The 288358-nt window shown below is 35.5% G+C and overlaps 1 protein-coding gene across 2 annotated transcripts; it reads left to right on the top strand.

The window, feature by feature from the left end:
- Window positions 1-103947: 103947 nt before the first annotated feature.
- Window positions 103948-240366, top strand: LOC149535135 (uncharacterized). 2 transcript variants are annotated; one of them, XM_089804066.1, is made up of 9 exons: window positions 103948-104550; window positions 129116-129159; window positions 129405-129459; window positions 129740-130750; window positions 143695-144050; window positions 157913-158124; window positions 201836-202092; window positions 202175-202353; window positions 239984-240366. In XM_089804066.1, exons 1-9 carry the CDS (start codon window positions 104400-104402, stop codon window positions 240032-240034), a joined length of 2316 nt encoding a protein of 771 aa, XP_089660192.1. In that variant the 5' UTR covers window positions 103948-104399; the 3' UTR covers window positions 240035-240366. The 2 variants fall into 2 exon arrangements, with proteins under 2 accessions (XP_089660192.1, XP_089660193.1); XM_089804067.1 differs by having other exon boundaries at window positions 104044-104550; window positions 129353-129459.
- Window positions 240367-288358: the final 47992 nt, after the last annotated feature.

Raw genomic sequence — 288358 nt, forward strand, 5'->3', positions numbered from 1 at the left:
ATCAAGGAAATTGATTTGAATTGATTTAATAAATATGGCAAACTATTGATTCAAAAAATTTGATAAATTGAATAATGGGGACCCATAGTATAGGTGACCATTTTAGGATGCATACATCTAGAACATGTTATAAACTATTAGTAAACAGATTTGTCCTCTCCAAAAACACCTTTACAATTGACTCTTGAATACCCAAAAGAAAGACAAACTCTGAAACTAACAATAGAGTCACTTGCAATTATCTTGTCAAGTGCTCTCTAAATTTTGAAATGAAGGTACAGCTCCCTCATTTTGATTTACAATAAATGATTTTCTGGTTATGCCTTTAACCTAGAAGGCAATCAAGGAATACTAACATCCATTCATCAACATGATTGAATATTTAAATAAGAAATAGATGGACAATTTTAACTTCCTCCCTCAGAACCTTTAAACTCCAAAATACGTTTCCAATATGCAACAAAGGAAAGATAAACTTTCACATGCAATTAATATCCACAAGAACATGAATCACTGTAGAGTAAACAATAGTATCTACTCCAGAAAGTTTAACATAACATATAAAATTGTAGAATTTTATATACTTTGCCACAACTTCAGAAAATATATTCAAAGTTTTAAAGCATAGAATACTTAGGCAAAAATAGTTCTGACTTAGTATTCTATGCAGAGATGAACTTTTCTAATACAAGATTGAAAAAAACTAAATTGTCTTCCCTTTCCTTCAGAAGTGCAGACTCCTTCAAAATGGGAGGAACCCATTTACAATAGAATTTCCTATTTTTAAAGAAATCCTACCCAAGCCGTTTCTCAACTACCCTAACTCCCTTTCTTTTAAAATCCATTTTTCAATCCCGTACAACTTTTCCATAAAACCCCCTATTACATTAATAATTAATTCTTTAAAGAATTAATCATTTTTAAAATCTCTTTCCAATTTACCCTACCAATACTAATTACAATAATAATAATTAATTCTTTTAAAAAAGAATTAATTATTTTAAATCATTCTTTTTCCAATATAACTCTTCTACTTTCACCCTCATATTATAATTAATTCGTTATAGAATTAATCATGTGAGAAATTAGAGTAATGGTTTAATAATTAATGACTTTGCATTTAACTTGAATATATTTAATTCATTAAAGAATTAAATAAATAATATAAATGCAAAATAATTTGTAAATTTTAAAGTTTTCTAATTTCTCATGTTGTTGAGTTAAGAGGGGAAATATTTAGGGTTCCAAAACCCTAGCTAACATAAACAAAACAATACACTTTCGAAAACCAAATTCTATACCTAGACAATTTTCTAATTACCAAATGCAAAGAATCTTTATTTCTAAAGTTTCCTATCAACATGTACATCATGTGTTGCCATAAATGACAAAAATTACATATCACTTTTGGCCAATTGTCAACAATCTCCCCAATTTGGCATTGATGGCAACAAAATAGAGAAAATTGGCTAAGTGACAAAAAACTTATCTATTAAAATAAACATTACATCTATTACAACTTGTTCAATTTTACATATATGCTCCCCCTTACAATATACTTTACACTTTTAAAATCTTCACATGTATCTCTCCCCCTTTGACATCAATGACAAAGGTCAAAATGTCAAGATATTGTCAAAAAATTATCAAAATTGTTGTCCTTATGCTAAAATAATCTTCATGCAATCATCAAAAATAGTCTTTAGATTGTTCATACCTTTTGTCCATGTCTCTTTTGTAGAATTAGCTAATGTGAGAATTGCACATAGAGCATATGATGCAATCTGAACTACATTAATATCTTAATACAAAAAATTTGTATATGTTTCCTTGGCCTTGACATATTCCTCTAGTTATTTCTCAACAAAAGATTAATTTAGAGTAATGGATTCTCTAAAATCAGATGTTCTCTTCAAGATTTGCTCTTTCTAAAGTTCCAATTTCCTAATGTCACTATGAATGTTGGCAACTTGACTCTCAAAATCATCAATTTTTCTAGATGGATGTTGGATCTGGATAGAAAAAGCCTCTAGCTCACTCATCTTAGTCTCTATCTAATTGTCCAAATATTTAGTCAATTTGTATGATAAGGTACAGTTGACATACAAAGCTTTCCCTTCCTACTTTCATTTCTAAAGTTCTTTTATGTATGTATCAAGATTAACTGAGTTGTTCTTGATATTTTGGCAGATGGTGGTAAACAAGTTAGCATCATGGGAAATTTGAGCCTTTGCCTCTACAACATTCAGTAAATTAGTAAAAACTTCATTGAAATACCTTACCATTGCTTGTGCTCTTTGTTCAAGATCTGACTTAGTATATTGAAATACCTTACCATTGCTTGTGCTCTTTGTTCAAGATCTAACTTAGTATATTGTACTGTCAATATACTGTGCAATCTCTCAATCACTTCCATTAATGATCTCTGCAAAATTTTCACCATTTTATTCTTCTACAAAATTTTAGATAAGGATGAAATCAGATCAGTTTGATCATCATCAGCAGTAGCCAAACTTTTAAGAGAGAGTAGAATAGATGAACTAGATGGTTTAGCCTCATCCTCCCTCTGTTTCTTTGTTGCTTCTTTATCTCCTTTCTCTTCCTCTTCTTTCTTTTCTTTTTCTTCTTTTTCTCTGTTCTCGTCTGATCTTTTCCTCTCTTCTTCCTCTATTTTATTTTTCTTCTCATCTTCTGCAATCCTTCTCATATCTTAATCTTCCTTTCTTTTTCTTTCTTCCTCAAGCAATTGCTACTTGGCTTCTTTTATCTTCTTTTCTTCTACTAGTAGGCTCTTTTCTTCCTCAATTTTCCTCAACTTATCCTCAATATCTTTTGTATTAGGTACATTTGGTTCAGAACCACCAAATGGATTTGTATCATCAATGTTGAGAGTAACATTACTTTGATCAATCTTCATGGTGTCACCACTTACTAATACTTTTGAGGTTCTACGAACTGGAGGAGATGCTACCTACGATTTTGATAACATCTTACTGATAGCTTTTGTTGTTTCCTTTCTCAATTTATCCTTCTTACCAACCATAAATAAGAATGGCCTCAACTTATTTCTCATGTATGGTGTGAGTTTACTCAATAATCTCTTAATTTCATCTTCATCATCAGTCTTGCAAATGGTCCTCAACATAGACTTCTAAAGTTCTAGGTCTTCTTCTCTTGTTGGAGTCTTCTTGTCTATGAGTCTCTCATAGACTTTCTAGTTCACTACTCCTTTGATATCCTTCATACTTAGATCATTTGCATTGATATGCCTCATAGTAGATATATCAATCTAATATTTCTCAAAATTATTAAATAAATCATAAAACTTGTTCATCTGAACAAAGTTTCCCTCATTTAGAATAACTATTTTAATCTTCTCAATTTTTGGCTTCCATGGTTGCAGAAATTTTCCTGCTACTTGCTTAGGTGGAGTCACCTTTTCAGCTTGGTTTCCTATTCCTCCTCTTCTTCATCACTTGACTCAATTGTGAACAATACTTTATGTCTCTTTCTTGGTCCAATAGCCAGTTGTTTGACTCTATTAGTCTTTGAGGATACTGCTTCCACTCATCTCTCTAATTTTCTTTTATTCTCACTAGGTTGAACATCAGATACTGCCACATATGGTATGCTCTACTCTGAAGTTGTCTTAGCAACTAATATTGACAAGGGTTTTATGTTTATTACACCTTGTTTCATTATCTACCTCATGGCCTTAGATTCATTCTTTGTCATTCTAGCCTCAAATAATTCCCTCTTCATTATTGATTAAACCTTCTTATGAGATGCCTTCTCCAAGATTGCTTGATGAGCATGCTATGTGATCTCATCATACATGCAAAATCTATACTTAGCTTTATCTTTCTCTGAATTCAACAACAAATTAATGTAGACAATTGCAACATCATCATTCAACTCATAGCTCAAAGGATCAAAAATGTCTCCTAAGGTTCTACTAGTTGAATGTAAGTGTGATCTATATCAACTAGAATACATATATCCTCCTTGAATTTATCCACAATTGCTCATGAAATCCTAAATCTTTATTTCATCTCATTTTGAAAAGTCCTCATAATTAGGTTTCCACTATCCAATACTTTATCTATAGGGTGTCTTTTGCATACGTCTGAAATCCTCTCCATAGTGCAGTTGTCACTATCATTATGTACATTACTAATTAGTAGGGAAATATCTTCAGTACATGGAAGAGTATGTGATTTATCAATGATTGGAATAAAAATACACCATTCTTTGTCCTCTTAATCTTTTCAAGGCTTTCCAACGGTTGCATCCTTAGTATTTCACTTAGATTTACTTGTTCTTTCTTAACACATCTTATAAAGTGCATATATAAATCCTACTAAAAGTTCATCTATCTTTGAAATTGCACAAATTGAATAAGCCATAATTCTACTAAGAAATCTCACATCATCCTTCTTGATGGAGCTGATTACCATAGCCTTCCCATTGTATACTGCCTTAGTGTAACTTTCCACTTTCTTCTTAACCATCTTCTCTCCTATGGGTACATTGCCTTGTTTGCTAAGACCAGTTACCTCATGTATAAGATTGGCAAAAATATCTACTACATTATCTTGCATCCACAGTTTTCCATCATGTATCCTACTCAATATAATTTTTTTCCACTCATCTATATCTAATTCATGGTAGAAATGATACTTAAACAATTCTAATTCCCTTAAGTATTCAAATCTAGGCTTTATTGTCATGTCATGGTTAAAGACTAGTTCCATATCCTTATTCATATATTCACTGCAAATTGACTCAAACTTGTAACTCAAATAATTTTCTACATCTTCAAGGTAAACTACATTGTTCAGAGTGATAGACAATGCAGAGTTAAGGTTTCCTTCATTAGGTCTTATAGAAACTATCTTAAACTTAGGTCTATCTTCATTCTCAACACTGTGTACTAATGACATATCCATGATCTCTATTAATTATAATCTTTTACCAAACAAATTTTGCACAAAAATGATAAAATACCTCTTTTCAAAAATAGGTTTTTCTTTGAAATCACTCTAACAAGTTTCTTCTGAATGCACTTCACTTTGAATATGTTTGCAATGAATCAAAATTCAATTAGGTACTCCTTTTATCCATCAACTTGAACTTGGATTAATTGTGTACTTTGAAAATATGAAAAAGCTATCAATTGCATTTTGTAATCAGATAACTTCTCAAACTCATGTATCTAATTTTCAAATGTCACCTAAGGTTTATTATAGCCTCCTCCCATCATGATAAGCATCCTCAAGACTTTTCATCACAAAATTCTCTACAAAACCTACTTTTTATCTCTTGTTATAGAATTACCCTTTACTGTAATACTATTAACTCTGATTTTTGTCATAACTTGTTTAGATGAGCTCCAAATCATAAGTGAGATTAAGTATCATCTAAACATAACTAGATATACATTTTCCCAACTTTGCTACCTCTAACTCGGCCTCTAACTAAAGTTCTCAAACTTTGATGTTGTAAACAAGCTTAATTGAACTTAGTTGAATCAAACTCAACAACTAACTTTGATCTTCCTATCTCATCATCATCTAAATTTTCTTTTGAGATATCTAGTCCTTTCACAAATACTTCATTGAGTTCTTCTCAAAGTTCGCTCATAATGTTTCTTTGTTCTTCACTGTCTTTACTAGTTCTGGAGTTCCTGTCATGGTTCCTTCTGTCATTCCTTCTATGTTTGAAGTTTCTTCTATTGTTCCTTCTATCTCCAAAGTTTTTGTCCATTCTACAATACTTTGTTGTATGTCCAGAGTTGTTGCATAACTAGCATACAGGTGCTCTACTTATGTGATTTTGTTGATCATTAGGTGCATGAAAATTCCAAGCAATGTGTCCTAAGTTGTTACACTTATAACACATGATCTTTCTTCTATCTTCATAAGATATTCTTTCTCTTGATGTTCTTTCATGAGGTATTGTTCTATCTCTAGGGTTAGTATATCTAGGCATTCTACTATTTCTTCTCTCATTATCATACTTTGGTTTCCTACAATCAATTACATTATGACCCATACCATGACAATTATGACAATAAAAGTCCTTAACATGATTAAATGACTTATTAGTACAATCTCTTTTTATATGACCTATTTTATTATATAAAAAACACTTATCTCTAAATTCATACCTAGTCTCCTTAGGAGTCTCCATTTTCTTTGGTTTGTCGAAGATTTCAACTTCTTTGTTTTTCTCAACTTCTTTAGGTTTCTCAAAAGATTGACTGGATTCAATCTTATCATCAAATTTTTCTTTTTCTTTTGGATCTGATAAAATATCAAGTTTCTTTAAAGACATGTTAATTAGACAAGACCATTTTTATCATAATAAGGTCTCTATATAGACATAGAATCATCAAGTTGTTGTTTGCATTGTGTCAATTCACCTTTCACAATGGTATTGTACTTATGGAGTTCTTCATGATCTTCTTTCAACATTTCAAATTCAGATGTTTTCTTTGCCAAACTTGCTCTTAGATCTGCATTTTTAGTCTTCAACTTAGCTTCAACTTTGCTAGGATCATTTCTCAAAGTCAACTTCAGATATGTAATCTTCAACTCATGCTTCATGATCTTTTACTTTATCTTCATCTTTGAATAGTTACCATCACTAGTTCTAGATTCAGTAGATTCAGGCTTGGATTTTAGATGTTCAATCTTTTCCTTTGGAGTCTTCATATATTTCCTTCACCTTATCTCTTTCTTCAATAAGAAGATCAATTTAGTCAACAGCTTCTTTGAGGTTCTTCATTAACTGTTCCATATCCATAAGGATCTTACTTAAGTTGTTAAGCCTCTTCAAAGAAATTGTGCTCTGATACCAATTGTTAGAAATAGGGATTACTGAGGTGGGGGTGAATCAGTAATCTACAAACTTTAGTCACCAACTAGATATTATTACTTACTTTAAACCATGCATAACTAAGCAATAAAGTAATGTTGAATAATACACAAAGATAACTCATGACACCATATTTTGTTAACTAGGGAAACCCTAGGCCTCCATAGAGACCGCCCTTGAGCTAGGGGAACAAGGCTCAAACCAAGTTTCATTCCAATCTTACAATCCATATGCCTCACATTAAAACACTTGAAAAATCCCATCCCAGGGGTATATCACAATGGTTCTCCAATGGAACCTTGAACATAGGGTAAAGGTGTGCTTTCAAATAGGAGACTTGCCATATTATACCATATATGAAACAAACAACATTCTTGCCCTTTTGGGGCTTTCACAAATCAGCAATTCCATGCCCTTGTAGGGCTTTCACCAATATCCTCCAAACATACTATCATCATCTATAGCTTCCTTGAAGCCCATACTCCATAACTTCATTTATACAACATTTTTCCCTTATCACCCCCAAGAAAGGTATGAATGAATATGGAAAACAATGGAGCCCATACTCCAAGGTTCTCAACTACATTTCAAGCCCAACCAATCCCTTCACTCTGGACTTCTCTTCCCTTCCCAAAGGGTGAGTGAAGCCCTCAAACCCATAACAACACTCATGCACAAAATCATGGAGAAATCAAAGGCAAGAGAATAATGGAAATCCAAACTTCATGCTCATCACAATATAGCACAAAAATGATACAAGATGATACCACACAGTTTCCTTTCAATGACATCCTCACTACCTACATTCTCATGAATGCAATACCAAGATTCATTTTCAAAATGAAAAAAATTAACTACATGGTAAGAAACACCAACCTTGAATTCCCTTGCAAAAACAGTAATGAAAGGTTGTAGAAGAGCTCCCACCTAGCTTCCAAACCCTAAAAGTCTCTAAAGTTAGAAAGGGGGTATACACCCACTAATTTCATCCCAAGTCCTCTAAAAGGGATCCCCAAAACCCTCAATATCTAAAATTGGCCATAGCATAAGCTTCTTTTACTTACACCATTGTCTCTTTCTAAAAATGTAGGCTTGAACAACTAAAAAGGTTGTGGGGGTGAGAAGTCATGTGACACTCCTAATTTCGAATTACTTTGAAGGTGACTTGTTTGGAGGTTTCCCAAGGTCATCTATGCCTACTAAAGGTTGATTTTAGACCCCAAACCCATACTACTATCATGTGGACACTTATTTTTCACCATAGTAACCCCCTAGGTCCACTTTTTGATCCTAAAAAGTTAATGGATAGTTGGAATTCCAACTTCAAATTGATAGGGACATCCTAACATCAACCAAAGTGAGGTCAAGTTGGGTACTATGTTGGGGTTGGTTTTAGGTTAGGTAACTCTACCCAAATGCCTAAATATCTAGTCATCCCCATGAGGACAACACAAGTGTCAAGTGACACAAAAACAACACATTAAATTTAAAGTCACTTATATCCAATAATACATGAATTCAACTATTCCACACGTCATTCACATTATGAAATAAAACACATTACAATGAGGTCTGAATCTTTTCCACTAATTCAACCTTGGCTATGTCATGTTCATATGGGCTTGATCCTTGGTTCTATTAAAATTACAGGTGGGAAGATTTACTTCTGAGAGGGGGGATGAATTAGAAGTAACAGTATTTAACCTCTAAAACTTCTAACTAATATCATTCACATGCATCTACCATATCTAACTAACATAAAAATAAAGAAATGCATGAAAATGGATAACAGAATATTTTGATCACCCAAAAACCCTCCAAAATGAGAAGGTAAAATTGGGGTGGGGATGACACCCAAAAATTATCACTATAGCAATATGTAACTATTTAAGGTTACAAAGTTTGACCACTTCCAATGGTCTACCTTTTGAAAGGCTTGTCCTATTAAAGGCTTTACAACCTGTTAAAAGTGACTTGGTTAAAGGATTTACAAACACTCACTTGGAATGTTACCTTGTTAAAGGATTTATGACCTTATTAAAGGCTTACAACATGGCTATTAGACCAACCTATCATCATAGGATTTTCATTCCTAATATAATGGCTAAAGAGTATTAAAATGTGTTGACCTAATAATTTGCAATCTTTAATTTCTAATTCTAGATCCTTGTTCTACACAATATAATCTAATACTTCCTGATCTAATATGTATCTGCTCAAAGTGTTGATACTCTATTCTAACCAACTGAATTCTACAATGCAACTCTTCCTTCTCTAAATCTTTACACCCTTCTGAACTTCGCTAGCATTCTCCCATATAACTCTCTCATGCATTCCATATACCTCTCTTACACTTGCATGAATTATGGGGTATTGACCTCCTTTGAAGGCTTCAAAGTCTTAGGGTTAGGTATGAATCTATGATCAATATTCATCCTTCTTTTCCCACTCAAAACTTTACACTTTTCCTATTGGTTGCATGCTTTCTCCATTTTTCTTATTAGCTGCATGCTGATTACATAGGGAATGTAAAAGATTCAATCTTATCTTTTAGATCCTTTGAGATTCATCTTAAGTCAGCTTCAAAAATAGTTTACATCTGAGTTTGTGAAGGCACAAACTCATATGTTGATTCTATGTTACTCGGCACTTACTGATTATTAATGCTCAGCACATATAGGAATTTTGTCTCACTCAACTCCCATAGTAACTTTGTTTCACTCGGCATCTATACTTTTCTCGACACATATAGTGACTTGGCATTACTTATCACTCAACACTTGAATCTTGTTCGGCACCTAAAGTTCACTTAGCACCTGTTGAATTTTTGACTCCGTACATACTATAGCTTGACATCTATATTATACTAGGAATCATCTTAGAAATTGGTTAAGTGTGTTGACACTCAATTATCAAAACCAATCTAAGACCAACAATCTCCCCCTTTGACATGAGTGGAAAAAACACTTAACTAAACATTATGAATTTGATCTCTTATGAGAATAATCATACATCTTATTTGGCATACAAAACTTCAAAAACTTGTTCAAGAATTTTGTAGAAGACTATATACCTCAAAAAGTTGTAACTCCCCCAAGCTATTGTGCCATTTCTGTATCCAAAATCTCTTATGCTGGATTTGTCTCTTGTTGTTTCCATTTTCTACCTTATCATTCCTTTGCTTATATTTCTGTCTACTCTATTTCTACTTTGTGTCTACTCTGCTCTATTTCTACTTCGTGTCTACTTTGTGTCTACTCTGTTTGTAATCCCCCTTTGTTTTTTCTCCCTCTTTCACACATCTCCTTGCAATTTTTGTATCATTTTGTCTATATCTTTTATTTCTTCCTCAAAATTCAAAATTTGAATATCATTTATTATCTCCCCCTTTGGGTATTCTTTCTTCTTTGGGTTTCATTTATTATCTCCCCCAAATTATTATATCTCCCCCATTCTTATTATCTCTTATCTTTATTATATCTCCCCCTTTTTGACACTTATGTCAAAGGGTCCTTAGAATGAATGGAATACTTAGCCAAAAAAAATTTATTTACCTCCATTACTATCTTCAGAGAAGCATCCCAATTGTTTAATGCAATTTCTAGTGCTTTGAGCTAGATGGTTGCCTCTACTGCAACATGTAATAGGCCTTCTAATGTAGAAAGATTAGGATCTTTCTTTAAAACATTCTCTACGTAGGCCATCTCTTCATGCAATACTTCCATGTGTGGGGTTATTCCAGGTTGTATCTATGTTAATTTGGCCTTAATATTAGCCTCTTCTACTATTAATACAGCTAAATCCTTTTGAGTGTGAAGCATTGTGGAAAAATGCTTCTCACTTTGAGTTGGATCCTTGGGTAGCTATGTATTTGATATCTTAAGGTTCCTCTCCAAGCTCAATATTCTCTAGCTAGTCTCTTGTTTAAAATATGAAGAGTCACATAGTTTGGAGTACAATGAGAATATGTTCTCAAGTACTATTTTCATCTTCTCAACTTTCTTAGCCAGTTCTACTTGGGATAGTGCTATTTCACCTGATATCTTCTTATTCACTTTTATTTGAAATCTCTTTTTAGACCATTCCAATAATTTGACATTATGTCAGATAGTTGCTCCATGATGGGATTTGTTTCATTAGGTACTGGAAGGCTGAATGCATTAAGAAAGATGTCTTTGATTTCTATTAATGTTTGCCTTTATCTATACTTGTTTCTGAGTATCTCTTTCTTTTTCTTCTTCTCTATTGCCTCTTGCACTTCATTAATCTATGCTATGTTCATTGTCTTGTAGTCATAGCTTGGTATGACTATTTCTTCATCAAGTGCAGGGTCTCCATAGTGAAGTACCCTTGCTACCTTGGTAGAGCTTGAGTCTAGTGCTGAAATTTGTAGTGGTACTGCATCAGTTCTTTGCTGTTTAGTAGGAGTCCCTATAGTAGGAAAATTTACTAGAGGTTGTATTTCCTCTTGTTCTCTCTCCTTAAGGGTCTTCTCCTCTTCCTTATCTTCTTCACTTCTACCTTGATCAATTATAGTAGTTAGAGGAGGTGCATCTTGGCTTTGTGTTGTAGGATCAGTGGTATCTTTCTGTCCTATCTTTTCCTTAGCTTGCTCCTCAGTAGTTACTATAACTATAGTGTCAACCTTAGCAATTGCATCTTGTGCATGTTGTTCTTGTGGTTGATCACTTGTAGTTGTAGGAGGCTATGAAGGTGCTTCTTGTGTATCCACCTTTTCCTTGGTTATTTCAGCTACAGCTTTCTACAATTCCTCTACACTCGCCAAAACTAGATTTGTGCACAACTGTGATTGCAAAGTTGTTTAGTGAAGGATATTTTTGAGATCCTTTGTAGTTAATGGGTTAATTTTTTGACTTGAAGTATCAAGAACATCCTTTACAATTATAATTTTTTCAAATGTAGGTACTATATGTGGAGGACTGGGTAGAGGCATTTGTGTGTCTTGGATACTCTATTCTTGTTGCTGCTCCTCAGTAGTTGTCTCATCACCTTTTTGTATCTTCTCCTCCATTGTGACCTCTTCTTTCTCTTTCTCTCCCTCTTCTTCCTTTTCATTTTCCTCTTCTTCTTCACCATCATTTCTTCCCTCAAAGAGATCTTCTTGTCCTTCCTTGACTATTGTCAACCCATAAATCAATTTCCACATTTGTGTGGACTTCTTTACAACATCCTCAATTTTATTATGTAGAATGTTGAAGGCTCTGTATTTGGGTGCAAATTTTCTCTCATGTTTCTTACTAGCCTTGCTTATTTCACCTTTAGTTAGGTCAGGCATTACATGAGCCAATGTTGACTCTCTTATTTCTTTCTCCATGTTTAGGCAATAATTCCATTTATTTTCAGCAATTGAACTTAGCTCCTTAGACATAGAATTATCAAGTTCAAGTGGAGTAGTCTTGAACTTGGCCATCATAGTGTAGATAGATTCTTCCACTATGTTCTACTCTTCCCTTGATAGCTTATTAAAATCAATGGTCTTTAATCTAGTTAAATCTGCATTACCCCTAATGTTATCACAAACATTTTCAAGATCAAACTTGGTGGTGTGACTTACCACTCTAAATTGCTCAATGTCAGATTTTGTTCTCTCTTCATCTGACTCTGGGGGTGCAACATATGTTCTCCTCTTCTTTTCTATTGACCCTCCTTGTTGTGTAGCTTTCTGCTTCTCTTGTTCCTTGGACACTTTTTTTGTTTCCCTTATGTCTACCCTTGTGGTAGGCTTGGTTGGGCTTGGCCTGGCTACTTTCTTCTTGGCTTTTGGCTGCGTTGTAGACTATTTTTGTGCCTTTCTCTTCTTGGGTTCAGCCTTAGTTGCTTCCTTCTTGACACCTTCTTCTTCCTCTACATCCTCACCCATGCCTTGGGTCAATGCTAATGGTTCTTGCCCTTGTTCATCATCATCATCTACTTCTTCATCTTCTTCTTCCTCTACCTCAGCTGCCCCTTCTCCAAATTTAGCTTTTAGCTTTTTCACCAACTTATCCTTTTTCTTTAATGTGGAGGCAATCTTTAATTCCATATCTACCTTTGATCTTACCACATCATACGTCCCAAAATATGGTGCACTTTTGTCCACTTCTTCTGCTAATAATGTTGTTATTGCTACAAATGCCTCATCAATGTTTATTTCATATCCAAGAGGTCTTAGCCATCTAACCCATGGTATGGCTACTTGAATATAAGTACAATCAATATCCACAAGAAAACATATATCATTTACATTGGTTTTTACTAGTGAAATAGGTATCCTCAATCTCTATTTCATGGATTTCTTGAAATCCTCAAAATAGTTGGTCATAAGTGTTTCAAAATTAGCTCCCATTTGTTCATTGTATTCATTTACTTGAGCTACTATGGACCTATTTTTTTTCTAGCTGAGTTTTCCAAAGGATGGAAATTCATTCTGTACATAGAAAAATATGCAAATGAAAATTGCACAAATTTGCATTGTGCACCCTTAGTTCTCCCTATTGCTCCTAAGTTCTCATTAATTTGTTGTAATTGCAAAACTTGCCAGATCATAAGTATGATCCTTCTTAACTAACATGTAACCAACATCTACTACAATACATGGCACACTGTTGAGTTTTCTAGACTAATACAACTTGTATGAAATAACCCTAACAGCAAATTCAACAAGAGTATCTTGAATGGTGTCTATAGTCATTCCTCTCTTGTTCCATTTTGCTCCTGTATTCTTCTCAATTTCTTCCTTAAAATCACTTCTGAGGGTTTTGGGCCGATCTAGGGTTGGATACTCTATTACCCTATTAATAATTATCTTTGATATTTTAGTTCGGTCATCCTCCAACCATAAGCTTCCATCATGAATTATGCTCAACACTATTCTAATCCATTCAGTTTTGAAGACAATAGGAAATTCTAGGGCATGAGTCAAACCCTTGCTCTCAATGATTTGGTACTCTTCCTTCAAAACTCCATTTTCACACAACCTATCATAAGCTTCTCTCATCTCCATGTCTCCTATAGCTCCAATCTTATAATTATAACATCTTCTAACACCTTGGACGATAACTATCTTAGGAGGAATAACAGATAGGGCTCTGGCTAGGTTGTTTTTGTATGCAACTTCTGGGATTGGTTAGAAATTAGGTTGTTTAACTTTGTTTGATAGTAATTAGACCTCAAATGGTTCTTTCTCTTGAGTTTTCCTAGAACTAGAGGCCATTTCTTTTATCTAGGGTTTAAACATGAAGAAATTTAAAACTATGTAGCTTGGCAGTAGTGTAAATACCTTGAAATCGGTGAAACCAAGTTGAATCTCTGTTGAAATATGCTCAAATGCTGGATTCTTTGCTTTGAAATCATTCTGCACTCTTCTTCACCTTTGCTCTTTGTTCACAATGAAGAAAAATGATTCAAAATGTGATCATATACCCTTATTCTATAGTATTTAATGCTAAGTGTGTTTACAACTATCCACTCGACTTCTTAAGCATTTCTACATTACTCAACTTCCATTATCTTTCAATCACTTGGCATCCACTGGAGTTTCATTTGCTTGGCTTCTACTATAATTTCCCCTTATTCGGCTTCCACTACCAACTTGGCTGCAACTAATCATTCGGCTTCTACTAATTTTGGCAATTAACTTAGCATGTACTAGATCTTTTATTCAACATCTAAAGGAAACTCAGCAATACTTATGAAATCTTGAAATTTTAATTTTGCATCTCTATTCATGTTGATCTATCTTCTTAAGTACTTTCTTTTCTCAAAACTGATGTTTGATAAATCTTTTTATATCAGTCCCACATACCTTCTTTTACTTAGTTGGATGAAGTGTGACCACTTGACCTTTTAGGTGAAGTGATCCCTTCATTGGATGTGTTGCTTCCATATTTCTTTTTCCATGTCTTATTCATTTCTCCTCTAATGTGTTCAACATATACCTTTCCTTTTCCTTTGTTGAACCCTAAGTTGCTTGCCTTTGACTTTGTTGGGCATTTTCTGATGATATGACTAGTCTTCAAAAAACTAAAGCATGTAGTTTGGCTAAGCCATCTACTATAGTTTCCACTGAAATGTGTTCTTATGCAATTTTTAGGGATGTGTCCATATTCCTAGTAGTAGTGACAGCTATACCTAGTGTTGTAGTCCCAATTATAGTGATGTCCATGATTCTTTCCCCTTGCTAGTTGATTAGGTGTCCACATAGGATTTGATCTACACTCAAAAGCTTTATTCCCATACTTCTTGCAATTGTAGCAGTGACCTTCAAATCTTGGTGTTCTAATAGTCCTAGTCCTACAGTCATGTACTTGATGTCCTTGCTTGTTGCACTTGTGACAGTGACCCATGTTTTTAGGTTTGCCATGCTGATGAGCATTCTTGCTCCTACACACATTAGTGGTATGTCCCTTTTTGCCACAAAAATGACAAGTAGGTTTAGTGTTCTTACCTTTGTTACTTTTTTCTTTTATAGTCTTGGATGATTCTCCTTTTTCAGTGCTAGTGTATCCTAATCCTGAAGTATCATTGCTGGCTCTTCGTAATTTCAGTAGCTATTCAAAGTACTTGATGGCCTCATTTGGTTTTTTGCAGCTCTCTACAATCTCCTTCTCTCTTTTTAGGTCATTTTGCAATTGTTCATTTTGCATCTTTAGTGTGGAGATCTCTATGTCCTTAACATTCAATTCATGATGTGCATTCATCATCTGACTTAGGGTGTCTAGCTGCATGTTGGAAATTCTTGCAAGATCAACTGAATTTTCTTCTAGTCTATTGGCAAGGTTTCTCTTGTCTTCTTCTAGCATAGCCTTATCTTCAATGGCTCTTTTCTTCTATTTAGTCACTTCACAGAGCATCATGGCTTGAGATTCTTGTTCAATCTTAAGAGTTTTGATCTCTTATGCTTGTGCTCTATTCTTCTCCATTAGATCTTCTATTGTTGCATCAAATTCTTTGGAATCTCTATTTGCAAAAACTTTTGAGGTGTCAATCTCCTTATATTGTCTATCACTCTCATCTATGGAAATCTCTCTTCTCTCTTTAAGGATTTTCTCAATTCTTTCCTGGCTTCTTCTAAAGTATATAGAGCTAGTTGTATATCAATCACATAGTTTTCTATGATCTTCCCTAGTTTGTAGACTTCCATTTCTAGATCTTTTCTCCAAGCTGTAAGGCTCCTCCTTGTGAGAACCTGGCTCTGATACCAATTGTTTTTTATTAAGTAAAACAAGTTTTATAGGGATCCTAAAACCCAAAAGTTTTTATAGCAGATCTAAAATATAGATATAAAATAAAGTCCAACTACCATGCAACTACTTATAAAAAGCCAAAAACTAACAACAGGCCCGCAGCTAGGAGACAAAATCCAACAACTCTATAAAGAGATGAATCAAAAAGAGAACACTAAAAATTAATTCTCCTTATCGAGAACCTGTAGGGTCTCTACAGCTTCATTGGCCTTTCGGTTGTCCATGCCCTCGTGGTCCTGGTTATGGACATCCACTTGATCCCTGGTCTCTCTCTAATCATCCCCAACCTACCCAATGTCCAAGTTGGCCTTCTCCATTATATCCCCACAAAATCCAGTGCTCATCAAAGAATCCCCCGGACTAAAAATATTCTCATTCAATGTATTCAAAGTGGAAATCGTCTGATTAGCCAAGTTCTGGTGGGTGGATTCCAACCTTTGGACTTTTTGTTCAACCTTGGTAATTTTTTCCTCCTGGTGGGCATTGTGTCCTTGGACGCTACTATGCCATTTGCTTCCTTCCTGGTTTCTCTTCTCTTCATTGTGCCCCTGGTTTCTATTGTTCTCTATTTTCCTTCCTAGCTTCTTTTCCACTTAAGGTCTTCAATTTCATGAAACAACCATTTGATAGACCAAAAATTGTCTATCATGTTCTTCTTAGCATTTCTTAGAAGGTTAAACCTAGTTTCCTATGCACTATCTAAGATAACAACCAGATCAATGAGTTCATCATAGTGGGCATTGCCATCAATGTTTTCCATCACTTGGATATTCAACAGCTCCATGACAATCCCAAATTCACAGTGTTCACGTTAAAGTTCCTCCACACCCTCCTCTTGTTCTTTGCTATCACGTCCCCTCTTTTTTCCACTAGAATTTATGCCATCTCCTCAGGTAGAGAAAGAGTAGGGCTAGGGCCAGGAGTCTTTGGAATTTGGACATTAGTATCTTCCTACAGTGAGGCCTCATCAGCTTTTCTTTTCCTGGGGTTACCTAGCATATCAACTAAAACCTCCTCATCCTTTTCACTTTCCCTCCCCTTTACCTTCTCCTTCACATTTTCCTCCCCCTTCTCCTCTTCCTCTGAATTTTTCTCCTCATCTTCATCATCATCCTCCTCCTCCTAAGGCTCAAACTTGGGGGGAATAGAGGGAAGGTTTCTAGGGATCTTTCTATATGGGATGCGGGTAGAAGGGGTGACATTCCTTTCTTCCTTAGGGATTTTACCTTTAGAGGAGGTATTATCCTAGTCATTAAATTTTATGGTATGCACTTCCTCAGAGTCTAAACTCCCAATTTCCTCATATGCACTCTGGGTACCACCGAGGGATTTTCCCCTTGTCTAAGTCTTCAGATACTCATAAACGAGGAGGATTAATCCTTCATGAAGCATGGGATTAGCAGCGAGTTTCCTCTTAAAACCCTCGATACCCTTGCTCATAGAGGTGAAAAGATAAAAAGGAAAAGAGATTTTGATACCATGCCTAAAATGATTAAGCAAAATGAAATGATGCATTTTGATCCTATCAAATCTAGGGTCTAGAGAAATATATTTAATGGACTCCATCTCATGATACATCTCTACCTTGACAAGTTTCTTCCTTTCATCTTCGTCCTTCACAAATTCTTTGACAGAATTGGCTAACATTTTCTTATCCCTAAAGAAGTTAATCCCTTTTAGAGGGATCTTTGTAACCTGGGCAATCAACTCCGCATTGACATGGTGGGTGACCCCATCTGTTTTAACTTTCCCATTTTTCCATGAATCCACCATTAACTTGGTGATTTCCACATCAAAACCATGGAGCTTCTCTAGAAATTTAGTAATATCGCCCTTTTCCAGCTTATGCCAAACCTTCCTTCTATTCTTCTAGTTCTCTGCCTCCCCTGACGGCTCCCTTCTACTTCTCTCACCTACCATGGTTTCCTATGGTTCAAAAAGCCTCCCACTACTCACAGAATTACAAACTTCGGCCTACTTCAAAATGCGAAACTCAAAAATGTTTTTGCAAATTTTAGTGGTTATGTTCATGACAGCCCATAAAGCATGCCAAACATAGACACTATAATTATTTGAAAAGAGTTTCGCATAATTTTTAGTAACTCCCAATCTGAAATACAATTTGGTGTATATAACCATTATTAAATTGGGATTATTTTGGTACTTCCCTAGATTTGGTCCTGTTAGATTAAATCAATCATAGCTGCTGGAAAGCCATCACTGACATGCCACATCATCACCAAATTTTTGGCTACCACTTCATTAGCAAACCAATCTGCCACTGAATTAGCCTCCCAGTACACATGGCTAATATGGATCTTTTTGAATTTACCTAGGTCAGACTTTAGCACCTCTATCACATTTGCTATAGTCTAGGAAGGCTTAGATTGGCCTTTAAGGCAATATATGATATTTAAAGAGTCCCCCTCTAGCCAAAGGTTCTCGATCCTAGAGGCCAGGGCCAGCTTAACAATGTGACTAGTCGCACTGGCTTTTGTGAAATGATTAGTTTGATGTCCAAGAGGGTAGGATAAAGCCATTACACCTCCTCCATAACTATTTCTGATGATGCCTCCACTTCTAGTAGGATCGAGGTTCCCTTTGGTTGCCCTGTCAAAATTGGCTTTGTGCCAATTTTCAAAGGGGAAAGCCACCTGGCCGCCTGTCTTTCCCTGTCCCTGTCCTTTTTCCTTACTCTACTATTCCCACCTTCTTCAATGTTTCCTTCCTTTGTGATAGTGAAGTTCTCCCTCACTAATCGATCAATTTTCTCAGCAATTAAAAACTTGGGAGATTCTCTATCTCTGAAGATTTGGTTATTGTATTCTTTCCAAATTCCCCAACAAAAGTGCAGAAGGGAGCATGAGCTAATTAACTATGTTATCAAGCCAAGGTTTGAGCTCTTCCATTGGCTGAAGAACTCTTGGATGTTAGCTGGGGGACACTAGCTGACCCCAAAATGCTTGGTTAGAGGGTTCCAAACCTTGGATGAATAGGGGCAGTGAATAAATAAGTGATTGACCGTCTCCAAATCATGCTTACATAGACTACAATTGTTGAGGATAATCTAACCTCTCTTAGCCAAATTGTCCAAAGTGAGAATTTTTTCTTGGAGGAGAAGCCAAAAAAAGATGTTAATTTTTGGTGTAAGACAAAGAGTCCAGGCCTTAGCCCAGATGGGTTTCTCCATTCTGTCCCATAAAGAGAAATATCTAGAGGCCATAGAGTATTGCCCATTCAGGTTATCTCCTCAAATGACATCATCCTTCTTGTTGTTAATAATTATAGCATTTAGACTAATTAACAAAGAATTAAGGTTTAGAGATATCATTGATAGGTCATGCCAACCTAGGCCAGATCTATAATCATTGACTTTCAGGCCATATCTTCTTATGCATAACTCTGCCCATCTTCCATAACTAGGATGATCAATAAGAGGTCCCAGCTCGTCCAGCTGTCCTACCAAAACAAAATATTGTCACCTTTGCCAAATTTCCATTTAGCCTTAGACTTAGCCAGGAATTTTGCCTTTAGGATCTCGTTCCATACGTAAGATCCTTGAGGAATCTCAATCTCATCGAGCAAGAAACCAAAAGATTGCCTACTCAGGTATTTCTCAATCATTATATCCCTCCATACTATAGTGCTCTGAAAAATGCGCTAGATCTGTTTGGCTAATAGGGCAATATTAAGATGTCTAATTTTTCTAATACCAAGACCCCCATAGCATTTGGGAAGGAAAACATGGTACCAAGCAACAAGATTATATCTCATGTGCTCTTCAACCCCTATCCCGAGAAAGTCCCTCTGAATCTTCTCCATTCTATTAGTGTGCTTGGTTAGAATCCCAAAAAGGCTTAAAGCATAAGTGGGAATATTTTGGAATATAGATTTCACCAAAGTGCATTTGTCTACCTGGCTAAGGATGGCACCTTTCCAGCTAGCTAATTTCTTGTTGAATCTATCTATGATGTTGTTCCAAAAAGAATTTGAGGGTTTGGACCCCAAAGACAAACCAAGGTAAGTAGTTGGAAGGGTCCCAATACCACTTCCCAAGATCTGAACAATTTTCCTATGTCTCTCCAGTGGTGTGTTGATGAAGTAGACCAAACTCTTATCCCATTTTATAGCCTGGCTAGAACCCCTAGTGTATGTGTTCAACAAACCCTTGAACACTTTGGCCTCCTAAACAGAAGCATCTCCCCCCAAAATAGTATCATCCATAAATTGCTAGTGAATGAAAGAAGAATGACCAAAAGAAGGCTTCAAACCTTGCAGACTTTGGTCCTATCTTTTTCTCAGAATAAGCCTTCCCAAACATTCAACCAAAATGATAAAGAGAACACTGTCTTAACCCTCTTGAAGGGAAAAAGAAATTTGAGGGGGAACCATTTACCAAAATAGACATAGAAGGGGAAGAGACAAGCTAAAGGATAAGTTTACAAACTTGAGCATCAAAACCAAAAACTTGTAGGATAGCCATCAAGAAATTCCAATCCACCCTGTCATAAGCTTTAGACATATCCAGCTTAAGCAAAAAGCCTTCCTTCTTGCCTGCCTCAAAAGAGTGAATCACCTCATGCAGCATGATTATGGAATTGAGAATCTACCTCCTTGGGACAAAACCAATTTTTTGTGGGGAAATAATCAAATGGAGAACACTAAGGAGCCTAGTGGTAAGGACTTTGGATATGATTTTGTAGAAAGAATTGCATAAACTGATAGGCCTAAACTTATCCATTGAATCAACCCCTGAGATTTTTGGTATGAGAACCAGAAAAGTGGCATTAAGTTCTTTCAAAAGATTTTTGGCCCCAAAGAATTCTCGCATAGCCTTCACAATGTCCTCTTTGACCACCTCCTAATACACCTGGAAAAAGAAAGATGGGAACCCATTCGGGCTAGGAACCTTGTCACCTAGAAGGGAAATGAGAGCTTGAAAGATTTCCTTTGGGGATGGGATAGCTTTCAACATAGACTTGTGGTGGGCTTGCAACAGAGGGGGGATACCAGATAAAATGTCCTCTTGGTCAAGCAGTGAGAGTAAAGGGTCCTTGGTGAGAAGAGAGGAGAAAAACTATACAGCTTCTTTTGCTATCACATCATCCTTAGATAGCACAGTCTAACCTTTCTTGATGCTAGAGATCCTATTGTTAGCAAGGTGTTTAAGGGTGGATAAATGGAAGAGCTTGGTGTTCTAATCCCCTTCTTTAAGACAATTAACTCTTGATCTTTGTTTCCAAAAATGTTCTTCCCTAGAAATGATGTTGTGGAGGTTAGAGAGAATAGATCTTTCCTCCAACAAATTTTGGTTGTTATATCCAACTTTTTGAATCTTTTGCTAGACTATGTGGAGCTGATCAGTCTTCTCATCCTTATCATGAAAAATGTGGCCAAAGTTTGACCTGTTCAAGACTTTAATATTTCTTTTCACATTCTTCAATTTTTGGGCTACTCTAAACATTGTAGTACCTTCCACCTCAATGTTCCACCATGAAGAAATCTTGGTTTCCAAATCTAGGTGGGAAATCCACATTTTCTTGAACTGAAAAGGAAATGTCCATTTGATTATTAAAGGGCAAACAAAGAGCGATATGGGGGAATGGTCTTATCCCACTCTGGGTAGAAGGGAGAGTCTGCAGGAATGAGATTTCAACCAAATAGGGGAAATAAGGGCTCTATCATGATGGACCTAGATGCATTCCCCTCCAACTCTCTGATTAGACCAAGTGAATCTATCCCCTAAGAGATCAACATCCATGTAAGCCAAATTATTAATGAAATTTGAGAGATCTAACTCAGTTTCCTGATCTGAAGCAAGAACTCCACATATGTCATCATTAGTGAGGGGGGAATTGAAGTCCCCCATGATAATCCCTTTCTTTATGTTATTAATTCTAATAACCTCTAAAATCTTAGCCCAAAAGGCCTTCCTCTCCCTTTTAGAGTTAGGGGCATATAGATTTAGAATAAACCAAGAGTCATCACTATGAATGTGGGATACTTACATAGAAGGGCATTACCAGCATTATAAATGGTAGAGATCTAATACACCTTGTTATAGAGCATCAACACCCCTCCTAAAACTCCCTCTGAGTCTGTGGCCTCACTGCTCATGTATTTATTGAAAGAGAGCTTGCCTACCACATCTTTTCTCATCTTGGTTTCTTGGATCAACAAAAAATTAGGTCTTTGATCTCTAATCATATTCCTAAATATCTCTTGTTTATGAGCCCCATTTAGGCCCCTTATATTCCAAGATATGATCTTCATTTTTTACTTCCAGAGAATTCCTTGATGGTTCTCTGGCTCCCATCTGTTAGGTTTTTCTTGGTTTCTTCTTGCAATAATTGATTAGATTTTTTCCTTCCAGATTCTTGGATGTAACCACAACATCAACCTTAACCTTACTTCTAGTTGTCACTGATGACAAATGGGGGTGGTCACGATTTTGATTCTTCTTTTTTTTCACTATATTCCCACCATCTATATTGTCTTGAGAATAGCTATCAATCCAATCTTCCCATTGAGAGATCTGATCTAGGGAGGATTTTTTAATAAGATCTAGGAGCTTTGTCCCCAACCCTTTGGATGTTGGCAAATTTGTAAGAGGAGTAGCCATACTTCTCTCCTGACTAGATCCATTACCAAAAAGTCCATCACATTGATTATGATTAGTGATTCTATCACATTGATAGTGATCCTCCGACCTCAAGGGAATAGCATCACCATTTTTTGGGGATCCTAAGTCAGAGACCCTTGTGATCTCTATCCGGGGGGTCTGCTACCTTTCCTCATTCAAATTGGGGGTTTCCTGCCTTTCTACATTCTGCTCTTTCTTAGCCAGCACATTGTCTCTTGCCACAGCTATGGCATCAATAGTTGGGTCTACAACAGCAGGTTCCTTTGGTACTATAGCACTATTCTGGACTCCATCTAGCCTTTTTGAGACAAGGTGATTAGGATCATTACCATTCTTCATATCCTCCTTGCTCTCCCTAGTCTTAGACTGCTTTGAAGGTTTTCAACTCCAAATCAGTTTCTTCTTCCCCTTGACCAAAGTGCTAGTGAGTTTGGATTTCTTCTTTGCTTTGGCAGAGGTATTAGGAGCCTTACTCTTCTTCTTGTCTTCAAGAGCCTTACTCTTCTACTTGTTAGCCATAGGGCATTGATTTGCCTTGTGTATGGCCTTGAGACAAAGGAAATAGGTAAAAGGCACTATTTCATAGATCAGTTTCTGAACATGCACTCCAAGTTTGGAGTGAAACACCATAGTTTCTGGCATGTCTATGCCTTCCCTAACCCCTATGCAGATGCAAGCATAGTTGAGATGTCTTTTAGAGGTTGTGATTAGATCAATATTTAAAAGTTCTTTAAAGTCCTGGCTAGCCCTACAAAAACATCATTCCAAAATTCTAAAGGCAGCTCAAGAAGCCTAACCCATATAGGGCCTTGAACAAAGAATGAGTCATTCAAATTCAACTGAGATTACCACTTCTAGAGAACTAATGTGGAATGACCAATAGCCCATTGTCCTTCACATAGAATGTTAGAAAGGTCTTCCATGCATGTGAATTCAAATGATAGAAATCCCTTCACCATAGTCGTGACTGAAACTTGACCTTTGAGAACCCATTTCTTCTTAATAAAAGTCCTGACATCATCTATGTTTTTTCTAGGCCCCAAAAATTTACCAATCAAGGTACAAGCCATGGATCGAATTCTATGATCTACAATTTTGTCTAGGATGGCAATGGGACAAGAACCTTTCTCAATCTCAGAAAGAGTCTTAATAGGCAGGAAAGAAGACTTACTTGAGGGGTTAACCTCAAAAAGAGATGACCATTTAGAGGATCCTAGCTAACCAACTTTGGGAACCAAAGGAATCTTGTCCATTCCCTTAAGGGGAGCATTTGGGTCCCCTTCAACATTCTCCAACTAACCCCCTATACCAGAAGATACCTCATCGTCTCCTGCCTACGACCCGTGTTCCAGTCCAGGGTTTCAATTCTGACATTCCTGAGGAATCCAGCCCTTTTTAGAATTCAAATTTTGAAACCCTCCCTTACCTCTACTTGTGCTCACCATTCTCTATTCCTTTTGAGAATTGTTAAAAGGACATGAAGACAACTGATGCTCTGATACCAATTGTTGAAATTATAGGTGGGAAGATTTGCTTCTAAGAGGGGGGGTGAATCAAAAGTAACAGTATTTAACCTCTAAAACTTTTAACTAAGATCATTTGCATGCATCTACCATATTTAATTAATATAAAAGTAAAGACATGCATGAAAATAGATAACACAAGATTTTGGTCACCTAGAAACCCTTCAAAATGAGAAGGTAAAACTGGGGTGGGGATGACAACCACAAATTATCACTACAGTAATATGTAATTGTTTAAGGTTACAAAGTTTGACCACTTCCAATGGTCTGCCCTATGAAAGACCTACCCTGTTAAAGGCTTTACAACCTATTAAAAGTGACTTGGTTAAAGAATTTACAAACACTCGCTTGGAATGTTACCCTGTTAAAGGATTTACCACCTTATTAAAGGCTTACAACATGGCTGTTAGACCAGCATATCATCATTGGATTTTCATTCCTAATATAATGGCTAGAGAGTATTAGAATGTGTTGACCTGATGACTTACAATCTTTAATTGTTGATTCTAGATCCTTGTTTTGCACAATATGATCTAATCCTTCTTGATCTTATATGTCTCTGCTCGAAGTGCTCATACTCTGTTCTAACCAACTAAATTCTGCAATGCAGCTCTTCCTTCTATAAATCTTTACACCCTTCTAAAATTCACTAGCATTCTCCCATATAACTCTCTCATGCATTCCATATACCTCTCTTACACTTGCACAAATTATGGGGTATCGACCTCCTTTTAAAGGCTTCAAAGTCTTAGGGTTAGGTATGAATCTATGATCAATATTCATCCTTCTTTTCTCGCTCAAAACTTTACACTTTTCCTATTGGTTGCATGCTTTCTCCATTTTTCTTATTGGTTGCATGCTAATTATATAGAGAATGCAAAAGATTTGATCTTATCTTTTAGATCTTTCGAGATTCATCTTAAGTTGGCCTCAAAAATGGTTTACATCTGAGTTTGGAAGGCACAAACTCATATTTTGATTCTATGTTACTCAGCACTTACTGATTGTTGATGCTTGGCACATATAGGAATGTTGTCTTGCTCAGCTCCTATATACTTTTCTAGGTACCTATAGTGACTCAGCATTACTTATCACTCAGCACTTGAATCTTGCTCAGCGCCTGTTGAATTTCTAACTCGGCACATAAATTGGTTAAGTGTGTTGACACTCAATTGTCAAAACCAATTTGAGACCAACAGGTTCCCTGTTAAATCCCATGGTTAAATTCCTACACACTAAACTCGAGTATTAGTAGTCCAAGAAAATCATATAAAAATACATGTGTATAAATGCATGAAAATTTTAATCTTTCAAAATCAACATATTCAAATTTCCACAATTACCTTTTTTTCCCTAATCATTTTCATATAAAAAGCATTCAAACATTAAAATATCAAAATCTGCATACCAAAATTAATCTCTAATCAATAGATCAACTAGCATTCTGAACCACATCATAATTCATTTCCTAGCATAATGATGAAATGATGAATCTATAATATTAAATTAGTGAATGTGAAGATTAGTTCCAAATACATATTTTAGGTCAAATTTATTAGAATGTAAACATCTTAACTAATATCCTTTGATTCAATTAAATATAGTTTGGTTGCTAACAATATCTCGTTATCATTATGAGATAATACGTTATAAAGTGTATCAATTATTTCAAGTAATAGGATGTTTTCATAGTCATGTCACATAGTTTCATAATCCAACATAGAATAAATTGATTATACTTTATTGGTCCATAAAATCTTTCCTTATAATTAGCAATATATCCACCTAATTGACTTATTATGTTACATCATATTGGGTTCTACTGTGTAGATCTTTATCCAATTTTGATAACAATTTTCATCTTAGGACTATTAATATTATTCACAAGAGTGGGTATTGATTCATCTTTTCATGATAACCATCTAATTCAATTACCTTAATAGGCCATAAAATGTCACAAACCCATTGACGTAGTTTCTAAGTTATGACATCTCGAGCCTTTATACTATAGGTCCAAGCTTATCAACCTAGTGTAATTTTGAATAGGGTACTTAGTATGGAAATAACTAAAATATATTCATCAATCTAACTAAAATCTTAGGTTCATTATAGATAAGGAAAATATCAACCATGACATACTTAAATCCCAAAACCTTCTTACCATCATTTTTTTTATAAGGTTTATGATAACAATATATAATTCACATTCTAATACACCAAAGACATAAACATGACATTTCCTCCCTCACGCTTCCTAGCTCTAGCCATATTTGTGTTATAAAGATTAATAATAGGGTACTAGGGAAGGGGCCTTACACATAATAGGTGTATCCCCAAATCAAATTTGTTAGGATAAACCACAGACAGAAATAAAAACTACATGCAAATATAACCAATAACAAAAAATAATAGAACACACAGAAATGAACACAAGGCACCAAGATTTAACGTGGTTCACCCAACCCCTAGGCTACATCCACCAAATAGCAAGTCCAATCTTATTACAATCCAGTGATTTCAACCTGATTCCAAACCGTAATCCCTTACAGCTCAATACCGCCGCAAGAACCAATTTCGTATCACAACATATGAAAAATACCCAACCCTAAGCCCTTTTTATACAAGTATTAAACCGCTTTAGAGTTATAACATGTCGGCCATATGTTGGCCATAATATGTCAGCTACCATGTCGGCTACTGCCCAAAAAAAAAAGAACCCCACTATTTATGAAGTATGTACAGTACTTTCCTGATCAATCACCACAATCTAACAATCTCCCACTTGGGGACTGATCAGGCTCCACACTAAACAACAATCTCCCACTTGGAGACTGATCCTGTAGCAATACCACTAACACATGGGGTTCCCACTGGATCAAACCATCTTGGACTCTACTGTTCTTTTATTCATGTTCAGTCTAAAAGACCAACTGAAGCTGAAGAGGAGTTCAGCTTCTCCCTTGTTACAACCTTTGTCAACATATCTGCTGGATTGTCATTGGTATGTATCTTCTCCAGCTTTAACTATCCATCCTCCAAAACTGACCGAATGAAATGGTACCGCAACTGTATGTGTTTGGTCTTAGAATGCAAAGCTGAATTCTTAGCAAGATGAATGGCACTCTGACTATCTGTGAACAAATAATTATCCTTCTGAGGATGTTCCAATTCTTCCAAGAAGAACTGAAGCCATATCATCTCCTTGGCTGCCTCTGTAGCAGCAACATACTCTGCCTCTATAGTGGATAAAGCATTAATCTTCTGTAACCTAGAAACCCAGCTCACAATTGCCCCACCAACAGTAAAGACATAACTTGTAGTACTCCGCCTGGTATCAATATCCCCTGCCAAATCTGAGTCAACATAGCCCTGTAAATCAGTAGTAGAGCCCCCAAAGTGTAAACACTTATTGGATGTTCCTCTCAAATATCTGAGAATCCACTTGACAGCATTCCAATGCTCAAATCCTAGATGACTCATATACCTGCTAACGACTCCCACTACATGTGCAATATCTGGCCTAGTGCATACCATAGCATACATCAAACTTCCTACAGCTGAAGCATAGGGTACCTTGGACATCTTATCCTCCTCTTCCTGTGTCTTGGGACACATCTCCTTAGTCAATTTCAAATGACCAGGTAAAGGTGTGCTGACAGCTTTAGCATTCTCCATAGAGAAATGTTGCAACACCTTCTCAACATAAGCAGCTTGAGATAGCGTCAATGTTCTGTTCTTCCTATCTCTACAAATCTTCATACCAAGGATTTGTTTTGCTGCCCCCAAATCCTTCATAGCAAATGCATGTGCTAATTGGTGTTTCAGCCCCTTAATATGATCCATGTTAGACCCAGCTACAAGCATATCATCAACATATAAACATAAAATAATGTAGCTATCATCATCCAACCTCTTAAAATAAACACAGTAATCTGAATGACACCTATTATATCCATGCTCATGCATAAAACTGTCAAATTTTAGATACCATTGCCAAGGTGCTTGCTTCAAGCCATATAAACTTTTCTTCAATTTGCACACTAAGTTCTCCTTACCTTTGACCTCAAAACCTTGTGGCTGAGCCATATATATTTCTTCATCCAAATCACCATGAAGAAAGGTTGTTTTAACATCCATCTGCTCTAAATGAAAATCTTCAGTAGCCACAAGACTTAAAACTATACGAATAGAAGTCATTTTAACAACAGGAGAAAAAATCTCATCAAAATCAATTCCTTTTTTCTGTGCAAATCCTTTTACAACTAACCTGGCCTTAAATATTTTCTTACCTCCTTCCTCTTCTTTCAACCTGTAAACCCATTTATTCTGTAAAGCCTTTTTACCTGCAGGCAACTTGCACAAATCCCATGTCTTATTTTTCAGCAAAGAGTCCATTTCATCTTTCATTGCAGACTCCCACTGAATCTTAGTATCCACCTGCACAGCTTCATCATAACTTTCAAGTTCACCAGCATCAGTAAGTAAAATAGAATACAAAGAGGGAGAAAACCTTTGTGGAGGTCTAATTTTCCTTGTTGATCGTCTAACATTCACTAGTGTGTGTGGTATTTGTTGTTGCGGTTGTTGCACATCATGAGGAATGGCTGGAACATCAGTTTTTGGAGTATCATCCAGCACTACATAATCATCTTCTTTCTTCTCATGTTGCTGCAATAGATCTTTGTACAACACTTTTTCATTGAATATGACATCCCAGCTTCTTATAATTTTATGATTTTCAAAATCCCAAAGCCTATAACCAAATTCATTAATGCCATATCCAACAAAGACACATTTCTTTGATTTAGCTTCTAGCTTGGTTCTATTTTCAGAGTCTATATGAGCAAAAGCTTCACAACCGAAGGTCTTGAGAAAAGAATAACTCGCCTTCTTACCAGTCCATGCTTCCTCTGGAAAACCATAGCCCAAAGGAGTAGAGGGACCTTTATTAATCAAATATACTGTAGTATTGACAGCCTTCGCCCACATGTGTAAGGGCAACCCAGCATGCAACCTCATGCTCCTTGCGTGCTCCATTATAGTCCTATTCATGCGTTCAGCCACCCCATTTTCCTGTGGAGTCCTTGGAACAGTTTTTTGTCTATGAATACCATTAGTGGAGCAATAATCTTCAAATTCATGACTGCAATACTCACCACCATTATCAGATCTGAGACATTTTAATTTCTTACCAGTCTCATTTTCAACCAAGCATTTCCATTTCTTAAAAGTTTGAAATACATCAGATTTCTGTCTAAGGAAATAAGCCCATACTTTTCTAGTTGCGTCATCAATAAATGTAACATAATAATGAGAGCCACCAAGGGAAGATACCTGGGCTAGTCCCCATACATCTGTATGCACAAGCTCTAATTTCTCCTTTTTGTTTTCCTTCCCTGTCTTTACAAAACTCACTCTCTTTTGTTTTCCATACACACAACTTTCATAGAAATCCATATTCACACATTTTAGACCTGGTAAAACTTTCCTCAAATGAAGTACTTTCATACTTTTCTCACTCATGTGCTTAAGTCTATTGTGCCACAGCGCTGTATCAGAATCTATAGCAGCTATTTGTTCTCCCTGCTCAACTGCAGTAATTGTTCCTGAATATTCATTTTTCTCTGAAACAATCAAAGTAGAAGGAACAATATGACCTGTACAAAGATATAAGGTGCCTACTTTCACACCTTTTGCTACTACAAGGGAACCTTTTGAAACCTTCCAATTTTTATCATTAAAAGTAACTACACAACCCTCATCATCGAGTTGCCCTGCTGAAATTAAATTTCTACTTAGTTTTGGAACATGTCTTACCTCATGTAGTAGCCAATGATTCCCATTCTGCAACTTAATCTTAATTTTTCCCTTTCCAACAATCTGATAGGGTTCATTATCCCCCAAATAAACAAGCCCAAAATCCCCTTGGACATAATCAATGAAATAACCTCTATGAGGTGTAGCATGAAATGAAGCAACAGAATCTAAAACCCATGAATCATCAACACTCTCTAAAGATAGAAGCAAAGCATCCTCTTCGGATTTGTTACTTACCACATTTGCCTCCTTGTCTCCATCTGATTTATCTCCTTCATTTCTCTTTCGATTCCAACAATCTTTCTTTTTGTGCCCTGGTTTCCCACAGTACCAGCAATCATTTGGTCCTCTCGATTGAGACCTCCTCCCCTTTGACTTTCCTCTTGATTTCCCATGATTTCCAGAGTTACTTCCTCTTTCAATCGTTCTGCCCCTGCTTTGTGCATTTAAAGCACTTCCTGATGTAGATCCACCTGAGGATTTTCTACAAGTTTGCTCACTTAAAATAACACCGATCACATCATCATATTTTAGGGTACTAGATCCAGGAACAGAATTACTCACCGCCATTACCAAGCCATTCCAGCTTTCAGGCAAAGAACACAAAATCAAGAGAGCCCTAATTTCTTCATCAAAATTGATACCCACAGAAGATAATTGACTAGTAATAGTATTAAACTCATTTAAATGATCTGCAACAGATCCACCTTCTACCATTTTCATATTAAATAAACGCTTCATGAGAAATAACTTGTTTGAAGCGGAGGGCTTTTCATACAGTGTCGCTAGGGTTTTCATCAAATCTTCTTTCATCTTTGCTTTTGTAATATTAAATGCCACCGATGGTGCCAAGCATAACCGAATGCTTCCGAGTGCCTTTCTATCCAAAAGATCCCATTCAGCCTCTGACATAGTTCCCTGATTCTTGGCTTTTCCTTCCAACAGCTTCCATAAATCCTTTTGATATAAATAGTCTTCCATTTACATCTTCCATAACTGGAAGTTTTGCCCATTAAACCTGTCAACCCTCAACTTACCCTCATCTGCCATTGCTCCCACTCAACTATGAGACTCCCACTTAACCGTGAGACTTTCCTACAGAGGATAACTGAAAGACAACCTTGCTCTGATACCACTTGTTAGGATAAACCACAGACAGAAATAAAAACTACATGCAAATATAACCAATAACAAAAAATAATAGAACACACAGAAATGAACACAAGGCACCAAGATTTAACGTGGTTCACCCAACCCCTGGGCTACATCCACCAAACAGCAAGTCCGATCTTATTACAATCCAATGATTACAACCTGATTCCAAATCGTAATCCCTTACAGCTCAATACCGCCGCAAGAACCAATTTCGTATCACAACATATGAAAAATACCCAACCCTAAGCCCTTTTTATACAAGTATTAAACTGCTTTAGGGTTATAACATGTCGACCATATGTCAGCCATAATATGTCAGCTACCATGTCGGCTACTGCCCAAGAAAAAAAATTTTGGTATGTACAGTACTTTCCTGATCAGTCACCACAATCTAACAATCTCCCACTTGGGGACTGATCAGGCTCCACACTAAACAACAAAATTTAATAAGGTGTCTTACCAATGCCTTGCCTTATATGCACCCCATTCATTGTGTATACTTCAGTGGTCACTACTTTTCTCCATAAGATATGTGATATGTTATTCTCAAACATCATTGCTCTAGCTGCTTCACTCACTAATCTATTTCTTGTTTCTACTACCACATTTTGTTGTGGTGCCTTAGGGGCTAAAATTTGTCTCTTAATTCCTCTATTCTCACAAAAGATGTAAAACTCATTTAAAATAAATTATCCTCCTCTATCTAATCTCAAACACTTAATCCTCAAACCAAATTCATTCTTAACTCAATTCCTAAATAACTTGAACTTCTCAAAAGCTTTAGACTTATATATAAGAAATGTTAACCACATCATCCTTGTAAAATCGCAAATAAGAAGCATAAATTACATTTCTCCATAAAATGATCTTGTTCTTTTAGGGCCACTCAAATCTATGTGCACATCTCTAACTTTGTTGTAGTAGTAAACATCTTGCTTGGAAATGAACTCTTCTTTTTCTTTTCCATCACACATTCATTAGAAACCATGTTAGAAGGTTTCACAATCTTAGGAAAGCCTCTAACTCCATGTGTATTACTCTTCTTAGTAATGTTATTAAAGTTAACAAGACAAAACATTTTTTCCATAACCAACTACAATAAATCTTTGCAACCAAATATGTCATCTCCGTAGGATTCAATTGAAAAACATTACCTTTTTTCCTTGTGTGTGTACCAATCAACTTACCATATTTATCCTTGAATATACAAATCTTCTTTATGAATTTCATCAACTATCTCTTATCCACAAGTTGTCCAACACTCAAAAGATTATGTTTCAAACCATCAACAAAGTAAATATCCTTAGTGTTAGCCTTCCCATAAAGTGTAATAGATATTTTTCCTTTAATCTGACAAGCTACATTATTTCAAGCTCTAACTACTACTCCATCACAATAGTTAAACTCAAAAAAATTATTCATGTCTCCAATCATATGATAAGAACAACCACCATCTATAATCCAATCAAAAAAAAAATTCAACATGTGATTGTAAACCTTTCTCTTTTATTAGCTCTTATTTATCATGACTTTCTTCTTTAATAGAAACAAATTCAAGTTCATCATCTTTATCATCACTATCTAAGAATTTTACCACCTTAAATTTGAATTCACCATCCTCATCGTCAAAGAAGCAATCTTGTGTAAACTTTGACTTATAAGGCCTCATAGGTTTTATCTTCTTTTCTCTTTGAGGACAACTAGATGAAAAAATACCAAGCTCTTTGCAAGTCCAAAAAGAAAGAAAAATTCTTACCTTTAGGTTTTCTCTTCATAACAATACAATTCCTTCATTGACCTTTGTGTCTTCCTCTTTTTTTACTGTCCACTCTCCAGCATAATTTCCATGTGTGTTTACACTCCTTGTATGTTTAGCTCTATCTTTCTATACACTAAAGGTTGATTATGTTCTTGTTACTCCTTGGTTCTATTTTAAATTTTGTTCAAATGTTTGCAACTTTCCAAGTAGTGTATCTATGCTAAAATTTGGTGTAACAAAAATGATTTCCTCAATGATCTCAACTTTTTGTGCATAATCATGGGTCAAATATTTTAATATCTTCCATACTACACCATCTTCAGTCACAATTCCTCCACAACTCTTGATTCCTGCAACAATTATAGCTATTCTACCAAAATATGTTCTAATAATAGATGTTGGAAATTTGTTCAATGCTCCCCTCTAGATTCATGACAAGAGCTTAACTACCTCCTATGTACTATAAGTTGAGTGGTTGTACTAGGCATTGATAGATTAGTCTTTTGGTGTAACGGCAACCCCACCCTAACAAGTGGTATCAAAGCTTGGTCATAGGTTTGAATCCTCAGACCCTCAGGCAATGCTAAAGGGGAGATTTCTAGAAATTTTATCAGCACTCCCCTCAGGATTCATGACAAGGGCTTAACCACCTCTTGTGTACTATAAGTTGAGTGGTTGTATCAAGAATTGACAGATTAGTATTTTAGTGCAATGGAAACCCCACTCTAACAATAGATTCATCTTCCATCATCTTAGCATTACCCAACATATTCTTTCAATTTTTTAATCTATATTTCTTTGTAAATATATCTCCTTCAAATAAATTTTGTATCTTAACCCAAATTTCATTAGCAAGGTATAAATTGTTTACCTCAACATATCCTACTACAGGAAGAGTTGATAACAATGCTTCTTTGGCATGTACATTGTACATAAATAGAACCTTGTCTTCTTGTGTGCAACTTTCTAAATCTTTCTCCTTAATTACATATTTTTTCTCCCTTATAACCAACTAGTAGTCTTCTCCCATGCATAACAAATAAGTCTTCATCCCATCCTTCTATTTTTCATAATTCACTTCATCAAATTTTGGACCCTCTTTCCTAAATGTAGCCATGGATATTAAAATATTCAAAATAATTGGGACTAACTTTTAATTTAATCAATCTTAATAGTCCAATACTATCTAGTTTAGAAAATGATTTATGGGTGATTATTTTGGGCTTGTTGAATGTTATGAATGGGGAGGTTTATATTTTAGGGGGGATTTCAATGCAATTTTAAATCCCCAAGAAAAATATGGTGGAAGAGGATGGTAAAATCAAAGCTAGCAGGATTTAAAAGCTTTGGGATGGATACAGGGTTCATTGATATACCGTTTAAGAAAGGCGAATTTACTTGGACAAATTAAAGAGTTGGGTATATGAATATAGCTAAGAAATTGGATCACTTTCTAGTGAAAAGGGATTGGGTTGGATTTCAATGGACATGTGAAGATAAGATTTTGCCAATTTATGACTTGGATCACTATCCAATTAGCCTAAGAATCAGAGAGGGATCCTCATCAGATAGGTGTCCCTTTAAGTTTGAGGCTATGTGCTTGTGAGCTGATGGATTCAAATATCACATTAAAATGGTGGATGTCTTCCCCATGTTTTGAAGGTAACAAGGCCTTTATCTTTTTCAAAAAAAAATTATTTCTAAAAAAGAATTTAAAGGTATGGAATAGGGAGAATTTTCATAATATTTTCAATTAGAATTTATAAATTGAAGAATCCTTGTGCTTGCTAAATGAAAATTTTATATTGCACAGGATAGGGGAATAAAACTTTGAACTAGAAAAATCTTTGAGTAACGATTATGTAGAGTTTTTGACTACAAAGGAACTTTTTTGGAAGAAAAAGTAAAGAGAGACTTGGTTACAGGTATGGGGACCAAAGTGCAATTTTTTCCATAATTAACTAAAGGTTGAGAGAGCTCACAAAAAAATATTTAATATTGTTGATGATGAGGGTAGGAATTAAGAAAGATGAAGGAAATAAACATGGAGGCAATAGCCTTTTTCAAAAGGCAAGTCAATGATCATTTCTAAGTGATCTTGATCTAGAAATGGTGTTCAGGAGAATTCTAAAGAGTATCTCTCCTGATCAAAATAAATAGTTGAAAACTATAGAGGAAATGGTTCATGTCTATAGTTTAATCACATTTTCATACTAACTTGTCCCATTTTCTCATTTCACTAATTCTAATCTTTTGGCCAACTTGATTATCATTTGATTATATTTTGATAGTATCCTTCATCACTCGTATCCCCTTTCAAATCAATTGCAGCTCACTTTGGAATCAATTCCCATTTTATCCAAACTTTTTGGAATTAACCCAAAACCATTTCAACATCATTGAAATCACATCCAATCAACCTATAATCATCCCAAATAAATCCAAAATCATCCAAATCAACCCCAATAAACCCTAAACATGTCAAGTATCCCAAATCAATAATCATCTATTACATGCTAAGTAGTGTCATGTCCCTTAGTGCCTTGGCAACCTATCAAATCTTATCAAACCCATCAAATTTGACCTTAGTACTATCATGTCCCTCAATTCTAGGTCAAATCTATCATTTTTATCATCTGATCATTGACATTGTTGAGTCCCTCAGTGTCATATTGTGGTATTATCAACCAATTTAATAGCATTAACAATGTTTATCGATGCTATTAGGATCAACCTTATTAATCAATTTCAATCCCGTGGAATTTACAATATCTATTCATGGTCACATGTCCCTAATCCATGTCATTTGTCCATGGCATGTTATCAATCTTAATCTATCATTAAATTTGATCATGGTTTTGATCTACCCATCATCACCCTAGTTGATCTACATAATCATCACATTTCATCAAAGGATACTATCATATTTATTTCATCAAATTGCCCAATCGTTTATTAACTTATCATATAGGATTAAATAACCAATAACCTAATCCTATGTCATTCCAATAATGTTCATCATGCATTATTGATTATTCTTCCTACTAACTAACATTACCAAATAATTAATATTTATTAATTAGTTGATTCATCTTCACAAACTATGGGAATTCTCAAATTTCCTGAGTCCTATTTTCCACTTTTAATTTCTATTTGTGTGGATATATGAATTTTTAATTCAAATATTCCACCTATTCTTCACACGTGGACATGACACATCATTTATATTCTCCCTACACTTGGCTAAAATATGTCATATTTAATATATTTTATTCCTTATGCATGTATATAATAAGTGTCCATCATCATAGATTCTTGGCTACAAGTGGCTTTGAGGTGTCATGTGCATGCCATAGATTCTCCTCCACTTTTAGCCATGTTGACTTTCATGCATCATAGAATCCTACATTTGGCATCTTGTATCATGTTTGTCATATATATTCTAAGGAATATCATACCAAGTTGCACATTTGAATTGACAAGTGTCTATTCTCTCATTCATGTCTCAGCTCTTGCAATTTGGCTATAAATTGAGCTATTTTGCTTTCATTTTTGATCCCTTAGGATCCTTAAGATCCATAAACTTAGAATCTTTTTTCTCACATCATGCCCAAACCACACTTCTAGTACTCTTAATAGTATCATCCCATCATAGTAATTTATTTCAATTGTATAAGCACTATAGGAAATTGGAGATACATCAATGGGAGAAGAAAGAAGGACATGGGAGCTACAATTGAAGAGGGAGCTTAGATTGTGTTCACTTTCTTTAATTCAATTAGTTTTCATGGTAGAATAGAAGTGTTTACTATATTTTGATTGAGTTTTGTGATTTCTCATAGTATGCTAGCTTTTAACCCATTTTCTAGTCCTCTAGACATCTAGCAGCAATATGACCAACCTCATTGCAATTGAAACACATGATAGGTAACTTACCTTTTAAATTGCCTTTACCTCTGTGAAATCTCCTTGCCAGTAGTGTTTCAAGTTGATCTCCATCTTCTTGATCTATATCACTGTCACTAGACACATATTTTGCCTTTTTCTTCTTCTTCTCATTAGGTTCCTCCAATGATAACTTAGCTTTGAAAGCATATTTGAAATTTTTAGTTTTATAATTATCAAAATTAGATAGCTCAAAAGAAGTGAGCCTACCTACTAGACCTTCAAGATTTAGATCATTCCCTAGCATACATCTCAGTTCTTGTATTGCAGAAACCCTAATAACATAGATGGGCATAAGTGTTCTCATAATTTTTCTTAGTATAGTATCATTATTTTTTATACTAGTAGCTCCTCTTATTTCATTAAGAACATCTTTTATCCTAGAGCAATATTGAGCAATATTCTCACCTTCTTGCATTCTCATATCATTGAATTTACCTCTAAGACTTTCAGTTTTGGCTCTTAGAACATTCTTGTCACCTCCATAATAGTGTGTAGATAATCCCACATTTTCTTTGCATTATCATAGTCCTTGATATCATCAAACTTGGCATAGCTTAGGGTAGAGGGAATCTCCAACATTGACTAGTTGTGTTCTTTCTTCTTTTTCAAATCTTCAACAGTTAGGGGTCCAGTAGGATCAACTTGCTCAACAGTAATGGTAGATTGTGTATGATCTCCAAGACCTCCTAGGTGTAGCTTCATCAGACTTTTCCATGTAGGAAAGTTATCTCTATTAATCTTGGGTACCTCTCTTTTTAACATCTTGATCTTTGTGCTTCTAGTACCTTCAAACTAGTCCTCTTGAGTAGACTTCTTTGATACTAATTGTTGGAATTATTTAGAATAATTGAGAGGGGGGTGAATTAGTTATCTAAGGTCCAGATGTACAATTTAAACCTTTCATAGCTTAATGAGCCCATATCCATAAAACATTTTTATCATGCATGCATCCATTAGATTATGAAATCTCTTAAACTTGTAGGTTGTTGTCAAATCAATTTGCAAAAATGTAAACATGAAACATAATATAGCACATTTGACACAATGATTTAATGTGGAAACCCATTTTGGGAAAAACCACCAAACATGCTACTCATTCTCACTATTCTGAAGTGATGCCCTGTGAAAGGTCAACCCTATTAAAGGTTACAATCCACACTGTTATGACCTAGTTAAAGGATTTCAATCACCATGTTAGGAGTGAGCCTTGTAAGAGGACTTTAGATCATTTACTTGGAATGTCACTTAGTTAAAGGATTTAAAAATGAATGTAAGGTCAACCTTAATCCAAAGGATTTACCCTAGACTGATACAATGATTACGAAAAAATAGTAAGGTTTGATATGATAATAACTTACAACTCCATTTGCAGATTACAAATCTTTATTTTAGTCCTCCATTCTGCTTGGATTAAACACACTTTAGCTCTAATAGCTTGTTCACCCTTCAAGCATACATAACCTTAAGCCTTCTTTCATTGCTTTTCAATGCAGTCTCTTCTCTTAGGTCACTAAATGAAGCAATACCCTAGACTCCTTGTCTTCCTTAGGTTCTTGCACATGACAACCCTTGCTTCTAACTAGCAATTTCTATAAATAGAAAATTAAGTTATTTTTTCATGCATCCTCCATCATCTATTTTAGGGTTAGGTTAGATTAGATAGAATTCAATGAATCTACCCCTCATTTCATTTCATTCCCTTCTAGAAACTTCTCCTTTAATCCTCTTTGAATTTACTTCAAAATGGTTCATCTTGAATTCTGTACCACCAACTCATCAAGCTTATCTTCCACACAATTCACACAATCCAAGAAATCAAACTTGTTAGCTAATATTCATTGAATTCTTGATCTTCCTCATAATGTTGACATTTAGCATTAATTGACTTCTAATTCTCAATACAAACTGCATTGCTCAGCATCCACTATCAAAACACTCAACACAAACCAAAGTTTATTGGTGCTCAACATCAACTAAACTTTACTTGGCTTATTCTATTTCTCTCATCTTACACTAAAATTGACTTTTCTCAACTCCAACTGATTTTCTGCTCAGCTTACACTAACTTTTCTTGGCACCTACTATGTAGAATGTTAAGCTTGGCAGACAAACTTTGTTTGACTTGTTCTTCTAAACTTAATCAGTGTAATCATACTTTGAAACCTCAAGTAGATTATCAATGTACTATAATATCACTATCTTAATTGAACCTTGTACTCCTTTTCCATATCATAACTCAACCTTTCCTCTAGGTGCTATTATTATCTCATTTGATCAAATCCCATCAACTTGTTCAACAATCAACTTGTCCAAATCATTTTTCAAACCCAACACTTTACTTGATCTCATGTTCCTATCTCGCATATACTAAATGTCATTATCAACCTTAACATACCTCTGTTTGCATTATCCACATTTACATACATCAACGTTTAACATCATTCCCAAGTTTAAATTCCAACTCTAATCTACATTTTGCATACCTTAGAATCATCTTCATGCCCCTTAGTCAAAATCCAAAACATCATTCACATTTGCATTTGTGCATCATTCCCTTAGGTCATTTACATCTTGGATATCATAACCCTAGGTCATTTTTCACTTTCTTAGGTTGCATAAAACATCTAAACCCTTAAAACTTCAAAAAAAAACATAACTTGCATACCCACTTCCAAACTATCAAGTTTTGGCTTGTTTTACCAATTGAACCCCTATTTTACCAACTGCACACCTCAATTTCATAGTTGGAAGTTTTAGAGTGCACTTGGTAATTGGGAAGTTCATCTTAAATTCAAGAACCCTAAACTGCATTCTCATAGCTTGCACTGCATCCCAAAACACTTAGATAAACCATACTTGCATATTTTTCACCCAAACACTTTTTTTTACCAACTACACCCTTCTGGATACCAAGTTCACACTCCTAGGGTGCACTTGGTACTGTTAGAGCACAATTGGTAGTTTAGGTGTGTACTTGGGATGTAGAGAATCCATTTAGGGTTTTCCCATTGCATCTTCATGCTTAGGTATCATGCCAGCACTCACAAGGACACAATCAGCTTAGAGGCTAGAAGATTTATATCAACCCTTGTTTTTCAAAGTACAAACACAAACCAAACTGCATCCAGGATAAAAGATGACCAAGAAACATTCACAAATATTTGACACAGACCAAACCGAAGCTTTACAACCCTTACTCATGGTCCCACTAAACATGTATCCTCCAAACAAAAACTCTCAAGACACGAGACAACCAACCAACAACACATCTACAATGAAGTTTCTTCTTAACACTTCCCCTACACAAAGAATGGTTCAATGGAGCCCCAATTTTTAACCCATATTTGTACCTATATCTGCTAGATGTGGAAGTGTACCTACAATACCAGAGAATGAAGAAACCCACTCATTCAAATTTAGAAAACCTAGCACAAGTACCTTCAACCCTTCAAAAATACAACAAGGTACTTTACACCTAAGTGATGATTCTAACATAGACTAGCATCATTGATGAAGAAATGGCTAGGGCTTTCCAAGAGAAGACTTTTTTAAAGAATTTTAAACTCTTGGCAACCCAAGAAATTGTCAATTTTAATCCAAATTTGGAAGGGCCTAAGTCTACATATCAAGACAGCCCAATACTTGAAAACATACAATCTATGATTAATTTAGACTTAGACAAGGGGAAACAACCTTTTGAATTTTCAAACACAAAGATAACACCTATGAGATCTCACCAAGAATCAACCATTGAGATTCTCTAAAGCACTTTTGAACACATTAATATCAACCTCTTGTTTGATGAACCTCCATCAATCAATGGAAACAAGACTCTTCCAAAAGACCCCAAAAGGACGTTAAGAATTGACCTCAACCAAATAATGCAAAAACAAGAAGTGCCTAAGGGGACTTAAACCATAGGGATGCTAAATGTACCTCCTTTGGAGGAAAAATCAACAAAGTACACACTTGTTCCTAACTCTACCAACTATTATGACATCAAATACAATGGAGACCCCTATGGGTGTACCATGTGAAATATCAATACTTATTACAAAAATCCCTATTGACACACAAAGGAAGAGTCTTATTGATATTTCACTCGTTCCCCAAAGAAATGTACCCCATTTCAATATTAATATGATGTCTCAAGGTGAAACATCAAACACCCAAAAGTATCAAAACAAAGAGCCTAATATGATGTTCACCTATAAAGGACATAATCAACTTCCAAGATAATACCAACACCAAGAGAGGCAAGGACCCAACATTGCTAATGCGCAGCCAAGTCAAAATCCACTTAACATGCATACAATATATCACCATCCACAACAAAAACAACAACCTCAAGTGGTATAAGAACCTAACGCACAACCTAGTCTAAGTCCACTTGACTTACACACAATGTACCAATGACAATTCCAACAACAACAAGCAACAATAGTTAGAATATCAAACATGCCTATAGAAAAAAAATTCCTATCAATAAAAACATGTACCACAACAAACTCAACAGATACCTCCATAACAATAGTCACATTCATGGCCTCACATTCAACCAAGAGGGGTATCTCAACAACAACCACAACAAGTGATGCAACAAAAACTCATGCTACAACAGTCACAATCAATGCCACAATAGCTACCACAACAAGGACCTTTCTATCTTTGAGGTGTCAACGTACCTCCACCTCCTAGTGACACATTACCTGAGTCTTCAAATACAAAAATGTTAGAACCGAGTAAACAATTCTCACCATAGAAAATCATCTACCTGTAGACATAAAAGACTCAAAGAAATGCTTAACACTCAACACCCTAATCAGGATTTACTACAATAGTTCAAACAATTAGACAAACAAGTTGAGGCATTGGGATTCTAAAAGAAACAAGTCATATACAAAAAGGGACTTACATCCTAATTCCTTTGACAAAAATATGTATATGCCTCCATTTCCAAAACATTTTAAGAAACCAAGATATGAAAATATTGAGGGAAATGCAACACAATTGACCACATTAGACAATTTTGTGCCTCTTGTACTAAACTTAGTGATGAGCCCACATATCTTATGAGGTTATTCCCTCATTCTCTTAGTAGGCCTGCACTTCAATGGTACTCCAAAGTACCGGGTAGTTATTGACAATTGGCTAATGAATATATGTTTTTTTTTTCATTTATGGCAACACATGATGTACATGCTTGTAGAAAACCTTGGAAATAAATATACTTAGCTTTTGGTACCTAGAAAATTGTCTAAGTATGAAATTGGCTTAAAATAGTGTACTGTTTTGTATGTAACTTGTTATTGACATCATATTATGACTAGAAAATTTAGATAGAGATAGTATACATGTTGATGATGATGTATATAACCTCAAACATCAGTACAAAAAATATGAAAAAGAGATATTCAGTTTTACCAATGAAATAGAAAAGCATCAACTCAGGAGGAGGATATGGAACTTCAGAAGTATATGTTACGGACATATGCAAAACAAATGATGAGGAAGAAGTCAAGAAATTATTGAGCAAGTTGACACCCTACTTGAGGAACAAGGTGACGCCATTTCTATTTAAGGTGGGTGAGAAGAATATAATAAGGAATGAAATAGATGTAGCTTTCAGTCAGATGATGGTAGAGTCAAAGGCAGCACCTTTACCAGCACCTAAAACTTCAAAAGTTTTAGTAAGTGGTGACACTATGTAGATTGACCAAACCAATGTTATTGTCAACATTGATGACACTAACCCTTTTGAACGTTTCAATCAGCCTGAATCTTAGGTCGAGGTCATTCAAGATTACTTGGAACAAATTGAAGAAGAGAAAAGGAAATTAGAGGTTGAAAAGAGAAAAATCAAAGAAGCCAAGCATAAATTTCTTGAAAAGTAAATGAAAAAGAGAGTAGAGGAAGAAAGGAAGAAAAGAGTAGAGGAGGAAGAAAAGAAAGAGAAGGAACAAAAAGAAAAGGAGGAAAAAGAGAAAGAAGAGAAAAGAGCTAAGGAGGTAGCAGAGAAGAGGCAAAAGGAAGATGAAACTAGTGCTAGCCTAACAAGTGACGATGATGATCAACTGAGTTGATCTCATCTCTAACAAAATTGATTGAGAAGAATAGGAAAGTAAAGAGCATACAAAGAACCTTAATGGAGGTAACTGATAGATTACATAGTACTCTGGCAGTCAAGAATCTAGAGGTAGATCTAGAACAGAGGGCACAAGCAATGTTAAAGTCTTTTAATGAGGAATTTACAAATTTTTTGAATGTTGCAAAGTCCAAGGCCCATATTTCTCATTATACTAATCTATTTAGCACCATTTGTCAGAATATCAAGAATGATTTGCTAAGTCTTGATACTTGTATCAAGGAACTTCAAAGATGTCAACAAGATGGAAAGGTAGTGTACATCAAGTGTACTTTATCTCATAAGTTGACCAATCATTTTTACAGCAAGATTGAAGGAAAGCTGAGTGAGCTAAAAGCTCTAACAAGCCAAATACATCAACCTTCCAACAAAGTTGATGACTTTGAAGGACAAGTGGCTGGTGTTCACAATGATATTAGGAAACTAGAAATTGAGAAAGAACAAATTTTGAAGAGATTATTAGAATTCATAGAGTCTATTTCTCTGAAGATATCATCTATTGAGAGACAGTTGGAGGAATGTGTCAAAGCCAAGGACACCTATTCAAATTTCTTATACTCCAATCTCAATGCATTTGAGATTACATCGTATGGCCTATGTGCAATTCTCACTTCTACTAAAATAACCAAGGACACTTGGGTAAAAGGTTTGAATAATCTCAAGGCAAGTTTTGACAATTTCATGAAGATGTTATCAGCTTAAGGGAGATGAACAGAGTTTTTGACAACAGATGAACAGTTTTCACAGATTTTTTTGACATTCCAACCTTTGTCATTGATTTCAATGGGGGAGAAGATGCATAAGAATTTTTTTAAGTAAGGTAAGGTTTGTAATCATATCAAAAGGGGGAGCATGTATAAGATGGATCAGTTGTAAAAGATGATTAATGTATTGATACTATAATATTTTGGACAAGTTTTTGATACTTACCCAATTTTCCCTATTTTGTTGTCATCAATGCCAAAGGGGGAGATTGTTGACAATTGGAAAATGAAGATATGTAATTTTTGTCATTTATGGTAACATGTGATGTACATTCTTGTAGAAAACCTTGGAAATAAAGATACTTAGCTTTGGTACCTAGAAAATTGTCTAAGTATGTAATTGGTTTACAATTGTGTATTGTTTTGTTTGTAAATTGTTAATGACATCATTTATGACTAGAAAAGTTAGATTGAAATAGTATACATGTTGATGATGATTTATATAAACTTAAACATCAGTACGGACAATACGAAAAAGAGATATCCATGTTATACTAGTGAAATAGAACATCAGAATTAAAGGTAAAGGAATTATTGTGTTTAAAAAATAGTTACTTGACTAATTAGGGTTGACATCCAAAATTTTTACTCTAACTTGGAAAAGTATATTGAGGTCTTAGTCAACCCAGTAGAAATTTGTGAAAAGGCACAATATTTTTATAAAGGATATCTTGCGAGAAGAAGTGTGCATTTTTTGTATTGTGATAAGTGATATGGAAACTTTTTGTGAAGCGATATTTACAAAGTGTTTGAGAACCTAATTTCATGATCCAAGATCAATCTAAGGTCAAAGATCAATCAAGAAAGAGGATACAGCATCTATTTACCTAAAAACTAATTACTTGTTTGGCAGTGAGCTCTTCTTGTAATTGGAAGTGCATGTTTGGGCAGTGAGCTCTTCTTGCATCTACTATACTACAACTCCTAATAGGGTTGGAATCTCCTAATAGGGATTCAAAGCCTCCTAACAAGGACTTTTTATACTGAATTTTCTCATTGACTCCTAAGAGAGTTTATCCTCTAATAAGGAACATATATATTAGTATATTATCTAGTGGGTATCATACCCACCAAGGTTTTCCCTTGGCCAAGGTTTCCCTAGTTAACAAAATATGGTGTTATGAGTTATCTTTATGGATGGTTATTATTTCTATTCAACATTACTTATTTTCTTTCTTATGCATGGTACAAAATAATTAATAATATCCAATTGGTGACAAAAGTTTGTAAAATATTGATTCACACCTCCCCCCTCCTCTTAGCATTCCCTATTTCTAACAATTGGTATTAGAGCACAATTGCTCAGAAGAGGCTTAATAGCTTGAGTAAGATCCCTATGGATATGGAACAGTTGATGAAGAACCTTGAAGAGGCACTTGAACAAATTAATCTCCATACTAAAGAAAGAGATAAGTTGAAAGATAGATATGAGACTCCAAAGCATACATTGGACAATTGAAGGATAAGATTGAACATCTCAAATCCAAGCATGAATCTATTGATTATGATTATTATTCAAAACTAAAGATAGAGTACAAGATCTTGAAGCATGAATTAAAGATCACCAATCTAAAGTTGACTTTGAAGAACGATCCTAGCAAAGTTGAATTTGATTTGAAGACTAAAAGTTCAGATCTTAGAGCCAATCTAGAAAAGATAACATATGAGCTTGAAGCATTAAAAGAAAATCATGAAGAACTTCAAAAGTATAACACTATTGTGAAAGGCAAACTAACTCAAAGAAAAGTACAGCTAGAAAAATTTTATTCTAGTAGAGAAAATCTTGATGATTCAATGTCAATATAGAGACCTACTTATGATAAGACTGGTCTTGGTTTTCTATTTAACATGTCTACAAAGCAACCTAAAATTAGATCTGATCTGAAAGAAAAAGATAAATCTAATGACAAGATTGAATCCAATCAATCTTTTGATAAACCTAAAGAAGACAAGGAAGCTAAGATATTGGATGAACCAAAGCAAGTTGAATCTCCTAAGGAAATCAGGTATGAATTTAGAGGTAAGTGTTTTTCATGTAATGAAATAGGTCATATGAAAAGAGATTTTACAAATAATTCATTTAATCATGTTACAAATTTTTATTGTCATAATTGTCATGGTATGGGTCATAAAGAAATTGATTGTAGGAAAACTAAATATGATAATGATAGAAGGAATAGTAGAATGTCTGGAAATACTAACCTTGTATATAGAAGAAGATATGATGAGAGAACATCAAGAGAAGGAAGACATTATGTAGAAAGAAGGAAAATTGTGTGTTATAAGTGTAACAACTTTGGACACATGACCTAAAATTGTCATGCACCTATTGATCAGTAGAATCCTAGAAGAAAAACCCCAATATGTCAGTTATCCAACAACTTTAGACATATAGCAAGTATTGTAGAATGGAAAGAAACTTTAGAGATAGAAGGAACAATGGAAGAAACTCCTAGAATAGAAGGAACAATGGAAGAAACTCCTAAAATAGAAGGAACAATGGAAGAAATGTCAGAAATGACAAAAGGAACTTAGGAACTAGCAAAGATAATGAAGATCAAAGAAATATAGTTAGTGAGCTTTGAGAAGACATTAATGAGGCATTTTTCAAGGGATTTAATATTTCTTAAGAAAAGTTAGATGATGCAAAGATATGAAAATTGAAGTCAGTAATCGAGTTTGATTCAACCAAGTTGAATTAAGCTTGTTCATAGCACTAGAATTTGAAACTTCATTTAGATATCAAACAGTAGGTAGTGAAGTTGAGAAAAGGTGTATCAAGATAATTTTAGACTATAGCTAAGTTCACTTACAATTTGGAGCTTATTGGAACTTGTTATGAAGGAATAAAGAGTTACTATTGTAATAGAGAAAGTTAATCCTATAGTAGAAGATGAAAAATATGTTTTTACATAGAATTTTGTGGAGCTAAATTACTTGGAGTATTTTCATGATGCAAGGAAGCTATGGTAAACCTTGGGTAGCATTTGAAGATCAAACAAATATTTTGAGCAGATATTTGATTTCAGAATGTAATTGACAGCTTTTTTTTGTTTGTAAAGTAAACAATTAATGCAAGTTCAAATTGAATAAATAAAATGGAGTACAAACTTGATTACCACTTCATTGCAATCACATCAGAAGCATAGAGCACTCAGAAGTGACTTGACAAGGCAATTTCAAACTAAACCCTATTTCAGAAAGAGTATTTTCTCATTTCTCTACAGAATTTCTTCAATAAAGTTTATATTTGATAAAATCATGGATATGTCAATTGTTCATAATGTTGAGAATGAGAAGAGACCAAAATTGAAGGTTGTTTCCATGAAACCCATAGAAGGAAATCCTAATTTAGCATTATCTATTACTCTGAACAACATAGTGTATTTGGAAGATGTAGGAAGTTATCTTAATAGCAAGTTTGGAACTATTGGGAGCAAGTATATGAACAAAGATATGGAAATTGTCTTTAACCATGATATGTTAGCAAAGCCCAAATTTGAATATTTGAAAGAACTAGACCTACTCAGATATCACTTCTATTATGAATTGGACGATGAAGAATGGGCTCAGATCATACTAAGTAGAATTCATGATGGAAATTTATGGATGGAAGACAAAGTAGTTGACATTTTAGCTAACCTTGTTCATGAGGTAACTAGTCTTGGCAAACAAGGCAATGTACCTATAGGTGAGAAACTAGTTAAGAATAAGGTTGAGAGCTAGACTAGGGTAGTTTATAATAGGAAGGTCATGGCGATCAACACCATTAAACAAGATGATGTAAGATTCATAAGCAGAATCATTGACTATTCTATTTGTGCAAGTTCCAAGATTGATGAATTATCAACAGGATTCATTTATGAAACTTATAAAATTTGTGTTGAGAAAGAACAAGTTAATTTAAGTGAAATTTTGAGATTACAACTCCTTGAAAACTTAGAGAAAATCAAGAGGACCAAGAATGATGTGTTTAGATTCTAGTCATTGATCAATCATATATTCTTTCATGTACTTAAGAGATTTCCATACTTATTAGTTACAGAGATTATGAGTAGTAAGAGATGTACCATGGAAAAGATTACAAATGTATGTAGAAGACATCTAGCAGAAAAAAGCTTGGACAGAGAAAATTTGATCAATGAAAAAATTTCATAATGGGATGAAACAAAGATTCAAAATTGCACCTAAAATTGTAGAAAGATTCAAAAATGATATATATGTATTATGGTTGATATAGATTTAACTCATATTCAAGCAGTAGAACCTCGGGAAACATTCCTTGATCCCTTGGGTTATGAGTTAAGTGATAATGTAGCAATCGAATATATTGATCCATTGTTGAACTCCATAAAGGACCAAGCTGAGTATAGATTTTGGATATAAGAAGAGACTACCCAATAAGCTTATCAAGCATCCTTAGAGAAACCATCTCACAAAAAGATTGAGACTATAATGAAGAAATCTCTAATTGAGGCCAACATGACAGAAAGTGAGTCACAAGTAGTTAGGCAAACAATGAAACAAGGAATAATGTATGTGCAACCATTATCAGTTGAGCAACCATCTGGTGTATCAATTGTAGAAACACCTTCAAAATAGAGCATTCAGTATGCCACACTGTCAACTGAACAATCATGTGAGTCAAAGAGAAAATTTGAAAGATTAGTAGAATCTATGAGTACCAAGCCTGAAAGAGTAAAACAACAGGCTATTGGACCATGAAAAAGATAGAATTCATTGTTGACAATTGTGGAATCCAGTGAAGAAAGACAACAACAACAACAACAACAACAAGTTAAATAGGGAGAGAAAGTTACTATTTCTAAATAGTCAATACGTAAAGCAAGGCAACCTTGGAAGCCAAAGATTGAGAAGATCAACTCAACCATTGCAAATGATGGGAACTTTATTTAGATGAACAAATTCTATGATTTGTATAATGATATTAAGAAAGATCGGATTGATATCTCTACTGTAAGATATATGATTTCTAACAATCTAAAACTTGAGGATATTTAAGGTACAGTAAAACAGAAAGTCTATGATAGACTTATAGAGAAGAAAGCACCAGCTTGGGAAGAGGATACGAAACCTTGAAAGTCTATATTAAGGACTATATGCAAAAAAGATGATGAGGAAGAAGTTTAGAAATTAGTAAGCAAGCTAGAACCCTACTTGAGGAACAAGGTGAGACTATTTCTATTTATGGTGGGTGAGAAGAATACAATAAGGAATGAAATAGTTGTAGCTATCAGTCAGATGATGATAGAATCAAAGGCAGCACCTTCATGAGCACCTAAAACTTTGGAACTGTTAGTAAGTAGTGACACTATGTAGATTGACCAAACCAATGTTACTATCAACACTAATAACACTAACCCTTTTGAAAGTTTTAATTAGCCTAAATCTCAGGCCATGGTCATTAAAGATCAGTTGAAACAAATTGAAGAAGAGAAAAGGCAATTAGAGGCTGAAAAGAGAAAGATCGAAGAAGCAAAGCAGAAATTTCTTGAAGAAGAAATGAAAAGAAAGCTAAAGGAAGAAAGGACGAAAAAAGTAGAGGAGGAAGAAAAGGAAGGAAAGAAAAGAAAAGAAAAGAAAAGGAGGAAAAAGAGAAAGAAGAGAAAAGAGTTGAGGTAGTAGAGAAGAAGCAAAAGGAAGATGAAACTAAACCATCTAGTTCATCTACTCCACTTTTTCTTGCTAGCCTAACAAGTGATGATGATGATCAAACTGACTTGATCTCATCTCTAACAAAATTGATTGAGAAGAACAGGAAAGTAAAGAGCTTACAACAAACCTTAATTGAGGTAACTAGCAGATTACATAGTACTCTAGCAGTCAAGCATACAGAGGTAGATCTTGAACAGAGGGCACAAGTAGTGTTAAAGTCTTTTGATGAGGAATTTACAAATTTGTTGAATGTTGTAGAGTCCAAGGCCTAGATTTCTCATGATACTAATCTATTTAGCACCATTTTTCAGAATATCAAGAATGATTTGCTAAGTCTTGATACTTGTATCAAGGAGTTTTGGAGATGTCAACAAGATGGAATGGTATTGTACATCAAGTGTACTTTATCTCATAAGTTGACCAAGGATTTGATAGCAAGATTGAAGGAAAGTTGAGTGAGCTAGAAGCTCTAACAAGCCAGATATAGCAACCTTCCAAAAAAGTTTATGACTTTGAAGAAAAAGTGGTTGGTGTTCACAGTGATATTAGGAAATTGGAACTTTAGAAAGAACAAATTTTAAAGAGATTATCAAAATTTGGAGAGTCTATTGCTCTGAAGATATCATCTATTAAGAGACAATTGGAGGAATGCGTCAAAGCCAAGGACACCTATTCAAATTTCTTATACTCTGATGTCAATGCAGTTGAGATTGCATCATATGCCCTATGTGAAATTCTCACTTCTACTAAAATAGCCAAGGAAACTTGGGTAAAATGTTTGAACAGTCTCAAGGCAAGTTTGGATGATTGCATGAAGATATTATCAACTTAAGGTAGATGAACAAATTTTTTGACAGCAAATGAACAGTTTTGACAATTTTTTTTAACATTCTAACCTTTGTCATTGATGTCAAAGGGGGAAGATGCATAAGAAAATTAAAAGTAAGGTAAGGTATGTAATCATATCAAAAGGGGGAGCATCTGTAAGATGGATCAGTTGTAAAAGATGATTAACGCATTGATACTGTAATTTTTTGGACAAGTTTTTGATACTTACCCAATTTTCCCTATTTTATTGGCATCAATACTAAAGGGGAGATTTTTGAGAATTGGCTAATGAAAATATGTAATTTTTATCATTTATGGCAACACATGATGTACGTGCTTGTAGAAAACCTCAGAAATAAAGATACTTAGCTTTTGGTTCCTACACAATTGTCTAAGTATGAAATTGGTTTACAACAATGTATTGTTTTTGTATGTAACTTGTTACTAACATCATATTATGACTAGTGAAGTTAGATGGAGATAGTATACATGTTCATGATGATTTATATAACCTCAAACATTAGTACAGATAGTAAGGAAAAGAGATACATTTTACCAGTGAAATAGAATAATGGAATTAAAGGTAAAGGAATTATTTTATTTACAAAATAATTACTTGACCAATTAGGGCCAACATCCTAGATGTATACTCTAAGCTGGAAAAGTATATTGAGATCTTATCCAACCTAGCAGCAATTTTTGAAAAGGCATGATATTTATACAAAGGATTGTTGACATTGCAGTCAAGTTTGTTATTAGTGACACACACTCATTCAGACAAATAGTATCTACCAAGCTTATTGTATAGTTAATAGTATTAACCAAGTATTTTAGACTCTACCGAGTCCTACAATTTCTATCAAGTTCAAGGAACATCATTCAGTTTGTGTCGAGTAGTTTCTACCAAGATGGTGATCATCAATGTAAAGTAAGCTTCTTAGTGTTTACTAAGTTTCTCTGTGCAAATTGAGTTGTGTAGTACTTACCAAGTTTGTAGTTAGAGTGATGTGAATCCGCTATTGACTTAGCCATGTAGTGTTAACCAAGTGATTCAGTGTATATCGAGCTCATAGTGATAGCATTGACTGAGCTATGTAGTGTGAATCAAGTGATTCAATTTATTTTTCGAGTTCCATAGTATTCACCAAGTCACCAGTACAAATTGAGTTCAGAATACTTAGAAGTCATTAGTATGGACTAAGCTTCTATATCTACTGAGTGCATGATGATGCTAAGCATTAACAGTGGATGTCAAATATTAGATACTCACTGAGTTAGTCTTTAGAACCTAAGTTCCTACAATTGGGCTGACTTTGTGTATTTTGTGTAAAATTGTATTGTAGCTGATTTTGTTGATTTCTAGATTGGATTGGTATATATGTAATAAATTTTATCACATCCAATATATGGAACACGTGTAAGGTAACAAGCAAAGAAGAGAAATAGTGCAAAATACAAAGTCTATAGCAGTATAAGGTGCAGCAAAGATTTATCTATCACAATAGTGCGATCATTACATTCAAGGGAATCTCATTCAACAAACCAAGTTATAGATTAGAGATCAACCACTATTTCATCCTAATAGGTGGATCATTTAAATCCTTTCACAAGGTTGACTTAACAATCTTTTGTAAATCTCTTTACTGAGTGCATACTTTATTGTATATTTGTAAATCCTTTTGCAAGGTGGACCTAGCAGTTCTTATTGCTCCTAATAGGGAAGATCATTAGAAGTGATCATTGTAAGCCTTAACAAGGCAACTTTATACTCCAGTACTAAAGCTTGTGGGTATCATCTCCACCCCAATTTTACTTTCTATTTGGAAGGTTTCTGGGTCACCATATTGTGCATCAAAGTGTTATGAATATTTTAATGGTTTCAATTTTTTACGCATGCAATTAGATCAAAATACACATGAAGGATTAATTGGTAATAAAGGATTAAGTTTTATTGGTTACTGATTCACCCCTCCCCTCTTAGCAACTTAGCCTATCATATATATTTCCAACAATTGGTATCAGAGTTTTGTGGTTCTCAAGAAAGAAGTTTAACAACTTGAGCAAAGATCAGAGGCTATGGAGGTATTTAAACTTGACAAGGCTATTCAAAATGAAAAGCTAGATTTGGAATTGGCTATTGGGCAACACAAGAGAGCAAAGAACCAACTTTCTCAATCCTTGAAAAGAAGAAAATATCTTGCAATACATTGAATAACAAACTATACATTGAAGAAATAATTGAGACATTCATTCAAAAAGTAATTCAAATGAAGCAAATGAGGCAATCAAAGAACTATTAGAAAAGAACAATACACTTCAAGAAGAAGTAAGAAAGTTGAGAAGAGAGGAAGAAATAGAGTCAGTAAGATTGCATGAAGTCATGGAAGAGAAAAATAAGATAAAAGAAGATATAGAAGGAAAGAATAATGAAATTTTAACACCTATCCCTTCAGCAGGAAAACTTCATTGATTAGCTGACCAATGTAAATGAAGAAATCATGAATCTAAGATTAGAGAATGAAACATTGTAGAATGATCTAAACATTGAAAGGAAAACCAATGAGAGGATGATGAAATTTGAAGCAGACATGGATCAAAAAAAAGAGCAAATCCAATACAGACAAAAAGGAAAAGCAAGAATTGGATATATAGAAGAAGGTGAATTATCCCAACAGGGAGCTCAAAAGAATCAAACACCTACTTGCAGTCATTGCGATAAGTTTGGTCATACTTCAAACAAATGTTGGAGCAATGGGAAAGCAAAATTTAATGGAAAATGCTACAATTATAATCAACAATATCATAGAGCTAATGAATGCAAAGAGAAACCTAAATTTGAAGGCAAATGTCACAAATGCAAGAAGCATGGGCATAAATCTTCTAAATGCAATACTAAGATATTAAACCTGGCAGAACAGATTGTAAAAGTTATATTTGGTTGGGACTATAACACTTGGTGCAGATGTCATTAATATGGAGAATTTGGACACATTGGAATGAATTGTGTAAAACATCACATGAGGACAAGAGACACTACCAGAAAAATTTTCATTTATACATAACTTGGTCATCTTGCCAAGAACTATATGATTACTGGAAGAATTGAAGATGAAAAGAAGGCAAAAGCTGATAACACTAAAAAGAAGATGAGATAGCAATGGATTCCAAAATCTTCTGAGAATGCTAGTCCAAGAAAAAAAGTGATTGTCACTCAAGAATTGGGTGACTCAAGCATTTCCATTTGAACTACCACAAGAAGAACTGGAACTAGGATTCTGAAGTAGACATCTTACATTAGTTTCAATTAGCAGGATGAAAAGATCCATATCAGCATTCAAGATGCAAAGGAATCACCAAGCGTTCAAGAAAATGGTAGTCATTACCTAGCAAGGTTGGGTTGCAAGACCCTATCGAGCAAGGTTGGGAGTTACTAATATTATTATGTGGACACCGAGTCATGGATGACTCTTCTAAGCATTAAATGCAAGCAAAGTGGAATACAGAATATCATTTGAGTAAGAAATTATACTAGGAATTTATGGCACTCAAAAGGTGAAATTTGATAAAAAGGCAAAATAAAATTCATTTGTCACTACAAATTTTCAAGAGCTATTTGTGCAGAACGATTTTAGTGCATATGAGCAATCTGTGCAAGTTACTATTGAAGATTTTGATTTCTTTTCAAACCCTACCAAGCAAATGGCATCCTCTAGTAGCAAGACTAAGAAAGGGTCAAAGATGTTAGTTCGAGGCATTAAATAAAAAGTGCCAAATTTCAAGCTTAGTCTAGTTGTTGCAAAAATCCTAGATCCAAGCAGAGCACAATCTTAGATTCTATCCAAGGTACTATTAATTAACAATATTCATTTTCATTTTTTATGTTCAATTCAAGCTATTGGAACTCTGGAAGTGAATGAGTCATTGGGAAAATTGTGTGTCAATGGGGTATTAGAACCAAAACATCAACACCTTGAAGCAAAGGGTTTGACTCACATTCCTCACATGCCACAAGACTTTCAAATTAAATGGATAAGATTTATCCTTAGCAATGTGCATAATGGATAGTTGTGGTTAGAAAAACCTATCATGATGTCGAAGAAAATGATTCATAGGATCATAGGTCTCCCAATGCTAACCAAGGTAAAAATGACTAAAACCTTAAGTTGAGTCGAGCTAGAAAAGAAAACCCTTATCAAGTGGGATGAAAGGGGAATGAAAATCAATTGTGTTACAAATATGTAATTGAAGTTTAGGATACATGTCATTGCACATAAGATATATAGCTCAAGAAAACTCAACAATGTATCATGTGAAGATGTGGATCTTGCATACAAAGTGGTCAAGAATAATATGTCAGTTAACCTTTCTGAGTTGATGTTGAATAAGTTTAACAAGAACATGGAGAGCATAAGAACTTCAAAGAACAACCCTTGTAAGTTAAGTTCACTCTTAACTTGTCTATTTTTCTTTGTGCAAAAGTTCTTCCCATCAAAAGGTACAGTTGTGTGGAGAAAGGATGTACCTATTCTTTACCAAATGAGTATATAGTAGAAATGGGAGAAAACTATGTTAGTATTATGGATAACTATTTTGATGCATTTAAGGACAAGATAAATAATAGATTTATAATCCCTAAGAAGCTTGTTAATACTAAAAAGATGATATTTGTTTCATGGTTGATAGTGATAAAGTGCATATACAAGCAGTAAGACCAAGAATTGTATGGGTCGAACCTTTAGGTTATGAGGTTAATATAGATGAAACTAAGGATATTATTGAAGCACTGTTAAATGAGTTGTTGATCCAAAAGCTATATATTTTGGCACATATGAGGAAGCATAAGCAAGAATTGAACTTGAGATAAAACTCCCTCAAGCGGTCAACAAAGGAAAGAAGAGAATAGCAAAGTTGAAACAATCTAGCACCACTCTTCTATTGACTGAAGGAAAAGGAGATGACATTGAGGAAGATGATGCAAAATATGAAGAGAAGTTAGAAGAAGAAGAGTCTCTAAAGAAGAAAGGTAAGGTTATTATAACTAAACCTACAAAGGCATCTACTACAGTGTTCACAAAGAGGGCATCCAGGAAGAAACTTGATAATGAAGGAGGAGATGTGATCTTCAAAATGCCTCCACCCTCCTTCCAGGAAAGATTGAAAGAAATAAAGTCAAGAGCAGGCATAACAAACTTCAAATCACTAAGGTATGAGACAAAAACTACAAAGGAGTAGAAGTAAGTAGAAGACATGATAATGTCTAAGATGGGAAAATGGAAATATTCTCTAGACCAACTTGCTCAGTAGATTTTGAGTGATTTAATAGAAAAAATCAAGCCAAGATGGGAACATGCTATGAAAACTACTAAAGATATTTATGAGCAAACCTTGAGGCAACTCATTCCGAGCTTGAATGACAAGGAGGTTAAATTTAGAAGAATGAAGAAAAACTTACCTTGAGATTAAACACTTGTCTAATATTGATAAATGACATTGAACATGTTGTAAGGAATGCCACCAACACATGGAAGAACATTTTCAATCTTCACAAATAGAGTGATTTTGTGGTTCATGTTAGTGATAAGGATGATGATGGTGAAGATGAAAAGTAGGAAGAAGAAAAAAATGATGGAGAAGAAACACATTATGAAAATATAGATGATGAGGAACAAGAAAAAGAAGCTAAAGAGGAGAATCTACCTAAGATTTAGAACATTGAGGAGATCGACCCAGAGAAGATTGCTACAGTGGTCATAGTCTCACTTCCTCATTCTCCAAGCAAAGCATTGAAGACATCAAGCTCAAAGAAAGCTACTCCAAAATTGATTGTGTCAAACATTGCAAGTACAAGAACTCAATCAATTTTCACACCTATTCAGCTCAGTACTTCATTGATAGAAGTGACAAGCAATTCATCTATCAAGCAATTAGCACTTCCTCCTCCATCAATTTTGGTCACACAAGGTATTTCTTCAATAAGCGTAGTATCTACTTTTTCTGCCAGTCCTACTATCTCTTCTATTGTTTCTATTCCTAGCACACAAATAATAAGTACAAGGGTAGTTGAGACCAAGCCTCAATTAACTACAAATTTTTTGAGTAAAGGTAAAGAGAAAGAAGAAGAAATTGATCTTGAGGAGGAGATAGTCATCCCAAATTGGGATATCTCCAATCTTCATCATGATTAGATGCATATATTTGGAGATCTACTTTAGAAGAAATCTCAATAGCAGAGGCTTCTAGAAGAAATAAATAAAGAATTTGAAGTGCTTGAAGATGCAAAGAACATTCTTGCAGAGGCACTCAGCACAGAGGTTGACACTTCTCAACCAATTTTGGCTCAACTAGCAAAAGAAGTCCAAAAATTCAAAGTAGATTTGAATGGACAAGATAAATTGTTGTAGAGAGCAAAGAAGAAATTTGAGAATAAAGTTTTGGAGCTTATTGCACAAAACATTGCATTTCATCAAGTAGATTTGTCTATTATTCTAGGCTCATTAGAGACCTCTTGCAACAATGTGACCTCTTTATTTGGTAAACTCTATGAAACTTCCAATTTCACCAAGGAAATTAAAGATAAACTTTCAAATATTGATGAAGATCTAAAGGAAAGTGCACAATAGTTGCAACTTGACTCGAGTTACAACTCTGCCCACTATACAAAGATCATATTTTTAACTGATATGTGGGTAGAATTACTAAGAGAAGAAGCAAGAATAAGAGCTACACTAGTAAAAATATAGGGCATGGTTCTCTCAAATATGGATCCATTACAAAAACATATTGTACATGCTAAAACCTTCATCCATGATAACAACTTCTTTATTACAGACCACATGATAGAACTATCAGTAGAAGTTCAGATTGCATTGCACACAAGCAAGGTGTTGCATGAGAATTGAGACAAGACAATGGCATTGATCCTAAAGTTACATTCTGAATTCTTCTCACATTTTGGTATTACTGTATAGATTACACCTTTGGAATTTATGTCAAAAAGGGAGAGGTGTAGATAGTATATTGTAAAAGGGGAAAAGATATAATATAAGATGTAGTATACAAAAAGGGGGAGAAAATGTATAACATATAAAGCATACTGTAAAGGGGAGAAGATGAAAAGATGTATATAATATTGAATATATATGTATGGGGGAGTAGCATCATATTCTATACATGTATAGATATTCAGAGAAACATCTCTTACAAAAGTAATTTTGAAGAATCTCAAAAATAGAGTATGTTACCGAGTTGAAGATACAAGATGATGAATAAAAAGTGTTTTGAACCTTTTTGATAATTCAATTTTGATTGATAAGTGTTTTTGTCACTAATTCCAAAGGGGGAGATTGTTGACATTGTAGTCAAATTTTTTATTAGTGACACACATTCATTCAAACAGATAGTATCTACCAAGCTTATTGAACAATTAAGTATTAACCAAGTATTTCACACTCTACCAAGTTCTTCAGTTGCTACCGAGTTTAAGGAAAAACATTAGGTTTGTGCCGAGTAGTTTCTACCAAGATGGTGATCATCAATGTAAATCAAGCTTCTTAGTGTTTATCAAGTTTCTCAGTGCAAACTAAGTTGTGCAGCGCTTACTGAGTTTATAGTTACAGTGATGTGAATCCACTATTGATTAAGCCACTCAATATTAACCAAGTGATTTAGTTTATACCAAGGTTGTAGTGATAGCATTGACCGAGCTATGCAGTGTGAATCAAGTGATTTAGTTTATATGTCAAGTTTCGTAGTATTCACCAAGTCACCAATGTAGACCGAGTTCAAACTACTTAGAAGTGATCAGTATGGACCAAGCTTCTATGTCTACCTAGTGCATGATGATGTTGAGCATTGACAGTGGATGTTGAATATCAGATCTCACTGAGTTAGTCTTTAGAACCTGAGTTCCTGCAGTTGGGCCGACTTTGTGTAGTTTGTGTAAACTTGGATTGTAGCCAACTTTGTTGATTTGTATATTAGATTGGTATATATGTAATATATTGTGTCACATCCAATATATAGAACACATGTAACGTAACAAGAAAAAAAGAGCAGTAGTGCAAAATACAAAGCCTACAATAGTATAAGGAGTAGCAAAGATTTATCTATCATAGTCAGGCGATCATTACACTCAAGGGAATCCGATTCAACAAAACAAGTTGTAGATTAGAGATTAGCCACTATTTCATCCTAACAGGTGGATCATTTAAATCCTTTCACAAGGTAGACTTAATAATCTTTTGTAAATATCTTTACCGAGTGCATACTTCATTGTATGTTTGTAAATCCTTTTGCAAGGTGGACCTAGCAGTCCTTATTGTTCCTAACAGGGCAGATCATCAGAAGTTATCATTGTAAACCTTAACAGGCCAACTTTATACTACAATACTAAAGCTTGTGGGTGTCATCCCCACCCCAGTTTTACTTTCTATTTGGAAGGTTTCTAGGTCACCATATTGTGTGTCAAAGTGTTATGAATGTTTTAATGGTTTCAGTTTTCCATGCATGCAATTAGATCAGAATACACATGAACGATTAATTGGTAATAAAGGATTAAGTTTTATTCATTATTGATTCACCCTCCCCTCTTAGTAACTTAGCCTATCATATATATTTCTAGCAAGGATATCTTGCGAGAAGAAGTGTGCATTTTCGTATTGTGATAAGTGATATGTGAACTTTTTGTGAAGTGATATTGGCAAAGTGTTTGAGAACCTGATTTCATGATCTAAGATTGATATGAGGTTAGGGATTAGTCAAGAAAGAGGATACAACATCTACTTAGCTGGAAAATAATTACTTATATGGGTAGTCATCTCTTCTTGTGATTAGAAGTGCATGTTTGGGCAGTGAGCTCTTCTTGCATCTACTGTACTACAACTCCTAACATGGTTGGAATCTCCTAATAGGGATTCAAAGTCTCCTAATAGGGACTCTTTATATTGAATTTTCTCATTGACTCCTAACAGAGTCCATCCTCTAACAAGGAACATATATATCAATATATAATCTAGTGGGTATCATCCCCACCAGGGTTTTCCCTTGGCCAAGGTTTCCCTAGTTAACAAAATATGGTGTTATGAGTTCTCTCTATGCATGGTTATTATTTTTGTTCAACATTACTTGTTTACTTTCTTATGCATGGTACAAAGTAATTAATAATATCTAGTTAGCGACAAAATTTTGTAGAATATTAATTCACCGCCCCCCCCCGCCCCCTTCTTGTATTCCCTATTTCTAACAGTAATAACAAATCTTGGTCAAATTAATAGATAAATTTATATCCCACTTTGCCTTCAACATAACAAATGAAGTGACAATATCTAATCTATGCTCAATGAAACAAAAGATGGGAGAACCATTCATAACATTCCTATTGCATTGGAGAAACCTTATCAGTCAATGCTCACTAAATATTCCCAAAGAATAGCAAGTTAATCTATGCATTGAAAACCTAGTCCTTGATTTAATGTACAAACTCAAGATCAAAAGTTCAAGCACCATTGCTAAGTTAGTGAAAAGGGGAGCTAGCATTGAAGATGCCCTCATCCATAAGGGCATCCTCAAAACAAATAAGGAAAACACCAATATAAACTCATCTAATGACAAGGCAATTTTTTCTCCAAGAACAAGAATGTAACCAATGATGGTATTGTGGATGCATGAACAATCAACGTGGCACAACCTCAAATGACTCTTAAAGGTGTAAACCCTACAAACTCACAAACTCCTAACCAAATGCCACCTCAACAATAGAAAACTACGGCCTTGACATAAGACAGGCCGTGAAGACACCCCAAAAATAAAGATAGAAAATTTACATCCCTAGGGATACCACTTGAGACTGCACTTTAACAATTACTGAGCAATAACTTCTTGCAATTTCCTTTAGTCAAAGATGAACCATCAATTAAACCCCCTTGGTGGGATGACAACAAATTTTGTGATTACCATCACACCAAAGGACACAAGACCACTTCATGTTTCCAACTTAAACATAAAATCTAAGACCTTATTGATGACAATGTGATTACTGTCGATTCGTTACTACTAGCATCCAATTTTGATCATACTATTTTTAAAGATCCTTTGGGTAATCATGACAAAGAAAAAGCCTCTAGTTCAATTTCAAGCTTACATGCCAATGTAAATTACACATGCACTAGATATGACTACACCATCAATTGTTTCAATGAGTCTTACTCCCACATACCCACATTCACTTTAAAAGATGAAGACCCTCATTGTGCTATCACCACATGTTGAACTCAGATTACCTTACCTAGAGCCCTAGCTAGACCTACGGCCCTAGTTAGACGTACAACCTCTGCTAGACCCATGTCTCCTAGTAGACCTGTTGATCGTACTTCTTCAGATTACAGCCTTGTAGACCATCTTGGCAAAACCCCTACATAAATATCCATCCTAGATTTTCTATGTCCATCACCCCAGCATCAAAAGATCCTTGACCATTCTCTAAAAGAGTTCATTGTACAAGATAACATTGATGTTGTCCAATTCCACACCATGGTTGAGAACCTATCCATATCACCTTTTCACCCTAAGATATTACTAAAGATAGACCCAACCACAATGACCCCCTTCATCTCGAAGTCTTTATCCATAACGCCAAGGTCAAACGTGTCTTGATAGATGGAGGAGTAGGACTAAACATTTGTACCCTTAAAGTTGTCAAGGATTTTGGTTACTCTAAAGAAGATGTGGATCCCTCTCGCACAATCACAATAAAGGCCTATGATGATGGCGAACACTTCTCCGAGGGTGTTATCATAGTACCCATAAGAGTTGGTCTAGCTATTGAGAATAAATTATTCCAAGTCCTAGATATGAAAATAAATTGCAACATGATACTAGGATGCCCTTGGATTCATGCTATGAAAGCAGCGTCTTCTACATATCATCAACGTCTAAAGCTTGCTTACAAAAATGTGGAGGTTACCATCCCTAGTGATCTAGATCCTTTCCAATTTTATGCTAATCTAAGAGATGCTACTGCATACCAAGTACCAACAAACAATGAAGCACAACCCATGGATTCCTCTAAATATGTGGACCCTGATATACTCATCAGTAAGGCTAATGAAAAGCTAAAGATTAAAGACAAAGGGTATGGAGAATACTTTATGTCTCAAGTATTCCACATTAGGGAGTCACCAATTTCTCCCCAATCTTATGGTAAATCATAACTATTGTAAGCACACCATTCTGAGATCAGTACACAAAATTCCACTTCTATCAATTTCATTAGTGGAGGTTCCCTACATGAAAAACATGTCTATGAAAATACATCCATCTGTGTTGAGAAATCAAAAGCACAATAAGACCCTGCTTTGATATATACTAGCAAGTATGGACTTGGGTTTACTATCATGCAAAAACAAGGCTATAATGGATGTAGTGGTCTTGGATCTCAAAAACAAGGAATGATTAAACCTATCACTACAAAAGGATGACCTCCTAGTTTGGGGCTTGAATTCGAACCATTACAAATAGGTCCTCCTAATACTAAGATACCCTCATGTAAGACTATGAATGTTCTGAATGTTGAAAAGGCATCTAAGGATATCCAACCTAAAACTGATAATATTGATAGTTCTTATGCACTTGACCATATCTTTGTTGACCCTAATAGCCTATCCATGGAGAATAAATATATCACTATAACTCCAACTATTGCTCAAACAAATCATACACCTTGGATTAATGCATTATGGAATCTAAGTCCTCCAACTTCTAAGAATGACCTCAATAATACTACTAAGTCTAATACCCATATATACCTTTGACCAGAGCCCATTGAACATTGATGATGACATCCCCTCAAGTTATCCTAAACTATTGGAATAGGACCAGTGTGGACCACCAATCTTTGATCAATTTGACAAAGATGATGCTCTTATAAATATCTTGGAACTTTATGAAGGCATTACAATTGATGGTCATAAAGAAGAAATTCCTCCTAAATTAAACATGTTGGCAAAACTAGAAACAAAGGAAAAAATAACAAGTATAGGTCTCTTGGTAAAAATTGAAAGGTTCCATTAGACCGTAAAAAATAATACACTAAGAAGCTCCAACGGATACAAAATGAACAACTTGATGCCATGAATATAAGTGTTCCAATGTTCAATATGCCATGAAGTCTTATTGAGATCTCTCAATCTTCCTTCGTATGGGAAGTCATTGGTCTCAATCCTCTAGTTAATCTAGCTACTTACACCCAAATCCTACTTCCTAACCTATCCAACACCCAAAATCAAACCTCTATCCAACAAGCCTTTGAATATGTCATCATCAATGACACCCTATACAAAGAATCCATTGATCCAATTATCCTGAAATGACTTGATTCACAAGAGGAGGATATTATCTTGCATATGGTACATGATGGTATAGCCTAAGGCTATTCTAATGGTTTGAGTTTAGCTACAAAATTGGAATGAATCCTACATAGCTATAGTCACTCATGGATCTAGAGGTTATTAACTAGTAGCATTGGCAACAGATTCATGTCTAGCATTCATTGACAACATTCATGATTCCATCTAAAAGACCTGAAAAAAATAGCAAACAAATGGAAAAAAAAGTCCTAAATTATTTTTTTTTAAAAGCAAAAAGTCTTGAAAAAAGAAACAAAAAATTAAAAATAAAGTCATGAAAAGATGGGTGCCTTGATGAAAACCTAGTAAACAGGCATCTTGGCATGAAAATTTGAGTCAAGAGAAAAAAATTGTCCAAAAGTGAAAACCTGGTAAATTGGCGCTTTAGGCAAGTACCATGGTGAAAACCTGGTGAACAACTGCTATTTGTAATCAATTGTTGCCCCTCCATCTATCAAGACTCCACTTGTTTTTCCCCCTTTTGTCATTCCCTGATCACATCCTTCCTATTGCAAGACATCCCTAGTCCTTGACCATGGCCCACAAACTAGTTAATATCCATTGTTATCTTACCCAAGCATCACCTATCTGTACATACTCTATCTTTGACCTTTGTACATAATTTGTGTCTTGTCTGGGGGCATATCACCTCACAGTGTGCAAGTTTGAAATTGAATTGGGGCCATGTTCCTAAGAAAATCTTATCCATTAGACTGAACACATATTAGATTGGAGCTACCACTGGTGAATCCTTTATGATGCTAAAAAAATCCTAAAAATTCAGATACTATCCTAAAAAAATTCATAATATGTCTTGAACAAATCCATAAAAATCATAAAACGTCATGAGAAAATCCATAAAAATCATAAAATGTCTTGAAAACATCACTAAAAAACATAAAATTTATTGAAGCAAAACCTTAAAAATCATAAATGTCCTGAACAAATCCATAAAAATAATAATATGTCCTGAAATAAACCCTCAAAATCATAAAATGTCCTAAAGAAATGAGTAACACAAAAACATCAAATATCCTTGTAGTGTTTCCCCCTAGTTTACATTCAGTTATTATTGTCAAACTTTTTTAGGCCAGTTTATGTTTATGCTTAATCATTAGTAGCATTATCTTCCAAATTATTGGATATTATTTTCATCCTCAATTGATTATATGATGAGACTACTTGGTACTAGTTACTTTATGTATGCATGATTATACCTTGATGATGATAATTTACAATGATATTAGTTATTTGATGATGTTAGTTAGATGGATTATTTATACATGTTTTCTAATGGATACTTACCCCATACTTCATGTGTATGGTGTGTGTGTGTGTGTGCATGTTTTCCTTATGTATGACATTTCTAATGTGGTAAAGGAAAGAAGTCGTAGTCACCTGCTAGTTGAGATCTACATAATGCACCACTTCTTACCATTGTCTATTTAGTTTAGAATATGCGTGTTTGTACATGCATGGATTTTATGTAGATTGCACGTGCCAAGTATCGACTTCTCTAAATTGCCAAGATGAGCATACCCTATCGCAATATCTCAATGGTAAGAGAGGGGAGATAAACTCTTGAGTTAAAATCCCAACCTTCAAACCAATTGTCCTAGAAAATTAGGACAAGTATCTATGATGATTACCCTTCCAAATTTGACATATGATGTTAATTCATGATTATAACCCTTGAGTTTGATCTTGTATGTGGTATTTCATGATGGGTTTCCATATTTTGTCTTGTAAGTCTATTGTATTTTTTTGTTAATTAAATCAAATCAAAAGATTAATTAATGATTTAATTTAATGGAAAATTATTAAGATAATTCTAATATTGAATTATATTTAATTAATTGGGAAATTAATTAAATAAAAAGAATTAAATTTAAAGAGAAAATTATAGTCTAATTTGAGAGTGTAATAATATTTATTTAATTTAATAATAAAAATTTTAGGAGATCATTTTTAAATAAATGCTAAATATTATTATTACTTAAGTTAATAAATATTTTATCAAAAAAATGCTTTGAAAATTAAATAAGAGAGAAAAAGAAATTAATTTATTAAAAATATTTTTAATTGCAAAAATTGTGCATGATTATCCAAAAAAAGTTAATAAAGAGTTAAAAGATTGTGATCAACGAGTTCCTTCGCCTGATCGCACAATTAGTGCCCCGATTTTAGAGAAGAACTCCATATCAAAGATTGAGAGTTCTTTTCGCAAGGACCAAAAAATTTGGAGAAGGGATTTTTTAGAGAGAAGATTTTGAGATAATAGAATTCTCTCACAATCTTTGGGTGATTGTGTATTAGCATCAAAACTAGGTAGAGCCTCATGTTTTATTCACTCAATGAATTATATTCCTTTGAATTTGTTGTCTTCATCATGATTGTTGAATTGTTTTTCCAAATTTTGTTTGTGATGAACATTTCAATCTTTCATTTGAATTTACTAGTATTCATATTGATTTCTTTTGTATATGTGAGGATTGAAAATTAGTAGAACTCTCATTCTGTTGATTTAAAAGTTGTTAATTAAATCAGGAAGGATTTTGAAAAGAAATGGAAATTCTAGATTGAAAAATTGACTGGTTTGACTAAGTTTCCCTGTCAGACTAAATTCGCAATGTTTATAAAAATATATATATTTATTTAAAAAAATATGATTGGGAGGGAGGGGGGGCGTTGTTTTGAAAATGATTTATTTATATATAAAATAAAATTTAGAAAGAATATTGGAGAGGAGGCGAGGCCACCAAACCCCCACCTCCCCTTTATTTTTCTCCCCACAACCCTTATTACTATCTGCATGCGCAGACTATACTGCTGCATGCAGCAACAGTGATTAACACTATTGCTTGTGGTAGCAGTCAATATACAGTCGTACGACAGCAGCCTTTGAAGGCTGGCGGCCTTAAACACATTATATTATACAAAAAAAAAAAAAATTCTCCATAAATTTTATTTTACTTTATTTTACTTATTATTTATGAATAGTTTTTATTATTAATTAGTATTAATATAGTTTATTTTAATAATTATTAATTAATTTCATTCAATTTAGTTTAATTAATTTTAATTAATAATAAATATTATCTGATAAAATTTTAAATTTATTTTATTATCAATCATTTTGATTTTTAATAAAATTTTAATTATTTTATTAGATAATCAATAATTATTATTATAATAATTTAACAAAATAATTATCTTTAAATTATTTTAGAATATCTAAGTGTAATCATATAAGGGCAATTGTGCTTATGTTCAAATACGGGAAATGGGTTAAGTTGTAAGGGTAAAATGTAAACCTCATATATTTGAAAACTTACATTGAATGAAAATTTAAACTTTGTTAACTCAAACTATGTGTTTTAAAAATCAAACCAAACTATGAAATTGCATTGTTAACTATATGTTGTCTTATGTTTTGGATTTGGGTTGACTAGAGTGTTGACCAGTCTTAGGACATCTACCAGAGGCTTGGGAGTTATATGTTTGTAATGTCATGATGATGATTTGACCTTGATCTTTTAAACTCAACCATGGTAATGTATTTGGTATGCTTTATGATGAGTTTGGATCTATTGTTTATTATTTCTTTCAGTGTTCTTGTTTGATAACAAGATGAATGGTATGACATACTTCACTTAACATTTGAGTTTTCGATCAGTTATTTTTGGATGCTTTACAGTTGCTTGTAAAGGACTAAGGTATTATTGTGAATTGTCTTTTGATGCTTTCCAATCACTTGTATAGGGCTAAGGTGAAACCATGATTCTTTCATTTGTACTTTTATGAGCTTTGGATAGGTTATCTATATGTATTGTCAGGAAGTGGCTTGCAATGGAGGCCAGAGCCCAAAGTGGCTGCCAGGGTAACCCATTGTAGGTTATTTAATAAGTGAAAACCATACACTAAATGAGAGTAAAATAAACCTAATAAGAGTCTTTGTATTTCCTTGCCCATGCCTCAAGTGCTAGTACAGACTAGGATGGGAGTAGAGAGGACGCTTGGTTACGACCATGCATCATTAGTATGCCTTGTCAATACGAAAGGATACTAGTGCCGCATAGAGTCACTAGGGGGTCGAGGTCAAGTTAGACTTCCAGGGTTACTCTATATTTATTCATGTGATGACACTTGCCCACTTGCATAGTAGATTCCCTACATGTCTTTGTTTGCCTCTGGGTCTAGATGTCAACTTATCTTGGAACCTTCGAGTTAGATTACTTTTAGGGTTTTCCTTGACATTGATATTACTTTTGATTTTTGGGATTGATATCCTATTTGAGACTTGAGACTATCTCCTCAGTGTGGTGGGAGTGAACCTTTTTGGGTTACCACAAGGTCGGGTGGTAGTGCTTTTCACTTTTACCATTGAGATCTATTTGTAGATGATGTGGCTAGAGTTCCTTACATTGCATTTTCTTTCATTCTATCTTTGTTTATTATGATGGATGGTTATATTTATATGGTGGATGATTTTACTTATTGTATTGTACTTTGTTTCATGGATCTGAAAGGGATGATGTAATCTATTTTATAAATGCATATTCTTTCAACCTTTCATACCTTGTGACATGTACAATGGATGATTGTGCATTCTAAATTTTATTGCCAAGTAGCATTCACAACAAATGTATATTATTTAAATGGATTGGACTTATAGTTATTATTTTATGGGGATGTGTTATTTATTGGATTTAGTATTATTGAAATTTAAATGTGATTCAACATCTTGGGATTCTTAAGGAATGTAATCTATTATGTTTGCTTATGTATGATTGTATGTTATTGTTTTTGCTACTTTATGATTGTTGTAAATGTTATTCTTTAAAAAAAAATGTTTGGGAAACTTAGTAAAACTTTAGGTTGGTTCTTTTAGATCCCTTCACAGGGCATTACATCTAGTATTAGAGCCCAAGTTCTACATTGGGAGCTCTGGGCATATTAGAATGCCACTAGTTGTTAACTAGTTGAACTAAAACGAGATTTAAGCTGTTAAACTGTTATATATATATAATCTTTTTCAAACTGAAAACTAGAACTTGTTCAATTGAAACAGAACTTAAACGATTAGTTGTATATTCTCAAACTTGAACACTTAAACTTCAAAATTGAAATATACTTAAACCTAAATTAGGAAAAACTAAAAATTGAACTTATATTGTTTTCAAAACATGTGTCTTTATGTATGCCTTATAGTAGTATGTTTTATGGTTATTATAGCATCTTGTTATCTTGGATATTATTGTTGAACTGTTCTTAGTAGAGTCATATCCTCTTATAGGGGGAAAGGGTCCAATAGGACCCGCATAGTGAGTTATTTAGTTTTACCTTTCTTTTAGGCTTTCAGAAGTAAGCCTAAGTATGGGGGGGTTGATGTAGCGTCTGCCACTAGTTTACATTCAATTATTATTGCCAAACTCTTTTATGCTAGTTTATGTTTATGCTTGATGATTAGTAGCATTATCTTCCATATTATTTGATATTGGTTTCATCTTCAATTGATTATATGATGAGACTACTTGGTACTAGTTACTTCATGTATGCATGATTATACCTTGATGATGATTGTTTACAACAATTTCAATTATTTGATGGTGTGTGTTAGATGGATTATGTATATGTGTTTTCTTATGGATACTTACCCCATACTGCATGTGTATGGTGTGCCTATATGTTTTCTTTATGTATGATGTTTCTGATGTGGTTAAGGAAGGGAGTCGTAGTCACCTACTAGTTGAGAATCTACACGATGCACCACTTCCTACCATTCCATGTTTAGTTTAGAATATATGTGTTTGTACATGCATGGATTTTATGCAGATTGTAGGTATCGGTATCAACTTCACTGAAGTGCCAAGATGAGCGTACACTATCCCAATATCTCAATGGTAAGAGAGGGGAGATAAATTATTGAGTCCAAATGCTAACCTTTAAACTAATTGTCCTAGAAAATTAGGACAAGTATCTATGATGATTACCCTCCCAAATTCGTCATATGACATAAGTTTGTGATTATAACCCTTGAGTTTGATCTTGTATGTGGTATTTTACGATGGGTTTCCATATTTCATCTTGTAAGTCTTTTATGATTTTTCTGTTAATTAAGTCAAATTAAAAGATTAATTAATGATTTAATTTAATGAAAATTTATTAAGATAATTCTAATATTTAATTATATTTAATTAATTAGGAAATTAATTAAATAAAAAGAATTAAATTTAAAGAGAAAATTATAGTCTAATTTGAGAGTGTAATAATATTTATTTAATTTAATAATAACATTTTTAGGAGATCATATTTAAATAAATGCTAAATATTATTATTACTTAAGTTAATAAATATTTTATATTAAAAAAATGCTTTGAAAATTAAATAAGAGAGAAAATGAAATTAATTTATTAAAGATATTTTTAATTGCAAAAAGTATGCATGATTATCTAAAAAAAGTTAATCAAGAATCAAAAGATTGTGATCAATGAGTTCCCTCGCGTGATCACACAATCAGTGCCCTAATTTTAGGGAAGAACTCTGTATCAAAGATTGAGAGTTCTTTTTGTAGGGACCGGGAATTTTGGAGAAGGGATTTTTCAGAGAGAAGGTTTTGAGAGAATAGAATTCTCTCACAATTTTTGGGTGATTGTGTATTAGCATCAGAACCAAGTAGAGCCTCGTGTTTTATTCACCCAATGAATTATGTTTCTTTGAATTTCCTATCTTCATCGTGATTGTTGAATTGTTTTTCCAAATTTCATTTGTGATGAACCTTTCAATCTTTCATTTGAATTTACTAGTATTCATATCAATTCATTCTATATATGTGAGGATTGAAAATTAGTAAACCCTCATTCTATAGATTTAAAAGTTGTTAATTAAATCAGGAAGGGTTTTCAAAAGAAATTAAAAATTTAGATTGAAAATTTGACTGGTTTGTCTGGGTTTTCCTATTAGACTGAATTCACAATGTTTATATATATATGGTGGGGTGGGGGGGGGTGGGGGGTTGTTTTGAAAATAATTTATTTGTATATAAAATAAAATTATATATATATATATATATATATATATATATTGGAGAGGAGGCGAGGCCACCAAATCCCCACCTCCCCTTTATTTTTCTCCTCATGGCCCTTTTTCCCTTATTACTGTATGTGTGTGCAGACTATATTGTTGCACGCAATAAGACTGATTAATAATGTTACTTGCAGCAGCAATCAGTTTATGGCCGCACGACAACAACCTTTGAAGGTCGATCATGCAGGCCTTAAATGCATTATATTATCCAATGTTTCGAAAAAAAAATTGTTTATAAATTTTATTTTATTTTTTTATTTATTAATAATTTTTATTATTAATTATTAATTTAATTAATATTAATATAGTTTTCTTTAATAACTATTAATTAATTTCATTCAATTTATTTTAATTAAGTTTAATTAATAATAAATATTATCTAATAAAGTTTTAAATTTTTTTTTTATTATTATTAATGATTTTATTTTTAATAAAATTATAATTATTTTATTAGATATTCAATAATTATTATTTTAATAATTTAATAAAATAATTATCTTTAAATTATTTTAGAATATCTAATTGTAATCAAATAAGGGCAATTGTGCTTATGTTCAAATACGAGAAATGGGTTAAGTTGTAATGGTAAAATATAAACCTCATATATTTGAAAACTTACATTGAACAAAAATTTAAACCTTACTGTTAACTCAAACTATGTGTTTTCAAAATCAAACCAAACTATGAAACTACATTGTTAACTATATGTTGTCTTTTGTTTTGGGTTTGTGTTGACTAGAGTGTTGACCAGTCTTAGGACGTCTACTAGAGACTCAGGAGTTCTGTTTTTGTGATGTCATGATGATGATTTGATCTTGATCTTTTAAACTCAACCGTGGTAATGTGTTTGGTATGCTTTATGATGAGTTTGGATCTATTGTTCATTATTGCTTTCAGTGTTCTTGTGTGATAACAAGATGAATGGTATGACATACTTCACTTAACATTTGAGTCTTTGATAAGTTATTTTTGGGTGCTTTCTAGTTGCTTGTAAAGGACTGAGGTATTATTGTAAATTGTCTTTTGATACTTTTCAGTCACTTTTATAGAGCTAAGGTGAAACTATGATTCTTTGATTTGTACTTTTATGAGCTTAGGGTAGGTTATCTATATGTAATGTTGGGAAGTGTCTTGCAATAGAAGCTGGAGCCCAAAGTGGCTACAAGGGTAAGCCATTGTAGGTTATTTAATAAGTGAAAAAACTACACTAAATGAGAGTAAAATGAACCTAATAAGAGCCTTTGTATTTCCTTTCCCACGCCTCGAGTGCCAGTACAAACTAGAATAGGAGTAGAGAGGATGTTTGGTTGTGACCATGCACCATTAATATGCCTTGTCAGTACAAAAGGATACTAGTGTCACATAGAGTCACTAGGGGTTCAAGGTCAAGTTAGACTGCCAAGGTAACTCTAGAGTTGATTTGTGTGATGACACCTTCCCACTTGCATAGTAGATTCCCTACATGTCTTTGTTTGCCTCTGGGTCTAGATGTTGATTTATCTTGGAACCTTTGAGTTAGATTACTTTTAGGGTTTTCCTTGACATAGATATTACTTTTGACTTTTGGGATTCATATCTTGTTTGGGACTTGAGACTATCTCCTCAGCACGGTGGGAGAGGACCTTTTTGGGTTACCACGAGGTCAACAGTAGTGCTTTTTACTTTTACCATTGACATCCTTCCGTAGATGTTATGGTTGGAGTTCCTTGTTCTGCATTTCCTTTCATTCTATCTTTGTGTATTATGATGGATGGTTATATTTATATGGTGGATGAATTTACTTATTGTACTGTACTTTGTTTTATGGATCCAAAAGGGATGATGTGATCTATTTTATAAATGTATATTCTTTCAGCCTTTCATACCCTATGATATGTACAGTAAATGATTGTGCATTCTGAATTTTATTCCCAAGTGGCATTAAGAGCAAATGTATATTATTTAAATGGATTAGACTTGTAGTTTTTCTTTTATGTGAATGTGTTATTTATTGGACCTAGTATTATGTAAATTTAAATGTGATTCAACATTAGGGGATCCTTAACAAATGTAATCTGTTATGTTTGCTTATGTATGATTGTATGTTATTGCTTTTGCTACTTTATGATTGTTGTACATGTTATTCTTTAATGAAAAAATATTTAAGAAACTTAGTAAAACTTTAAGTTAGTTCTTTTGGATCTCTTGGTGAGACGTTACAATCCTCCAAAACCCACCGCAAACTTGTAATAAATGTTGTAAATAGTCACTATGAATAATCACCCCTTTTGCTTAAACACCCGCACTTTCATAGATTAAAACTCAAAGCACTACACTTCAATGACAATCACACTATCTGAGAAATGTGAATCAACAACCATCTAACTTGTCACTATCAACCAAACCAACACACATATCAAACCTATCACATTGTCAATTTGTCCAACACTCTCTAAAGATCGAAAACACTATAAATAAAGTAAAAATTGACAAGAATAATTGTCTTCTCGTGCTACTTAGCTCATGATTTGTTGTTTCTTTATTTGTCTTTGATCACGTCCCTATGCCACTCGATGATATAAACTAATCTATGAGAGTGGTCAAGATGGTTCATGGTCATCTTTTTCTTTCTCTTTATTAAATGTACATTTGAGAGTATGGGACATGTATATATGCCTCAGGAAGGACAAGGTCATTTTTTTTCTACATTATGATTTTTGATGCAAAAAAAAATCATTTACACTCTGGCCCTTTATGCCATGATGTGTTGCATCCCATTTTGCCATATCAAAATAAAGCTCCTTTGACATATAGTGCACTTTATGAAAGAAAAAGTCCTCACCTCATACTAAATGGTCCTCATCTCATCCCCTCTATCTTCTAACATTCATCTAGTTCACCACCACCGTATTCATGTACTTGGATACACCAAAATCATCTTCATCCTCCATTCCTACATTCTTGCATAATCATATGCTACTTGTCAACCTTTTATGGATTTTTACTAAGTCTTGCCTAAGTTTTACCTAGGTTTTACCAATTTTGACAAAATTTGATCATATTTGATAGGTTTGAGCTATGTTTTGGCCTCTTTCTATGGTTTTGAACATGCATACCAAATTTTGGGTCATTTTGAGTTCATTTGCATTACTTTTGACCATTTGCCTAACTACTTGTTAACTTTCTACCAAGTTTGACCTAGGTTTGACCAAAGTTGGAAACATTTAACAATTTTTGACTGATTTTACCCATTTTTTGACCTATTTCTATGGTTTTGTGCATGCACACAAATTTTTGGGCCATTCTGAGTCTAGACAGACTAATTTTAGCCCCTAGAGCATCTTGGGGCATAGTTGGGCTTCTCAACTGCTCATAGGACATACTTGCTTAACCTAGTCCTCACCTCATACTAAATGGTCCTCATCTCATCTCCTCTATCTTCTAACATTCATCTAGTTCACCACCACCATATTCATGTACTCGGATACACCAAAATCATCTTCATCCTCCATTCCTACATTCTTGCATAATCATATGTTGCTTGTTAACCTTTTGTGGATTTTTACCTAGTCTTGCCTAAGTTTTACCTAGGTTTGACCAATTTTGACAAAATTTAATCATATTTGATAGGTTTGAGCTATTTTTTGACCTCTTTCTAGGGTTTTGAACATGCATACCAAATTTTGGGTCATTTTGAGTTCATTTGCATTATTTTTGACCCTCTGCCTAACTACATGTTAACTTTCTACCAAGTTTGACCTAGGTTTGACCAAAGTTGGAAAAATTTGACCATTTTTGACTGATTTTACCCATTTTTTGACCTATTTCTATGGTTTTGGGCATGCACAAATTTTTGGGCCATTCTGAGTCTAGACAGACTAATTTTAGCCCCTGGAGCATCCTGGGGCATAGTTGGGCTTCTCAAATACTCACAGGACATACGTGGTCAAGCTAGGGTGCACTTGGTAATCTTACTAAACACATGGCATCACCAAGTGCTCCCTATGTGCACTTGGGTGCATTTTGGGTGCACTTTGGGTAGTTGGATTCTTGAAACTGCTCCCAGGACCCAAATTGACCCCCGTTTTGCACTCCAAACCCCATAACTTTTGTGTTTGAGCTCCAAATTTTTATCTATCAGTTGCTATGGATTCATCTCTTTGTTGTAAAATTTTTTTATCTATCATTTGAATTATTTGGTCCATTTATTGAGGGGGCACCCATATATATCACCCCAACAGAGGCATGCTTTTATGACTTTTTCATTAGTATTCTTTGACACAACGCTCTAAATTACATTGTATCAAAGAGTGGAAAAATCTAGATGCTCAAAAATGGTTTGCATCTATGATTTAAACATATTTTCAAACTAACCTATCCCATTTTCTCATTTCACTAATTCTAATCTTTTGGCCAACTTGATTATCATTCAATTATATTTATATAGTATCCCTCATCACTCGCATCCCTTTTCAAATCAATTGTAGATCACTTTGGAATCGATTCCCATTTTATCCAAACTTTCCAAAATCAACCCAAAACCATTTCAACATCATTGGATCACATCCAATCAACCTAGAATTATCCCAAATTAACCCAAAATCATCCCAAATCAACCCAATCAACCTAAAACATGTCGAATATCCCAAATCAATCATCATTTATCAAAACTTGGGCATTTTTTTTGTCCCTCAATGCCTTGGAAACCTATCAAATCTTATCAAACCCATCAAATCTAACCTTAGTACTATCATGTCCCTCAACACTAGGTCAAATCTATCATTTTTATCATCTGATCATTGACATTGTTGAGTCCCTCCGTGTTAAATTGTGGCATTGTCCAAGCAATTTAATAACACTGATAATGTCTATCGATGTTATTAGAATCAACCTTATCAATCAGTTTCAATCTTGTGGCATTTACAATGTCCATTAAATGTTACATGTCCTTAATCCATGTCATCTATCCTTGACATATTATCAATCCTAATCAGTCATTCAATTTGAACATGGTTTTAATCTACCCATCATCACCCTAGTCGATCTGCATAATCATCACATTTCATCAAGGATATTATCACATTTATTGCATCAAATTGGCCAATCATTTACTAACTTATCCTATAGGATTAAATAACCCATGACCTAATCATATGTCATTCCAATCATTTTTATCACACATTATTAATTATTATTCCTATAACCAACATTCTCAATTAATTAACATTTGATAATTAATTGGTTCATCTTCACAAACTATGGGAATTCTCAAATTTCCTAAGTCCTATTTTCCACTTCTAATTTCCATTTTACTAATTTCCATTTGTGTGGATATATGAATTTTTAATTCAAATATCCCACCTATCTTGACACATGGACATGATACATCATAGATATTCTCCCTACACTTGGCTAAAATATGTCATATTTGATATATTTTATTCCTTACACATGTCTATAATAAGTATCCATCATCATAGATTCTTGGCTACAAGTGGCTATGAGGTGTCATGTGCACGTCATAGATTCCCCTCCACTTTTAGCCATGTTGACTTTCATGCATCATAGAATCCTATATTTGGCATATTGTGTCATGTTTTTCATAGATATTCTAAGGAATATCATGCCAAGTTGTACATTCGAATCGAAAAGTGTCCATCTTCTCATTCATGTCTCACCTCTTGCATTTTGGCTATAAATTGAGCCATTTTGCTCTCATTTTTTTATCCCTTAGGATCCTTAAGAGTCATATCTTTAGAGTCTCTATTCTCACATCATGCCCAAACCACACTTCTAGTACTCTTAATAGCATCATCCCATCATAGTCATTTGTTTTCAATTGTATAGGCACTATAGGCAATTGGAGATACATCAAATGGAAAAGAAAGGACATGGGAGCTACAATTGAAGCAAGAGTTTTGATTATGTTTACTTTCTTTAATTCAATTGGTTTTCATGGTAGATTAGAAGGGTTTAGTCTATTTTGATTGAGTTTTGTGGTTTCTTGTAGTATTCTAGTTTCCAACTTATTTTATAGTCCTACAATAACATGTGTCACTTGAAAGGAAGTCAAAATGGCTCTATGGGGTTTGCAAAGTGATAAAGCCCCGAGTGATAAAGCCCCGAGTCTGGCTCTCTTTTCTTAGGTATTTTGGGATGTTTTAGAAAAATAACTATAGGAGGTTGTATATGAATCGAGTTGGTGGCTTTATTCCAAAAGATATCAACATGTTCATTTCTCTGATCCCAAATAATTTTCAGGTCACAACCTTTGAGGACTTATGCCTGATTTTCTTGTGCAATACTATGTATAAAATTATTTCTAAGTGATGGCTAATAGGCTAAAGAAAGTGTTAAATTTTGTTTCCTTGAGAAGATCTATTTATGAAGGGGTGATCATTTCCCATGAAATGATTCACTCCATAAGAATGTGAAAGATGGAAAAAAAATGACGGTGAAGTTGGACATAAAATGAGATTATGATGAAGTGGATAAAGCTTTCCTCAAGGGTTTTTGAGTTGGATAAAGGTAATTTCCAAGAGGACCCTCTCTCCCCTTTTTTATTTATTTTTATGGCAGAATTTTTAGGTCAGTTATTTAGTTGGAAGCAAGATAAAGGGATTTAGAAAGGGATTGTAGTTGTTGAAGGGATTGAGGTTGTGTCTCATGTCCAATTCATTGATGGAACCTTTTTATTAGAGGAGACTTCTAATAGAGAAGCAAGAAAGGTGAAGGAGACTTTAGACTTGTATGGGTTGGTGTTAGGTCAAAAGATAAATAGGCAGAATTCTAAAACTTTCTTTTTTAACACACTATAGAGAAAGAAATGGGAGATTTGTAGGATTTTTAATATTCATGGATAAATGATACTAGGTACGTATTTGGGCATCCCTTTATTTAACAGTAGGATTAAAGTTAATTTATAGAAAGAATTAGTGGATAAATGTTTGTCAAGATTGGATGGTTGGAAAGGTTGAAGGATGACATTTATAGGATGCATTCTAATGTTGCAATCAGTTGTCTTTGGCATCCTAATCTTTTTTATGGTGTGTATGAATATTCCAACAAAGTTGATAAAATCTATTGAGAAACACATTAGAAGAAAAATCTAAAGTGGAGCTACTAACAAGGATAAGATGTCATTATTAGCCTCAGATAAAAAAATTAAATCGAAGGGGTGAGGATAAGAAGCTCTTAGGAATTGGAATTTAATGAATGAGACTTTGGGAGACAAATTGATTTGGAGCATTTATAGATGGCCAGATTAGTTACGGATGAGAATTTTAAGGGCCAAATACTTGGGCTCAGAGGAAAATGAGTGAATATTGACAATTGAGAACCCCCTTGGAGGGCATGCAATATGGATTTTATTAATGTCATGTAGACACTTGATCACAAATCTCATCTCGTAAATAGTGGGCAATTGGTTGAAATCAAAGTTTTATGAGGATTCTTGGAATGGATATCCTAGCTTAACCAATCTTCATCATTTACAATATTTGAAGGAGGTTATGTGTGCTAGTTGGGGTGAGAGAGTTGGGGATTATGTTGAATGGGTTGATGGTCCTCCAGGGGGAATGTATAAATGGAAAAGTTGTAATGAAGCATGGTTAATTGAATAGAAAAAGGAGGATCTCAATAAAATATTCAATCAATGAGAGGTTTGTTTGGTGAAAATAGAGGATGAAGTAGTTTTAGTTTGCTTCTTCCTAAGTAAATGACTCAGTAAAGCTAGATTATAATCTTTTAACTTGAGAGTTAGGTAGCAGGTTTAAAGCCATCAATTTTTGGTGGAACAAATATTGTCTTCCAATAGTTAAGGCATTTTCTTGGTTAGATATTCAAGGTCAAATGTTGATAGGGGAGAGAAGAAATTACTTGGGATTTTGTGGACCAACAAGATGCGTTATGTGTAAGGAACATGAAGAATTAGTTGACCATCTTCTCTTAAACTATAGAGTAGCTATGTATCATTGAATTGAGGTAAGAAGGAAATTGGGATGGAAGGGTCCATGGAAAAACACCCTTAAGGAATTATTTAATAGTTGTCTAAGGATGAAAGACAAATTGGTGTTTTCATATGTTTGGGTGGTAGTTTGTTCTGTAGTCATTTGAGAAATATAGAAGCATAATAGAAAGATTTTTGTGGAGAAGAATAAATTAGTAGAGAGGTTTCTATGGAGGATTGATCACTCAATTGAGGAAGTCTTAAGCACTACAACTTCAAGATTTTACTCAACAAAGTTATTTTTTACAAAGGAAGATAGTTGGATTCACAAATAATGGCCTAGAGTGAAGATTCAAAATGAAAATTACTTTCTTTAGAAGAATAAATAAAATACAAAGATAATGTGACTTGGATAATTCTGGAGAAAGGATGAATTAAAGTTAATTTTTATGGGGTTGTGAAGGGGAATCTAGGGCCATTAGGGGCTAGAATTATACTGCACAATCATGAGGGAAAAAATATATCTTTCAGAGAAAAAAAACATGTAGATGAAACTAATAACATAGAAGAGGCAAATGAAGCTTTGATGGCTATAGAATGTGCTAGGAATTTACAGGTTAGAAAGTTGCATTTGGAGGGGGTATCGTAGGTGATCAACAAAGAAATTAAGAAACATAACATTAAGAGTGTGGTGTTTGGAGAACTACTTAGTTGAAGTACATGAATTACTGGAAGGATTTAAAGATTATTAATATAAGAAATATGAGGGAGGGAAACTGTGAAGCAAACATTTATTAAAGTGGGTTGTTAGGTTTGAAAAGGTCAAGGATTTAAATTTTGAACGGTAAGACAGTTAGGATGAAGGATGATTAATGGGGTATTTTTATTTTTTTTTAAATTAATAAACTTTATGTGAATTGATAGATTTAGCGTTTATTGCTTAAAATAGAATTAATGGCTAAATTTAATGATTGCCCCTTTTTAAAGAGAGTGTTTATTTATGATGGAGGTGATAGTCAAGGATAGATGAACATTTATTAGATGAAGTTTGATGGATGTACAAGTGTGAGAATTGTTAGTCCGAAGGGGTTTTGCATAATTCTTAGTGATTTTTTAGTAAAGAGAAAACTATGCTTTGGATGAGAAAGTAAGATGAATAAATTGGTTAATGGTGAGAGGGTCTATGGAAACAACATTTACATTTCAAACAAAGCACCAAAAAAAACTTTATTTTGGTTGGTGGTTGAGCATAGACTTAAATTGGTATTGAAACAGCTTCTCTAGGGGTTGTGATGGTTGTGTAGAGGACCTTCATAAGCCTCTTTTAGAATGCAACCCATCATTGAAAGATGAATACCAACATTGCACCTATGATCATGACGTGGGAATTGGAGTTAAGGAAGGGGATTCTAGTGATGTGCTAGGTAATGAATTCATTGTTCCCAAGAAATTTAATTGTGGGCTTGCAATTAAAACTAGAGTGGGTGTTCTTGGGATATGCCTTTAATTACAATGAGTATTTTGAGAATGAACTGGAGGGGAATGATATTGGGTGCTTCTCTTTCCTACGATGGTTGAAAAGGGTGAACCAATAGGCCTATAAATAATAGATAGATGAAGAATGGAAGAAACTAAAGAAAGAGATAAAAATGGGTTCCAAGAAGTAAAAGCAAGGAAAATTTTGGGCTTTTTGGTGGCTCATCTATGTAAGAAGAGAATGAAAAACTAGCATCATAGAAGGGTGGTGGGGTATATGCATTGCTTGCAGTAGATTTGCAACAAGACAACTTTGGTAGTTTTGGATTTTTGTGTATTTTGGTGCAGTAAGGAATGGACATCAAGGTAGATAGCTTTCTTAGGAGGAGCCTACAAATAAACAAGGTTGTGAATGACAAAAGTGGACCGAAGATCGAAATAAACTCCAGACATATGATGTAAGTGAATTTTTATTTTATTTTTTGTTAACCACTTGTGCCATTTACTAAGATTATGGTTAATGTAATTGTTACCTATTTTTATCACTATGCAAAAAAATGAAGGAAGATGTTGACCAGTCTCTTTTCCTCTAGGTTGGTGGCCATAATATTTTCCACGTCCTTATGTTTGATTCATTAAAATCAATGCATGCATGAGAGGGATACATAAAATAATAAATCATGTCTCATCTCCTTTTTCCCTAAGTTTCTTTAAAATCAAATGTCTTATGCTTGCACTCAAGATTTAAGTTGCGACCTTACAATTCATACTTGGTCACCTGATCACGAGCAATAATAGTTTAATGCTCAAAATGGTGGTGATGGTGTGACACATTCATCACATGGTTAATTTCATGTTTGCATGGTCACAAAGAGTCAAGCTAACCAGGGATTAAAGATGGTAACACTGCAAAAGCTTTGTTTGCATAGTTGCAGGTGGTTAAGCTTAATCATGGGTTTAAGTTCTAAAGCAACATGTGCCTGGTCACTTAATCGCAAGGTTAAGGATCCAATTAAAATTTCAAGCAATGACAATGTGTTGAGGAAGAAAGTAGTCAATGAAACAACCAGTTGCCCAATCACAAGATTAAATGCTAAGGTCAAGATATAAGTCATGAAGCAGTGATTCCATTCGATCACAAGGTCATCTTGAGTTAATGAGGAATTGGGGTTAAGGTTGTGAACGTGCAAAGGCCTTTTTCACATGTTCACAAAGGGTTAAGGCTAATCAGGAGTCAAGCTTGCAAAGTAGTGGAAAGGTGACACGTAGCATTGTGGGTCCTATTTTGACTTTTGAGAGAAAGGATTGTGCATCTTCCCAATCATCCAATCAAAGATAGATTAGTGGTTGTCATTATTTTGCCAGATTAGTGGTTGTCATTATTTTGCCAACCAAAGAAGCAAGGATGTTATCCATAGCATCGAAGCGATGATGCGACACATAGATAAGGTAGGATTAGCCCATGAGAGAAGTTGTAGAAGGGCATTGTCAGTACAAGGCTCTAGATATCAAGTTTTTATTCACCACATATGTGAAGCAGAAGCAAGAGATCGCTCAACCATAAGTCATCAGATTAGAAGGGATCTATAGTTACCACTTTGCCTCTAACAAAAGAAGCAAGAAGGTTATCCAAAGAGACATAACGAGAAGCTGACATGTGTACCAGTGGGCCCATTTTTCAATAGCAGTTCATATGCCCTTGTCATAGGATCACAATAAGTCAATTGTAACCTGAGGATAAGGTTCTAATGTGGTGATGCCTTTGTCACTTAGTTGCAAGGGTTAATTATTAAGTCAAGATATAAGTTGCAAACCTATGATCTCGTACCATTTCAGCCAACAGTCAACATTCAAGCTCGGTGCAGTGTCACATGTAGAATCTGGTGTTCATAGAATATGTTGCAAGGTTGCAATGTGGTCAATATTTTTGTTGGTTGCATGATCATGGTCAAAAAATGATGTTAAGGGTTTAATTACGACAATAGAGTGACTAAGTTTTGATCATAGTGTTGAGAGATCAAGGATCAAATTTTGAAGTTGATTTTTCAACTATTATATCTGTGATATCATTGGGCAATTAGTTAAGAATTTAACCTAAGGTGGTGAGAAATGATAGGTTCAAGTTATAGATCTAAAACAAGAAAATGAAGATTTGATCTTGGATAAAGCAAAATCGAGAGATCGAAGGGAAGGATTGGATATTTTGAATGGACCCAAGGAAGAAATAGACATGATGGGAGTAGTTAAAGATTTTGTAGCCCTACCAACTAATGTAGTTGAAGAATTTCATGATGAAAGGCAAGAAGGGCAAACAAAATCAGTAAAAGAGCTCCTGCGAAAAGTACCACTTGGCATTTTTCATGATCATCCTACTAGTTTTACCTGAATACAGAGAATATAAAATGTAAACATAAAGTTTAACTTTCTAAAATATATCGAATTCTTCCAATAGCCTTTTGACATGTGCCCACACATCTAAAGTTGGTTGGAATCCTTCTCTTTATAAGGATTTCCAAGATGTGGAAAAGAGGTTGGAATTTTGAAGTTTGATGCAAAATTGATGTTGTCGTGATCTTTTTTGAGTCCTTCATAGCTTTTTTTTTGTATTCTTTCTTTATAGTCAGTCTAGAGGGATGTTGTGGAACTACCTTTGAAATCTAGAGAAAGGAATAGTTCAGAAGTCCTATTGTGTCTCTCCTACTTAAATTACCGATATGATATAGCTTTTGTGATTCATTCTAAATCCGTAAGTCTTTGTCTCAGTTTTTATTTGGCAAGTAAGGTTTTGGATGTGTTCCTACAAGTTGTAATTCATGAATTTGTGCATTATCTTAAACAATTAACTATGAATGTTATCATTCCCTTTAGCATCTTGCCTGAAGTGCTTTTCTTTCTATGAAGTACTTATGTATGAGTTCCAGTGATCAATATTGTGATTATTTCAACTATTCATAACTATTTTATTGTGTTAGTCTAGCAATATCCTCATATTAATATTCGGTGCATCGCCCATCTTACTTCCAGCATTTACTTTCAAGGAATCCTTCTATCCCTTTTCCCCTCAAGTTTAATTTTAGTTTGAATAAGTAAATAAGTGAACATCATAAGGAACCGCCCTATAACCTAGAGATTCACTCCTAACCCTAGTACACCCACTACCTAGGAGTGTTTCCATGTTACTCGAAGTGATCGAATCCTAGAATTGTAGTTTTCAATCGACACCCAACTTCTAGTGATAAAAGTAATTCCTTGACAAAAGGCTTAAAATATTTGGTATTGGGGAGTGTTGATAGTTTTTGTTAATGTAGTAAACTAATCAAAAGTGGAGGGTGAGGTGTTTAGTCTTGGTAGGGGACTTAGAAAGTGGATGGTGTAATGGTGTTAGTAGTTATAGTATGGGATGATAGGCCATTGATAAGGCCCTTTTACTTGATATAGAACTTTCTCTTTAAATATTAATAAAATATATATTATTATCGACGAAAAAAAAATGAAGCACTTGCATATGAAACTTGGAGAATTTAGATGGAAGATAGAAGGAGCACATATTCTATACAAAATAAATGCAAATCTACAAATGAAATGACGATATTTGCAAATGAAAATGAAAGAACACATATATATAACTTTTACCTATGAAATTCATAATAAATGTACCTCTTTCCACCAAAAATAAGAGAAGTCATCTCTTCAAATCTTTGTGCAAAATTTGAAGCAAATCCAAGATATTTTTGTATTTAGAAAAGATTGTAGGAAAGAGAGATATATAGATGTTTAATATTATCTCAATCCTCTTGATATGATGCATTTTAGAGTTGGCATTCATTTCTTTCAAAGTTTGGGAAGCTAGAGAATTAAAATTTACAAAAATAGCAATTGTATTGAATAGGAAGAATGCAATGTGCACTCGAAATTAAAAATGACATCTAGGGAATTTAAAAAATTGAATAAAATGATAAATAATATTCAAATTATAATTATTTCCAAATAACTCACATTTGATAGAAAAAATTTAGATTTGGTAGAAGAAAACGGCCAAAATGGGTCATCTTGCAGGAAACAGTGTGCTTTAAACAAGTTGTTTTGAGTGTAGAATAATTTCAATTTGGAAGTTTGATGATCCAATATTGATCCTTAATAGATTTAAGGAAAAAAAGATGCTATCAGAGGAATAAATTTATATTTTTTATGATGAATCTTGTGTGTTTTTCCTCTAAAAACCTATTTTTGGTTTTAAAATGCCCCAAAAGAGAGGGTTTTTCTAACTCAAAACTATATGATGTTCAGTTGGAAATTTTCGTCAAGAGGATATTTATAAAACAATTATGTGAAAGTGAGTAGTAATGGGTTTTTAAGACACAAAAGCATGCACATTTGTTCCAAAAATCACCACCCAATGCCAAATGGTTATAAAAATAATAAAAAATATGGTTATTACAAAGAAAAGCATGTTCTTTTGCTCTCAACTTATCACTTTCATGATATTTTAATGCAAATGGAAGTAACAACATATTTTACAATGGAAAAGCATGTCCTTTTCACTTAAAAAACTCCACCATATGCTTTTACATGTCCAAACACCTTTATTGAAGACGTATAGATAGGTTCTTAAGATGCAAAAATATATGCAATTCAAAACACCTATGCTTTTCAATTCAAATTCCTCACCATTGTGCATTTAAATTCTAAGTCAAGTTTAAAAATTCATTAATGGACTTTTAGAATGCAATAACTGTTAGCATGAATGTTGATGGTATTCCTTTGGGGGACTATCCTAAGCATTGGAGAGATTGTTTACATGATTGACATGTTACATTCATGATTGTGTTTGTCATTGATGTCAACATAATATTATTTCTGTGAAGACTGACAGACAACTAGATAGAGAACGAGGTCATATGGACTATGTATTGATGATTAGGTCAAGTGTAGTTGAGGATGAGTCCTAATGAAGTGGACAAGTGCACAAATAGAGAGTTGAAGCATGCAGAAGTTATTCAAGACTTACATAAGATAGTAAGCAGAAAAAGTACCTGATAATTGGTTTATTATGATTGATTTGTATCTCATTATTGGGATAGAATCGTGATGAGTGCAGTTAGATAGTGATAGTAGATAGCTTGATGATGACATCAATAAGTTTGCAAGGTCAACAGTCGTATGTGTGAGAAGTTTTAAAGACTTTGAGTTGACAGTGATTTGGAATTGCAAAAAGATGTAATGTTTTGTAATATCGTAATGAGGTCCTATTATAATTAATTGGGAAAGCCTCAATTCTGAATCAACGAATTATTTTGAGGATATAGTATAAAGGAAGGTTACTTTCCTTGTGGTGAAGAGTGATATGTAAGAAAATGTGTATTTGATGAGAGTAAGAATGCTAGTGTGAATTGTACAAGTGATATGCAAAGTGCCAAATGTGTGTAAGCAATCTAAAGGATTATTGGATGCAAAGTTAGTGATCTTGTATTGAGATCATAAGAGGTTAGTTCTGATCAAGAGGATAGACTTGGAGTTGAGGTTGCTTCATTTCTATGATTTTGCAAGGAATAATATAGAGGCCAGTTAAATAGTGAGTTCAATGGTCTTTCCCTTGAAGTTGTTTAGATAGTGGGTGTATCTACCTTACACAACTCCTAATAGGGTTGGCACAATTCCAATAGGGATTCAAAGTCTCCTAATAGGATTGGCACAACTCCTAGTAGGGACTCAAAGTCTCCTAATAAGGATCAATATGTACTGAATGTATTTCATTGGCTCCTAATATAGTCCATCCTCTTAAAATGAACTTTTATATTAGTACATCATTTTTTGGGTACCATCCCCACCGAGGTTTTCCCTCTAATCAAGGTTTTCCCTAGTTAACATATATGATGTTATTGTGTATGTATGTCTTCTTATGGTTGTTTACTATATTGTTCACATGGTTAAGGATTAATAAGGTTGATAAATCTTTTAATAGTTGGATAATTGATTCACCCCCTTCCCCTCTCAATTATCTTGGTGGACTTTACTTTCTAACAATTTGTATCAGGACCTTAGGTCCTTGAATAAAAATCTTAACACCTTAAGGAGATCAATGGTGCGTCACTTCAAATTAGAAATTCCTAAATCAGATAGAGTTAATTTTGACATTTAGAAGAAGGATTTCCTTGGTGAGACAACAAAATTATGTACAAAAGAAAAGATTGAGTTTTGAAATCTAGAATTCTTTTGTTGCATACAAAAGAATAAACCTACTAATTCAAGTACAAGTAAAGACATATCTAGATCCAAAGAAGATAAGAAGATCAACGAAGGAATTGCTCTACTTTTGAAAAGAGAATAAAAAGGTATGAAAATTTTCATTTGTTGGACATGTAAAGAATTTGGTCATTTTTCATCTAGGTCTCCAAAGAGAGTAAGAAAAACTAGAAAGGATTCTCTTTCTGATGATGATGAAAAATTTAAAGAAATTATGGAAAGATTCTTTTATGATAGTGATGTTAAAGATAATGAGCTTGAATTGGTTGAGAAAGAGGAAGTAATGGAAGAAACAACTTTAGTTACTATTATTGAAAAAGGAAAAGATAATCCTAAACCTATTATAGAGAATAATGAGGTTTTCTTTGAAAGCAACAATGATTTTCATAATGATGTTCAAGTTGTTGAATATAGAGAAGAACAAAGATCCAATCCTAGAGAATAACTAAGACTTGTAATGAGAACACCTACATTGAACATGAATTTGATAAAGAACCACCCTACTGATCAAATTATTGAAATCAAAGATAAAGGTGTTATGACAAAAAATAGAGTACATGAAGAATTGTGTTTGATTTCTCATGTTGAACCAAAGAGTACAGATGAGGCATGCAAGGATGATCATTTGATTCAAGCAATGAAGGAAGAACTAGACCAAATTGTGAAGAATGAGACATGGGAATTGGTTCCTAGACCTAAACACAAGAATGTTATAGGAACTAAATGGGATTTTAGAAATATGATGAATGAACAAGGTGAGGTTGTGAGGAATCAAGCAAGATTGGTATACAAAGGATATTCGCAACAAGAAGGCATAGATTATGAAGAGACATTTTTCCTTGTTTCGAGACTTGAAGTAGTAAGAATGTTCTTGGCTTACGCATAAAGTAAGGAGTTTAAAGTGTATCAGATAGATGTAAAGTCAAAATTTCTGAATGGAGAACTTGAAGAAGAAGTCTACATTGAGAAGCTTGAAGGATTTCCTTTGACAAAAGAAAAAGACATGGTATGTGAATTGAAGAAAGCATTATATGGTCTAAAGCAAGCACCTAGAACTTGGTATACAAGGTTGGACAAGTATTTGGCAAAGTTGGGATTTGGTAAAGATAAAATAGATAGCAATTTATATTTGAAAGAAAATGAGAATGGATTGTTGATTATTATAATATTTGTAGATAACATAATCTTTGGAGGTAATGATGAAGCAAGTGACAAATTTGTTGATGATATACATAATGAATTTGAGATGAATATGATTGGTGAGATGGAATTTTTCTTAGGTCTACAAATTGTACATAATAGTGATGGTATCTTCATATCACAAGCTAAGTATTTGAAAGACTTACTGAAAATATTTGGCTTGGAAATTTGTAAGCATGTTGGTTCACCCATGATAACTAGTCATAAGTTATCTAGCAAAGATGAGTCACCTATAGTTGAGCAAAAGAATCATAGATCTATGATTCTTTATCTGACTCGCACCAGACCAGATATCGAAAATGCTATTGGGATAGTAGAAATATTTCAAGCTAATCCTAAGGTATCACATTATGCAACAATAAAGAGAATATTCAAATATTTGAAGGGTGCACCTAATTTTGGATTGTGGCATGATAGATTAAGTGAATTTAATTTGTATTCCTATATTGATGTGGATTGGGCAAGCAATATGGATGACAAAAAGAGAACTAGCAGTGGAGCATTTTTCCTTGTAGGAAGATTGGTTTCTTGGCTAAGAAAGAAACAATATTGTATTTTGTAGAGTATAGCAAAAGTAAAGTATGTAATAGCTACAAAAAAATTACAATCAAATCATGTGGATGAAGTAGATGCTAAAGGACATTGGGATAGAATTTCAAGATCTGTTATCATACATTGTAATAACACAGGTACAATGAGTATGTCTAAGAATCATGTGTTGCATTCTAAGACTAAGCATATATCTATTAAGTATCATGTTTTGAAAGAAAAAGTTGTAGAGAAAGATATTAGAGTATGTGAGTACAAAAGAGTAGATTGTTGATATCTTTATGAAGCCTTTACCTAAAGATACATTTGAGTATTTGTGAGGCATGCTTGGGGTTATACCCTTGCCTACTTCTAAGTAGATGATGTAGAAAATGCATCAGTCTAGTGCTATAGAGCACTATTGTTTATCTGGACTAAGTGTTGATGCTTCCTATACTAGGGAGCATCTGTGATGAGCATAGTCATCAAAGACTCTTGGTAGTTGATATAGAACAACGTCTTTGGACACTTCAGCTGGTTAAAGACTGAGAGAAAATGATTGACATAATGAAGCCTTTGTCATTGATGTCAATGGGGGAGAAGTATACATCAAAAACATCCTCTCACATATTGGTGGAGATGATCATATGAAAGAGAAATGTACATGAAATATTTAGGAGATGTATGTATGGGGGAGAATTGATCATGTATTTATTAATGTCAGTGGGGAAAACATTGAGTTATATATATGGGGGAGAAGTGTAAAAATTGATGACCATCCACATAAGAATGAGGAAACACAAATGAAGAGTTGTTCCTACAAACTTAAATGTGAACAACTAATATTGATCCTAAGAATGAGAAAGCATAGATAGAGTAGTGTTCCAGTGAGTTTCAAATTTAATTGATGAAGAGGATTTGAAAAGAAGAGAACAACAACAACGATAACAAAGTTTGATTTGATATTCTTGGAACTTAGATGTTTTTTCATCTATGTTGTCATCAATGCCAAAGGGAGAGATTGTTAGCATGAATGTTGATAGTATTCCTTTGAGGGAGTATCCTAAGCATTGGAGAGATTGTTTACATGAATGACATGTTACTTTCATGATTGTGTTTATCATTAATGTCAACATAGTATTGTTTCTATGAAGATTAGCAAAGTATCAAAGAGAGAATGAGGTCATATGGATTGTGCATTGATGTTCAATTCAAGCACAGTTAAGGATGTGTTCTTCATTGTGTTTTGACGAAGTGGACAAGTGCAAGAATAGAGAGTTAAAAGACATGCAGAAATTATTCAAGAATTGTAGAAGATAGTGAGCAGATAGAGTACTTGATAAGTGGTTTCTAATGATTAATTTGTATTTCTTAATTGGGATAGAATCGTGATGAGCTCAGTTAGATAGTGATAGAAGATAGCATGATGATGATGTTAGTAAGTGCATAAGGTTAACATTCCCATGCATGATAATTTTTAAAGACTTTGAGCCGATAGTGATTTGTAATTATGAAAAGATATAAAGTTTTGTGATATCTTAATGAGTTCCTATTATAATTAATTGGGAAAGCCTCATGACCAACTCAAGGAATTATTTTGAGGATATGATATAAAGGAATGTTACTTTCCTTGTGGTGAATAATGATATGTAAGCAAATGTGTATTTGATGAGAGTGCAAGTGCAAGTGCAAATTGTACAAGTGATATGGGAAGTTGGTAAATTTGTGTAAGCGATCCAAGGGATTATTGGATGCGAAGTTGGTAATCTGGTATTGAGATCAAAAGATGTTAGTTTTGGTCAAGAGGACAAAGAAGGATTTCTATTTTTTTCAAGGAATAATGTAGAGGCCAGTTGGATAGTGAGTTTGGTGGTCTTGCCCCTGAAGTTGTTTGGACAATGGGTCCATCTGCCTTCTACAACTCCTATGAGGGACTAATATGTATTTCACTGGCTCCTAACAAAGTCCATCCTCTTACAAGGAACTTTTATATTAGCACATCATTTTGTGGTACCATCCCCACCAGGGTTTTCCCTCTGATTAAGGGTTTCCCTAGTTAACATATCTGATGTTATTGTGCATGTCTATCTTCTTATGGTTGTTTATTATATTGTTGACATGGTTAAGGATTAATAAGGTTGATAAAAATTTTAATAGTTGGATAACTGATTCACACCCCCCCCCACCCTCTTCTCTCAATTATCTTGGTGGACTTTACTTTCTAACAATAACATGTGTTTTTGTGTTCAAATTCCCCACTTTTAAGCCTTCTACCTATAAAAGGTTTATAATAACCAAATTTAAATATGCAAAAGCACATTAAAAATCCCACTTACACATACAAACATGTTATTGCATATAAAAAGCCCACCTATATGTATTTAGGACTTCTATTTTATTAGTAATGTGTTTTTATAAGGGAATTTGCATATGATGATATGCAGTGATGATAAAACCCCACCTTTATGCATTTAAAGCTTCTCATGTAATTAATTTTAATAAATAGCTATAGTTTTTAATAAAGTAGGATGAAAATAGACTAGAAAAAGATAATTTGATGAAAACATTAAAAGCTATGGTCAAATTAACTGAGAATGAGTTGACAATTTAAAGTGAATTTTGAAGTCCACTTTAAATATTAAAAATAATTTTACTTCATTTAATTGCCAATAAAAAGCCCACTTGTGGAGACTTACAATACATGATGTTGCCTTCAAAAAATTCACATTTTCATTTATAACTCAAGCTAAACAACATTGTTTGAGGCCTAAGTTAGCTTTGAAATAAGAATAATTCCAAGGCCTATTAACCCAAGGGAAAAATAAGATTAAAAACTTCCAAAAATAAAGGTAAAAAAGAGAAGAAAAAAATGTGAAAGTTACCAAAAATAAAGCGCTTGCAGTTATAGAAGAAATACTCTTACTTATAATCATTTGGGGATTTAACTAATGGAGACCTTCAAAAGGAATGCATAAATAATGTTACATAAAGCACAATTTAGGGATAAAAAATTTCCTTCATGATGCTTTACTAATATGTTAAAACAAAGAGGTTGCACCTACCAATCCATAAGAAAACTACATAGGGTTGCCACAATTTTGTGATGACAAAATTGAGGACAATAGATTATTAATAAATTAGAAAAATAAGGATAACTAATTAAATGATTAAAAGACTATATAACTAATAGAAGGAAAAATTAGACAAGAGCCTACAACACAACGATAAATTATGAGCCTCCTATCTAGGAGGTCTTGGGTTCGACTCTACACAACCTTAATAAGTAATAATAATTAATCACATCACATAATAATAATGAATCTTGGCTTCAACCTATTATCGATAAAAGAAAATTAAAAGAAGGAAAAATAGTAATTTAATGAACATTTTGATGTGTTGGAAAATTGCAAGTGTCTACAACATGTTATCTTTGAATAGTACATGTGCAATTTGAGAAAGCTAGTTCAAAGATGATACATATTATAAGTTAGTGTAAGTTTTTTTAGAAATGCTCGAAATGAAGAGTACGAGTTTGGTTTTGAATAAATTTCATTTCAAAAAGAGAGAGATTATCTTAGAAGAGTTAGGATATTTATAAAAAAATGTGCACAGGTTTGGGGAGATTAGGTGTCATGAAGGAAAATATAACAAAAACTTTTAGAGAAAGAAACAAAGATGAGAAGTAACAAGTCACAATTTTTGTTGTTTTCATTTTCTACTTTTTTATTCAATACCTTTGTGGGGTCATAACTTTGGACCATGTTATCAAATTAGGCTAAAATTTTATAGGGACGTGTACTATGAGGAGTTGACTGGATTGCAAACCAAGCCTAGTTTGAATGGACTTGGATCAATGCATTTTTAGGGATGGATTCCTTCATCTAGGGCCTCAAAAAGGACTTTTTCTATTTTTCCTACTTCTTAGCAAGTTTTTTTTTTGCTTTTTTTTTTTCCAAATCACAATTGCTATTGAATTAGAAAGGTAAAATATAGAACAATTGATTTCATCTTTGTTGTTGATTATAAATTTGAATGTTGATCAACACTAAAGATGAAACCGACTATTCTCTATTCTCTTTCCAGTACTCTTCCATGATAAGAAAATAAGCCTATTTAATTACAAACCAAAAATGTCCTTATTTGATAGTTTTTTGTAAAAAAAAAAATTCCATTTTTTAAAATTTTCAAATCTACTCTAAAAATATAAAAAACTTCTAAGAGTAAAAAAAACCCCAAGGCATAAAATGAAAAATTTCTAATTTAGTATCAGTTATGACTTGGAGAAAAAACTAAAAAAATAATTTTCTAGAAACTAGATAAAAGTAGAAAAAAAAATATCATTTTAAGGCCCAAGATAAAGGAATTGATGCTAAAAGAATACATCTATCTAAGGTCTACTCAAATTGGGTTCAGTTGGTAATCCAATCAACTCCTCACAATACATATCCTTGTCAAATTTAATCCCAATTATATAATAGATTCAAAATTCATGACCCAAAAACTTCCTACATCAATTCCTCTATTGAAAATAACCCATCTTCAACAAGTTCATATCCTATCTTGTAATCATGTGCTCTCTTATGGTGTCAATCATCCCCATTGTACCAAGTATCTCTTGTACACTCTTTGTCAAGTATGAATGGTCTTCTTTTCTAACATCTATGCAATCTTTTATCCTTTTCTATTTAAAATTGTACCCTACGAAGCTAATTTTCTCTCACTACCATCATTATGATCTCCACCATGAAAGGCATACAAATATAAATCATTAAACACATGAGAAATATTAAGATCAATTGACAAATCTACCTTATAAGTATTATCATTGATTTTCTTAAGAATCTTGGAAGGACCAATTTACTTATACTTCAATGCATGGTATGTTTCTATGGGAAACCTTTATCCATGCAAATAAACTATTAAAAAATAAGCTCTACCAAATACTTGATACCATCTACTAAAATTTGATAGATAATTATGTCTTACATTACTTGCCTCTAGCTTATGCCTTTCTTTCGCCTGCAACTAGTGAATGTGTTTTGCAAATGCATCCCATAATCATTGATCCTTTTGATAAGTGGTAGTTGAATCAAATATAAAATAAAGTTAGGATTCTTGCCACAAATAAATTCATGTGGTGATCTACCTATTGATTTGTTTATAAATATATTGTAAGCAATTTTCTCTTGAGGTAGTACTGAATCCCACTATTTGACAATCTCTCCAACAATGCACCTTAATAAACTTCCCAAAATTTGGTTGACAACTTCTATTTTCTCACCTATTTGAAAATATTAGAGTAATAAAGTTTTTTTTATTAATTAAATCATATTGATTTAATTGTTAAGTCACTTATTATCTCTAGTTTACTTAAGCTAAACTTTGGGCATATAATTATTAATTATTGTCATGCAACCTAGGTTAGCTACGTGCTAGAGTTTTGATCTCCTTTATAAGGATGATCTCTCTTTTTAATTGTTCAATTCATTCACTTTTGATAATAACAATCTCTCTTTTTTCTCATCAAGAATGTCTCATCTTTGGATCTAGGAATTCCAACCTCCATAGCTTTTTCTTCTCTCTTTCAGTGATAGGTGTTTGCATGCAAGTGATTCTTGGGAGCTGTGGGGTTGATTTTTCATCAACTTCAATAGAAAATTATAGGCACTATTGTAACTTACTCCCTGTCATCATCCATAAGGTAATGCAAAGTGACTCAAGAAGTTAGTATCAGGCAATAAGAGGTAATACTATTTGGGAAACCATGCAATCTAATTATTTTTCTTAAAATCAACTTTTTTATGCTCTTGTAGCATTGTTAGTTATCTTGTAGGCAATGAAATGGGCCATTAAAAAACCCATAAAAACCCAAAAATATATAATAGTTACCTTTATATGTGGCAACCCAAAACAAAGTCCATTCTCAAATTAGTCCATGGTTTAGTAGGTACTAGTAGTGACATGTACAACCCTATGTTTTGTGAATGTCCTTTAGTCACTTAAAAAAATCCTACACCATGCCACATACTTCATTATGTCACTTTTCATTTTTTTTCCAATAATACTTATCTTCCATTAAGGCTATTTTCTTATCCTTTTTTAAACATCCAACCAAGAGACTATTACAAATCTCTTTGATATTATTGTCTCTCATAGAACCAACAAGATATTGTAACTACTTCGCTTTAAAGAGATATCCATCTTACATAAAATACTCACCTTGAATATGATATCTATTTTTGGAAATTGTATGCCTAAACTATTCCACAACCTCCCAAAAATTATTATTAGATTCATATATCCTTGATTACATCAAAACCAACTACCTCATTTTCAATAATGGTCAAAAGTATAACATGCGTACTCAATGCATCTACAACTTGATTCTATTTCTTTGACTTTTGTCTCCAAACAAAGATGTAGCCTTGCAAAAAGGAGAGTCATTTTACATGTCTTCTATTCAACTTAATTTTTTTTATGTTAGGTACTAAAATGCAATATAATATGTAAATAATACAAACTCCTTATGCAGTAAATAATTCCTACAATGTCTCAAATTTTATACAATTACATAAAATTCTATATCATAAGTTGAATAATTTTCTACACATCATTAAAATTTTCACTAGAAAAGGCTATAGGTTTACCTTTTTGATTGAGTACAACTCAAATGTCTACATGTGAGGCACCAAATTCCACCTCAAATACCTTATTAGAATTGGGCAATACAAGTATGGGATCTTTTGTAACCTCCTTAATGAGATAATTGAAACTTTACTTAGCTTTTGTAGTCTACACAAATTCCCTTTCTTTAGTACAATCTATTATGGGTGCTATAATACGACTAAAGTTTTTAATAAAATTTATATAGAATTTGGTAAACCCATGACAACTCCTTACGTCTATTATGATATGTGGGTTGGGTAATTGCTAAATTGTTCCAACCTTTTTTGCATCAATTTAAAATATATATATATATAGAGATGAAAAAACCTAATAATACTAGACTATCTTAAATGGACCTACATTTCTTCAAATTATCACACTATTTGTTTGTCGTCAACGCCCCTTAAATGACCCTTAAGTGTTGTAGATGTTTGTTTCTCTTACTAAAAACTAATATATCATCAAAATAAACTACCACAAACTTACTATTATAAGGTATCAACACAATTTTCATTAAGCTCGTGAAGGTGTTGGTTGCATTGATTAACCCAAATGACTTTATTACCCTCTCACGTAAACCATCCCTAGAATTGGAGGCTTTCTTGTATTCATATACTTCTTAAATATGAATTTGGAAGCATCCAATTCATAAATTATTTTGTCAAAATATTTATCTCTTACAAGAACATCCATCATGTCATCTAGGAAAGGCATATGTAACATGTATTTGATAATGATTTTATTAATTGCCTTGATATGTGTGAACATCCTCCATGTTCCATCCTTTTTGGGAGTTATAAATGTTGGTACAACAAATAGACTAATGATTTCCCTCACAAGACCTTTCTTTGTGAGTTTGGTCACTTGTTTGTTAACCCGTGCCTATTGCATAAGGTTTATCCTATAGGCTACCTAATTAGATTAATACATCCACAAAATTAGATAATATTATCTTGAATATCCATTTTTGGTGGTAGACCATTAGGTAACTCATTTGGTATAGCATCAACAATTTTTTTGAGTACTTCTACTAATTTTGAAGGTATTGATACTTCTTTATCTTCTCTTCTATGGGCATTAATGCACAATAAAGACTTGCTACCTTCATTTCTTTGATTATCTCTTTTATAATCAACATTCTCTTAGTATTCCCTTTATCCTTGAGAAACATTCATACCACTTTAGAGCCATCTTTCCAAAAAGTCTATGTATTTTATTTTTTCCCATCATGCATGACCTCTCTATCATACTACCATGGTCTCCCTAATAAGACATAACATGCATCCATTGGAATTCTATCACATCATATTTCATCTTTATAAGTCCCCCCTATTGAAAAGTTGACTAAGCATCTCTTATCTAAAATTATTAAGCATTAGGATTATGATGGAAGAAAGGGGAGTACAAGAAATTGGATGAGAATAAATGGTCAAAACTTGGGTTGGATTAAGCTCAAATTTTGGATAATATGGTTATAATAGAAGTATACAGGTGATATGAGAAGTCTATTAGAATATTATTGATGTGAGATTTAAAATATGAAGGTTGATTAGATCTTAAATGTAATTTTGATTATGACTTAGATTAGAAGACTAGCCAAATACAGATAACTAATTAAGATTTAGGTGAAGTTAGGGATATGGTTGAGGATAGAGTGTAGATGAAGTTGGTGATAATTCTATATAGGGATGGAGTTGATTAAGATTAGGGTTAAGTGTTAAATCAATTTTAAAATAAATCTTAGGTTGAAGCTACAATACAAAGCATTGTGTAACAATTGTCCTAGTTGCAGTTCTATTTAAGTTAGGAATGTTTAGTCCAGTTATTTGGGAGTCTAACTAAGATTGAATGATATCTCATCTAATTGACTTGCAATGAATCTCTTAGTTTTTGTGGGGAGTTTTGTTTGCGTTGAGTGATTGTTGGGGATTATATAGGGGTAGAGAGAGTTAGGCTTAGTTTTAATTTATGTTAACTAGTAGGATGTAACCACTGTATGGAGAGTTTGTGGGGGGAAGGGGATAGTAGCTATGATAGGATTCAAATTTATTTATTTTTTGGAAAAATAAGAGACATTTTGGTAGTAGAGAATAATGAACAGATTAATTAGTTTGAGTGTAGAGTTATGTTTCTTTGATTTTCCCTCGATTATATATTGTTCCAAAATGTGAAATTTGAGTTTCAGGCAAATGGTAGCTCCTAAATTAATTTGGTAGATCAAAGCATTGGTTAAAAAGATGGCTCAAAGAGGAGTTTGAATGACTTGGGGTAGAAGAGGCAAGACAAATGCCAAATTGACAGATAATGCCTTCTGTGAGGTTCTTTAAAAGCTATAAGATTTAGAGGCTAGGTTGCCCTGTAATGATTTTGAAGAGCAACAAGAGGTACAAAGAGGGAAAGAAACAACCTTAGACCAAATGGAGAGGCTTTTTGAGTCCATCAACAAACAAGGGACCAAAGCCAAAGTTGAGGTTCCTAATTTTCAAGGAGACCTAAACTCTGAGATGTTCTTGGAATAGATTCCAAAATTAGAAAAATACTATGACATGGAAGGAATGTAAGAAAATGAGCCTCAAAGAGTTAATCATGCAACCTTAAAGATAAAATCTCATGTAATCTTGTGGTGGGAGAATCTCCAGAGTACTAGGAGACATCAAAGGAAGGGGAAGATCATGTTGTGGCCAAAGATGTTGAAGTACTTGAATTCTATATTCCTGCCAACAAATTATCGACAAAAAATTATCAAAGAATTTTAGAACTTAAAATACAACGAACCCTCCATATACACCTAAAAAAATAAGATCATGAAGCTACAAATTTGGAATGATTTTCAAGAAGATGAATATTTTGTGGCTAAGTATGTTAATGGAATTTGATTCTATCTCCATAACAAGTTGGCCCTATTTAAAATAAGCAGCATGGATGAAGCATATCAACTAGCCTTGAAGGTTGAGGACAAATTGAATAAACCCAATGGAGTGGCCAATAAAAGAGGTGGAAATAGTTCAAACAAAAGAAAAGGGGGGATCCTCCAAATCAAATGTCAAAGAAGAACTTATTCATAATGAGAAATCAAACTTCCAAGGGAAGATTGGCTTTAGAGGTAGGAAAAGTGGAAACCACCCTTGGGTGGGGTTGGGGGGGGGGGGGGGGGGGGGCGGGGGACCTTTGAGGTGCTATAATTGGAGTGAATCTCATAGAGCTATTGAATGCCCTCAAATCCCCAAAAGAGCTATGATGACTCGAGAAGAAGGAGAAGAGCTCTTAGTAGAAGAGGTAAAAGTAGAGATAGGAGATAGTTTAATGCTAAGGAGGACCATGGTAGCTCCAGACAAATAAATCACCAAAGATATTAGTAAGAAATAGTAATTTTCGAACACAATGCAAGCATAGAGACAATGTGTACATGGTGACTATGGATGGAGGTTCCACATATAACTTGGAAAGTATGGGAATGGTACAAAACTTAAATATTTCTTGCATGTCAAAACCAAATGCATATAATATTTCTTGGTTCAAGAAGGACCATACTATTCTTTTAAACTAATCAAGCTTAATTGAATTCAAAATTGATCCATATGAAGACATGGTGTTGTGTGATGTAGTACCAATGGATGCCTATTAATTTTTTTTGGGTAGACCTTGGCTATTTGATAAAAATGTAACCCATCATGGCAAGGAGAATACTTTTGAGATACAACATGGAGGAAAACTCCATATTTTGAATCCTTTTAAGGAATAAGGATTACCATAAATACAAAATTTGTTACTTTTTACAATATGATGGAAATGGTTTTTAAGAGAATCTAAGGGAGATATATGTTATCTAGTGCACCCACATGAAAATGATAAATCAAGTTAGCTAGGGAAATTAGGCCAGAAAATGAAACTTTTAGAAGTGCCATGAATGGTTGCAACAATATCTAGACTTGACCCTAAGTAAATTACTAGCTGGTTTTCCTCCCTCTAGAGGAATTACTCACCAAATTGATCTAGTTCTTGGTGCTAAATATCCAAACCAAGTGACTTACAAAATGACTCCTCTAGAGAATCAAGTAATGAGGAAACAAGTCAAAAAATTATTGGGAAAAGGATTCGTGAGAGAAAGCATGAGCCCATGTTCAACACCTACTCTACTTTCCCCCAAGAAGGGAAGGAAGTGGAGAGTTTGCATGGATTCCAAAGCTATTAACAAGATTATAGTAAAGTATCATTATCTATTACCTAGGATGGATGATTTATTCGATTTTTTGTTTGATGCTAAGATATTCTTTAAAATTGACCTCAAAAGTTGCTATCATCAGATTTAGATTCAATAAGGGGATGAGTGGAATAATTCTTTAAAACATCAAGATGGGTTGTTTGAGTGGGTGATGATGCCATTCAGATTGTCCAATGCATTAGCTACCTTTATGTGAATAATGAATCAAGTATTTATATTTCATTTTGGGATTTTTGTGATACTTTATTTTGATGACATCAAAATTCTTAAATAAATCCTTGAAGGAGCATGTGGAGCATTTGAGGATAGTACTTGGTATACTTAGAGCAGAATGATCATTTATTACTAGTGAAAAGAGTGAATTTTGCAAAGACAAGTTGGTATTTTTGGTCAATGTTATTTCAAAAGGTCAAGGCTCTTCTTGATTGGCCTGCCCCTGAAAGTATTAATGAGGTGAGAAGCTTCTATGGTTTAGTGAATTTTTATAAAAGATTCATCAGGAATTTTAGTGGCACAAGTGCAACATTGAGAGATTGCACCGAAGGGAAGGTTTTAACTAAGACAAAGGCAACAAATCTTAGCTTTAAACAACTTAAAAAGAAGGTACCATAAGCACCTATTCTTTCCTTACCCAATTTTGAGAAACTCTTTACAGTTAAATGTGATGCTTTAGGGGTAGTTGTTGAGGGAGTGTTAAGTCAAGAGTGGAAACTAGTTGCCTTCTTTAGTGAGATTGAAGAAAAAGAGAGGCATACCACCTATGATAAATAATTCTAAGTAGTGGTATAAGCTTTGAGATATTGGAGGCACTATCTCTCACATCAATTGAAGCATAGGATATTTGTGACCCAATCAAAATACATTAAGGAGATACTCAAGACATTTGAGTTAGAAGACTCAAAACTAGTCAGCACACCAATGGCAACAGGACATAAGCTATCCAAGAATGATGAGTCTGCTGAAGTGAATCAAACATTGTATAGATCAATGATTGGAAAGTTGCAATATGTTGTACATAGTAGACTAGACATTGCATTAGCTATTGGAATAGTGGCAAGATTTTCTGCAAATCTAAGAGAAAATCACTTAATGGCAATGAAGAGAATACCAAGGTACCTAAAAAGAACTGATGACTTTGGTTTGTACTACAAGAGAAGTGAAAAGTTTGAGCTAAAAGCCTACACTGATGTAGATTGGGGAGGTAACATTGATGATAGAAAAAAAATCCAGTGGAGGAGCACTTTTCTTAAGAAAAAGGTTGATTACATGGACCAGCAAAAAGCAAAGTTGTACCTCACAATCCACAGCAAAGGCTGAATATGTTGCAGCTGCTATAAATTGCACCAATATTGTATGGATCAAACATTTGCTGCAAAGTATGAAGGAAGACGTAAATGAGCTTGTGATACTTTATTGTGATAACACAAGTGCTATCAACATATCAAAGAACCTTGTAATGCATGCTAAAACCAAGCATATTGCAATCAAGTATCACTATGTAAGAGAATTGGTGGAAGACAAATAAGTGAAGATGGAATATGTTAGCTCAAAGGAACAAATTGCTAACATCTTCAAAAAAGCACTACCTAAAGATGCTTTTGAGTATCTTAGAGGTAAGTTAGGGGCGATACCCCTAACCAAGGCTACTTAAGAATCAACAAGACTACCCTGCATCAAATGAGTTGATTGTTGAAGATTTTACACATTGATGCAGAGGATATTTACTTTAGGATTCATGCCTAAAGTAATTGAAGTGTTGAAGTTCCAAATTAGTCACAAGTAAGGTGACAGAGAGAGAAATTGAATGAATCCGCAAATGATACACTTGCATGATAAGATGCTAATATGTCTTTGGCATTATTGTCAAAGAGGGAAAAGTAATGAGAAACTGATCAACAACATGTGATTGAAAGTATGAGGGAGAAATGTCAAGAAAATATAGAATCTAATTAAATGAAGATAGAGGGAGAAGTAGACATAAATAATCAAAAGTTGATAGGAGAAGATGAAGAAGTTGATTAGAACAACAGAAGATGAGCAATACAGAGGGAGAGAAACAAAGAACAAGGATACAATAGCTAAGAGGGAGAAGCAAAAATGAAGCAATTAGAATAGTATAGGGAGATGTGAAAACTGATGGTAACACAATTACTTTTTGGCATTTGACTTACTGTTCTAACCTAGCTAGCTTGTGGTTGAATAGTTTAGTTTGATGGTTGATCAGTTTGGTTTGCCATCAATGCCAAAGAGGGAGATTGTCGGAAATCTGATTGAAAAGATCATTGCGAGAAGAAGATTGAAGATCAAAGAGGGAGATTGTTGTTAAAAGAATGTATTCAATCATTGTTTTGTCATTGATGTCAAACCTGCTATTTGTAGGAATGACATTTGCTTATAAGATCCAAGTACTATCACTTAGTTGATTGATAAAGAGGATTTGATCAATAAGATGTAACAAGAGTACCTAAGGGAAAGGTTGAGTTATGATTTTGTAATGAAGTGCAAGGATCAGTTAAGACAATGGTTAAATAATGTATTGATAATAGACTCAAAGATATAGAGGTTGGTCACACTTAGAAACACTGGAGGAATAAGTTGTAACAAGGTTGATTGCAAAGCTTAAACTAAGTTCATTAGTGGGTGCCGAGCAAGCTAGTTGAAGCCAAGCAAATTCTCAGTTGGAGCCAAGCAATAGGAAATTCTAGTGTGTGTCGAGTGATCTTCAAGCGCTGAGTGAAGTTCAGGTGCCAAGCATCATAAAATCTTAGTTGGTATCGAGTGAACTTCAAGTGTCGAGCATCAGTAAAAATAGAGTTGATGCCGAGTAACACAGTATGTGCTAAGCACCAGTATTTCAATAGTGTCGAGCTGCTGCATTATTTTAAATGACGAATATTCACCAAATCTGAGCTGACATAGTTGTTACCTTGAATTTTGTGAACTAGTTGGAGGATAAGGATGATGAGCTGGTGGCATAGAATTCTATGTAAACCATTTTTGGGCGAATTCAAAAGGATTATTCAAGAAGTTTCTAGAGGAAACAAAATATGGGTTAGATACAATGAATCCTACCTAATCCATACGAATTGAAATTAAAGAATGGAAGAATCGAGTAGGAAAAGGAACTCCAAGACTACTATTTAAGGAGTCACAGACCAAAAAGCAAATGCTGCTGTTAAAGAGACAAATTGAGAAGTGGTTGTAAGGGTGTCAAGGTGAGGACATCTAGGAGAAGGAAGAGCACAAAGGCTTTGCTTCTACAAGTGGTCAAAAAACATGATTGCACTGGTACATTGAGTATGGAGACTCAAGGAGACTAAGCTTGACAAGAGGGCAAGCTGTCAGAGTTGTAGAGATTGAAGGCCAGGCAATGGTATGAGCTCAGAAGTGATCCGAGATCTGCAAGTTAAGTTGTATTATGCAATCAGGTCAAAATCCCTAATTGTTACTCTCTAACAATTGTATCAGTTAGGATAGAAGGAAAATCCTATGGACTTAGGTTGGCCTAACAACCATTTGTAAATCCTTTAACAGGGTGACATTCCAAGTGAATGTTCTAAAGTCCTCTAACAAAGCCCACTTCTAACAAGGTGGTTAAATCCTCTAACAAGGTCACATTTAATAGTGTGTTGTAAGCCTTTAATAGGGTATGCCTTTCACAGGGCATCACTTTAGAAGAGTGAGAACGAGTAGCATGTTACTAGTAGTTTTTCCCAAATTGGGTTTCCATGTAAATCACCGTGTTATGTGTTGATCTTTTATGTGTTATGCTTGCATGTTGATTTATAGTAACTTGCTGATTAGGAAAGTTAATGCTTGGATGAAAGAATGGTTGAAAGGGCTTACTACACTTAGTGAAAAAGTTTGAATTGGACAAGTTGGACCTTGAATAACTAATTCACACCCCCCCAAGTTATTCTAAAGCATTTCTAATAGTTCTATCTTTGATATTGTCAACTTATATACATATCTAACTGGAAATTGTGATGGATAGATAAATAGTGAGCAAACTGAGCAAGAGAATGACAATAGGACCAAACTCCTTCGAAAAAAGAAAAGAAGTAGATTGAATGAGTGTTGGACACCAATTTGATGACTACTCAAACCAACTCTTACAAACTGTATTTTATTAAGTGGGAGGGTCTTCTTGATTCTTATAATTCTCGCGTCTCTAAAAAAATATTGTTTAAGTGCAGTCAAGGCATTCCAACTCCTGAACCAAACGAAGATGGATTGGATAATTCAAGCTTTTCTAGATAAGTGGAGGATGATGTACAGAAACCCCTAGTTGCAACTGCATTTAAGTTAGGAATGTTTAGTCCAGTCATTTGGGAGTCTAACTAAGACTCCATGCTAGCTCATCAAGTTGACTTGGACTATCCTCTCCTAGTTTTGGTTGAGAGTTTTGTTTAGGTTGAGTGGTTGTTGGGGATTATATAGGGGTAGAGAGAGTTAGACTTTGTTTTAATTTTTGTGGTGGGTTGTAACCACCATAGGGAGAGTCTAGTGGGGGACATCTAAAAATAAAGGGAATAATGGCTATGATAGGATTTAATTTTTATCTTATAAAATAAGAGACATATTGGTAACATAGAATGATAAACAAATCAATTAGTTTGAGTGCAAAGTTATGTTTCTTTGATTTTCCTTGCTTCTTTGTTTTCCCTCAATTCTATATTGTTCCAAAATGTGAAATATGAGTTTTAGGTTAATGGTAGTTCATCAAGTTGAGTTTAGTATCAAGACTCAATTAGATTTATAGTTAGTGCAAACATTCAAATATATGAATACCATTCTAAGATAAAGCTTGTGATTAAAATTATAATTGAGTTAATATTAGAATCAATATTAAGATTCAATTTAAATTAGAGGGGGTGTTTCTAAGCTTTAAATTAAAGATAGAAATAATAATATTTTACTTAACATTCAATTAACATACAATTCCTATTAAAATGAGGACTAATTGCATATCTCATAACCATTACACCTTGGAAAAGATACTAAGGCTGGGGTCTCATGGGCACCAACAAGTGCTGCTAAGATTTTTTAGGACTATTTAGAGGGAAGCGGTCCCATGAATTTTTTGATTGAATTCTCTTTAAAAAGTCAGCTTCTAAAATAAAGGAATTTCATTGTCTAATAAATTTTAAAAATAAAGAGATTAATTCATTTTGGTGGGAAGTTGAAGAACTTTTGATAGATGGCAAAATCCTTCCCTAGATTCCAGCCCCACCCCATTTTGACCCCCTTAAACTAAGATGGCTAAAAAGTCGAGGCTCCTATTTTATAGGAAAAGATTCTAAATAAACCTTTAGCCCCCTTAAAATATTATCAAGGGGTCACGGCTCCACAAAAATAGAGCCCAAAGCTCTCTCATAGAACCCGTGCCTAATTATTCATTATTTTGATGCAAAAATTGAAATACAATCTACCCAACAATTGAGTGAACAAAATTATATTTCCTTTCTCGAAACCACTAATCTACAATGGTCATAAAAAAACACTTTTCATAATTTCCACAACTACCACGGCCGGTAGCCCGTCCTCGTCCCCCTCCCGGCCGGTCCTGACTCACCTCAAAGTTGGCCTAGTGTACAACTCGAGTTGGCCTAGTGGTGGAGAACTTGTACTCTTGAAAGAGAGGTCACAAGTTCAAATCCCACTGGGGGGTAGAGTATGTACGCCTCGTTTGTAGCACCAAGCGCCTCTCGAAAAAGAGTACGAGGTAGTCCCATATCACTGTCACCATATGTAAACCCAAAAACTATGGCATAGTGTCGTGGACTATAAAACCCACTTACTTACTTACTTAATAGACGTCCTCTGAATCAGCTGATCGCTGCTCCAACCGTCTCATGACACATTGGCAATGCCATTTTGAGTTAAAATAACGTAAGGAACTTCCGAAAGACAATCATACCTTTCCGATGTCTGGGTGGTTTGGAATGGTAATATTAGGGGACTGTGATCAAAGTCGAAACGTTTGAATTTCTGGATCAGACAAAGCTCTAAATAAATTGAGGTGTGCTCTGCCGAATCAGATATCGAAACGTTTTTCAGCTGTGTATAATTAGGCTAAACTGTCCACCGTAGTAGAATTTAACTCGAATCACCAACATTTTTCTAGTTTTATTTCGAAACCGACGGAGGCGGAAAGTATATAATGGATTTAAAGACTGCAAGGGCAGTTTGTATGGCATTATAGCGGTGCAATGTCTGCATTGCTTTATGCAGACAAGGGCAGAATTGACATTGCGAAGAACTCATCATGAAGCAGGTGGATCCGGGCAATGGGTTGTGCAGGGTTCACCCCAAATTCAACCGAGGCAGGAAGCTCAACCGGGTGGGAAAGAGCCAAAGCTATTCCGTTGGACTTCTTTTGCTGCTTTTCTTCGGCTGCGTGGGCTTTTTGCTGCTGGGTAATCAATGCTGGATTGCTTGATTTTGCTGTACATGGTGTTAATAGCTTAATATTTATAAATATGAATTGTTCTTGAATTTGCTTCATAATCATGCCCCCTAGAGTTTTTTAAAATTTTTTTATTATCAATAAATGACCAAAACCTTTAGATTATATTTTATTAATGAAAAGGTATTTTACAAGTCCTCCATTCAAACGGGCACTGGTAGGAAAGAACGGGAAAGAAAACCTCCAGTCTTGCTCTGGACAAAGTCCTATTTCATACAAATTGCAAAGGGGCATACCCCAGATTATAAAATATAATTTAATCCTTTGTTAAGATATCAGCATTTTACATACAGTGTATTAATTACAATTTAATCCTTATTAGGATATTAATTACAATTTAATTCTTGTGTCTTCATCCAATATACTTTATAGACTTCTTGAAGAGGAACTAGTAGGTTTGGTTGGATGTTTACAAGCTTTCATCAACTTTGACTTTGCCCTACATCCATACACAGAGAAACCAAAGAAAACAAACTAGAGGAAAGCAAACCATTAGCCAGGTTAGTAGGAAAGGGTAATAGATAATGTAGGGAAACATACATATTAATCTATGAAAGTAAATGTTGATGGAAATCGATAGATAAGGGGAAGGGATTAGGAGATATGAAAGAAATAATTTTAAAGATCAGATTAGATTAGATAATCAAATCCTTTCTCAAGGATATTGGTAATTTAATGATTCGGTTATCCTGACACGTTTAAAACACATTGCTTGTTAAGTGTCAATAGTGAGCGATTAAATTAAATTTATTGATAGGAATTTCGAATCCTTATGGTATCTAGTATGAAAGCAAAGAAACCATATACTCAAACAGCTGAATCCGTGAATCCTAGAAAAACAAAAGAGAGTGGATACTAGAGAAAAAGTAGGGGGAACTGAATCTGTGTAGTTATGTGCATATTCATATGTGCATGTAAGTATATATATATATAGGAACATGTATACATACATGTAACTATATCTATATGTATATACCAATATGTGCATAAGTATATAGGATTCAAACAAGAACAAGTAATCAAACCTAACCTATATGTACATATGTATTTTGATAAAGGTTTCCATGGATAGATTACAGCCAGTTTAGTGTAGGTAAGCAGTTAAAAGGGATGTATCTTGGAGAAAGTTAGATGCGTTAAGTTTTGGTTATAATAGTATGTGACAAGATTTACATTAAAAGCACTTTTATGTGATAGAGTTAATTGATTCATATAGTATTGTTTTAATTTGTTTATTTTTAAATTCTGGTTAAGAATTATGTTTCAGGAGTGGTTAGGAGGATATCTTTGCCATCAATACCTTCATTAGCTAGCATATTTGCTGCAGTATTCCCTTCTCTGTAGATGTGTTTTATGATTACTTCTTCAAATTTGTCTAACTTATTAGTAACATTTTCTAATTTGGAGTTTATTATCCAATTTGGTGTGCTTCTGTTCCTTAATGCGTTTAATATTATTTGAGAATCTCCTTCTATAATTAATTTTTTGATTTTTAATTTATTGCAGAATGTAAGGCTTTCGCTTGTTGCTTCTAGTTCGACAATATTATTTGTTGCTATACCAAGGGTTTTAGCTCTTTTAAGGATCCAATCACGTGAATGTTTCCTTAGAATGAAACCAATTCCTGCAGCCCCCGGGTTTCCTCGGGAAGCTCTATCAAAATTGAGCTTCATCCAGCCTTGTGGAGGAGGCTCCCAATGACATTCTTATCTAGCTATGTTATTCTTTGCCTTAATGTACAGGGGTGGTTAATTAAATGTGTCCAGTTCTTTTTAATTTCAGCATCCCATTCCGAGAATGAGCCTTCTTCCTTGGTGGTGTTTCTTAGATAATTATTCACGACTTCTGTTATGCTAGTCTTTTAACTAATTGGGAGGTAATCATTTCAGTGTTGTTAAAAATTCTACGGTTTTTTTCTTTCCATATTTCCCAAACTAGAATGGCAGGGGTGATATTCCGTATTTTTTCATACACTTTCCCTATTTCTGGGCCAACCTAGGAGGTGATCTTTCCAATCTCTAGGAAGAGGAGGGGTCCAATTAAGTTTCCCTTTAAGTGAATTCCAACGTTCTTGAGAATAGCTACATCGATAAAAAAGGCGATCAGCTGTTTTCGAGTCCTTTTTGCATAGTGCACATCTAGATGGACCTTCAAAGCCCATTTTCCTAATCCTGTCTGCTGTGAGGATTTTGTTTTGGATTGCTGCCCATAGGAAGATTCCTACCTTTGGGAGACCTGTTGAATCCCAACAGAGGTTCATTGGAATACTTACCTCTTCCCATCTTTGGGAGTCAAGGATTAACCTGTAGCCTTCCTTTACTTTATATGATCCATCATTTGAAGCTGCCCAGATTAGTTTGTCTTCTTTGTTGTGTAAATTAATATGACAGTTTTTGAGTATTCCCTCTAGTTGAACTTGATCTTCTAATGGAAGATCAAGGTTTGCAAAGGATTTCCATTTCCATGGAGTTTCATCATTTGAAGGATCATAATCCATATAATTTGCCACTTTCGTTCCCCAATTTGTTGATAAGATGTTTTTAAATTGATTGGAAAAGTTATATGAATCTAATCGAGGGAGTCCATTCCATGAATCCTCCCACAAGAGGGCTTTGTTGCCTTTACCGAAGTCCCAAGTTGCATATTTAGAGATTAGTGGATGACATTTTTGTATAAAGTTCTAGTTTGCTGATCCTTTAGAGGGTTTTTTGGTTCAAAGAAGTGAAGTGCAATCTTCAGAATTGAGATATTTGTTGAATAGGATTTTGGCCCATTTGATTTTTCTTTCCTGTAGCATTCGCCAAACTTGTTTGGCCCCTAGTGCTTTGTTTTTCCATTCTAGATTCTTTATTCCTAATCCTCCTATTATCTTGGGTCTACATATTTTCTCCCATCGGATTAAAGCTGCTTTCTTTTTGTCTTCTGTCCCTTTCTAGAAGAATTCTCTAAGTTCGGCTTCAATTTTTTATTAATGTTTTTTGGAATTTGAAGGCACGATAATTGGTATGTGGGTAGTGCTGTAAGTATTGCTTTTATTTTAGTAGTTCTTCTGGCTTTTGTGAGCCATTTGCCATTCCAAGCTTTAGTTTGTCTGTCTATCCTTTCTATGATATTTTGCCATCCTTGATTCTGTTTTGCATCTTTATCAAGAAAGATTCCAAGGTATTTGCATGGAAATGTTCCTTTCTTGTAACCTAGAAGATTATAGATGTAGTCTTCTTCTTCCTTGGGTGTATTGAGGAAAAAGATTTCAGATTTTTCCGCGTTAAATATTAGTCCTGAGGCTTTTGTGTATTTATCAATAATTATCTTGTAATTTTTTGCTTCATTTCTAGTGTTGAACCTGGCTAGAATTGTGTCATCCGCAAATTGTTGATGTGTTGTGTTGTCAATGCTATCGACTATCGATATTCCTTGAATTTTAGCCATGTTTTGGGCATACTTAATAGATCTACCAAGCATCTCAGCCATAATGATAAAGAGAAAAAGGAGATACGGCATCCCCTTGTCGGATGCCCCTCGAGATGCTTAAGAATCCTTCAGGAGTGCCATTTATAAGTACTGAGAATCTAGGGGTTGAGATACATTGGTAGATAAGGTTTATTCATTGGTGTGAGAAACCAAAGGCTTCTAGTGATTTGCACATGAATCTTTAGTCCACTTTATCATAAGCTTTTTGTAAATCTAATTTCAAGAACATATAGGCTTCTTTGTTTTTTCGGGCTGAGTGGATTGTTTCTTGTATTATGGAAATCCCATCTAATATGGATCTCCTTGGAACAAATCCTGTTTGTTCTTCTGAAATCAATCTAGGTAGGAATTCTTTAAGGTGGGTTGCTAGAGCTTTAGAGAGGATTTTGTATAGTGTATTACAGAGAGCAATCGGTCCATAATCTTCGGGTGTTTCTGCACTGCTCTTTTTGGGGATTAGTGTGAGAAAGGTGTGATTGATCTCTTTGAGGATAGCCCCATCATTTCTGGTTGCTTCAATTGCAGCCCACAAATCTTCCCCAATAATGTCCCAACATTTTTGATAAAAAAAGGCTTGAAATACATCTGGTCCCGAAGATTTGTCTGGGTTGATATTGATCAGAGTTGTCTTAATTTCTATTAAAGTAAAAGGTTTATTTAGAGATATGTTATCCTCTTCTGTTATGATCTTAGGGATGACTTTGAGCATATCCTTTTGGGCATCTAAGTTGGATGCGTCAAAGTTGTTAAGTATCTTATCGAAGTAATCTACTAATTCTTCTGTTATCTTATTTGGATTTGTTTCCATATTGCCTTCTTTGTTTTTAATATTTGTTATATTTCTGAAATTTCTATTGTGAATTGTGCTATTATGGAAGAATTTGGTGTTTCTATCACCCACTTCCAACCATTTTTCCTGTGACTTTTGTCTCCAAAAAACTTCCTCCTTTGTTAAGATGTCTTCTTGTTTTGCCAATAGTTCTTTTTCTTTCATGTATTTTTCATTATTCATTCCATTTTTAATAACTTCATTATTCAAATTTTTTAGTTCTTCTTCAAGATCTATTTTTTGTTTGAATATGTTGTTGAAGTGTGTCTTCCAATTTATAATTTTTCTTTTTAGGATTTTCATTTTTGTAACAAAGCAGAACATTTTTGATCCTTGGATATGTTCTTTATTCCACCATTGTTTTATGCTTTCCATAAAGTTCTTATCAAGAAACCACATTTTTTTCACATTTGAAGGAGTTTCTAATAGGTTTTTTCGGTTCTAAGATATTTATTGTAACAAGGAAGTGATCCGAACCTATTATTGGAAGTATATCTGCCATGATTTTCATATTGATTTTGCTTAGATCTCCTTTGGATAGGAATCTATCCAATATTTTTGCAATGTAGTTGAAGTCTTTCCTTTTGTTGTTCCAAGTGTATATCCCCTTTTTTGTGGGGATATCTACTAGCATATTACTTTCTGCCCAATTTTTAAATTCTTTTGTTGCTTGTGAGGTGGTTTGCACTCCCCCATACTTTTCTTCTCTTGACATTATTGCATTAAAGTCTCCTCCTATGAAGACTGTTATATCTTGGTGATTATTAATAAAGGAGCTGATTTTTTTCCATACTGTTATTTTTTCCTGAGTTGGAGTGGGGCCATATATATTGATTAGTATGAAATCTAAATTATTTTTTAGACTTGTTACTTTGCAGCCCATCCAATTAGTGTTTTTGTTTATCATATTCAGAGCCACTGTCCTTGAATTCCAAATAGTTCCTAGTCCACTTGAGGCTCCTTCTGATTCTTTGAATTCTGTTCATTGACCTAATTTTGGTCCCAACCTTTTACTTTCATCTGAATTTAATTTAGTTTTCTGAATTAATATAATTTCTGATTTAAACGTCATAAAATTTTGTTTTAATTAGCATTTTTTGCTAGAGGCATTTAGGCCTCTAGCATTCCAAGTAGTAATCTTCATTGGTGTTTGGGAAGGATCTTCCCCTTCTTAGTTTGTAGAATTTCATTAATCTTGGTCTGTTCAATCTTGGTTGTTCTTTAGCTTGGCCAGCAGCTTCCCTTAGTTCTTTTAGGGATTTCCTTCCCCTTCTTGCCTTTTGTTTACCACATTTGGGTGTTTTTATACCTTCTTGATTGATGGGTATCCCGAGATTGTTTAGATCTATGTGCTCACTGATTTCTCCAATCTTTTCTAAGTCTTCATGTAGTATTTCATTAATGAATTGATTCATATCTGCATCTTCCATTATCTCTGTGTTGTTTTCTTCATTCTTTGTTTCTGTGGATTCATCTATTTTGCCTTTTGGATATTCTACCATGATTCCAAATTCTTCTCATTTTTGTGTATCTTGTTCTTGTCTCTCACCTGAATTATTTGTTTCACTATTGATTCAATCAATGTCTTTTAAGATAGTTTCGATTTCCAGGGGCCACATTGTTTCCTTAGACTTATTTTTTTTCTGCCATATTATTCCTCTCTGTACCAAATATGTCTCTGCCATTTGAAGGAGTTTGCCAAAATTTGTAGCTTTTCTTTTTTGTCTTCTTTTGGATGGTGATATTGTTCCATTGTTTTGAATCTGCTGCTGGTATGGTTTCGAGTAGGTCTTGTGTCTTTGTATTTATGTTTTCTTTGATATTCTAGTTTTCCTTATCACTTATTTCGGTATCTTCTTGCCTGGGTTGACTTTTGCTTATATCTTTTTCCTTTTCCTCTGTTATTCCTTTTGATTTGTACCTTATGTCCATTAAATATTTCCCTCTCTCAGTGGTTATGCTTGTTATAGTTGTATGATCCATATGTATTTGTTTTGCTATATCAAGTTGGTCTTCTATGTCACTCTGGAGAAGTAGGATCTCATGCTTCAAAGTATTGATCTTTTTTTACTGATTTCTACTTCCTCTATGTTTGTGCTGCAATCTTTGCAATTTTTTAACTTTGTTGGAATTGTAAGGTTTTTTCTACCTCTTTGAACTTGTTCTGATTCATCTCGCATCTCTATATTTTCCAATTCCATCCCTTTTTTATTTCTGACTTGCTTTTCAGATATTGATTCACTTGCTAAATCCTCTGATGTCTCTACCTGTGCTTTTTTCCTTTCTGTTATTTTCATGGCAACAGTTATCTCAGGTCTTGCCCCTTTCTTGTTGTTTATGCAACTGAGAGTCTCTTTAATGTTTGTATCATTGAACCCAATTTCCAGGTTGGGATGTACAATACCAGAGATATCTCCTTCATAAGTAGTGAATTCCAAGTTATAGATTGATCTATTGGTGATTAGTTTCTTGGTTATAGATCCCTTTTGTATGTTTTTAGCTTCTACTAGAATTTTGATGTCACTGGTTTTGTAATAATCTAAATCAATGCCCATTAATTGGCCAATTGAGTTACCTATTTTTTCTAGGGTTTTAAGATGTTTAATTTCCGGTGGGTAATTTTTGCATTCTAACTAGATATGAGTTTTTTTAAAATTTTGCTTCATTCCAGTTAGGTTCCCAAGCCAAAAAATTAACTAAAAATCCTTTAAAGTAGCAGTTGGATGTCGACATTAATAGGTTTCTAGAGAGCTTAGATTTGCATAACATAAACAGAGTATTGTTAGCAAAGGGGCATATACATACTTGTTGCTGGCAATATTTCTCTAATTGTTTTTGGAGGTTTGGAATGGGCTTACTTGGTCCGCTCCAATGAGCGTAGATTCCCAATTCTGTGCAATCTTTCCATTTTTCTTCAATATATCTGTCATTGATAATGAAAACATCAGAAAAATTGTTAGTGTTAGTGAGTAGTTCTCCAACGGGTCTGGACTCTGTCGAGCCCTTGCCTCTTTTATGTGGTCGTATATAGACATTGTTGCCCATAGTGGTAGTATTTGGCGATTCAATGAGCTCCATTTTTTGAATTCGATGCCCTAAAGCGGTATTGTTACCAGCTGAGATTTTTTTCGGTGGTATTATTGACTGTGATTTTGCCTTTTTTTGCTTCACTTTCTCTTGATATATATGATCCTATCCCCCATTTCTGGCTTTTGGAAGTATGCTTTCTTGTTTCTTTATCAATTTGTCATTCTCTTCCTCATTAATTAGAATTGGCTGCATTATTTGGGGTTTCTTAGTTCTTCTATTTACCACTTACCATCCTCCGTCTGTGCTTCTCGTTTTACCAGTTTTTTCCTGTTGCTAAGATTAAAGCTCTCCTTCTATCTTCATGCACTTCGACTGTATCAGCGAAGGAACTGAAAATTGTTTTTTTACCATTGTTATCAGAGAGGATTTCAAATCTATTCGATGTTGCTAGCGGCGAGGGTCTTGGTGAGAATTTTTTGTTCTTTGCTTTGTACTTGGGCTCATTTAGGGTTTTTGTTAGGGTTAGTCTAGGGATCACATTATTTTTTGTCGATGAATCATTCAGTGGAGTTCTTTATACATTTTTAACTTTATTCGCTTTTCCTGCATTTCACTTGGAGTTTGCAAAGTTCACTCTATAGGCAGGCATTTTCGCTCGCATTGAATTTTTTTATAATTTTTCGATTATGCCCCCGTAGAGTTATAGGCACTTCATTGCAGCGAAGATGATTTGACTAGGCTATTGTCTTAAGAATCCATTACCTACTCATTTCAACCCCTTGGACCTTGATACCAAAATTCAAAAATAATATATATACTTTTTATTATCTATTTCTTTGATGTGATTCACCCTTTTGAGTTTCGCTGTGTTTGTATTTTTCTCACTTTAGCGTTTTAAGGACTAGCTTTATTTCGGTGGCTACATTTGAAGTAGTTTTTGTTTCAGACTTTATCTTTTTGCAAGCAAGGCTCGTCTATTGTATATTATATTTTTTATCAAAAGCAGTGCCAAAAGAACATACAGTTGCAAGTACATGTTATACTTCGAGACTTGCATTTTAAAACTACCAATTAAAACATACACTGTAAAATCCTGAAGATTCAAGTAGCCAATAAAGTAGGTCTCTTTGGCCTTAACTTCATCAGCTATTCCAATGTAGGATATCTGAGTTTAACGCCACCACATTTCCATTGCTCATTTGTAATATTTAGCTTAAAACAAATAATATTTGGTCAATGTTGAAAGTTAAAACTACAGTGGACGCTGGGAACTCCTTTAGTTGGAGTAGGATATACGTAGACTTTTACTAAGCTATGCCCTTGCACCTGAAATATTATGATGTTGTATGTTGAATGTACCGTTATTATGGCTCAATTTGTACTAGTAATTGAATAAATCAGCATTCTGAACCAGTAGCTGAATAAATCAACATAATGGAAGAATTAAAAGTTCAAAAATGAAAAATTAATAGAGGGATTCACCATCTGTAATGAATGATACTCTCCTCTGGCTCCTTCAGTAGAATCCAGGATTTGGATAGGTTGACATATTATGATATGATCCATGTAAATAGCTTGAGTAGGTTTTGGATAGGTTGACATATTATACTATTGATTGGTTGTCTCAAACCTTTACTAATTAACTACACATAGAACCCAACTTATCCCAAACTACTCAGAGATGTATGTCCCTCACGTAGGCCACTATGAACCTTTGATAAATATTGTGAAGGTTTAAATGTCTAGAGATCTCTTTAACATAATTATTATTTACCTAATAGTTTACAGTTCAAAGGAGTGTGGATATAGATACACAACAGAGCATAAAACATTTTTCATGCGAGGGTGCGAAATTTGTAATTTCCCTGTCTGGTCCTATGGGATATTGGGGCTGACTTTTAAATTCAATTGCAAGAAATCCCGATCCTTCTTTAGGAAGCACCAACTTTCAAACTCCCCAATGGATAACATTATAAATATCTTTCATATATCTCTCACATAAATCTCATACTCATTTTATCACATATCTTCCTTAAGTGATCTCAATATATTCCTTATGTTTTTCATTGCTTTACCTCTGTGTGCTTTGCGTTGAATGATCTTCATGTATATCTCTTGTTTACTTCAATCTTCCATACTCATTAAGTTTTTCATAATTTTTTTCTTGCAAATCTTTGAAGGATCTTGCTCAAATTTATTTTATAGTTCATTTCATTAGTCTGCCTGAATCTGCCTTAATGGCTTCATAAATCTGTCTCATATGTTTTATTTCTCCATTGCTTCACTTTCTTGAATTGGCGTATTCATCCATTCACAAATTTGATTATAATCTATTCCAATCTGCCATAAGACTCCTCACACTTCCTTTATAGAAATCTGCATAAACTTTCTTAAAATCTGCTGGTATAATGAAAAAATATTTCTTTATGTACCATGCACTGCTTATCCCATCACCTGTTACAAATAGGGAATACTTGGTTTTAAATCTTGAATGTCAACAGCTCTCGTCAAGGCTTTGCTGCTCATATAGAGTAATCGGATGCAAACCTCGTCCATTCCATCTATACATGGTACATATGATAACAACCTGTAATGTCCCTTTTTGGGATTCACCTTAATTTAGTCTGGAAACACTTGATTTACTGCAATAACCCTCCTTCAAACTGCCCTGTCAAAGATCATTAAGTAAGAGAGGCTTCTTCCTATCTTCAACTTGTACTCCATGTGTATATCGAATATGATTTGCAGCGGTACATCTCAATCAACATGTAATATCACTGCCCAGAACTTGATCATTGCAAATGTCTGCTACCCTTATATTATTAAATAGCAGAGACTCTAGTGTCAAATGCTGGTTCTGATACAAATCCCTTATCTGAATTTGCCCAGGTAGATAAGATCTTGATCTCACAATATTTAATGATGAGACTGATTGGGTTTTGAACATGTAGTATCTGACAGAGTATACGTTGATCTTCTATGATCTATGAATAAACAGTTTCTGATTTAAGTAATAACTAATAAGTCTAATATAATGGACAATCCTAAACTACACAGAATTTGGATATAATGGAGAATCGATTCTTGAGGTTTTGACTACGGAAGTGTTATGAACAATCCAATCTCTTATGACAGGCTCACTGCATCACGAATGTGTTAGTAGTTAATGACTTTCTAACTGCTGATGTAATTAATTCCTGCTCTTCCATTCCATTTCTATCTCTGCCTTTGTTGGTACTAATCATTGCTTTCTTTTGTTAACATTCACAGAATATTGATCTCTACCTTGATAATTGCTTCCCTTCCTTTTTAAATTGTATTACCCTTCCTTATTTCTGCATAGGCAATTAATACGAACTGGGATTCAATCACTATTCCTGATATTAATGTTGCTGTTCCTGATTTTGATCTATGTATTCAAACTTCATATGAACTAGGATTTCTGACTTCTGCGTCTGTAGAGCCATCCAAATCTGGATGGTAATAAGTAAAAATAATTCTTCACACATTTTTAAACACAATCCTTCATTAAATATTTATATCCTCAAATTTCCTTAGACACACTCTTCATATTCACACCCTTTGGTTTATTGATCAGCTATCAATGATTATTATTTCAAAATAAATGTTTTCTTATTGAAGTGACGGCTTTCAAGGAGTCAGCCTTATCATGTCATGGTTAGGTTATGGCTCTATACAAATTATAACCATTGCTTTGATTCCCCTATAATTGCTGTCGTATATAAAAGTATTAATTTATCTTTCCTTTCTTTAATGTAGATTGCGGCCCTACGAACATCCTCTTGTTTGGGTGCCTATAATTATAGGAGAGTCATCTTTAAATTACACTTATTGCTTTGATCAAGGTCTCCAACAGAGACTCTAGTGTCAAATGATGGTTCTGATACAAATCCCTTATCTGAATTTGCCCAGGTAGATAAGATCTTGATCTCACAATATTTATTGATGAGATTGATTGGGTTTTGAACATATAGTATCTGACAGAGTATACTTTGATCATCTATGAATAGACAGTTTCTGATTTGATAAGTAGGAGATATTTTCCACAGCAAGTCAAATTGTGATATTGCTATCAGGATTTAACTGTGTAGTTTTTGAGTCAAACTCATTGACACATATATCATGAGTAGTGATTCACACATGAATCCATCTCTCATGAGAATAAATGGAACACTTAGCACTCATTTGGATCTAGGTGATGCTCATAGAGTTGAATCACCGGGACTTCGCGGGAAGTCACCCATCCCAGTACTACTCCAGCTTGAACGCGCTTAACTACGGAGTTCCCATCATGGTTAAATCCACTCTGCTTGCAACCCCATTTGCACAATGGACAATCCTAAACTGCACAGAATCTGGATATAATGGAGAATCAATTCTTGAGGGTTTGAATATGGAAGTATTATGAATAATCCAATCTCTTATGATGGGTTCACTGCATCACGAATGTGTTAGTAATTAATGACTTTCTAACTGCTGATGTAATTAATTTTCACTCTTCCATTCCATTTCTATCTCTGCCTTTGTTGTTACTAATCATTGCATTCTTTTGTTTACAATCACAGAATATTAATCTCTGCCTTGATAATTGCTTCCCTTCCTTTTTAAATTGTATTACCCTTCCTTATTTCTGTATAGGTTATTAGAGCGAACTGGGATTCAATCACTATTCCTGATATTAATGTTGCTGTTCCTGATCTTGATCTATGTATTCATATGAACTGGAATTTCTGACTTCTGCCTCTGTAGAGCCGTCCAAATCTGGATGTTAATAAGTAAAAAAATTTCTTCACACATTTTTAAACACAATCCTTCATCAAATACTTATATCCTCAAATCTCCTTAGAGAGGCCACTCTTCATATTCACACCCTTTGGTTTATCGACCAGCTATCAATGATTATTATTTCAAAATAAATGTTGTAAGTAGCACCTCCCCTTAGTAACAATAAGAAGGGCACCTCCCCTTAGTTGAGAGGAGAGATTATATCTCACATACCATTTCTAAATACTTCATTTTTGTAAGTAGCGTGTCTATGATCACTTACAAAATATTAAAGATATAATTGTAATAGATAGATCATTCACCTCTTCGTCTAATTCCTTTAATGATCTGTTGATTCATTTTGCAATATTGTCTTAGAGACTTTACAAAAATTGATTTGACAAGGATGGACATATTATAAATAGGGTTACAATTGGGGAACATGGTAGTCCTTCCTTCTGCAAATTGCTTGGCCTCAAGCAATTATTGAATGATTTTAGATACCTATCCATAATCCACCTTTTATTGTGTTACTCTGATTTATCATGTATTTCTTCTCTCTTATTTGAATGTGAAGTACAATTTGATGGTAGAGACTTTTATGTCCCCCATTTTGATGTCCTCTTCTAAAAAGAAGATTCAACAAGTAGATGAGAATATTAGACATAAATAGATAAATGGTAATAAACAACCCTAATAATTCAAACTTAACAAATAGATGAATAATATATTGATCATTGATACAAAATAATATAATTAATATAATAATATGAAATAATGATCTATAATTAATATAATATAGTCAGTATCATAACAAAATAATATTGAAATATAGTAAAATAAATAAAAAATAAATTATATTAAAGAAGAGTTTAATAGGTAAATAACATTATCAAATATAAAGAATTAAATGAATTCTATTTTGCAAAACCATATAATTATAATATAGTTAAATCAATAATATTAAAAATATGAAAATAAAATTTGTCAATTAACCAATAATAATTAGTAATTAATACTAATAAAGTTAAATAAATATTAAAAGAATAGAAATAAAAATAAAAATTTATAGAAAATATTAAAATTAGAATATAACACAATTAAACTTAGTTAAGTTAATGAAGGGTCTAGAAGCATGAAATGAAAAGTTGCGAGTCTTCTAAAGGGGCAGCAATAATGAAAAATTATGGGTCTTTCGAAGGGCAACAATGATGAAGGGTTGTGACTCTTATAAAGGGTGGTAATTATGAAACGTTTGACTCTTCCAAAGGGAAATAATAATGAAGTTTTTTGATGGGTGTAGATGTAGGTTTGCAATCTTGCATACAAAATTCGTCTAACAGAGCCCTGACATATTTGGACTGAGAGATGAATATACCAGAAGACTGTTGCCAAATCTCAACACCTAGGCAATAATGCATGAGCCCAAGGTCAGTCATATTAAAAGACTGGCATAAGTTCTATTTGATTTCCTGAATCAAAGATGCCAAACTGCCAGTGATGATCAAATCATCCACATAAATGACTAGAAGGATGATGTCACTGTTAGTAATCTGATATACAAATTTGAGTCTGAAGAACTCCTCTTAAAGCCTTGATCACTGAGGTACTTATCAATTTTTATGTACCATGCCCAAGGGGCCTACTTCAAGCCATAGAGAGCTTTTACCAATCTAAGAACCTGACGGTCTTCACTAGCAACCTTGAAACCAGGAGGCTGCGTCATGTAGACCTCTTTATGAAGGTCACCATTTAGGAAAGCACTCTTGATGTCCATCTGATGGACTTTCCAGCCAAACTATGCTACCATGGCTAGGATTAATCTGATGGTGCTCATCTTTGTAGTAGGAGCAAAGGTCTCCTCATAAACAATGCCTTGACGCTTAGAAAAACCCTTCGCAACTAAACGAGCTTTGTACTTATCCAAAGCACCATCCGATTTGTATTTGATTTTGTAAATCCATTTGCAACTGATGGGTTTCTTCCCTGGTGGAAGATCAGAAAGGACCTAGGTGTTATTCTTCAGTAGGCTCTAGTGTTCAGATGTTATGACTTGTTCCCACTTGGGAATTCCTTTAGCCTCGGGATATGTTTGAGGTTCAAACACACTATGAATGTTGGCCATGAGAGCAAAGTTAATTGACTCTATATGTTTGCTCTTTTTCTGAGCAGTTCTCCCATCAATGAGCTCATCGTCGCGAAGATCAGCAAGTGTCTTAGCCCACCACTTAGGCCGGAAAGGAGAACGACCAACATTAGTATCAGGAGATGTTTGGTGATCAGGTTCCTCATAAGAAGAATCTGGATCAAACTCAGGTGAAGCATCTACAAATCGAGGTGATCCTGCAGGAGAAGTTGGAGGTGTCTGTACAAGGATCACTAGTATAACTGGAGCTTCAGGAGCTACTGGAACCCTCCCATCAGATGGACCTAATGGAAGCCTAATTCCCAAATCATGAGCCTTCATAAGCTGGTCTGCTAGATCAGGAAGAGGAGAAACAGACATAAAAGGTCCTCACTGCTCATCAAAGCCTACATCATGACTGTAGATGAGATGAGATGTCTTAGTGTCAATCAAGCGGTAGGCTTTGTGAAGACTACTATATCCAACAAGCATGAGTTTTTGACTCTTGGCATCCAACTTGGTGCGTGATGCATCAGGGATCCAAACAAAAGCAAGGGAGCCAAACACCTTCAAGTGATTGATTATGGGTTTATGACCTGATTAGGCCTCTTCCCGAGTTTTATCTTTGACCGCCACTATGGGTGACCGGTTCAAAAGATAAACTGCAATGTTGATTGCTTCTACCCATAACTTCTTCAGAGCATGTCTGTGTTGAGCATGGATCGAGTCATCTCGGTGATTGTTCAATTCCGTCGTTCAACTACACTGTTCTATTGTGGTGTGTGGGGTGTGGTTAATTGGTGTTTGATGCCATGAGTATCCAAGAAGCTAGATAAATCATTAGAGCAAAATCCCCTCCATTGTCTGATCTAAGAGTAATATTAGATTTCCCAGACTCTTTTTTCAACTAAAGGTTTAAATTTTTGAAATACATGAAATACATCTGATTTCATTTTAAGGAAATACACCTACCTTTTTCTACTAAAATCATCAACAAACAACAGAAAATACCTGGACCCAAGAACAAAAGGAGTGGCCACAGGGCTGCAGATATCGACACGAACAAGCTGAAGTACCTGAGAAGCTCGCCATGAATTGCCACTTGTGAAAGGTGTACGATGTTGCTTCCTAGCCTGACATGCATCACAAACTCCAAGCTGCTGAGTTTGAATCTCTGGCAATCCAAGGACAAGCTCATCCCAAGTAAGTTGTGAGAGATAATGAACATTGAAGTGCCCAAATTGTTGATGCCAAAGTGTGCTAACTAGAGACTGTCGAGCAGCCATAACTAAGTCCTGAGAATTACCAAAATCAGTAAGTCAGAAAAGACCACGATCCTCAAGACCCATTGCAACAGTAGATCGAGTCACCTGATTAGTAATGGTACACTGATGTGTTGACATTGACAAAAATGAGATTCCTCCCAACAAATTGAATTTGAATGTTGTCTTTGCCGACTACAATGTATTCTTCTCCACCACCAAAAATAATAGAATCGGAATAAGGCTAGTAGTCAATAAACCAATCTCTATGGTGAGTGAAGTGACAAGAGGCACCTAAATCAATGTATCGGGCAAACGACTTGACATGACCTGCAGGTCTTTTAGCTATGAAGGCGTAAAAGGTAGATTCCATCGGGTCAGTGTGCTCTGCACTGTTTGCTACCTTCATATGCTCGAACTTGTGGCAATAGTTGCATTGAATGTTCTTTCGGGAGCCATCCGATTCTGGAGCAAAAGACTTTTGCTGCGACGACTGTTGAAACTTGCCTTTATCCTTTGAAAGGATTTAGCAACAAAGGCTTGTTCTGTGGAGGTGGAGCTGGAATTGCTACCGAATTGTTGTTTCCATCGATCTTGCTCAAGCAAAAGTGTGCAGAGATCAGTGAACTTCAAATCAACACTAGAAGACGTGATGTTGAGAGTCGATAAAATGCTCATAGGACTTTGGTAAACTCCAAAGGGTGATAACCATAATATTCCCTTCCTCCTTGCGACCGATGGCAAGTTACTGATCATGGATTTTCTGAATCCTATTCAAGTCTGCCTGGAGCAAAGTTTGCTCATCCATGATAATAGAAAATAGAGTGTTCTTCAAAAAAAAAAAGCTTTGCTTTTGTCAGAAGTCTCATGAAGACCTTTGAGATGTGTCCATATCTCGGCAGTTGTTTTGCGGGATGGAATCTGAGAGAGCTGATCATTAGCCACGGATAATTTGAGAAGCATCACTGCCTTTCGATTATTCAGATCCCAACTATCCTAATTAATACTAGGAGCAGTCGAACGCTTTGTAACACCCAAAACAATTTGATCGGTATTTTGATATTCAAAAATTGCTATGATTCGTTGCTTCCAAGTGCCATAATTTCAACCATTGAATTTGGAGTTGTGCTTGAGCATAATGTTTGTCAAAGATGCCATGACACGTTTTTCAAGAAAAAAATGTGAAAATCAGAGAAGACATGTTCTTCGAGGCAAAAAAAGAAGACCCCAAAAATTTGAAGGATGGCCCAGAAGAGAGCTTGAAAAACCCAAAAAGAAAATGTTGTCGGTTTTTGGATCCACTGGCTCGAAAATTGAGGCACAAAAAATGTGGCACCTAGAAAAAAATGGATGACAACCCAATTGAGCTCTCAAAAAACCCATTAAGAATCTGTAATAAAAAAATAATTTTTTTTAAGGTAAAAAAGCTAGGGTTTCGAAGAAAACTCTTGTTGGCGGCTATAGAGGTTGTATTTGTAGAGATTAATGGCAGATTGGGACAAAATTTGTCGATTTTTGTTGCAGGGCTCGACTAGAGGCTGAGACGACATTGAAGAATGTTGAAGATGTGGAGATTTAACTCCACAAACAACAAAAAATGCAAGTCTGAGGTCTGAGAACCATCCACAGAGAAAAAAGCCACAAAAATGACCCTTTGTGTCGTAGTTTTTGAATGCTGCCCTAAAAGCGTGACTGCAAGAGAAACTTGTCCATGAATGCCGTGATTTCTTAGTAGAAGAATCCGACAACAACATACACGAATGTCTGAGGATGCGTTTTAATGGATGATGTGAAAACAAAAACTGAAACTTGCGATTGCATGCCACGATTTCATACCATAACCTCAGATCGCCTACTTGAAAGAAAAAAATCGAAGTTACAGACTAGCATTCGATTTTCTCAAGGCAAAACCCCAGGTGGGTTGTAGAGAAAGAGATTGAAATAATTTCAAAAAATTTGAACAAATAATTTCGAAAGAAATTATAAATTTTTCGAATTTTTTTTGAAGTATTGTTTGTGATACTATATTACGAAGTAATTGGTAAAAATCTTGCTTGTTATTAATAGAGATCGAGAGGTCATTATATACAAAAGAATGGAACAATATTTCCTTAGAAAACAATCGTAAAGAATAGAAATATTCTATACTAGCTGAAAGAAAGCTAAAAAAACTACAGCTAATTAAAGCTAACTAAATATTAGAAACATTCTAATATTTACAATAGTTTACAAATAGATTACCATTAACTACTAATAGACAATTATCTATTATCATAATAGGAGTTGCCTCTGAGACTCACGCCAAAATCTCCATATATCGCACCATAAATCTTTATTTGCATAAGCCATTTGCCTTATTTTATAATGTTTGATATGTTTTCCACTATCAAGATTTGGCTTTAAATATTTGTGGTGTACTCCCTCTACAATCTCTAAATGCCTACTGAGCCGAGTAGCTTCATTGCACTACACAACTCAAGACTTCAAACATTAAACAATGGAATTGTGGTGAACATTGAGAAGACATCGATTGGACATTGGACCCGTCTTCAATCTGTCTCATCATTGCAACAAGTGACGTTAAAGATCTGGTTTGACATTGCACATGTGTTTCGATTTCACCCTGCAACATTGCATTGGAGAAGCATAGACATTGCATCAAAGGAGCCATTTGTAAGAAGACATCTATCGCCAGGGTTGAGATTGGTTCTTGTACATTCTAGTCGCGCTTGCGCAGACAATGAGCACTATAGTAGAAGCATTTCCACAAATATTTGGTTTCCCATGCTTCTAACCTTTGTTCGGAGAACGTCCAGTCAATTCTTGATCCTGCTCGACTAGCACAGATGTGGAGCTGCATCGCATCCACATCGACGATTTTGCCTTTTCCTATAGCTGTCAAGCATTTCATTTCACCAACATTGCACAAGCGTTCGATGTTAGGATCATAGATTAGGAGTGTATATATCAGATTTGCTCAAACAAGCCAACGGGCATTGCATAGATTGAATATCATCCGGATCTTCAACACCCTCTAGCAAGCCAAACATCTCCCAAAGAAATTGACCAACATAGCTTGCTGATCCCAGAGACATTGCCGATTGGCAATCCAAGATTGTTCTTGCTCTGATGCCATGTTAAATATTAGACTTTGTTTATATTGATTTTGAATCCTTATAAATATCGTGAGATATGTGAGTCCTTTACAATCAAGGTGTAGAGGGAAAGTCACTAGTGTGAGTGTTTACACCTTTGTAGAAAGAAGAAATAAACTTGGACAAATTATTGTAGTACTGCACAAAGTGTCGGCAGAGATATTATTGCATCAAAGGTACTATATCGGCTGAGGTAGCATTGCACAACCTGTGATTTCCAACTTAGAAGATTGTGGTGAAATATGTGTTCGTCTATGTTTTAATCAGAGGAACAAAGCACTATAAGTATTCAAATGGGGAGTCACGTCCCTGATGGGAAGTGACTCCACCGTGGAGTCCCAGTTGGTTGTTTAATAAAACTCAAACTCACTTATAATCCCATCGACAATATTAAGCAATGGCTTAGTTGGTCAAACATATGATTAATTAAATCAGTCTCAATGAATATTTCATATAGTTTTGAGTGAGCTATATATATATATATATATTTTCTGAAGATATATTTATCTTGATTGAACTAACACATTAACAATATTCTTTTGTCAAATCATATTATAAAATCGCTTCTCACTGTACTTATGCTTGCTTCAGTTCTGGTTCTCACAATGGTATTGATCAATATCTCTTTCTTTCATAGACAAATCTTTTACTTACTATTACTGATGACTAATCAAGTAGTAGTAATTGATAACATGGCCTCATTCATCCCATTCACTCCCTTAATATCTCTAATTGATTGCCAACATCTTTAATAGCGATGCTTGATACTATCTTTGACTTCTGTTCAATTCGATGGGCTTCTTTGTGCCTCCTCTTCCCATTAAATCATAATTACTATGTTGTGAGTATTGTAGACTCAATCTTAGTCAATAATACTCATGATTGTGTTTATTCTTGAGGCTGCCATATTTACTTATCATATTGACGGCGATGTATCATATAATTGTACTAATATGATGACCAACAATCATATTCTTTTACCTTTGATGACTTAGTAATTTCTATAGCATCATATCATTCTCAACGATCAACATGGCATGATGACTTTTTGTGCTTATAGATGTAACTCTAGATGTTAAATATATAATTGTAATAGATTATTCGCCTCTTTGTCTACTTCCTTTAATGATCTATTGATTCATTTTGCAATTTTGTGTCTCTTAGAGACTTCACAAAAAATGATGTGACAAGGATGGGCATATTACAATTAGGGTTACGATTGGGGAACATGATAGAGAAGGTGCAATCTTCTAAGGGTGTGGATGATTTTCAATTCGTTAACATGCATCCAAATATCCAATTCTAGTCCAAAATGAATGTTCCCAATTGAAGTTAGTGCTTTGCAGTGACCTCAGCCTAACCTTGTGCTGTTACTTGCAATCAGCAAGTACCAAAAGGTACAAACTTGAGGTTTCACCATGAATCAGCAATACTATCTTTCATTCATTTAGTTAAAAAATGCCTACTTAACATAAGCAAATCCTATGCAAGTGAGTAGTAGGAAATCATGCAACATTGCAAAATAACACTAGTCATTCACCATGAAATTAACAATAAAATTTGCGATTACTTTGTTAGCACTTTAGCAACAAAAAATCTCTCTTTTGAGCTAGCCTTATATAGAGGCATTAAGTACAATGGATGGTACAAATTGATCCAAGATCAATGACCTAGATTATTTTAAATAACGCTTATTAGGGTTTTCCTTTACTACCACCTTCAAGCATTAAATGTTGACTAATGAGAAAATTACATTGTTTTGAATACATATTCTTTTTGAGGATGTAACAATGAGAAAATTCAATGGGTGGGCATTGCCTCAACAATCTATCTTGTAAGCTTTGTTTTAACACCACTTCTACATCTTCTCCACTTTGGAAATCTTCCCATTCAAATGTTCTTTTGTCGATATCTTGGCCTTCATCGTCCTTTTGACTTGAACTTGTCAATCTTCATCTTCCCTTGTTTGGGCTTGATCATGATGTTGTTATTTGCATTGTTCGCACATCATCATCTTCCACACAATCACTTTGTCTTCGAACTTGGTTTTTGATCTTGACTTTTTTTTATCCCATTTAATGTTTATATTTGCAATTCAATCATCACTCTTGGTTGAGGTTTCCAACAACTTTGGATATACAACCTTGATCGTTGGATCAATAGTACTTCCTTTATGAGACATTGAATCATTTCACAAAGCAAAATATAAGCGAGGCATCTCATAATCCTTTCTTGTAGTTGCAATGTTCTTCTTATTGCTCGTTGAATTCTCCTTTATGTGGTTGTTAACTTAGGCCATTGCGTTTTGTAACTCCATTTTGTTTTCTCATTCTAACCTCCTTTGCTAGCTCAATGAATGATCGGTGACTTGCCTTGTCGATTTTTCCATGCAGCATTTGATTTTATAATCATGAAATGCTTGACCTTGAACATCACCCTTGCACATCTAATGTTCAGCCCCATGCCATCTTCTTGCTTGTCTTCTCCATCTTGAAAATCACTTCTCTCTTGAACTTCGTCCTCCATCTATCCTTTTCTCCATGTATGAATCCCTGCAAAACAAGAAGAGAAACTTGTATTAAGAGTAAAATAATTTGCACAAAGATAATAATAAACATTTTAGTCGAGACTTTTAAAGAAATCAACTTGTGACATGCATGTAACTTGCAAATTTATCCTTTAAGAAACTTGGAATCTTGATCAGAACCCATCAATCATCACATAAATAATTTCAAATTTTACACTTCAACATGCCCAGTAAATTACCCAGTTTGATTGAAATTTCACTATTTCACATTCTATTTTTGTACCCAAACTTGATTGAAATCTTGAATTTTCTTTTTGATGTTACCTTAAAGTGTGACTCAGACTCTCAGCTTGCACCTGGAAAAATTCTTTACCTTAGTTTGATCTTAGTCCACTTTAGATGTTATTAGAAAGTCAGCTAATTCTGATTTTAGCTTCTCTTGAGTCTGCTTTGCACTTATGCAATTTGTTTTGAATTTAATTGTGATTTGAAAGGAAGTAATTGACCTTTTATATTAAGGACATACCACTTTGCCTTGCTAGGCCAACATCTTATGGTTTTAAATTTATTTCAAACTTCCTTTCTTCAAGGTAGTCTTCCAATGATTTAAAATTTCTTGGCCAACTACCCTTTGAATTTCCTGACAATGTTGTTTGATTATCTTGGGAAGACCCTTAAAATCGATGCCAAAGGAGGTTGGATTTCCAACTTGGGTTGGGCTTTTGTTTGAATGACTTTGCAAGTCCAGGTTTGCTCCCAAAAAGAGTCGATGTTCTCTCCCTCCATCAAATTTTCACATTGGCAAATCGACTTTGTCCTTCTATTGTTTGGTTTTTCACATTAGTGCTCACATAATTCCTCCCCATGTTTTAGGAATTCACTTCAAGTGCTGGGTAGAAATCTTCATGTCTTTGGGCTGTCAGCCCAGGGGAAGTTGGATTTCTGACCTTGGTTGGGCTCTTTCATTAAGGCCATTGTGATAATTTTCTAAGTGTTTACAATTCACCCATTCAAGGTTCAGATCTTCCACCTTATTTTTGATATCTACTTTCAATTGCAAATCAGATTTTTCATGCTTGTTAGGAGTTTGCATGATGCTGATAGCAAGTCTTGGCAATTGTTTTGGACAAACACATGGCATCTTGATCTCACCCAATAATTCCCAGATCTCACCCTTTTGCTAAGCATTTTTATTACTAGGATTGTTGATTTTCACCCTTGTTTTGGGAAATTTAGCCCAAGGGAGGTTGATTTTCAGACCTAGCTTGGGCTCTTATCAACTTCAAAAATTGCGGAGTCTTAGAAATTCATCTTGGAATAATCAGATCAATCACCTTGCCTCAATTAAGGCGGAATTTCGACACTTGTTGGTACAAAATATTATAAGTTGGGTTAGAAGTTGCTTCTTGTTTGGGAAATGCTTGGGATCAGATCAGAAATTTTACTAAGTGCTTGAAATTTTCCCTACAATATTTAGATTTTGCCTTCCCTTAAGATTTCTCATCCATGTGCAAATCAGATTTTATTACTTGGTTGTACAAATTGCCCTCGTGGTAGATTGGAAATCTAATAGTTTTCACTAATTTCTTTTGGGATCAAGTCAGAATTACAGTAAGTGTTAAGGACTCTTCTCCAGAGGCAGGTCGGGACTAGGCTTGGTTTGGGCTTTTGGGAATTTTAGTCCGAGGGGAATCAGGTTTCCAACCTTTCTTGGGCTCTTACATCAGGATCAACTTTAAAAATTCCACTAAGCATTTGAGACTCAGCTCAGAACAATCAGATTTTCACTTCACTTTCCTTAGTTTCCATCAACATTCAGATCAAATCCCATTACTTGTTTGCACAATCTGCCTTAGGTTGAATTGAACTTCTGCACTTCTTGGGAGTTTGATCAACACTCAATCCAATTTCTTTGTTTGCCCAAGTTTATTCCCCCAAGAGGAGATCGAATTTCAATGAAGCATTAGGAATTTCATCATGTTCAAATCAGAATTTAGGGGCTTGCTTGGACAAAATGTTGCGTCCAAGGCAGAGTTTTGGAAGTCTTTTACGAATCTTGCTTAGGATCATACCGAAGATTTCAGTAAGCGTGTGAATTATGACTTGACCATTGAAACCGCCAACTCATTCCAAGATCCTGAGTTGCAACCTTAATCGATTTGCCTCACTATCTTGTCCAAATTTCGTTCTTTGCCAACGCTTGAAACTCCAAAATTGTTGCCAAACTAAGACTAAGCTAAACAACTACCAAACTACCAAACAAAAAATTGGGGTCCCCATTTGCAGTGGGATGTGTGTGTTTACAACATAACCATGTCATGCATTTAAAGTGGGCTCTTAACTTGGATGATTGTAGCTCTAGCTGTTCACCACAATGCTAGAACACCAGGTGACATATTTAACTGGAAATTTGGAATAACAAAGTCTGAAAAGAAAGATTCGAAAAGTCATGGGAACTCAAGTACAAGAATTAAAACCTAACAATTGATTAATAAAGAACCTTTTAAATATGAGATCACTAGCATATAGAAATCTTCTCAAATCTGTATTATCCTTGTAGGCTGAACTACGAATTTTGAAACTTTGCTGATAATTATTATAGCATTCTAAAGCTTTATATTTTCACACATTTCATATAGAATAAAGTGGCTTCCTTCCAAAACAAAGCACTCTTATATTGTGATAATTACTAGAACTTTCCCAATATTTTTACATCTTTCACATAAAATAAATTTGTAGCTTTTGAAAGAAAGTGCTCTTGTATTGTAAAAATAATATATTGCATATGCATATTCTTTATATTTAAGAGTTGCATAATTCTGGGAAAGGACTGAAACACATAAAATAGCAAAAATAAGATATCAGTCTTGACAGAATTTTGTCCATCAGCTATAGTGACATGAGGCATCTCATTGCTAAAAAAAAATTCAACATAGTTTATAAATGACTTCAATCTCGTGGTTCACAGTAGGTGTCAGAATCATATCTCTTCTTCGGTTGAACTTGATGAATTCACAACGGGCTCCAGAAAACCTAGACATTCTAATCTTATTAGATAGAATGGGCTTCTGAGGAAAGTTTTGGAATCTAGATACTTTATTTGTAAGTCCTATCAGAAAAATGTGTTATATGGCCATTGCCTATGTTGCTTATGTGTGAACCCCTTGGTTGCTTTTTAAACTCCAGATTAAAAAAGTTCCAGATGAAATTATCTGGTGCTTTTAATATATGTAAATAGAGATTGGAATTCAAATATCTTTTATTACAATTATCGACTCTCTGAGGACTTATTTTAAAGATGTGAATTGAGATTGATATCTCCAATTTACAGGTAGGCAGGATTCGTCTGAGCGGAAGGAGTTCTTTGATAATCAGGTAATTGACTATTCAAGGCTCAGTTTTTTTTCCAACAATTGGGAGGACCAGATGTTCTAACAATTTGATGTTGAACGCTGTATGAGCATGTAGATCAAAGCAGTGAATAAAATGTCTTGTCATGAGGGAAATGTTCGTTTATTTTTAACAGTTTTCCTGAAAGTCTGCTACAAAATTATATATGTTTTTTCAGCTTGCAAATTGTATGAGCTGAGCAGGGCTATTCAACTGATTATTCTTTTCAGAATTCAGGACAAGATTCTATTTGGGCGGAGACAAAGCAGATTGTCACCAGAGAGGGTGCGTTCTCATACTATGTACAGTGTTTAAGTAATATAGAGGTTGCATTGATAGTATCTTGGATATCAAATGTTGTGTTTATCATTATACTTTAGTGCATAGAGTATTATTGAAGTCTGCCTGGTTAATAGCAACATGCTAGCCATGGCCTATGTAGCTACTAGCTTATCTTGTTTGTTAGTCATATGTTTATTGATAACTTTTGCCAAACATCATAATATAAAACACTAATTAATTTTTTGGTAAGAAATGATAATACTGATTTTTTGCATGTATGCAGGGGATAATGTGATCTTTCAACAGAAGGATGGGAGAAAACTTGGTCGTGTTTTTGTTCATGGTAGTGGCAGTTGGGCCTCGAAAATTCTGGGGTTTGGTCAGGGTTCTACCAGTTCAGGTCAAGATTCAAGATACTGGGATAGGGATGATAGAAGAAGGGATGAAATGTATGAAAATGACTTTGAGATCTTAAATGTGGATGTTACATCTGGTTTGAAACCACAAAAGATTAGCTTGGGTAATGGGGAGGATGCTAAAGAAAAGAGGTTTAATAGTCATGGAAAAATTGAAGTAAACAATGATAATGTGGATAAAAGGACTGTAGCTACTCACTCTGAGCATTTGGATAAAGGTAACAAGTCTATAAGGATGTCAAATGGGCAAGATATTCAAAAAGAAAGCTTATACAATGAACAAGGTCGGAATGAGCTCAAAATATATGAAGCACAATATGAGGCAAACTTGAAAAAAGAACAAGGTCCAAATAAGACAGGCTATGAAGGCAGTTTAGTCAATGCAGAAAATGGCGATAATACTGTAGAAGATACTGTGGGAAAATTGTCTTCAATTGGAGGAAGAAATGGGCATTCTTCACAGATACAGAATTCAAAGCAGTCTTCCATGGAGAAGGATCAGCATCCTCATCATGTGCCAGGGATGGAGAAGGATCATCATCAAGATTATAATGGAGAAAACATCCTCAAAACTTTAAAAAGTTCATATAATTCGGAAGTTGGTAATAACAACTTTTCAGTGGCTCAAAACAACATGTCTTTAAAAAAATCAGATGATGGAAATCATGAAGAGAGGCTGGAGAACAATTTTGAAAAAGAATCATCAGCCTTTATATCTAGTTTTGATCAAGAGAATGTAGTTAAAGGAATACACGAATGGTCACAGAATGTTTCCAGAAGGGAGAAACTGGCAAACATGAGTGAAATTGGTACCTGGAAAATGGATACTCTGAAAAGGAACACAAATTCCTCAAGAAGCAAACATAGGAAACCTCCAAGTAAGATTGTAATCACTGTAATTTATTGGTGCTATCACATATTTTTTGGACTAAACGTATTTTTTTCTCACTTCAATCTGTCAATTTGCTTCTGTATATCTCTGGTATATCTGTTTCTAAATACTCTCTGGTACAAGTATAATATGCTTCCTTCCCTAGGTTTTGTGGACTAGTAAATTAAAATAATTCCTTTAGCATGTAGCCATCATAAGTTTGTGATACATCCCTTGTTATCCAATATGCATTTCATTAAGCGTTTTCCTTCCCTGGATTCCTCCCTAGTCATGCTGTTCTGTTGGCTTTGGCTTCTTTAATGAAAATTCAATAGTTATTTGGACAGAAATAGCTTACGTGGCTTAGGACGAGTTATTGCATTACTTCTGGTATTAGTTACTGGCTTCTGCTCAAGCAATGCCATTTTCCTGGCTAATTTAGGGAGGTTTTCTAAAATTTGATTTAAGTTTGCTTTCCAGATGAGTTTTATATATGAGTTATATATAGTCTGAAAAAGTTTTCAGCTGCTCTTGCATCTATTATTAAAATATTGTAATGTTTCTTTAATGGTTATCTTTAGTTCCTTTAGGAAGCTTCCTTTTCAGTCTTCAGGTCATGATTGTTTCATTTAGAACATTGTCTTTGTAAATATATTCAAGGAGCTTTCGTCTCCTTTGTTTAATACATCGATTTATCATAACATGGTATGAGAGTGGGTCAAAGGGGTTTTATAAGTTTTGGTGAATTTTTCAATAAAAAGTTGAGACCTTCATCCCTGGAATTTATTTTGTGATTATTTTGAATGACTTTTTGTGAAAAATCGTGTTTTTGAAACCTAAAGTTTTTGGGTAAATTTTCATCTCTAATTTGCATTTTTTTATTTGAAATTGTGTGAGGGTTTCTGCATCTTTGTGGATTATGGGTGTAGATACAGTTATTTTCGTCCAGTTCGAGGGTTTCAACTCAGGTGTCAAAAAATTTCAGCCCTTCGTAATCCCCAAAAATGGTGAAGGATGAGGACTGTAAAGCGTCATTGGACATGTTTCATGTGTGGAGCATCCCTAAGCTTTGGGACATTTGTAGAAATACAAGTTGTTTGTTGTATTGCAAGGCAGATTCGGCTTATTTTTGCATGGACTGTGATTTAAAGGTGCACGACGCAAATAAACTGGCGTTACAACATTAGAGAGTTTGGATATGCGAGTTTTGTAAGTAGGCTCCTATAACCATCACTTGGAAGTTCAATGTGGCTGTACTTTACTTAAGCATGAAATCTCATTTCTCCTTTTGTGGTCGTGTTTGTGTTTTCAAACACATTTTCTATTGTCAGCCATTTTTGAAGTTTCCTCTTGCAATTGCCCACGAAAGGTTTTTGCTAACTCATTTTTTTCAGAGTTTTTTGGTACACAACTAAGCAATTTGTTCTTACCCACGAATTGGGTGCTTTTTTCTGGCTTGTGTGATTGTTGGTTTCCTGCAAAGATCCTTCTCAGCATTGGTTTTTTGGCAGACATGAAGATATTTTTTGTTGGATATTTTTTCCTTGAGAAAAATTTGGAAGGTTTTTATAGTATTTTCCTTAAAAAGGAGTATTCTAGGTTTTATATTTTCTTCTCACAAAAATTATTTTTGGGTTTTGTATTATATTTTTCCACGAAAATTGTTCTATACAAGGGTTTTCTGATTTTTTCCATAAACAATAATGTCTGATGTTTGAGTGTCGGGTTTTTTTTATATTCAAGATCCTTTACAAACCTTGTGCTCTTTACGAGCAGCAACACGAGACTTAACTTATTTGATCTCCTTATGAGCAACCACACTAGCTCCTTACAGCTACTGCACTAGAAACAACAATTGGAAGACCAAGAGTCACAACTTAGAATCCACCTTTTTACAATGGAATAATAAAACCAATGGAAGACCAAGATTCACAACATAGAATTCCACAAAGATGTCCCTCTTGGGATTTGAACCAGGGTCTCCACAATGAGAACTCATTATTTCAACCTACTAAGCTAAACCCCTTGGACTTCAGTGTCAGGGTTTTCACTATTTTTTCCCAAAAAATTGACTCTGGGGTTTGATCGATTTTTCTTCTAAAAAAAATGTGTTTTTGATCAATTTTTCAGTATTGAGTGTAGTTCTTTCAAAATTTTCATTAAAAATTGCTTCGGGTTATCTGATTTTTACCATAAAAAAATCATGACTAGTGTTTTTGGTCTCTGTCTTTTTTCCCAAAAAATTTCCTTAGAGGATTGTGTTGTTTTTACCCACGAAAATTGTAGCTTCATGAAATTTGTAACGAGTCATAGTGCTCCTTCACAAAAGTTTTGTTGAATTCTGAATTTTCTTGCAATTATTTTTTGGGTCACAATGATCATTGGCAGAAGGGTTTGTAGAGTTTTTTCTCAAAATTGTGGTTTTAGTTTCAGAAGTTTTTCTTGACATTTTTTAACCTACAGTTAGGGACAGTTTTTGTTTGCCAAACATTAGGTTCGATGGATTTCTGGTTACGTTGGTCATTTGTCTAAGTTTTGCAGAACCAGGGTGGGTCTTAGCTGCAAGCTCTCACAAAAGCTTTTTGAAGAGAAGGGGGCAGCCTTTTGTGTGCATTTGTGACTAGAAGGACCCTTATATGCATTTGTGACTAGAAGGACCCTTATATGCATTTGTGACCAAAAGATATGCAAATTGTCTTTTATAGGGTAGTTAGAATGATGACTATTAAGGGACGGTATTAAAATATCGTAGTGTTTCTTTGATGGTCATCTTTGTTGCTTTAGGAAGTTTCCTTTTTTGTCTTTAGTTCATGATTATTCCATTTAGAAACATCATCTTTGTAAATCTGTTTGAGGAGCCCCCCTCTCCTTTGTATAATACTTCAATTTGCCATAACATCTTTGCGCATTTTGTGATTAAATCTCACATCAAAGCTTGAATATATATAGATTGCATATGTTTCATGGCCGATTAAAAGCTTTATAAGCATACCATGTTTCCAAGCATGTGCATCTAGGAGGTCATGGTATGTCTAGGATCATATTGATGCATATATTAATAAACTATGTGAAGAAGTAATAATAATAAAAATGCAATTGTTATTAAAAAATCAGGCAGTAGTAGGATAGTTAATTGTTATTTGCAGTGTTTAGAGATTAAGTGTACTATGAGAAATAGACAAAATTCAAAAGAAAAGACTCAAAGGCATACCCACAATTAGAAATAGACAAGTGCTAGCATACAAAGACAAAATAAAGATTCTTGAAATGTGTAAAAAAGACAGCCAAAATCTACTAAATGGATAAGGTACACATAGTAAGGCTTTTGTGGGCTATATATGCACTAAGTAAATATTATCTCTAACACGATTCCTCATTAACTAATTACTGTTATTATAAATCGATGTATAAATAGAGACAAAGGGTTCTATTTATGAGAGATTACAAGATGATCTTTTTGAATGAAATAATTGTGAACTAAAGCTAGAATAAAAAGAAAGTAACTAAACTAAGATAACCATTATAGAAACATTACTCTAATTTCAATACCCTCCCTTAATGGCCATTGTTTTGGACTACCCTACATAAGACATAATTTGTAGGTCTTTTGGTCACAAATGAATGGAAGACTACCCCCTTCTCGTAACACTTTGCGACATGATCCTATTGTTGAGACCCTTTTTGGTTCTGTAGAATTTCTAGATATGACCAAGATAGCCAAAATCTTTCCAATCTGATGTTGGGTACAAAGTTGTCCCTCCCTGAATGAAAAAGACTGAGCTCAGCTTCACAAAACCAAGATTTTGAGGAGTAAATCGTCAAACCCTCTATTGCTTTAGAAAAACAACCATGATTTTGTTCAAAAATCATCAAAAACTTTTGTAAAGAGCACTATGATGCAAAAAACAACCATGATTTTGTTCAAAAATCATCAAAAACTTTTGTAAAGAGGACTATGATGCAAAAATTGCCTCCCATAAACCACAATTTTTTGTGGTTTTAGATATAAAAGGCCCTCTATATAAAAGATTACAAGACAATGTTTCTAAATGAAACAATAGTGAAGCCAAAAATTAAAACTAACCAACCTAACTAAGATGATCATTAAGGAAACATTACAAATAATCTAAGTTACCGGTACTTCCCCTTTTGCCTTTAGATACTGGTACGGTACGTATCAAAATTAGATACATTCAAAATACCGTGTGGAATAGAATAGGGTTTGATTTATGCATATTTGGAATTTCCATTTTGTATTTGAATGCTTTTTTGATGACGTGGAGATTTGATTTTGATTTTGATTTGTTACGTGGCAGTTTGACTTAGATATTTTTGTGTCAGTGTTTGTTTTTTACACGTTTTTACCCTAGTGAAAACCCTAAAGTGGACGGAGAAAGTCTTAAGTCTGCAAAACGAAACGGAAGTTTGGTGAAAACATTTTTACATCTGCTGCACTCAACTTTTTACTTCTGAGAACGACGGCGACGGGATTTGCTTGCTAGACAACGACGACATCTGCTTGCTTGATGACGACGGGAATAGACTGCAACTGCTTGCTAGGAGGGAATCGACTACAACTAGGAGGACAGACTGAGTGGTGCCAAAGCTCGTGAGGAGGAATCCATTAGCGCCAAAGCTCGGGAATCCCTACAATGAAAAATCTGCGTTCGAAGGTATGTAAAATATTTTTCTTTTAAACTTTTAAAGTTTTATGTTTTAATATGTTTGTTTATTTTTTTTAAATTTATTTAAAGTTCTAAAGTTTATATTATATAGTTTATTATAATATAGTTTATTAAATTATATAGTTTATCTAAACTTTTAAATATTATATATAGCTTATAATATTAATATATTATTGATATAGAAGGTTTTTTAAGTTTTTATTAAATTGTTTAAATTTTAAATTGTAAGTTTTTTTAATCTTAGTTAATATTTAAATATTACAATATATAATATCGAGACTCTAGATTATTCAAATGTTAATAATATATATTTTTATTTTATTGTTTATTAATTTAATATTTATATAATAAACTTTAATATTTGTTATAAATTGTAATTATAAATATAATGTTATAATGTTAATAACTTAATATATATTTATAATTTTGTTATTTAATGTTGAAATAGAAATTAAATTTGTTTATTTTTATATTTAATATTGTATTATTTGATTATTATTATTATTTTTAACTTGTTGGCTCTTGTAGACAAGGCAATGGCAACTTCAACTTCTATTGCTCGACCCAAATTCAAGACTGATCCCAATTCACCATTATGGAAATATGTCACGATAAAAAGCCAAGGAGATGGAACATTTGTTTGGGAATGCAATTTATGCCATGTGGAGAAAACTAGCTCCTATAGCCGTGTGAAAGCCCATTTATGTGCCATTCCCCAAATGGGTATCAAAGCATGCGAAGGACCGGATGCAAAAGGATTGCCACCTCAACAAATAGCAAGATTCATTCAAGAGCAAGAGGAAGCAGATGCAAGAGTTGGACGTGCCACAAACCATCCTTTGTTGAAATGAAAATGAAGTAGTTCGAGGCCCCCACCTTCTCCATCTCATGGTAACTTTCTTGATATCATAGTAGAGAACCACCTGTTCTTGGGCAGAGTTGAAGAACCTGTTACTGAGAAGAGAAGTAAGGGGCCATTGGAGAGAGCATTCCAGAATGATGCTAGGGAGATTGTAGATGAAGCTGTTAGAAGATGCATCTATGCAAACGGTTTGGCATTCAATGTTGTACGCTCACCATATTGGCAGGATATGTTGAGAAAAGCGAAGGAGGCTCTACAAGGGTGGATAGGGCCAGGTTATGAGAAGGTACGCACCACCTTACTAGCAAGTGAGGTCAAAAACATAAACAATGCATTGGCTTCCATTAGAAATTCATGGAAACAAATAGGGGTGTCAATTATTTTTGCTGGGTGGAAGGATACCAAAAATTGGCCATTGATAAATGTGATTGCAGTGTGCCCCAAAGGGGCAATGTTTCTAAAGGCTGTGGATTGTGAGGGACAGGTGAAGGATGCACAATCTATTGCTGATATCCTTATACAATGCATCGAAGATGTGGGTTCTGAAAATGTTGTCCAAGTTATTACAGACAATGCAAAGAATTGTCGAGTTGCAGGTTTGTTGATTGGGAGACGTTTTGATTACATCTATTGGACACCTTGTGCTGTCCACTCTCTCAACCTAATGCTACAAAAGTTGGGTAGGAAAATAGATTGGATCAAACAAATCTATGGTGAGGCTGAAGAGGTTCAGATGTTCATCACAAACCATAACATGTCACAAGCCATTTTTAGATCATTTTCACAGTTGGAATTGCTGAAGGTAATTGAAACACACTACTAATATGAATTTACTTTTTAAATTTGAAAATGATTTCTTCATATTTTAATTTTGATTTTTAATTCTTGAATAGGTTGTTGAGACTCAATTTGCATCAAACACAATTGTCTTGAGGCGACTTGTGTTGTTGCGAGAGGCACTTGTTGGCATGGTTATTGGTCAAGGTTGGATTCAATGGAGGCAATCCAATACAGAAAGGGCAACAAATGTAAAGAAAATGATCCTAGAAGACACTTGGTGGGGAAGAGTGGAATATCTTCTTAGTTTCACCAAGCCCATCATGAGCATGATCCATTTTGCTGACATGGATCACCCATGTTTGGGAATGGTATACAATGGCATTGACTCAATGATTGAGTTAATGAGAGATGTCATCAATAAAAAAGAGAAAGATCCAAAAGAAACTTTCTTCAAAGAAGATAAGTCAATTTGTGTTGAATGGTGGAACAAAATGACCACCCCATTAGATCTTCTTGAATTTGCATTGAATCCAAAATTTTATAGTGATGAAATTCTTTCTCAACCAACAAGGGTACCACCATACAGAAATGAAGAAGTAAGTGATGGATGTAGGACAGCACTCAATAAACTCTTTCGTGATCATGCAAAATGAAGGATTTAGTTACAACTGAGTTTGTTGATTTTGTATCCTCTAGCGGTCAAAGTGTTGCTGCTATCCGTGACAAGTACACGAAGGATGCTCATGCTTGGTGGTACCTTAATAGCCATACATCACCACACCTTCAAACTCTTGCAATCAAACTTCTATCGCAGGTATGTTTCTTAATTTTTGTTCCAACTCTCTAACACTGTTAGTCTGTTAATGTCAGAAATAAAGTTATTTTTATAGTTGCAACTCTCTAACATTGTGACAAATTTTCAATAGGTTGCTAGTTCTTCTTCAGCTGAGAGAAATTGGAGTACATACTCCTTTATTCACTCAGTGAAAACAATCAATTGGCAGCAAGTAAGGCAAAAGAATTGGTTTATGTGCATTCCAACTTGCACCTTCTTACTTATAAACAAGATCAGTACAAGGAAGGGGGCACAATGTTGTGGGATGTAGATCCCGAGAGAACAGATTTGAATTTTTCAGTTAACGCACCATCGTTACCCTCTGTGGAGGCAAATCGCCAACGTGCTTCTAGCTGTGGAAGTGAAACTGGGGCTGCATGTGGTTCCACTGATCTTGATTTTCTTGATGACCCATATGATGCTGATTACTAATTAGTCTAATTGTAATATTTTGACAGTTTATTGTTTAACCAATGCATAATTAATTCGATATGTATATATGATATATCTATCATAACATTCAATTTTTGACAAATTGATATGAAACTAGACTTATAGTAAATCATTATAAATGTGCTACTGCAATATTTATGGCAGTTTTGTTTCTACTTTTCAAGCTGTAAGCCTGTATACATGCATAGATATATAATATATATTTATGATTTTTATATGCTTTTAGTTTTGTTTCTACTTTTCAAGTTGTACAAATGCATATATATATATATATATATATATATATATATATTAATGATTTTTATATGTTATTTGTATAGACGTACCCAGATGTACCCAAACCCACTTCCCAAAAAATTGCCGTACCCACGTATCCGTACCCGTACCAGTAACTTAGCAAATAATTACTAAAAGTGACCGACCTCCTATTTGAAAACTTGGAATGAGCAGATGGGAGCTAAAGTTTGGAAAATCTACTGAGTTGAAAGACATAAATAGAATCTTGACCTTCCTCGTTTATGGAATGGGCTAGACCTACAACGTCATCCAAGCATTTGAATACTTATTAAGATTGATAGGATCATAATAACAAAATATATTCAAAGGTTGTCAAAGCATGACTAGTTGATTTTGCTTGTTCATTGCCTTCTGTTTTGAAAGGAATTACATTGTTTTTTCCTCTCTAGATGTAATGTCCCCATTTTTGTCAGTATCAAAGTTTCAGGGATTAGCCTATTATTGTGATCCTTGTAGGCTAATAATTGTGGATAGAGGGTCTTCAGAGGCAGTGGCTTGGCTTGGGAGGGTCTTATCTTCTCCACAATTAAGTAAGCTACAAGTTGGTCTTCATTTGGCTCAAATTGGACTTCGTTTGGGCTTAGTTTTGTGTACTTACTATTTGTGATAAGTTGGATGTTGATTGAGATGGACCCTTTCTATTTTTGGAAAGTGCATTTGATGACATGAAGAAATAATAGGTGTGACTCCTCTTTCAGACGGCATATTTAAATGATGAGTATTTTGGGAGTTATTATATTTTTAGTGGCCAAATTATTATTAATCATTAAATGACCTATAATAAAGTTATAATTTAGCTTTATAATTTCACTTAAGTTGAGGGTTGAGTCATCATTGGAAGCGGTCATTTATTATATGCCTAAGCCAAGTATTAAATATTTAAAGTGATGTGTTGAAAAGTTTCAAGAGCTGAGTTCTTTTGGGAAACTTTCACAGTTTTTGAAGTTGAGTTCTTTTGGAGACTTTTGCCAACATGACATTATAAAAATGAGCTCATTTCATTGGGAAAAGTACACTTAAATGTTGTTTGTCTTTTGTTGACTTTGTGGCTTTTTTGAGTTATGATTTTTTGTGCCCTTGCTGAAGTATAAGGGTTTGATTTGAGTGTTTGATTCTAGAGCTTCCTCTACTGTGGCTGAGGAGCTGATTGTTCATTGGAGAATTAGGAGTTATGTTGTGACTACCCTACTGTACATCTCGTGGCTGGGAAGATGTTGTTTCTTGTGGCTAAGGAGATGGTGTTTCTTGTGGAATTCATTATTCAATGCTGATTTAAATCTGGAGCATGCTATTATTTGGTTGGCATCTCTTTTAATACACGTACAAACTGGATAAAGAAGCCCGCGTTCAACATCTGGAGGCTGCGTTTGATGAAATAGACCCACAGGGGTCTGCTGTGGCTGTTGTACAGGAAATCTGGGCAGTGTAGGGAGCTGTTGGTGGTCTGCAATTGAATTAGCAAACCTGCATTTGGATTCTCTGAGGGTCTGTGATTAGTTCTGGGTGGCGGTTTATGTTCTTGATTGCCTACGTGACTTTGGAGAGATGGTTCTGCACAATAACCCGGTTCATATTTGTTGTTTATGCAAAGTAAATACAATCTGAATTTAAAAATCTGAGGTGTTAGGACAGAGTTGTGGTCTGCTGGGTACTGGGAAATTATACAATGAATTTCTAGGTTCTTTTGTAATCAATAATTGCTGCTTCATTATGATTCAATAAAATTTCAATTTGATTATGTTTAGAATCCTTTCCATTTCAGAATTCCATGTTTCCTTTGGTTAATGCATCAATATCAGTTTGAACAAAACATACACACTAAACCAAGCAAAGATTACCATATCCATCAGCGATAGAGGATCTAGACTGGATAGAGCCTTACTGTGGTATCTGAGGTTGCCTACGTAGTGTTTGACAAAATGTCAAACAACGGAATTGTAAATAAAAAAGGCGTTATTAAGTTATAACCAGGCACGGGTTATTACATTGGAATTTGTCTGTTGTTAGTGCTTAGGTTTGGTTTTGTTACAAATTGTGTAACAACTCACTAGGTTTGTAATTAGTTGAAAATGTTGGACCAATCATCAATGTCTCCATTCAGGATTCATGACATGGTTTAGCAACGCCCTACGTTTTCTATAAGTTTAGTGGTTGTATCATGTATTAACAGGTCAATCTGTTGGTGCAACGACAACAACCACTGTAACAAGTGGTAACAAAGCTTGGTCACAGGTTTGAATCTCCTTAGGTAACACTATGGGAGATTGTTGAACTACTTGCCAACGTTCCCCTTTGGGATTTGTGACATGGCTTAGCCGCCTCTTGTGGATTCTTTAAGTCTAGCGGTTGTATTTGGCATTAATAGATCGATCTTTTGGTGCAACGACAACCCTAGCTTGTAACAAAAATCATACATGGATTGTTTTTATCCTTTATATATGTGAGGGTTTGAAATAAGACATGAGAAGCGAGAGATTATTTTTTGTGTTAAATTTCTTTGAATGCCTCTATTATTTTGCTCAAAATTGTTAATATGGTATTAGAGAGAATTTTGGGTTGATGAGATTATCTCCAACCCTATTATGTGGAAGGATTTATTATTGCTTTGACCACATAAGATACACATGATGCCCCGCACAATCTATGCAATGGGTGTTTAAAAATGGCAAAATTGTTTGGTTTTTCAGCTTTCAAGCGACTGTGGAGGATATTATCAGCATTGGTGGATTGAAAACTCAAAAGAGTGATTAGATCAAGAGCTTACAATGAATGGGATGTTTGTTTGTTTGTCCATTTGTAGTATACACGGGGACCCTTGTTGTGATAAGATTTGGTCTATTATCATTTGTGGACACCATACTTTAAGGTTTGTATTTAACTTGATAGGGGGTGTGCTTTTCTCCTTTTGATATGTGTTTAGGAGAGTCACAGGCCTCACACCTCACCCATTAGGGGTTCTTTCTTTTTGTGCTATTTTCTGACACGAGATCTCTGCATATTTCAACTTGGAGATTGGAGTTTATATGACTGGAATTGACAAGCTTCATTTTGCAAGACAACAATTTAACTTATTTGTGCTATAGTTGAGCCTTTGATCAATTGATGCTTAAATTTGTTGGGTCTCTTCTTATTTCATCCACTTATCTAATGCAATGTGTTTAGGTCTATTAGCTTATATAATTGTTAGTCAGTAGTCATGCATTGAGTCCCCTGCCCTATCTAATAAGCTATTTGGTCACATATTAAAGGTTGATCCACTTTTTTGGGGTAGTTATAAACTGCGAGTTTCATTAGATTGCGCTTTCTTGGGTTCGCCTGGATTTGTGCCAGCAAGGACCCAGACGGACCCACAGTCCGAAATCCAAACCCTGCCTGGACCTGCAGCAAACCTGGACGCGAATCCAGACCCGTGCGAATCCGGGCTGTAGGGTGCGAACCTGGCTTCAAAGAATAATAACCGATGTTTCCTTCCCATTTTGTGTCAAAATGGTTAAAGTCAAGGGCAACTTCCAGTGGTAGTGTTGGCTGTTTATGCTATTTTAGATTGATTGACATCAATCGATAATAGTGATTACAATTAAGAACTTTGTAAAAACCTTTTCTAGTATAGTTTTTTCAGATTTCTGATATGTATGTTGATTTCTACCTAACTTCACTGATGTAAAGCCATAGTGCTAGAGCCCAGAGTATGTTCGTGGATCTTGAAAGAGTTTGTGGGAGGATTTAGAAAAGTAAACGAGGTGGACAATTGACTGGGTTCTTGCTCATGTCTTCGCCTGTGGGAAATCTGTGTGAAAACCATGAAAGGTTGATCGGAGGTGCCTTTCGTTTGAGTCAAGATCACGAGTTTGAGTTTTTACCATTTTCACACGGGGGGAAATGTTGGAATTCTATTGTTAGTGCTCTTATGTTTTTTTTAATATCTCACTAAGTTTGTAATTAGTTGAAACCGTACATGGGGTATTTTATCCTTTATATATATATATAATGGTTTGAAATAAGAGAGACAAGAAGTACAATATTGTTTACTGTGTTAAATTTCTTTGAATGCTTCTATTATTTTGCCTGAAATCTCTGATATTGTCAGCTCTTCAAGACTTTTCTTGACAGCAAATCATGGCTTTACTTGGAAAAAGTTGATTCAGCTTTGAAAACTTAGTAAGCTAGGCACATAAAAAATGTACAGTTCCTTTTGTGAAGCTCCAATCAATTAACGTATTCCTCAAATTTTGAATATCTATTTATTCTTGAGTTTCACTACAATTGCTAAGTGGTTTCTCTTGATTCAGTTACCCAGTCTTTACAAGTCTGACTGGTGTGATGTTGGAGTGGGCATCGGAAACATTGCTCTATTAGTAGAGAATGTTTTTCTTGGAAATACCTTTCAAGAGTGCAAGAAATCAAAATGTACACGCAGTTTTTGTTCTAAAACTCAATATGTTTAAATCTATTTTTCAATTAATTTGCTGCTTCTTTAAGTTTATGCTTATTGTCACACACCTGTTGCAAATCATTACATGACTGAATGCAAACCTTTGTTTTTCTTTCCGCTGCTTTGGATGCTTGGATATAACTGTTTGTCAAAAAAATAGAGTGCTTGTCTGCTTATCTATGATGCTCTATGCTCAGCATATTCTCGTGCATTTCTTATCATGTGTGTGGAAAGAGTGAGTGATATTGCTCTGATTAAATTTGTATGTGATGAGGGGAAATTCTTTTGACTTTTCCCCAACTGCATAGTCGATTGTGTACAAGGCCATTAACTATATCAGAGACTATATCCATGTTCATATGTCTTTCAAGTTGAACTATTTCTATCTGGAATGAATCAGGCATAGATATCTAAGCCAGAAAATGTCAAGTAATTTTTTAATTGGATAAGAAATGTCTTTAGTATTTTGATAGATGTCTGCTGTTGTTTTGCAATCTCTCGTGTAAATTGCTTTAAGCTTTGTATTTTCTTGTAACTGCCCAATGCTAACTTTTATTACTTGTGCTAGCAGAAATTTATGTGCTTACTTTCTTGTGTATATCTTCAGGTCTTCCATGTGAGGTGGAATTCCTGAACTCAACTGAGGAGCTTCAAGAACCTGATGAAATTGCAAAGTTTGCAAATTTTTCTTTAGAATATGTTCGAAGAGAGGAGAAACCTGACGGAGTTGATGTATGGGAGCCACGGTTTGCAGGTCATCAAAGTCTCGATGGAAGGGAAAACTCATTTTATGCAAGAAATCAGAAATTGCATTGTGGCTTTGTGAAGGGGCCTGAAGGATCATTAAGCACAGGATTTGATTTGTATGAAGAGGATTCTAAGTTCTTACAGACATGCCACATTGCTGTTTCTTCATGCATCTTTGGAAATTCTGACAACATAAGGGCACCCACGAGAAAGAAGGTATGTATTGCATGATGAGAAAAGACTAAATCTGTTTGTGAATTGAATGAACAAGTAAGTAAGTTTTGTGGTTGAGCAGAAGGCAAATGAAATTAGGATAAAATTTTAAAAAATGGATGAAGAATGTTTGGCATATTATTATCTATTTAAATCAGAAATGAGGTGGGTGAATACATAAAGCGAGTGAAATAGCCTACCAAACCCTTCCTTATCATTATCTTCTGTAAACCACAATTTTATAATTTAACGCTCCATCTGTTTTCTGTCTAATAATTTTTAATAAAAGTTGATGACTTGCATATATAACCATTATATTTAGTATTCTGACACTCTTCCTTTGTTGGTCATCTATTAAAACATGAAAAGTTTCTCAAAAACTTCATAATTTGTTTCCTGTGCAAAGAGGCTTTGTAAGTGTCTCTGCTGGTTTTGCTTGAGTTGAACGCTATGTCAGTTTAATAATGCTATTTTTAAAGGGAAGGAATAAAATGGAAATGCACCTCAATATTCTTGGCATGCTCATGGAGAGCTAGATTTTTGGCTGGTTGGAACATGTTCTTATTATCACAAACTAAATGTTTGGGATGCTTTTGATGTAACAGTAAATCAACCATGATTCACATGCAGCCCCAGCAACAACCCTGTACTCTTCTTTTGTTAAAGATAAAGCCACATTCTTTTGTTTCTTGCTTATCACTTGTCCATGACTGATGATTTCTATTTTTGTTGACTTCATGTCATCAACCGAATGGCCCAAACATCAATTTATGTGGTGAACAATACAATGTCCCTTCATGTGATATTCCTGAGTTTTTCCCTTTGAAATAGTCGCTTCCTTATTTTCTTCCCATTCCTTTCCCTGATTCATTTGCTCAATTGTTTCTTCTTTCATCCCTAATTTGTGATTTATGATATCCCTTTTATGTCTTATTCTTACAGGAGTGTCAACCTTTCATTTCATGCCTTTTGACCATTCATTGAACTTAATTAAATTGTAACCATATTATATTTATATTTATATTTTTTAATATTTGTATTTATTATTATTTATTTAGTCCCATACTGAAGAGGGGATATTACAGCCTGCCCTTCACAAAATTAGCTGTCCTCAAACAATCACTAATTATTAATTAGGATACTTTTAGAACTATTTCTTCACTTGACTAAATTCCTTTGAGTATAATAGATATTGGAAATATTACGAATCTCATTAATGATGTTGTCACTTGTGCGTTTAGTTAACTGTCTATTTTACTGCTAATTCTTGTTGAACAACTTTATATCTATGTTTACATATTTATGGTCTTTTTTTCTTTTCAAATGGCAAATAATGAATATTAGTATGGAGTTTTCCACAACTGCTTTTATGGTCCTCTCTGTTGAATAATTGCAGAAATTCTTTGGATGCAGAACAAATGCAAGATACAATTATTTTTATTGTGTGTATTGTTGATCTTTAAAGCACATAGTAAAGAAATCATGGTCCAGAAGTTTCATGAATGTAGGACTGACTTGTGAAACAACCCCTTGGTCTTAAATAAATTGACTCTTCTGTTTTTTGTGTGTTTGAAAAGGGAGAGAGATGCTAAAAGAAGTTTAAATAAATGTTTCATTCAACAAAGCATGATGCAATTCATAATGACCAATGAACTCACTGATATTCTAAAAGAGCACTAGCATGATTCAACATCCCAGTTTATAACTGTAACATTAAGAAGCACAAAAGTTAAAACTAAGAGGATAGATGTAATGTCCCCTTCTCCACGCTAGCTTTAATGGCGCCTAGTTGGTCTATCTTTCCATCTGGATAGGCTAACGGCATATGTTTTAGGACGCCAGCTAGTCACAGGAGTTTGGGTTTCAATTGAGGAGATTTAAATGGGAAATTCTAAGGTTTTAGTCACTTTATTTTTTTGGATTGAATTGTAAAGTATTTTATTATTTAAAGTCACTTTAGGACAAAATGACTTAAGTGACTAAAAGACAAAATAGTGTCTTATCCCACATTGCTAAGATGTTTGTATCTCCTCACACTTCGAGGTGATAAAAGGAAGCATTTTGCATTGGGATTCACACCTTGAATATATGCTATTATTCAAATCCTAATCAGGTTGCTTCAATGTGACTGGATTCCTCCTAAGGATGAAACCCCTTATGGAAGATAGGTGAGACTAGACATAAACCTAGTAACTCATGTTATATTTGCTGAGCTAAAGTTCGATTTAGAGACATTGAATGTATAATGGAAAGCTGGAGATAGACAGAAGGGCAGATTGGTAGAACACACAGAATGCCAGCAGATTGACCAAGGTTTGGACGTTAAACAGGGAAGCTCTCCATACTAATTAGAGGTAAATCACCATCTTTGAGCAGCATCCTTTGATTCTCAGTTATATACTGTCAACATCTATATTATTATAGCACAGGAGCAGAGTTCAGGAATACGGCAGAACTGGATGCCAGCCAGTTACTACTCACAGAGGGAACCATGTATGAATGTAATCCTACATTGTTATCGGTCCTGAGGAATATCAGAACAGGCAAGCAAGTAGAGTCGGAAGTTTGCAGGGTGCCATTGTTTTGACAGGACGAATGTTTGCTACACGGTAGTAAAGGAGACCTCCGCATATCCATTGACCAGTCATACAGTATAACTTGCGTGCGGTAGAAGTCTTGGAAGTTTGTGGATGATACAGTCCGGACCAGCCATAGAGATTGTCGACAGCGGATTCACTGCACACGGTGTATAAGGGAGAACGTTGGAACTGCATACAGCAGTCAGGCTCCCAGCAAGGCCTCTCATCATTGTAATCGGGTCTGTACCGAATATGCTCATCTGTACCTTAAATTACTGTATGTCGATTCCTTGTTATATGCAGTGACAGTCGTATTTTGCATAAGTGTTTTAAAATCTGGGTCCACTGTCATAAGAATTATATGTTATTGCTCTCACTTGGTGACAAGATTTCATTGATTAATATAATTAGTTCACAGCAGGGTGTGGTTAAACAATAGGGTGACAGTACTGTGGCAGTTTGCTTAATAGCCTTGCTTACTTGACAACTATTTGACAAAATTCCTGTTAGTTTAAATTCATTGTTTCTTATCAAATCCACAAAGAACATTTCAATAGAGGATGAATGTTTCCTTATAAATTGAGCACAAAGCGCCATAGACTCTTCATTGTGGAGGGAGAACAATTACAAAAGACCATAAAGACACATAGTAAGGTATTCACCTCCTGTGAGAAGCACCCACTAAGGCTCACTGGAAACTGATGTTTCTACTACTCAAAAATCAGAAGTGCTATTGAACCTCTATTACACTGAAAATAATCATTTTATAGACTAGTTCATTCTGCAGCCATTGACAAAGATTTTGGATGCAGCCGAAACTTGTGGGCTCCTATTCGTAATGTAGATGGAAATGGTGGACATGCAACTCATGTTACACGAATGAGACAATGGTAATTGCTTCTTTATTACTGAGGAATGAGCAACCTTATATAGGCAATTATATTGTTGATGTTTCAAAATAGAAGACTAAAAGTCCATAACAGAAAGATTCTAATTGACTGAAACTATGAGAATCTCATCTAATATATTACATAATTCACCATTAATAAGATAAATAATTTATAATTATTCTAATATCCTCCCTTAATGGTCAATCCGTCAACTACACCAAGCTGCCCCCTAAATCCGACAAACTTATTTGGACTAAGAGATTTGTTGACATTTGTTGTCTGATCCTAGCTGAAGTGATCTGTCTTCTACTAGCTTGTAGATGTAGTGACAATAAAGCTCAATTTTTTTGGTATGTTCATGGAATACTAGATTTTTGGCTAGTTTGAGCACCCCTTGATTATCAATATACAAGGGAGAAGGTTTTGCTTGTGCCATTTGCATGTTAGAAACCATCCTTCAGAGTCAAACTGCCTCACATGCTGTCATAATTATTCCCCAATATTCTGCTTTAGTCAAAGAAAGAGCCATTTCTTGTTGCTTCTTGCTGGTCCATGTTACATCACATGCACCTATATTTAAAAAAGAAAAAAGAAAAGAGGGGTAAACGCTTTGACCTGGAGCTATGAACCAGTGAGGCCACAAACGGGGGACCTCATCCCCATTAGATTTGAACCTTGATGGCAAGGATAACAACACAACAACTTAACCATCACAATGTGCCACTATTGGCACATGCACCTATATTGAGTACATACCCGTAAGTGAATTTTTTGTCGTCCACTGAACCTACCCAATCTGATTTTGTATAACCAATCAGCTTTGGGTCCTTGCACCTGCTATTATCAGCACTCACTTTTCTGCAACCAAAAGATCGACTTGTCAATGCCCGATACAACCACTAGACTTCAGAACATAGCAGGCGGTTAAGCCATGTCACAAATCCTGAAGGGGCACTTTGGCGGTTAGTCCAACACATACTTGATGTTCTTTGTTGGCAACCTTAAAATCAGGAGATTGTGTGCACCATATAGACTTCTTCTTGCAGTTCACTGTTGAGAAAGACACTCTTGACATCCATCTGATGGAGTTACTAGCCAAATTGAGTAGCAATACTGAGAAGAAGAAAAATTGTGCTCTTCTTAGAAATAGGAGCAAAAGTCTCCTCATATACAATGCCCTCCCAATGTCTGAATTCTTGAGCTAACAATTTGGCCTTGTATTCATCCAAAGTACCATCTGCATGATACTTGACCTTATAAACCCATTTGTAGCTGATAGGTTTCTTCCTAAGAGGAAGATCAGAAAGGACTTAAGTAAGATTCTTTAGAAGACTATGGCATTTCGTCTCTATAGCCTTTTCCCATTTTGAAATTCATTTAGCCTGTGAATATGTTTGAGGCTCATAGATGTTGTGGATGTTGTCCATGAGAGCAAAGTTAATTGTATTCTGCTGCTTTCTCTTTCTCAAAATGATCTCCCCTCATTGCACTCATCATCATGAAGATCTCCTATAGTTTTCGCCCACCACTTAGGTCAAAGAGTAGGAGTACTGACATCAAGAATAGGAGAAACAACATCTCCTGGGAAGGCCGAAACAAATGCATCTAGATGTTAATCTTGGGGAAAATTAGGTTGTTCTATATCATGATTGGTAGACTCCTCATCTTTAGAGTTAAAATGATTAGAAGCCCTCCCATTAGGGGAACCAAGGGGAAGACGAACACTCACATCAAAAGCCCTCACAGGATGATCCTGAAGACTAGTAGTAGAAAGAAATGGACCAGTAGTATCATCAACCCCAACATCATGATGGAATTTTAGACAATCTGTCACCACATCAATTGTTCTGTATCATGACTGGTAGACTCCTCATCTTTAGAGTTAAAATGATTAGAAGTCCCCTCGTTAGGGAAACAAGGGGAGGGCGAACACTCATATCAGAAGCCCTCACATGATGGTCCTTAAGACTGGTTGTAGAAAGAAATGAACTAGTCGTATCATTACCCCTACATCATGATGGAATATGAGACGATCTGTCACCACATCAATAAATGTGTTTGCCTTGTGATTGTCATTGTAACTAGTAAACATAAGTCGTTGATTTTTGGAATTCAGCTTGGCATGCTTGGCTTTTGGATTCCATACATGAGCTCTAGAACCAAAACAGTTTTAGATGGCCCGTGTTGGGCTTGCGTTCGACTATCTTTCTTCAAGAGTCATCTTCTTAGCAACTTGTGTAGGTGACTGATTTGGAAGGTACACTACAGTATAAATTACTCCAGGCCGGTATTTCTTAGGTATATTTCTACTTTCCATCATAGAATGAGCCATTTCCGTAATTTTACGTTCAACAAAACCATTTTGTTGAAGGGTGTATGGTGTGGAAAGTCGGTGCTTAATGCCATGTGTAGCAAAAAAAGTGGAGAAGTCAGCTGAACAAAATTCCCCCCCAACTATTATGTAACCTTAAAGTGAAATCTGAAAGGTATTGAGCACATTTGATTTATTCTTAAGAAAATACACCCACATTTTTCTATTGAAATCATTAACAAATAATAAAAAGTATCTGCATCTAGCAACGCTAGTGTTCATTGGTCCACTATAATAACCCTGCTGCTCTAGACTAAATAATTTCTGTTTTGACTCAGTGACATTTTGTTAAACATTTGGTATGTATTCAATGTTTAAATATTTTAATGATTTGCTTTCATTCTAACTATACAGGTTTGGACATTTTAATTTTGCATGAAGAAATTCGTCTCGCTGCAATGAATATTCCAGAATCAGGATTTCATACTAAAAACTTATTCATTGAATAAAACAATGTTGCCGATAATCAAGTACAGTTGCAAAGAGTATGGAGTAATCAAACTGCACTGACTTGTTACTGCAGACTTCAACATCTATGAGAGAACAGTACTGATAATAAATTCTGGATTCTAATTCCTTAAGTTCAGAGATATCATTGATATCAAATGCCCACATGTCTCCAAAGTTTTTTAATAGTAACCTTTTCACAATTAATGCTACATTTACGAAGCAGCCTCTAACGATTAGAGATGAGTACACATGAAGCATACAAATCATAACAGCCCGATAAGATTTTCCAGCTTTGATGATGGATGTCAATAGGTACAAGGCCTTCAGAATCACAACCACCTTCATGATAATTCTTAAACTTGGGTTGCCAGGATGTTACATGACAAGAGTGTTTGCAACTTCTCCGTAGGCAGTATTTATTTGTGGCCCAATTGAATTGGATGCCAAACAATCAACTATTTCCAGACTAATAGATGCGAGCAACCTAGGAGATACTTCTTTGCTTCTTGTTAATGCTCATGGCTCGAGTTGCCTCCTCCATTCACAGCAAGAGGGGTACCAATAGACTCTACTTTTCGAACATATGCCTCAAACCAAACATTAGATGGTTGAGATCATTACAAATATCACTGTTTCTTTAACAGTGCCGAAGGGCACTAGATATATATTTGTTCACCATCAGCTTGCTAGGCAAAATATATTGCCCAGAACTTTAGAAAATCACATAGAAATACGAAATATCTTCTTAGTTTCTCATTCAGGAGAATGATAATCTTCTCAATATGAATTTACAAGTGAAAAAAAAACTCTTAATTGAACCTTATAAATAATTTAATTTTTCAGAATCATAGCTGGTCCCACATAAATATTTTATAAACTAACCATCTTTAATCTGTAATGTCCCCATTTTAGCACTCGACCAAGTGTGTGTGCATTAGCCTAGTTCTACATGGTCTTGAGGGCTAATGAAGGGTTTAAAGGGATCTTAAAGTGTTTTGTCTTAGTCATCTCCAGTTTGGATGAAAACGGAGTTGATTTACTTAGTTTCATGCATACTATTTTTAGTAAGTCAGTAGGACACAAGGGAGACTAGTTTTGGTGATTGAATTTGATACTAGTCGGCGAGAGCTTTTCGACAAGCTATCACTCGTGCATTTGGAATTCGATAGTCTGAAGTATTATTAAAGTAATATTTAATTTAGTTGTAAATTATTAAAGTGTTACTTTAATATTAAATTTTATAGGAATGTGTGCAAATAAAAAAGGATTGCCTAAGGGAGACAAAGTGATTATTTTAATGTGTTTTAGATTGCACATCTTTTATCCCACATTGCTCATGTGAGTTGAATTGACTCTTGGAGAAAGAATAAAAGGGAGCGTTAGTGGCTTCATTCGGTAGGTTGAATATGAGAAGAAAATTGATATGTGAGTTGCAGATCTATTCTTGGCATTAGAGGACGTCTATCCTTTCTTGTGACATTCTAGACGTCATTCCCTTGGGGTTTGGCGTTTGGAATTCATTGCTATCAACTTCATTAACAAGCAGATTGGGTGCATTTTTAGCTATAGGCAGATTGGGTGTTTGCTCATATCATTCCCGCTTCTTGTCCGATGCTTATGACATTCTGAAGGGATGATTTTATGAGGGTCTTGGATTGATTGAAGGCAGATTTTACTATAGTAGCACTATAGCGCAACACTATTCACATTACTATAGCGTGACACTATTCACGTCACTGTAGCACAACACGATTCATGTTACTGTAGCAGCAAGATGGGAAGTCATCACTGGAACATTGTGATATAATGCTGGAGTAATTAGCAAGTTGAAAAGTCTGCTATGCATCTGATTTTATTAGTTTGAAAATCAATATTATTTCAGCAGTAGTTCAATTTTCAGTTTGCATATTATTATAAATTCCTTCTTGTTCATGTTATGTGATTTCAAATCTATGCAAAGACATTAAAACAGACAAACATTTTATTTCCGGAGCCATAAAGAGGGTTTAACATTTAACGGAGAAATTAAGAGTTGGATGCAAATTATTTGACTAAATTCCTATCAGCAGTTGGTTTAGTTTTTTGGCATTTCTAGGGTGCCCATTACATAATCCCAATGATTAAACCTACAACTTAAGAAAATCTCTCTCAAATGATAAAAGGCTATGCAAATGATATATTATTTTTCCACCATCATATAAAAATATCAGTGTTCCACGGGGATGCGTCCCCTGTGATTTTGGTGTTGTACCCATCCTGAGGACGACACGGGGACAGATTCATAACATTTAAAATTTGATTCTTAAAACTTGACTTTAAATGAACACACTGCTTTAGCCAAAAGTCAGGATATGCACAGATGGACAGTAGGATATATGGTAGACACCATCCCTATCAAGGTTGTCAAAAGAATTACCAAAATCAACCAAGGATTAAGAACCACGTCATCCTCAATAGCAATTTCTTTACCAGAAGCTTTAGAACCACCCACAAAACCAACAAGTCTCACATTCTTGAGAATGCTATATTCCTTCAATAGTACTTTGAATCAGCCACCGATCAGCACCATAATCAGTCTTTTGAGCATCAACTGTCCAATGGGATCTTTGTTTGGCATATCTTGGGAGTCAGTGAGTGGGGGACCATCTTCAAAGAACATTTTGACATCCTCTTTTTTCTTATATACCTGCAATGCAACATGCCAAGCACTATTGGAACTAATGACTTTCTCTGAAGATGCAGGGAGAATTTTTTTAAGTCTTTGAAAGACCTTCATATTCCTTTTAGTTCAAATTGTTTATAACTTTTGTGTATGAAAATTTAGTAAAACATATCCCTGTGGAGCTCTAGGAAACACTATAATTATCTAGTCCCCATAAAATTGACCAAAAATCTGAAAGAAATTCTTTGTTGCCTCAAAAATACTTACGTCATCATTAATGTCTAGTAAAAATAGGGGAGCCAAAGGACATAAGTTCGTAACTTTAAATTTTCCAAAGATGGTATCTCATAGATGCACCTGTCCATTAAGGATGCTTCATAGGACCAAATTGTCTTTGATGAGCTATTTCTAGTGCTCATCTCCTGTCATGGCCTTGGCTATTGATTTTGATTTCATTGCATGAGAGATGCCTCAATCCCATCCCCCAACCCTCTTTAGGTTTATTACATAGATCTGAGGGTAACATGCCTTTTCCTATTGCCATTTCCGTTTGACCACAAAGAGCTCCTAATAAGCTTATTTATTTGATTGAAGTGTGATAAGTGAATCGGCCAGCATGAAAAAATGTATATGTATATGGTATATAATGAAATCAGCTATTAGTATAACCGGAACTTCCTCGCAAGAGACATTAAATGACCTTGCCCCTTACAAACCTTGTCATACACGTTGTCTATAATCCATCTCTAAATGTCTTTGAAGGACGGATGGACAGAGGGTTTAATAATCTTATTAGGATCAACATGGTTTCAACTGTTATTGTTATGTCTATAACTGTGATAATCTACTGGTCTGAGAGTGCAGACCGCACCTAATCTTCCTCCTCTTTAATATCATTTAAAGGCATTAAATATATAACAAACACCTCTTGTGATAGGCGGTGATTTATGAGATAGTTTAATATTAAAATTAACTTAACACATTGTGTTAGTTATTGATTATTGTTAACCATCCTTGCTAAGGCGCCGATTTCTGGGAGAGGGGTTTGAGCCGACTTAGGGAGGGTCATGTCCCTTTGAGGGACATGCCCTTTGGTCATGATATTAAAGGAGGGTGTTATTGTAGTTTGAGGACACACAAGAATTACAAGTTTGCTCCCTCAAGCAACAATACCAATCTGAATTTATTGCAGAGATAAATAACATTTCAGTAAAGAATAAAAGTTGACAACTCCTTCATACTTCAGAATATTAAGATCATTTTCAACAACGAAGGATAACATAGAAGTCTGAATTATTTAGTACAAAATTTGCAGAAACTTTATATGGTATCAAAGCTTTGGTAACCGAACCTAGGCTCTGCAAAATTCAGTAACAGACTCTAATATATCTAGCATCTATCTCCTATCTTAAGTGGCATACACAATCAGACCTGAGGACAGATTTGATGGGAAAGAACACTGTGATGCTTGGAAATTCAGAATCATGATGGTTCTTGAAGAAAATGAGGTAAAACAATTTGTTAATAGAGCATCAAAACAACCTAGTATTGAACCTCATAAAACTATATGGAGTAAAGGAAATAGAAAAGCCATTTAGATATAATCAGATGGAATAAAGAATGATATTGTACCTATGCTAACAAAACATCAGATAACATTTGATATGATGAACGCATTATTAAATGCATACGAGGTCAACAATGCAACTAGAGTTCTTGCACTGAAAAGGCAACTGAGTCACATTCAAATAAAGAAAGGAGAATCAATGAATTCTTATATCCTAAGGGTTGCCGGCATAAGAGAAGAACTATCAAGTATAGGAACCATTATTAGTGACACAGAACTAATACTAATGGCTATAGATGGATTACCAGATTCGGTGGAAACTTTTGCACAAGGAATAAGTGCTAGAGATAAACTTATTGACTTCAATAGACTTAAGGGGGATTGTCTTCAAGAAGAATCCAGAAAATTAAGGAAAGGAGGGAAACTGAAAACAAAAGACGTAGAACTTCATGTTCTTAATACAAACTCCTATAAAGGCAAGAAGAAGCATTTCAAGAAGAAAAAGGGAAATCAAAAGAATGGAAAACCCAAGAAAGATCTATCCAAGATAAAGTGTTTCAGATGTGAAAAGTTTGGACACTACAGATCTAATTGTCCTGAGAATTCTAAACAACAAGTGAATTGTACAAATGTTACTAGGGAAGAAGATAACTATGATCTCGAGAATCGTGTATTGTATTCGTCACTATCAAATGAAATCTCAAGTAAAGCATGGGTAATTGATAGTGGATCTTCTAGACATATAACAAGATACAAAGAAGCACTAGACTCTATTTTAGAAAAAGTTAATGGCGAAGTTACTATTGGTGATAATTCAACACATTTCGTCGAACGAATTGGAAATTGCACCTTGAAACTAAAATCAAGAAATTCTCTTCTCCTAAAAGGAGTACTCTACGTACTAGGAATAAAAAGAAATCTAATCTCGGTTACAACACTTGAAGATGATGGGCATAATGTTGCATTCATGGATAGTAAAGTAATAACTTGGGCAAAGAACTCCTCAATTAAGAAAGTGGAGTTGATTGGTCAGAGAAAAGGATACTTGTATGAATTGAATTCAGAATCTAGTGGACCTATTCAAGCCTTAATTCATGAAGCTGCAGACATAAATGAAATATGGCACAGAAGATTAGGGCATCTAAATTTCAAAACCTTATCGACTATGGAGAAGATAGTTACTGGTTTACCTAAACTAAATAAAGACCACTCAAGCATATGCAAAAGGTGTGCTTTGGGTAAAAACACCAAAAGTCCATTTCATGATAGCACTAGAAAAACAAATAATATTTTGGAATTAATTCATTCAAATTTATGTGGACCTATGTTTGTTCCTTCTCTTGGAGGATTTTGGTACTATATTTTGTTCATAGATGGCTTCTCTAGGAAAACATGGATTTACTTCTTAAAATGCAAAGAATTAGAAGAAATCCTAAAGATTTAAATAATTCAAAACATTAACAGAAAACTTATCAGGACATAAAATTAAAACTCTTAGAACTGATAACGGAAAAGGTTTTGTAAAGAAACAAGAATTAAGAGGGAGTGCACCGTTCCTTATAATCTAGAACAAAATGGGGTAGCAGAAAGAAAGAATAGAACAATTATAGAAGGTGCTAGAGCTATGATATTTGATCAAAATCTAGAATATTATCTTTGGGTAGAAGCCTCTTGTACTGCTGTCTATATTCAAAACATAAGCCCTCACTCTTACCTTAGAGATAAAACTCCTGAAGAAGTATTTATTAAGGTTAAACCCAATATAAGTCATCTTAGGATTTTTGGGTGCCCCGTATGTATCTATGTTCCAAAAGAAAAGAGAACTAAGTTAGAACCCTGTGGGAGGAAAGTTATTTTTGTAGGGTATAGTGAAACATCTAAGGCATATAGGATTTTCATACTTTGACAGAAAAGTCATATAGGATTTTTATATGCAAAACTGACATCACTAGTATAAGTGATGAGTCATATCACAAGATGGTTATATGACTTAGTATCTTGTGATGCTATTTTCTCAAGAAGATTTAGACAGATTTACAGTATCAATCTATGCTTATTCATCGTAATTGATGATGCTAGATATGTTATCTCTCAGTATGATTATCAAGTTAAGAGGGAGTGTTAAGTTTATAACAGTAATAATCTACTGGTCTGAGAGAGCAGATCACACCTAATCTTCCTCCTCTTTAATATGATTTGAAGGCATTAAATATATAACAAACACCTCTTGTGATAGATGGTGATTTCTGAGATAGTTTAATATTAAAATTAACTTAACACATTGTGTTAGTTATTGATTATTGTTAACCATCCTTGCTAAGTCGCCGATTTCTGGGAGAGGGGTTTGAGCCGACTTAGGGAGGGTCATGTCCCTTTGAGGGACATGCCCTTTGGTCATGATATTAAAGGAGGGTGTTAGTGTCGTTTGAGGACACACAAGAATTACAAGTCTGCTCCCTCAAGCAATAACACCAATCTGAATTTATTGCAGAGATAAATAACATTTCAGTAAAGAATAAAAGTTGACAACTCCTCCATACTTCAGAATATTAAGAAGATCATTTTCAGCAACAAAGGATAACATAGAAATCTGAATTATTTAGTACAGAATTTGCAGAAACTTTACAGTTATTAGCCAGCCATCCAAGGAGGATTGCATCCCATCTGATAATATAAGATTTTTGGACAGCTAGAGACTGTACAATAAACATCTAACCTTGTGCTGAGATTGCAAAATTCTCATTATTCATCTCACTAAACAAAGTGACATCATCAGCAGCCTCTAATAAAAGAGTGAACATCTTTAAAAACTTAGCCAAATGTTTCATTCATCTTCCAAATCTTGTGCCAAAGGACTGTTCCAAAACAAGTGAAGAATACCACCTACAATTTGTATTCTCTTGACTATCAATTTTTAATCCTTAGCACTCATGGAGAAAGGTGAAATAGGATTTTAAGAAGTTTGTATTGAACTTAGCCTTATAAAATGCAAGAAGTTTATCATACTACGGAACTGCAGGTGTGGATTATAGGAAATAGATGTAATAAAAATGATGCTTCTGAAGAACTGAGGAACATGCTTAATATCGCTTTGTCTCTGAAAGATGAAGTTTGTAGTTGGTCTATCAACTTTATTATATTTGTTCCATGACAAATTTATTGACAACCTGTTTTGATTGAATATTGAATTTTGTTACTGTGAGATATACTTCAGTGCACAAGTATGGGGAACGTTTTATTATTGATATTGATTTTTGTTACGCTAAGCTACACTTCAGTGCACACTATGGGGTTACTTTTTGTTAGCATCAATTAAAATATCTATGGAATTCATTTGTTGTTGCAGGTCAGTCAAGCTTCCAAAAAGAATGTGTGCTTTGTAATGTTCATTGATGAGAAAACATTGGAGACACTATCTTTAGAAGGCCAAATGCCAGATGAAAATGGTCAGATAGGTTTATGGAAAATTATGTTGGTTAGAAATTTACCATACACAGATATGCGTCGAAATGGGAAGATCCCAAAATTTTTGGCTCATCGTCTCTTTCCATCTGCCAGGTAGATTCATTTGATTAAGTCAATCAACATAATAAGAGTGATGTTGCACACTTAAAATTATTATGCCAAATCTTCTTTTCTCATTATAATAATTACTTTATTCATTAATGTATTCTGAAGGTTGTTTCAAAATCAACTGTATTTTCATCCCAGAACCAAGTTGAGGTTAAGTATATCAATCTGGAGTGGATTTGTAGTATCAAGGTTGAGCTTTCCTTGCATGTTGAATTCGGTTGCTTTGAACAGAAAATCTTCTTAATGCTTGAAATTAAATTCAGTCTTCTCTTATTCACATAAAAGCGTCTTACAGTTTTTTCTTTAATTATTGTTCTTGTTTGGAGTATGCATTTTTTTTGTTTAGCCTTTCTGTGTGCACGCTATGTTTAGGGCCTTATGTTCCCAATTTAGTCCTTTTCTTTGTACATTCTCTATGGTCCAGTCTTGTTAATCTACTTTTGGTCGTTGGGCTACGTTAGTATATTTTGTTTCTTTCTTAATTGAAAGATTTCTATGTGCTGATGGTTGTAGCTCCACACCACCTTTCCAATTCTGGTGACAGCTAGAGGAAGCAAGAATCTAATTTTGTGATCAGAGTTGAAGCTTAGTCTATTAGTTTAGTAAATGGGATTTAAAAGAAAGAGCTTAATCTCTTAGATTAGTAAATGGGATTTAAAAGAAAGAGCTTAATCTCTTAGATTAGTAAATGGGATTTAAAAGAAAGAGTTTAATCTCTTAGATTAGTAAATGGGATTTAAAAGAAAGTTACCTAACTTATACATATCTATGGACTAAACTATGATGAGGCTTATAGTTAAGTACTATTCATTTGCTTCTGAAAAGGATCTCAGTTTTATTTCTGTTTACCTCTTATGTACAAGGTGTATTGGGCTGCAAACAAATAATACTTCTTCTAATTGAGACTTGCCCCTTTACTTATAATTCCTTATATTTGGTTTTATGAATAATTCTACTTGGCCAATTATATCTCTATGTTTTAAGTTTGAATTTCATTGCATTGAGGGAACATGAACGTCATATAAATTTGAAAGAATATAAATGAAGATGGTAATATGAAAGATACATCTGTACATACATGCATACCATGTACACATTCCAAGGTATGAATACTCTCAGATACATTAAAACAGATACATAGCCTCAGTGTCCACAAGTACTTTAGTCTCAACATGCTTTCTTTGTTCAGTTAATATGAACAGTTAACTATTCTCTTCGTGCTTTCTTTGTTGAAAGTGTAAAGTAATCCTAGCTCTTTTTTCAGAAGCCTTTCAAGTCACAGTTTCAGCTCATCATGCTCAATATGCTCCATGTTTTCATCATGAAATGCTTACTTATAGAAGAGACAAGGGAAGAGATTTTTAGTTTGGCGTCATAAAACCTGCACATCTGCTCCTTCAGAGTTTTTTTTGTGCAATCAAGGAGCTGAATGATAAATCTGTTTTTTCAGTCCATTTGAAGGCTTTATCTTCCTTTGAGTCAGCTAAAACACCCATATCCAGCAACTTCATAGTGCTTATGGATTGCATTTAATAAAATGCTCCAACAATTGCTTGTAGGTAGACACATCTATAAGCAAAGAATATTAAATATCTGATAATCATTTCTGATTTACTGGACTCCTACACTTCAACAATTGTTTGAACACCTTTGTGATAGATTTGACCGATCCATTGTTGTGTGATTCTCCTGTAAGCAACCAGTAATTTAAGCTGTTTTCTGTCTGAATTGATTTTGAAGCTGAATAATTGATAAGAGCTGTATCAAATGAGGGACAAATTTATGCAACTTCTTGTTTTCTATAATGTTCCCTTTATTCGTGAGTGTCATCTTTTAGAGGATTAGCCTATTTCCTAACCCCCATAGGCTAATAGAGTTGTTTAGAGGGTCGAGTTGCTAGAGTTGGAGGCCAATTCCCACTCCAGAGGTCAAGGAGGTTCAGGATTACTCTTTGTTTGCGTCAAATCAAGACACTTACTATTTATAGTAAATGTCTATTTTGGGAGATTCAGAATTGCTATCTTTAGATGGGTACCTTGATAGTTTGGTAGTGGAGTGGAGTAATGGTGACATTGACAGAGATTGCAGTTGGTGTCTTACTATTAATAGTAAGTCATGGTCAGAGCTATTTTTCAATAGGTTCACCCTGACTCATGACATGCTTAGTGATTTGACTCATCAGTTGACTTCGTATTTGGCAGGCACCTGGATCGACCTTAGATGCAATATTGACCCTTGGCATTTTTGTTGATGAGGTAGTTAGGGATTTACTAATTATAGTACGTTAGGGGTTGATAGAGATGGACCCTTACTATTTTTAGTAAGGCAATTCAATGTGTAGTGGGAACCATGGTTTATAATGGCATTAATGATTGATGGTTATATTATAAAGTTATTATTTAACTTTATAAAGTGACTTTTTAGTATGGGCCATTATATATTATTAAAAGTTACATCTGTTACGAAGTAAAGTCCACACACAACAAGAGAAAAAACCATACACCATAAGACAATAATTGGTTGACTAGGGAAACCCTTGATCAAAGGGATAACCTTGGTGGGAATGCACCCACAAGATAGTGTGCTAATATATAAGCTCCTTGTGAAAGGATGTGATTCTGTTAGGATCCAATTACAATGCATTGAGTAAAACAGTCCTTGTTAGAGGATAGATCTTTGTTAGGAGACCTTGAACCCTTGTTAGAAGGTTTTGACTTTATTAAAGGTTAACAGGGAAACGACTAGATTCATTGTCTAAATTGCTCTAGCAACTGTAAAGATCAAACTTTAGGATAACATATCCAAAATCAAGTGAAGTGACTGAGCTACAACTTACAATCCTAATAGATTATACCAACTCAAATCTTTGCTCTACTCTGATCATCTACCATTCAAACCAAAGTAACGTGAATCGGAATTGGATCGGAATCGGCAAGGCCGAATCGAATCGTGAATCGGCGATGAATTGGCAAATTTGAAAAAAACCTTTAAATTTAAAGATTTTAACAATTTAAAACTTATTTCATGCACCCTCTATTGAATATAATTTAAACACACTATAACATCATCAAATAGAAGTTAAAACTTAACATACATAAACATGGAAGTTTGGAACATAAAATCCATCACATACGTAACTATGTTATCTAAAATGTAAATTGTAGGCTAGCTGAAGTAAATAGAAATCAAATTATCATAATGATTTAAATCATAGAATGTATGTAAGATGATCCATAAGACATCAAATCATAAATGTATGTAAGAATCTAAGATGAAGATCCATGAAAGTTTGAAACATATGTCTATCAATGATTCAGTATCAATATCTGTAAACAAAATATAAAAACAAGGCTCCAACTCAAGCCTCAGACTCATAGTCATCATCATCCTCAACATCATCCTAAAGCTCGGCTGCAGCCTCAGCCTCAGCCTTTGAGTATCCAGTCTGCCTAGTAGCAAGGCGTCTAATGTAGGTCCTAGAGGACTGCCGAGCCATATCTCCCGCATGTAAGATGGGCTCACGAACGTCGCTAGGGCCTATGCATGAGTGTGTACGTGTGTGTCTACCAATGCCTGAAGAACGTGCTCTAGCTGCCTCAGCCTCTATATCCACTTGGTCAACCCACGCATGGTCTTCCTCAGTGAAGATTGGATCCACAACCTCTGTGAGCCACTTTGATTTTGGATCAATCTCCTCCAGAATGATCGGAGAGGAGTCAGTGCCCAAAATCTGTCTGATCCTAAGACGGAGGTTATAATGAACAAAGACAAGATCATTCAACTTTTGCACTATCAACCTGTTTCTCCTCTTCGAATGGATGTGCTCGAACATGGACCGACTGCGCTCACATCCAAAAGCGTTGCTTGGCTGACTCAGAATACGGATGGCAATTTTTTGAAGTTTTGGGGTTGTGGCCCCAAACATTTGCCACCATCTATCTGAAATAAGGGAAAATAGAAAAAATTAGTCTCATTTACAAATTACAAGTTAACTCTAAAATTACATAATCAACTTTAAGTTTAGAATCTAGATTCATGAACATTGAATATATTATTTAATTTTTACCTAGTTGTAGTGTTGTCTGAGCATTTATGGCCATCCTGCCAGAGAAAAGTGGCCCCTCTTTATTGTTGAACTGGTCTAGCTCAACAATCGCAGCAGTGCTATCTTCATTGCTACTCAACCTCTGAATCACTGTGTATAAGCTAGTGAGAACCTCCGCATCCACCTTGAACTCAGGACGGAAACGAAATGCTGGATTCAGATAGTAAGCTGCTACATGGATGGGTCGATGGAGTTGATTCTGCCATCTCCTATCGATGATGTTCCAAATAAGGCCATACCTCTCCTGCACTCTTGCATATCGGGCTCTGATGGTCTCCTTGGCCCTATCCATGCCCTCATAAATGTAGCCCATAGAGGGCTTCTCCCCATCAGCAGTTCGTAGCAAAGCTACAAGGGGCTTAGTGACCTACATATAAAGTAAAACAAAAAATTTGAGTCAAAACTTAAATATAAAATAATATAACTTAAAGTAAAAGTAAAATACTAAATGTTGTATCGCAATAAATTTACCTTAAGGATTTCTCTAGCGGGTTTCCAAAAACCATCCTCATCAAATATGCAATCCGCCACATCTATCCTTGCAGTGGTCATAGCATAGGAAGAGGAAATCCACTCCCGCCCAACAAACATGCTCCTCAGTTCATCCCTTGATGTCAACAAGGATTGCAGGGTGATGAAATTCGAGGCAAACCTCGTGATACCTGGGCGAGCTAACTCCTTGCCTTTTGTGTACTTCCTCATTGTGCTAAGGACAAATGAATGATTATAAATGAATTTGCATATGTTTTTTGCCCTTTCGACACATGACTTGACAAACTCAAGTTTGCCAATTTCCTCCAACATGAGGTCAATGCAGTGTGGTGCACAAGGGGACCAAAATATGGTGGAGTGCCTCTCCATCAAAAGTTTACCTACAACAATTTTAAGTCAATTAGAAATTCAAATTTCAAAATTCAAATAAATTTATTTTCAAAACTTGAAAAGTTAAAAGTTTACCTGCAACAACATAACTTGTTGCATTATCCGTCACCACCTGGATCACATTTTGTTCCCCCACCTCTGCTATGACTTCCTCAATAGCCTCACATAAGTATGTGACATTTTTTACATGTGCGGAAGCATCAATGGATTTGATGAACATGGTATATCCTACAAGTAACAAAACAACGAATTATAATATTAAATGGATCATCAACAAATTAGCATTCAACAAATCAAAATTTACAATTATGTATGTAGGAAAGTAGTATGATCAATCACCTCCACAGGATACAAAAAAATTGAGGAGTGTTCTATTCCTCCTATCTGTCCAACCATCAGTCATGATGGTGCAACCCTTTGCAATCCACTCCTTTTGGTTCTCCTCGAGCTCAGCCCTCATGTCCTCTACCATCTCATCCAAGAGGTATCCGCTCAACTCAGCCTCAGTTGGGGCTTTAAACCCCAGACCACAAATAGCAACTGCATCTATCATGTTCTGCCAATAAGGAGCCCTGTCAGAAATAAAAATTTAGATGTCAAAGACTCAAATTATAAAACAAGTAGATATAATTAAAGTTTTACTTTTACTTTTAATTTTAACTTTAAAGAAAACAAAGAAAAAAGAATCAATTACCTGGTTGCAATAAATGGAATGTTGCAAAAGTATGAAAATTTGCATATCTCCTTTCTGGCAGCATCATGAATCTCCTTGTTCAAACCCATGCCCTCAAGCGTGGGCTGGGAACCAGGTGTAGTGCGGAGCACAAAGTAACTATCCATTTTGTTTTTCCACACTCTAGGCTGCAATAGGTTGGTGTAGGACTCTGTCTCAGTATGTGACCAACTAGCACTAGCACTAGCACGAGCAAAAGAACTAGGATAAAAAGGAGGCTTAGAAGAACCCTCTCCAACACAACTTACGGATGCGGAAGTTGATGTTGATGTAGATGTGAATGCGGCTGCGGATGCGGGAACATGGGAGCCAATACCCCTTAACCCTTCAAGTTGCATTTTCCTATTCGCTTTGTCTTTTTCAATTTTTTCTAATGCCATTAAGCAAGTGCCTTTTGCCTCAGGAGTTTGGTGAGTGCAAATTGTAACATTGTGTCCAAGTATAGCAGCAATGTGGTATTTCAATCTATAAATACCTCCAAAAGTTATTTTTTCTTTACAAAACATACATTTTGTTTGATATTTAGTTCTTCCAGGAAACTCTTCGTTATATTTCCAACATTCATCTTTTTTATCCATTGCGAATTTGCGAAAAATGAAAGCAAAGGCTGCTGCAATAATTTTTTTAATGTAAAATATCAAAGTTTGAAGCTAATAAAAGCTACAAAACAACAAACCCTAGTTTGCAACTTAGTAAAAATAAAGAACATTCAAGATCTAAACTAAAAATCTTGAAAACTATAAAAATTTAACAAAAAATGCATAATACACTAAAAATTTAACAAAAAATGCATAATACACTATTATGCAAAAAAAAAAAAAATGAGCACTTACCTCTTGCAAATGAGTTGAGGAGTGTTGATATTGGCTCCTTAATGCTCCCAATGCAATTCATGGCCTCTCCAAATGGACTGCTGATCTCTTTGGTGCTCTTCCTTCTTGCTGGTTAGAAACTTATGGCTTTTCTTTTCTCTTCTTCTCTCTCACTTTTCCTCTCTTCTACTCATGCTTAACAAATAGAAGGCCCTTTAGGGTTATAACAAAGAGAATAGGTCAAAAAAAAAGTTAAAAAAACAAGTTATTTTTTTAAAAATTTACAAGTCCATACTTTTCATGCCGCGGCCGATTTCTTGGCGATTTAGGCAATTTTTTGGGTGAATCGCCGATACATTCGATTTGGGCGATTCACCCGATGAAATCGGCGATGGCGATTCCTGACACCAAAAAAAATCGCCATCCATGAATTTGATCGCTAAATCGGCGATTCACATGATTTTAGCGCGATTCTCGTTACTTTAATTCAAACTCACATGTTTTGATTGCATTCACAATTGATGATACATGTGATACATTACATCCAAGGAAAACATTTTTCCTTAATAACCTTTCCAAATAATTGATTAGGTCGACCTATTGGAGCTTTCCCAACGTATACATAGGACTACACCAAGGCATACAAGCCTTCTTACGCATCATTACAATGATTACATTAAGGTTCCCACACATTACGATACACTTTCTCAACGACCTTTCCAGAATGATCTCTGAACCTTGCTATCATGAACATAGCATTGCTATCATGTCTTCAACCACGATCTAAGCTTGGTGATGTTAATTCCACTTCATTGATAGGATATACCCAATATGCTACCAACTATCTTTGACAATATTTCCTGTACACTAGTCTTTTACCAGTCGTCACCAAATGAACTGTAACTCAACTGTACCTCATTATAAACCAGAAAACATAGATATGATATCGAAGCTCATAATGCCAACTTTTTCGTGCCAATAATCTCCTTGTGATATACAAAATCTCTGACTGTGATCACATAAACTTATGTTGTCATCAATGACAAAACCTGTCATCAATACAACACATAAACGACATATCCAAGTGTTAACAAAATCTTAGTTTCTAGCAATCTCCCCCTTTGGCATTGATGACAACATATGATGAAAAACCAATTTGCCCTTACAATTTTTTGACTATCTTCAACATACAGCCTTTTCAGACTCTAATACTCTCCCTTTGACATTAGTAGATCTTTCTTTTGGTTTTTCATTGATTCTCTCCCCCTTTGACATCAATAGAAAAGGTACCAATATGCCAAATAAAATTTTCCAATTTGACAAATGCTCCCCCTTTGATGAACATCCTCATTAAAGTACCTGCATTGGATCAAGCCAATTTGCAACCACACATGTGTCAAGTGCCAAAAAATATTGTTATGCCAAAATTTTTTTATTAGAGTTTTATATTCAGCTAATCCAAGAGCTCTTCTTCTGGCAACCACTTCCCCTATGGAGTAGTACCAAGCATCACATCCAAATGAATGAACAATGCTCTGATTATACGGGATGATGCAATGCTACATCAATTACTCCCTAAGCATACCTCTAAGATACTTAAAGGTATCCTTAGCCAATGGTTTTGTTAATATATTTTGCTATTTGTTCCTTTGTACTCACATAGTCCAATTTGATCTCTTTCTCTGCAACATTTTCTTGTAGAAAATGATACTTAATTGCAATATGTTGGTCTTTGATTGTAGAATAGGATTACTTTACATACTCACTGTACTTGTGTTATCACAATGCATAATAGTAGGTTTCGAAAATACAATACCAATATGTTTCAGCATTTGCTTCATCCACATAATCTGATAACAATTGTTAGCTGCTGCAACATTTTTTACCTCTACTATGGAGTGAAATACAATCTTCTTTCTTACTCAACCAAGATACCAATCTTTGACCAAGAAAGAGTTCTCCTCTACTTGTACTCTTTCTTCCATCAAGAATTCCTGCCCAATCAACATCATTATAGGCATATAATGTGAAATCATTAGATCTATCATACCATAAACCAAAATCTTTTGTTCCCTTCAAATATCTGAAAATTCTTTCGACTTCTATTTGTCTCTAGGATATGCTTGAAATCTTGCTGCAATTCCAACTGCATCACCAGCACTTGGTCTTGTATGAGTCAAATATTGTAAATCACCAACCATAGATCTGTACCTTGTTTGCCCAACACTAGGTGATGCATCTTTGTTCGACAATTTGCATCCAGTCACCATAGGTGTTCCAATAGGTTTACAATTTTCCATACCGAATCTTGCTAATATCTCTTTAGGATACTTAGTCTGAGATATAAAGATGTCATCTTTAGTTTGTTTTATTTGTATTCTTAGAAAATACTTCATCTCACGACTCATGGACATTTCAAACTCATTCATTTTATCAGAAAAATTGTTACTCGCCTCATTATTTTGTAATGTGCCCTTTTTGGGAAATCAGAAAAAATTGAAGTTAAATTTAAGAAATATTTAATTTGGCTCATGAAAGTTTAAAACAGATTAATAAAAGTTCAATTCAATATTATAAGGGCATTAATAGGAGACAAAATAGCTAGAAGACAAGGAGACAGTATGAGGGAAGCCGAAGAGTCATGACATCGGATATTTAGAAGGAGAGATGGTTTCACTTGGATATGCTTGGATACTGATTTGGTTTGAGACTTCCCTTGGAGAAATTAAGGAAGCTTTAGCTTCTATTCAGGATTTGAGGGCACAAATCCTCAGGTTCTTCATGGGTGGATTGAATGTAGTCCCGATTCATCATCGTTGGTGAATTTGGGATGAAGTTCACAGTTGCATTTCAGGTTTATTTCTATTTATCCAATCTAACTGTTATCACTGTTTTTACGAATGAATTGTTATTACATTGCTGAATATTATAATGCAATAACATTTTCTGAATATTTTATATGAGTATTTGCTGGATTTTATTGCATCAATTCTGTATTTATATTTACGGAATTTTATTGAGGAAAATCAGAAAAAAATCTAGGTAGGATATTCTAGTGGTATCAAAACTGGGTTTCCTACCAGCCTGTAAGATTTGTTTTCAAAGAAAAATTTACAGAAAGTTCGATTATTAGAGTCTATAGATGTCGGTCCTGACATGCTCGTTTAGCTCTTGCTTGAGCGGGGGCATCCAGAGAAAATTGGAAGGGGGGAGACGATCCATCAAGATCCCAACCGAGCTAAGAAGAGAAGAAGTCTAGTCAACCCAACAAGCCTTGCTAGAAGGGTTGGAGCTTGCGATCGTCTCGGAAGAGCAGTACGCTTGGTGGGAGTATTGGTGACGATCCTCAAAAGAGTTAGCAAAGCCTTGCAACAGGTGGAGAAACAAAACAAGATCAAAGATGGTCCTAAGCCTGAAAGGATGAGCATCAAAGTCCACTAAAATGATATTGAGGTGGGTGGACAGATGACATCTGATGATACACCGGAGGGTTTGAACCTGCTTCACTAAAGCCCAATCCGACTCAAGGGGAGGACCCCACACAATGGAATAGTTAAGCACAGTTGGTCTGACCAAAGAATCCAAAAGGGACATCTTGGTCGTGTTGTCTTGGAAGTGATTTCTAAAACATCGTCTCTCAAGCATAGCCAAAGAACCAAGGCCCTTGTTCATCCGAGGCTAAAAACAAGTCTCAAGCTAAAACAGGGCCCTGAGAACCTAACTCTGAAATATGTATAGGAGCAAGGAATCTCGATCTCCTCCCCCTGAAAGTAGAATTGGAAATGAGAGTTTTTCAAGAAATTGAAGACCATCACCTAGGTCGTGGCTAGGTTCACAACAAGCTACCACGAAGCACAAAAGGAGGCCAACCTATAAAGGAGCCATTGGAGACCCTCAGGGGAGGAGGCCAAAAGAACCTCATCATCTGCAAAAAGGAATATGGAGATCAAAACTTGGTGTAAAAGGAAGCCATCACTCAAGAAGTCACTAAGGAAGGTCTCCAACTCATCAATGTTGATATTCAAGAGAGGAGAGAGAGGGCGACCTTGCTTCACCCTGATGGTGCGCTAAATACTATTTGAAAACCCCTAAGGGCTTCTGAACTTGCTCACCACACACTCATATGATCTTGTGATAGTCGATAGAAGAACATCTAAAATCCCAATCGCCCTAGGCCTCTAGAAGAGACCCATCCTGGAGACAGAATAAATAGCTTTGCAAAAGTTGACAAACCATCAATAAACTTTCAACTAGCAGTGTTGAGCCTCCTCAATGATAGCCCAAAAAGTAAGATTATGATCCATGGTCTGGTAATTTGCTTGGAAACTAGCTTGCCCTTTGGCCCTACAGTGCTGACAATTGAGTTCTCTAGATAAGATAGTGCTCACCACACACTCATATAATCTCATGATAGCCGATAGAAGAACCTTTGAAATCCAATCTCCCTAGGCCTCTAGAAGTGACCAATCCTGGAGACAGAATAAATAGCTTTGCGAAAGTCCACAAACCAACAATAAACTTTCAACTAGCAATGTTGAGCCTGCTCAATGATAGGCTGCAAAGTAAGAATATGATCCATGGGTTGGTAATTTGTTCGGAAAACAACTTGCCTTCTAGCCCTATAGTGCTAACGATTAAGATCTTTGGATACAGATAGTGTTCAACACTATGGCATACAATTTGGCATACGTATGCCCAATCATGATGGTCCTATAGTTGCTGGGGCAAAGATCACTCGGTCTTATATATTGGGTAGATGATGTTCCATGACCAAGAGTTAGGAAACCTAGTACAAACCATTGTTCAAGATTACAATGAGATATGACCCCAAAATAGTGATGCCAGAAGAATTTGCCAATTTTCAAGGTTGACTCATATCTCTTTAGATATTTGATGTGTCAGGTGTATGGGATATAACGTGTAATGAAGTTGAATTAAACTATTAGCGGATAAATAATAGTGTTATAAGACATGGAGATAGTCCTTAATGGACAAGAAAGTGTTCACAAGCAAAATTCAGTGATGACATTCTTGAGTGAAGTCACTACACCAGTCGCTAGTTGAGGGAGTCCGTTGTTTATGATTGTAGGAAGCATTTGGAATAGAATCAATTGCCACCACATTCACTAGTGAATTTGAAGCCGGAGTGGTTGGAACAATTGAACGTCTATGCTATTGGAGGTGCTAACATTAGAAAGTATGTAAAAGCCAACAAAAGACAAATGCTTTGCATAATTAGTTTATTGTAGTTTGGTCTATTGATTATTGTGTAGTTTGATCTTTTGTAAATGTTACTGTTACCACATTTTGTTTGCCCCGCCAAATTTCAAAATTTGAATGTTACCCCGCCCAACGGTCACCTCCCCGATTACTAATATTTTAATACCCACGAAGATATCAAAATTACCCAAGTTCCGAACCTTATGATATTTTTTTGCGCCTCGCACGTTCTCCGCCGTCATATCAAGGCCGATCAATGGTCGTCGCCATCTCGCTACGATGAAGTTGTGCGAGAGTTACGATGGCGACATAGCGTTTGGTCGACGCGTGTCCGGTGGGTCCAGCTTGCAGGGCGGGGGATGGCGCGGGTTGGAAAAGTTTTATCGCGGGTCAGAAATGTTCTATGGCGACATAGCGCCCGTCGGAAAGGTGTGCCGACGACGGTGAGTCAGCGTGTTCGGCGGCAAGGTTTGGCGGGCCGGAGAAGATAAATGGCGAGGTTTCAGGCAAGCGGTTGGGTTACGTCAGGTACTTCATCTGCCCAGTTGGCAGAGTCCGGTGTCACGGTGGCAAATAAGAGGGAGCCACGTGCGCCAGATCTTCAGTTCAACCAACACAGTCAAGAGACGAGTCTTCACGATCGTTAGATCTGCAGAGATCTACGACTGGCGCTATCTCGCCATCAAAAACCGCTCGGGAGATAACATCAGCGACGTAGCAACAGGTCGCCACGTGTCAGTGGGGCTAGCTCTCACCAGGGTGCGGTTGCTGAGGTGTTGCCAGGTGTCGGTTGGATACGACAGTAGTTGCAGAGGTGGCGCCAAATATGATGGGCCCGGGGTAAGGACAGCGTGGAGTATGACGAGTCTTCACGATCGTCGGATCTAGGCCGATCGATGGTCGTTGCCACCTCGCTATGGGTAAGCCGCTCGAGGTTTATGTTGATGACACAGCGCCTTGTTGACACCTGTCTCGCTGGCCCGGTCAGGAAGGACGGTCGGTGGCTGGTGGTTAATGTAATCGTCACAGTTAATATTAATATCTGCAAGGGTGTCGCGGTTAGTTCGATGACGGAAGGTCAACCACGAAAGACTCCCCCAGGTGGCAGAACGAAGAAAGGTAATTGGCCCGCATGACCCAGTTGGCTCGTATAGCCTGTTTGACTTGCTTCAACCCTGTTGATTCATGAACCAAGATGATCAATGTTGTCGAGCGATCTGATCTTCATGATCAATCCCGACCCACCAGAAATGAATGCAAGGCATAGGGAAACACTCCACCGTCTCAGTCGATCCATCTACTGTGTCAGGATCATTCATTGGTGCCGCTTCTGTCTACTCGAGGCGTTCCTTCAGTCGAATATTTGATTTTGTACTTCAGAACCATGCTCGAGTGTGATCTTTGATCAGATATTTTTGGGGTTCAATGGCAGTAGTTGAGCAGTTAATGCAGAATCATTTTCCTCAGTTATGCCTGAACTATAAAGGCAATTTTGTGATCTTTTTTAAGGGGACCCTTCTCTGTTATTCTCTGCTATTGCTCGCAGGTTTGCAGTGTAAAATTCCCTGTGTCTCTGAACTGTATAACATTCTGTATCATCTCCTTCAGCCATCGATGTGCATGTGCGTTCATCTTGCCTCTCATTGATGTACTGTTGAGATCTGTGACTAGCATATTGTATCTATTCTTGGCCTACTGGATAATCTATAAGTGAAACTCTTTTCCTTGTGTTATTCAGCTGGTTCTCTGATCTGTATGTGGTTACTGATTGACATAAGTCTGAGTGTGTATGTCTTTGAATGTTATCTTGGTTTTGTGGTGCATATATGGGCAGAAATGGGTCTGAACACTCTATTTTGGTGCATCACCTCCGTAGTTTCGGTAGGGTAGAGTTGTTTTTTTTGCATCTCCTTCTTCCCCTTTTCTTCCGAGAGTAGTTAGGTGCGCCCTGATAGTAAGAGGAAGCCGGCCTTCTCCGGAGACTCAACCTCGCAGTTCAAGTCCCACAGCTTGGAGGTTGTTTCCATGTTTCACTAGGTTGTCCTCGCGCATAGGCCTTGGACAAGGGTGCAAACCTAAGTGGCAACAATTACCTTGGTGGAGCATGTAGTTTATCTGCACATCATTGTGTCTACTCTTTTAAAAAGAAAATAGAACGAAAAAAAAAACTATAAAACGATCAAGTTTGCTTTGCAAACAATTAAACAATCATCTCATGTAAACGTTTATAAGAAAAAACGAAGTGGCAAAAACACAGAGTAGAAAGTAAGTAGATAGGTTGTGGCTTTTTCAGTGGCCTAATGATTGTAATCAGTAGCCTACAAATTTCTACCTTGTCACTAGCTATAATATCTTAGATATTGCTTGTTGCGGGTAAGTAATTTGTTAAGAATTGAGAGTGTTTAGAAGCTGAGATTACACACCTCCTTATAGGGAGATAGAGAAGTCTTAATGCTGGGTAAAGTCGGTATAATGTCCCCATTTTTGCCAGAATTAGAATTTGATAGATGAGCCTACTATTGTGATTCTCGTAGGCTAATTATTGTGGATGGAGGGTCTTCTAAGACAATGGCTTAGCTTGGGAGGGTCTTGTCTTCTCCGTGTTTGAGTAAGCTACAGGCTGGTCTTCATTTGGCTCAGATTGGACTTCATTTGGGCTTTGTTTTGTGTACTTACTATTTGTGATAAGTTGAGTGTTGATTGAGATGGACCTTTCCAATTTTTTGAATGTTCATTTGGTGACATATTGAAATAATAGGTAACTCCTATTTCAAATAACATATTTAAATGATGAGTATTTTGGGAGTTATTATATTTTTAGTGGTCAGATTATTATTAATCATTAAATGACATATTATAAAGTTATAATTTAACTTTATAATTTCACTTAAGTTGAGGGTTGAGTCATTATTGGAAGGGGACATTTATTATACGCCTAAGCCAAATATTAAATATTTAAAGCGATGTTGTGTTGGAAAGTTTCAAGAGCTGAGTTCTTTTTGGAAACTTTCATAGTTTTTGAAGTTGAGTTCTTTTGGAAACTTTGGTCAATAAGGCATTATAAATATGAGCTCATTTCATTGGGAAAAGCACACTTAATTATTTATTTGCTTTTATTGCCTTTGTGGCTTTTTCGAGGTTCTTGACTTTGTGCCCTTGCTGAGGTATAAGGGTTAGTGTTTCATCTGCAGTTGAGGTATTGTAGTTGTTCTTCGCCTTCTGTTTTTATTGTGGCTGGGAGTTTTAATTGGTTTGTGAAGTTCTCTCTCCTATTGTATCTATTTTTGTAGAAGTTGATGAAAGCCAACTTCACAGCTCGTCAAGATCACCTGCATGCAAATAACTTGGCGAAGGGAAACCAAAGAATGGAAGAGGTGGAGCTTGGAAAAACTAAATGGATTGAGAGAGAAGATATTGCAAACAAAGAAAAATGTATTGCTATACAATATGCTTTGAAAATGAGATGAGTTACAATAAGAGACTTTGAGTAAAAAGGCCTCAAGGAGACTTCTAGAACAAGCTAGAAGGTGCTAGGAGATAAGGTTGACAACTAAGTATATGTCTACAAAAGGTGGGATATCCTCGATCAAGGTGAGAGGATAAGTATGACTTAGATAGGAACAAACTCCCGTGTTGTCAACAACTCATCAACTACAACTATTAAATAAATTCATTAACCTAAGTAGACTTAAGTAAAAGCGTAAATTATAATTATAGGCGTAAATAATAATAATTTTCTCTAACACCCCCCTTAAGTGCAACTTAGGAGAATGCACTTAAGCTTACAACAGCTAAGATGAAATGCAGAATGGGTCTCGACAACGAGGCCATGTTAGGTACCCATGTACAATACAAAGAAATGCAACCTCTAAAAACGGGAAAGAGAGAAAACCACATGGGAAAAACCCTCCCCCAAAAAGAGGTAAGAAAACCTAGTGAAGGACTGAAGAAGCCTCCAACTAGAGGAATGTCCTAGAAAATAGGAACAAAGAGAAGATCATGAAGAGCATCACTGAAGCATGAAGAAGCCACAAATTTTGTCAGAAAGAAACTGCTGATCTGAAGAACCTCCACGGAAAATAGAAGGCACAAACTAAGCGTGTCTATATGGTAGATGATCCATCTCACCGAAATGCATAGGTAGCCGGCCATTGCAATCGCCTAGTATATAGGATCAACCACTAAATACATAGTTCACACTATCAAACCATTGAACCAAGGAAGCATTAGAACAATAGAATAATCCCCTGTTAATGTAGACGGGGTGAGATGATAGGCAATTGAAAAGGTGGGCCAAAATCCTTTGTAGAAAGAAGCAAGAATGACGAGAGTTGAAGAGGTACAAACACCTATAAAGGCACGATCACTGACTCTGCATGGGGCAAAAAAGGAAGAGGGCACAAAAGCGGCAAACAACTATCCCCCCCATGGTGCTTTATAAAATAGTGCAAGTACAACTATCTCAAAACAACATTCATGAACCTGAAATGCAAGAGTGGCAATTTATCTTAATGCGTTTGAATAAAGATTCTTACAAATGATAGCTACAATGATCAGAAAAGAAAAAAAGCTAATACAAAAGATAGTACAACCCAAAACAAAGGATCCCATGCCATGAAAAGGATCCTCGGACATGGAACACCCAAGATATCCACCATAGAGCAAAAATGCCAAAAACATGATAGAAAGAGCATGGGGCAGAATCTGAAGGAAATGATAGCATTTTTGAAAAGATGACAGAACTAGCTTTCCAAAAATATAACGTTTTGAAAAAACGAAGATGGGACACAAAAGAAAAGCTTGCCGGAGTCAAAAAAGAACTTTGGACTTTGACTGGAAAAATGAGTCATAAAACTGCATCAAAACTTGAAAATAATTGCACCAATGTCTCCGTCTTGGAACCAGCTTTCCGGCATTTATTCCGAATCGGAAAAATACCTCCGTATGCTCAAAATATGGCCAAAAAACCGTGAGTAGGTCAAAAAGGGACCTAGAGTGCTTGTAGGGGTGCTGATGCAAGGTGACATCATGCTGACATCATCATTCTACTCGGTTAAAATTGACGGCCACCAGGCCGTTGCAGCAAACAATTTTGACTAAGGAGGTGTCATTTGCTAATGTTTGTATTGGATCTGCTGTGAGAAGTTCTTAATTCATTTGATAAAACTGAAGATATAATCTAGTGATACGATTTGTCATCATTGTGTTTGGCAAACCCCTTGAGAAGTCAGGTCTGACTCTTGAATTGTTTGCAATACTGATCTGGGCATATAGGCGACAATTTGGAAGTTGGAGGGGTTAATGCTGTGCATACAAATTGGTAGAATTAAAACCTCAAGTCCCACTCTTGGCCTGCGATCTAAATAAAATAATTGCCACCGTTCATTTAAGGCAACACTGGGCATTGATAGAGGCCTATGATCACTCCAAATAGGCCTATGCCATTTCTTTTTGGCCTGCGAACCACATTCAGGCCTGCATGTGAATGATATCAGCCCTGTTTGGGATTTAGAGGTGGGCAGATGAGCCTAGATATCAACGTCTGCATATTTGGGAGGAGCTGTGTTAAATCTGAGATTGCCAAGTTTATCTCCAGCTGGCATTCTACAAACATTGGCCATTGTGGAGGTGAAGGGGCTATGATCAGACTGAAGAGAGGTTGCTGATCAATTCAAGGTGGAATTCACAACACTTTGTCAAATTATTCAATTGCATAAATCAGGTTCCAATTATTCCAGTATTCATACTTGTGAAGCAGATAAAGCATTAAAATTTGTAAATGTAATAAGTGCTGGGGGTGTTAAGAAATAGTGAAGTTGTTTGAAATTTCAAATACAATGAGTTGGTTTTTTCATTAGACATTTAGTTGGGTCTTTCTTGTGAAATTTTTTTACAATTAAGGATTTGTTCATTTTGCAACTACAAAGCTTGACATTGCAACCGTTCATTGTCTTGTTGGTGAGTTGGCTTGCAAAACTGTTTGACAAAATGACAAGAGGCTCTGATTAGCTTAGGAAATTGTATGCTAAAGATATATGTTTGAAGCTATAACCAGACACAGGGTTATTACACTGGTATCAGAGCAGTTTCCTACCATCTTCTAGGGTAGGAATTTTATTATTATTTCAGATCTGCTATTGCATTTAGAGTGACTAGCACTCTTCATTTTCTAGCCATGGACAGATATAGGACTGGTAATTCTGGAAATTGGTGGAGTAATGAGGAAGTTAGCAAGAAAATGAATGTTTTGAGGGAGAGTATGGAGAAACTTAAGCTTCAAAAGTAGAGGTTGGCAGAGAGGTTGTTGGATCCAAAGACAATTGAGAGGGCAGCGAGGTATATTGTTTCCGCCTTTAGAAGGCCGACATCAAGGTTGCAGGGAAGGAAGCTTGAGTTTTCCCCAATAGCTGTCCATGATGCAGAGGTACCTATATTTAGTACGACACATGCTAATCTTATTTGTAGTGTCGATGATGGACTCTCCACACAGAGACATATAGATGCGTCAGTGCCACTAGTGGACAACATCATTGTGCACCAACAGGTTGAGGTTCCCAAAGTTGCTGCAACTAGTGTAGAGACAGTTGATGCAGTTGTTACCACTGATACTTCAGGCTCTCGCGAGGAGGGGACTATTATTGGAAACTTGTATGTGAGCTATGATAGTGTTGTTGTAGTACAAGAGGCAGTTGCTTCCTTAGGTAGGATTGAGGCACGTATGGAGTCACTCGACTGTGATGTTGGTGATGTTGGTGTTACAGCAGAGTCAGTAGATGTGGGTTCATGCTCTAGTATTATTGATGTACATCCTGATGTTGAGTCATGTGTCCAGAGTCAAGTTTCAACAGTTGAGGCTTTATTAGGAGATGAATCCGCAGGGATTTTGGATGGGTCCTAGGATCGGTGTTAACATGATCCTATTGTTGAGGTGAAATTTGAGACATGTGAGGAAATTGATATTCCAAGGGCTTCCATTTCTTCAGAGGAGGTGTTGGTTGAGGTGCTGAGTAGTTGTACCTCGATTGCAGATGTGTGTGAGGTCGGTATCACACATGCAATGAGTGATCTGGTGGTGAGTAGTTCTGATTCAGTTTCCTATCACAGTGTAGTTAGTGAATTAGAGAGCTTGCATAAAAGGCAGGGGTTACACAGGCATCATGTGACTAGTCAACTAAAGGTGAGTGAAACTGACATTTCTTTAGCTCTTGAGCATTATGATGCTATCTAAATTTGGTTGGGGTGCTTCTATGTTAGATGAGCACAATGATAGTAGTCTTTCCCTAGCAGAGGTTCCTACGCTTCGAACGCTGTCAAGATCTTGAAGCATAATTACTCATAGTTAGTTATTGATAGGGTTTACCTTATGGAGTGGGTAGCACCTATTATGAGGCATTGTTAGGGAAAGAGGAGGTGGCGGCTGAGCTCACCTAGGAGCTTGAGGTGACTATGGACTCTCTTTACTGTGCTCAGTTGGCTCTTCAGGAGTCACAGACACACTTAAGATGAGGTTACCGTGGAGTTAGAGAGGGTACAGTCGACACTAGCCCTAGACCATCAATTGCATATTATGGTTGGGGATGCGGGGTGTGATGATGTGGTAGTCACATTCGCACAGGATTGCAGTAGCTATGAAAGCATCAGTTGAGGAGTGCAGTGTGATTCTTGTTGTACTACGTTTTTAGATGGATTAGCTGTGGGTAGCGGGGAGCAAGTTGATGCTTCCACATATAATTTTTACTGCACAAAGTCTTTCATGGAGTATCTTTTGGAGAGATCGGATGTGCAGGAGGATTCATATAGAGTGTTTGAGGGTACTCTCATAGGGATTTTGAGGTTGGGTTTGCTGAGAGGACTGCCCAGGATCCTACCTGATTGGTAGTTCAGAGTCAGAGAGTGGAGTTAGCTTCTGATTTCCAGTTTGATACCGATGAGCCTTTGATAGAGATTGAGAGTTTTCGGCATTACACTATGAGGAGTGCCCATCACTTTTCGCTTGACCCACAGGTAGAGCATTTGGTTTCACGTCAATGTGGGTTGGCTCCAATTTCATAAAATCCATGATGGGATGGGTTAGTTGCTTCTTTTGCAGATGGGATCGACAACTACAAGTTAGACCACTTGTAGTATCCACACACCTAGGATAGTTTATTAGAGGTTGGAGTAGGTGATAGTGATTCAAGTACATATGGTCATCACCTTCGTAGTGTAGTTGGGTGTGAGTGTCAATTTGATGGGGACTCAGGTATGGAAAAAGTTGGTATTTCCATTGGATTGAGTTTCGATGGCTTGTTATCACCATCAACGCCTACAGTTAGTTTCTAGATGATTTTGTCATTGATATCAATTATTTAGGTGCTGATGCTACAAGAGTTTCCTGTACATTGCACGGATAGTTTGCAGTTCTACCCTTTGGATCCAAGTGGATTGTGATATTCATTTTGTTTTAAGATTGCTTAGGTACAAGCAATCTTAAGGAGGGAGGATTGTAATGTCCTCATTTTTGCTAGCATTGTAGTTTGAGAGATTATCCTATTATTGTGATCCCCATAGGCTAATTATTGTTGATATAGGGTCTTTTCATTTTGAGGCAGTGGCTTGGGTTGGGAGGGTCTTTTTTTGATAGAGATTGAGAGTTTTTATCGCCATTGCAGACTTTGTTTGGGCTTAGTTTTGTGTACTTACTATTTGTGGTAAGTTCGGTGTTGATTGGGATGGACCCTTTGTATTTTTGGAAAGTGCATTTGGTCACATGGAGAAATAATAGGTGTGACTCCTATTTCAGACAACATATTTAAATGATGAGTATTTTGCGAGTTATTATATTTTTAGTGGCCAAATTATTATTAATCATTAAATGGCTTATTATAAAGTTACAATTGAACTTTATAATTTCACTTAAGTTGAGGGTTAAGTCATCATTGGAAGGGGCCATTTATTATATGCCTAAGCCAAGTTTAAAATATCTAAAGTGATGTTGTGTTGGAAAGTTTCAAGAGCTGAGTTCTTTTGGGAAACTTTCACAGTTTCTGAAGTTGAGTTCTTTTGGAAACTGAGGTATAACGGCCAGTTTTTCATCTGCAGCTGGGCTATTGCAGTTGTTCTTTTCCCATCTGTTTTTACCATGGCCGGGAATTTTAATTGGTTTGTGAAGTTCTCTCTCCTACTGTATCTGTTGTGACTAAGGAGGAGTCATTTGCTGAAGTTTGTATTGGATCTGCTGTGAGAAGTTCTGATTTCATTTGATAAATCTGAAGCTATAATCTGGTGGTACAATCTGTCATCATTGTGCTTGGCAAACCCCTTGAGAAGTCATGTCTGGCTCTTGAATTGTTTGCAATACTGATCTGGGCATATAGGCGACAATTTGGAAGTTGGAGGAGTTAATACTGTGCACATGAATTGGTGGAATTAAATCCTCAAGTCCCACTCTTGGCCTGCGAACTAAAAATAATAATTGCTGCTGTTCATTTAAGGCAGTGCTGGGCATTGATAGAGGCCTGCAATCCCTCCAAATAGGCCTACATCATTTGTTTTTGGCCTGTGAACCACATTCAGGCCTGCATGTGAATGATATCAGCCCTGTTTGGGATTTAAAGGTGGGCAGCCAAGCCTGGATATCAGCATCTGTATATTTGGGAGGAGCTGTGTTAAATCTGAGATTGTCAAGTGTATCTCCAGCTGGCATTCTACAAACATTGGCCAACGTGGAGGTGAAAGGGCTGTGATCAGACTGATGAGAGGTTGCTGATCGATTCAAGGTGGAATTCACAACACTTTGTCAAGTTATTCAATTGCATAAATCAGGTTCCAGTTATTCCAGTATTAATACTTGTGCTTCAGATAAAGCATTAAAATTTGTAAATGTAATAAGTGCTGGAGGTTCTGAGAAATAGTGAAGTTGTTTGAAATTTGAAATACAATGAGTTGGTTTTTTCATTTGACATTTCGTTGGCTCTTGTGAAAATTATTTACAATTAAGAATCTGTTCATTTTGCAACTACAAAGCTTCAAATTGCAACATTTTATTGTCTTGTTGGAGAGTTGGCTTGCAAAACTGTTTGACAAAATGACAAGCCTCTGAATAGCTTAGGAAATTTTGTGCTAAAGATATATATTTGAAGCTATAGCCAGACATAGGGTTATTACAGTTGGATATTGCTACTATAGGAATTTGGATTGTTCATGAATTTGAGGAAGTTTGCCACATCTCTATTTCTGAGCAAAGAGGATTCTTCAATTTAAGTTCAGGAAATATTTATCCCTATTACCTCAAATATCACAGGTTTAAAAATCATTTCTGGAAAATTTTGTGAATTCTATTCCTTGACATTGCTGCAACGTGTAATAGAAAATTGGACTGAGATATTTTTGATTACTACAAATACTTGCCATCGTTGTCCTTTATTATTTTGCAAATATTATTTGTGCAAACCTTTGCTCTTAAATTGTTTTCAACAGCATATGCAATCTGAATGGATGTACGAGCCAATTGTTGGATAAGTTAAAATCGAGAAGAATTTGTACTGTGTAGACATGAACTAGTAGTCGCATGTAAAATGTCTGATGAATTGTCAAGCCATATAAACTATAGTAAGGAAAGAGCTTTTACTGTGGTATTAGCAAAATGCTGAATTTGTATCCACATCTTCCTGTACTAAATTGAAAAGGGTCTGGGCAGAAGTTCATATGGTGGTGAACTCAATATTATTGTGAAATTGCAGTAGAAGTTAAAAACAGTGTGTACCAGAAAAAATAAAGACACTGGATAATCTGAAGAACATGGCATTCTCCATGGAATTTAATGAGACTTTTACAGGCAAACAACTTAAAGATCCACATAAAGAAAAAGAAGTTGGAAATGGATTCCGTAAATAACTCGATTACAATTATGTTCCATAAAATCTTTGGATGACATACTTTTGAACCTAGAAGGATTGGATTCATATTTATCCAAGGTTGAACAATTAGATTGGAGGCTTCTTAATTCGGCCTTGCAGCTCTCAATGCTTGCTATGGTCCAACACAGGCTTATGGAACATCCTTATAAGGATGTTAAACTTTCATTGGCCTCATGTCTTAGTGAGACTAAATAGATAACAACTCCCATAGCGACATATAACTATGAGGTACGGAGGAAAGTCTTGCAGCTCATTGTGAAAAGCTTTCAGTGGTTACATGATGAGAAAGACCCCGTGTTTGCGAAAGGGTTAAGATCATGGATATTATGAAAGATGTCATATAATGCACGAGATGCTCTTCGTGAAGCAGAAAATCATATAATTGTTGCCACCCTATCCAGAGAAGAGGAGATCATAGGAAGGCATGAGTTTTTCCAAGAAGTGATTGAGGAACTTGATAGCATTCAGGAGACTTATGACTTGGATAGTCGTCGCAAGAAATTGTTGGAACTGTTGGAATGTTGAGATGGAAAAAATTCAGCTGGTTGATGATTGTTTATTTGAGATAGATGCTAATTTGACTTTTGATAATCCAGTTTTTGAATTTAATGAGGAAGATCCTATTGATTCACATGACAAGGACAAGAAAGATTATAGGATTTGGGGGGCCCAGGTTTATGCATTGGTGTTGGGACTTGGGCACAAGTCTACAGTGATGGGGTGATTTCCAGAGAGGATGGTAGGAAGATACACATCTATTCTTAGGATCGGATGGAAATTACTCCACTCTTTTCTTACTCCACTTCTTTTGCCCTATCAACTGCATTTGTGAGCAACCTACAAGGAAAAATTGAAATTAAGTATTAGTACACAATTAAAATTTAATAAACAAGAAAAAATCAAAATTAAAAAATGAAATCAAGTGGACTATTTACTAACCCCTCCCGCCTCCTCAAATCCTTGTGAGAAGGGGCCTTGTATCCTTTTTCTGCAACTTTCATTGTGGTAACCAAATTTAGCGAATAAGGACTCTCTGGGACATTCAAAGGAATGTTGTTGAAATACAAAAATTCAGTAATAGGAATGTTTGTCTTCTCATGCACCTCCTTATTCGATCCAATGGCCTCTAAGGATGGTTGTGCTCTAGGTGTGTTCTTGTGCACAAAATAATTGCCAATAGGCAGTGTCCCTGATGCTAGCAACGAGAGCCCACCATGCTCTAAATTGTATCTTCTTCCTCAATGTCAATTCAAGCACCTTGAGATTCAACTATGGCTGCCCTCATAGCTAAATTTGCCTCTCCCTTTGCAAGTTTTTCTCTTCCCCAACTGCAAGTATGACATTAACAAATCTTTTTATCTATCCTATGGTTTTATCACATTTTGTAGTATCATGATTGTTGATGCTTGCAAGGTGGTATTTGAGGCGGTTTTATGCCTCACAGAAATAATTTTCTCACTTCTTTTGCATATCACCTTCTCTGGCTCCAGTCCTTCATAGGCATACCTCCATGTCTATCTCTAGCACCTTTAGGACGGGTGCATATAAATCCATAAGGGCATGATTCTATTGGCCAATCATTATTTGAACCTGCCATGCTTATTTAATGGTTAATTGCCAACCTACACATACAAAGTGAAAAACCAATAAATATTATAGTTAAAAAATAAAACAAACTATTTAAATTAGTTTTAATAATTTTAGACATCATTCAAAGTTAAATTTTTTAAAAAATAGCTTCAAGGGTTCAATTGTTTTAAAATAAAAACTAGATATTCTTCAAAAAAATAGTGAAAGATTCAACAAAAATTAAATAGAATATTTAAAAAAAAACATAGAAACAAAATCAGAAAACCTATTTGGGAATGTGATTTCTCCTCAAGAACTGCTTGAAATCTGCTATAAATCCACCAAATCTACTTCTAATTGATTGCAATGAGCTACCAAGGGCTTGGAAGCCTATTTTCTCCTCTCACTGCCAAATACAAGCCAACAGATTCAAAAGTAACTTTCATTCTGTCGTTTTTTTGTTTTAATGCTGACTATCAAGACGCAAGCGGGTTTTGGCACAGTCTCGCCGAGTTTTCTAGAAGAACTCAGCAAGTAGCCTACAAATTTTTCTTGAAAATTTGGCAAGTACTGTCTAGCAAGTTTTCTTTGGTTTGACTCGCTGACCAGAAATACTTGGCGAGTTTTCCATCTCTATGGCTGTGCTAATTATGTTGTCATTAACCTTAAGTTGTCCAATAAGATGATGAGGAGTTTGGAACTTGCGACTCCCATTCAAGCTCTTTGAAGCAAAATGCCGAAACCTACATTGTGATATGACTCTATATCTGCAACACTCACCTTTTGATCAACACCAACATGTATGCTATCACCATTGCACACATCCTCATCCCTGGTACTACTCCTAAGTACCTCAATGGATGGATCAAGTGGCAATGTAGAAGTTTCTATATGACAATATCCTTTCACACTTCTTCCAAGGTAGTTGCATGTCCATTGAAAACTAAATCCTGAGACCTATTAGCAATCACTGAGTTTTTAGATTTATTTTCCAAGGTCTGATTAGCAAAATCTGACTTGTTGTGGCCTGCATATATGTATATATATATCCCAAATCTGGAGTGTGAACAAACTGGGGAACTCCATACAATGATCTTTCATACATGGAATGGCTGCTATCTCATGGGTAGGCTCAATATTAGGTCTGCTGTCATAAAACTCAGAATTTTTATCCATGCTGATAACAACTTCTTGGATGTTGCTAATGTCCACCTCTTCAATTTTCACCTTCCTAACACTAGATGCCATTTTCCTGTCACTGCGTGAATCGACTTTTGCAAATAGATCAGGAGCTGTCCTGTGATAGTGTTTCTTGGCTGAACCAATCATACTGCATAACCTTGGATGAAAATCCAGAAAATGATAAAAAGATAAATTTTTCTTAACATATTGAGGAAGAGTGTTATACTCCTCAAACATGCTAATCACTTTATCAAATTTTTAACTTATTATATCATATGGTGTAACCCTCATTTGTTTTCCTTGTTTAATTGCTTTCTTGATCATTTCCATGACTAAAACAATTGCAAAAGTGTTGATCACTCACATGTCATATGTATGATCAAATATAATTTTTCTCGACCCTTAACAAGATGGCAGAAAACCACTCTAACACTACCGCAAGAACCTTGTAGGTTCCCCCCTTTTTCAATTGGCTCTATTATCGAGTGTTTTTACAAATTTGTATTGTTTTTTGATAATTTTGAGTTTTATGCTTTTCTTGTGTTTTTTCAATATATAAAATCAATACAAGAAAATTAAACTAACTATTGCAGTTCAAAGCTTGTGAACTCCAATATATTCAATGTAAGGAATGATGGACTTACAATTCATCAATTTATTGAAGTCATGAAATGCATCTAATATCACTATAAAACCTGGAAGTTGATGCAACACTAAATTCTAGCTGCAAGAATAAACACAACTCTCATACAATGCAAGAAGCCAATGATCGATAATAATTGTTATGAATGCACCCCTCAAAACCTTAGGCATTCAATCCTAGAAGTTGAACATCAACCCTCTAGACTCATGTGGCTAGTCAATTTGGCATGGCCACCTTAGAAAACTCCAATAGATGTTGTAAAGGCAGCGATATTGACGTACAGCTCTCCCTTATAAAGGCAACTAGGTTGTGGTGTGGCCTTAGATTGCTTCAAATACCCCAAAGTGGCGTCAAGAGAGGGCTCTACACCTTTAGAATAAAATTGCTCACAAACATGTCCTAGGCACTCAAAAGAGTACAACTAGGTCTAATAGCACAAAATCACTAAATACTAGGTTCATGCGTGAAATGGGAACCTATATGTTCAAAGGGGAATGGAAAGGTTCCAGGATTTTCAACAAACTCAAAGTGGTGGGTTGGAGTAGCCCAACTTGTTCCCTAAGACCTCAAATGGCAAAATTGGCTTTTAGGCCTGTGAGCCCCAATTAGCAACACTTCAACACGTGCTGTCCTGCACCAAACACATAGAGATGTTTGGCCTAGGGCTGGCTTGTAAAATTAGACGCCTTGCTTTCCATCTCCCATCCTTCAGGAGTTCTATAGTACATCCTCCTAACTTGCATTTTACCAAGTGACATGAAGTTACCATGGTGGAATGCAAGTTAGGGCATTTTTGCCAAAACTAGTCACTGAATTGAGGGATTTGGTGCACTTGAGAAATAAACTTGAATATCTTTTGTTGTAGATCACTTCAAAACCTCAAACCACTTGCATTCTTCTACCAAGACAATCAAGATTCAAAGTCAAACATTTATTTGCCCCTGCCAATCCGTAACAGTCCGTACACTTATGTTTTGCAGTGAATTACAAGGAAAAATGGGATCTTTTATTGATTCAAATTGCAAAATTACCTTTCGTGTCTTCCACCTGCCTGAAAGGGCTTTCTGAAGACTTCTACCAACTAGTCCAACCGATTTTAAAAGGTTGTGATAGTTGGGGAGCAATTAGGAAAAAGTTGTCAACTTTTTGCAGAAGTTGTCAAGCAACTTTTCTTGCAAAGTGCAACTTTTTGCAATTTTTGCAAATTGCGCATTCTAACCCAACTAGGACCTTCCTCTTGTGTCCTAGGGGCCTAAAACATATTAGAAAACCTATAGAAACTCCTAACCTATCCCAGGTCTTAGATGTGCTCTTTGACCAAGTCAAAACCCATGGTTTATAGATCACCAAATGGGGACTAGGTCTTACGAATAGGATTATTTCAATCAAGAAACTACTACGTATAACGAGTGTCTCTTAGGCATAAATGCCCTTGAGAGGAACTCATTAAGAGTTAGATATTGTGGATGCTCTGGAGAGTGGAGGAATAGGTGCTCCTGCACCATACTCCCTTGCTTGAAAAACTCAAGTTCCACTTGAGAATAGTTGCTGAACAAAAGTGCCATGCTTGGCAATGCATTCTTCGCTCATCCATGTAGCATCTATGTTTGGAAGACCCTTCCATTTGACCAACTAGTCTGTGTAGATCTTCTTTCTTGTCTTTTTGACCACCTTGGAATTCAAAATCTTCTCTAACTGAAGTGGTTGGCTAGGTGGAAAATCCTTGATCCATTCTACTTGTTCATCAGCATCCTGCATTACATCATTAGTTCTTGCATCACAGACATTAAAAATGGTAGAAATTGATATTGTTGGGGGTAATGAAATTTCATATGCATTTTCCTCAAATTTGTGCAATATCTGACAGGGGCCTATCTTTCTCATTTGCAATTTTGTATGTCCCCTTGGTAGCCTTGCTTTGTTCAAATAAGCCCATATTTGATCTCCTTTGAAAGAAACATGTCTCTTTTTCTTGTCTGCCTGCTGTTTGCAGTATTGTGATTCAGAGTGTCTCTGACCTGATCATGAATTTGTTTGATCCATGCTGAGAATTCTTCACCTTGTGCACTAGTTTTGAAATCACTTGGTAAATCTCTTAGTTCCATGACTCCTTTGGGATGAAGTCCATAGTTCACTTGGAATGGTGTCTTCCCTGTAGACCTATTCACTGAGTCATTAAAGGAAAATTTTACTTGAGGGAGGATCACATCCCATGTCTGCTTATGTTGCTTTGTTAGACACCTTAGAAGGTTGTGTAATGATATATTGACTACTTTAGTCTGCCCATCTTTTTGTGGATGGTAGGCAGAACTGAAAGATAGATTTGTGCCCAACTTTTTTTCATAAGGTCCTCCAAAAATGACCTTTGGAATTTCACATCTCTACCTGAGATAATGGATGTTGGTAATCCATGAATCTTGACCACTTCTTTGAAAAATAGGTTAACAATGTGTGAAGCATCATTAGAGCTTTTGCAAGGAACAAAATGAGCCATTTTACTAAATCTATCCACAATAACAAAAATGCTATCAAAACCCTGTCTTGTCCTTGGGAGGCCTAAGACAAAATCCATGCTCACACAGTCCCATGGCTTTGTTGGAATAGGTAAGGGCTGATAAAGACCTTGGTTTGTCCTTACTCCCTTGGCTCTTTGGCAAATTGTGCAAGTTTCCACAAACTTCCTGACATCAATAGCTAACTTTGGCCAATGATAATTCCTCCTTAGGAGTTCTAGAGTTTTGTCAATCCCAAAGTGACCTCTGAATGTGCCACAATGCTTCTCTTTGATTAGATTTCCCCTCATGGAGCATCTTGGAATGCAAAGTTGTCCTCCTTTAAACAAGAGACCATTCTGCAACAAATACTCAAAATATGAAGAACAAACCTTATGGATTTCCCCAAAGTCCGGATCATCTTTATATAGGTGTTTAAGGGCATCAATCCCAATGCTTTGCACTTGAACTTCTTCCACCAAGGTTACTCTCTTGCTAAGAGTATCTACTACCTTGTTTGCAACCCCTTTCTTGTGTTTAATTGAGAATGTGAAGGCTTGGAGTTGCTCAATCCATTTCATGTGTTTGTGACTCAATTTGTCTTAGCTATTCAAGAAGCTTAGTGCATGATTGTTTGTGTAGACAATGAATTCCTTAGGAAGCAAGTAGTGCCTCTATTTCTTGAGAGCTTGAACCATAGCATATAGTTCTAGGTCACATGTACTGTATTTCTTCTTGGCATCATTAAGTTTCTTAGAGAAGAAAGCCACTGGTCTTCCTTCTTGATTGAGGACTGCACCTATGTCAAGGTTGCTAGCATCAATCTCCACTGTGAACAATTTGTTGAAGGTAGGTAGTGCCAAGATTGGATATTGTGCTACTCTACCCTTCAAGTATTCAAATGCTTCATCTACTTGAGTTGTCCGTTGAAACTTTGTCTTCCTACCTCCTTTGATGGTATCCAATAGAGGTGCACATATATGATTGAAGTTCTTGACAATTTTTCTATAGAATGTTGCCAATCCATAGAAGCTCCTGACTTCCCTTGCTATTTTAGGTGTTGGCCAATTAATGATGGCCTCTACCTTTTCAGTATCCATCTTCAAGGTGTTCTTTGAGATTACAAACCCCAAGAATGTCAATTTTGTCTACATGAATGCACAGTTTTCAAGGTTGATTGGTAGCTTCTTTTCATGTAGCCTTGGAAGAACTTGTTCCAATTGCTTCATATGCTCTTCTGTGGTTCTGCCGAAGATCAATATGCATCAAGATAGACCACTACAAACTTACCTGTGAAGTCATGAAGCACTTCTTTCATTAGCCTCATAAAGGTGCTAGGGGCATTGCTTAGACCAATTGGCATGACAAGCCATTCATATAATCCTTCTGTGGTTTTAAATGTAGTTTTTCACTCATCTGATGATGATAGCCTAATCCTTATCTGATGATAGCCTGATTTAAGGTCTATTCTAGAAAAGTAGCATGCTCCTCCAAGTTGGTCTAGTAAATCTTTAATCTTGGGTATAGGAAACCTATACCTTATTGTTATTTTGTTGATTTCCCTAGAGTCAGTGCAAAGTCTCCATTTGCCATCCTTTTTAGGGGCCAATATACTAGGGACTGCACAAGGGCTGAGACTCTTTTGAATGAGTCCTTTAGTCAACAAATCATTGATTTGTCTGGATACCTCTGCATTTTGATCAGGGGTGAGTTTATATGCGGCCTTGTTGGGAAGAGAAGCACCTGGTATGAAGTCAATCTTTTGTGAGATGTCCCTCAATGGTGGGAGTTCATCTTGAGTGTCTCTTGCAAGTATCCCTTTATACTTTTGCAGTAGATTGTTTACTTCTTTGGGCATTTCTTGAGTGACTGCTTTCATCTTAGGTTTGAGGACTAGGGCATACCCTATTTGAGAGTCTTGGATGGTATTCATCATCTCTTGTTCACCTGCCATGATGACTAACTGTTCTTTGGGTTTCTTTTGGTGAGGGTTAGGGTTGGGAAGAAGATTATATTTGTGACCATCTTTAGTAATTTGGTATTTGTTTGTGACACCATCATGTTTGGCCTTAAGGTCATACTGCCATAGACGACCTAGCAAAAAGGTGACAAATGTCCATGTCTACAATGTCACAAAGGACTCTATCCTTATAATATTTTATTGAAAAGTCTACCCAAGCCTGTTCATTTATTAGTGTTTGATGCCCTTTTTTCAACCAAGATACATGGAGGGGATTTGGGTGGGGTATTTTCTCTAGATTCAACTTATCTACCATTTCTTTAGATACAAGATTTTTCAGTAGAACCATAATCAATAACTACCTCACATACCTTTCCATGGCTTTTGCTGTTGGTCTTGAAGAGTCTTTCTTTGTGGAGGCTCCACTGGCATGGGTGCTTGAATTGATGTCCTCTTCATCATGAGAGTAGCCCCTTCTTCACCAATACTATCTCTGATACTTTCATCACCATCTTCTTGAACAAGACGAGTTTTTCTCACTCCTTGATTGTTCTGCTTCTCAGGACACTTGTTTGTATAGTGGCCCATCTGGTTACAATTGTAGCATTTGATCAGCCCATTGTTTCTTCCACCATTTCTGCCTCTGCCATTTCCTCTCATTCCTCTATATCCACCTCTTGAACTACTTTCTCCTTGGGTATTCTCCTTGAGGTCTATTGCCTTGTGTTCCTTTACCCCCTCCTTTTCCTCTATCATTCTTTCCTTTATTTCTACCACTTTGTTCATTCCTTATTTTGAACTTCTCTTCAACTTTAAGTGCCAATTGGTAGCACTGGTTTATAGTGGTAGGACTTGTCAAACTTAGTTCATCTTGAATGGCAATCCTTAGTCCTTGCATATATCCAGCAAATTTCACACTTTCAGGTTCAACAAGGTTGGATTTTATTACCAACTTCTGAAATTCTTTAGTATAGGTAGAGATGTCCATCTCTTTCTGCCTCAAACTCATTCTCTTGTTATGAAGTTGAACTTCATAATCCTCAGGGACATAGGTCTCTCTGAGTAGAGCCACCATCTTCTTCCATGCGGTGATTGGATTCTTGTTATTTTTCACCCTGTCATCTTGAGTGAAGTTCCACCATGTGAGTGCAGAGCCCTTGAGTCTAGACTTGGCAATCTTTGGTTCTCCTCTCCATAGATTTTAGAGTCCTCACAAGACGCCTCTGGTGAGTAGGACATTCTTCTTCCTCTTGGTCAAGGGGTTCTTCATCACTCCCTTTTCTGACTTCTTTAGAGTTTTCACTACTTCTGTTACAAAGCTCTTCTTTAAGCTTATCCATCTCTTGCCTCATTAATTACATCTCCTTGTCTCTTTGTTCATCTTGCCTTAGGTTTTGGTCTCTCAGGTATTTCACAATCTCTGCATTGGTCATCATTGAAGATAACCCTCCATCATCTTCTCCTGCCATGGTGTTATCAAATCCTTTACCCTAAGGGATCTTAGGTTTGCTCTGATACCACTTGATGCAAAGCTCTCCCTTATAAAGGCAACTAGGTTGTGGTGTGGCCTTAGATTGCTTCAAGTACCCCAAAGTGGGTTCAAGAGAGGGCTTTGCACCTCTTAGAATAAAGTTGCTCACAAACATGTTGTAGGCACCCAAAAGAGTACAACTAGGTCTAATAGCACAAAATCACTAAATACTAGGTTTATGCTTGAAAGGAACCTATATGTTCAAAGGGGAATGGAAAGGTTCCAAGACTTTCAACAAACTCAAAATGGTGGTTTGGAGTAGCCCAACTTGTTCCCAAAGGCCTCAAATGACAAAATTGGCTTTTAGGCATGGGAGCCCTAATTAGCCCTATCAACGGGGAATTTAGGGTTTAGTTTGAAATTCTTCCAAAGGACCAAGAAAACAAAGTTTAGATATGGATACCCTTTTGGAAGAAGCTTCTAATTCCAAACTTTTAAACTCCCAACTGATCAAATGATCCCCTTACCCAAAATGCAGCAATTAGCCTTGTTAGGCCTAATTGGTAGGGTTTGTGAAGGAAGTATAGATTAGGTGATTGGCTTGACTAAGTCATCAATTGGGAAACAACTAGGGACCTTCAAGAGATCATATTCAACCCTCAGAATGGTTTGATCCATCCCCCAAGTGCTTGCAACACTTGAACACCTGTTGTCCTGCACTAAACACATGGAGATGTTTGGCTTAGAGCTGACTTGTAAAATTAGATGCCTTGCTTTCCATCTCCTATCCTTCAGGAGTTCTATAGTACATCCTCCTAACTTGTAATTTACCAAGTGGCATGAAGTTCCCAAAGTGGAAATGCAAGTTAGGGCATTTTTGTCAAAACTGGTCATCGAATTGAGGGTTTTGGTGCACTTGAGAAAGAAACTTGAATATCTTTTGCTGCAGATCACTTCAAAACCTCAAACCACTTGCATTCTTCTACCAAGACAATCAAGATTCAAAGTCAAACTTTTATTTACCCCTGCCAATCCTTACCAGTCCGGACACTTACGTTTTGTAGCGAATTACAAGGAAAATGGGATCTTTTATTGATTCAAATTGCAAAATTACCTATCCTATTTTCCACCCGCTTGAAAGGGCTATTTGAAGACTTACCCAACCAAAATCCAACTGATTTTAAAAGGTTGTGGCCGTTGGGGAGCAATTAGGAAAACGTTGTCAACTTTTTGCAAAAGTTGTCAAGCAACTTTTCTTGCAAAGTACAAATTTTTGAAATTTTTGCAAATTGCGCATTCTAACCCAACTAGGACCTTCCTCTTGTGCCCTAGGGGCCTAAAACATATTAGAAAACCTATAGACACTCTTACCTATCCTAGGTCTTAGATGTGCCCTTTGACCATAGTCAAAACCCATGGTGTATAGATCACCAAATGGGGACTAGGTCTTGCAGATAGGCTTATTTCAATCAAGAAACTACTTCTACCTATAACAAATGTCTCTTAGGCATAAATGCCCTTGAGAGGAACTCATTAAGAGTTAGATAATGCGGATGCTTTGGAGAGTAGAGGAATAGGTGCTCCTGAACTAGATATTAATTGCTAGCTGTCCCTTGAATTCTCTGCAAACATTTCTTCTAGAAACATGAATCCAAACCCTCCTAATAAATCTGCAACTCTCAATTTACTTTCACCAATTAAAGTATAACCGTAGCTTTGTGATAAGCTAATCCCTTATGCAAACTTTAGTGTTTATTTCAACAACTGAAATGCTGAATCCTAGAAGGAATGCACATGTCTCCAAGCTATAAACCCTTTAACCAAAAAGCACCAAGTCCTAAGGAGCCATGCCAAATCACCTTGCATTTTTTTAAAATTCATTCATTAAATGCCTCTTATGTGATAATCCCTTGCTTTTGTTTTAAATTGTTAAATATATTCTTTTATCATGAGCTCACGTTGATTATGAGTCTGGGTGCTTGGCTAGATATAGAAACTCAATATTGACTTGATATAAATAGTAAACCCTAAAAAAGTTGTTCAATCAGTGGTTTCATAAGTGTCAGAGCTCATACTACATCATAACCTGTTCAAAGGCTATATAGGAACCTTGACTTCCCTAAAATAGATAGTTACTATAAATGTTAAGTGTGCTAAATTGGACTAATAGAAGAGTAATCCAGAACTCTCCTATGGGTTAAAAAGGGAATTGGCCTCTGGTTTTGCTAACTAGGACCCTCTAATCAACTAACTTAACCTAAGAGGGCCACTAGTAAGCTAATCCATTTCACCAACCACAGTGAGCTACGAAGGGGACATTACAACATAGGTGTAAGACACTGTTTATTTCCCTAACCTTTTTAATAAATCATGGTAAAGAAAATATAGTAGTCATGATTGGTAGAAAAGTGACAAGGTGACGTTCTAAGCATGCCACGTAATGGTAGTGACCAGTGTATCCCCATGGGGCCAAAGGGGGACAAAGTGGGTTGCCTTTGGGCTTAGGAAGGATAGGCTTCAGGGCCACCTTAGTGTGAATACTTCTCGCATTCCTTGTCATGGTGAATGGATACTCAATCATTAGAAACAAGTTAGGAATGTCAAGATGAAGGAGAACGACAATAGGACCTTGCACTAGGTAGCCCGTTGCATAGGTATGGAAAGGACCACAAAAGGCCAAGGGGGAACAATATATCCGCTGTTGGGCCTAGGGTAGGAGGTTTCCAGGGCACGTCATCAACTCACCCTACCTTACCACTTCTCTGGTTGGGTCATCTTCAACAATCTATCTAATTGATTTGCATTGTTCATTATTTTAAGAAATCTAACAATGGCATTATGATTATATATGAACCCAAACTATTTTGTAGGCTCTTACATTTGGGATTTCAAATCAAAAGAATCCTATGTATGGTAAGCACTGACCTTAATCTTGTGCAATTGTTATTTTTTTATTTTGAAGATCGTTTACAAACCTTGTGCTCATTTGAAAAACAACGTGAGACATAAACGCTTATTTGAGCTCCTTACGAGCAACCACACTAGCTCCTTATGAGCAAACACACGAGAAACATTATTTGAAGACCAAGAGTCACTACTTAGAATCTACCTTTTACAATGAGACAAATACAACCAATGGAAGACCAAGAGTCACAACTTAGAATTCCACAAAGATATCCCTCTTAGGATTTGAACCAAGGTCTCCACAATGAGAACTCATTACTTTAACCAAGCTAAACCTGTTGGAATGGACAATTGTTATTTTTAACAAAATTGTAGTGCACGATAGAAAAGGGATATTACACTTGTAGATCTCAAAACACAACATACAAACTCAACAATAAACTAGTAATTGTGTCAAATAAGGACTAAGAGATTCTGCATGTGTTAGCACTATAGTTACGGGACTCGGACTTGCCTTTGACTCAGAAAGTCAAAATCTGACTCGGGCTTAGACTCGGCGACCGAAGTCAGTTAGGACTCGACAAGGACTCTGAAAATCAAAAATCCCATGAAATTCAAAGATTTATAAGGATTTAAAGAATTTTTCATGCATCACTTAGTCAATTAACATCAAATACACAATAATTGAGATAAATAGAAGCTACTTAACACTCATACTCAATTTTGCATACATCACATAAGTATAACAACGAATTTTTGAAGGAAAGATACTGAATAACATAATGTGAAGTTAAGCATAGTGTTACTGTCAAATGTCTACAATATATGAAGTCCATGGAATCAAAAGTTGAAAACATATATCAAAATATGAGCTAGAGTGTAGAAGACTAAGGGTCATAGTAGCCTATGGCTTCCCACAAATAGGCCTAAGATAAGTCATGGAAGACTCAGATATTGAGAAATTGAAATATGTTTCTTACAACTTTTGTGCACATTGTAGACAACAATAGGGCTCTTAAGTATGTCTATCTATTTGCTTGGTGAAACACAACCTTTAATTGTAAAAGTCTTTTAATAACAATTACAGTTGGCTTACAAATTTTTGCCTAGAAAATGATCAAGGACATAGCCAACAACACATATACACGTAAGTCTGAAAGTTTATAATTTTATGTACAACAATAGAGAGTTCTAACATTCATGAACACATAAGTCTAAAAAAGAAAAGAAAAACTCATATACGTCATTATAGAATTCTAACACAAATATATGTAAATTTGAAAATATCTGTACAACATTACTGAACTCTACAATGCTGAAAGCGACTTCTTCATAATGAAACCTAGATAGTGTAATGTTCCTTCCGTGGGGGTTATCTGATAACCCGTCACAACTACTGAATGACCACAAGAAAGACCTATAGGCAGGTCGTATGGTGGGGATAGTGTGTGTTCGTACGAGTTTGAAGGCTTGTACGGAGGGCAAACGATAAGGGCTGTAGGTAGGGAGTGTGCACTTCGTATGGTAGGAATGTGGGCACCATACGGTGGAGGATATGGAGGGGAGGAGTACGGTGAATGCAGGGCATCGTATGGTGTAGGGAGGAGGGAAGGGGTATGGACACTAAGGCCATATGGTATGAAATGGAGGCTAAGTTGATGATGTACGGGATATCCTAGGGGTTGTATGGTGGGGATAATGCAGACCATACACTTAGGAATTGCAGGCCGTACGAAGGGTGAGTAGGAGGTTGGTAAGTATGAAGTAAGATGCTAGAGGTGTGGAGGGGTGGAGGTACAGATGGAGACAAGAAGTAGTACGAATGATGGAGAGAGGTATGGAGATGTTGTGATATACCATAGAGGGGCGAATCCAACACAAAATCAATGCACAGATACTGCTAGCTTGAAGTAATCAAAACACAGAGAAAATATATGTCTATCAGATAATAAATAGCTTGCAACAAGAATGGAGCTCCGACTTGCCAGATCCGAGCGAAGTGTTACAGGCGACGAAATAGGGTGAGGGTTGAATCCCACCAAAACCAGAAATAGCCAAGTAGGGAAGATCTTTCACTTCCGAAATGGCAAATTAAAGAGAATCCCAATAGGAATTCGCAGTACACATAAATAATCCAAATAAGATGCATACCTAAAGACTACCTACAAGCCGTGCTTAAATACCAATTGGGAAAACTTTCCAAGGGTGTACAAAGATAGCCGATGACGACACAAACTATGGAAACAAAATAAAAATGGGTCTGAGATATATTGAATCAATTAGTCCATTAATAATAGTTTGATAAATGATTAATTTTATAATAGGAACATTACAGTCCTCCCGTCCCAAATTTTGCTTGTCCTCAAGAAAATGCAATGCCGAGTGCTGGAGAATGTGCTCGCCCTCCCACGTTGCGTTATTCAACGGCAAGTGTTTCGAACGCATCAAATATTCCTTCACCGTGCGGTTTCGCAAAATCTTCGCACGTACTTCGATGATCTCAGTTGGTTCCAATATGAGCTTTCCTTCATTGAGGGGTGGAAGGTCTGTAGCTATCATGACGTTCTGCCCTATGACCTTCTTCAGGCATGAAACATGAAAGATGTTATGAATATGGCTTTGCTTTGGAAGTTCCAGCTCATAAGCGACTTCACCAATGCGACGGACTACGTGATAGGGGCCATAAAATCGTGGCTTCAATTTTTGTTTTCCCTTTTCCTTCAATGAGGATTGTTGATATGGCTAGAGCTTGAGATAAACTCAGTTCCCTACTTCGAAACTCCTCTCCATTCGATGTCTGTCATCATACATCTTTTGTTGATTTTGTGCCCGTTGTAAGTTTTCCTTCAAGTATCGTAGGATGTCCTGTCCCTCTTGAAGCCAGTTCCTCGCCCTTGGTGCGCAACTATCTCCCAACACTGTGTCAATGAAGGAGAGGGGTTCGTACTTGTACAGAGGTTTGAATGGTGTCATCTTGATGGACATGTGATACGTGGTATTGTAACAATATTCTCCTAGATTTATCCACTTGACCCACGCCTGTTGTTGTGCTTGAACATAGTTTCGAAGGTAACCTTACAGCCACTTGTTCACAATCTCTGTTTGTCTGTCTGTCTAAGGGTGGTAACTAGTACTTGGCGACAATTCTGTCCCTGCCAATTGAAACAGTTTTGTCCAGAAGATACTGATGAATCACCCATCTTGATCACTGACAATGTTTCGAGGTAACCCATGCAGACGAAGGACTTCTCTAAAAAATAGATGGACAACTTGTGCAGCTTGAAAATTTGAGGGGATGGCGAAGAAATGTGCTTACTTCGTCAATCTAACAACCACCACGAAAATACAATCCTTTCCGTTCACCTTGGGAAGTCCCATTATGAAATCCATCGAGATACTTTCCCACTTATGTTTTGGAATTGGCACAGGTTGCAGTAACCCAACAGGTAGAGTATGTTTGGATTTGTTTTGCTAGCAGACCGCACACTCTCTTACATACTGTAACACGTTCCTTTTAAGTCCTTTCTATGAAAACTTCTCTTGGAGACTTCTGTAAGTTTTGAAGAAACCCAAGTGTCTTGCCAAGGGTGAGTTATGTACTTCCTTCAAGATTTTCTGCTTCAGTTTGTATTCCGGCACTAAAAATATCCGATTCCTATAGTAGATAATGTCATCCACCACTTTGTATCGATCATCTTGGGTGTTGCCATCCATTAGCTCACAAGCAAATGTGTTTTTGGAATATTCTACGAACAAATGTGCCTTCTAGTCAGCTGAAATCTGGTTTAGTGAGTAGATGGCGGGTTTCTTGGACAAGGCATCTGCAACCACACTGTTCTTTCCTTTCACATATTCAATGTCAAAATCAAAAGCCTAAACCTTGCTTACCCATTTTTGCTGCCTCTCGTTCAAGTCCTGTTGCTCTAGAAAATATCTCAAACTACTGTGATCCTTACGGATGACAAACTTGGCACCCACCAGATACTTGCTGAAACTTGGTGAGTGCATGTACGATGGCCAACATTTCTTTGTCGTAGATGGAATATAAGCGTTCCATTTGTGTAAGCTTCCTGCTTTCATAAGCTATGGGGTGTCTATCCTACATCAGTACCGTGCCAATGCCTTCATCGGATGTGTCGCACTCTAGAATGAATGGTCGAGTGAAGTTAGGCAATGCAAGTACAGGACAAGTGCTCATTGCCTCTTTTAGTTTATCAAAAGTGAGTTGTGCCTTTTCGTTCCATTGGAAAGACCCCTTTTTTGTCAGATCCGTTAAGGGTGCACTGAGTTGAGAGAATCCTTTAACGAACCTCCGGTAATAATTGCACAGTTTGAAAAATCCTCGCAATTTTGTGAGTGATTTTGGGGGAGGCCAATCAAGGATAGCTTGAATCTTCTCCTGATGAACTTGAACTCCATATTTACTGACATCATGCCCCAAGTACAATATTTCTGTCATACTGAATTTACACTTGGATTGCTTGGCAAATAAGGATTGCTCCTCCATGATCCTCAGGACTTCCTCCAGATGGTTCAAGTGCTCCTCCCATGTCCTGCTATAAATAAGATCATCAAAAAACACCAATAAGTACTTACACAATTGTTTGTTGAAGATGCGATTCATGCATGATTAGAGTGTAGCAGGTGCATTTGTCAATCCGAACAACATGACGAGAAACTCATAATGCCTATAGTGACAACGAAAGACCGTCTTTTTTACGTCTTCCTCCCTCATGCGGATCTGATGGTATCCGGAACGAAGATCTATTTTTGAAAAATAGACTGCGCCATGTAATTCATTTAGCAACTCATCTATCCTTGGAATGGGATATCTATTCTTTATTGTTTTTTTGTTCAACACAAAGTAGTCCACACACATGCGCATCGTCCCGTCCTTCTTGACTAATACTACTGATGATGCGAAGGGGCTAGAACTAGGACAGATCCATCCTTTCTCTAGCAGTTCCTGAATAGTCTTTTCAATCTCATCTTTGAATTTCTTGGGATGATGGTAGGGTGTGGTTATGACTGGCTTGGCTCCAACTTCTAACTCGATACTATGTTCAAACCCTCGATGAGGCGGTATGCCAGGAGGAATGTCAATAAAAACTTTATCATGTTTACTCAAAACATTCAAGAGATCATCATCTTAGGGAGGTGTCCGTTGCCCTTTTATAGGTTCCGCCGAGACAAAGCAATGTGTAGCCCAAGCAACATCATCATGCTGAAAAATTGCCTCCATCCAATGCGCAAAAACTTCCTTCGGACCCTCATTTGCCATTCCACGGAGAACAACCTTCTTTCCATCGACAACAAAAGTGAAATCCATCCATTTGAAGCTCTGAGTGTATTCATCAAGTGTCTCCATCCACTGTATGCCCAAAATAACCTCCATGTCATCAAGGTCCACTATGAAGAAATCCTTGGTCACCGTGTGATTCGCCATTTTGATACTTAGCTGAAGAACAAGGTGTGTGCAGGGCAGAAGAGTCCCTCTAGCAACCTTGACTTGAAATCTTGCGCGCGTCTCTGTAGATAGACCTCTTCGCTTCACCAGAGACGAATTTATGAAATTTAGAGTGGCTCCGCTGTTAAGCATCATCATAACCCTTTGTCCTTGAAGGGTTCCCTGTACACGGAAAACTGTGCACTTCGGGTTAATGGCCAAGGCGATAGTCCCTCCGCGTCATACCAACGTTGCAATCCTTTCCATACTATTCAAACTGACCATGTTGGTGTCATTGTGATGTTGGTTGTCTTCGGTGAGTGTTTCTTCCTGTTCGTCTTCATCATCGAACACGATCTCAATGTAGTGTATTTTTCCCTATTTCGAGGCATCTGTGGCCAGGTTCCTAGGGTCCCTTGTAGTTGAAACATGATTTCTTCCTTTAGAGTTCTTGTCTAGTAGCTTCATCTAATGACAGCTTCCTCAGCAGAGGTTTATTATCTTTTTCCTTTGGAAACACCGACAGTTTGGGGTGTGAGTAACTTTGAGAGGAGGATGATGATGATGCCATGCTCCGTGACTTCTTAATAGCTTACGACAGGGTGGTAGGATTGAACCCCTTTACCCAACTTTTTAAAGGTTTTGTTAGTCCGTCCATGAAAAGCACTATTCATCTTCTTTCAAAAATGTTCGTGACCAAAACAAAGAGTTTTTGAAATTCCGTAATGTACTGGTCGACCCATCCAATTTGCCTCAATTGTGCCAAATCTTTGAAATTGAGCTCCGGATCTTTACCATCAAATCGATCTATCAATCTCTTAGTGAATTCCACGTAAGTATTTATTTGATCATGACCCAGTGTGATGGTGCCGTGATGCCACCATTCATGCGCAACTCTCTCCAAGTGCAACACCGCAAATTTGATTGCTTCTTCTTCTGGCATAGGATTCAACTGGAGGTAAGTATCGGCCTTCATTACCCACGCTTGCGCAAATATGGATCCGACTCTTCGAATGGATACAGATTTACTTTACTCAACTTTCTTTTGAGACCATCGTTAAAATATCCTCGATTGTCGCCTCCCGAATATCTCATTCTCAGATCTGCGTAACCTTTGTAGGATATATCTTCCTCAAAATTTGCATTCTTTCAGTCTTCCCTCAGTTGTTCTTGCATCTCTTCAAAGGTTGGTTGTTTCCTTCCGTGCGGTGCCTCCGTCTATGGGGGAAAAGACGACATGGAAGGTCGAGAGCATGCTGGATGAGGGTCTGATTTACCTGACATCGAGTCCGCGTTGTGACCATTTTGTTCTCCGGATATTTTATTGTTTGCCAACTTCTTGAGAGTCTCTTCCATGAGTCGTTGAGTATCAATGATCTATGCCTGATTCTTGGCAAGTTCTCTCAGTAGTGCCACGAGTTCAGCAGCTGTCGGTTCCAGTTTGACAACCATTCTATCAACGGAATGTGTCCTCTTCCAGCTATAAATTCTCATACACTGTCCACAGGCTAGTAGGATTGAAGCTCTGATACCACTGTAATGTTCCTTTCGTGGGGGTTACCTGATGACTTGTCACAACTACTGAATGACCATAAGAAAGACCTACAAGTAGGTCGTACAATGGGGATAGTGTGTATTTGTATGGGTTTGAAGGTTTGTACGAAGAGAAAACAATAAGGGTCGTACGACAGGGAGTGTGTAATCTGTACGGTAGGAATGTGGGCACTGTACGGTGGAGGATATTGAGGGGAGGAGTATGGTGAATGCAGGGCATCGTACGATGTAGGGAGGAGGGAAGGGGTACAGACATTGAGGCTGTACGGTATGAAATGAAGGCTAAGTTGATGGCCATATGGGACATCCTAGGGGTCGTACGGTGGGGATAATGTAGACTGTACACTTGGGAGTTGCAAGCCGTGCAAAGGGTGAGCAGGAGGTTGGTAAGTATGAAGTAAGATTGCAAAGGTGTGGAGGGGTGGAGGTACGGATGGGGACAGAAAATAGTTCAGACGATGGAGAGAGGTACGAAGATGCTATGATGCCAGAAAAGGGTGAATCCAACACAAAACCAATGCACAGCTATTGCCAGCTTGAAGTAATCAAAACACATAAAATATATATGTATATCAGATAATAAATAGCTTGCAACAAGAATGAAGCTCTGACTTGCTAGATCCGAGTGAAGTGTTACAGACGACGGAATAGGGTGAGGGTTGAATTCCACCAAAATCGGAAATAGCCAAGTAGGGAAGATCTTCTACTTCCGAAATAGCAAATTATAGAGAATCCCAACAGAAATTCGCAGTACACAAATAATCCAAATAAGATGCATACCTAAAGACTACCTACAAGCCGTGCTTAAATACCCGTTGGGAAAACTTTCCAAGGGTGTACAAAGATAGTCGTCAACGACACAAACTACGGAAACAAAATAAAAATGGGTCCAAGATATAGTAAATCAACCAGCCCATTAACAGTAGTTTGATAAATGATTTATTTTATAACGGGAACATTATAGATAGTAACCAATATTGGCAGTGAGCCTTCAATTTGGGTAACTATCCTTTATTTTGAGATGCAAGGCTATTCAGTTGTGTAATTTGCTATAACCTGGTTAACGACATTTGAAAATTTAAACAATAAATTTCCTATAATATTCAAGATTTTCAGACACAAATTTGAAGATTTAAGATTTAAGATTCAATCCTTAATAAATTCCTGACATACCACAACATCATTTTCATAATTAATATACATTGAAAACAAACACCTTACAAAAATCTCTCTTTTTAAATAAAAAAATTTTAAAATTAAAAAAAAATAAAAAATTTGGGAGTACTGGACTCGGGACTTGGCGAGTCCATGTGGACTCTGTTAGGACTCGGTTGAGTCCGAGTCTAGAGACTATTTGCCTCGAAAAGGCCGCCTTTGCCTCGAACTTGCAGAGTCCCGAAACACTGGTTAGCACCTTGCATTCAAAATATTATATAGCTGTTTGGGATGAGGCTCTAGGGCCTATGGTAATTGATTGTTTTTGCAAGTAATTTCTTGAAGTCAAGTAAGTTTACTTCATCTAGTTAACATGTTGATGTTGAAAATATTGTTGGTGCCCACAGTTCAGAAGGACATTTGGTTTCCTCGATAACATTCTGCAACATGGAAATCTATTATTTGACCTTGGTCAGTCATTTGACTCAATGAGTGTAGATCTGCAATGAATATATGGAGCTGAAGCATGAATTCACATCTTTTAAAGAGCTTTATCTGTTATTTTTATTTAATTTCGTATGAAGAATATTACCTACTAAGCTCCCGCTTATAGTACATTGAATTTTATTTTGGACAATGACCTAATGTGATTTGTGCTAAATTTTTACAGGTACTCCATATGGATAGACAGTAAGATGCGACTGAACAGTGATCCACTTAATATCTTAGAATATTTTTTATTGCGTGGTGGCTTTGAATATGCTATTTCCAATCATTACGACCGACATTGTGTCTGGGAGGAAGTGATGCAGAATAAACGACTGAATAAGTTCAATCATACACTCATTGATGAACAGTTCTCATTGTACCGGGCTGATGGGCTTACAAAATTTAATGCATCTGATCCAAACATACTCCTCCCAAGCTGTGAGTAATCAATCTTTGTTATTTTCTTTGTGATGTTGATTAAGCAATCTTTAGGCTGATCTTGTTTTGTTGACAATTCCAGATGTTCCAGAAGGATCTTTTATTGTGAGGGCTCACAGCCCCATGTCAAATCTCTTTTCTTGCCTTTGGTTCAATGAAGTAGATCGTTTCACACCGAGGGACCAGCTCAGCTTTGCTTATACCTTTTTGAAGCTCAGTAGAATGAATCAAGAAACACATCTATGGCTGAACATGTTTAAGGTAACTCTCCTAATTCTCATAGGGTGCACTATGATTTCGTCCATCAATGGAGATAGATTGTCATGCTTTAGACAATCACCTCATTGTTGTGTAATTTCAGTGAGTTCACAAATTAGATGGTTCGCACAGGAACAATACTAGATTGAACAATAAAAAATCTCTGATGTTAGTGATAGTGGTAGTATATCTGTCAAGCTTTAGAATTGATTATTCAGATATCTTACTCCAGCAGCAGTGTAATGGGACGTGTGCATTTTTAATATCCTGGAGGGAATATTACATAACTTCAAGTGGAGTTTAATTCTTAATTTCTATATAATAATATATACACTAGAAACTATCTTTATTCCAATTGGCTTTTCTGAATAAATCAAATTTACAAAATTAAACATTTCTTCAAAGATGGCAATCAGATTTGCTGATAAACAATAAAAATTATTCGTGATAACCCTGAACTGGCTATAACTAGACAAACATCAATTCCTTCCACAATTCCATGGTTTGACATTTCGTCAAACATTGGCGAGCAATTTGAAATCACTGTTTTCAAAGTCTTGAAGACAATCCTGGATGGTAATAAACTACTCACAATTACCGGTTAAATCAGACTTCAAGACTCTTGCATAGATGAAAACCAAACAACTGATATTTAAGTCTTTTTTATGTGTTTGCAGATATATGTCTGAATTGAAGGTATCTGTTAAAACTGGTTTGCTTATTTGATCACAATAGAACTATTATCGTTTACAAGAATGAACCTGCTGTGCATTTCAAACATGAAACCAAGACTGAATTGCAAACTTAAGAATCTGGTTTTGAGATGCACGATAAGTAACCAGCTCCTTCACCAAATCAATCATCAGAAATGTAATGCTACAGGAGTCCCAAATGACACCCAATGGCAGAAGATCTAAGTTCACTAAACCCAGATTTAACAGTTCATAACAACAAACCCAGCCGCTCCTTTCAGCAGGCCACTAGAATTACTAATCGCAACACTCATACAGTGAATTGCAGGCCAAAGCAAATGTACGTAGGCTTCCAATATGGCTCCAGGCGCTCAACCAATTAGTTACAGGCCTCAATAATTCAATTGCAGGCTCTGAAAAAATGATTGCCAGCCACAAACAAACTAGCCAGAGCCCTAGGAATGTACGACAGCCTCTCAAATGTGCATAGCTGCCTCCAAACTTTACACAAATGTAGTTTAATTACAACAGGTCTAATTATCCCTTCAAACACTGGCAATCTCTCCATCACAAATTGACTTGTCAGATACAGAGAGAAACAATAGAGAAGCAATAAAAGTAAATAATCAATTGTATGCCTTTCCCATCAAATGGCCTCATTTATAATCTCTAAATGGCACGAGTTTCCCAAATGAACTTCACTTAAGAAGCTTCCTCCACACAACATTAAAATATAATAAAGTGTCATTATAATATAGTTTATTAATTCCTTTTGGCTCCAAAAATGACCTTTTCCATTTGTTGTGTGGATATTTTGCAACCAACAGTTTTGGGTAAAATCCAGTCTCAAAAAAGATGACTAGCCACAGCATGTGAGACAGAGTCTCTCCTACCTTAAAGGGAAGGCTCCCCCTTCTCACCTTTCCTTGGATCAACTCAAGGTAAGCAAGAAGTTGAGAGATTTTGTAAAAAAGTGTTACAATATTCTTTTCTCTTAACTTTCAGGAAAGAATCCACTTATCCGTTGAGCGAGTAATGGGCAGGGTGCAATCTCTAACTAGACTTCTATCTAAAGCTAGAAATGATGATACCGATAAACCAACACTAACTCAAAGGCTAGCTGAAAGTGTACCGATTTGGCAGAAGTCCGGTTGTAATTTTATATAAATAAGCTTTACTATTGAGGCACAAAGACTTCCAAAAGTAAAGATATCCTAATTATTTTGTGAATTAAGAAAGAGATATAAGCTATAGACAAAGCTTCTAGTCTATATATCTCTACAATTGTTCCTAGTCAAAGCTCCGACTTCAATTGCTTCTTAACTCTTTTTACCCTCAATTATTAAGAACACAAGATCACATGAATCAAAGATAACATATGCAAATCACAGATAAAGCTTCTAATTCGCACAAGTAACACTTGCACTCAAATCAAAGTTCAGTTTCAATTGCTCCCTTGTATTGACTTTTCTATCAAAAGAGTGTTACACAATCAAAGTTCTGCTGGCACAATTTCTCCATAACTTTCCTGCATACAATAAAAGATGATTTTACAATAAGAAAACATTCCTTTATATAGGCACAGGAGTTGAGAAAAAGAGGAAGGAAAAAGTGGGAGCAACTCAACGAGCTTTGACCGAGTCTAACTAGAAGAGAAATTATTTGATTACATGCAACTACACATGCAATTTGTATTACAAGTAATTACATAATTCCATGCAATGCACCCTCTTTGATCTAAAAACAGAAACATAAAATAACAATCTTAAAAATTGTTCTTTAGTGCCTTGAATTTGATGATAACATCACGCACTGTAGGAAGATCAGAAATCTCCATTGTCTTTGATATTGCTTCTATTCTTATTGCATCTGCATATGCTGATTGCACAATCTTGGAATTTGCTGCGAGAGAATCTTGCAAGTGTTTTGCCAAAGATTTATACAAAGCAAATTTGTTCATTGTGTGAGAACCAAAATCCTTAGAATCTAAATCGCCATTGACTTTGATTGTATATTTTGAAGTCATCCTTTCAACTGTAATCAAATTACTGTGTTCATTAAGAATCTGACATCCCATTTGCTCTAAGTTACATGTTATTCCTGTTTCTATTACTTGGCAATCTCCAAGTGTTGCCTACAACTTTGTTATCAGTTTCCTGAGTATTTCTTCTTTGTAGCCAATAAGTACACGATGGGAGAATGTCACATGTAACCATGGCATCCAGATCATACTTAGCAATTCATCCCAGTCATTAAGAATCCCTTTCAATGTGTCAACTTCTTGAGTCAAAGAAGAAATCAAATATTGTTCCATTTCATCCATGTGTTTGATACGACTAAGAACTTTAACCGTATTAGTAATAGCTTGAACTGCTTTAGAAATGACTTCTCCTATCCAAGACTTAGCAGCTTCTACTAGCTTTCTTTCCCTGGATCTTTGAGACACAACAACATTTTGCGAAGATTGTTGCTGAATAACTTGATTTGAGCGAACAACTTCATGCTTGAGCTGATTTTTCTTTTCTCATAATTCATGGTTGCTCTTTGATACATTGGCAAGTGCATCTTGAGCATCCTGTAAGCAACTAAGTTGTGAGTGCTTTCTGATCTCTAGCTTGGTGAACTTATAATCAGAATGGGTAAGTTCTTCAACAGGATTGTCCACCAGTGGCTCAACAACTTCTACAAACTAGGTTTTCTAAGAATCAACTAAGATTCTTGAAACAATCGCATCTTGCAAATATTTGTACTTAGTTTTCTTAATAGGAAGATCATTTGGGGGTATGACCACCTTCTCTTCATTGTGATCCTGCTTAACCATGCAGGCAAGTTGAAACTTTCATCTACGGAAGTAGGTACAGTGGAGACTAGTGGCATTGATCCTGATTGTATCTCCGTTGTAAGTGAGCAAGGTTTAGTTTGTACAGCTGAATTCATAGGTACATGACAAGAGGATTCTTTCATGAACAACTCAAAACTTGTTAAGGATGTATCAGGTTGAAAAACATGACCCTTTGTGAGAGTTGGAAAATCCTCAAACACATTCCCCAAATGTTAATATTGTTTGTTTGTTAAAATGGGATTAGCTGCTAAAGATATAAGAAGAGTCAATCTATTGACTTCTGAAGTCGGGATGGAAGGTGTGAAAACAGTGGAGAATGAATCCACATCATCATCTATCTCATCCAGAAAAGGCACTTCCTGCATGGCTTGTTCATCAATTTGTGCAGGTCTTAGGGGAGATATGGTCATAACTTCTACTTCTTCCTCATCTTCTTCGTCTAATTCTTCCTTTGACTCTTGAACTTGTTTAGGGGTCTGAGATGATTTAAGTCCCTTTCTATCCTTCAATTTGAATTTGAGAGATTTCTTTACCTCAGTTTAAGAAGCACCATCTTTACCTATGATTTCCAACTGTGACTTCCTTCCAAGGGGACCAAAATTACCACAATCCAAACCCACTTTCGGATTAACCCCTTTTAGGCCTTTAATTTTCAACCACTTGTTGGTGTTTGTCAAAATGGATTTAAATCTATCAAGGATAGATGTTCCTTCCTTTTGCCGCCATTGAATAGGGAAAGGGCATTGTTTATCAAAAACAACTTGATGATATTCTGGATCAAGAATATTTCCATCATCTTCAATTTTGAAATCAGACGGGATCTCGAGCATGTTAAGATCAATGATTTGTTGCAAAGTCAATCTGCAATAGTCCATTATAATTATATCCAATTTTGACCGCATATTGATCCAAACATCTTCAAAACGATGAACATGAGTAAAAACCCTCTTGATTTGAGAATTCATTTCTTTGTAATCAAAGTCAAATCTAACTTTGAATTTGTTCAATGTGATGAACTGAAGTTTTGCTTCCATGGCTTTTGATTTGTATACAAAATTGATCATATAATTACTAATTGCCAAGGGTTTGGCAGAAGAAATACCAAAACTTGGTTTATGCAGAGCATGCTGATGAAATTGAACTTCCATAAGTTGTCTGGCCAATTCCATTAAAATGATCCTGTTAGTAGCATAGCTAGGTGAGGTATATGGCTCACCTTTAAAGTACCCAACCCTCAAGTAAGTAAAGGTTAGAAAGTGAATAAAGATACAACCATACTGATTTACCTTCTCCCAAGCTTCATCGGATACCCTTTTAACGGACATTTGTCTACCAAACAGACATTGAAAATGCCCAAAGAAAGCATTCTAAACTCTTCTGTAATGGCACTTACTAATAGTCAGAGTAATCTAATCATAGTAATCCCAAACTAGAATTTGAAGACGAGTTTCTTTGGTTGAGAGTCCAAAAAAAAATCCCATGGCAGCAGTAATATAAACAAGATAGGAATTCTTGTAGAAAGGTGCTGAAGTCCCTACATTGAGCAACTGTTGACAAAGTGCAGTATTGATTAGTTCTCCCCAATAGATATGTTTCTTATTATCCTTCATCTGGAAAATGAACTTATACATCGATGTTTCAAAATCACTGGAGTCTTTGAGACCACATATCCTACTGAAAAGGATAATAAGGTCTTTGTATTCCAACTTGAAATTAGATATGTGAATGGTTTTTGGCCATCTTGAGAAGTTGTTTCTCTTGGAATCCAACCAATATAGATTTACATAGTTCTGATAATTTCCCTTATTATCATTCCATATCTCCAAAGATGGCTCTTTGGTTAGATCCACACGCTTTGCACTCTGCAACACTTTGAAAATCTGCTCAATAACCTTTGGATCAAGGCTTACAATAACATTACTATCAGCATCCTTGATCGTCTTTGACTTTTGACTGAAATGTTTTGCACATCCAAGAACAAACTCTGGTTCTAGGGCAGCCATGGGAAATGTGGACATCAAGTGAATATTACTCGTTCTGATGCATTTTATTTCATGACTAACATGAGCTTCTACCCTTCACAAGAAATCAGTCATGTCCACATGTTTGATCTTTGTAGTTGACACATTGTTAAGAATGGATGTGACGTGAGATTGAGTTGCATGAGCCAACTCTTTATTTAACTGGTATTTCATTTTGCCTTTAGATTTTAACGTGAGGGCATCTCTTGTGCTTGCGTTGCAACACAAAAATTCCAAAATGTGAACACATCATCAGAGCATATTACTATAAAGGTTGATTCGAAGTATGGTTTAGACACTTCAAGGATCCAATGAGATGATATCAAAAAGAGACAACATGCATATGTTGAAGATGAAAAACGGTTCATGAAGTAGGAATGAAAAGTGAGGAATATGCTTTGAGACATGAAAGTGGAATACATGGAAATTGTACGATCTCAACAGGATATTTGGTGTTGTCTCCTTTCAACAATGCACTCAGAAATAAAACCTTGCAGATAATTTCCAGCACATTCAAAAACTAGTGGGCAATTCCAATAGAAATTAAATCACTTTTCTCAAATACACATTCAGACTTAGATGTAAGCAAAAATGGAATACAATGAATATAATAAGACCAGAAGATTCTTTAGATGAATATAACCCGTTATTTCACAATAGCATCCAAAAAGTAGAATATATAACCATGAATTACAAACTAATAAGGTAAAACCAACAACTCTTATAACTCTCTAAATTATGTTATTGTATTATACAATAGCAATACAATAACCAACACTACAAATCCAATCTTAAATACAGATTAATAGTCAGATTGGAATACTAGAATAAGAACTTGTAAGTGCTACTGAAATACTTGAAATGATGTTTCCTAGGACAATGGGTTTGTGTCCACTGTCTGCTAGCATGAGGGGCTATGTCCTCCAACTAGCTGAAAGTTGAAGCTTTTTGAGACTCTCACAAGAGAGGAAATTGAACTGAATAATAAAATCAAGCATACCCAACAATGAGCCTCTTTCCCCTTTTAATACGCAAACCAAGACTCTTCGGCTTCTCTCTAGTTTTCGTCTTATTCCCTTGTGGCTCTTCAACTTCCCTAAGGCATTTTGTCTTGCTCCTCCTTGCCCCTTTGTCCTTTATATAATATTAAGTCGACCTTTTTAATATTTTGAGCTTAAATCTCAGAGTCAATTTAATGTTGCATAAAATAAGATTTCAATATTTTTAATGTTCCAAAAAGAGAACATACAGAAATGCGTGTAAATGGGTTCTCAAGATGTCATTGCACAGAAGGTGGATTACATGTAAATGCAACATGTAATGAGAAATGAAAAGTGAGATGACATGTAAATGCGGATGAAAGATGAGTGTTGTTCTTGATTTTGTTAGTACAAAATGTAGGTAACAGTATGAAACATTTTTGAAACTAGTTGTGCATTTCTCTAAGTTGAATTTGTTATTTAATTGGTTAATGTTGATCGATCAGTCAACTCTAATTCATATAATGAATTCTTTTATTGAAGGTTTTTGTCAAGTCTTTTCCATTTTTTGGTTTGTGGAGCCTATGAATGATTTTTGAGGCCTTCATCATCATTTTTCTCATTTTTGATTGTGTGTTTGTTGGTTTTTAGTCTTTAGGGTTTGCTCAAGTTAGTTTTCCCTTTGATTTGATCTATCTTACCAATTTAGTGCCCAAAAACTAATCCTTCTTTATGCAATTGCACGAATTAAAAATATCATGTTATATTTTTAATTTGACATTCACTTTTTGAAATATAAAACTTAAATTCACTTTATGTTATGTTTTTAAGTTACTTTATCATTTAAGTTTTCACTTAGAGTAATTATAATGCACTTTATGTTATATTTTTGAGTCGAGTTTGCTTTTTGATTTTTCACCTATATTAACTATATAGTTCAATTTATTTTTTGGTTTCTAAATCAAGTGCTCTAGCAAATATTACTTATTAAATGATTTTTGCACATTGTATTTTTAGTTTGATAATTCAAATATTATCTGTCCCATTTGAGTGATATTTCATCAAAATTAAATTGACATGTGCTTAACTAACCACTTAAGTTGTGTGCAACATGTTTACATGCAAAAATATGCAATTGCACCTAAAAGGCACATTTTTTATGAGAAGCATGTAATCTCAACTTAAATATGCAAAGACATAAAAAAGTTGAGATGTTTATTTCTTATGCGTTGCACCTAAAAGGTGCGTTTTAGGCTTGAAGGCATATTTTTAAAACATGCATATGCACCCAAAATGTGCATTTTGGCCTTTGGGTTGCAAATACAAGTTTTTAATACATTTAATTGCACCTAAAAGGTGTGTTTGGCCAATAAGACATGCAAGTGCGTCTCCTAAACCCGTTTTTGGGTAAAATGCATATTTTTAAAACATGCAATAGCACCCAAAAGGTGTGTTTTGGTCTTGGGAGAGCCCATTGCAAGTTTTTAAAACATGTAATGGCCTCTAAAAGGTGCATTTGAGTCTATTGTAATGTCCCTTTTTTAGCATTCATAGCATGATGTTGTCGTTAGCCTATTTCCCCACGGTCCCGTAGGCTAACTAGGACATTAAAGGGGCTTAGAGGCCATTTGGCCTAGATAGTTTCAGTTGCAGGTCTTTTTGAGGGGTTTTGAGGCAACTTTGGGCATACTTACTATTTATAGTAAGTCATCTTGGACATGGGCGGACATCTAGTGACAACGGTATGTCGATGGTAATTGTTTAAAATCGACAAGAAGACTTGTTTATCATTGATAAGATTTGTTATGCATTGATAAAGCTATTTTATAAAGTTAAATTTAAATATTTAACTTTATTCATGCATAGACTATAGTTTGTGGGAAATATTTAAATTAAAAGTCCCTTTTATTTTATAACACATTGGAGACATAAGTTACATAAAGGGAGTTATGTTTTATCCCACATTGAGAAAACGAAGGATGAAGCTCTTGTGAGAACACTATAAAAGAAATGGAAGAGCTTCTTTTAAGCATGCTTGGGAAAATCAAAGAAATTGGAAAATTTTCTGGAGATCATGTCTCAATAGTTTGAAGGACGAAATCCCTTCAAGCTGAAAATTTTGACGCCATTGAAAGATATGGTTTTGAGATTCAATAGGGTAGCAGTCTCAAAAAAGCAGATACGAAAAGGCAGCCCGAAAAAGCGGAACCGAAAAAGCAGTCCGAAAAAGCGGAACTGAAAAAGTAGGCCGAAAAAGCAGTCCGAAAAAGCAAATCGGAAAAGCAAAACAGAAGGGGTAGCATTGAAAAAAATTATTACAGCCATCTACAACGAGGTTCCTTTATTAGTATTGTTTTTTAAGGTGTTATAAGTTTCAGCTGCAAGTGTGCATTATATCAGCATTATCATTTTGTAATCCATGCAAATGCCAAAGTCTTGGCCATTTTTCATGAGCATTGTAATTTTCATTGCAATTAAGAAGATAATAGTTGCTGGTGTCATTTAAGCAATTTAATATCATTATTTATCAGCTAGTTAGTTTTCATACCAACTGTTTGTAAAAATGCCAGTTGGCTGTAGGTGTTCATTTCTCATACTTAGATCATATATATGCATTGAATATTGTCAAAATTAGTAGCACACTCATGTTAGGTCATTGTGTAGTCCATTGTAGTCTTCTAGCACAAGATTTTCATTGATGCAAATTGTAAAAAAGTCATTTGAAGCTAGCTGAAATACTATATCAGTCATACGTCCCTTGCATGTGAATTGTTTGATGAAATTCCTTGAGCTTTCATCAGCATTTTTTAGGGCAGATTTGAGGAGGGTTATTATAGTGGTATTAGAGCTTGCTTGCAAAGTGTTTGACGAAATGTCAAACAACTGAAATATAAAAATTTTTGGTGTTTGAAGAAGTTATAACCTATTGGGGTTATTACAGTGGTATCGGAGCTTGCTTGCAAAGTGTTTGACGAAATGTCAAACAACTGAAATATAAAGATTTTTGGTGTTTGAAGAAGTTATAACCTATTGGGGTTATTACAGTAGTATCAGAGCTTGCTTGCAAAGTGTTTGACGAAATGTCAAACAACTGAAATATAATGATTTTTGGTGTTTGAAGAAGTTATAACCTATTGGGGTTGTTACAGTGGTATCAGAGCGGTTTCCTGCCATCCTGTGGAGGTCTTATTGGGAATTTGGAATAGTAAGATAGAGAGAAAAAATGTTTGACAAAATGAATGCCGGTCCAAATCAGGGAAAGGAAAGATTCTTATAGTTATTAGACACCTTAGCACAGGGACAGCGATCAGCAGAGCAAAGAGCACAGGAACAGAGTCAGAGATTTGAGCTTATGATGCAGATGATGGCTCGTCAAATGGGGTTGAATGCAAATGTGGGTGGAGGAAATAATCAGAATGGTAATAATCAAGATGGGGCACATAATGGAGGCGAACAAGTTGGGAACAATTTCGGTCATGCACCCCAGCAAACTAGGACAGTGAGTTCGAGGCCCATGGTTCCAACATTTCCTCTTAGAGCTCCAGAGCAGCCCGTACCAGAGCCCCAGATCACTGATATACAGGACCAGCTGAGGAGAGATTGGGAAGCCGGAGGTCCAGATTTTATAGCTGCAATTACCCTTAGGGAGCATATAGATGTGCGGATGAAGCATATGCCATGTGGACATGACAGGAACCAGAGCTATGAGCTACAGAAGAAAGTAGGGAAACTTCAGTTACCATATTATGATGGCTCGGGGAAGTCTACAGCAAGAGCTTGGGTTCAAAAGCTTGACACATATTTTCAAATGAACCCTATGCCTGAGGAAGAAGCTATTAAGTATGCAACAATTCACCTGGATGGGTTAGCACACGAGTGGTGGCATCATGGTATGGTCACTATGGGTCATGCACACATTACCTCCTATGTGGAGTTTAAGGAGAGACTGATTGAACGTTTTGATAGGCCTAAGGATCGTACCTCCCTATGACAGGTAGAAACTTCTATGAGGAGTTTAACAGACATGCTGATTCAATACAGGGAGACATTAGCACATCTTCAGGTAATGGTTTATCTGCATCATCTTTACAAGCAGAAGGGGTTAAAGATGTTGTGCAAGTTGAGCCAGTTGCATCAGAAGGTGATATCACAGACACACCAGATTGCGTGATTGACACAGATAGTGATTCCAATACAGTTGGGCTGGATGAAGTTACTGCAGTTGAGGATATTGTCATGTTTGAGGATAGTACAGTTGATCAGAAAGTGAGCATTCATGACTTTGCTGAGAAAGAGTACCAGGCACAGTTGGATGCTTCTTCGCATGAGATAGAGGCTAGTAGCTCTTTGCTTGGTTTGGCAAGCCAGCTGAAGACAAGGGACAAGAATATTGTCACGGCTTTATCTCATCATGATAGGATACATGGATTGAGAATCACATTTGGATGATTCAACTGCAAGAGAGACAGAAAGAAGTCACAACAGGTTTTTCTTGTGAAGACTTACAACAGATTAAGGAAGGCATGGAGGCAATGAAGTTGGCTCTCCAGGATTCTGAGAGACATGTGGACGAGCGTTGTCTTGAGGTGAGTTTAGTTCGGGAGTTAGCGCATATAGCAGGGACTCAGTTTCCTTTTACAGTCGGGTCACATGTTGATGATGATATGAGTACGTCTAGCATTCACACTCCGGATTCAGAGACTGTAGACAAGTTCGTGAAGTCAGTTGGTATTGTTCACATTACTCAGGTGAGAAGTTTACTTGAATTGCCAGTTGGTTTCCATTCATGGATTAGATGTTGGGATCCTTATCTTAGTACTTGGGATCGTTTTAACTGGAGATATTTATCATTCTTTGGTAGTAGTATCTGTTGCACCATCATGGACTTGATTAGTAGTTTTCCAAGTGTAGTTCTCATCCATGCCAGCAGCTTGTTTGATGCTAGAATTAGTTTTTACACACCTTTGTTGGGCATTGTTCATGTATCCAGTCGACCATTCTTGTTGGAATGGGTTGATGATCTCTCAGATATGACAAAGTTTATAGAAGAGTCCCAGGATTTGATTATTATAGATGACACCCAGGGGGATGTTGTGGACAATTTTGAGGACTTAGTCTCCTCAACAGTTTCCTTTGATACAGAGGTTTATGTTGATGCTTCAATCACTCCGTTTGATGATACAAGTTCAGCAGTTGGACTGCAGAATTTGGATGGCAGTATTACAGACGATAGCTATTATGAGGTTACTCCTTTGGACAGTGTACCAGGGGTAGAGTATAGGAGTTTGACCAGCCAACACAATCATGTGTCTAGTCAGCTGAGAGTTAGTGAGCGAGACATTGCTATCGCTTGTCAGCATTTCGATGCCGCTCGTCAGTTGTTAGCAATTTATGGATGGGGTTCTCCTACTAGTGATGAGCAGGGAGGCAGTTATCTTTCCTTGATAGAGATCCACTCTTTATGGGAGGCTATTCGAATTCTGAGACAGAATTATATGCAGTTGGTAGCCGATAGAGATTATCTTATGGAGTGGGGCAGTACAACATATGACGCATTATTGGTCAAGGAAGATGAGGTGAGTAAGCTTACTCAGCAGCTCAAGGTGACTTCTGAGATTCTTGAGAGTACACAGTTGGCTTTCGAGGAGTCACAATTTCATTTGGCTAAGGTGACCATAGAGTTAGAGCGACGACAGTCTTTACCAGATTCTGTACACTCACAAGCTGTGGTGTTTGGTGATCCAAGGATGTCCATGGTCGAGATTGTCAAAGACAGTGGAGATGGGAATGCATCCATCCTTGATACTAACATTGGCATATCGGGTTCGTTCCCACTAGAGTCAGGATCAGTTGAGTTGGGTGCTGCAGCAAATTGTTGTGGTATGCCTGACATGGTGGTGGCCTCTAGTACTAATGGCACGAAGACTAGAGATGTTGTATCAAAGATCATGTGTGATATTGGTGAGCCGGCAGTTGGCATGGTTCGTGCTAGTAATACTACTCCCTTGGTGATGTCTTCGGAGGTAGTAGTCAGTTCCAACATGGTTAATGATCGATTGCAGTCTGAGCCACTGACTAAGATTGGCGCATTCTATCGGCTTTACACTGTGAGGTATGCTCATCAATTTACCTTTGATGACCATGTTGATGAGATGATGATACAGAGATGTACTTTGGTTCCTAGTGCTTGTCATCAGTTATGGGACGGTTTGACGCCTCGGGATGAGATTTGTGATGGGCGTGACATGGTGATAGGTTCTGTGGTTGACAGCTTGATAATACATGACCTAGAGCAGGAGTTTGGGAGTGATGCTTCAGCGGTTGTTGTTATTGATTCTACGCCTTTGGTTATGACATCTCCTGATTTAACTAGTGATTAGTCACAGTGGGTTGTATCACTTGTTCATGGTGAGCTGTTGATTGAGGTTGGTTCTTTTTATCAACATTATACTGCAGGGTATTTACATCAGTTAGCATTTGATCCTTGTGTTGAGGAGTTGATGGCAGGCAAATTTGGTTTGGGTTCCATTTCTTGCTATTTATCTTGTGATGTCTTTTCACCATCAGCGGTGCATGGGAGTTATGGTTATGAGACAGTGGACGGTGATCTGCAGAGTTGTGTTGACTGCAGGAGATGTGCAGTGTGTGGATTCTCCATACTTGGTGCAGTTTCATTCGGGAGCGTTCACCATTGTAGTAGAGTTGGAGTGTGCATTCCACATAACACGATGGGTTGTGTGGATGGTGTTTATTATGTTGACAGTTTGGGTGATCTACTCTACTTGGGGTCTAATATTTTGAGAGTTTGTGCCTCGTGGGTTCCTCACTGTGGCAGTAGTGGATTTGGAGTTCAGTTGCACCGTGATTCACGATTCATTTATGGATTCCTCTTGGTTAATTTTCAGAGGTTGTTGCAGGAGCCTATGTTGACTGACAACAGTATAGTTCATGACTACATTTGGGATCCAGGTGGACGGATTGGGTTGTTGTTCGGCCATTGCTTGGGGACAAGCAATTTTGGGAAGGGCAGGCTGTAATGTCCCCTTTTTAGCATTCATAGCATGATGTTGTTGTTAGCCTATTTCCCCACAGTCCCGTAGGCTAACCAGGACATCAAAGGGGCTTAGAGGCCATTTGGCCTAGATAGTTTCAGTTGCAGGTCTTTCTGAGGGGTTTTGAGGCAACTTTGGGCATACTTACTATTTATAGTAAGTCATTTTGGACATGGGCAGACATCCAGTGGCAACTGTATGTCGATGGTAATTGTTTAAAATCGACAAGAAGACTTGTTTATCATTGATAAGATTTGTTATGCATTGATAAAGCTATTTTATAAAGTTAAATTTAAATATTTAACGTTATTCATGCATAGACTATAGTTTGTGGAAAATATTTAAATTAAAAGTCCCCTTTATTTTATAACACATTGGAGACATAAGTTACATAAAGGGAGTTATGTTTTATCCCACATTGAGAAAACGGAGGATGAAGCTCTTGTGAGAACACTATAAAAGAAATGGAAGAGCTTCTTTTAAGCATGCTTGGGAAAATCAAAGAAATTGGAAAATTTTCTGGAGATCATGTCTCAATAGTTTGAAGTACGAAATCCCTTCAAACTGAAAATTTTGACGCCATTGAAAGATATGGTCTTGAGATTCAATAGGGTAGCAGTCTGAAAAAAGCAGATACGAAAAGGCAGCCCAAAAAAGCGGAACCGAAAAAGCAGGCCGAAAAAGCAGTCCGAAAAAGCGGCATAGGAAAAGTAGGTTGAAAAAGCAGTCCGAAAAAGCAGTTCAAAAAAGCAAAACAGAAGGGGCAGCATTGAAGAAAATTATTACAGCCATCTACAACGAGGTTCCTTTATTAGTATTGTTTTTTAGGGTGTTATAAGTTTCAGCTGTAAGTGTGCATTATACCAGCATTATCATTTTGTAATCCATGCAAATGCCAAAGTCTTGGCCATTTTTCATGAGCATTGTAATTTTCATTGCAATTAAGAAGATAATAGTTGCTGGTGTCATTTAAGCAATTTAATATCATTATTTATCAGCTAGTGAGTTTGCATACCAACTGTTTGTAAAAATGCCAGTTGGCTGTAGGTGTTCATTTCTCATACTTAGATCATATATATGCACTGAATATTGTCAAAATTAGTATCATACTCATGTTAGGTCATTGTGTAGTCCATTGTAGTCTTCTAGCACAAGATTTTCATTGATGCAAATTGTAAAAAAGTCATTTGAAGCTAGCTGAAATACTATATCAGTCATACGTCCCTTGCATGTGAATTGTTTGATGAAATTCCTTGAGCTTTCATCAGCATTTTTGAGGGCAGATTTGAGGAGGGTTATTACAGTGGTATCAGAGCTTGCTTGCAAAGTGTCTGACGAAATGTCAAACAACTGAAATATAAAGATTTTTGGTGTTTGAAGAAGTTATAACCTATTGGGGTTATTAAAGTGGTATCAGAGCTTGCTTGCAAAGTGTTTGATTAAATGTCAAACAACTGAAATATAAAGATTTTTGGTGTTTGAAGAAGTTATAACCTATTGGGGTTATTACAGTGGTATCAGAGCTTGCTTGCAAAGTGTTTGACGAAATGTCAAACAACTGAAATATAAAGATTTTTGGTGTTTGAAGAAGTTATAACCTATTGGCGTTATTACATCTATTGTGCATATTTAAAACATACAATCACACAAAAAAGGTTTGTTTTGCATTCAATTTCATGCATTTGCCCTTTCAAAGCCCGTTTTTGAAGAATTTCATGACATTGGCCTCCAAGAACCCGTTTTTGGTGATTTCTCTTAGATTTCTCCATGAAATGTTTTGGAATTTCTTCCTCAAGGGGCGTTTTTGCATTTCCATGCATTCTCCTTTAAAAAACGGTGGATTCCTAGTAAAACAATGCGTTTTATGGCATAATGCAGTCACGTTTTTTTATACCAAAAACGTCCATTTTTGAGAGAAAAAGATCACTTTTTTTTTTTTGGAGAAGAGGCATTTTGGCATGTTTATCCATGTTCTTGCTATTGGCAAACACGTTTTTGCATGCAAAGGTGAAAAATGACTCATGCAATGAAGATTGAAACCACGTTTTTGAAGAAAAATGTCCCATTATCTTGCATTTAACAAAAATGTTGGAGTTAGGAGGGATTTTAGGGCATGTTTTTGGCATTGTGCATGGAAAATGCCTTATTGGGTGATCATTCAAATTCCTCTTTGCAAGGTTTAAGAAATCCAAGTTTGTTTGAGAATTTATCAACATTGGAGTTTCTTTCTCCTTTTTTGGCACACAATCATCATGTAAGTGGACATTTTCCCTCTTGGTAATTAATTTGTGCTTATCTTGCTGATTTTATGCATGTTTTAGCTTGATGCTTCACACTTATTGATTTTGAATACCATGGAAAGTGCATTTTTCCTTAAAAAATGATGAAAAGGTTCATTTTCATGTTTTTGGTTTTTTTCGAAACTCCAAATTCGAATTTGCATGTTGAAGTAGCTTACTTGTTGACATGTTTTGAGTCTTTTGCCAAAGGCACATTTTTCTTTTGAGTTTGTTTTTGCATTTTGTGTGTTTGCATTTCATTTTTTCTTCATTTTGAAGAAGTTGCAAGTTCTTTCCCGAGAACTTGAACCTATTTCACTTCACTCCATCCATTTGATGCAAGAGCATCATTTCAGTCCATTTCCATCTTTTCATGTCACAACACTTCACATCTCATTCTTGATATGTGATTACATGTATTTCCATTAATCATCCGCACGTACATGTAATCTCATTTTCCATTTCCACTTTCACTCATCTCACTTTCCGCATCCGATCACGACATGATTACACAAAAAGTCTTTTACATGTAATTGCCATCTCTAGAACCCGTTCTTGACTAAAAGTCAATTTTTAAAATTCAAAAAAAGTCATGTGCATGTTTTCCCATGTACTTTGACTTCCCCTTTCCTCATAGACGTCTGTAAAGTCACTTCCCCTCAAGTCACATTGCATTTCCATCTTGCCATATGCACTTACACTTCATGAGCAAAATACATGTCATTCCACTTCCTTTGCCATAACTCATTTCATTGCATTTCATACGCACTTACATATAAGCTCATTCTTCATCCACATTCACATGTCATCTCACTTTCCAATCCTTAATACATGTTGCATATACATGTAATCTACTTTCCTTGTAATGACATCTTGAAAGCCCAAGTCACTTTCTAAAGTCAAGAGTCTTCATTCACATGCGTTCCCATGCGTTTCACCTTCATGTCTTAAATCATATCCATCTCCTTCCATTCTCATTTCATGGTTTCTCTTTCCATCCTCTGCATATGTATGATGTCTCTTTATGGGATCATCTCATTGGGTCCTCGAAGTATCTAATCCATACTTGAACCTTTGTTGCTTATCAAGAATTAACCTTTTATGGCAATATCCTCTGATGATGCGTTCACATTTTGGAATTTTTGTGTTGCAGCACAAGCACAAGAGATGCCCTCACCATCAAAATTTAAGGGCAAAATGAAATACCGGTTTGATAAAGAGTTTGCTCGTGCAACTCAATCTCATGTCGTGACCATTCTTGACAGTGTATTAGATACAAAGATCGGACATGTGGACATGACTAATTTCCTACGAAGAGTAGAAACTCCTGTTGGTCGTGAAATGAAATATATCAAGAGGAGTCATATTTACTTGGTGTCTATGTTTCCCATGGCTGCAATGGAACCAGAGTTTTTTTCGATGCGTGAAGCATTTCAGCCCAAATTCAAACGATCAAGGATGCTGATGGCAACATTATTATAGGCCTTAATCCAGAGGTTATTGAGCAAAGTTTCAAAGTGTCACATAATGTAGAGTGCGTAGATTTGACCAAAGATTCATCTTTATGAATATGGAATGAGAATAAGGGAGATTATCAGAAGTATGTGAATCTATATTGGTTAGATACTAGGAGAAACAACTTCTTGAGATGGCCAAAGACTGTTCATAGATCTAATTTCAAGCAGGAGTACAAAGATCTTATTATTCTTCTCAGTAGGATTTGTGGTTTGAAAGATTCTAGTGATTTTGAACCATGGATGTATAAGTTCATTTTCTAGATCATGGAAAATAAGGAGCATATCTTTTGGGGAGAACTAATTAGCACTGCACGCTGTCAATAGTTGCTCAATGTAAGGACTTCAGTGCCTTTCTACATGAGTTCCTACTTTGTTTATATTGCTGCTGCCTTGGGATCTTTTTCTGGACTCTCGACCAAAGGAGATGATTGTCTTCAAATTCCAATTTGGGATTACTATGATCAAATTACTCTGGCTAATAGTAAGTACCATTATAGAAGAGTTCAAGATGCTTTCTTTGGACATTTTTGGTGTCTGTTTGATACACAGTTATCCATCAAAAGGGTATCTAATGAAGCTTGGGGGAAGGTAAATCAGTATGGTTGTATTTTTGTCCAGTTTCCAACCTTTACTTACTTGAGGGTTGGATACTTTAAAGGTGAGCCATATACCTTACCTAGGTATGCTACTGACAGGATCATTTTGATGGAATCAACCAGACAACTCATGGAAGTTGAATCTGATCAACATGCCCTGCATAGGCCAGGTTTTGGTAATTGGTAATTATATGATCAATTCTGTGCATATTGAAAAAACTATGGAAGCAGAACTGTAGTTGATCACTTTGAAGAGACTCAATGCCAGGTTTGACTTTGAGTACTGAGAAATGAATTCTCAAATCAAGAGGGTCTTTACACATGTTCATTGTATCGAAGATGTTTGGATTGACATGTAGACAGAATTGGATATAATGAAGATGGATTACTGTAGATTAACTTTGCAGCAGATCATTGATCTTAACATGCTTTAGATCTTGTCAGATTTTCAAATTGAAGATGATGGCAATATTCTTGATTCAGAATATCGTCAGGCCACTTTTGATAAAAGATGCCCTTTTCCCATTCAATGGCAGCAGAAGGAAGGTACATCTATCCTTGGTAGATTCCAATCCATTTTAGCAAACACCAAAGAGTGGCTGAAAATTAAAGGCCTAAAAAAGGTTAATCCGAAATTGGGATTGGATTGTGGAAGTTTTAGACCTCCTGGAAGGAAGTCACAGCTGGAAATTACAGGTAAAGATGGAGCTTCTTCTTTTGATGTTAAGAAGTCTCTTAAATTCAAGTTGAAGGGTGGAAAGGGACTTAAATCATCTTAGATCCCTGAACCAGTTAATGAGTTAGAGGAAGAATCAGAGGAAAAATCAGACGAAGAAGATGAGGAAGAAGGGGAAGTTATGATTATATCTCCCCCAAGACTTGCACAAACTCATGAACCATCCATGTAGGAAGCACCTTTTCTGGATGAGATAGATGATGATGTGGATTCGTTTTCCATTGTTTTCACACCTTCCATCCCGGCTTCAGAAGTCAATACATTGGCTCTTCCTATATCTTCAACAGCGCCTCCCATTTTAACAAATAAACAAGATGAACATTTGGGAAGTGTGTTTGAAGATTTTCCAACTCTCACAGAAGGTCAAATTTCTGAACTTGTGTTGATGCGAGTTTTGTATCACTTACATAACATATTAGTAATTGGATATCTGATATGGAGTATCAAGCATACAATTCCTCTCTTGAAAAGTTATTGCTCATGGGATATGAGAACAACTCCAATGTTCTTCACACTTGTGGATACCCACTCAGTTTTATCGATGTAATTCGCTGGTAATCATGTAGGTGGCCTTACACAAATTGTAGAGGATGACTTGGACTTTGGTGGAAAGATGGAGATGGTGGTTTGGTGTAAATGCTAGATGATGTCGATGGTGACAGTGATGGTGGTGGAGGGTGAGTGGTTCTTATGACTAGTGTTTTTCTAGCTCTCTTCTCGTAAGTTCTAAGTCCTAAATTAGTTGCTATCCTACTACTCCTATGGATGGAAGACTAGCAAATGGACTTGGATCGAACCTAATGAAAGCTAACCAACGGCCTCACTTCCATAGGTGCAATGATTCAAAGGAATAATAAACTAGTTTGCAACACAAGGCTTCCCAACAAGCCACTAGGATACTAGTGGTCTAGTATTGATCCCTTTCAAACACCTACTAATGCTACCATGCAACTATCCATCTACTTCACTCTTACTTAGCAACTTGAAATGAAATTTGCTTCAACAACTTGAAAAGAAATCTACACTAACTTTTTGGAAGTAGAAACCATGCAATAATACCAAAGGCCCTTAATCACCATGCAAGTCACAACAATGAGAAAGAAATAGTGAATTTTGGTATTATCTTATGTAACAATTTTCTCCGACCCTTACAAATGAGAGCAAATGGCCTTTTATAGATGCCAAAATTACAATCGACTATAGAGATCAAAAGCAAAACCGACAATCTAGATTGAATTGTAGAAACCCTAATTAGGGTTGCCACCCCATCGGCCAATGAGAAGATGCCACCTCGTCAATGGACTAATGAAAAAAGTGTAAAAGTGGCAACCAATGAGAAGGCACCAAAGTGGTATCCAATCAGAAATAGACACTTGTCCTATTCTAAAAGAAAGAGAAATTGCCACTTGGGCTTACATTTAATGATCTTCTAATATGACTCTTCCCTTTTCTTTTGTTCTTTTAGCTAAGGCGATGAATTTAAGCTAGCCTTTCGTTGACTTCCTCTATAGGAGGACAAGGTGTGTGCTTCATCTTGAGTTCAGCTGATTTCACCATGCTGCTTGCTGCTCGTAGTGTCTTCTCATGATCTTTCTCATATTCCTTTGCAAATCCAATGAAAGCATTTAGAGAGAAAGGGTGTTCAAATGTTTCTTCTTGATGGCAATCTTTCCTAGCTCATCCAATCTCAATACAAGTCTTGTCTCATTGATATCCTCTTCTTTGATGTCTTCAAAATCAAGTGCCATCCTGACGTCGCTCATCATGGTTGAAATGGAAGTGTTGATGCTTGGGCTGTGCTGTGCAACCGCCTTCTGTATCTCTTTGAGTATTCCCAATCTGGTAGTCAAGGCGACAAACACAGATTCAACCATACCCAATCCTCTCTCATCAACCAACTTAGCCCTGTGTAAATATGCCTCCGACAGCCCAATGAATGCCTGTAGCCTAGGAATAGCTAAATCTTTGATGGGAAGGAAATCCTTCCACTCTTCTTCAAACAATCTGAGCTTGTTTCTAATAGTCACCAATGACCAGAATGTCAAGATGAAGGAAGGCAAGAAATTTCGCCCATCTTGGATTGTATCATGGATCCAATCCTTAACTTCATGTAGCTGAGCTGATATCTCTTCGGGGTTGCTCCCGCTATCTTGAGGAAGGGCTACCTGGTGCAATTGTTGGATGGATTGGCAATCTCTCCAATTTTTTTTTCGGCCTCCAACTTTATGATCCTTTCATTTGCCTTCCTCAACCTTTCTCTAATTGAAGCTGTACCCTCTTGAATCTCTTCACATTCCATATCATCTGTGTTTCTTCCCAAGTTGTGTTCTACTATCTCATATTCCTGGGCCGCAATCTCATCCACTGCCTTATTGACTGTTTGTATAGCAATCTGAACCTTTCGATGACCATCATTGTCGCTCTTGATTACCTTTGCCATCGTCTTTGCCATTTGTTTCTGGTACTTGCTATCACCCTTTTCTATTAATCCTCAGATGTCTTCCGCCGTTCGGGCAATTACTACCTCCCCCCTTGGCATAAGCATTTGCTTTAGCCATAGTGGTGTGGTGCATCTCCCCAAATTTAGATTTGGTTTGACTAACAAAGCATCACCAACGGCCTTGGGTGTCTAACGTATTGCCTTGATGTCAATCGACCCATCTTCTACTCCACCAGTTACTGCCATATCATCTCCTTGTTGGTTTTCTAAGAGGGGAGTATTCGGTGCTCTCACTGTAACCACTTGATTCTGAATCAGAGCTTACTTCTACCGCGGCTCCTTTATCGCTTGAATTGACCTCTTGGCTTCTAACCTCAACTATGCTTTCCAATGAAGGAATTGTATGCTGTCTCTTGGTCGGAGGTTTCAATGTTCTTTGCTGTTCTCTACCTCGAAAGCTCTCTTCTTGTCTTTGGCTATTTCCTGTTGTTGGCTACTTCCTTCATTCCTTTGTCTGACTGATTCTGTTTGCCCCACTTTTGGCTTCATCATCTCATAAGGGGTACCCTTTGTCTTTGTAGCCTCCTTAATCTTTCATTATACCACGACTCGGTATGCAAATCAAGTGTCCTAGTAACTGCCTCCAAGGAAGGATCCTGATGATCATCCCAATCAACTGGATTCAACTCTGTTCCTTCTACTATATCATAATCTCCTCTCAACACATTACCATCATCTTCCAATTGATCGGGAATATCAAGGCCTCTCCATTTGATATCTCTCATCATGTTCACCAACAATCTTGAGAAAGCTAGCTTCCTCACATGAAAATCATCCTTGGCATTGGCCCAAAAGTCCTCTATAGTGGGAACATGCTTAAATTCATTTCCATGAGATACCTTGATAAGACCATTAGGATCAAACCCCTGCCTTGCTCTGTACCATCCTAGGTGATACCGTTCCAATTTTTTCTCCGCAGCTGCAAAGGCGGCCCAATTGGGGCAACTATCATTGCCAATTGCGAGTGAGAAGGTAATGCTTGTTTTACTTTCATTTCTCATTATTCTATCATAATGCTCAAGTTGCCTAGCCAATTCCATCAAAACTACCTTGTCGGGAGGGTATCTTGGAAGCCTCTTGGGACAAATTGTACTCCCTGCTACTCTAATGTAGGTGAATTGCGAAAATTGGATGAACCAATTTCCAAACTTCTTTATCTTTGCCTCTGCTTCTGATGAAAGTCTCTTAGTAGGTGTCCCTTGTAGTACCCTTACTATCTTCATGGCAAAGGCATCACATAATATCTTGTAATCCTTGTTGTGCAAATGAAGCTGCGGATAGCATTCATGCACCAAATATTGCCCCGACCCCTTGCCAACTTCTCCTAAAGCCTTAAGTCCCGAACTCTTGTACAATCTAGCAATTAGGTAAACCAGATAGGACCCCATATAGAATTGCTTTTGGTTTTGGACGGTTCTGAGTTGTAATTCAAGGTTCTCACTTATGATCTTTAGCCCAATCAAATCTTCTTTTCCCCTTTTCAATTTCATCAATGAAGTACATCCAGTTTTCAAATTACATACCTTGAGTTAGGCCCATGATCCGGTTGAGAAGAACAACGAGATCTTCGTATTCTGATTTGAAGTCTGCCATTGTAAGCCTCGACGATCTGTTGACTCCTTTCTTTCCCTTGTGTAGCCAATTCTGCTTTAGGTGTGTGAAATAGGCCTCTTGGTTATCCTAAAATGATTTAGCTGCTTGATCCATCATCACTATTGTCATGTTCTTGTACTAAGGAATGTTAAATGTTTCTTCAATTGCTTGTTCACCAATATTGGCCAACACCTTCTTCCCTTCGCTAAAGATGATGGATATACTGATTAGATCAAACCGGGATGCGCATTCCATAACCAATTCCGGACAGGGCAATGTAGGAGGGAAAGCTGTTGTGTGCACAATTCTGCTTCTGTATATCTTTTTTGCCAAGGGGGATTGTCCTTCCTTTAGTGTGTCCTTTACCCGTATCATGTCTACTGTACTGATATTGGTCTCAGTTATTTGCTTCATTTTCGAGAAGAAAGGTATTTTGAGCATCATATTCTCTTTGCCTTTCTTAGTGTTTGTCCCCTTAGGATTCTTGCTTGTACTGACATCTTCCATCTTGTCGCTCTATTACGGGATGGTAAAGTGGTGGACAATTAGACTAGCAGAACCAAGGGAGGCAATCCTTAGACTAGAACGAAAGAAGGAAGTTAGCTTAAGGACCGCTTTCAACTCTAAATGATTAAAAGTCACCTGTACCAATAGCCGGATCTTGACTCTTTTGGAATTTAGGATCAGACCTTGAGAATTTCAAATCCTCTTGCAAATCAGAAATTTAAACACTTGAAACTGTCCACCATTTGTCCACAAAAAGTCAGACCTTCCTCATGTATCTCCTCCCAAATAAAATCGCCTAAGTCTGATGTGAAAAATACAGTCCCCTAATGGAGAAAATTAGACTTTCATCAGAGATCGTCTATGGCACAAAAATCAGGTCTGCCCTCAAAAAATGCTAAGAGTGGAAAGTTCTGCCTTCAAGCAGCCCTAATAGAAGGAGGAAAATCACCAAATAATGCAAAAATCTGCCTCCAAGAGAAATTGTGAAAGGTCTGAAAATGGTTGATTGCAAGCAAAATTGCCCAAAAATGCAAGAAATCTGCCTCCCAAAAAAAAATTGCCTAGGAAGAGAAGAGCTGCTCCAACGTAAAATTCGCCCAAAAAGAAGAGAGGACTGCCTTTGCTAAAATTGCTAACACCTTGAGGAGGAAGAGTGAGAAGTGAGAAAATGAGAGGAAAGAGTTTTCTCTTATACCCAATTTGTTCATCCTGCCAAGCTGGCTGACTGGGACCCTGGGAGCAAAAATAAATTAATTAGTGCACAAGATATGGCCCCCAATTAAATGCTAAGCACGAAATTAATTTTGCCAAAATGAAAATTGCTTTTTTAAATTGCCAATTAGTTCCAAATTGCAAAAAGAAATTAAATAATGCCTTGGAGATGTTAAATACTTCCATTTAATGAGGATTTAGTAATTAATATGTCATTAAAATTGGATTTTGGCTAACCAAAAGCCATTTTTCAATATTAAATTACCAATTTCATTAAATGGCAAAAAAATTTCAAGGCAATTTTAATCTATTAAAGCCAATTTTTGCAATTTTTATCCAAATCGATTTTGCTATGCCATTTAAATTTTTTTGACAAAAATAAAACCAGTTCTAGAGTCTAAAATCAATTTTGCGATTTGGCTTCATCTCCACAAAATTAATTTTTTCAACTAAGAAAAATTTAAGATTTTCCAAAACTCAAGTCTAACAAAATTTCTCCTTTTGAAAATTATCTAAATTTACACAATTATATCCAGATTTTCACAAGAAAATGTCGAAGTACAAATTTACAGTTTTATCCTGCCAAGCGTTGCCTCTTGAATTTTGTCCGACCTAAGGATGAAATTGGTTGCTCTGGAAAATCAAGCGAAACTGGGTGAAAATAAGCTAAGCTTCTCCCATTGGCCTGAAGGTGTCTAAGACTCAAATCTCAAAAAAAATTGAAATTGTTGGACAATCCAAAAATTTGCCAAGGCGATAAAAAAAGGGGGTCTCCAAAATTTTGGGGCAATGGTGTGAAAACCTCACAACAAATTGATACATCTCTAACAGGTTTTGAGTTATTCTTGACAGAATCCTCTCATCATGCACCTATGAATTTAGGATCAATGCCAATGGTCTCTTTTGTACCTGCTTCTACAAATGAAAGTTTTAGCTTGTCTACATGGTTAAGCAGGATCACAATGAAGAGAAGGAAAGTGAGCATAGCCCAAAATAACCTTCCTGTAAAGAAATTAAGTTTAAATATTTAAAAGATAAGATTGTTTTGAGGATCTTAGTTGATTAAGAGAAAACCAAGTTTCTAGAGGTTGCTGAGCCACTGGCGGACAAACTTGTTGAAGAGCTTACCTGTTCTCATTACGAGTTAACCAAGGTAGAGATCGGAAAGCAGTCACGACTTAGTTTCTTACAGGATGCTCATGATGCGCTTGCCAATGTATCTGTTATCTAAATTTTCACTCAGGGTTAAGATTCAGGCAGAACCTGTTACTTAATTTTCACCCATGTCAAAATTTAGTTCTAAATAATGTACAAGTGAAGATAAAGTACACATGTATTGCATTTAGCTTATATCTATTGCCAAATCAAATTTTATTCAGAACAGGAATAGTCAAAATGCCCTTTATATTATTGATCATGATATATATATATATATATATATATATAACTGATAATTACAAAGCTGAAATGAAATGAAAATGCTGAATGTATATGTAACTCACACAAGGCTGTGAGAGTAGCCTCTGCTGCTCCACTATTAAGTTCCTATCTATTTTATACAAATGTAATGAAAATGGAAGAAAAAAAGAACAAATATGTAAGGGTCATGGGTTACGAGTCATTGCTTGTGATGAATGACTGGTTAAGCATCCTCTTGATTGCTCCTTGTTAGTAGCTCGCCACCGTCAGCTCACGAGAGTCGTGATGGTGAACTAACCAAGCCAATTGCTAAAAATAGGGACATTGCAGTTTTCCCTCTCTAAGATTGCTTGTCCCCAAGCAATCTCAGAGAAAAATGAACATCACAGTTCACTTGTATCCCAAGGGTAGAGCTGCGCACTATTCCTGCTGTGTACAAGCAACTCATGTAGCACCAACACCCAAATAACAAACATCAACGTCAGAATCATGTGAAAACTGACTTTAGGTGCTGATGAAGGCAACAACTCATTGAAACTCAACCCAACTGAAATGCAAACTATGTCCACACCTGAGTCCTGATCAAACTAACACTCACACCCAAGTGCACTGTGGAGATGACAACGACCCTCTGTACTCGAATCACTATCACCAACTCCAACCTCTGATAAACTATTCTGGCTGTGTAGATACTGCAAGTGGTTTAACTTGCAGCTGCTAATCCCATTTGCAAAAGATGGTGCTAACCCATCCCATAATAGAAGGTATGAAACTGGAGCTAACACACATTGACGCGAGACCAAATGCTCTATTTTGTGGGTCAAAGGAGAAGTGACGAGTACTCCTCACAGTGTAATGTCGATAAAAACTTCCAATCTCTATCAAGGGCTCATCAGTATCAAACTGGGAATTAGAAGATGGCTTCATTCTTTGACTCCAAACTACCAGTCGGGCAGGATTTTGGGCAACCCTCTCAACAAACCCAACCTCAAATCCCTGTGGTATAGCATAGTAGATAGTGTCTCTACAATCTTTCCCACTAACCTCTAAATAGCACGAGAGCCTCAAATGAGAGTACCCTTAAACACTATATGAATCCTCCTGCACACTTGAACTCTCCAAAAGATACTCCATGAAAGACTCTGTGTAGTAGAAATTATATGTGGAAGCATCAACCTCCTCCCCTGCGACCCAAAACTGATCCCCTTGAAAATGTGGCACTACCAACTATCCAATGCTACTAGCTGTATGAAATGAAGAAATAGATTCTCCACTGACACTCTCACCTCCTCTATACCTACTGCACTCATATCCTGGACGGATGCAACTGCCACATCATCACATCCCTCATCTCCAATCGTAGAAGCAAACTCACCAATAACCACCACAATATGTAGCTGAACTAGATTTGGGATTGGTGTGGGTCGAACATGCTCTAACTCCATGGTCACCTCATCCAATTGTGACTATGAATCCTGAAGAGCCAATTAGGCACATTGAAGAGGGTCTACAGTCACCTCAAGGTCCTAGGCGAGCTCAACCACCTCCTCCTCTTTCCCTAACAACATCTCATAACAGGTGCTACCCCACTTCAGAAGGTAATCCCTGTTAGCAGCCAACTTTCCAATTGAGAGTAACTATGCTTCAAGATCCTGACAGCCTCTTGAAGTGCATGAACCTTTGCTAGGGAAATACTACTATCACCTTGCTCATCTGACATAGGAGCACCCTAACTAAATGTAGCTAGCATTTGATGGATAACATCATAATGCTCAAAGAGCTGAAGAAATGTCACTTTCACTCACCTTCAACTGACTCATCACATGATGCATCTGTAACTCCTGCCTCATATGCAAGCTCTCTATGCCACTAACTACACTGTGATAGGAAACCAAATTAGAATTTCGCACCACAAGATCACACACCACATGTGTGCTATCGTCTTCGCACACCTCTGCATCCAAGATACAACTACTAGGTACCTCAATCAACTCCTCATCCAAAGAGATGAAAGTCCTCGTGGTATCAATCTCCTTGTATGCCTCAGCTTCCACCTCAACAGTAAGATCCTGTAAACATTGATCATGAGACCTATCCAAAACCTCCTTAGAGGCATCACCTAATGTATGGCAAGGGATATCATACCCAGTGCAACTCATATCATCATCAGATGTGTCCATACTATATGCATCCACATCTCCTAATAAAGCCTCAACTGCTAACATTTGACTCTACACACATGACTCAATGTCAGGCTGTGATTCAATAATACTAGACATGAACCCACATCTACGAACTCTGCTGTAACACCTAGATCACCAACATTACAGCTGGGTGACTCCATATGTGCCTCAGTCACACCTAAGGAAGCAGCGGCCTTCTGCATTGGAGCAACACTACGATAGCTCACATATAAATCTCCAATAATAATCCCCTCCTCGAGAGAGAGCCTGAAGAATCAATATTAACAATTGCATTAACTGTCTTTGCACTAACTGTAGCAACAACTCTGGGAGCCTCACCCTGTTGAAGCTTAGTGGCACTATCCTCCGCAGCCACTGACTCAACCACATGCCCTTGTGTAATAAGTCCATCATCAACACTCCAGATAGGACTAGTAAGCATCGTACTATATATAGGTACATCTACATCATGGACATCTATTTGGGGCAAACTCAAGCCTCCTTCCCGCCGACCTTCTAAAGATGGAAACCATATACCTAACTGCCCTCTCAACCGTCTCTGGATCCGAGAAGCTCTCCGCCAACCTCTGTTGATGAGGCTTAAGTTTTTCCACACTCTCTCAAGACATTTATTTTCTTGCTATCTTCCTCACTGCCCTTGCAGCTCTCGGAACTACTAGACCTCCTGTATCTCTCCATAGCTGGAAAAAGCTAGTGTTGGCCACTTCCAAAACAACATCAGATCTGAAATAAAAATAAATTTCCTACACTACAAGATGGCAGGAAACCGCTCTGATTCCATTGTTATAACCCTCAACCGGCTATAACTAGGCAAATATCAATTTCTTCCACAATTCAATGGTTTGACACTTTGTCAAACACTTGCGAGCAATTTGATATCACTGTTTTTTAAAATTTTGAACACAATACTAGGATGTGTAATAAACTAATCACAATTACCAGTTAAGCTAGACTTCAAGACTCTTGCATAGATGAATACCAAACAACTGATATCTAACTCTTTTTTATGTGTTTGCAGATATATTTATGAATTGAAAGTATCAGTTAAAACTGATTTTCTTATTTGATCACAATAGAACTATTATTGTTTACAAGAATGAACCTGCTTTGCATTTCAAACATGAAACCAATATTGAATTACAAACTTAAGAACCTGGTTTTGATATGCACGATAAGTAACCAATTACTTCACCAGATCACTGATCAGATATGTAATGCTACAACAGTCCCAAATGCCGCCCAACAGCAGAAGATCTAAGCTCATTAAATCAAGATTTAACAGTCTATAATAGCAAACCCAATCGCTCCTTTCAGCAGGTCACTGGAATTACTGATTGCAGCCCTCATACAGTGAATTGCAGGCCAAAGCAAATGTACGCAGGCTTCCAATATGGCTGCAGCGCTCAACCAATTAGCCACAAGCCTCAATAATTTAATTGCTGGCTCTGAAAAAATGATTGCAGGCCACAAACAAGCTAGCCGCAGCCCGAGGAATGTACGACAACCTCTCAAATGTCCACAACTGCCTCCAAACTTCATAAATAGATGTAGTTTAATTACAACAACTCTAATTATCCTTCCAAACACTGACAATTTCTCCAACACAAATTGACTTCTCAGATATAGACAGAAACAATAGAGAAGCAATTGGCAAAATTGCTATACCACAACAACAATTTGCAAAATAATTGCAAAGGAAATTCTTAGACTCAAACCCTTATACTTCAGCAAGGGCATAGGAATAAACTCAAGAAAACTCCTTCACATGCAATAAAAGAAAATAATCAATTGCATGCCTTTCCCATCAAATGGCCTCTATATTTATAATCTCCAAATGACACAAGCTTCCCAAATGAACTTCATCTAAGAAGCTTCCTCCATACTGTTAGAATGTTTAGAATAACTGTGGGGGGGGGGGTGTGAATCAGTTACTCAAGGTCCATAAGTACCATTTGAACAATCAAACATTAAACATTCACTGTTTTGCTTATCCTTCTGTAGCTCGGTCTCTATTGAATATTAATAAACAAATTTACTAGTAGTTCACTATCCTATTATAATAGACTACTTTGTTGAATGTAAACATGTAAATGCAAAATATCATAAAACATTCAACACAAGTTTGACACTAAGATTTTACGTGGAAACTCAATTTGGGAAAAACCACTAGCAACATGTCACCACTTTTTCACTCTTTCAAAGTGAGCTCTGTAAGGAGCCAACCCTGTTAAAGGTTACGATACGACCTGTTAAATGTGACCTAGTTAGAGGATTTAATCACCCTGTTAGGAGTGGCTTTGTTAGAGGACTTTAGAACATTCTAACAAAATGTCACCATGCTAAAGGATTTACACAAACTGTTAAGTCCTTCAATGATTGTTAGGTCAACCTTTGATTAAAAGGATTTCAATACAAACTGTTTACAATGATTAGAAAGAAAACAATAGGGTTTTGATCTATATGATTTACAACTCACTTTTGTAGGTTCAGATCACTATTCGGCTCATGTGATGATTCACTGATAAGTCCCCCTTGTCAACTATGTCTCTTAACTTGCTTGGCAACCCTTCAAATAGTCAATCTTCTCCTTCCAACAAACTTAAGCCTTCTGCTTAGATTCATTTATCAACTTAAGCAACATCTGTGCAAGCATTTCTTTTGCTTCGCTCTCACATGCTCCCACTTTCTTATTGACTCTATGCCTCCTTAAACATGTAATTCTGGCTTTTCCGTTTTTCATGATCACTGTAGATCTTAGGGTTTACGATATGGTTTATCAGAGTCATTGTATTTGTCCATCTTCCTTCTTTTCTAGGAACTTCTCATCCTTGAATTAAATGATTCAACTCATCAATCTTATCTTCAACATAGTTTCCATATCCCAAGAAATCAACTGAGTTGGCTGGAAATCACGATTCCTCTTACGCATTCAAAATACTGTTATTCGGCCATAACTAAGTTTTGGCACTTCGTCATCACTTAATCACTTAGTCGTTGTAGAACTCTTGGCTCGGCATCAACTAGCTTGCTTAGTTGATATTGATGCTCGGTCAAGACTAAATTTGCTCGACACTTATTGTGGCTCGATTGACAGTAGCATCACTCGACAATCCTTAATTGTTTACTCTATTGCTCGATTAAGCTTTACATCAATGATATAAACAATCACTTTGGTTTGTCAAAGTCTAACTAATCAAATGTCCATTGTAACTTCCTTTTCATAACTCAACCTTTCCTCTAGGTGCTATTTTTATGAGTAACTTTTCAAATCTTCCTAATCAATCAAAATAGATATGACATTTAGATCAGATAGCAACATGTCTCATTAGTAGAATTGACATCAATAACAAAACAACAATTGTTCCAATTGTAGTTTCCAATACACACAACATTAAAATATAATAAAGTGTCATTATAATATAATTTATTAATTCCTTGTGGCTCCAAAAATGACCTTTTCCACCATAACATAATATTCTAACACACATGCCACTGTTTCTTGTGGCCACGATTTAAAACTTTTCATCTTGGTTCCAATGAGCTATGATACTAAGGTGATCAATATACAATGCCAACAAAAATAGCAACCTCAACATATTTAGATGAATAATAATAATTAACCCGTTTTGTGAAAACAACTGAAGAAGCATCAAAATTGAAATCTGACAACACCAGAGTGATCCTGATGAAGAAAGGTGGTAAATGAACTTGGCGGGGTGACTTACTACAAATAGATGGTCCCTCCAAGATTCTTGGAGCCTGAATGGGAAGCCCGAAAGAAAAATTGAGAGCATCACTAAACTCCTCTAATGCAACTAAGCTCATCAATACCAACAATTTGTCTTACTTTAAATAGTAAGTCCTTCAAACAAAGCCAAAACACACTATAGGCTGTTGGAAACCCTATAACCTCACACTGGGACCCTCAAATCCCACTGTAAGCTAACGAGGGTCGCGATGCTGAACTGACCAAGCCAATTGCAGGAACTTGCTAAAAATGGGGGCATTACATTATTAACTTGAAATTTTAACAATGTCTGCTAGAGGATCAATCAACGTGGCACAATAGTGATTATCATGTGAAATCACTCTTTAGAAATTGTGGTTTTTTCCTTCAATACTTCTCATGTGGGATTTTATCTTCTAGTTAAATAACAACAGTTCCAAGCACCAAAGGAGTAATAATGAAATAATAAAAAAAGTATTCTTCATATGGTGGTTACTTCTCCTTTGTTAGTGTCTCTTATATATCCTTTTCCTTCCATAACCATGATTCTTCATACGGTGGTTACTTCTCCTTTGTTAGTGTCTCTTGTATATCCTTTTCCTTCCATAGTCATGACTCATGATTCTTCCCATGCCCCTTGACTTCTGATTAAATTGAACTTTAATTTTGTGTTTTTTAATCATACTTAGTTACCCAGTTTTCCCTGTGGTTCTTTGAACAAGGCAAATTTCAAATTGGTCCTTGGTCTTGGTTCCGGTTCCCTTTTGGGTTCCACTTGGGTTCGAACCTAGGCAGGTTGGTTGCTCCAGGCCGAACCTAGGTCGAACCAAAGCACACCGAGGCAGATCGAGTGCGAACAAAGTACACTTGCATTGTGAAATATCTTATAATTTAGTGCAGAAAACGATTATTGTGGAATTTGAATAAAGATTTTTTAAATTACAAAATTTGCATCAAATTTTACTAGTCCTCAAGATTTCTTATAGTTAAACCTTTACATCCAATTGCTGATAATGACCCCTGTTCGATTAATTGGAAGCTCTGACTATAAATCATATTTTAAGCATTAAACATCTTCAATAGGTGGAGGGAGGTACAAGTTACTTACATGCATTTTTCAAGTAGGATGTTAATTACAAACAAACAAGCTCTCTATACAATGAAAAAGTAATAAGTGTTTGACAACATGGAAAGCAGCAATGTTATTAGTGCAACTGATCCCATTGACATTGGCACAGTTTTTGAATCAACTAATGCCTTCAAAGTTTGATGAATATGAAGAATAAGAAGAAGAAGAAGATGAAGATTTAGATAATCCATTAGATGATTGAAGTTTAAAGTACTAATTGTTAAAAGTCAAAACAATGATACTTGAACTCGATATTATTTTAAAATGTTGGTGTTGATAATATATATGATGGTATTATTACAAGCTTATAGTGTTTTTGTTGTTTTTATGATACTACGTGGCATTCTAATCTTAATTCATTCTTCTGGCCTGCATACATATTTATATATATTAGTTTTTAACATGTCTTTGTACTAACAAACCCAAATCCCATTTCAAAATTTTGCCGTACCAATCCACCGGTTCTTTGAACCCGATCTTGAACCCAAACTCAAACTAGTAACTTAGTGTCATACTAACTGATACAATGTTAAAACGCATTATGGAGCATGAAGCACAAGATAGAGAAGCATGTAGACAAAATTCGCCCACTAAAACAAACAAAGCAAATGCAGCCCCTATATTCCAATATTATAATAGAAGACCACCCATTTCCTCCTATCAAAGTTGACCTGAAAGTGAAAGTGAAAGTGAAGCAGCCATTGCACGCAAAAGAAAGGGACCTTTGGAAATTTCATGTCAAAATGAGAGTCGAGACATTGTCAACCAAGATGTTGCAAGATGTATACATGCAAATGGGCTGTCTTCTATGTTACACAGAAACGCGTTTCTCGACCCAAGGGGACTTGTTTTTGTCCCAAAATGTTATAGGGACAATGGGATGAAAAGGAAATATCCCCTAGCTGTCCTCGATTTCAGAAAACTGCAGCAAACCATAGGAAACATCCTTTGACATTTGGGGATGGCGATTTGTCCCTGAAATGCCTAGGGGATGGCCATAATGTCCCTGATCTGTCATCGAAACAGTAAAGTGTCCCCAAAATATTTGAATGATTTTTGGCATTAAAACTTAAACAAAAACACTCTTTTTAAAAAAAAAATCTTTTTGTCGAATTGACAATGTAGGGACTTTGCAAGTTTTAATTTCATGCAAGAAGACAATAAAATTAGTGATTAAATATTCGACAATGAAATTCATGATTAAATATGTTCAAATATTACATATCAAATTAGAAAATTAGAAAATATATTAAAATGATAAATCTAATATTTAATTTAAGTTTTATAATTTTCATCATAATAAACATATGTAAAAATAATTATATTAAATAAAAATATACCATTATTATAAATTTAATTTGATAGCTTTTTAATAATTAATTGTTAGAATAAAAATAACTCAAAATATATTAATTTAATTTTTTAGCATTCATTGGATTATCAATTTCTTCCAGAGGGAGTTTTATAGTGATCAGATAATTCTGCGCTTTTGGATATTTGATAGCTAGAATGCGGCTTAGTTTCATAGGTTATGCTTGTATTCTGATATATTTAGATGTTTGAGACTTTTGAAGACAAGTTTGAGGAATATCAATTTGGATATTTATATTGATAGACCGTGGTTTTGATGTTTGACACTATTGTTGTAAAATTGATTCATAGATATTTATATTAAATAAAAATCTATCATAATTATAAATTTAATGAGATAAATTTTTATTATTTAATTATGAGAATAAAAAATAATTCAAGTAATATTATGTGTGTGTGTGTGTGTGTGTGTGTGAACTATAAGGTCACTGAATTTAAACTTTAAACTAAGATGATTTTTAAAGTGGCCTTTAAATTATAATTACAAAGACTTCCAAAAAATTAAGTGAATCAAAAGTTGAAGTAAAATAGTTAGAATGGAAAAGTGCGATTATTATTAAAAAAAAGATATGACTTTTCTTTATGATATGTAACATCCCTTTATAAAGATATATAAGATGAAAGAATTGGGGAGGAACATGATATATTCGACAAAAAATGGATTTATAAGAAAAAAAAAAAATTGTACTGACGAATAAAGAGCTTAAAATGACTTTGTATTATGAATTGAAATATTTTATTTTGATAATAAAATAAAAGGCCCTTTGTTTATTTTTATTGAAGGCATGGAGAATTAAATAGCAATTGATTGTCCTTTATAATCATTTTAAAAAAATTCTGTAAACAATTTATGTCAGATAAGTGTACAAGGTCATCTATGGCATTTAAAACTTGATCATTGCAGATGTTGTGAAATATTTAATTGTTTTCGAATTTGTGTCCAGTTTGTCTCCTCGACCTTAGGAGTTAAAGCACGATCTGGACTAGTTTAGAATTGCTATATATATTTGATGTATCATGTCTTGATTATAAAATTGTTTATAGTTTATGTGCATAGAATATTATAAAGTTGTATGTTATGATCTTCATTGTAGTTGACTCTGTTGCTTGAATAAGCTAAAGCACTGGTCTTTTTATCATGAAAGTATTGGATTTATATTTGAAGTTAGAAAATCTATAACTTCCTTGTTACAAACCTCAAATCCATTGTTAAAAACTTTATACAAAACATTCATTCCAAACTATCACATAACTCCATATTAATCGAGTTCAAAGCCCTTATCAGCCGGAGAACTCCAAAGCTTAAATCTGCTATAGAAAAGCCTTGAACCAAGCAGTCAGCATTTGAGGTGAAGGTATACTCGCTTGGGTGTAGTGGAGCCTAAAGTGCAAGGGAATCAAGGTGATTCTCGTTCGTTGCCCAGAACTGATTGCGGAATCCTGTTGGAGAATTGACAAGCTCTTGGATTTCCAATTCACGGATTTGTGAACCAACAGGTTCTACTTGTAGCTTATTATATTACAAGTTTATGGTGTTTATATGATACTATATGATATTCTAATCTGAATTCATGCTTTTAGGCTGCACGTGTGTGTGTTTGAATGAATCAACCCTAAACGAACCCAAGCCCATTTCAAAATTTAGCTCTACCTGCAATCCGTTTTTCGATTTTGTAGTTAACTCAAATTGGCAACCTCGTTTATTTCTAATGCAATCCTTGGGAGTATTCTTTTTTCTGCTCTCTGCTTCAAAGTGTGTGTTAGCTATCATAGATTAGGCCATTAGCATCTAGTCAAGATTATATAATCTCTCGTTTGGTATAGAAGAGTTGTTTAGCCTTATAGATGTGGAAGCACTACCTGATAGATAAACTGTTTGAGCTGAAAACAGATCATATGAGACTAAGGTACATCTTCATGCAACCGAACCTAAATGTCCGACATAGACGTTGGTTAGAATTTCTCAGTGAGCATGATTTTGGTTGAGTATATAAAAGGGAAGGAGAACAAAGTGGCTGGTGCTCTTAGCAGAAGGAGGCACATTTCTGTATCTCTACCGCTAGAACACGCATGAGAGAGCTGGGGTTGCAGAATCTTACGGGTGATGACCATTACGAGATGGTTAAGTTAGCTTTGCACGTTGATCCATCTGACTACCATTTTGACAGGTACAATTTTGATACTGATAGTATTTTGAGATACCAAGACTGGATATACATTTCTGACCGAGCAGGGTTGAGGAAGTTAGTAACGGAGGAGATCCATTGCACTCCATTTTCTAGCCACCCAAGGATGACTAAGATGATTGCCGATGAGGCCATTGTATTTTTGGCCAGGTCTGAAGCATGATGTGTCATCTTACATAGCCCAATTTTTAGGATGTCAGCGAGTCAAGGCTGAGCATAATCATCCAGCTAGATTACTTTATCCACGTGCCATACCGGACAATAAATGGCAAGTCGCCAACATGGATTTTATCCAGGGGTTACCTAAGACTAAACAGAGGCACACTGTTCTTTTGGTTGTGGTTGACAAATTGACCAAAGTGGTTCATTTCATTTTAGGAAGCCTACGAGATGGATCATTGACTTTGGCCAAGAAATTAGTGCTGGAGTTTTTCAGGTTACATGGTGTACTAGAGATCATAACTGGTTTGCATACCCCTATAAAATGACCATTACTTCGTTACCTTTATTTTAGCAACAATCATTTCACATGGTCCACTCAAAGTGTGTTTAAATGATCTAAGTATTTCTGTACTTTAACGTCAGTTTTTTTGGAAAAATTAATATGGAAGTGAAGATTATTTTTAAAAAGTAGGGTTATGACATAAGTTCTAAGTTTGGTTTAGTTTAATCACAAGGGAGCCTCCCCTTCTACTTCGAAAAGGGGTTTATTCTTTTACACTTTCCTTTTCGCATTTTCCCTTAAAGGGATAAACAAAACACTAACATATCTTAGCATTATTTGAATTTCACGTCTTGAATTCGATAGAAGTTAATAAAGGTTCCAAATTCGTTTATGGTATATGATAAATAGAAAATTGGCAAGTTTTTCGGATAGAGGAAAAAGTAATATTATGGAGACGGGGAAATCTTGATTTTGATCTTCAATTTTAGCCACTATAATTCTTTTAGCTATTTTTGATTCTCAGGAATAGAGCTCCCACCTGATGATCAACAGGAGCCCCCCTAGAAATGATAAAAGTATTGAATGAGAGTTGGATTTTGGGGACATTTGAGGCATATACGTTCTAGCTACAACAAATGTAATGCTAAAAAATCAGCATGCAAAATTGGAAATTGATGACATGTTGAGGAAAGTTTGTTCTTGTTATTTTAATAAACTCTATCAAGATAACACAGCGTTACCATCTAAATGTAACCGTTTACATTGAAATTTCTATATTTAACTTGGCAATCATTTTTCCCAGCATATCCTCATTGTATCCAGTCCTGAATTCTGGAAAACTTTTGACGAACCTTCATTTCAACTCCTATCAACTTCAACAGTAGTTTTTACTGTTTTTTTAAATTTGATTGCACTGCCTTATTAGTTCTCAGTTCTTGGACCATTTTATAGATTTATGCTTATGAGTAATGGAAGATCATGTCCGTGAAATATTTTCTTCTCTATCTTATTTGCTTGAGCTTGTACAATTTCATATATAGCCAAGTAGGTCATGGTTTTTGTTTTTTAACCTATAGAAAGTTTTAGCTTGCAGTTTTAACGATTGTTTATTTCTTTGTTCTTTTAGGATTGCGAACGAAGGTTTTTGTCAAAATTATTTCATCACAGGATAGAATAATCGGATGGTTGCCACCAACATTGTTTGGCAGCCGGCTCAGGTTGTGCTGTATTTGGAGCTTGAGAGAATGGAAGGGACAACCCAACATTCTTTTCTATCTATTATTGAATGTATGCATGATGCATCACAGAAATACAATTTTTTTTGTTTGGATGGCTTTATAATCAATTTCGTGCATTCAGACTTCTGTATCCGTGATTAATTTGGTAATTGATCTATTCATTATTTAACAGCTGTCTTACTAGTGGTGTATATGGAGCAATTAGTTCCACGTTTTGGCATGTGTAGCAATATTATTATTTTTATGTAATTCTTCAGCGATTTGGAGTGCAGTTTCTTCAAAATGAATTCTGACCATTAGATTGAATTTTATTGATGTTAAAATCTGGTCCACAAATACGACAGTAAACATAAGGTAAGTAATGACATTTTTGTGCAGTAGTTGAAAGTAAATGAAATGAAATGTCGAAAAAGTGCGATCTCAACGACAGAAGGTAAAGACATGGATTACTTTAGTCTTGCAGTATGGATTAAGCAAAGACTTCTACGGGTTAAACATCAGAAAAGCTGTGGCCTCTCACCAATTTCTATGAAATAATATAGATGTATAAGAAACAGTATGCTAGTTAATGAAACATTGAAGTCAACGTTATCCTCTATCATTAAAAATGGACTATATTGGCATAAAAAATTTGGGATTGATATGATATGATATGATAGATTTTAATGACGTTCACGAGACTAAAGTAGTCTATGGGACTCATGCAATCGCCCTCCCGAGTCAGGAGCCAAACTAGTCAGTTGCAAAGTTTTGGTTAACTTGTCTCTTCTTCTCTGAATTTTGATAATCAAATCCGCTATTCTCTTCACTTGATCTTCCTCAAATAAATAGTTGAAGTCCTTGTTCTGCAGAATTTTTGTATAATCAGATCTGATGTTGTTTTAAGCCAAGCATTCCATGACAAAGTGTTGCTCTGTCTCCACTGTTCCCATATTGCAGAATAAACATGTTCTGTCTGCTCACTCTTCCTTTGGAACTTGCCATCTACCAGTTTCACATCGCAGCTGATGTGAACTAGTTCTAATTTGTGCCATCAACATTTTTGCTTTCCAGTTAATAGGTGCCCTTATATAGGCCTTTTCATCATGACTAGAAGTGGGATTAAATTCTTTAATGTAATCAGATTTTTTCCTCCATATGTGTCTTGTCCACAGAATATTGCAAAATTTTTCATTGACAAACTTTTTTATTTCTTTAATATTATCCGGGCAAGCTTGGATATTGATATCCCATTTTTGCATCCATTTGTCATTTTGTTTCATCCATGTGCTTTTCCGCCTCACAAGTTTTTCCTCTATTACCAACTTGGGCCAACGATGTGTTTCTAGACCTTGGGTTTTCTTTAAATAGCTTAGCATTCGGATCAATGTGACGACTTCTAATGGAAAGGAACTCACCTCCGCCAAAAGGATTTCATACGGAACTGTGGTCTTGACTTTAAGATTGCATGTGATAAAGTGTTTTTGAATTCTTTCTATTTGCCGCCATTTCTGTTTGGACATACTACCGCCCCACACTTCACATCCGTATAGAATAACCGGAGTGACCAGCAAACCAAACAGAGTTTTCATGGTCGTCAAATTCCATAATTCTGCGTTCCTGCACTTGTTTTGTAAAGAGTATAACGCCTTCCAGCCCCCTTGGATCCTTTTCGATCTACAAGTATCCTAGTTGAGTTTGTTATGAAAATCGATGCCCAAGTATTTGTACTCTTCCACAATCTCAAGGGGGCTATTTTCAAACATAAACTTGTCTTGTATGCCCCTATTCTTCTTTAGTGAGAAGATCATAATTTTGGTTTTGCTAGTGTTAACTTGCATTCCTACCTCATGACAAAAAAATTCTAGAGCTTTCAAGCGCTCTTTCAAACCTTTAGCTGTTCTAGCAAGAATTATGAGATCATCTGCATATAAGAGCAATCTTATCACGAAGTGGGCCAGCTGCACCCCTTCACCATTGGCTTGTTTATCCACTCTTCTAACTTGTCAATATAGAGCTCGAATAGCGTTGGAGAAAGCGGACACCCTTGCTTAACCTCGATGTTGCTGTCAAAATCTTTTGATATCCCTTCTGTCGTTCTGATTTTAGCTTTGACATGCTCATATAATCTGTAAACCGCTGACCTAAGTTCTTTAGGGACATCCAGCTCTACCATTCTATCCCATAGTTTATTACGTGGCACTGTGTCGAAAGCTTTTTTAAAGTCCACGAAACAACAAAAAGCCTCGTTCCCCGGAGTGTCCCAAACTTTCTCTATCAAATGCCTGAGAGTGATGCCGTGATCTATAGTAGAGTGTTTCGGTCTAAAGCCTGCTTGCCCTTTTGCACGTTTGCCTTCTGTTTCAGCCCAGTTGCTGATTTTTTGTTCTACCAAACTACCAAATAACTTGCCAAACAGTGGATTGATCATGATGGTTCGGTAATTAGAAGGATTGTTTATATCTCCACTTTTGTGGAGTGGGATCACCACACTTGTAGTCCATTTTACAGGGAAACCTTCTCTATTGACACTGTTGAAAATCTTAGTGATGTGTGGTGTGAGGATTTCAGCACCCCATTTTAAGTATTCCGCTTGTAGCCCATCTATATCTTGCGCTTTACCAGCAGCTAACCTCCTAATGCCTTGAATAATATCATTTTCGCTGAATAACTCCCCTGTAGTCTCTGTTTCCATGGTACTATGCTCTTTTAGATCACATTCGTAGAGAGTCTTGGCATATTCCAGCCATTTGGTTCCTGTTATGTTATTCATTATCTGAGTTTTTCTCTGCTGAAGCTCTTTCCAAAATTTTTTGGGGTTGTTTTTACCAAGATTAATCAACTCTATTCTTCTCTTGTTCACATACTCTTCTTTCTTCTTTTTAATCAGTTGATCATACTCTTTTCTACTTTCTTTGTTCATGTTCTTTTTCCAATTCTTTTTTGCCATTTTGCACTCCTCATCAAACCAAGGATTGGCCGGAAAAGTGTTCTTGGCTTCTTTTGTGGCTTTAGATCTTTTACACTCCTCCAATGCTTTAATGATAGTAAGAACAAGATTATCCTTGTCCATGAAATGCTATTTTTCAGACTCTAGATGGTTTCCCGAAACCCTAGACAGCCGCAAAAGAGAGTCTTGAAAAGTATCATGGTTTTTTTGTGTCATTAAAACTTTGCCAGTTGGAATCATCTTCCTTTTCTGTAAAAGTTTTGGAACAATATGTTGATCTTTAAAGTGAGTAGTCACCCTTATCAAGATGGGGTTATGATCAGATTTTAACTCTATGGGGCAATCTTCTATCTCAAAGTTAATTATCTTTGTGACATAGTCTTGCGAGCATATAACATAATCAACAACACTTTGTCCATTGTGTCTTTTGCATGTGATGCCTCTTGATTTAGGCCACTTTTCCAGACCATTGCATATAACCATGTTGTATAGGCAACATAAGCCTAGTAATTCAACACCAAAATGATTAATCTTTCCCATGTTATCCTGTGAAGATCTTTCCCATTTTTGTGTCCCTTCTTCTTCGAGCCAAACTGGATCTCTGCCTTCATTGTAACTCTCCTTAAGATTGAGAGTTTGGTTGTTTGCTGTTCTAGCATTGAAATCCCCTATTAACATTATTTCCCCTAAAGAGCTAAAGGCTGCTATGTCTTTTTTTAGCGCAACGAACGGATCTTCTCGATCCAATCTATGTTATATATATATTTTTGAGCCTTTTGGAGCGAAGTAACATATAGCCACCCTTGTAGAAATCTGATTCTCTGTTATTTTTATCCAAATAAACTGCTTGTTTACATCTTCTTTCTCTAAGTTTACAAATCTGCTCCAAGTTTCTTTTATTAGAACGGTGATGCCTCCGTGCCCCTTACCATTGTCTATCTTTTCATTCCACAGTGATACCTTCTTATACCCTTCAAAATCTGGAACTCTACATCCATCGTGTTCATGAGTCTCAGTAAGCATAATGATGTCATTATCTTTAGCTATCGGCCCTAACCCAGGTACTCTTCTCCAAGGATAACCTCTACAGTTCCAGCTAACTATAGTTAAATGTTCTTGGGTGGGCCCGAGTTCCTATTTATTGCGTGTGATTTTGTCGCTGATTTGGGCTTTTCCATCTTGTAGCCACGCCCACTTGCCTTTTCCTCTTGCTGTTTTCACTTTTTCCCATTCCTTCTTCCTTTCTTCTTGCTGAGTTATAGTGAGGTCATCATCAAGATATATGTGTGTGCCTCTAAGAAACTTCCTCTTGCTGAAAATGTTATTTTTATCTCCTATATTCCTCATTGTCACTCTAACATGTCTATCTTTGCCTCTTCTAATCCATTTTCTGATTCTTTGAGCTTGTATGGTTGTTCCATGCCAGTCTAATTGGTCTTTAAAGAAGTTTTTAACTAAATCCGTTGTTTTCTTCTGTTCTCCATAGTCTCGTAGCCCTTTGACAACGATATTTGTTGCTTTCTCATTTCTTTCTTTTTCCTCTCTAATCTGTCTCCGAACTTGTTTTTCTATGTTGTCAATAGGAGTGTTTGCTGGCCCCTTTACTATGTTGGCCCATGATCTAACTTCTTCGATCTGTTCTCTGAGTTGATTCTCTTTTATTTCCATATTGGCCATGGCATCTTGTATATTTTTCATTTGCGAGTTTTTGTCTACTTCTGTAGCCTCTCCTTCTCCCGTAGTACTTGCTGCTGTCCTCTTTTCCCCTACTTCTTTCTTTAACAATATTAGTTCATACTCTCCTTTTTCCATATTAAATTGCAATTTTTGAATTTGTTCTCTAAGTGACTTGACCTCCGCTGCCAGCTTCCAGTTATCTTCAGTAACTCTTTTCATTGTGATACTTTCTATTTGGCTCCTCTCTTCAAGTGCCCACACCCTTTCCTTCATAGCTACTAAATCGTTCATGAAAATGTCTGGATACCACGTCATAGGTGTCCTTGTGGGGCTGTAATTATTCGGTAGCCCTTCCTCCACTGTGTCTATCACTTGAGAATTATTTGGCTGCCCTTTACCGTTAATATCTCTGATATTATCAAACTGCTTAATTGTTTTAGAGATTTCAGTCGGCCTCAGACTTTGTTCTCCCTCCCTTGTGCTGTCTGGGGTTTGTGGAATCGGTTTCGGAAGTAAAGCTGCTAACTTCCCTCTTTTTGCATTTTTAAACTTTCCTATTTTTCTCCGCCTAATAATTCTTTTATATTGTTTGGCATTCACATAGATGTAGTTACCTCCTGTGAGTGGTCCGTTGGCTTGTGATAAGCTCAAAGTGTTTGTGGGTAAATTACCATTTGTCCCTCCAAGATTGAATGAACTCGTGTGTCTGGCTGAGGGTTCTGGAATAATGAGGAAGCTCCCTTGATTCCACTTGATGATGTTGCTGTGCATTAAACTATCCTCGTATGTCAGGACCAAGCCACTATTGCTAGAGATGTCGTGTTTCGTAGCTTCTTCCAGACTAGTTTGCTCTTCTGCTGTTACGGGTGCCCTGACTATCTGATTCTCTGCCACCCTGTTACTATCAGATCCTGTGTTATGTAAGGTGGACCCATCAAGTTCTGACTGTTCCTCTCTTATCTTAGGTTGATCAGTCAATGATACTTTTACAAGTATCCTCTCTGCAGATGTATCTGTGATTTCCCCGTTTGTTCCGTCCATGAGGACCATATCATTCCCACTGGTGCCTTGTTTATAATGGTGTTTTACTGTTGTAAATTTACCAATGCCAGGAGAAGAAACAAAGGAAGCCTGAACAGGTGCAAAATCAGATGCAAAAAAAAAGGGAAAATGCGTACCTGGAATCTGCCCGTTCGCCTATTGGAGGCACATAATGTTGTCTTCAAATGGATCCGAGCTGGAGCCCACTGAAAGAGAGGGACACCATATCAAGCAAAATCATCATCTGGAAGCCCGCCAATATCAAAGCCTTTAGTACTGGATGGTCCCATCGGTTGCTAAGACTACCGACCAAACCCTTAAATCTGCCCCTGCACTGATCCCGTGTCTTGTGGACCCCTCAATCAGAATGTTGAATGCATGAAGAAGATATGGAAGGGTTCGCAACACCCTGCCGCACCTGCAAATGCAAAGGCTGAGCAAAGCGCTAGGCGATTGATACTGTCATATGGAATGAGCTGAAGTTTGAAATCGGTGGGCCTTGAATAGTAGACAATTGTATTCGAATCTACATAGTATCGGTTTTAATTGAAGTTGCAGATTCAGGTTTTGGGGCAGATTCGGATTGGAGAATCGTATTTTTATTCTCCTATAATTCATAAGGATTCGTCATTATATATGTTCAAAAAAGAGAAATATATGTAGTTATAAATCTATGATGCTGATCATTCATCAATGTTAAATGTCAAGGATAAACATTGTTATTATGATTCAAAAGAAAATCATCACATTGAATTAGAAAATTAAAGTTCAAAATTTATTTATAGTTTATTAATGTTTGAAACATGAGTCAATAATGTTTTAATATTCATGAATTATGAAGTGTTCATCAATCATCAAATAGATTATAAAAAAAATACAGATCATTGGGGCCTTTAGTAGTTGCAAGGAGTAGACCATCCTCATCGTTGAAACTAAAATTGGTTCCACTAGCACTAAAGGGTGTTGTGTCACCCTCATCTGGATCAAGTAAAGTGGCTCTAGCACGATCTTGAATAGTCATATCCAAGTCCATAGACTCAGGTGCCACATCCCAAAGCTTTTTGGCCTCCTTATATTTTGGATCCTTACATGCTAGGAGGTGCAAGTTGTTGTGAATAAACACCAAGTCTTAAAGTTTTTAAAAAAAACCCAATTGGTTAAGCTTCACTGAGTAGATAAAGAAGTATGTACTCCAATTCTGCTCAACAAGAGAAGAGTTAACATCCTAGAGAAAACCAACAAAAATAAAAAATGAAAAATACAAGATAAATTCAAGAATGTTGTCTTCATTTGTTAAATTCTACATTTCAAGTGACTAGAAGAGAAGCTTTTAAAATTTAAAAACAAACTTGTGATAGCATCTTAATTGCAAGAGTGTAGAGCTACATATAATTTTGTCCATAAAGGTACCACCATGTATTACCATCCATTTTGCGTTGGGTTGTTCACAACGGTATGTTTGCATCTTTTCGTTAGTTGAATAATCCAAATTTTGTCCTGACATTTGTCTCCAACTTTGCTACACTTTAGATCCTAGCAAATGCCTCTTGTATCCACTAGAAACTTAAACATCTCTAGATGTTGTCACTCTACTCGAAATAGCAAGCACCTCTAGGCTAGAATACCTAGGAGATAGAGCATAAGTTAGGAGATGCAAAGGTGTACTCATCTTGTTCCAATGGTGAAGAACAATTGCTTCCACCTTTGTGTATAAGAAATCATTAGGATCATTCTCTCCCCTTTGTATAACCTTGGATATCAAATGATGTTCGCAAAAGTTATATTGATGTAAGTTATGTTAATTAAAATTACTGATCTCTAAATAAACAAGGATAGAGGATTGTATTATAACTTACCAATTTCACTTTCTCCAACACGGTGTCTATTGTCCTCCATTTTGTGATGACAAGGTAATAGTACAAAACTTTCCAATTGAGTTTTACATTTCTCTAAGATAACTATTATTTGTCTAGCAAAAATTGATCAAACGATTGTCACTAATCCATATAATGAAAGATTTTACTAAAGGTACTCATCAAGTCTTTTGTTTTTTTAGTTTGTTAGACTACACTTGATTTTTGAGACCTTCAAAGTCCCTTTTGTGTTTCCACATGTTTGTTTGATTGTTTTTATCTTTTAATTTCCTTCAATCTCTTGCTTTTGATCATACCTTAGATCAAGATATCTTGGGACTTGATTGGAGTTGTTAGTTAAAAGATATAAATGATTCAGTGCCTAAAAAGAAGGGTTTGCAACTTCAATTGCATATTTAAAATATTGACCTTATATTTTAATGTTGAGTTGCACTTTTTTAAAAATATAACATAAAATCACTTTATGTTATGTTTTTAAGTTACTTTTTGAATTTTAATTTATCACTTAAGTGCTTTAAGTCATTATAATGCACTTTATGTTATATGTTTTAGATTAAGGTTAAAACAGGTTTTGAAGGTACTCGAAACTTTTTAACAAAAGCAAAAGATTAACATTAAGAACCAACCAGGTTTTACAAGGACTTGAAACCTAGAGTAAAGCAAAAAACACAAAAGACTAGGTTTTACAAGGCCCTAAAACCACAAGTTTAAACCGAACGCACCTAGGTTTTACAAGGACCTAGAACTTAAAGTTTTAAAATAGAAAGTTGAAAAAATAGAAACAGAACCGACAACACCACCCAGACTAGCAACAAACACACTAACAACCACAATCAACACCTGTACCAATTCCTTGATGCTCTTCTCCACCTCCTTACCAGCTTCAACAGTAGCCTGGATAATATCAATCGTGGCATAAACAAGAACCTCAGGAGCATCCACAATCTTTTTCCTCATACATTGCCTCATTCTCTTGCTAGGTCCTCTAGGACTCCTCACCACAACAGTGCTTAGAGATATGATCTCCTCATTGCTTTTCTTATCCAAACTGGTAGTTGCGGCACACAAACTAGAAGTGACCTGCTCCATTCTCTGGTTGCTTTCCTTAATAAGTTGACAGAGTTCCAGCTCATAATCCTTTAGTTTGTTAGGGATGTTGCTGACAAGTTTCTCCAAGTGGGCTCTCATAACACATTCATGGTCAAGCTCTTTCTGAATGACTCTAACCTTTTTCTTGAGCACCATGATTTCATTGTATAGCCACAAATCCACTTGTAGAGAAGCCACAAATCCACTTGTAGAGAAGCCTCCGCTTTAAGTTTGACAGTATGAAGAAAGGAGAGATTCACATGGTGGGTCTCATCCTTGGTATCTTTTTCAGTTCTAATCGCAACATCAATGGTAGTGTTATTGACTTGGATGTCAGAGTTAGCATCTTGCTTCTCCTTAAACTCCTCTTCCTTCTCCTTACTTAGGCTTTGCTCTTTCATAAAAAGGACATTACCCTCATTGTTCATTTCTGTGTCAATGTCTATTTTCTCCTCGCTAGATTTAGTATTAGGAGGAGAAGAAAGACCTTTATGTTTCCCCTCATCATCCTTTAAATCTTCAGACCCAACATTTGATTCAACTTTTCTGTCTTTGCTATCCTCCACTTGGTCCTTACTAGTTGACATGCCCTTACCTCTTGAGTAGCCTTTTAGGTTCGAGCTAAGGTCTCCCATTTTAGTCTTATTGTCATCCTTAGCAAAATTCTCAGAATTCGTCACTTTGTCAACATTCTTCTTTTTAATCTCCCGCCTATGACCCTTTTTAGTGCTTTTACTCTCACTAGTGCCTTCCTCACTTTTAACCTTTTTCTTTGAGGGTTCATTACTAGACACTTTCCTTTTTTTCTCCAAAGTTGGAGAGGGTTTAACAACCTTACTTTTACAATACTTTTCCATAAGAAGGATTAAGCCCTCATGAAGCACATGACGAGAATCCTTCTTCCTATGTGCTTGGAGGCTTTGTATCAGAGATTTCTTTAGGTAGAACGAAAAATAAATTTTATCTTTATACCTAAAATGATTTAGGAACACAAAATGAAACTTGTGGACTCTCTTAGCTCTACCATCAAGGATAAAATACTCACAGATACACGAAAGAAAATCCCTCTAGAGTACCTTAATTTGGTTTAGATTTTAAAAATCACCATTCTTCTCCAAGCTTTTCTCCTCCTCATCAGTTTTAGGAATTTTTTTGAAGGCCACGTTCGAGATATTGGTTTCCTTGCTGAATTTGAAACCCTCCATTAGGAGACCCGTAATCTTAGCAATGAACTCCTCTAACAACCTCACAGTTACCCCATGCAATGTTACCCTATCCTCAATCCAACTTTTGAAGGACTCTATAATGTATGGCTTATACCCTTGAAGTTTTTCAATGTAAACCATTACTTTCTCTTTTTTTAGTATTTCCCAAACATCTGAATTCGTCCTCTATTCTTTGCAATTATTCTGCTCTTGCTTTCTTCGTTCCCCTCCCATCTTGTATTCGACTCTACACCTACAACTGGACTGAAAAATGGTCACCAAAACATAGAGTAAGTTGTTAATGATTTCCAAGAAACTTTTAAACTTGCATGCCAAGTATAGTTCATAATTATACAAAAGTACCACCTAGGGATACTCATAAAATCTGCCACAAACCCATCACTTCCCTTAATAAATTTCTCAATCTTGCATGATCTTTCCTTCATTAGCATGTGTCATATCATAATTGACAGTTGTCGTCTGCTCAACTTCCTTGCTTAGGTCATCTTGCCAACTCAACTTAGTTTCCCTATAAACCACTTGATTAGCAATCTAGACAACAACTTTGTTGCCCTCTCGAAAAATATGAGAAATATAGACATTATCAAATTTATTAATAGGTCTTTAATTTCCAATGTACTTTCCTCTATACTCTAGTTAATTGGGCTCTTATTGTTCAACATGTTAATGATGTTAAGAGAGTCTCCTTCCAACGAAAGATTTTGAAAACCAGATTCGACTACCATCCTTATGGTGAAAAGAGCAGTTGTTGCCTTAGCTTTATGACTAATAGACTTCCCTATAGGGATAGCAACAATGTCCACAACCATACTGTAATGGTTTCTCAAAACACCTCCACATCTAGCTTTTCCCAGGTTCCTTTTAGCAGAGCCATCAAAATTACCTTTAATCCAGCCCATAGGTGGAGATATCCACTTAACATTTTGTCTCTGATCCTTTTGTTTAGTTGTAGTACCTTTTGCATTCCTAGGATTACTCATTTGAGTCTCATCATACATTTTCTTCTGAGATTTGAAATTCTCTTTTATAGCTCTGATTATATTATGACCTAAACCCTAATCAAGAGTCTCCTTGGTAGGACAAGTCCAACGCTAAAAACATAGATCAATTTCATTATGTTGAACCCAATCTAAATTCTAGTATTTGAGAAAATAGCTCCAAACATTTTGGATAAAATAACAATTAAAAAAAAGGTGGTTCCTATCTTCAAAGTCCTTCTTACAGAGACAACATCTGTTCACCAAGTAGACTCATCTCTTTTGCAAGTTATCCAGAGTTAGGATTTTTTTTTGAAGCAAGGTCCAAAGAAAGACATTGATTTTAGGAATAAGCCCTTTAATCCATGCTTTAGCCCACAGAGAAGTATTTCCTCTATTCTCCAAATTGAACACAGAAGAGACCTTGAAGCATTCTCTTGGTTCAATCCTCCAAACCAAATCGTCTTTTTGGGGGTAGAGGCTAGCAACATTAAGGGCCAATTGGATATTGGAAAATTCTTGATTAATGTCATCAATATTGACCCATTTACTCCGAGCCCACTAATTCTCCACATATTCACCAAAAAATTGTTTGCACCTGTCTACAAAAGTCTTATCATCAAAATCTTCAATCAGAGGATGATCTAGAAGCCATTCATCATCCCAAAACTCGATCTTGCTCCCATTACCTACTTTTCATTTGCAACCTTTGTTTAAAATGTGTTTAGCTCCCTGTACCGCATTCCAGATTGCAGAAGAAGAAGGAACATTAAGGTAGGAAAGAAAATAAAAAAAGGAAGGAGCCTCATAAAGGTACTTATGTTTCCAGATGGAGCTCCATTCCTTGTTATCATGGTAGACTCTCCAACTCTGTTTAGCTAATAAAGATTTATTCATACTTTTGATAGATCTTATACCCAAACCTCCTTCCAATTTAGGTTTACAAATCTTATCCCAACCAATTAAAGCCATTCTCTTCTTTTCCTTTGTATTGGACCAACAAAAGTTCCTTTGAATTTTGTCAATTCCATCAACAAATTTTACTAGGATCTTAAAAAGGTTCAAAGCGTACGTAGGAATACTCTAAAGATATGCTTTGAGGAGAATAACTTTACCAACTTGACTCAGTAGATTACCTTTCCACCCAGCCAATTTCTTGTTGAATTTCTTAATAAGATCCTCCCGAAAACTCTCCGGAGGATTCAATCCCAAAGGTAACCCAAGATAGGTACACAGAAAAGATCCTATTGAACACCCAAGAATGATGGCAATCTTACCCTGTCTAGTAACCAGAGTATTAAGAAAAAATAAAGAACTCTTGTTCCAATTAATTAGCTGACCAGTAGCTAAGGAGTAAAGTTAAGTGCATTTTTAAGATTCCTAGCCTCTTTGACCTTAGCTTTTCCAAGGAAAATGGTATCATCGACAAATTGTTTGTGAGAATAGATAAGAGGATGAGACAAGGATCTCAAGCCTTGAATTTCCCCTTTAGAAACCATCTTCCCAATATATCTCCCGAGACAGTCAACCATCAAAGTAAAAATAATCGGAGATAAGGGGTCACCCTGCCTTAGCCCCCTAGAGGGCCTAAAAAATTCAGTAGAGCTCCCATTGACTAGCACAACAACCAAAGTAGTAGAAACCATCTACATAATAAGCTTAATCACATTGACATTAAAGCCAAAAGACATAAGGACCTTGTGGAGAAAGGACCATTCAACTCTATCATATGCTTTGGCTATATGAATTTATATAACAAAACCATGATTGTTGGAAAGAGATAAGGAATGGATATTTTCATGCACATAAATAATGGAGTTAAGAATTTGTCTACCAGGAATAAAACCATTCCGTTTCTCATAAATTAAATTTGGAAGAATGTTTAGTACTCTCAAAGTAAGGACTTTAGATATTATTTTATAAATTAAGTTGCAAAGAGTAATAGGCATGAACTAGTTTGGAGAATTAGCTCCAATCTTCTTCGAAATCAGGCACAGGAAGGTAGAGTTAATTTCCTTCAATATTCTTTTGGCTCTAAAGAACTCTTTTACAACATCATAGACATCTTTTCCAACCAGTTTCCACTCTTTTTGAAAGAAAAGCATAGGGAAACCATCCGACCCTATGGATTTGTCTCCATCAAGTGAGCAAGCAAGTTTGTAGATTTCCTCTCCCTTAGGGATAGCACACAACATTTTATTTTGCTCCTCAGAGACCAAGGAAGGAATAGCATCAAGTGACTCGACTTGTTTTGATTGGTCAATATTAGGGTCTGAGGACAATAGAGTTGAGAAAAAGGATACCATTTCATCAAAAATTTCTTGATCATTCATAATTTGAAGTTTTCCTTTAGTAAGACTCGTAATACGATTTTTGGTTCTGTGTTTCGAAGTGGATAGATGAAAATATTTAGTATTCCTATCTCCCTCTTTGAGCCAAATAGATCTAGACCGTTGTCTCCAATAGGTCTCTTCTTTAGATATTATGTCTCCACTAGTTTCTCATTTTTATCCTTCACCAACTCCATCGAGTATCCCTCCTATTGGATTCTGTCTTGGATAAATTTAAGTTCATCCTTAATAGAAGATTTACTCTCTAAGATATTCCCAAAATGCCTTTTATTCCATTCTAACTTTCCTTTTAACATGTATAAGTTTTGAAGCCACACAATATAAGGCCATTCCTTCAATCCTTATGTTCCACCATTCTACAAGCTAATCCTCAAACTGAGGATGCTGCATCCACATTTTCTCAAATCTAAATGGGGAAATTTTCCTAGTTTGACTAGCCTCCACCAAAAATAAAAGAGGAAAATGGTCAGAAGCTATCTTTTGGATAGCCTTCAACTTACACACAAAATCTTTAGTCCAATCCAGAGGTATTAAGACTCTACCCAACTGAGCTTGGATGCTTTCATTTCCCACTCTTGTTATTCCAGGTAAACTCAATCCCATGAAGATTATGTCCGTTGATCCCTCCTTGTTTATAAAATCCATAAGATCCAGTCTCCCTTCCAGTTGACTAGCATTTCCACCTTTTTTTACATGCTCATAAAGAGGAACATTAAGATCCCCCAAGAAAATCCATCTACCTTTATAATCAATACTCTTTATCTTAGATAAAGATTCCCAAATTTTTTTTCTAGAGTTCTTGTTATTGGGTGCATACACATTAACTATATACCAATAGTTATTTTGGGCATTGCTCTTTAACTTAACCACCAACAAATGTTTATTAGCATCAATCAACTTACCAAGAAATAGAGATTGTTTCCACAAGATTATTGTTCCTCTAGGAGAACCTTTAGAACTACTTGCCATAATACAATTATTATTAAAAGATTTAAGATTTTCTACTTTTTCTTTTTCCATTTTTGTTTCCCGAAGCACTAAAATATCAGGTTTCTTCTCTCTTACAAAGTTATGAACAATATCAAGTTTGTGAATACTGTTCATCCCTCTAATATTCCAGGTGATCACTTTCATAGTAACTCTTTGGGAGTAAAATCTAGAATAGTTTTCTGTTTCCCATCAGCAATATTCTGTAAGCTTTCACTTTCCCTTGTCTTCCTAAGAGTTTTCCTACCAGGTTACTCTAGAGTTCCAACATTTGGTTTCAATTTGAGAGAGCCAATTTCTAGTTTACTTCTTCAAGTTTTCACTCTTGAAGATGTCTAGTTAGGGTTGGATTTCTTCTCCATTTTCTTCCTTTGACCCGATTTTTGTTTAGATTATATCTTGATAGATATCAACTCCACGAATTTTGGCTTCTGAACATCATCAAGAATCAAAAGCTCCTGTCCTGAGGATCTTGGAAGGATTTGTGGGACTTCCTACAAAGGCTCTCCCAAAACTTCCAACTCGTCTAGTTGACCACTTATTTCCTCAAGAATTTCTCCTTCCTCTGCCTCCTCTAAATCTACAAAACCTTCCATTTTAGGATCTTTGTTTTGGTAGATTACCAACTGGTTCATAGGATCTTCACATTCTTCTTTTTCCTTGGTCCTAGAGACTTCATTATTTTTCTATATCTCCTCTTCTTCCAATAGCTTCTCCTTATTTTGAGAATCTCGACCAACTTTAATTTCAGTCGTCTTTATCAGAATGGTTTTAGGTTTCAAAACTATTTTTTGTTTTGGTTCCCTCTTTTCTTCGTCATTCACCATATTTGGTTTATTTTTTATTTTCATCGAACAATTTTTAGCCTAGTGGCCCTATTTTTTACAAAAAAAGCAGGCATTAGAGAGGTCCTTGAAGACTATCTCTTGCATACTTTTTCCAAGTTTTGAATTTATTTCCACTTTCTAAGGTAGATTATTCAAATGAGCAACTTTCACATAAATCTAGGTACAATGAAGTTTTGACCTTGTAGCCATCCCATTATCAATAGCTATTAGCTCACCAAATGAACTAGCAATCCCCTTTAAAATGTCTTCATGCCAAAATTCAAGTGGGAGCCCTTTTTCTCAGCATGACTTAGAAGTAACAGGAGGAAAAGATGAATTCCCTCCTGGCTTTTTTCCAAATAAAGAAGACCATGTGTGTTGACTTGTCTCCACCACATCCTTCTTCTAATCCTCCACATGTGATAGAGTTACATCCTTGCCCACATCCACTGAAATATTCCCCTCTTGCAATGGGTACCTAGTTTGGACCAGACACTTAGTCAAGGGGTTAGAATAATAGATATCCGCAACCCCACATCTTCTAGAATAGAAACCAAGCAATAATTTGTCTTCTTCTTGCTCCGAACCATCAACACCCGACCCTAAGGAACTGTCAAACCCTGTCGATATTCCCACATTCATATTCCCTACATCGCCTGACACTAAGTTCCATGCATCTAGATACCTTGCGATGCCAGGGTCAATTCCTACTGCTAGATTTGTGCCTACCAAATTCCCACCCACGAGAGCTCCCACCATTTCAAACTACTTTATGTTATATGTTGATGTTGAGTTGTTTAAGTGATTTAACCACTTTGTAGTCTAATTTGATGTTGAGATTTACTTTATTATTTTAATTTAAAATATATAAGTGAAATATCACTTTATGAACATATTTATACATAATATGTAAAATATATTAGTGTAAATATGTATTTGACCCCTTTAAAGTAAGATTTTCTTAAGAAAATCAAATAAACATGTGCTAAATAGGAAGTTTAAGTGACACAAGTCAATTACATGTTATTTTTGAATTAAAAACATGTAATTACTCCAAACCATGTTTCTTCTCATCAAAATAACTACTTGGGTGGTTTCACTTACATTTTAAAACATGTGAATGAATCTACTTTGATTTTTGTCTTTACACGTAAATGAAAAACATGTAATGGTCTCCTAGAACCACGATTTGCTGCAGGATAAAGTTTACATGTAAATGCAAGTCATAAAAAGCATGCACAGACTCCCTTAAACCTTGATTTTAGCTTAGGCATCCAAATGCATGAATATGTATTGCATGTAAAAGCTTTTCTAAACCACGAGGTTAGTCTTCAAGGAAAAAATGCTAATGTAATCCCCTAAAAGAACCCCAATTTCAGTCTCTAAATGAGTTTCATGTGTATATATTGCATATTTTAAAATATATGTTTGATTTTGTGAAACCTGATATTGGTCTTGAAGAAAAATAGTGGCATGTAATATGGCTCACAAACCCTGATTTTGGTCTTCTAAGGAAAAATACTACACATATTGCATCTTTTGAAACTCGATTTGGGCATTATATGCAAAAACGTTGCATGTAATCTATCCTTCTAAGCCCAATTTCAGCTTGCTATTCCATATTTTTAAATATGCAAAATGTTTTCTAAAGCCCGATTTTGGCTTACACTTGTAAAACATGTAAATGAAATTATGCATTTGGATGCCTAAACCATGATTTCAGTCTTTCATGCAAAGTGGTTACATGTAATTGTTACTTTGGACAAAATCCTACAACCTTGTTGATATGATTTTTGTAATGTTTTCATTGTTGGTCAAAACTCTATATCATGTTATATGACATATTTAAGTAAGAAGACTGCCAGCACATACTAGTATGTTATCTGGGACATAACAAGGCTTAGCTTATCGGGGAAGTTTATTGGTGTGAAAAGGACAAAGAGGTAGTAGGAAGTTTATGGAAGACTCTAGAAACCCTAACTAGGCCAAAAAGTGAAAATTGTAAGGAAGCATGTTAAAAAAAAAAAAAGAGACAAGGAAGAAAATACTTGGTAGGAGAAGAAGTTATCGGAAGTAGTATTGATGTGAACAACTATCAATGAAGGGTTAGAATAAAAGCTATTGGTAATGAGATAAAACAACAAGCTATCAAAAGGAGAAGAGTTTGAAGCAATCAACCTACCAATTAGTGGAAAGGAAAATATGTGTCAATCTCTTGTTGTTTTTTCATAATTTGTTAATCAACAAGATTGTGAAATCCTTTTACAAGGTTGTCTTCAACATAACTTTGTAGTTCTTATTTTGAACTCATTATGCAAATCCTTTAATCAGGTGAAGATTGAGAGAGTGAGATTAAATCTGTTTATAGATTGGAATGTAATGGGACTTTTGATACTCTTAGCAGGTCATTAGACACTTTTAACAGAGTATAGTCATTTAAAAGATGACATTATTGTAAAGCTCTTAACTGATGAGTTGTGTTATCACCCCCACTGTAGTTTTGCCCTCTAACCAAGGATTTTTTGCGATACTGAAATTAGTGTGTTATGTGTTTCAAGTTTATGGATTGAATGTTTGTTTTATCTTATTGTTGAGATTACATTAACTATCAGTATACCTAGGAGGTTATGAATAAAACTATCAGATAAATGTTCAAGATAACTATCAGTTTAAAAGAAGAAAGTGTTTAGTGGTGAAATACTTAAGGTATAGATTCACCACGACTCCCCCCCCTTCAGTACCTCATCATACTTGTAGCTACCCAGAGTAACAGGGCATCCAAACCACATTTTTCCAAAGAGCTTGAAAGGAAAGACATTTGCATCTAGTCTTTTCACCATTTCATGCACATGTAATGCAAGTTGTAAATCACAATTTACATTGAGAAAGAACTTTTCAAACATGCAAATCTCTCCAAAAGTGTGATTTGCATGTAGGAGGACATTTTCAACAACGTTGCAACACTTTGCACATTCTTTTGTAACTACAAACCATGATTTGAAGATAAGGTTTGAATCTTTTATAACCATTTGGACATTACATTCAAACACACTTGTGAAACTCGATTTTGGAGAGAACAATTTCATTCAAACTTCTTTTTCTTTCAAAATTTTCTCTTTTCTCTTTAAGCAAGTGCAAGACTCTAGTTTTGCTTGTATTTATTGATCATTTTGCTAATTTATTGCATTCTTTGGTGTTAGTGTAGTTTTTTTTTTTTTCTATTTTTCTAGGTTTTTCCTACACTTTTAATAATCTCGCTTAGGTTAATAAAGCATGTCTTATTAGGTGAATGGTTGTGAGGTGTCACCTTCTTACATGTGAGCATCCATTAGCTATCTTGGGAAGATACTTTGCTATCTTTAGTCCGATAGATGGTTGCTTCTCATTGGTTGGTGTTGCCACCTCCTCCCTCTTCCTAGCCTATATAAGCATCCTACCTGGCTTGTATTTGTATCGCTTAGTTTTTGCATCCTCTTAATGCTATTTTGCTTCCAACATTTGCATTACTCTCTTGGAGACTAACTCTATGTTGCTGTTTTGATTTTGTATCATTTGCATTCATAGTTTAAATATTTATTGTTTGCACTAGTTTTCTGAGTTATTAATCTTTTTAGATTCTAACATGGTATCAGAGCTTTTCTATCTGCAAGAGTAGATTTTAGTTTCCTTATTTGAGAGATTTGGGGGGGGGGGGGGCTAATAAACTTTATTGTAATTTTTTGAAAAACGAAGTATGCTCTTCTCTTGCATCTTTGGATGATCTTGAGAATCAGAAAAGTTTTGACAAAAACAATTTTTCTCTGGGGTTTCAATCTCAAATCTGACAACCAACTTGCATATTTGGAGTTTTCAATCAGTATTGCAGGTTCTAGCATGCCATTGATGGACTTAGAAAGCTGATCCAGCATTTGCATGTCATATTTTGGTTGCTAGGGTCGTTTCTTAATTTTTGGAGCCATTTTTTACTGTTAAAAGCGTCTGATTTACACTACAGGAACATCTTCTATACATCAGCAAGAAAAATGCTTTTTGAGTTTTGTTCGCAGCACCAAAAAATCATCTGGGTATTTTTTAGTTTTTGCATGCAAGCTGTATATTTTGCAGAATCGAGCATGAAAAGCTACAACCATACCCCTCTCTATTGGCAGTCGCAGATTTGAATGCTATTTTCAAATGTCTCGTTCTTGTTCATACAGACTCCGATTTTGATGATTCTTGTTATGAACTTGGCTATTTTTTTCTGCTTTATCCACTAGTGGAGTTGTTTTTTGATTTTCATGCATGAATTCATCAGAAATTGTAGATTATCGACTGTGACTGTGTACAGTTCTCATTTTAGAAACTTCAGAGGATCATAACTTTCTTATACAACCTCGTATCAGGGCGATTCTTTTTTTGAAAGTGCATGATTTTTCGAGTAGATCGCAGTGGTGCTATTTTTTTCCTTGATTATTGTGCCCAAGTTTCACTTTTAAAATATGCTCTTCATGAGGGTTTGTAATGCACTGAAATCAAGACCACTAAGTATTTCTTTCTAGTGGTAGTTGTAAACGCACTAAAATAAAGTGCCAAATCATATTTATTTGGGGGGGGGTTCTTTGATTGAGTAAAAAGGGGGGGCTTTGTCGTGGCCAGATTCTCTTTTTTTGGCATTTCTTCTCTGCATTTATTCATCATGGATCAAAGAAATATGCCCATCCTAACTCCATACAATTACTCACTTAAGGAAAGCTAGATTAGATAGGATAACTATGGGACTTGAAACTGAACCTGCTAAAGATGAGGACAAGCCTAAGTGGTTTAACAAATGTGATGAGGCATATGGAACATTGTGTTTGTCTGTTTCTCCTGACTTGCTATTTCACATTGAGTCTTTGGATACACCAAATAAAGTATGGACAAAGCTAGAAACACTATTTGGCACACAAGATTCAGTGAGGGGTCATATGTTGGAAAATGAATTAATTAGTTTAAGTCCAAGCAATTTCAACACAATCCAAGATTTCTTCACCAAATTGAAATCACTAAGGCTGCAGTTAAAACAATGTGGAATTGAAAAGAAAGATGAACAACTGATTCTTAATATTCTCTCTAAGCTAAGTTCAGAATATTATGTGTTTGTCTCTACCTTCTATGGTACTAAAGGTGCACTTGGTACTCAATTCACCATGCCATCTCTAGATGATTTTATTGTCAATCTCACTCGAGAACAGGACAAGCTAATCCAGATGGGCACTCTTAAGTCCTCTAAGTCACATGCCTTAGCAGCCAACCAAGGCACAAAAGAACAAAAAGGACAAAGTAGTAACAACAATAGTAAGGATGAGAAACAAAATAATAGTGATGAAAAGAAGGATCCGATACCAATTGCTTCAAAAGAAACTATTGATACCTCATCCTCTAAGGGCGATAAGCCTAAGAAAGAAAAGGTTAAATGTGCCTACTGTAAAAGACCCGGTCATGATGAACATAAATGTTTGAAGAAACAAATTAATCACTTGACATACATTCTTGAGAAGAATAATATTAGTGTTCCTGAGTCTATCAAACGAAGTTTTAATGAAGAGTCTAACAAGGCAAAAGAAAACAACAAAGGGAAAGGAAAGGGCAAGGCTCTTGTTGCAGTTGCTTCCTCACCATCCACTTGGGTTCTTGATTCGGGTGCTTCACACCACATGGTTTCATCTAAGGAAGAACTTGCATCCTTGGAGCCATGTACTATGCCTTCTATTTTGATGGGTGATGACACTCCTGTTGAGGTGTGTGGGAGAGGGTCTGTTGATTTGGGGGATGGCACTTTTCATGATGTTCTTTGTGTACCTTCATTATCAACCAATCTTCTATCAATATACTAGATCACTCACACAGGATCAGGCAAGCGGGTTAAGTTCACTCCTGATTCAGTGGAGATATGTGAGTTGCATAGTGATTTTGTAGTTGCATAGTTGAATAGATCCTTGAAAGAAATGGCAAACTGTATGATTCACTCTAGATCTCTTGCATCGCAGTATTGGGCAGAAGCCATTAACTGTGCTTGTTATAGCCAGAACAGTGTTGCTCACCGATTCTTGAAGGGAGTTACTCCTTTTGAAGCTTGGAGCGATCGAAAACCATCAGTTAAACACTTTCAAGTTTTTGGCTCCCCTGCATGGGCCCACATTCCTATAGAGAAACATAAGGCCTTGGATCTGCAAAGTAGACCTTGCATATTTGTAGGTTATCCTGATGGTGTGAAGGGCTATCGATTGCTCCACCCTACTACACATGAGTTATTCATTGAGAGGAGTGTTCAGTTTGAGGAGCGATCTTCAAGCTCGCTTTCTATCACTTCTCCAACTCCTTGTACCTTGACATTAGAGTCACTTGGAATACATGACAGATCTTTTGATGAGTCAAATTCACCTGAACAGTCTTCTACCTCTACTTCTGATGCAGAAAGTGATACAAAGAACTCACCTCCTTCCTCTCCTAGTCATCATTCTGAGGTTAATGATTCCCCTCTAGATTCTCCATCTTCCTGTCCACTTTGGGCTAGACAAACCTTGCAGTCTACAGGTGATTGGGTTGGGGATCCATCAGACACCAAGTGAACTCGTTCACAATTCCAAGATGTTCCACATGTTTTCATTGCTATTGCCTCAGATCCACAATCCTTTCATGAGGCTTTTGGTGTTCCTGAGTGAGATACATCTATGCAGGAAGAGTATAGTTCCTTGATGAAGAACCACACTTGGGATCTTGTCCCTCTTCCTAAAGGAAGAAAACTTGTTTGATGTAAGTGGATCTATCTGACAAAATTTGCAGCAGATGGGTCAGTTGATAAACACAAGGCTTGCTTGGTCACCAAAGGATTCTCCTAGGTTCTTGGGATTGACTACTCTGAGACTTTTGCGCCAGTTGCCTGAATGAATTCCATTCGAATTGTTCTTGCCATTGCTGCAGCTAATCATTGGGAAGTACATCAGATGGATGTGAAGAGTGCTTTTCTTCATGGTGACCTTCATGAGGAGATCTACATGGAGCAGCCACAGGGCTTCCTTAAGGATTCTTCAGTTGTGTGCCATCTTCGAAAGTCTCTCTATGGCCTCAAATAGGCTCCTCGGGCCTAGTATGCCAAGATGGAATCCTTTCTTCTATCAGTTGGGTTCACTTGGTGCCATTCTGATCCTAATGTCTACATTTTGCAATAGGGTGATTCACTTCTATTTTTGGTTTTGTATGTTGATGACTTGCTGATCACAGGAAGTTCTTCACCCACCATTAAGGCTGTCAAAGTGGCCCTTCAAGATAATTTTTTGATGACTGACTTGGGCTTGTTGCATTACTTTCTCAGGATTGAGATCCTTCAGTCTCCTTCTGGGATCACTATCACACAGTCCAAGTATGCTCTAGATTTACTCTTGAGGTTTCATATGGCTGACTGTAAGCCTACTCCAACTCCCTTCCTTTCTGGAGTCAAACTTGAGGCTCAATGTTCTTCTCCACTTGTTGATGACACTTTGTACCGCCAAATTGTTGGGAGTCTCATTTATTTGACTCATACGAGATTTGACATCTCCTATGCTATAGGCATGGTCTCTCGATTCATGCAGGAGCCCCATGAGCTGCACTGGAAAGCAGCCAAGCGGATCCTTCACTACGTTCAGGGTTCTCATAGTTGTGGGATTCACTATGCAGCAGGTATTGAGCTTGATTTGGTGGGCTACACAGATTCAGATTGGGCAAGTAATTCTGAGGATCGCAAGTCTACTTTAGTGTATAGCTTCTCACTTGGGTTAGGTCTTGTTTGTTGGTCGAGCAAAAAGTAGTTTGCTATTGCTCTATCTTCTACTGAGGCTGAGTATCGGGGGGCTGTAAATGTCGCCACTGAGGCCATTTGGCTTCAACATCTTCTCACTGAGTTTGGTATCTAGATTAGACGGCCATCAGTCATATTTTGTGACAACCAAAGTGCCATTCAGATCTCATAGAATTCGGTTCATCATTAGCGGACCAAACACATAGAGGTCCACATGCACTACATCTGGGAGCTCATCCATGGTCATGTCATTGACCTTTGCTATTTTTTGACTTTCGAGCAAGTTGTTGATATCTTCACCAAACCCTTCATTGAGAGAAAGTTCCTTTAGTTGCGAGCTTTGTTGGGGGTGTAGGATGCTTCATCTTTTGGGGGGGGCCTCTTCCTCTCACTCAGAGTCCTGACTTTTTTTGGGGGGTCTCTTTTCTCTCTCTTTTGGGAATCTTATGTACATGGGTACCTCATTAGGCTTGACTTGTCGGGACCCATTTCTACATCCACCTAAGCTTCGCTTATGGGGGGGTGTTAGTGTAGTTTTTTATTTTTCCTATTTTGCTAGGTTTTTCCTACACTTTTAATAATCTCGCTTAGGTTAATAAAGCATGTCTTATTAGGTGAATGGTTGTGAGGTGTCACCTTCCTACATGTGAGCATCCATTAGCTATCTTGAGAAGATACTTTGCTATCTTTAGTCCGATAGATGGTTGCTCCTCATTGGTTGGTGTTGCCACCTCCTCCCTCTTCCCAGCCTATATAAGCATGCTACCTGGATTGTATTTGCATCGCTTAGTTTTTGCATCCTCTTAATGCTATTTTGCTTCCAACATTTGCATTACTCTCTTGGAGACTAACTCTATGTTGCTATTTTGATTTTGTATCATTTGCATTCATAGTTTAGATATTTATTCTTTGCACTAGTTTTCTGGGTTATTAATCTTTTCAGATTCTAATATTTGGCTCTTTATAATTAATTTGTTCAAATGGAGCCCTAGTTTTTATGCTTCAATTTATTAAATAAGTTTTAAACTTTCATGTTTTCTAGATGCAAAAGGTCTCTCATTTCAAAAACAAAATTGCATGCAAAGTGAAGTTTTGGAGTTTATCAAGTTTGAGAGTAAGAGGTATATTGTTCTTTTAGTTTTTGTATATACTTTGTTGCTTGATTTTGGTTTCCTTATGGAGAAAAGTTGGAGATCTTTCCTCAAAAGTGCAAGTGCCTTTCCATGCTTTCATCTTCCATGGTCAATCCATTATCCAAATTCATCCAAACTCTATATTACTACATATGTAATCACATTCCTAAAACCTGATGACATGTTTACACCAAGTAAAAATGTTGAGTTTTGATCACATGAAATTACATCTCCAAAACCTGATTTTGGTAAAAAATCACATTTTAAAACATAAAAACTAACATTTTATACACATCCATATGTTTCCAACTTGCATTCTTGGTCATCCAAAATAAAAGCCCCAGCTTGCCTACATGTAACCACCATCCAAACCCTAATTTTGATTAGTTTTTCCCAAAACACTAGTCATTCCATTCATTGGCGTATGATTGTCATCTTCCATGGGATCATTATCTTCTCCTTCAATACTCACACCTCCATGTTCCTCCAAGATGTGGTGGTCCATATCACGTACTACCATTGGGCTATTGACCTATATAAAAATGATGGTAATCAAACCCCCTTTCAATGTGATAATGAAACCCCCATTTAGTGATTCATATGTATATTAATTGTAAAAGAATATAACAAACAACTTACCAATGGATGATAATCAAACGCCCCTTCAATGTGACCATTCTCCCTACAATGTCTCTTAGCTGTTTTGATTTTGATTCTTCTTGTATTTAAGCCATTACAACTCTTGCAAGGACAATAACATTTATCATCACCTTCTCTTTGAAAGTTAGACAACAATCTAGTGATTGTCTCCCTATTTTGATCAAATTCCCTTGTATTATTTGACGTGATTCTTTTTCATAGGAATAACTTATTCTTGTACCATTATTGAGTTGGTTGTATTTTCTAGATCTATCATTGATAACCATTTCAACATACAGATTGACATTAGAGAGAAAACCTTGAAAAAAAAATTGGACATGGTATTCTTAATGTTTATATCTTCACATATGGCTTTGAAAGAAAAAAATTGGTGTACTAAATTTGTATATCCATAAAAAAATTGGACATATTGTACTTAATGTTTATATCTGCACATATGGTTTTCAAAGAAAAAAATTGGTGTAATTAGTGTGTATATCTGCAAAAACATTGGACATGTTGTACTTAATGTTTATATCTGCACATATGGTTTTGAAGATGGTAGAATTATTGAACAAGGTATTTCTTCACTAAATTACATTAAAATCACCATGTATTTCTTCAGTGAACTACATTAAAATGTGCCTATGGGTTACAGGGCTCCTAAAATATAAATACAATTTGACCATACGGTATCATTTGACTACTTTTTGTTGTAACTATACATTGTTTTTGTGAATCCCAATAAGTAAGTTGGCAAACTTGATATAAGGATGAAATATATTTTGTGTAAATACTATATATGTTGTCTACAATAAACAAATGATAATTGCAAAAACTATCATTTTTCATTTTTCTTCTTCTTAAGCACTCTTTCTTCATGATAATGGAGTATGATCAAACACAAAGCATTATCTATTTTATCACTCTTTATTCTCCACATTTATCACCCAATGATCCCATCTCACCCCTATAAATATGCTCCATTTATATCTCTATCTACTGAATCAACACAACTCCCATTTCATATTGATTACTTATCTGGACTATCTTTCTCCCATTCCTATCCCCTCACACATTTGATCATTTGAAAAAATAAACTATTTGATTCCTTTGTGTATTCCTGATCCATAATAGGTGTCTTCTGGTGCATTTTGTGTTTGCTTAACACTCTGGTATTTTAGGCTTGATCTCTATTCTAGTGTTTCCTATTTTTATCATATTTCTTTTTAATTTCTAAAAAATCTTATTCAAGAGATGATAATGTAGTTAGGGCTAGCCTAATGGGATGAAACTCGATCAAAAGATCCCTAGTTGGATGAGAGTAAAAATTTGACCTTAGAAAAAGAGTTTATATTTCCAATTTGAATTTATTTTGAGGCTAGTTGGGTACCTTTAGTATTTCCATGATGATTGATATGGGGCATTCAATGATCCATTCTTGTGAGTAGTATTTTAAATTAATTTTGTGGGAAAGTGGGATAGAGCTCAACCTGTGTGTCTTATTAAACTTTTGGGAGTTTTTTCTATGTGAAGTTGTTAAGGGATTGTGGATATTTTATTGTCATTCTATTCTTCTATAGCCATATAACAAATCTGCAACTCTACTCCCACTTCATACTAGTTCAACACCTTGCATGCAACAACATATAATGTTATCTTAGACTTTATGTTGTCATTATAGGTTTTTATTCCAAGGTATCTGGGAGTTATATTCACTTTAATGGCTATTTATGCTAGTAGGAGTTGATTGTGATTGTGAATGTATATATATATATATATATATATATATATATATATATATATATATATATATATATATATATATATATATATATATATATATAAATGCAAAATTGTTTACACCAGTACTTAAAACTCATATAAACTATTAAAGACACATCTCATTGTTGCCAAGTTAAAGTTGATGGTTTATACCAGGGAAAAAAAAATAGTGTGGTTAATATAGTATGTTCCAAATCCAACCCACATGGTATATCTATGAATCTACTTGACTTGTCTCTCAGCTACTCCGTTGTCTCTTGCATTGACAACACTATTAAAAGTGAGGTGGCATACCTTAGGACTTTGAATTTGACCCATATGTTTGAGGGTCTATTGTATTTGGTCATTGCTATCCTAATTAATACTCATCACTTCATTTCTTACCCTCCATTAATTCTTATTTCTCTAACATGGGACCAATATTTTTATAAGTCTCATGTGATTGTTATGTTCACCTACCTCTATTACTCTTTGACTCTCCCACACAATTCATTTGATTGTTCTATTTTTCTAGTTACCATCTCCATTGAACTGTATCTAAACATTACAAAATAATGGATGACATTAGCATCTTATAAATCATTGTCTCAGTTATATGGACTACTGCTGCTCCATCCATAGTCTATGTGCCTTTGTATGCCACAATCTTAGATTAAAAAAAATAAAAAATATCAAAGATTAAAAAAATCTCATCAAGAGAAGACCAAAGTTTAGTTTTTAATAGATTAGCAAGTGTCACAAACCCTAATGACACCATAGGAGTGCATAAATACTAAGTCATTACCAACCAGATAGCAGCGTTTGGATATTTATGATTGAATTTTTGTATTGTGCCTATATGTAGCCTATGTAATGTTCAATATTACCTATGTTCTGATTCTTGACCCAGTATAAATCATATGATTAAAATGTTGTGAGTATCATGTTGCTAGGAAAAATTAACTCAGTTGATAAATATTGTGATTCTCAATGCTGTATACTTCTACCAACACCACATGGAATTCAATTGCGAGGAAATACATTTTCTTTAATCAATAAAAATTAAAATATTTATTTTCACGATAATAGAAATTTGTTGCAATCATTCTTTGATGTAGAGTGATCAAAGTAGTATAAAAATAACTACAAGAAAATCACAATTTTCTGTATATGATTACTTTCAGAAGTTTAACAGATTATAACAACTTGCATATCAATGTATCTCATGTCATGGAAACTTGAAAAAAGATTGATCATATTAAAAAACAAACCTTTCTCAAAGAAATAATTACTCCATAGGTTTAAACATTATCAATAATAAACTTTTAATATCCTCTTGTATTGATTAGTTTAACTATTTGGATGTTTGTATTTGAAATATTTATTTTGGTTACCATCTTTGTGTCTCTTCTAGTTTTTTCACTCTATAGTCATTCATTTTCTTTTCACATAGTATTTTAAAATTTTATGTAAAGGAATGATGCAATAATTTTTGAGGTACACATTGAGAAACTTGTCATGTACTTACTTTTTCAACAAATACTTAATCTAGTTTATGATTGTTTTAATGAATTTGGTAGGGCACTCAATATTTTAAGCTTGAACAAATGGCTATTAGGGAGAGATCCTTTGGCATAATTGTAGGATTTTCAAGTGCCATGGTGTTATGGCTCTTGAAACACCTATTATTGAGTTGAGAGAGACATTAGTGGGGAAGTATGACAATGATTCCAATTTGATTTGATGACCTTGCTGATTAGGCATTGATAAAATTAGACTAAATAGAAATCTTAAATATTGTAAGTTATCACTCAAACTATCTCTCTTTGGTCTCATTGTCCTCATGTAGTCTTTGTTATGCCTCTAGATATTGCTTCTTTTTTGCAACCATGTCTAGGTGTTGTTTCTATCAAATTTTTATGGCCAATTTTAGCTTTTTAGTCTCATCACAAAGTTGACATATGATTAAAAGAAAAGATAAAAAATCACTAGTGAGAAATCTCCTCAATCTACATGTCAACTGATCCACTCTATTTCCTTTTGGTTTCATATAACAACCCATCTCAATCCCACAAAAGAACTCTCAACTCAACACATCACATGTCTTTGGAAGATAAGGGAATGCTAGGAACAAGAGTGAAATCCATGCCTATGATTTTATATACATTTTATAATTATTTTACGAAGCTTATTTGGTGAGCTTGAAATATGATTTATTTTTGTTTTTCTTACACATCAAGTTTTTTGACTTATGAGTTTAGTTTATTTTTTGTTTTTATTTCATCTTTGTTTCAATTTTTGTGGCTAAGAGTTGAAATATAGAAGTCACAATCAATATGATTAGGCAGGCTTTTTATTATACAACAAAATAGATTCAAATATTATTATCTAGAAACTTGCAGGTCAAGGCAAAAATCAAAATTGTATATATGACCTGTTTCATATTAGGAAAAATAAGAAACCCTAAAAACTTGTTGATAGATGAAGAGAACAATCCCCAAAAAAAATAACAAATATTTTCGATGGAATGGATGAACAACTGAATAATAAGTGGAGGAATGAACTTGTTTTTGCAAAGGATGATTTTTTAATGAGAGATTGAGTGAGTTGGAAGAGATTTTGAAATACAAATTCGAGAGAAGAAATATAATTGAAGAATCCCTAACCCATCCTTCTGTCAATCTAAAGTATTGTAACTAGATGCAATTGCTTGGTTTGAAGGAATCTGAATATTTGTAATATCTGGATGCTAGAGGTTTAATGAGATCGTATGAACATTTGGAGTTTTTGGGAGATGCAATTTTGTGTCATTTGATTACAATTAATTTGTACACAACTTATCTAGACATGAAACCAAAGCCCATTGACATCCATTTTAGCTTAAGATGTGTGCAAGGGAAAGAGGAGGGAAAAGATGGAACATAGTGGTTAAATAATCCATAAAGGATACAATTTCTTAGAAATCTTGAAAAAAATAAAAGAGCAAAGATGATCTTCACATACCTACAACACTTAGATTTCTTAAAACTAGTAAAAGATGAAACTCCTTGTAGAGAAAGGGCATGAAACAATATGATGCAAAGAAAGGGCATGAAATAGAAATGATGTAGAGAAAGGGCACGACATGGCAATGATGTAGAGGGCACGACACTCGGTCGGAGCTCTCCAAACTCTTTTGCGCACAACTGATCTCTAGAATTGATGAAATGGGGAATGAAATGATGTCTTCTTTTTTGGTTTTGTTTATAGTCATGTGGATGTCACAACTATGATGAAAACATCAGTATAATGATGACATTGGGGATACTTGCAAAATAAACATCAAAATCACAAACAAATCACATTGTCATTGCAAATTATCATCGCAATTCGAACCCAAATGTTTTAGTGATTAAATAATTCAATGTAATAAGACTCTAAAGTTGAGACATCTTCATCCCAAAAAAAATAATCGTACATCAAAGAGTAGTTACTCTAAGCAAATAATACCTCCTGAAATTAGCAAACAACAAGGGTCTCCATTTTGACTAAAAGAGTCATGTATTGTCAGTATTAGACTATTGAAGATGAGAAAAAGTCAATTGACAACAAGATCAATGTAGGTTAGAAATAAATTATATAATTAACCATAGGCGATTGCAGGTACTTTGAATAATGAATATTTGATATGATAAATTGACATTATTTACAAAGTAGATACATTAAACACGTTTTCTATATGTTTTTAGAGAAGCAATAAGTTTTCAATGGGAATAACAACGTCAATGGTTGGGTCAAAAAAACATCAGAAAGGCATGTATAATCTCATTTAAGGAAGAGTGATTGGATATATAGAAGAGAATTTAGAAATAATGATAATTGATTGTCATGATTAATTACAATAAAGAATATCTAATGATTTTAACATATTTGCATGTGAAAGAGTGTGATGATAAAAGTAGAGAAGAGGTTATGAACGAACAAAAGTCATATCTTTACCATGTGGCTCATCCTTACAAAAATGAAAAATATATTTGGTATTTTGAAAGGAGGTTGTCAAATGAAATTATAGATTCTATAAATATATATTGATCAATTATTGAATATACTTGAGGGATACTTGTGGAGAATGGAAGAGTATTAAGACTGGTTCAACCAATGTTAAGAGGATCTTTTAGAGTATCAAGAGACTATGGTCAAAATATTTAAAGAAGTCTCAATTTGAAAATTCTATATAAGATAAGGGGATATTATGTATTTCATGGAAACTTTTTATAACATTGTTAAGAAATCTATTAATCCATCATCACTAATAACCTAATGAAGATTATGTGCAGGCTTTATTCTAACTAGTGATATCGAATCAACAAAAGCTTCTTTGTGCCCACATATTTTTACTTAACAACACCTATTGCATACCAAATCAAAAAACATGATCATTCTCCCTAATTCCTATTCTATCATGCCAACACATACAACTGCAATGCCAAATTTTATCATAAAACATATTTCTTAATTGGTTACAATTGTACCATTATGATAAGTTTTTTCTCATTTTCTTTATATTTGTCACTTTGGAAATAAAAAATAGTATTAATGTATTTGACCTTGATAGTCACTATATTTTCTCTACATCTTTACATAATTATTTTATTTATTGTGTAGATATGATTATTTAAGGTGTCTAATTTTGAAGAAACGAGATTCATAACTCTATTCAAGTAGACTGAATGAATGCTATTTAAGGTAATATCTTGGCCCTATACTATAGTAATGCATCTACCTACCTATTTTCAAACTATTTTAAGAAAACTCATTTTGCATGTCTCACAATTGTTGAATTTTATGAAAAATATTATCATCCAAAAAATTGTCAAGTTGTTTCAAAGTTCTATGTGTATTTTCAAATATCACAAGGATTTATAACAAGTTATTTATGGCTACAATGCATGAAAAAATATTTTATTCTATAATATTTTAATGTTTGGTTGCAACCTACTTTAAAGGTCCCAATTTAGCATAGACAAGGAAGATGTTGGCGAAGATAGTGGATTTTAGGTAGGGCCTAATTTAACATAGGAAAGGAAGATGGTGTCAAAGATAGTGGATTACAAAGTTTGTATTTGATTCTACATAAATGGATGTCCATACACTACTTCAAAACTCCTATAATAAGCTTAGGATTTTCAAGTTTAAATGCATGTCCACTATGTTACTCCCACCAAAAGACAATCTTTGGCTATCAAAATTTATAGATCTTTTGAAATGATAATTGGACTTTGATAAAGTTTTCAAAATTTTGTGAATGCCAATGAAATATTTCAAAGCTCTTTGAATACTTGATGGTTTCTTATTTTTATGGGTTTCACATGTCAAGTTTTTCAATCCTTTAAAAAATAACAAGTTTTGATAGTAGTTCTAGTACCATTAAATATTTTTCAATAATATTATTATTTTTCACTTTCTTAAATCCTTATGATAATTGCGATTCTAGCCTCTTGAGTGTAGATTTTTATGTCACACAATAGTCTAGCAAATAAATTTGGTCGATCTCTTTAATATATATAGTATTTGAGAGTGGAATGTTGTTTCTATTTTTTCAACCTTGAAATTAAACTTTGATGTTCACTATAGAAAGATTGTTAAGAATTGAGGATACCTTTCTTCAGCTCATAGAAAATAGTTTCATTCACTTTGTTTTAGACTAATAATTAAATTTTATTTTCTTGTTGTCCTTTTGTTTTTCGATTCTTATACAAGGGTTCTTGGGTATTGATGTATAATGAACATACTTATATTTGTATTCTTTATCTTTTGTTAACTATTGTTGAATAGAAATATCTATCAACTCTCTTAATTCTTATAGGTCAATAATAATTTCCCACCAAGTAACTTTAATGTCCCCACTACTAGAACTTGTTAGAATATTTAGAATAACTGGGGAGAGTGTGGGGGGGTTGAATTAGTTAGCCAAGCTCCATATGTACCAATTAAATAAATAAACACTTAAACAAATTTAGATCTTAACATTCAATAGCTCGATCTCTATAATAAACTTTTAGTAAAATCAACTAGTTATCGATTGCCCTAAATGTAACAAACTTGCAGAATGTAAACATTAATCAGTAAAACACCATAAATAACATCCACACAAGTTTGACACTAGGATTTAATGTGGAAATCCAATTTGGAAAAGACCACTAGTAACATGTCACCAGTTTTTCACTCTTCCGAAGTGAGATCTGTTAGGAGCCAACCTTGTTTATAGTTACAAAATACACTATTTTTTATTAAGTAAAAAAGGGTTTAACATGTTACAAAATGCATTGTTAAATATTCAAATTTGTTAAAGGATTGAATCACCATGTTAGGAGTGGCCTTGTTAGAGGGCTTTAGAATATTCCATTATAATTCTACCTTGACTAAAGGATTTCAAATACTGATACAATGGTTAGAAAGTAAAAACAAGTTTTGATCTATCAAGTAAACTCACTTTGCAAATTTAGATCTTAGTTCAACTCACAATATGATCCATTGACACGCCTTCATTATCATCTTAGTCTCTAATTCACTTGGCAACCCTTCAAGAAATCACACTTCTCCTTGTCTCAACTCTTCTCAGCCTTATGCTTAAGTTTTCCATTTAGTAGCATCAACTCTACTCTACCCTTCAACAAAACCCTTGTTAAAGTTATTCCTTGTACCTCCTTAAATATGTAATTCTGATCCTTTTCCACTTAAATACCATTGTAGATCTTAGGTTTATGGTCAGATTCAACGCATATAATGAATATGTCCACCTTCTTGTTTATTCTATCTTTTTCTAGAAAATTCTTCATGAATCCTTGCATAGAAATGTGCAAATATGGTTCCCTTGATTTAAAATGTTCTACGTCATCCATACTTAGCTTCAACATGCTTTCCATATCCCAAGAAATCAACTATGTCAGTTGGAAATTATAATTTCTCATAAACTATTAAAATGTTGTTCCTTGGCCAACACTAAGTTTTGACACTTTTTCATCATTGGGTTACTCAGTCACTACTAGATTTCTTTCTCAACACAGATATTGTAAATCGGTCAATATTGATGCTCAGTCAACACTAATTCTTCTTGACACCTCACTGTGGCTTGATTGATACTAGCATCACTCAGCTTTTACTTCAAGTTCCTTAATATTTTTCTCTATTGCTTGATCATACCTATACATTTGGTATGTCTTTGATCACTTCTTCAAGGGTTTAATATTACTATCTTCTCCACTTGCAACATGATTTAAAAAATCACTTTATCTTGTCAAAGTCTAACTAATCAAGTGTCCATTTGTAGTTTCCTTTTCATAACTCAACCTTTTCTCTAGATACTTTTGTTATGACCAACTTCTCAAATCTTCTTCATCAATCAAATAGATATGACACTTAGATCAAATAGAAAAAGATCTCACCAACAAGGTTTGACATTAATGACAACATAACAATTGTTCCAATAGCAGTTTCCAACATAACTAGCTTGGGATGAGTAATACTTGCAAAATAAATGTTAGAATTAGATAATAACAAGCTTAACTATAATATTCTAGATTCAAATCTTACTCAATTTTAACTCAAACATTAAGGATATCTCCAAATCATATTTTATAACCCTTAGTTATTCCAATGTTTTCTTTGGAGTGCACCCCCTAAGGTTTCTTATGGGAAGGGACATCACCTATACAAGGCCCATCACATATGCATATGTTAACTCATTAGAATATTTTGCAAATGAAGATTATAACAATACCATCTAGCCATTCATACAAGAGTTATACTAATGTCTCACACTAGAAATATTAGCCACTCATACATAAGTTATATTAACATCTCACACTAGAACTATCTTCTAGCTACTCATTCATATGGATGTTATACCAACCTCTCACATTAACACTTTGAGGTTTTGTTAATCTCAGTTGAGACATTCCCATAGACATGATCCCAAACCCTACATTGGCACGTCTTAACAATTCATATAGATATGAGCACAATCCCTATACTAATGTAGAGATGAACACAATCCCTATACTGACACTATGGGAGTTTGATCCATTAATACTTTTTTTTTTTCATTTGATGAACACATTAACACATTAAACTACTTAGCATCCTTATACTATTCTTTGAATTGATAATAGTTTTCTCATTTATAAATATATGCATATATATTATTGTATGTGTGTGTGTGTGTGTGTATTTGTATGTATGTATTTACATACATACATACATGCATACATATTGTCATGCCTAAAATATAGGGCAAAACACACACAATTTTTTTTTTCGAAAAAAATTTAAACTTAATTTCTTTAAGATGTCAAGTTCGAGATCGATTAAAAGCCTAAGTTACATTCAAGTCAACTACAAGACTCTGATCAAACTTTTACAAACTATGACTCAGCTGAAAACTTCCATATGAGATAGGTTGCTACGTTCATTGTTGAATCAATTAACTAATTAGTTTAAGCAACTAGCTTTCCAATGAACCAAGGGACTTAACATTTTATTCATTTTAATTACTCTTTTATTATTACATCTTTTGGATCATGGCAACATAATCTACAAAAAGAATAATTTAAGTCCTATTAACATCAATAGATAAATTCATTTATTAGATGAATTATTAATTAACAATCTAGCCGATTGATTTGAATGTCAGTTAATTAATATAGACTAATTAATCTCTCTCTCTCTCTCTCTCTCTCACACACACACACACACACACACACACACACACACACACACACACACACACACACACACACACAAAACTTAACATACTAACTAAAATAACATCTTCCATAGAATTGAATAAACTTACTTTAATAACATTTTCATCTTACTCTAAAATCTATACAACATCAACATATTTATTTTATCTATTAATCTAAGGTTTTCTACAACTATCAATCTTCATTTAAATATGTAATGTTAATAGGAGTAAAATATCTCCAAAGATAACAACAACAAAAATACAACTAAATTCGACTAAACAATAAATTAAAACAAAATATCAATATCTATGAGTCCAACTTATACTACACAACTATCATTACACTAACTTAATCTACATTGACACTATCGATAATAAACTAAATAAATAGAACAATTATAAATTAACATATACTAATATTTAAAATAATTCAATTAAATCACTAATAACTTTAAAACTAACTAAAAAAAAACACTCTATTAAAAAGACAATCCTAAACTAAATACTAGTTCACTACATAAAAACACAATACAAAAGAAATAACACTAACATTTCTTTTAATACACTATATAACACTAACTCAAATTAATTACTAACTAAATAGAAAAACTCAATAACATTCCTACATAATACTAAAACAAACTAATTTAGAAAAAAACCTACATACTAAACACCCTAACTAACCTAAGACCTACCCCTCCCTACTGGCCAAGTGGCGCCACCACCTACTTGGGTGCTCTCCCAAGGAAACTCATGCTCCCCCATGCAGTAGTGAACTACCCCATGCAGCAAGAGTGGTACGCATGAAGTGATAGCAAGAATTAGAGAAGGATTATGTTGCACTATTCTTTTTGTTTCCTTTTTTTTCTTATGATGTGACTTGCATCAAAATGACTTGCACTGCTCGTATTGTGGTAGGTGGGAGGAGGATTAAATAACTTTGTTTGAAAAATGCTTTTTGTATTAACTTGAGTTGGATCAGTGTAGGGTGTTGTCACTCTCACTAGGAATGGCCTAAAAAAAATAATGCCTAGGAAAGTATGATGAGAGGTTGCGTGGAGAGTGTAACCATTCATTCTTTCATTCCCATTGACGGGTCAGAATAAGGATGGCACGTGATTACTTAAAGGGGGACCTCTTGGGCCTACAATGACATTAAATTTTAACACCACCTACAAGTGATTGCTCAAATGTTCCTCCATTGAATTTATGATGAAAAGTTTATTAGGTGGGTTTTGGGGATAGAGGTATATATATATATATATATATATATATATATATATATATGTATGTATGTATGTATGTATGTATGTATGTATGTATGTATGTATGTATGTATGTATGTATGTATGTATGTATGTATGTATGTATGTATGTATGTATGTATGTATGTATGTATGTATGTATGTATGTATGTATGTATGTATGTATGTATGCATATTGCATTATTTATTTGTTTTAACATCAAAATTATTCATTTTTACATTTAAAGGATTTGAGAAAATATTTTAAAAAAAAGGGAATCAATGAAATATATTCTGTTGCTTTCCAAGGATTAAATTTTTTCTCTCATACATATTCCAGAGAGCAAAATGCTCCTGGGAGTGTTCATTTCTTTTTTTGCCAAGCCAATTCCTTTCTAAATGTTGATTAATTTTTGAAGTGTGGAAATTTTCTAACTAGCCTAATTTTCTAAGAGGCATATTTTGAGTCTAATAAGATTTATTAACAAGGTGGTGCATACTATCTTACTCATTTCTAATTGAATTTGCAAAAATGCCCATTAATCAAGAAACCGAATCATGTGTTTAAGCAATAATACAAGATTTGTTTTAATTCCAATTAAGCATAGATTGAATTGAGAATTGCAATGTAATATAGTTTCTTCCATAGAAAGATTGATCTTGAAAATACGTAATTTATCATCATCATTCTATCTACTCATCAATGCACATATGCAAGAATTGAAATAACATAAGCTACAATGCAAGAAGTTTCTCAATCTTTTTTCTCTATTAATCAACTTGGTTCAAGGCTCCATTAAGAAAGAACCAATAAAAAAACCCGACATCCTTGCCAATACATCAAAATTTAAATACATTTTTTTTTAATATATAATGTTACAAATCAATCGAATTCTCTTCTAGGTCTTTCACAAGAGGACTTTTCCAATATCTTCAATGCACCAAGGAAACCATGGAAATACAAGAACTAACCTAGAGGTAAAGCAACATATATGATGAACAAATTCAAGCATGCATTCCCAACCCGGTTTTGCACAATAGGTTCAACATTGAACCAAAATAGGGGGGAGGTGGATTTTCTCAATAGGAGACGTCAATCACCATACCATAACATAGCCCTTTTGGGGCTAAAATTTAAGAACTTTCATTCTTCTACTAATGCCCTTTCAAGGCCAATACAAGAAGGATTTTCATTCCTTCCCTTCTTCAAGAATTCAAGTTTTCACACAGGGTATGTGATGAAAAGTAGGGGCCCATACACCATACCCTCTTTCCCTCTTCTGACTATGAGAGGAGACTCTACACTATTGAGGTCCAACTAAGGCCCTTCCCCTATACTTGGCCACTTCTTCCTTATCTAAGGGTGAGTGGTGCCAAAACAATCCCCATGAAATCTCCTCAAAATTTCAAAGCAAAGCATACGAATAACACCCAAAACAAATTAAGATCCCTTCCCAAACAACCTCAACACACATGCAAGCAATACAAGAACAACACAATGCCTTATGTGCATGAATCAAAGTATTAACAATATGGAGAACATGATCAAAAAAGTGAAGAACCCTACCTTCACAAAAGTAGTTATGGTGAAATGACGAGTTGAGAAGAGCTTATCCTTCCTTTCCTTCAATCTTCAAACTTCTCTCCAAAAATTAGAGATTGGGTGACAAAACCAAAACTTTTCCAAAATGCCTCTAAATATGATCCTAACTCAACTAGACTTTAGGTAACCCCAAGGTGGAGTTGAGTCACTAACTCATGAAGGAGACAAATCAATTTTTGCAATCAACCAAAACTAGGGTTTTTGAGTGACCCTAAAAGTCAACCAAAAAGGCTAAGGGGGTGGAAAGTACTCCCAACCCATACCATTACCCCTAGGATACTTAAATTTAATATTTTTAGGCCTTACAGACTTAATAGAACCCAAAAAAAGCTAGGATAATTTTAAAACTATATAACAACCTTTAAAGAAAGACAATGCAAATTAGCACAAATAGCAAGGGGTTTAGTTTCGTCTTCCCATTAGGTTTCTCGGTTAAATATCCTGCACACTAGTTGCACACATTAGTAATTCAAGAATCACATGAATATATGTAAATTACGTATGAGGAAAATCATGTAAATTTAAAACATCCATCTTTATAATAATCAATTGTTTATCTCATTCTACTCATATTTTAACCATTAAAATTGCATAATCAAAGTGTTAGTTCTACATTCATTTACTTCGTCATTATACATGTTCATAAAGCATTAAATGACTAAATCAAATATCTAAAATTAAAGAATCACTCATCATAAAATAGTATAATAATGTTCAGTGCATCAAATAATGTCCTGACATATCGAGTCATGAGTATCAAAATAGTAATGTATCAACTATGCTATGATGGGTCGGGGCGAGGCCTCACACATATATATACATATATACATACACACACACACATATACATATTGTGAGGCCTTGCCTGATCCACCATAGCATTGATGACATATTTGCATTATGATACTTCTAATTTGATGTTTTGATAAACATATGAGACTATAGGATTATGTTATTTAAGTATCTACATTTTGATGATCAAAACTTATGTCTATGCATTAGGACCTCATGTATATATTTAGTGATTCCATAGAAACTTAATTGTAGAAATTCTTGAATTTGTCAAATTGTAATGATTAAGTGGAAAACTAGTGGTAAAGGATAGATTGTGATATGCATTACGACCTAATTCACATGCATGGTAACTCAATAGTCATGAATTCAATATTTCATCACTATGATAGAAAATAGATTATGAGGCTATTCAGAATGTTAATTTGGTCATGTTAGGTAAAGATTAATGTTGATATGCAGAATTTGATATTTAATGTTTTGAATGTTTTATATGAAATAATTAAAAAAAGGAAAGTTAAATATGATTAGTCGATATGCTAATTAATGTGAATTATGCAATATTGAATTATCATGCACATATATACATGCATTTTTATATGATTTTCATTGGACTACTAATGCTCAAGTTTAGTTTGCAAGAAATTAAACATGGAATTAAACTGGAGAATCAAGGTTCAAACTTATGTGGCAGTTAAGCCAAGGTTAAATCTTTGGAATATTTGAAACCTTGTTGTAATGTGTTTTTCATTTGTAACTGTGAATTGTATGTGGGTGATAGATTTAATTTAACGATCAACTAGAGACATGTCATTGTGAATCATAATGTATTATAATGTGTCATTTGACACTTGTGTTGTCCATGTGGAGATGACCTTGTTGGAAATACAAATGGGAAATGTATACTTCTGAGAGAGGGGGTGAATCAGAAGTACCAATCTCTAATCAATAAAACTTTTAATCTTTAAAACAATGCATGCATAAACATATTGAAATAACATGTAAAGTAAATGCATTCACATAAAAATTTGACACCATATATGATTAACTAGAAACCCTCTAATGAGAAGGTAAAACTGGGGTGTGGATGACATCCACAAGTCTTCACTACTGCAGCAATCAAGTTCATCTATTAAGGTTACATGATTTGACCATTCTCATGATCTTCCCTATGAAAGGCTTGCCCTATTAAAGACTTATAAAGGATTGTTAGATCCTACCCTATTAAAGGATTTTAACACCTTGTTAAAAGTGTGCCTAGCTAAAGGAATTTAGAACATTCACTTGGAATGCCACTCCGTTAAAGGATTTCTCAATGATTGTTAAGTCAACCTTAATACAAAGGATTTTATCCTGCTAATACAGTTGTTAGAAAGTAGAGTATAATGTCTGATATGATACACTTACAATCTAGTATTGCTGATTTTAGATCTCAATTTAGTCCTTCTTAATCCTTTCTAATTTGATATGAAATTGCTGTATCCTTGATCCTCTATTCTGATAACTGATTTTGCAATTATGTCCTTCTTCTAAATCTCCTTGATTGTAATTTGATCAATTCACCCCTTTCATTGCTATCATCATCTTATTGCATGCATTCTTTAATGCTCTCTCTCACACTCATTCATACTAAATTATGGGGCTTTGTCTCCCTTTACATTTTTTTGGTGGCTTAAGGTTAGTTATGAATCTACATATGAGATTCATTCTTTTTGCCTCTTTACCATTCCAATTTTTTGATTGGTAACATGTTGCTTACATAGGGAATCAAAGTAGATTCTATTTTATCTTCAAATCTTCAAGATCTATCCATATGTCAGCTCAAAAATGGTTTACATAGTTGTTTGTGCCATCACAAACAACTAGGCCAATTTTGTGTTACTTGACACTATGTTAATACTGATGCTTGACACATACTATAATTCTGTCCAGCTGAACACTTGAACTTGCTCAACATCATCTATTCACTCAACACTTGAACTGCTTAGCACTTACTATTTTCTCGACACTTGATTTACTCGGCACATGAGTGACTCGACACTCATTTTAACTCAACATCTATACACATTATACTTGGCATATGTTACTAGCTTGACATGAACTTAGTAAATTTCTTAAGTGTGTTGACACTCAATTGTTAAAACCAATCTGAGATCAAAAATCTCCCCCTTTGACATGATTGGAAAAAACACTTAACTATACATGATGAATCTAACCTCTTTGAGTATAATATACATCCAATTCGACATACATACAAAATTTCAAATTTGTTCAAAATTTTGTGAAGAACTATTTACCTCAAAATTTTATAACTCCCCCTGAGTTAATGTGTCTTTTTGTATCCAAAAACTCTTTGAGTAGATTTGCCTCTGCTGTTTCTCTTTGTGGCTTTAATCATTCTGATACTCTTTTATTTTATATGTTCTAATATGCCCTGTTTCTTTTGCTTTCCTGTTATTCCTGCTATTTACTCCCCTTTTCTTTTCTCTATTTGTTTTGTAACTCCCTCTTTCACATGTCTCCCCCTTGCAGATATCTTTTCCTTTAATATTTCTCCCCCTTTTTGACACTGATGTCAAAGGGTCTATACACTAAGTGTGTATTTATCTAAGAATTTCTTGTTAACTTCCATTACAATCTTGAGAGTAGCATCCCAGTTGTCTATTGCAACATCTAATGATTTGATTTGGATGATTGTCTCTTCTACAAGGTGAACTAAGCCATCCAGTGTTGAAAGATTAGGATATTTCTTGAGTACTATTTCAATGTAGGTTAGTTCTTTCTAGAGTTTTTCTATGTGAGGGGTCAGGGAGGCTTGAATTTGAACTAACTTGGCTCTTGTATTAGCCTCTTCTGTTGTCAATACAACTCATTCCTTCTATGTGTGAAGCGTGGAATGAAAGTGCTTCTCACTTTGAGCTAGGTTTTATGGTAGTTTCATACCAATCATTTTCAAGTTTCTTTCTAGACTCAAAATTATTTGGCTCGTTTCTTGTGTGAAGAGTGTATGGTCACACAATTTAGTGTACAGTAGGAATATATTCTCAAGTACCTTCTTCACTTTTTCTATCTTTGTAGCCAATTCCACTTGTGAAAGTGCTATTCCACTAGATATTTTCTCATTTACCTTTCCTTGAAACTTCTTTTTAGAGCATTCCATGAGTTTTGCATTTGTTTCCTGGCCTTCATTTGTCACCCATTCAACAATTTCTGACAATTGTTCCAATATTTGCTTGGTTTCATCAAGTATTTGCGAGATGAATGCATCTAAAAAGATGTCTTTGATTTCATGTAATGCTTGCCTTTGCTCATACTCCTTTCTGAGTATTTCTTGGTTCTTCTTTCTTTCCAATGCCTCTCACATCTCATTAATCTATTCAAGGTTCATGGTTGCATAATCATACTTTTGTATAACAATTTCCTATCTAATGTAGGGTCTCCATAATGGAGTACCCTTGCAACCTTTGTGGAGCTTGAGCCTGGTGCTAAAATTTGAAGTGGCATTATATTAGTGCTTGGCTCCTGAAGGACTTTTGTAGGAGTACCAGTAGTTGGAAAATTAACCAATGTTTGAATTGCTTCCTGCTCATTTTCTTTTGGAATGTCCTTCTCTTCTTCTATTCTTCGTTGACCAATCATAATTATGTGTGGTGTACCTTATGTTTGTGTAATAGGTACAAATACCTCTGTCTATCCTGTTTGTTCCTTTGTGGGATCCTTGATAGTTGGATTTTTTTGTTCAGTCATGACAACTTTCATTGTGGTATCAACCTTAGCTGATGTATCTTCAGATGCTTGCTCTTTAGGTTGACCACTAGTAGCTATAGGGATGACAAAAGGTGGTTCTTGTGTATTCACCTTGTCCATATTTAGGTTAGCTACTACTTTTTGCAACTCATCCACAATAATCAATACTAGATTATCACACAACTCTTCTTGTAATGTTGATTGGTCAAGGATCTTCTATAGATCCTTTGCGATCAATGAATTGATGTTCTAATCTAAGTAGTTAGGAACATCCTTTACTTTTACTGTCTCTGCAGGTGTGTTTGTGTTATGTGGAGGGCTTAATGGTGGCAGTTGTGTGTCTTGCACACCTTGATTTGTTTATTTCTCCTTAGCTATTTCCATATCATCTCCTTTTTGTGGTGCCTCCTCCACCGTGTTGTCTGCATTTTCTTTCTCAATTTCACTTTCCTTGTCATTCTCCTCATCTTCTCCATTATTTCTTCCCTCAAAGGGATCTTCTTCTCCTTCTTTAATAGTAATTAGCCCATATATCGACTTCCACATTTGAGTTGATTTCTTTACAACATCTTCAATCTTGTTTTGAAGAATGTTGAACACTCTATGCTTGGGTGTAAATTTGGTACCGTGTTTCTTGTTTTCTTTTGTTACTTTCCCTTTTGATAGTTCTGGCATCACTTGTGTCAATGTGGATTCTATTATTTCCTTCTCCATATTTAGGCAATAATTCCATTTATTCTCAAACAATGAATATAAATCCTTGGGCATTGTAGTGTCAAATTCAAGAGGGGTATTCTTGAATTCTGCCATCATGGCATATACTGATTCTTCAACCTTATTCTGATCTTCCCTAGTTAATTTATTGAATTCAATACTTTTCAAACCAGTTAAGTCAACATTATCCCTAATATTATCACAAAAATTTTCATTATTGCACTTGGGTGCATGACTTACCACTGTAAACTAGCTTTTATCATCTTACTTGGTCCTTTCTTCATCAGATTCAGGTTGTGCAACATATTTCCTCCTTATTTTCTTATGCACTAGACCTTGTTGCTCAGTAGCTTTCTTCTTCTCTTTTATTTGCTCCTTAGCCTTTTGAGTGGTGGCCCTTGTGGTTGCTCTTGTGACTAGAGTAGTAGGCTTGGTAGGGCTTGGTTTTGCAATTTTTTTACCCTTGGGCTAAGCTACAGGTTGTATCTTAGCCTTTCTTTTCTTTGCCTCTTATTTTGCCAGTGCTTCCTTAGCTTGTTCCTCCTCAACACATTCTTCTTCATCTTCACCCATAAATTGTGTTAGGGCAAGAGGTTCTTGTTCTTGTTCATCATCATCATCATCATCATTATCTCCTTTAGCTCCCTCACCAAATTTGGCTTTCAGCTTCTAGACCATTTTATCCTTCTTTTTGAGAGTTGAGGCTATTTTCAACTCCATTTCAACCTTAGATTTGACAACATCATAATTTCCAAAGATTTTTTCTAATTTTTTAATTTCCTCTACAAGTAATCTAGTGATGGCTATGGATGCTTCATCTATATTGATTTCATACCCTAAAGGCCTTAGCCATCTTACTCTGGGTACTGTAGCCTAGATAAAAATGTAGTCAATATCTACCAGGAAACATATGTCATTGAAGTACTTCTCCACCAGGGAAACTGGGATTCTCAATCTTTGTTTCGTGGATTGCTTGAAATCCTCAAAGTAGCTAGTCATCACAGATTCAAAATTGTCTCCCATTTGTTCTATGTATTCATTTATTTATACTGCCACAAACCTGTTTGTCTTCCATCCTACCTTAGCAAAAGAGGAAAACTCATTCTAAACATAGAAAAATATACATATCAAAATTGAACCAAATTTGCATTGAGCACTTCTGGATCTCCTTATAGCTCCTAAATTTTTCATGATTTGTTGCAACTGTAGCTCTACAAGATCATAAGTATGATCTTTCTTTACAATCTTGTATCCTACATCAACTGCTATGCATGACACACTATTCAGTTGGCATGACTGATAGAATTTGTGATATATGACCCTTACTACAAATTCAAGAAGTGGATCCTTGATGGTATCAATGGTCATTCCTTTTTTATTCCACTTTACCCCTGTATTTTTTTCATTCACCTCTTTGGAATCACTTCTTAGGGTTTTGGGCTATTCTAGGGTGGGATATCCTATAACCTGTGCATAATCCTCTTTGACAACTTGATAGGTCCTCCTTCCAAGCATAGGCATCCATCATGAATTCTACTCAAGATAATTTGTATCTATTCAGTCTTGAAGATAGTGGGGATATCTAGGGCATGGGTTAAGCCCTTTCTGTCAATGATTTTGAATTCTTCTTTCAATACTCCATTTTCACATATTTTTTCATATGCTTGAAAAATGTCTATATCTCCTATTCCTCCAAATTTGCATTTATAGCACTTCCTTACATCTTGAACCATTACGACCTTCGGCAAAATAATTGATAATGCACTTGTAGGGTTGTTCTTATATGCAACTTTAGGAATAACTCTACAATTTGGCTGCTTAACTTCATTACTAAGCAATTGGACTTCAAAAGGTTCCTTATTCTTAGGATTTCTAGAGCTAGAAGCCATTTTGCAAACTAGGTTTTCAATAGATATAAAACTACATAACTGCGCAACTCAGCACGTGAAGAATACTTTCAAATTGATGAAATGATGCTTAATCTTGGTTGGGATTCATGCAAATGCTTCAATTTCTACTTGTCAATTGATTCTTTTCTCTACTCGCTCTTTCTCTGTGTTTGTAATGACGAAAAATGGGTGAAAATCCACATTATAACCTTTCAAAATGCAACATTTAATGCATGGTGCATGTACAACTGTAGACTCAGCTTCTATGCAATTTCTACTTTACTCAACATCCATTTATTTTCCATCACTCAACATCCACTAGAATTATCCTTACTTAAGCTCCAATAGGAATTTCCTTCACTCGACAAAAACTACTAACTCAGCTTCCACTGGCTTTGGCTGACAACTCGACATACACTAAAATTTTGCTTAGCAAATGAAGAGAACTTTTCTCACTTAGTAGTAAGATGAAAACTTAAAGTTTAACCTTGGTTTTCCTTGTGGACTTGCATCTTTACTCATGCTATTTTATCTTTTTCAGCACTAACCTATCTTGGAACTGATGTATGATAAAGCATTTGAATATCAGTCCCACATATCTCTTTTTGCTTAGTTTGATGAGATGTGATCACTTGACCTTTCAAGTGAAGTGATCCCTTCATTCGATGTGCTGCATCCATCTTTCTTCTTCCATGTCTCGTTCATATCTCCTCTAATGTGCTCAACATCTACCTTGCCTTTTCCCTTGTTGAACTCTGAGTTAGGTGCCTTTGTCCTTGTTGGGAAGTGCTTGCTGATATGACCAGTCTTCAAACAACTAAAGCATGGAGTTTGAATCAACCATTTGTCGTAGCTACCATTGAAATGTGTTCTTATGCAATTCTCAGGGACATGTCCATACTCTTGACAATAATGATAGCTATATCTTGTGTTGTAGTTCCAATTATAGGAATTTCCATAACTTCTTCCCTTGTTTGATGACAATATGAACTTGGATATGCATTCAAAGGCTTTGTGTTCGAATTTCTAAAAATTGTAGCAGCATCCTTCAAATCTTGGTGCATGCATGGTTTTGGTTCTGCATTCATGTGCCTGATGATCTTGTTTGTTGCACTTGTAACAATATGTCATGTTCTTTGGCTTGGCATTCTGACTACCATTCTTGTTCCTGTAAACATTAGCTGTGTGTCCTTTCTTTCCACAATGATGACAAGTAGGTTTAGAATTCTTACCTTTATTTTTTCTTTCTTCAATAGATTTGGATGATTCTCCTTCTTCAGTGATTGTATATCCCAATCTTGATGTGTCTTTACTGGATCTAGGGGATTTCAGTAATTGCTCAAAGTACTTAATGGCTTCATTAGGCTTGTTGAAACTTTTAGCATACTCCTTCTCTCTTTTTAGGTCATTCTACAGTTATTACTTTTGCAACTTCAATGTAGTTATCTCAATGTCCTTGACATTCAACTCATGATGAGCATTCATCATTTGGCTTAGGATGTCCAATTGCATGTTTGAGATCCTAGATAGCTTTGCTGATTTTTCTTCCAATCTGTTTGACAAAATTCTCTTGTCTTCTTCTATCATGGTCTTGTCTTCAATGGCTTTCTTCTTTTTTTTGGTCACCTCACATAACAATATTGCTTATGATTCTTGCTGCAATTTGAGATTCCTAATCTCTTCAGCTTGTGCTCTATTCTTATCCATGAGATTTGCAATTGCTACATTAAATTCATAGGAGTTACCATCTAGAAATAAATTTGTGGTGTCAATCTCTCTGAATTGAGTGTCATTCTCTGCTATGGCAATCTCTTTTCTTCTTTTTAGCAAACTTCTCAAGGCATCTCTAGCTTCATCCAATAGTTGTAGTAAGAGATGTATCTCAATCTCTCAATTCTCAATATTCTTTCCCAACTTGTAGACTTCCATCTCAAGAGCTTTTCTCCAAGTTGTAAGGCTTCTCTTGATGAGAACTTAGCTCTAATACCAATTGTTGGAAATACAAATGGGAAATGTATACTTTTGAGAGGGGGGGTGAATTAGAAGTACCAATCTCTAACCAATAGAACTTTTAATCTTTAAAATAATGCATACATAAACATATTGAAATAACATGTAAAGTAAATGCATTCATATAAACACTTGACACCAGATATGATTACCTAGAAACCCTACAATGAGAAGGTAAAACTAGGGTGAGGATGACACCCACAACTTTTCACTACTATAGCAATATAGTTCACCTATTAAGGTTACATGATTTTACCATTCTCATGATCTACCTTGTGAAAGGCCTGCTCTATTAAAGGCTTACAAAGGATCATTAGATCCTACCCTAATAAAGGATTTTAACACCCTATTAAAAGTGTGCCTGGCTAAAGGACTTTAGAACATTCACTTGGAATGTCACCCTATTAAAGGATTTCTCAATGACTGTTAAGTCAACCTTAATACAAAGGATTTCATCCTGCTGATATAGTTGTTAGAAAGTATAGTAGAATGTCTAGTCTGATACACTTACAATCTGGTATTGCTAATTTCAAATCGCAATTCAGTCCTTCTTAATCCTTTCTGATCTGATATGGAATTTTTGTATCCTTGATCCTCTATTTTGATAACTGATTTTGTAATTCTGTCCTTCTTCTAAATCACCTTGAGTGTAATCTGATAAATTCACCCCTTTCATTGCTACCATAACCTTCTTGCATGTATTCTCTAATGCTCTCTCTCATACTCATTCATACTAAATTATGGGGCTTCATCTCCCTTTAAAGATTTCTAGTGGCTTAGGGTTTGTTATGAATCTATGGATGAGATTCATTCTTTTTGCCTCTTTACAATTCCAATTTTCTAATTGGTTGCATATTGCTTACATAGGGAATCAAAATAGATTTGATCTTATCTTCAAATATTTAATATCTATCCATATGTTGGATCAAAAATGGTTTACACAGTTGTTTGTACCATCACAAACAACAAGGCCAATTTTGTGTTACTCAGCACTATGTTAATACTGATGCTCAACACATACCATAATTATATCTAGCTCAACACTTGAACTTTCTTGGCATCATCTATTCACTCAGCACTTGAATTGCTTGACACTTACTATTTTCTTGGCACTTGATTTACTTGGCACATAAGTGACTTGACACTCATCGTAACTCGACATCTATACACATTATATGTGGCATATGTTACTAGCTTGGAATGAACTTAGTAAATTTCTTAAGTGTG

This window comes from Cupressus sempervirens, chromosome 10, assembly GCF_028749045.1.
Source record: "Cupressus sempervirens isolate cs-2001-9-10 chromosome 10, ASM2874904v1, whole genome shotgun sequence".
NCBI lineage: Eukaryota > Viridiplantae > Streptophyta > Pinopsida > Cupressales > Cupressaceae > Cupressus > Cupressus sempervirens.

Excerpts from the sequence above, each read along its gene's own strand:
- LOC149535135 (XM_089804066.1), top strand. The coding sequence starts at position 104,400 with ATGAAGCAGGTGGATCCGGGCAATGGGTTGTGCAGGGTTCACCCCAAA. Across the intron at positions 129,160-129,404 it reads AGGAGTTCTTTGATAATCAG|AATTCAGGACAAGATTCTAT; the intron begins GTAATTGACTAT and ends TATTCTTTTCAG. Across the intron at positions 130,751-143,694 it reads CAAACATAGGAAACCTCCAA|GTCTTCCATGTGAGGTGGAA; the intron begins GTAAGATTGTAA and ends GTATATCTTCAG.